Source organism: Adelges cooleyi, unplaced genomic scaffold, assembly GCF_023614345.1.
Source record: "Adelges cooleyi isolate 19-005CV unplaced genomic scaffold, UGA_ACOO_1.1 ACOO_flye_CR_arks_rails_tigmint_CR_PRNA_2, whole genome shotgun sequence".
NCBI lineage: Eukaryota > Metazoa > Arthropoda > Insecta > Hemiptera > Adelgidae > Adelges > Adelges cooleyi.
This window is the reverse complement of record NW_026095860.1, coordinates 1,055,765-1,344,122: the sequence shown is the minus strand read 5'-3', so window position 1 is coordinate 1,344,122 and position 288,358 is coordinate 1,055,765. Positions and strand designations below refer to the sequence as shown.

The following is a 288,358-nucleotide window of genomic DNA, read 5'->3' as shown; positions in this document are numbered from 1 at the left end:
ACAAGCAATTAAACAATTCCTGTTATAAGTAATTTAAACAAATATATTTTATAAAATACAAACCGTAATATCAATATTTCAAACTGATAGTGCTGAATAGATAAGAAAAGCTAAGGGTACGTTCATTGTATGCCCTTCAACATGGCCGTCACGTTTTTGTTTACTTTCAGAAGTGACCCTTCTGCTTTTATCTACTCTGTGTACCTAGTAAGATACAAAATCCAATCAGGGGTTATAAATACTCTTAAATTTAATAAACATTTTAGTGCAAAATTCCTGTAGCAATATTGATTTACGTAGGATTCTAGAAAAACTCGATATATTTGAATTTATCAATTTTCATCGATTTCAGGGTTCTGAAAATAATTTGCCGAAAACGTTCGACTGGTCTACGACCGGTTTTGTATTGCCAAGATGAGATAACATAATATTATTATGGCCGTGTATCGCTTGCATTGTAAGCCGTCTTATCCCGTCGTGTTGTGCTTTGAACCAGACAATCCGTGTTTGCAGTATAATGTGGCGTGTCAATCATTCGACTCACATCGGCTACATAACCCAATCGACCGTGCATGACGTTAATCGGGTATAAGAGATGTGACAAGACACACATTCGAGATAGACTCGGTGGGGTTTATTATACAACGGTGTACAGTCGAGCTCGAGACCGAAATCTGGTGTTGCTTCTCGCGTGACACACTTGAACGACACGACTATTAATAATAATAATAATACATAACAACCAATAGTGCACAGCCGTTGCCGATACTACCTAATTATAAGCATACGTTGATAAAAATAACTTGATTTTTGCACTCCTACAAACGGATGAAGCTGTTGTTTGAGAGTGATTTTATCTTGCCCCGTCCCCACTGTACTGGCCTATTTGTGTTGCATTCGTTTGCGCTAAACTAATAGCAATCATATTTTTAACATAATCAGTTTAGATGTGTGCACACTTGGCCGATGAAATAGCAAGTAAAGTTGGGCCGTTAAAGCGTGTAAACTTACAATTATTATTGTTTTGTCCCTTCTCCTGACCATCCCTTCCATACTACCCTTCCTGCAAAGTTTCCTTAGGGAATTACACAAACAACGAGGCACATCATCAGCTGTTACTGAACCGAAAAAAAGCTGCGTTTGTCGTCGTACCATTACCATTGTTGAGACCCCAAGAAAAACATCTTTATTAAAACTTAACGACTCGAAACTGAAGTCGTCCGGTAGGCTTTGTACTTGGCCGCCGTTACTTTGTGTATGCTCTGTCGAACGGCTCAGAATGACTAAGAAATTTAATAAACCTTATTGTGTACCGAGACGAATCTGAGACAGCTGATATCAATAACAACAACGGTCTGTACATTATGTATATATTTGTCTTCCCCGTTTTTCCTTTCTTTATAAATATTTTTCAATAATAAACTTATCGATTGACATACTTAAATGTATAATATACATTCTAGTCGTGACAGGACTTACTTGATTAAACTGTGTTTCTATTCATCAAAGTAGGAAAATAATGTAATTTTGCTAGAAAAAAAAATCACAATTTCAAAATCGTCAATACTGAAAGCTTCCACTTATGTAAACAACTTGACTATAACGAGGGTTTAAACTGATTTTATCACTTTCAGGTGTAGCAGTTATTACAAGTCTATGACCTCCTTCGACCGAAATATAATATGCTGCGTTCCCACTACAGTAGGACAAGGTATTTGCATTGAATAAACTTTTTAATTAAGAACTTTTGATAAAGATGTTGACAGGTCAATAACCGTATTGGAAAATTACTTTAAAAGTTAAAAATGTAAAATGGCAAGTCAAGTGCGCAGGTAAATACAGCTTTACACGACATCCTCCTATTGTCCAATATTTTAATACAACATAAACGTTAAAATGTTTTCAAAAGTAATAACTTCAAAATTGAAAAACTATTTTAAGAGTAAACTTAGCGAAAGGCAATAAAAAAAATTACTGACCGGTATTATTTGTCAGGTCAGATTAATTAGATAAACAATTTTCAATAAAACTGCACAATTTTAAAGCCGGTGGATTTACTTCATTAAACCAGATCTATTAATCCGTAAAGAGAAACAAATTTAATTTTGTTTTTAAAAAAATAATCTTTAATTGTTGTAGTTATATTTTTTAGAAAACATTAAACGGTTTTGCCAGCAAGGTGTACTACATTTTCGCAAAAGCCTGTTATTGATAATATTTGAAACTTGAGAAGCTTTTTGCGGTCATTTATTATAATCGATCCAATACAGAGAACAAATTAATGTCAACCTTTAAGATACCAAGTGAATTTAATGTTACTGAAACACAAATATGAGCAAAACTTAATACTAAAAGATATCACGGTTTCCATTTATGAGCCGGGACACCATAAACAATTTTATAATGATCATTGTATATTATGTACAGCGCCGGAAGAAACCGTTCTTGTGAGAAAATAACGCCAGCCGCTTCTTGGAAATCTCAACGATTTCAGAATCGTCAAAACTTAAAGCGGAAGCTTTAATCAAGGTATTTTTATCAAGGGTTCATAATAATTAAAAGAAAACTATGGAAGGTGTATAATGCGCATGGTGGCAATAACGACTGCATAACTATATGAAACCGGCCTAATTAAACACGGTTCAGAGTGCAGGAAATTAACTGTTACCATTATATATATACACTAAATCCAGTCGTTTTGCCCTCGAGCTAGAGGGGAGAGTTGGAATTTTCAAAATATCCCCTTCGATTTTTGCTGCACAGATAATAATCGTCACTCTTGCTCTCCCTTCAAACGACCCGTAAAACTTTTCCACGGGCATCGCTAATAAACGTCGATGAAAATCAACAATACTGCTATCTCTACCTTTAAACTTTATTTGAAGGACATTTATTAATACTTCTTATAAAATACTATCACGCTAAACAAAATACTTCATTAAGTGCATAATACTGAATACAGTTGGTGGTAATAAGATTTTTTTTTTTAATCGGAACACGAGCATCGTACCTATACAAGATATAGTCGATAAACACCAAAGTAATAAACATAAGTAAAGAGTTATTTTTCTGTAAATAGTAACAAAGGGAAACCAAATTAACGTTACATAAATTGATATTACAGTTTAACGAATAATTTAGTAATATACAGTTAGGTATTCGATATTAATTTAAAAAAAAATACTAGTTATAGTTTATTGAAATAATAAAAATGCTTTAATCGTTCACTTCAAACGATATCGATAACTTAAATCGGTTTACTGCAGTTCAGTGTACGCGAATAGCAGTGAAGAATCACTGTGCAGCAAACATCGTAAGTATAATTCACTTAAACTATACTACAATAGCCAGCATTAAATACAATTGTGCATTATGAACTCATTTTATCAACCTCGTCTCTCAGTAAATACTAACAATTCTTCTTTATTTTTATTAGTATTCAGTATAATATAATATTCATCTTTATGATCGACTAAATTTTCAATATTGGTGAACCGTATAGTAGTTTCACGTGGGTCGGCATCCCAACGGTTAAGTTATGGGATAATAATAAATTCGGTTATGTGGCAATTTTGGTATATCTGGTATTTTACGGCATACCACGGTAGGTATAAACGCAGTTTGGTTATTAATTGCACGTGTGTGTGAAAGGAATAAACTTTTGTGAATATTTAATTGGACGGTATACCATATACAATTGATCGTATTTAATAATCATAGCTACTGGCTTTAGTTAGGGTAACTAAAAAAATAATTCAATTAATTATTCAAACTATATCTACCAGCAAATAACAAGAGTCCGACTCATCTGAATTATAATACAAAAATCTGAACACAATACAATAATGCTTTATGAATTTTCATTTGTCAACCTCGTTGCTCAGTAATTTTAACAGCTCTTCTTTGTTTTAATGTAAATAATATTAAAAATTTTCTCAGCATTATGATTAAATACATTTTGAACGTTAGTGAACTCACTAATGGTTTAACGTGGATCTCCCAGAAGTTTGGTATATCTGCTTTTTTACGGTATAACGTTTTACAAAAGCAAGTGGACATCCAATTTTTGCACGTTTGTACGGAAGAAACCGAGTTTCTTATGATTTTTCTTAGGTGGTATGCTTGGTAACCTTCTTGTTGCACCCTAGTCATCGCACAACAATGAACGTTACCTCAAACGTTGAATTCAGTTAAGCTGATGGCATGAAAACGAAGCTACCAGGTAACACACTGTGTTGCAATATAATACCAATATTGTATTACACGAATTTAAATAGTTAGATATTATTAAGGGTTTGGTTTTCTTAGTAATGAATAAATTTACAATGGATATGTAGATCCCATTTAGTTTTCCGGACTTCGTTTTGTTGTAATATAATATTATATTCCATTAATAAGTAACAAAGTTTCTAATTTGAAATCCTTTATATAAATTTTGAGTAAAGCCAAAATTATTTTCATACCAAAAGATATTATAAAGTTTATGCAATTAAAAAACCTTTACGAACAGCTGTACACCTCTCAACCCTTTATAAGGACTTTATAAAACAAATTTATTTAGGCGTATTCTGTAACAAATAAAAAATAATAATCCGATAAATTTAAACAACCCCTTTAAAAAAAAAAATATCTATATCAATATTTTTTTAAAGCTATGTTTAAAAAGAAACCAGCGTGCAAATAATATTTTACATTTTTCCTTTGTAATATTTAAGATATAATGTTAAACTGGCAGCTTTACTTTAAAGAACTTGTTTGGCTTCCATACTCGGAATACTTGTCAGTATATTGTATTAACCAATTTTGATGGTGGGTAATATTTTTTAGGTTTGAGAAGTTTGGCCGATATTACTGGTATGAAAACTATGTACTCTCTAGATAGTAAATACCGTCAGCCCAACAGTGTATACCCGGACGTTATTAGACGTTCATCCAATCCGGAACCGTCGTTAATAATAATTATTGTTAAGTTGCAAAATATAATTTCAGTCTCACTGTACACGGTTACAGCCCAAGAGAAAATAATATGTTATTAGATGTGTTAATACACTTTTGGTGTCCTACTAAAAACTTTTTCGAAATTTATCGACACTGTTATTGTGTGAACACCAGACAAAATAAATCCCGTCGAGTTTAATGAGTACATTAATTATACATACTCGAGAAGGACACTCAGATCACTCTGCACAATATTGGTGACCTTAAATGTGGGGCATGTTTAGAGGATGTTTAATTCTAGCACTGGATGAAAATAAAATTTAATAAAACTAGCTTGATGAAGTGTGCCGATATTACTGGTATAAAAAAGGGTGAACAGTAAAATATACCGTCAGCTCAATGCTTCACATTTCTCTAGGGTTACAGCACAGCTCTTTAAATAGAAAATATATATATTGTTGAGCAGTGGGTTGTGAGAGAATATAGATTGGTATAAATTGCTGCTGATGATAAATGTCACTTTGAAACCATTGCGGTGGAAAAGTAGTTATTTGATTATAACATATATGTGATGAACACAAATGACGCCATAAACTATTACCGTTTAGTGTGGCTATTTATTTGTGTCGGCCAAACACTTGGAAATAAAAGCTTCTTAACAGAAGTTAAATAAACCGATTGTAGAACTTTCAGCTTTGTCTGCTGTCAAGTTTATTTGCCGCAATTTCAATTAAAATAATATCTCATAAGTTTCTACCCACAAGACGTTCATGTGCATTTTCTCTTCCAACTTTGATGTAACTCATGCTCGAGAAAACTTTTTTAGTTAATTTTTTCACCGGCTTTCCCGTTTAATCTTTGTTGTTTTAAAATAAACCTGTTATCTACTTTGCATTTTAAGCAACACCGACAGCTACAACTTAAGTTTTATCCAATTTTGTTGGTTTTTACTCTACATGGAATCTGAGCTTTTTTAACGAATAACAATGTAATTGTGCGATACTTGGATATTGTCGTTTTGGCTGGCTTATTCGATTTCAATTTTAAACGGCATGACTCTTTCTCAAAAAAATCGTATTTGAAGGCAAAATTCGACTTGTGTACTATAGTAATATAATACAGACCCGTTATCGAATTACCGGAATTCGATTTTGTATCTATTGTCTGATCATAAGTGGAAAATATATATATATATATATATATATATTTACACACTATTGTTTCTAAGTAGTCTTAACATGGTTAAGTTAACAGGAAGACGTTCGTCATATTGTTGTCCAGCTACTTACTTCTACTAACGTGATTGTTTTTCTCCATCTCGTTCGATGGAAATTTATCTCTGCCTTTACTTTTTTGTCTTTGCTTTTGTTCAACTTTGTGTTATTTGTTTTCTTTATTCTCGTCGCTTTCACTTATCCCGTCCACTCCGGCTCTCAAATTTTTTCCTCTGTCATTCCACTCAAGTTTCCCAGACCCTTCTCCGTTCCTTCGCATTCAATTACTGTTTTTTTTTTCGGACACTCTAAGACCGTCTCCGCCGCGATCAACGTCCAAACGAGTTTCTTCCCAGTGTCTACAATTTTTGTTTTCATCCAATTGGTGTCACCTGAAAAATGTGCTCTAATGCAATCGTGTCGGACGATTATACTGGATTATTTGTCTCGCGTTGCGTTTCCATAGACTAGACGAATAAACAAATGGAAAATCGCAGTAAAAAAAAAAAAAAAACAACAGACACCACCGTTGTTTAGAAAGCTCTACTCTTTATTAAACTGGACACTCATAACGTAATGGACTTAAGGCGGACAACAGAAACGCACGGACGCTATGGTCACTTGGGAAAAATTGGAAATGCAAACAAAAATAACAAATTTAATTTTTAGCTTCCACGTGGAGCCGAAAAGGTATTAATATGATTAAATTATGGGTCAAAAATTTAAAAAAGTTCACCCCTTCCCTTTAATTAAAATCCAGAAAAATGTTTAATGAATTTACAAGTTTTTCAATTTTCTTTTTAAAATCATTTTAATCAGTTCCAGATGCGTTTTCTTTAGGCGCAGTATTAGGTCATAATTGGCTGGATACGACGAATTTCATGTCGCCATTTTCGCATTACACTTTCACTCTAAGTTAGAAATAATTAATAAGTGATAAAGGATAGCTGATAAGAGATAACATATCCATGATATGATAAGAGATAAGATATTAGGGACATTGTTTAAATGTTAAGAGATTAGAGATAAGAGATAAATGATAGGCACAGATATACATAATAAACTAGATTGCTAACTGGCGATAAGAATTGAAGCCGACGGTCCGCCATTCTGGTGGGATTTATGTGTGTTATCAATGCATATTATATATATCTGTATATATTATTATATCAATATTATATATGTCTGTGATTGTTATAAACATATATTATCCAAGATGGCGGAAAGTGACTGCTTCAATTTTCTCTGTTGGTGACATGTACAGTTAGCATTCTAGTTTATTATATATATATATATATATATATATCTGTGGGGAAAATATATAAATGATAAGAAACAAAATATAAGTGATAAAGGATAAATGATAGGTGATTAGATATTGGTGATAAGGGATAATATATTAAAGATAAGTGATAAGAGATAATATATTGATTAAACAATGATTAAATGTTTCGGGTTTTTATTAGGCGTAGTTTTAGGGCTCAGGGTCTGAAAATTAGACCTTGAATTGATTTTCCTATTTGAAAATTAGGAAAAACCCCGCAAAAAAAATGGGAAAACTAAACTTTAGCCGTAGTAAATTTCTAGGTTGCCATGTGCGAGTGAGTCAACGGGCATGTGAAAATTAGTTTCATTGTGTTGTTACTTGCAATATATAAAATGAAATGTACAGGAAACAACGGCGATAAATATTGTTATAGCCAAACGATCAACCCTAATCGTCATCGTCGATGGAAATGAATAAATAACCTTAATGTGGTCGATTAAAATATAACCACTGTGAACACCACATAATATATAGCTAATCGGTAATTCTAATGTTTGCATAATGTTAACATTATGCGTTCGCACAGAACGAGTTATTACCGAGAAACCTAAGGTCGAACGGTTCTGTCAAAATAATTATCAACCGAATGAATACATAAGTACATTGATTCTTCGAACGGTGCGTCGGTACTTTTGAACAACTCTCGACACCGGTACGGGGAATTCATATTTAAACTCGATATTAATATATTGACTTTATAGAGTTTGTTTGTTATATTCTCTGAAGGCAATCCCGCAGTCAAAGCGTTTGAATGGTTCGACGTTGGCGTCCAGAGACACCGTGCAAGTCATCGTGCATTAAATATGCAGCTGCAAAAACCACTATAGCGTGGCGTTGATATTCACCCGGTCGGTTTTGAACTTTTAAATAACTCAATATTGTTTATTATTAGCCATGGCGTTCCGACATAACTTCTACTCGGTCGCCCCAGCTGTCACCTGACCTACGCCAACGTATGATTGCCACCACCAGCATGGTTACCAAGGTGGTTACCAGAATGGTAATGTCTTGTATGTTATCTGAGACACTCGAGCTGGTGTTTTTTTACAATTATTATTGAATAAATTTTCGAAATTAACAATTTGCTGAAAACGTTGACTGGTGGTTATCGACCAGTGTTGTGTATTATAATTGCACATTTTAAAGTTGTCAAAGTTTAGAATTTAATACATTTAATAGTAATTATATCCAAAGCTGGTTATCGGTCAGTGAACGTTTTCAGCGAGTTATCATTAATTTAATAGTAGACTGGTAAAGTCCAACTCTTAAACACAGTTTAAACCAGCCCAGTAAATGGTTCGGTTTTCAAGAAGTGTTCTTTGCTTTGCTTCGCGTTACACAGGTTAAGAGTTTAAAAATATGATCAATATAATATTATTATTCAGCTGTGTGTCGTTGGAAGAGCCGACGGATGATGATAATTTATCGTCTACTAAAAACTAAAACAAACGACGAAAAGAGTGCCGAAGTGACGTTTTAATTAAGTATTTAATATATAATACGAACAACCGGTGTCGTTGGGAAATCTCAAGTATGTATAATTAATGTACTCATTAAACTCGACGGGATTTATTTTGTCTCGTGTTCACACAATAACAGTGTCGATAAATTTCGAAAAAGTTTTTAGTAGGACACCAAAAGTGTATTAACACATCTAACAACATATTATTTTCTCTTGGGCTGTAACCGTGTACAGTGAGACTGAATATATTTTGCAACTTAACAATAATTATTATTAACGACGGTTCCGGATTGGTGAACGTCTAATAACGTCCGGGTATACACTGTTGGGCTGACGGTATTTACTATCTAGAGAGTACATAGTTTTCATACCAGTAATATCGGCCAAACTTCTCAAACCTAAAAAATATTACCCACCATCAAAATTGGTTAATACAATATACTGACAAGTATTCCGAGTATGGAAGCCAAACAAGTTCTTTAAAGTAAAGCTGCCAGTTTAACATTATATCTTAAATATTACAAAGGAAAAATGTAAAATATTATTTGCACGCTGGTTTCTTTTTAAACATAGCTTTAAAAAAATATTGATATAGATATTTTTTTTTTTTAAAGGGGTTGTTTAAATTTATCGGATTATTATTTTTTATTTGTTACAGAATACGCCTAAATAAATTTGTTTTATAAAGTCCTTATAAAGGGTTGAGAGGTGTACAGCTGTTCGTAAAGGTTTTTTAATTGCATAAACTTTATAATATCCTTTGGTATGAAAATAATTTTGGCTTTACTCAAAATTTTATATAAAGGATTTCAAATTAGAAACTTTGTTACTTATTAATGGAATATAATATTATATTACAACAAAACGAAGTCCGGAAAACTAAATGGGATCTACATATCCATTGTAAATTTATTCATTACTAGGAAAACCAAACCCTTAATAATATCTAACTATTTAAATTCGTGTAATACAATATTGGTATTATATTGCAACACAGGAAGTTACCTGGTAGCTTCGTTTGCATGTCATCAGCTTAACTGAATTCAACGTTTGAGGTAACGTTCATTGTTGTGCGATGACTAGGGTGTAACAAGAAGGTTACCAAGCATACCGCCTAAGAAAAATCATAAGAAACTCGGTTTCTTCCGTACAAACGTGCAAAAATTGGAAGTCCACTTGCTTTTGTAAAACGTTATACCGTAAAAAAGCAGATATACCAAACTTCTTGGAGATCCACGTTAAACCATTAGTGAGTTCACTAACGTTCAAAATGTATTCAATCATAATGCTGAGAAAATGTTTAATATTATTTACATTAAAACAAAGAAGAGCTGTTAAAATTACTGAGCAACGAGGTTGACAAATGAAAATTCATAAAGCATTATTGTATTGTGTTCAGATTATTTTATTATAATTCAGATGAGTCGGACTCTTGTTATTTGCTGGTAGATATAGTTTGAATAATTAATTGAATTATTTTCTTAGTTAACCTAACTAAAGCCAGTAGCTATGATTATTAAATACGAGCAATTGTATATGGTATACCGGCCAATTAAATATTCACAAAAGTTTGTTCTTTTAACACACACGTGCAATTAATAACCAAACTGTGTTTATACCTACCGTGGTATGTCGTAAAATACCAGACATACCAAAATTACCACATAACCGAATTTATTATTATCCCATAACTGAACCGTTGGGATGCCGACCACGTGAAACTACTATACGGTTCACCAATATTGAAAATTTAGTCAATCATAAAGATGAATATTATATTATACTGAATACTAATAAAAATAAAGAAGAATTGTTAGTATTTACTGAGAGACGAGGTTGATAAAATGAGTTCATAATGCACAACTGTATTTAATGCTGGCTATTGTAGTATAGTTTAAGTGAATTAGACTTATGGTGTTTGCTGCACAGTGATTCTTCACTGCTATTCGCGTACACTGAACTGCAGTAAACCGATTTAAGTTATCGATATCGTTTGAAGTAAACGATTAAATCATTTTTATTATTTCAATAAACTATAACTAGTATTTTTTTTTATTAAATAACGAATACCTAATTGTATATTTTTACTAAATTATTCGTTAAACGGTAATATCATTTATGTAACGTTAATTTGGTTTCCCTTTGTTACTATTTACAGAAAAATAACTCTTTACTTATGTTTATTACTTTGGTGTTTATCGACTGTATCTCGTATAGTTACGATGCTCGTGTTCAGATTAAACAAATTATCTTATTACAACCAACTGTATTCAGTATTATGCACTTATTTGAAGTATTTAGTTTAGCTTGGTAGTTCTTTTTATGACGTAATAATAAATGTCCTTCAAATAAAGTTTAAAGGTAGAGATAGCAGTATTGTTGATTTTCATCGACGTTTATTAGCGATGCCCGTGGAAAAGTTTTACGGGTCGTTTGAAGGGAGAGCAAAAGGGACGATTATTATCTGTGCAGCAAAAATCGAAGGGGATATTTTGAAAATTCCAACTCTCCCCTCTAGCTCGAGGGCAAAACGACTGGATATAGTGTATATATATAATGGTAACAGTTAATTTCCTGCACTCTGAACCGTATTTAAATTAGGCCGGTTTCATATAGTTATGCAGTCGGTATTGCCACCATGCGCATTATACACCATCCATAGTTTTCTTTTAATTATTATGAACCCTTGATAAAATACCTTGATTAAAGCTTCCGCTTTAAGTTTTGACGATTCTGAAATCGTTGAGATTTCCAAGAAGCGGCTGGCGTTATTTTCTCACAAGAACGGTTTCTTCCGGCGCTGTACATAATATACAATAATCATTATAAAATTGTTTATGGTGTCCCGGCTCATAAATGGAAACCGTGATATCTTTTAGTATTAAGTTTTGCTCATATTTTTGTTTCAGTAACATTAAATTCACTTGGTATCTTAAAGGTTGACATTAATTTGTTCTCTGTATTGGATCGATTATAATAAATGACCGCAAAAAGCTTCTCAAGTTTCAATTATTATCAATAACAGGCTTTTGCGAAAATGTAGTACACCTTGCTGGCGAAAACCGTTTAATGTTTTCCTAAAAATATAACTACAACAATTAAAGATTATTTTTTTAAAAACAAAATTAAATTTGTTTTCCTTTACGGATTAATAGATCTGGTTTAATGAAGTAAATCCACCGGCTTTAAAATTGTGCAGTTTTATTGAAAATTGTTTATCTAATTAATCTGACCTGACAAATAATACCGGTCAGTAATTTTTTTTATTGCCTTTCGCTAAGTTTACTCTTAAAATAGTTTTTCAATTTTGAAGTTATTACTTTTGAAAACATTTTAACGTTTATGTTGTATTAAAATATTGGACAATAGGAGGATGTCGTGTAAAGCTGTATTTACCCGCGCACTTGACTTGCCATTTTACATTTTTAACTTTTAAAGTAATTTCCCAATATGGTTATTGACCTGTCAACATCTTTATCAAAAGTTCTTAATTAAAAAGTTTATTCAATGCAAATACCTTGTCCTACTGTAGTGGGAACGCAGCATATTATATTTCGGTCGAAGGAGGTCATAGACCTGTAATAACTATTACACCTGAAAGTGATAAAATCAGTTTAAACCCTCGTTATAGTCAAGTTGTTTACATAAGTGGAAGCTTTCAGTATTGACGATTTTGAAATTGTGATTTTTTTTCTAGCAAAATTACATTATTTTCCTACTTTGATGAATAGAAACACAGTTTAATCAAGTAAGTCCTGTCACGACTAAAATGTATATTATACATTTTAGTATGTCAATCGATAAGTTTATTATTGAAAAATATTTATAAAGAAAGGAAAAACGGGGAAGACAAATATATACATAATGTACAGACCGTTGTTGTTATTGATATCAGCTGTCTCAGATTCGTCTCGGTACACAATAAGGTTTATTAAATTTCTTAGTCATTCTGAGCCGTTCGGCAGAGCATACACAAAGTAACGGCGGCCAAGTACAAAGCCTTCCGGACGACTTCAGTTTCGAGTCGTTAAGTTTTAATAAAGATGTTTTTCTTGGGGTCTCAACAATGGTAATGGTACGACGATAAACGCAGCAGTTTTTCGGTTCAGTAACAGCCGATGATGTGCCTCGTTGTTTGTGTAACTTCCTAAGGAAACTTTGGAGGAAGGGCAGTAGGGAAGGGATGGTCAGGAGAAGGGACAAAACAATAATAATTGTAAGTTTACACGCGTTAACGGCCCAACTTTTCTTGCTATTTCATCGGCCAAGTGTGCACACATCTAAATTGATTATGTTAATAAAATGATTGCTTTTCGTTTAGTGCAAACGAATGCAACACAAACAGGCCAGTAAAGTGGGAACGAGGTATGTTGGGGTGGGGGAGATAAAATCACTTTCAAACAAGAGCTTCATCCGTTGGTAGAAGTGTAAAAATACATTAGTACTATTGTTTATTACCTAATACAGATTTGGTTGAAATTAAGAATTTTTAATTTAAAATTCGAACTGGTTGATAACCAGTTTAGCATAGCTATTTTTAAAGTTATAAGAATTAAAAAGTTAGGACGGTAGGGGAAATAATACTACACTTCCCCCCTCGGCCTGCCTTAAACTTGAAACTTTATTAACTTCGAATATAAATATCCAAAAGTGGTTATCGACCAGTCAAAATATTTATAAAGCTAATGAATTGTACGTGCTAATCATTTGAGTGGCGAAAGTTTATATACAAATAATTAGGTTGGGCAAAATTTAAATCACACTGATATATATAAAATTACTGTGAAAAACAATTTCAGTTTTTAACAATAAACCCAATGAACCCAATTGAGCGGTTCACGATAAAATGATACTAACCTTGACTGAATTAGACGTCACAATATGAATACCAAATAAAATAATATTATATAATTTCAATATGTCGTTTTAAGATGTGTAAGCATATTAGTATTTGTACTGAAGTGTGGCCGTGTTAACAGGCAGGTTAGATTGGGTTAGATATTGACACGTGACACGTTTTATTGGAATGTCAAAAAAAAAAACCCCATTTTTTTATAAATACAATAAAGCGTACACTGGATTTCGTTGACCGTTTTGACGGGAATAATTTTTACATTTACATGGAAATTATATTGTATCAACGCAGTGTAATAAAATTTTATACGATATGCACTTTAAGTACAAAAACGGCGAAGCTGCGTCGTATAGTCGTTTTGCTGTTTTTTTTTTTATTATTTGTACAGCTTTGTGCGTTATATATATATATATTTTTTTTTTTATGGCGTTCATAACAAAATTTATTTACTTGTGCACTATTATTCTTAGAACTTGTCAATATCGTCTGCGCTGCATTTTTCTCGAAACGCATAAAATTCCAGTCGTTAGAAAATATGAAATTCTAAAATTTCTCCAAATTTCAAAAACAACTTTAATATTTTTTTTTTTAAATTCGCGTCACCGTCGTTTCTCATTCTTGATGTGGGTTTGTTTTTTTTTTAAAAAAATTATTATATCATGTGATTTTGCCTTAACACTTGCATAATAGCTGTTGTACACTTGTTGATTTTTTACCGGATTGTAAAACGATGCGTTCGCACGCAAACGGCGTACACAAGCCTACAACACGTTTTAATGACCGAATAAAGTATTTTTTTTTTATTTATTTATATTAGTGCCCGAGTGCGTTTGCATATTTTATTATAATTCATAATCGGCCGATAAGGCACGTTTGTGTGTATGCATGTTATCTTTGACCGATAGCAATCGAACGTTATGCGAATCTCGTTTGGGTCGTAGTATAGCGATTTCGATAAAAAAACCACATCCCAGAACGTGTGAATAAAACACAAAAAAAATCCAGTACAGTGGGGTTAGGGTATAGTGAGGATGGAGAGGTCACAGTCTACAGATTTTATTATAACTGAAAGTGATAAAATCACTTTTTAATAAACGCTTCGATGCGAATCTGTGGCTAGTATGTTCAAACCTGTTATAGCGTTTAGAAGATATCGTGGACCAGCATTAATGTACTTAAATTTAATATTTAGTCTTGTGCAGGGTGGATATGATAAGGGTTGATCGTCTGTCTATAAAAATGTATTGTCATAGTTACCCGTGTACCGCAATTAACAATATAATTAAAATATTTTCATTACCTGTTGACTGTTAATTCACACGCACATAGCAACCTAGAAACTGACTACGGCCAAAGTGTAAATTTACCCTATTTTTGGGGTTTTTCCTTAATAAAAAAAAAATTTGACAACAGATTTTTGAGAAAATTGTATATGTTATAGTTCCATTTTAGATCTACTTTTGGTCTAATTTCAGATCTAAATCTCTAAAACTTTGCTTGAAAAAGTGAAATTAAAAAAAAAGTTCTATCCCTTCTGGGGCAAAGGGTTTATGATATTTTTTTGGTTTGTTAATGTTTATCGATAGTACTATGTTTGAAAAACAATTCATATAAATTTGGAACATTTTCGACTATTTTTAAAAAAGTTATAGAGCATCGTAATTTTAAGTTGAGAAATGTGTACATTTTTATGTGTTTTTCTCGATTTTGATGGGGAAGGGGTGACTTTTTTAAATTTTTGGCCCGATTAAGTACCTTTCAGGTATGATTTCTGATCTACAGAGTTGCTACACGAAGAAATCGGTTCAGTGGTTTACGAGATATCGTGGGTCCAGACACAAAAATAAAAAAATAAAAATACATCATTGTAAAAACAATACCTTCTCAGCTCCGCATCGAAGCTAATTGCCATTACCATTACCAAAATTGAAAAATGTACGAAGAGATATGTACACGAAATTTAACACATAAAACATTTTGTATAGCTCATTTTCCAAGAGTACCAGAGTGTTTTCTTTTAAGGGCACATCGTCTAACATCCAACCATCCATTCATTTCGTCTACATCTACTACGTTTTAAATCTTCTTCTTTGGACGCAGAAATCCTAGCGGTAGGCGCCTCTGAGGATTCTCATATTGCTCGAGGATTAGACCAAAAGTTGTGCCAACCGTCATGCTGCAGGTTTCCTGGTCCAAGGGTTCTTCGGAGACACACAATATGTTATCTTCTTCACTTAGCCCCGTTTGGTGTGCTATGACGTTGGGAAAATGTTACTCCCCAAATTGTAGCTACCCCTGACCTAACCAAAACGGTTTCTGTCTATCTCTTTCGGTACTTCCATTTCGGATTTCCACTAAAATTTCCTTACATTTTTTGGAAAACCCTAAGTACAATATCATCAGCGCGGTTGCCAGATCCGATTATAGCCAATTAAAACAGACACATAGAAATTCCTTTGAATCCGTTGTCATTTAATTGGCGGCATTTAGTGTTGGAATTGTTTACTTTATTTTACTCGAATGTCGCATAAGTTATATGTAATATACGTCACAAGCATCTGTTCCATTGTGTTTTTAATTTAAAAGTTTTGCGTTTCAAAGTATTTGAACTTCCAAAAAAAAAACAAAAATAAGCTATTGTTAAAAGTTAAGAAGGGTAAGCGTACAAAGCGCCCTTTTTTGAACGCTCATATTATCAAAAACCTTCTTTGCCGTTTCATTGGTACACAATTAAAACGGTAATGTTATAGTATAAAACCGCAACAAAAATAAAAATGCAAATGAGTATAGTATTTCTGTTGGTGGCCTAGTGAATTTCGCCTTTTAATTATTATAATATACATTTAAAAGCCAAAAACCGGTCAGGAACAAAACGAAAAATGCATATATAAATTATATTAAAATGTAGGATTGTGTTTTTTATAAAAAATGTGAAAAATAAAACAAAAAACAGCGTTTCAATTATTAACATTTCAAGATTGTCTTAGTTATTTTACTAGATAGAATGATAATATGCATAATGTTCTGTGCTTTAATGTGATTTATGAGAAATCTAAATTGGTCTATCAAGGAAATAGAAATCGTTGAAGAAATATTTGATTATAATATTATTTTGTGTTCTATTTTTTTAAACTTGTTCCGTGGAAATTACCGATAATAATCACTTGGACGCAACTTACAACTTTTTTGGGTGAAAATGTAAGCATTAAAACAAATTTAACGATAATAAAAACGGTAACTATTATTTCTATCTTAATCGATCAGCACATTAGAAACGCAAATTTGAGCGCATTTCTCAAATGGTGGTTTTAACTAGAATAATAATAATATCTTTGGTGATTATTGCCCTCTGACCACCATTGACCGTAATAAAACAATCATCACGAAATGTCCATTTCCCTCGGTAGTAACAATTTCAACCTGTACTTAAACGGAGAAAATATGTATAGCATAAAATTTACAAAGTTATAAATATAAATATAAAGATATTGTACTAACCTGTTTAGTTGAGAATAATTTTCTGAACGTTTGTACTGAGCTGTTACCAGTATTGAATAATTAGTTTTAAACTTTAATAACTTCAAAAGTAATTATCCATAACTGGTTATCGACCAGTCAACATTTTCAGCGAACTAGTATATTAATTTGAAAAGTTGATAATATACAGTTGTAAATATTAATGGTATAAGTTACCATAAAAATAGCTAAAGTTCATAGGGCTAACGCATTAGGGATGGGGTTATATCTTTGAAAAATATATTATATCAACATTTAACAAACTATGAACTCTAAAATCATAAGCAAAGACTAATTTTAAAAAGTTCCATATTATGTTTTGAGATATTGACTAATTCAAGCAAGTTGTCATAATATTATTACAACAATATTTCTGATTACATAAAAAAAACCGTTTAAATATGTGTTTGACAAATAAATACAAAATAATTGACGCCGATTTTCTTGGAAAATCTAAACGCTGATTTTGTAGTTTCCCCATTTAAACATTTATTTTTATCAATATCATGAAATTACTAAAAATTCACCATTTTTTAATGTTTTACAGAGCTCTATTAACTTTTGAAACTTAAACGAAAACTTGTACATCGAATTACAATATTAAAATTACAAGAACAATTTACTGAACATGTTGACTGGTCGACAGCCAGTTTTGGATAATCACTAACTTTTCCAAAACTGGTTGTCGACCAGTGAACATTTTTAGCGTATTATTCTTAATTTAGGAAACTTATTAAATACACACGTTACCATATTATATGTATCAAAAGTCGATGAAACTCTAAGGGTCTTACCATAAATCTATTTACTCTGCGGTTTGATTGGAGAACAAATCGAGGCCTCAGCCACATCGTTTGAGTTCGTGTCCCGGTGTAACGACTTACTCAGAAGACATCCAGGGTGATTTAATAGGCAAACTATAGACGGTGCTGTGTAAATGTTTGTATCCGGTGTCGTCGGTGCGTTTCGCGTTATTGCCGTTATATTGGCATTCCTGTCATAAACAATAACTGCGGACTTCCATAAAATGCAACCGGGAACGACATAGCTATTTCGGTGCATTGCCTATTCGAATGTGCAACGTGCGTTGTTCATAAATATTTGCCCGCCCCTCGCTCGGCCATTACCATTTATACATTGTTCAAATAATTATTGGTTAAACTGAATTTGTCCACGACCGTTTGATACAATATATTACTATACTTTTATTGATTATTATGGATACAAGTGTTGGCACAGATTTTATTTGTTGATAACGGTGTGCAATAATCATACAGGTACAGGGTGATTCTCTTACCACACTACACGCTAGTTTACTCTTAAAACAATGACAATTTTGCGGTGGTTATTTTTAAAACATTTTTATTTAGGTTGTAGTACATTATTAGACAATATACAAATTTGTATTTTTAGTATTTGCTAGAGCTCTATCAACATTTGAAACTTAAACGGTAACATACCTATAATATATTATTCAATTGAATTTTTTAATTAAGATAAGTACTGAAGATAATTTACTGAAAAAAATGACTGGTCGACAACCAGTTTCGAACAATAATTATTTTTCAAGTTATTATTAGAGTATGGAGGTGAATTAATAGAGATAATATATTAGAGATACTAGATTTTAGGACATATCCATGTATCTGCATGAAGTGTGGATATTCTTGACTTAATACTTTCGGTTTAATATATTTTTATAACCCTTTGCCGAGTGTTATTGTATTTAACGTCACGGGCACGAGTCAATAAATCACCGTATAACATTAAGGCAGGGTTGGGGCTGGGGGTGAACGGTTGTCTCGCCGGTTTCTGTCTTTCGAGTGGTTATTTATGTGTAAAAATAGCGAAAAGATAAACTTCTCCCCGGCGAGTTCGCCGAGGGATTCGCCGTTTATTTGTTCGAGATGGAGGATAAGGAGACTGACAGATAATAGGAGAGACACATAAGTATGGAAAACTGATGTACAAATAACGGAAAACGCCATACATTCTCATTACGTCGGCTAGGTACATAGGCCCTCGGCATTCCCTTATGTATATTATTTTGCTCCATTACCCGATACGAAATTACATTTTATATATTCTCCAACTAAACGATTGTTTGCTCCCGCCCGGCAAGTCTGATCCCGTCGCCGTTTGCAGTGCACTCGACGCAAAAGAAAATCTAGTCTTGTATTGTATTGTATATAAACGGGACAAGGGCTGTGTGTTGACTGGAAATTGCGTTTTAACGTTTCACACAGGACGGACGTTTCATATTGCGGATAAGACGCACTTATTATTTTTCTCGAAATAATCGCAATTTTGTAATTTTTCATTCGGACACCATCTTGGATTACGTTTATCTCTTTCTTTGGGTTTTCCAGAGCTCTTTCAAACTTAAACGGTAACGTAGATATTTATACTACGATTTTAAATTAAGAATAGTTTGCTGAAAATGTTGACTGTTCGATAACCAGTTTGCGATAATTACTTTTAATGTTACTAAAGTTTATCAAAACTGGTTATCGACCAGTCTACGTTTTCTGCAAATTGTTCCTGCAATTCCTGAAAGTTAAATAAATATAAAATTATACGTTACCGTTAAAGTTTCAAAAGCTGATATGAACAGTTATGGACAGTTAGCTCTCGCCTAAACAGAGAAGAAAGCCTCGGGACACATTCTAAGTTTGTCAAGTACATTAGGCCAGTTGTAAGTAATACTAATTCTTCAGGTCTACACACTACAGTCAGTGGGTCCGACTAGAACTACAATTGTTTTAAGAAAAAAAAAACAAACGTCTTATCGTTGACGAATCACCCTGTATGCCAAGCTCTGTTTGGCGACAATACAATACAATATACCTTCTTTGAGTGCACAATGTCGAATTCCACGTTCGATTGTTATCACCACTTATCGCTTTTACGCGGAATGGCAAGTTTAAATACTAATAACAATTCGACTAATACAACGTTCGAGCATTTCAATAAACTGTACTCTCCTCGACGTCTCGAGGGTTTCTTTTTCGACGAAATAGAATTATTGCCCAGAGTGTCGTGTTCTGCTGTTGACTCGAAAGTCTTTGTCTGCGATTATTATTTTTCACCGGAAATTCGTTTCACTAAAATGTATATTATATTTCGCACTTGTTATGCGATATCCAAAAGTTGTCGGTGTTGTTCTCTACAATTGACTCCTATGTTAAAAACACTTAATACGGCACTCGTTACAGCAAACAAATAAACAAGAAAATACACATCCGGCCGAGCGGGAAATGTCGACTAATAACGCGGAAGCACTTGCCGAGGACTCCAAGACTACACGAGAACAGCGTTTCGGTTGAATATTCAAATGGAAAAGTGTTTGTAGCTGCTGATGCTATCTGAGTGCAGAACTCGTGTGTATAACAACCTAGTGTGGAAAATAGGCATTAATTAATTGTATTAATATTAGAAAAAAAACACAAGCGAAAATGTTTTCGAAAAGAAAAACTTCAAATGGGCAATTATTTTAAGAGGAAATGAGAAACTAAAGGTAATGTCTTTAAGACAAATCTCAATTACCAAAACTTGTAAACTAAAGTAGAACACAAAAATTGTCACAATAAATATTTATGTATATATAAAAATATAACTAATACAGCTCCAAACGACACTTGAGAAATATTTTCTGAATTAGTATTTGTAGTATTTGTCAAAACCTATTTATAGCCTATTTATAGTCATTGTTTTATTGTACTTGCATAATTACATTTTAATGTAGGTTAATGTTATGATATAAGAATATAATTTTTGTCTTAACTTTAAGTAAATCATAAGATATATGCGATAAGAGGTAGATGACAAAATATATGTGATAAGAGCTAAATGATAAGATATATGTAATATAGGTTTTTTTCTTCAAATAATTAGTTTGTTCTTGAATATGTGTTTTAAGACTTATCAAACCTTCTTCGTTTTTTATTAACTTTAGTTATGTCGATTGTAATTCCTGTTAGGGTTACTCATTTGGATTCTTTATTTTGTAAACAGAAATATTGTCGGCTGATACGGGTGGGCATTTTTAAAAAATGTCTTTGATTACTCGATTCTTTTTTTTTTAAAGAATTTTTTGTATTTTATGATTGGCCGGGGAGATTTATATTTTGTGTTGATGCACTTTAAAAAAAAAACAACCAATACTCATAAAAAAAATTTAAAAAACGTTTTAATTATAATATCCAAGATCTGTCACAGACTAGAAGTAAAAGTAATAGTGTCAAACGGTTTTGCCCTTCGTATAAGAATTTAAATTACGAGGGCTTTACGTTCCAAGAGCAGATAACATATAATAATAATTAATCAACATATATATATATATATATATATATTATATTTTAAGTGGAAAGTCACTCGAGACTAAGTGATTTTTACAATTTATTTGCAAAACCGTCTGCGTGGACCGTGTGTGAGTCATGCGGGTGGGTGTCGTCGTACCAACAATGGCGGTATGGCTGTTGAATGCTGTTTGACCATTTATATTCAACGCTGTTTGCAAACAAATAACCGTCGTGTCAAGTAGCCCACTGTAATCGCTTTTCACTATTTGCACTACCGAGTCGGCGATGACAAAGACGACAATTAGTTGTAGTGCAAGTCCGCCCCTTCGATATAGCTCTTATATTGGCCATTCGTCGACTATGTCTACATCGCATTATGCTTTTAACGCCGACCGTTAAATATCGTTCAACGCATACTTTTTAATATTTGGCCTTAATGGGTTTATTGGCAACATTCGCCTGGTCAGTTATTTTGTAGTAATTTAACCGTTCATTCAATTGTGCTCGCTGTGAATTTTTATTTTCATTCGGATGACTATTAATTGGTTGCCCATTTTGAAAGAGATATCACTATACGGATTTGTACCTTTCACGCGGTCAACTTGAAACAATATGAATGTATATCAATTTATGTATTATAATATAAAATGTGGCTGTGAAGAAGTGAGAATAAATTGTTTACAACAGTCAAATAATTTAGGTATTCGACGCACTGAATATAATAATTGTCCAGATCTAAAAACTTAAAAGACTCGCCTGAATACATTTTATACACTAATATATAAGCAACCGCTAGATCGCGCCACGTCCGCGCTACTTTTGTGACGCTACTTTGTGTCGTTTTCGAGCTGTATGGCCGAGGCTAAAGCATGTTCCACGATGAAAACTATTTCATACTTACAAGGAGATAAATAACAATTTCATAGAATATTACCTACATAAAAAACCATTATTTAAGTCTAAAAATAGAGGATTTTTTCCCATCATTATTTTATTACAGATAACATACTGTTGTAAACTAAATTAATTTCACTTGAAAAAAGCAATGTTGTGTCTTAATAACGTTCATTGATCATTATTTTTTAGTTTTTCAAATAGCAAAATAATATACTTAAACTGATATTCGAGTCAACGAGGCTAATATTTTGTGAGGAGGGGGGCTAAATTATAGTCAAGTGGCGTTAAGCCTCCTTAGCCCCCCCTCCAAAAAAAAAGTTGTTATCCAAAACCGATTATCGACCAGTCAGAATTTTCTGTACATTATTTCCAAATTAATTTATGTTTTCACTTGGCGTTTTACAACACAAAATTGAAATAAATATTCCAGTGAAAACATAAAAGATATATGGACTGTTTTTTAATTTTTTATGTTCTTTGGAGAGATCGTTATGGTTTCATTTTTTTAACTGATTTTTAACACATTTTATTAACAGTTTTTAAAACCTTAATATTATATTTAATTTGGCTGTTACGATAACATCATGTAAATGATAAAATGAGCACGCTGTATGTATAGTTTGTGCATAATGTTTTATAAAACCCTTAGGGGCATATCCAGAGCATACACAAACACACACTATTCATATAATAATATTATTACATTCAAAACAGCGGTGCTGAGATGAACTTTAATGCAATTTTATCCAACACAATAAGCTATAGCTGTGCGCACAAGCGCGGCTTGGGGCTAAATAATATATAGAGACGTTTTATTAGCCCCAAAAAAAAAAAATTCATCCTCTAGACAAACTGCTATGGTTGGATGTGTTGTGTACACAATATGTTAAAAAAATAATTATCACAACAACCATGGCGTGGCGAAGCGAACGTATAAATCTTGAAATTTATTCTATAAAGCTACCATGGCGTTTCCCTTTTTTTGTTTCATCCTGTGGCGCATCTTCTATACACGGTGATCCAATGAACGTAGGACACTAGATATCTTTTAGTATTTTTAGTATTTTTTCCAAAACGCTATCGACACTTGAAACTTTAACGGTAACCAATTGAGTAGTTAATTAACTCTTTAGAGGACGCCACACATGCAGTATAAAAATAAGGTTTAGCTTTCACGATTCGAACAATCAACATATTATAGAAATCTCATCGCGGCGACACGGATAAAGTTCTTAGCTTTCAGCTGATGTAATTAGTCTGTATCAAGAAAGCGGTGACAGCTTTTTTAAAAAAAAAAGAGTCCTTATAATTACACATCAAGTTAAAACCTTTAAGTTGAGATTTTGTAAGTTGAGAAAAAGTTAAGAGTATTCACACTTCATGCAGATACATCAAGTTGCAGGATATACAAAGATATATTAGGATATAAGGATATATAGGGATATATTAGGATATATAAGGATATAAGGATATATGACGATACATACAAGGAAAGTCAATTTTTTTTGGTTGGCACTACTTGGTTGACACTTTTTGGTGGCGAACTACGGAAATTGATTTATGGAATGTTAAATACTGATTTATGCTGCCAGTAAATCGATTAGGGCCAGATATTATAAAACTACTAAAAAACGTTTGGCTAAAACTTATAATAATTAAGACTCTACTATCATCATAAATCGCAAGGAGATTATAGATAGGAAATATCCTTATATCGTTATAATATTATATCCTAATATATCCTTATATATCCTTATATATCCTTATATATCCTGCAACTTGATGGATCCGCATGAAGTGTGGATACACCTAACTTTATTTTCAGAATGACCCTCCATAATCCATATCTATTATCTCTAATTTTATAGATGTATATATATATAAGTTAAGTACAAATAAGAACTGTACTTACTTACGTTGGTCCAATTGGTCCGTGCTATCATTATTTCTTGATTTAATATTTTTTTTGTCATACTCGTAGCTATAATTATTGACTCTTGGACGGTGCAGTGCACTCAATAGACTATCAGACTGTACTGTATCTGAGATCTCAGAACACATAGGACACATCTCTTATACATGTTATTATACACGACCGCTTAACCGCGAGAACCGGCTAAAAGGATTTTTATGGTTTCGCCGAACATAATAATCGTACACAGCGTGCTTTGCTTGGGAAATTAATTAAATTAATAGAGGGAAAAAAACATTTTCAGGGACCACCAACAGCCATCTGTTGAAAACGGGCGTTCTTCCCTCGTCGGGGGTATTTTTTTTTTTTTTTTAAATAATAATAATTTTTATTGCCGTTTGCGTTGTCATTACCGTAATGGCGTCGAGCGCGACGACCGTGAACAGAGCTATACAATCTTGTATGTATAATAATATTGTGCAAGGGGGAAACAAATCCCAATAAAATTCGCTTCAATACTTGTAAACATATTGGCAACGGCACCTTTTGTATTATCGCACCCTCGCACGCCGTAGGTACGGTAATATAACACATTTAAAATCTTTTTTTCCCTTTTTTTTTTGAGGGGGTGGGGGAGGCGGCCTACCCCCCGAAAATTCGACAATACCGCATTCAATTAATCCACTAGGATTGTGCAGCGAGGTCCTGTGCGCGAGCTGTGTATACGACATACAGGGTGATCTCCTGTATGTGTGATGTGAGATTACACTTTGAAAATGTTCAACACCCACCCTTAAAAACGCATGTTTTTCAGTCGACAACTGCGTAGTGAACAATTCGAAATCTCGCACTTATGACTTTGCAAAAGATTCGAACTCAAAATCAGTATTTGTAAAGACCCAACTTAACCTAACCCAACTAAATCTAACCTAACCTAACCTTTTTTTTTTCATTTGATTCCGGTAACCGGGAGGGGACAGAGTTAACATTTCTTCCTCCCGGCTACCATCGTTTATTGTTTAAACAACAGCATATACATTATACATACAACAATAGTATACATTTAAGCGGAGAGCTCTATCCCTCCAATTTCGACCATATTGGCCTACAACAAATTCTTGACTAGCTAATTTGCAATTACAGGAGGCTTCACATAACATAACCTAATTCAACTTAGTCTAACCTAATCCAACCTAACCCAACTTAACCCAACCTAACCTAGCCTAACTCGGCTAGTTCCGGTTAAATAATAATACTGACCCCCGTCAGACATAACTATAACACTAGTTGCACATTTTTTTTTGTATATATAATATAATACACAGAGAAGCGATTCTTTACCTACCTGCTTTGAGATAACAATAGACAAGCGGTTCTTATCGACCTGCATTCGAATACAATAACACCAAAAGATCATTGGCAACAGTTTGAAGAAAAATGGGAAATCTTTCGTAGCAACACCCTGTATATACTATTAGCCGTATCCGCATTGGAGTGTGTTTGTGCAGCCCCAAACCAGTGTTGTTTGTTGTGTTTGAATAATGCACCGTTTCGCAGTACAACAAAAACGCCACGTGTATTATTATTATCCACCCTAGTATCCTGGATATCCGAGTACGGTCTCGGGTTTCGCACGCAAAACGATCACTGATCAATGATCAATGATCGTTCACGCGGAAGTAATGGCCGCCGCATTGGCCGTATGCAGTGCAAAAAAAGCCGGCCAGGAAGTCCGGACCGTGACGTGTAGAGCATTAAAACCATCGCACGGTAGAGAAATTCAAAAGCAAAAAAAAGAAATAAGCCAGCACAGGTAGTAGACAAGGTTTAGTCACAACAAGGGGCTGTAGGAATTTCTATAACCGTGTGTGACGATAGCACATGGTATGAATTAACGATACAGATTTATCAGGATTTCGTTTTATTAGTAATTTACAAACTATTAGACCAAAACAATGAGTAAACATTACATGGCAACATTACACAACTCTCCATACCTCCCAACCTTTCCCCTTGGCATTCCCAGGTCGATCTGCCCAATCCTTCTCAATCCTCTCCACGTAGCACCTTTCCTCGTGTTGTTTTTCATTGCCCTACTCTTCACTCTCTCTCTCTCTCTCTCTCTCCTCACAGAATTATCCTCTTCAACTTCCTGTGTTCAATGGGTGTTGACGACTCGTAGAAGACACTCATTCTTATTGAATCTTCAAGTTTAGGGCAGAAGGAAAGGTGGAGTGTAGCGCAAAAGAAAAAGATCAAACTGTGGATCACCAGAATTGAAAACAACCGTTTTGGTATGATGTTCAGCACCTTATGGAGCTTATGAGTGGCGCGAACGACAATAATTCATTTCACTCGACTTCAACTGATAATTGTTGATCACTTGAAATGGTTGTCATGGTTCAACTCGAGGAGTATTTTCCTTCAAAAATCAAGACCCAAAAGAAGTTGGATTTTTGTGGATTCAATTACAAGTGCTCAACACAAATTAACTCTGTCGAATGAAGAGGATAACGTATGCTGGCAGATCTTTCCACGGACGTCACGTTGCAAAACTTAATTTTCCAAAGTATGTCAATGTTCGAACAGAAGGCGGGGCAAATAATAAACACACAGCGTTTGTTAATGCAAAGTGAAAAGTTCACGCAGGCCGTGTTGGCAGATTAAACCCATTAGGACCCATTAGAGAGAGAGAGAGGAGTCAGACCAGAGTGGTAGAGGGTTGTACGACGACGACGACGACAAAACGTGGGGGATTTGTTTGTTTATTTATTTTCTTTTTGCATTTATTTACACTCTTTCGGTGCTCTTTAAATTGTCGCCGGTTCGTTACGCGAACTTTCAGTCAATTTGTCGGGCTATTTACCGAAAGTTTTCGCAAACATTTGAACCGTTGCCAGACGGCTTCGCCTGTAAGGGGACTTGCATGTTTTTCGACCGAATGCGTTGTAGTACTTTGGGGGGCACTTGGAACTTTATGCGAACGAGAATTTTTTTCTTCTCCTCTCAAGACGTTCTAATCAAACGTGGCTACAAAGCCATAACGAACTGATGTTTGTCGTCGGTTCGTTATTTATTACAATTTTGCGGTCGTACCTTAATGAGACACGTTATTCTGCTCGTATTGTCTTCGGCAATTAAACGTCTCAATCTTAATTCTTCGCCGAAAAACAAAACGAGCTCCACTCTATTTGTTCGAACGATAATATTGTTTTCCCAGAATCTGAGCGGCCAATTTATTTTTTTATATATAATTATTGTAGTAATTTTTGTTTGGACTCTGAGTACACATAAAAAAACACCGCTTCTCAATATTTATTAGTCCAACGAAGCCGCACGTGCGGTAACGACTATTACAATGTACAGGGTGTGCTCAAACTACCGGACCGGTTATTTATTTCTTATTACGGATATTGAATCCGTTTACAATATCTCCAATAACATATCAACTATTTATAACAATAACTGGTACAAAGAATTTTTAATTGAGGAAAGAAATCTGCACTAGTGCTCAGAGAGTTTATCCACTTGACATTAATGATGTTCATTGGTAACATTGAAACAGTACTTTTTTGGGTCAACATTTATAAACAAAAATTCACCCTCGCCATTCAAAATCATGAAAAAACATCCAAAAATCATAAATCTATCACGGGCGGAAAGTTTTTCTTTATTTCTAGATGAAGTCTTAGGGTTTATCAGGAAAAACCCCAAAGAAAATATGTGGACGAGTCAACAGTCGAAAAAAAATTATTTTCATTAGATTACTAATAACTGGGGCAATAAATTATTATTAGACCCTAATCGTATCCACGCACTTTTTAAGCACATTATTGTCATAATTAGGTACAATTATAACACTCTATTATCAAAAAAAAAAATACAATTGTACCGGTTTGAATAACGGTTTGAAAAAAAAAAAAGTTCTTGTCGATGCGTATAAACACTGATAAACAAACTCGATTGTGCAAAGAAAAACATCCTTTTGTAAGTATATGAGAAAAAAAAAACCTATACAACCAACGCATAAGGTACACGGTACCGCACGGACGTTAAGTAAACAGTATAAAAGGTATACAGGGTACGGTGGACGTATTTAACAATGTAAACTCCAACTCTGATAATAGAAAACGTGTGTTTGATTTATATTTTATTCGGGAAAAAAAAAACTATTTTTCGCCCACTCCGAGTGACAACAAACGTTGTCTAAAAATACACAATCTAAAATTAAAGAATAAAAAAAAAAAAATAATAAGGTAACTGCTAAACTAAAAAGAGTAAAAGATTTCATAAATATTAAATAATATATTCCAATCAAACTCTCTTGACCGAAACGCTTAACAAACTCATTCGTGGGAGACTTTTTAAAGACATGGAAATAGACTTATTTATTAAGATTGCACGGGCTGAGCTCTTTGGAAACAATTTAAAATGGAAATTACACGAAATTATTATAATTTCAAAAACTTGTATTTTAATCCCACGCCAGAATTTAGAAACATAAATATTTTCTAATTGTTATTGTTGTGGTTGGGTGGAAAATAGAGGGTGACTCGTTAAAGATAAGGTAGTCGTTTCTTTTTGAGACAACTGCACTTTTGTGTTTTTTTCTTTTTGTAGACATTTTGGTTTATGTTCTTTTACAGTGTTATATACAACTACTGAATAGTTACTCTTTTAAAGTGTTTTCAGAGCTATATGATCTTTTAAAAATTTAAATTGGAACTTGTACATTTTAAATTAAGTAATATTGGCTAAAATTATTGACTCGCCGATAGGGCATTTTTTTCACCCCAAAAAGTACCTTTAAGATAGGATTTCTGTTCTTATAACTTTGCTACAAAAGATAATATTGGTTGAGCTATTTTAGAGAAACATTTAAAATACATTTTAAAAAAATACCATCTCATAAGCCAATCTTATTATTTTTTTTTATACAGTTTTTAGCAAAATGTTATCTTGCATTTGTTATTAAGTTTTTTTTTTTTGTTAAACGACACCATAAAAATGTAGAAGACTCCTTAGCAGCTCCGGTAGTCGCTAAAATTAAGTATATTACTCATTTTTAAATTAAGTTAAGACCTTTATCGAGAGGTCGTGCAACGAGCACTGATAAAACAAGTAACGATTGGTGTCGCCAACATGAACGCCTTTAGATCACCTCTTATATACATGTTGCTTCAACACACTAGGAAATACTTAACGTTTGAGATTATGTTAATCACTCGACAAAACCTTTATGTAATCCGTTGTTGAGCTTTCCCATAACTTGTAGAATAAAAATACAAATATTTGTATCCAGTTTATCGGTTACAATAATAAAACGGTTATAGTAAATATTGTTTTATTTAAACGATCGAATAGGGCTTATATAGTAAAAAACCAATAAGTATTTTTTTGTTTAACCCCGAGGTAAACACACAGTGAAAAACGTGACCGGAAATTGTGTTCCCATGAGTAAGGTTGCCGCAAAAAAAAAAAAAAATACTATTACACGGTAAACATTAAATTGGATAAATGCGGTAAACAATTGGCCGTCTGGACGTCTTGTTTGATTCGCTGCTTTCAAATCGATTTCGATACGAAGGTAACCTTTTTTCATTAAAAAAAAATTTACAAAAATACCAACAAAAAAAAATTGTCACAAACAAATTGCAAGCACTCTTTGTTGGATTTTTGCAACGTTTTAAACGTGCATTGTCGACCAAATTAACAGCTAACCGTCGCCGAGGTTGAATGATGTAAACCGTTTTCATACCAATAACTATTTTATGGCCAACTGTGACATAGAAATAGTTAAAAAAAAATATATTCGATATACCATCGAATACCGTATGTGAGGATAATGTCGTACCGCAATAATTAGATGTATGTTAATATATTTTTAAACAGTTAAACTCAACGCCATTCAACGTTAAAATATTATTAGAACGACAACATGTTCAATGATCATAGTAAACTTTGTGGTAAGGTGGTTTGCTGTGTGGTATAATTTGGTAAGCATAATGGTTAACCAGAATATAAGTGCACGTGCACGGACACGTGCTAATGAAAATAACTCATTGAACATATGCCAACCCTCATTATTATTACTATTACTTTACTCAAAAATCTCATAAATATTTAATCTTATTGATCAGTATATTTATACATTTTATGATTATGTAAAGAACGGGAGAAGAGCTTCAAATCGTTACAGTTCATAATTTTAATTGTAATAATTAATTCAGGTTATTGAAATTAGAATATTAAGTGATTGAATATAATAACCAAACATTCCAAATTGGCCGGCGTAACCTAAAATGGTTCTATTCCATAACATATACTATTATTATGTATCAGCCCTTATGAAATTATTGTTAACTTATTAACGGTTTTAAAAATTACAAAACACCAATTCCGGTTAGTGGTTTGGTATAAATTAAACGTTTCAATACTGTGCATTAGCATGAACTTATGATGTATATTATTTCAGAATTAATGATGTCGTTTAAAGACATGAACTAATATCATCAAATAAATATTAATTTAATTTATAATTTATAGCTAATTCGAAAATTGAAATAGTTAGTTTCAAATAGTAAGTTCTTTAAAAATAAAAGGTTTTTGGACGATGTGAATAATAATTAATTTCAAAATAGAGTAACAAACAATTGGTTGTTTTTCATAACCTTAATTTTATATGAATTGGTTTATGAATGATATGAACTAATTAAATACATACCAACCCTCATAAAACTATTATTCTCCTCATAATTTTCGAAATATTTTATTCTATTAATTAGTATATATTTAAAACGACTTATAAGATATACTTATAGAAAAAGAATAAGAGTTATGAACTATTAAACATATTCCTTTACCATGACTCAGTGAATATATCAGTCCTCTTGAAAGTATTATTAATTTACTATTAACTGTAATCTGTTTTCTAATTACAAAACATCGGTTCAGGTTAGTGATTAAAATAAAATTGTCGCATTATTGTCCATTAGCGAGGATTTAAGTATATTGCAGAGTTACTGATGTTATTTAGAGACAAAAACAATTATCATTAATTATGATCAAATAAATATTAATGTATGTATTACTGTTATGGGTAACATATGTATTACATAATATTGTACATAACATAATATATGTGGTGTATTAACTATCCGTATATTAACCGCCTAATGAGTTTTAATTACTAAGAAGTTTTGAGTTACCTATGTAACTCAAAAGTCAAAAAGTATTAAAATGACAAAATTATTAAACTGGTAATCTTAGTTTTGGACTGAGAATTATCTTAACAAGTAATTCATAAAGCAATGTTTGACAATATAAGTCAATGTTAAACTTCCTCCATGATTTCGCGTTATCTAAAGTTAATATTTACGGATTATCAAAAACCTTTTAACTATTTTGTTTGTTAAAAAAAACGCTTTTGTCTTCGTATCGTTTTAATCAATTTTTTCTTTGTATGCATACCGTTTTTAAAAACCTGTCCAAAACGTTTTCTATTCTTGGCTGGTTTGTTTGCACTAAATTTGTTGTTCTTTTCGTCGAATACTCACCGTGACGGTATTCCAAGTAAGTCTCAAGTATAGATTTTAATTATATATCATCACACACAAGTTTTAATATTTTAAACGTTATTCGCTGTGCGGTAAACTCGGCTACACATTTCGGTTAACATACTGTTGCAAACAATTATTTAAGACCACCTGTCTGGCCTCACAAATAAATTGCGAACCCTCTTTATTCGATTTTTCCAACCCTTTGACCGTGCATTGTCGGCTAAACTAACAGCTTACCATAGCAAAGGCTTGACGTTAATTACTGAAAACCGTTTTCATACAAATGACCTTTTTATGGTCCGAATGTGGTATATAGTTGTACAATTAAAATAAACGTATATCAACTTACTATTATTCAATTGACAAAATTATGTTTAATAAGATGATAAACTTTGCGGTAACGTTCTTTGCTGTGTGGTAAGCTCGGCTAGGTAGATATTGGTTAACCAGAATGGTGCCGTCCAATCTAATTGTAAGAAAATTAGTGCACGTGCACGCACAAGTGTTAATGATTACAACTCGTTGAACATATACCAACCCTCGTTAAAACTTTTTCTTTACTCATTAATTTTCCAAATGTTCAATCATAGTGGCCAGTATATTTATAAATGTTATAGTTAAGTAAGAAAGAAGAGAAGAGCTATTAGTCGTTACTGCTCAAATGGAATTGTAACAATTATTAGCACAGGTAAGGATTGAGGGTACCGAATGGATACAATAACCAATCGTACCGCATTGACCGGAAATACCGAAAGTGTTCTATTCCATAACTAAATGAGTATGTCAGCCCTCATGATACTATTGTTTAACTCATCGGTTTCTAAAATGTTCAATCCTAGTGACCGGTATAATAATATATGAGGCTGGTTTGAAAACAATTTAACAGCCAATAAAAATGAACGGTTTTATTTATTTTCTGTGTATAAATTACTTTTAAAGAAGATTTTTCCTTATCAATAATTGACTCAACGTCTAACGCGATTCTTTTTCCTGGGTTTGTGTCCGCAAGCTGTATCTAATTCTTTCAAATTTATTTTATTTTCTCACCATAAATAGATTGAACCCCTATGCCTAGTATAGTATAAATATAGCACAGTTAAAAAAATAGGACATCTCGAAGACGAAAGTGTATGTTTGGAATAAACGATTTAAACGAATTACCGGATTTTTTTATTGAAATAACACATTCGAGTAATGGTGGCTTATGTACAATGAACATGAGCTGCACAACAACATATTGCAAAAAGAAAGGTAGGTATCACATGGCCAAAATTAATTCAAGGAATTATTTTCCAATTTATTTATTCAGTTAGACATACCTGTGATGCGTCGACGTTAGTGGGTTGCCTACCACGGACGCCGGCCAAACCTATTTTTTTAAAGTATTTATTAATAATTATGGACGGCACACCCTGTACAGCTGTTGACCTCTGTTAGGGTGGTTTTTTTTGTTTTCTAAAAATACTCCCGTCCAGTATTAATACTGTGTATCTCGTATCACGTGTCAGGGTTCAATCACGGCCCGGCTTTGCATAATATCGCACCCGGTGTATTATTATTATTATTACCCGTAGTATACATTATTTACTATGCGTGGCGACGGCCGAAAGCTATTATAGTTGAGTTGTCATAAAAAAAAAAAATAGTACTCAACATAATTATTACCCCAAAACGCCACGGTAGTATAATATAATATCCCATTTGGAAAATTCAAAAATAGAAAATACATAATATTCCAATAGGTGTGACTTCGCCGACTTACATATTGTACAGAGTGATCCGTCATCACGGGTAAGGAGCTCATTTTCTTTGGAAAATATAAATATTTTGAAAATTTACATATATATATATATATATACAAATCTGTCCTCGTTTGCCATGTAACGTTCTAGGATGGGTTAGGTTAGGTTTTTTCAAACACCAGTACCTAGTCCCAAAATTTCAAATTTATAATTGCATCGACCTCCAACCCTTCAAGCTTGACCACTGATTGTCTACTTACTGGGTTAATATATTTCATCCACTCGAAATTCGAATAATGGTTATAAAATTAATAAATTAACAAAAAAAAAACGGATATGTACAAAATGCGATCAATCCGTCGATGGCTAAATAATTGAACTTTATAGCCAATAATCGTTAATATTTACTAGTATATTTTTCTTCTTTTTTTTTTTGTCTTAATCACACCAAATATAATAGATGATACAAGTTGTTTTTCACCTAATCTAAACTGTTTTATTTTATGTTTTTTTACTTGCACTGAGCAAGCGTAAGGTTAGGTTAGGTTAGGTTAGATACCTTGTACACAAAACAATAAGATTGACCATTACACGCAAAGATCAATCGTTTTGCCAGTTTTTATTCAGCAACGATATTGTAAGATGTGTGTAACCATATTGTGACCGGCCAATCCTTTTGTGTTGTGGTTCACAACACATTAACCAATTTTTTTTTTTCAAATTATTTACCAACGACAAGTATACTATTTTATTTTATAAATACAATTTTCAATATTTTTTTATAAACAATCAGTCATACTATAGCAACGGCAAATTGTTAAGTATGCACGATGTAGGTACTATCAATACTTCAAATAAAATTCCCCTATCGTTTCACAACTCGTTGAGTTTTTTTTTTTCATTTGAAATTTAACACTGCCTACGCTGTGAAGTCCAGGTTGCAATAGAATTATGTTTAGAATATACACGAGGATGTCCATTTTCAAAAAAAAAATTTAAAGTGAAACTGAGTAAACTCGTTTAAGAGTATACACGCTTCATGCAGATACATCAATACACGGAGATATAATTGTATGACTATTTCTGATCTACAACCTCATACACCCTTATTGTATATGCTGCAACTTGATGTACTTGCATGAAGCGAGGATACTCTTAAGTTTATTTTCAGAATGGCCGTCCATACATAATCCATCTGGACTTCCATACCGGATTGCTCGACCGATCAGTTAGCGTTGCCCAAAAAGGGACATCATACATTTTGGCCGTAACAACTATCACATTATGATTGTCATAATCGTTTTGTGCGGTTCTTCTGGCAACGGTGTGTATTTTAATAAATTTCATAACGCATCGTCGTGGGACACTTGAAACCCAAACACGTCAGAAGAGCCACGTGTTTTTTTTTTTTTTTTTGGAACGTTTACCGACACTTGAGTTATTATACGAGCGGGCCCATCAGACCTACTACCCCTCCAGCCCACCCCGTTGGTTACGTTTAGTTTTCCTTGTACTTCAACGAGGCAGACAACCCGTCTGTTTACATGTACACACACTCACTCGCGGACTTACACCACTTGGCTTAGGTGTATGATAAAAATTGAAAAAAAAAAAAACCAATTTTCATTTTTAATATAAAGAAATTAAAAAAAAAAAAACTATGTAACACTCAAACGTTTTTTTTTTTTTTGTCACTTCAAAAATAACAATATAAACGATACGAGGTCGATTGTGTGTATGTGTTGTGTATTGTACAAAGTGATTGGGTTACCCCTATGACCCACTGTGGAACATCTTGACTTTTTTCAGGGTTATTAATTTTTTGCATTTTTCATATTTTTACAGTCCTGAATATTTTTCAACGTCATGTGGCCAAGAAGCGTTGAAACGTTATAATTTTGACTTTGTAATTTTAAGTAATTACTTTTCAACCTATCAATGTTTAAAACTCAGGACAAGCGGCAGAGCGACGGATGGGCATATTGATATTGATTGGCAAATAGTGTCTATTACCGTTACATCTAATACTGTCTAAGTTAACCGCCAACTCTGTAATTTTTTTTTTTTTGTGGAATATCTTAGGCAGAGATTGAATTCCCAAACGTGTGTCGCCAGATATTAATAACTGTATGTCAGCGACGAAGAAGAAATCACCAAAGCAGTTGTGGAATGGAAAGACCTTTGCAGACGAAGTGGCTAGACGTAGTAGAAGAGAATCATCTCAAAGCTCTGGTAGCACAAGAAAATATAGTCATTTTTTTGAAAATATAGTCATTTAAATGTATAATAAAAAATATGTTATTATAACTTTGCAAGGTAACATTGGAACCGTTTCCTACCGTACTTAACGATTGAAAAGAAAAGCCTTCGTTATCTGAATCTAAAACTGTCTTCTGCCTTTATAAAAATAAAAAAAGGGGGTTTATATAGTCGATATACGATAATAACGTTATTATATCTTTCTTGACTACCGTTTTATCGTTGGCCGTAATAACAATGCAACAGCTGGTAGATATTTTGTTTAGAAGAAAAAAAAAGCTACCTATGCAAAACAATCGTACCTAAAAGTACAATGAAAATTATACACACACACACACTAAAGCGCTGTCCTGGTTTTACATTTTAAACTGTATCACCCTGTTTATATATATATATTTATAAAAATATTTATACAGGGCGATTTATGGCGAGTGAGACACTTGTTTTCACATAAAATAGTTGCAATTTTTCATCTTTTTTTTTTGCAGAGCTCTATCGACGTTTAAAACTTACTATGATAATACAACTTTTTAAGTTGAGATTAATTTTCTGACCCTTTTGACTGGTCGACCACCAATTTTGAATAATTGAGGATAATAAATAAATAAGGGGACTGGATGAAGTGTGAATTGAAGTATTATTTCCATCCTTAATTTTAATCTTTAAATAACTTTTAACTGGTCCAAAACTGATTATCGACCAGTCAAACGTTTTACATGAACTATTTTTAAATTTAAACGGTTAACTAGCCGTTTAAGTTTCAAACGTCGACAGAGCTACGGCTAGGTAAAAGGTTTAGACATTTTAAGCTGCTGTGAATTATGCTGTAATGTAACATATTATTAGGAAATGGTGTTTTTAGTTAGCAGCAATTGACTCCAGTAGTATTGCTGTTCGAACGATTGAAAACCGAGGTCAACGGCCAATGGTGAGTAAACAAGTAACGTCACTACAGACATCAGTGGAGCAGTACGAATTTAATACAACTGCTACATATAATACGGTGTCATTGCCATGATAATAATATTATGTTGTTGTACAAATATTGGCTACTCGCACTTTTATATCCGCAAAACGTCATGTCCGGAAATTTTCAATTATTATTAGACAGTGCCATCATTGTTGTATACAGATTGTTTTTTTTTTTTAATTTCATAACCGTTATTGGCAACAATATTATTATGTTTATCAAACCGCTAAAGATTATTGACTCCAGACACAAAAAACAAAAAAAAAAAAACCAGTACAGTGGGGTCGGGGCATAGTGGGGACGGAGAGGTCACAGGTCTACAGGTTTTATTACAACTGAAAGTGATAAAATCACTTCAAATAAACGATTCTATGCGAATATGTGGATAGTATGTTCAAACCAGTTATAGCGGTTTAGAAGATATCGTGGGACCAGCAATAATGTACTTAAAATTTAATGTTTAGTCTTATGCAGGGTGGATACGATAAGGGTTGATCGTCTGTCTAAAAAATGTATTGCCATAGTTACCCATATATCGTAATTAACAATATAATTAAAATATTTCCATTACTTGTTGACTGTTGGCTCACTCGCACATAGCAACCTAGAAACTGACTACGGCCAAAGTGTAAATTTACCCCATTTTTGGGGTTTTTCCTTAATAAAAAAAAAATTTGACAACAGATTTTTGAGAAAATTGTATACGTTATAGTTCCATTTTAGATCTACCTTTGGTCTAATTTCCAGATCTAAATCTCTAAAACTTTGCTCGAAAAAGTGAACTAAAGAAAAAAATTCTATCCCTTCTAAAGGAAAGGGCTTATGATATTTGTTTGGTTTGTTAATGTTTATCGACAGTACTATGTTTGGAGAACAATTCATATAAATTTGGAACATTTTCGACAATTTTTAAAAAAGTTATAGAGCATTGTAATTTTTAAGTTATAAAATTTGTAAATTTTTTGGGTGTTTTTCTCGATTTTGATGGGGAAGGGATGACTTTTTTTAATTTTTGGCCTGTTGAAGTACCTTTTAGGTATGATTTCTGATCTATAGAGTTGCTACACGAAGAAATCGGTTCAGCGGTTTACGAGATATCGTGGGTCCAGACACAAAAATAAAAACACATCATTGTAAAAACAATACCTTTTCAGCTCCGTATCGAAGCTAAAATCATTGGAAAACAGCTACTATATGAAGCCAGACTAAAGAGAGAGAAAGAGAGTTTAACGAGTTTTCACCGGCTAAATGTGTTGGAAGCAAGCAATAAAGCAACGGAAAAAGCCGACTTGTATTCCTTTTTTATTTAAATAAAAAACGTGTTTTTTTCCTCTTCCAAATTGTTCATATGATAAAAACGCGTTCAAAGTACTCCACCAAATGGAAAACGACTGGTGTGTCAACTTGTTTTCAATCAGCCGCTTTCACATTTTGCTGTCATCGGCCTTTGCTGTCGACGGCCTTTGTGCGGACTTGTTTGGCAAAAGATCAAAAATAAAATACAATCATCGGCTGGGAAAAAAAACGTTTCCCGTTTTCCCGTATACTTTATTTTTTTTATTCTCGCGTGCATTGGGCGTGCGACAATTGTTCTAAGAAACTGTCGTGCGTCCTAATTCGGAAATAGGAAGAAGTTAAGCATGGAAGAATAGTGCACACGGGCTAAAGGGTCGGTTGGGTTGACAGCGAAGAAATAAATAAATAAACCGTATAAGTCTACTAAACGACAAAGCGAAGGAAACATCACATAATAAAGCTGCCTTTGGATGGTTTTTTTTTTTTTATAAAATGAGTTATATACGCCAAAAAATTCAGAAAAAAAAACTCTATGATTTGTGCTCTATAGTTTGAGTCTAAGTGTAATATTCAATAAACAAGTGTTTGTTGAGTTAAGTCACTATTTTTTGTCATTTTAGTGTATTTTGTGACCAGTCGACTTAAATATTTTTGTAATTACAATTTAATAGTGCAACAAGAGTTATGCCCTTTGTCATACTGACTTAAATCTTTTCGAACCGCTCGTTTGGTGTTAAAAGAGTTGTGTCTATTTTCTCGCCATGTTAAATTATGATATCAAGAGTGTTGTAATCACAACACATTAATCAATATCATTAAAATACGTATCCAGTTACGGTTGAAGATGATGTCGAAATGGATGAACAATATCTAGTTCATGAAATACCGATTCAAGAAAATGTTCAGCCAAATCAAAAAGCTACAGTCTCTGGTAAAATATCTAGAAAAGCTAAAAATGACAAAAATAAACAAATAAAACGTGCCTAAAATAAAAAGTTTTTATTTTGCTTGTTAAGTTTTTATTTTGTTACAATAACTGTTAGTGTTAAAATGTATTAGGATGTCATATTGAAAAAATAAAATAATATTATTATTACTAAAATTACTTAACCCTTTTATTAAAAAAAAAAAATGAGTGATTTCAACTCAATAAGGTGTAAGTCAATTTTTTTTTTTTTTAACTTATAACATCTACTTTGTCATACAGTTTTATGAATTCTAATTAATACAGGAAAGTACAAAACAAGTTGTTTTATTAACCTATTCATAAAAAAATTAATTTATTTTATTCTAATACCTGATCTTATACATATTCTACTAAACCTTATTTTCCATTTCCTGAAAAGTTCATAGTGGTTGACTTAACCCCTTTTTCGCGCGCACCCACGATATGTAAAACACCTTAAAGGAACTGCTACTGGAAACGGCTACTCGTTAAATTAAACCAAACGTCAAACGATTGCACTGGACATTATGTTTTTTAGCATTACCATTGGTCATACGTCGAACCAAAGAAACCAAAAAAAAAATTAGTTTAATATGCAATCGTTGTCGTTGGATTGGTCACTATAAATACAATTGTCTTAATTTTTTTTATACTTGGGCTAACGGTTGACGATAGGGATCGACTCGATGAACGTTCCAAAGACTTACTTATAACAAATCAAACAATCGCCATGGGTTTAAGACGCACTGGGAAACTTAATGACAGCTGTGAACCCGATGAATTCCTTGGACATTTCTGCGGATATTATATCTTGTTGATAATGTTTTTTTTTTTTTTGTAAATTGAATTTCCTAGAGAAATTTGTAATTTCACACGGGTTCGATATTGCAGCAGGGGACGGAATTCGTCGAAGAACAAGTCCTCGCTATACTTCTCGGTATCCGGGCTACGATTTACAAACTATACTTCCCCGAAGCATACACGCCAACGGCTTAGTGGAAAATTACAGCTTTTGCGTAACTATTTGCATAGACTAACTATCCAAATAAAATCCTATCGATCCGTTAATTAATTAGTTAGTTAATTCGCGTACAAGTGGTTCGACGGTTTCGGTCAAGACACAAAAATAGAAGGGAAAAACAATAAAAAAAAACAAATCATTGTCACAATATGGTTTCAGACATCTTACAATATCGTTGCTGAATAAAAACTGGCAAAACGATTGATCTCTGCGTGTGATCTCTCATCTCAATCTTACGGTTTTGTGTACAAGGTACCTAACCTGACGTCTTGACCTGACCTAACCTTGTACGTTTGCACTAATAAAACCGATACATACAACGGCAGCACACCTTGTGAGCGGCTACAAAGTGTACGAGTCGAACAAATCTCACAATCCCAATTATTGGCAAACGTTGTGCCAATGGAATATATAACAAGTTACTCCAGATTTTGCAGATATGAAACGACCAAGGTGGTGGTGTCCACCGCGGAAGTGACCTAAAGGGGAATTTAGACGGGAAACTATAACTCTTTATGTTTGGTGCAATACAGACAAAACAAAACAAAATAAATAAACCAACGAAGTTTAACGGTTATTGCTATAAACTACAATCGAAATCGTCAAACGACAGATTAATTGCATTTTCTGTTTCCTCGTTCTGCGTTTATCGGATTGTAATATTTTTTAATTTGTTTTGTATTGGCACATCAGCAGTCAGTTTTTTAATTGATTATGTCAATCTAGATACTATCGGCTCGTGACTATAGCAATATGTGCACGGTATCTTTGCCCACGATCGTCGTATTGCGGTAATAGGTCGGTTTAAAACGAATGGCCAGCCCGGTTAGCAAAATGAAAAAAAAAAATTATAATTATAACATCGCTTAGTTTTTTTTTTTTTAATGTATATTATTAATAATTAAGTATGGCTACACCGCACGCACACAGTAAGAACGTTGTGTGGTTTCTAAATATTTTTGATAAAGGTTTGATTAAAAAATATCCCACGTACTTACTACATATAATTATGTTATTTACTTTTTTATTATTATTATTAAAAATATTGTTTACAAACAATTAAACGGAACAAGTTTTTTTAAAAATATTTTTACTATACTATTTACTAAATAAATGTATGTTTTTTAGCATCAGTCCATATTCATCGTTATTACCATTTTTAAACAGAACCGGAATTGGTCTTTTTTAAGCAGGAAAATTCTTGCCGGCTCTTCTTGTCTTCTATGCATAACTATAAGATGTATAAATCCGTTAATTAATTCAGGCACGTGATACCTTTCTTTTTGCAATATATTGTTGTATTTGTGAAGCTTATGTACATTGCACATAAACCACCATTACTCGAATGTGTTATTTCAATAAAAAAATCCGGTAATTCGTTTAAATCGTTTATTCCAAACATACACTTTCGTCTTCGATATGTCCTATTTTTTTAACTGTGCTATATTTATACTATACTAGGCGTAGGGGTTTCTATCTATTTATGGTGCAAAAATAAAAGGACTTTGAATGAATTAAATACAGCCTGCGGATACAAAGACCAGAAACAGAATCGCGTTAGACGATAAGTCAATTATTGATAAGGAAAAATCTTCTGTAAAAGTAATTTATACACAGCAAATAAATAAAACCGTTCATTTGTATTGGCAGTTAAATTGTTTTCAAACCAGCCTCATATATTATTAGATCGGTCACTAGGGTTGAACATTTTGGAAACCGATTAGTTAAACAATAGTATCATGAGGGCTGACATACTCATTTAGTTATGGAATAGAACACTTTCGGTATTTCCGGTCAATGCGGTACGATTGGTTATTGTATCCATTCGGTACCTTCAATCCTTACCTGTGCTAATAATTGTTACAATTCCATTTGAGCAGTAACGACTAACAGCACTTCTCTTCTTTCTTACATAACTATAACATTTATAAATATACTGGCCACTATGATTGAACATTTGGAAAATTAATGAGTAAAGAAATAGTTTTAACGAGGGTTGGCATATGTTCAACGAGTTATATTCATTAACACTTGTGCGTGCACGTGCACTAATTTTCTTACAATTAGATTGGACGGTACCATTCTGGTTAACCAATATCTACCTAGCCGAGCTTACCACACAGCAAAGAACGTTACCGCAAAGTTTATCATCTTATTGAACATAATTTTGTCAATTGAATAATAGTATGTAAACATACGCCTATTTTAATTGTACAACTATACACCACATTCGGACCATAAAAACGTCATTGGTATGAAAAAGGTTGTCAGTAAATAACGTCAAGCCTTTGCTATAGTAAGCTGTTAGCTTAGCCGACAATGCACGGTCAAAGGGTCGGAAAAATCGAATAAACAGGGTTCGCAATTTATTTTTGAGGCCAGACAGGTGGTCTTAAATAATTGTTTGCAACAGTATGTTAACCGAAATGTGTAGCCGAGTTTACCGCACAGCGAATAACGTTTAAAATATTAAAACTTGTGTGTGATGATATATAATTAAAATCTATATTTGAGACCTTCTTGGAATACCGACCTTCTTGAATATTCGACGAAATGAACAACAAATTTAGTGCAAACAAACCGGCCAAGAATAGATAAACGTTTTGGACAAAAGTTTTTAAAAACGGTAAGCATAAAAAAAGGAAAAATTTGCTTAAAGCGATACGAAGACAAAAGCTATTTGTTTTAACAAATAAAACAATTCATTTGTTTTTGATAATTCTTAAATATTAATTTTAGATAACACGAAATCATGGAGGAAGTTTAAAATTTACTTATATTGTCAAACATTGCTTTATGAATTACTTGTTAAGTATAATTCTTAGTCTAAATCTAAGATTACCAGTTTAATAATTTTGACATTTTAATACTTTTTGATATTTGAGTTACATAAGTAACTCAAAACTTCTTACAATTAGTTATTAAAACTCATTAGGCGGTTAATATACGGATAGTTAATACACCACATATATTATGTTATGTACAATATTATGTAATACATATGTTACCCATAACAGTAATACATACATTAATATTTATTTGATCATAATTAATAATAATTGCCATTGTCTCTAAATACATCATAGACAGTAACTCTGCAATATACTTAAATCCTCGCTAATGGACAATAATGCGACAATTTTATTTTAATCACTAACCTGAACCGATATTTTGTAATTAGAAAACAGATAACAGTTAATAGTAAATTAATAATACTTTCAAGAGGACTGATATATTCACCGAGTCATGGTAAAGGAATATGTTTAATAGTTCATAACTCTTATTCTTTTTCTATAAATATATCTTATAAGTCGTTTTAAATATATACTGATTAATAGAATAAAATATTTCGAAAATTATGAGGAGAATAATAGTTTTATGAGGGTTGGTATGTATTCAATTAGTTCATATCATTCATAAACCAATTCATATAAAATTAAGGTTATGAAAAACAACCAATTGTTTGTTACTCTATTTTGAAATTACATAATTATTATTCACATCGTCCAAAAACCTATTATTTTCAAAGAACTTACTATTTGAAACTAACTATTTCAATTTTCGAATTAGTTATAAATTATAAATTAAATTAATATGTATTCGATGATATTAGTTCATGTCTTTAAACGACATCATTAATTCTGAAATAATATGCTTCATAAGTTCATGCTAATGCACAATATTGAAACGTTTTATTTATACCAAACCGCTAACCGGAATTGGTGTTTTGTAATTTTTAAAACCGTTAATTAGTTAACAATAATTTCATGAGGGCTGATACATATTATATAAAGTTATGGAATAGAACCATTTTAGGTTACGCCGGCCAATTTGGAATGTTTGGTTATTATATCCAATCACTTAATATTCTAATTTCAATAACCTGAATTAATTATTACATTTAAAATTGTGAACAATAGCGATTTGAAGCTCTTCTCCCGTTCTTCACATAATCATAAAACGTATAAATATACTGATCAATAAGATTAAATATTTATGAGATTTTGAGTAAAGTAATAGTAATAATAATGAGGGTTGGCATATGTTCAATGAGTTATTTTCATAAGCACGTGTGCGTGCACGTGCACTTATATTCTGGTTAACCATTATGCTTACCGAGTTATACCACACAGCAAATCACCTTACCGCAATGTTTACTATGATCATTGAACATGTTGTCGATCGAATAATATTTTAACGTAAAATGGCGTTGAGTTTAACTGTTTAAAAATATATTAACATACATCTAATTATTGCGGTACGACACATCCTCACATAAGGTATTTGATGGTATGTCGAATATATTTTTTTTTAAATATTTCTATATCACAGTTGGCCACAAAATGAGTTATTGGTATGAAAACGGTTAACATCATTCAACCTCGGCGACGGTAAGCTGTTAGCTTGGTCGACAATGCACGTTTAAAACGTTGCAAAAATCCAACAAAGAGTGCTTGCAATTTGTTTGTGACAATTTTTTTTTGTTGGTATTTTTGTAAATTTTTTTTAATGAAAAAAGGTTACCTTCGTATCGAAATCGATTTGAAAGCAGCGAATCAAACAAGACGTCCAGACGGCCAATTGTTTACCGCATTTATCCAATTTAATGTTTACCGTGTAATAGTATTTTTTTTTTTTTTTGCGGCAACCTTACTCATGGGAACACAATTTCCGGTCACGTTTTTCACTGTGTGTTTACCTCGGGGTTAAACAAAAAAATACTTATTGGTCTTTTACTATATAAGCCCTATTCGATCGCTTGAATAAAACAATATTTACTATAACCGTTTTATTGTTGTAACGGATAAACTGGATACTAATATTTGTATTTTTATTCTACAGGGTATACGAAAGCTCAACAACGGATTACAAAAAGGTTTTGTCGAGTGGTTAACATAATCTCAAACGTTAAGTATTTCATAGTGTGTTGAAGCAATATGTATATAAGAGGTGATCTAAAGGTGATCTAAATGTTGGCCACACTAATCGGTTTAAATTACTAAGTTTTCTATATGAATCGTTACGCGACCTCTCGACAAAGGTCTGCGCCTAATATTTTAAAATGGGTTAATTACATCAAATTTAGTGACTAATAGAACTCTAATATGTATACTTAAATTTATAGTCACAAATGTAAAAATATAAAATAATATATCCTTTTTTAAAAAAATTTTTATTGTTACTTTGTGATTCCTTAGGTAAATATGTATTATCTTAGATCCGCGTGTCGGGCCTAAGGACCTCGTATATATATATATATATGGAGCACCAGACCGCTTGTTTGTCGTCCGGTGCGCGTTTCCGTCGAGTCACGTTCTGATGACTAAAATGTAATGTTTTACAGTGATTCAGCCATATATACTACTGAAGTGTTCAAATCGAATCCACGATCACCGGTCGATTAGTCATTCGTTTTAAGTGCCGGATATCGACGGTTTGACTACAAGCTCAATTTAAACGTGCATCATATTGTGCTAATACCAGAAGAAATACAGCATATTCTAATTTGGGTTTAATTCAACCCGGTTGTGTAGATTTGCATGATCCAAATATTTGAAAAGTGCTTTACATCTCATTCACTTGAATTTGGCTCACTCGTTTGAATCTCGGCCAGTATTGGTGGCCACCTGCACCCGAAGATTTACTTCCTACCAATGTAAGATAAGTAGAGCACCACATTGTAGTTACATTTTACAGCATTTAAATATGCTTACTCCTGAAACTGACATATTTGTAGCTGTAGATTTGATTCTTTTTTTTAAAAATAATCTAATAAAGACTGATGTTGATAACTTAAAAGAAGTTGTTGTGAATAGGAAAAAAATAAATCAAAATTCTACACACTTATATTAGGAATGAATACAAATACTATTGGCTTCAATATAAAATAATATAAAGGTGGATCAGATGTCGCATAACCGTGTGATATAATTATTTGAATTTTAAAAAAAGTCTTTGTGTGTGTTACATCTTACAAACGCATAAATTGCAGTTTTCTCTTAAAAATTAAAAGTTGATTCCAAGTCCATTAGAAAGAACTTGTCATAAAAATATTAATTGAAAATATTGTCAATTTTTAGCTACATTTTTCTCCAGTCCCGCAGACACCTTAGTGTGTGTGGAAGTGCTCATCGACTACAGAGCTTTAGTCTTGTGTAATATCATAAAAACCTAACCTTTCTTCCTCCCCTCTAAATTGTACATACTTTGATTGCTCAACAATAAGAGATATACTTTGCAAGTATAAGTGATACATGATAAATTAGAAGAGACGAGTGATGTGTACTACGACAAACCGCAACAGCATATCAGCCACGATTCGATGGTTTTTTTTTTTGTGGAGCAGAGCAAATAACTACTACTTGGGTAAAAATCAGCCCAATCTTACCTCAATTACAATTGGATCACTCTGTATTGCACCTGTTGCGGGCGCCCACGCTTGAAATAAATAATTTTCATTGTGCAACGGAAATAGAAATTACAGCTTAAGTTGTGTCGACACCGATTATTTCGGGCCCACCCACGTGGAGAACTGAGAGCTGTGCTAAACGTGTCATATCATTCCAATCGGACGTCTCGTATCGAATTTCAAGTGCTATTTTTCTTATTTAAATGTATTATCTGCAACGCGACGGCCCAAGTACCTATTTGAATTTCATGTACACGGTGCCCGCATTAACATTCCAAAGACACATACCGTTTATGTGGTTATTGTTTTTATATGGTGAAAAAAAAACTTTTGACTTGCCGATTATAAGGCGATTGCTAAGGCAGTGTACTTGCGGATCACGCAGACAGTGATGAAGTTAAGATATTAAAAATCCCAACCGCTCTAGTATTTTTTTAATTTTTTAATTTATGGTTTACCATAATAAAACGTTGGCATGTCTCGGTAAAATTTGAAAGCTTGCGTTTTTTTTTGGTATAATATTATAATACAATATAGTGTGTGTGTGTGTGTGTACCCAACGCGGGTTGTAATTTGTTAAGGAAAAAGTTTTATTACCTTTTAACAAGTTGCTTAGCCCCGCATAACCCCGGTAACGCCCTCCATTTTAGGGAACTAATCATGTTTTATTGCTATTATATTAAATAATGATAAACGCACCGACATTGCATATTACCCGTGTATACAACGACAATTAGTTATTAAATAGACAAATTATAACAAACTCACTAATGGTAAAAAGCTCCTTCTTCGACGGTATTTATAATAATTCATTTTAACTAGTTATTGATTATACGAATTTCAAAAAAGCTTTGGATGTAAATCAAATTACTTGATGCGACATACAACCGAGAATCAGTGACCGTACGAAACTCCTCTAAACATGTTCAATGTATTTTTAGGATCTGGTATTCATAGTTATTGATCATTTTAAATAGGTAGTCCACCTTTGATCGTATTTCAATATAAAACACACTTGACATAAATATTATTGTGTTGTTTTTGCATTTTTTTGCAACTTTTAAAATTGAGAATAATGTGGGTGCTGAAAATGTTGACTGGTCGATAACCAGTTTTGAACAACTATTTTTAGAGTTATGAGAGTTTAAAAGTCAGGATGAGTCCTGCCCCAAACTTGAAACTTCAATAACTTCAACATCAATCAAAATCGCATTCGCCCTAATACTAATGATTCATTTTTCAGCACACATAATTTTCATTAGGTACATAATATGCTTTTGTCGATATTTGCATTTTTACCTGTAAACACAGGACTTTCTTTACTTGATCACTTAATACCACTACTACTACTACTCGCTTACTTACTTATACTTCTTACTGTGTTGGTTTATACAGAGTGACCAATTTATCGTGAGCAACTCAACATTTCACTGTGTTTAATATTAATAATTTAATTCTTATTTTTCATAGTGTTTTTATATATTATAATGTTACCTTAATTTTGCACAAATTGTTTAACTTTTGAAACTCAAATGTATATGTTTTATTAAATTCAGAATATTTTACCAAAAATGTTGACTGGTCGATAACCAGTTTTGAACAACTATTTTTTAAGTTATAAGAGTTTAAAAGTTAGGATGGCAGGGGGTGGGGGGCAAGTGCGCACAGATCAAAATAACACTACACTCCACCTTTACTCTTGCCCCGAACTACAATTACTTCAATCACATTGTACGGCATCAAAGCGTTTTTTTTTTTTTTAAGCGATTTTATCACTTTCAGCTGTTATGATAATAATTCCTGTAGACTTTATAGACCCCCCCCCCCGACTCCGCCGTACCTACTGGTTTTTTTTTTGGGATGATTATCCGCGCAGGTACTCGTTGCTAGATTTTATTGAAATAATTATAATTATACGGCCCAGGAACGTGGTTGGCGTTGATGGGTAAACTATGATTGGACGATCAGTGATCGCATATCGAAACGGAACCGTTTTGATTATTGTTATATTTCTTGCGCCATCGATGCAGTCTAAATTGTTTTTTTTATGCTATACCATGCGGGCACTTAGCAGTTAAACGGTTGACGTGGGCGCGTGTGTCATAAAAAATAAAAAAGCCAAATCGTGTGCAGGCAACCCGATCGCCCCAAAGAAGTCGACGGCATCGTAAAAACCATTTGATTACCCGAAGTTGAGTCGTTTGTTTTGACCTCCTCAAGTTGAAAATTACACACTCTCGAACGTGTCGCTCTCGTGAACACCGTATGTGTATATTTTTATAGCATTATTTAACGGACAGATGATTCATTTCTATCGTTGAAACGTTGTCCTTAAAAGTCATCTTATTTATACGGCTACAAATAAACGGTTTATCGATAATTATTGATAATGCGCCAAATAATTGCAATTAAAATAATTATACCAATCATATTCTCACAAAAAAACAGTCTCAGTAAAACGCAGAATATTACATTATTATCTTGATCGCCCTCGAAACGATTACTGTTCCACAACGTCCAGACCGAATTGTTGAATCACAAATAGATCTTTTCACAACAAGAATGTAATTTTAATTTAATAAGTTTATTGCGCATTGGAAATGAATAATTGGTAATTTTTATAATATTCTAATACAACTCAAACTTATTAATAGGGAAATTCACATTATGACAGTATTAAACACAAAATGTGAGAATAAGTTTCATTGATCATGTATGGGGATCATCCTTTAAGGTTAAGCGTGTTTTTACAGTTTTATATTTAACAAAAAATTATATACATATAAAAATCGCGTCGAAGATGTAAAAATTGTTAAAATAAAACCAATTATAATGTTGTTACTCGAGAAGTTTTCAACTAAACTAAAGTTTATAACAATAAATTTCAAGTGCGAATAAATCGACAGTCAACTTTACATTGTGTTAATAAATAACAAATTAAAATAGACAGAGAGACGACCAACACCGCTTGATTAACCCTTATAATACTAAAAATACAATTTAAATACATTTTTGCCTTTTTAATCGTTTTGTTTTATAATGTTTTTTACAACTTTTCTATTAGATTCACTGTTGAGCACGAGTTGACAAACAAACTTCTTGAGCATGTGCCAACGCCGTCGACGGGCTCGAAGATTAAAGGTTTACCGGTGTAATTCCTCGAACATGTAGTCAGTATAGTGCATTGCTTACGGAAATCTTTAGGTAATCTTCACAGGTGCAAGTAGGTTAGGTACATATAGGTCTCTCACAACAGGCAGAGGTGTGCGGTGACCAACGACAACCGGAGAAAAGGTATTACCTTTTGTTTTCTGTTTTTTTTTTTTTTTTTTTATCCGATCCCTTGCATGAAGATTAGCCGCATAGAAAAATTGTGGGAACGACACGTTTTCAATAAACGGTTATAATAAATTCATTTTCGAGCACTTCGAACACGAAGAGGGAACAAGAAAAAAAAAGGAAGATTTAATAAATATTTCAATGGCGGATAATACTCGTTTCGCTAAACGAAAGGTGTACTTACATAGTATTTTCTTTGCGAGGCCAATACACTAGACTAGAGGTAACTGACGAAGAAACGAAAGTTGAAAATTACATTATTGCCAAACCCGTTTTCTTTTGCGACTGTTGAATATTTGATAGAACACAATACCGCCGCTCTATACCTAACCCCTATAATGTGGGTTGATCAAAAATTCCGTTCTAAACGGCTAGAAGTCCACTCAGCTGGAGTGGTTATAACAGTGCATAACTTTTGCAAAAACAAAAAAAACCGTTGAGTTTTCATCTGCCATTTATATATGGGCTGATCCGTTTGTAAGGTAAGACTTGTTGTTTGTGTTATTTGATAATACAGAATTAATACAAATTTAATAGAATATATAAAGAGTGAAAGTGTCAAACGTTCCAAGTGCCAAAGTATAAAAATTGTACTTTTTAATTTGATTTGTATTTTATTCATTACCGGAAACAATTTTGTACATTTTTCAAGTAAAGAATAGTTATTTATAAAAAAAACAATCATATTTAAAACTCAAAAATATGTTAAAGTGTTTCCGGTAATGAATAAAATACAAATCAAATTATAAAGTTAAATTTTTATACTTTGGCACTTGGAACGACGTTTGACACTTTCACTCTTCATATACATTTAATGTTTCAAAAGTTGCTGACAAAAAAAAACAATCAATTTGGGAGGCGGGTGGAAGTACACAGATTTGTGGAAATTTGCGATCACAATATAATATCAAAAACTCTATGAAAAGTATAAGTTCAATTATAAATATATTAAACCCGGTGAAGTGTAGTGTTATTTTGATCTGTGCGCACTTGCCCCCCACCCCCTGCCATCCTAACTTTTAAACTCTTATAACTTTAAAAATGGTTGTTCAAAACTGGTTATCGACCAGTCAACATTTTTGGTAAAATGTTCTCAATTCAATAAAATATATACATTTGAGTTTCAAAAGTTAAAAAATTTGTGCAAAATTAAGGTAACATTATAATATATAAAAACACTATGAAAAATAAGAATTCAATTATTAATATTAAACACAGTGAAATTTTGAGTGGTTCGCGGTGAAACCACGATCACTCTGTATAAACCAACACAGTAAGAAGTATAAGTAAGGGAAGTTCAGTGTTTACAGATAGAAATGTACAAGTATCGATAGCAGCTTTGTATCTAATGCAAATTATATGTGTTGAAAAAGTTCTTCAGTTGATCGCCTGTCCGTAAAAATGTCTTGCCATATTTACCCATAATATATTAACTTAATTAACAATAAAAAGTACTATGTTCATTGCCTGTTGATTGGCTCACACACAGCAACCTGGTTTTTTGACTAAGGTGTAATTTTCCTGTGCCACACTTAAACCCTATACATATATTATATACCTGACCTGTATACCATAAAAAGAAAAACTACAAAATTGCAATAATTATTTCAAGAGATTTCGATCGGATCACCCTGTATATACTGTTAAGTACCCGTCTTGGTGCATAATATTTTATCATATAAAGTATAATATGATGGTTTTGCGGTGAAACACTGTTCTTATCCCATTAAGATGACTATCCGTTCATAAACCTGTTCATCGAAAACATGTAATATTACCCGCCCAAGTGTTACCCCAACGTGGTTATCTATGTATATTATATATATATAATATAAATATATTATGGGATAGTAAAACTAGTTTTTAAATACCTATACGAAAACAATATAATATGATATTAAAACATCATATTACACGGGTGTAATCGATGCTGACACCGTATATGTATATATTATATTATTGTGGAATTCATTTTATTTTGTTTCAAACCAATTTCAACCGTAAACCTAACCAAACTACACCGCGGTTCATAATTATCGTCTAGGAAATAAACTCATTTCACTGGACTTGACCCAATTTATTATTATAGATCATTAAACCTGTAAATTGAGCAAAAACCAAACCGTATCATAAAGTCTTTGGTCGACTTCTCGACTATTTATAATAATTTGTCTATACAACAAAGTAAGTATCAACTGACAAACTTGTTCTGTTACCCGAAAAATTAAAAAAAAAAAAAAAATTTGTAGTTGTATTTTAAAAATAAACTCAGTTAAGAGTATCCACAATACATGGACATTTCTTGATGTCCTTATAATATATCCTAATATATCCTTTTAGTTTCTGCAACTTGATGTATCTGCATGAAGTGTGGATACTCTTAACTTAATTTTCATAATAACCCTCTAAGCTATTTTGTTTACCTTCTTTATCTAATATTTCAAATTAAGTGTGTGCAAGCTTCGTCTCCAAAGCATATTAATTGATTTCAATACAGAATAATCCACGTCAGCACTGTGGGTGGTAAATTAATTTTATTCTACACGTTTGGCATTTATAATATTAGTTTTTATACACAACCATAATATTGATAATAATAATACGTCATAGAAATAATAATTTTTATCAAATTAAATTTTACTACTACCGTTAAATTTGTGTAATGGCCCGCAACAGTTTATATTATTACTTATACACGTGCACTGTACAGAGTGATTCATATAATAAACGAACCTGTCAATGTATTAATTTATTCATATTTATATCGACTGCCTAACACGAATTGACCTCCAAGTTAAAGCGAGTAATAACGTCAGTTTTGAGATATACCAATAATTGCTATTAAGCTATAAATATTTTTTACAACAAAATTGGTAGTTACACTTAAAAACCAACAACTGATCGATAAGCACTTTTGTACAGTTCGACTTAGAAGATAATCAATTGTAAATTAGATCAGCTATTATTTGTATAGTAGGACGTTTTAAATTGCAGTTAAATAATGTGAAATAATGGTAGTATAATAAATGTGTGAAAAAACAAATTAACCGGATATATATTTAGAGATACGCAGACCGGTCAATTGCAATATGTTTTCCTGGATAAAAAAAACAACTATGTTTATTAAAAATGTTTATGAAATATGATTTTTATTTGTCGTTTAAAAAGTATGCATAAACAAATCGGCGGGTCAAATATAATAATAATCGTTTGTGTACAACAGAAACAACGGTTTTGTGTGCATTCGAGTAATAACAATTATTTGAATGGGTCTTGTTGTGTGAAAATTATAACGATTTACGGGTACTTAAGATTTTATGTTATTATATAAATTATAACTTCGGAAAACAGGCCGACTTAAAGTATGAGAAAAGGACAAAGCCGTCTGTATATTATACTTATTATATGCGCAGGAGCATAGGCCTTAGAATGTCTAAATTTTTTTTTATGATAATTAAAAACATACATTTTTGTATTGATCAAATGCCTTTTTTTTTTTTAATAAGATACAAAATAATTATTATATCGTATACTTTTAAATAATATTACCTTCAGTCGTTTCAACGATAATATAATATTTTAATTGCATCGTTAACGTCTCGGACTTGGATTCAATAATAATAATGTATAGTAAACCGATAATAGTTATTGGTCCGTACAATTTAACAGTTGAAGCGCCATAAATATTGATAATGTTCAGACCACCCAAATCCCATATAATATACGCCGTAAGATCAAATAACAAAAATTACCCACGGCAACGAAAATAAATAAAAACAGATGGTCTGCTTATGTTTCTTTTAAAACAATATAATAATAGTAAAAACAGGTGAGTCGTGACCCAAGTGAATTTCCCGTACATTATGAACAATAATAATAACGGATGACAACGGACCAAAACAATTTTAAGAGACCTTGATGGCCTTAAACTAAACCTAACCTAACCGAACCTAACCTAACCAAACCTATCCTAACCAAACCTAACCTAACCAAACCTAACCTAACCTAAGTTAAAACAATGTGATATGTCACAGTTTAATCTTTAAGTTGAGATTTTGACTTTTGTAAAAAATTTCCCATAGGCGTCCACTTAGATGTAACAATCGTATTGAAAATATATTCTCAAGGCTAAAATACAAGTCCTAAGTAATTATTATAAATTATAGTACAGCCGGAGCTATAATATTACAGTAGCTTAACGCCAGTGCCTTAGTGATGCTATGTTTGAAATGGTTGTGTTGTTAAAACAAAATAAACATTTTAAATAGCTAATTTTTAATTGACTAATATTATTAGGTAAGTAACTAATTTACAAATTTATATTTAAAAAAATAATTTTACCTTTTTTTTTTTACTTCTTGGCATGTACTAATCTAATTATTGGTAATTACTAAAATATACTATTCATAGGCGCAACAAGACCTTCATTTTAGGGGATGCTAAAATTATCCTACTCTTGACATAATATTCTTATCTTCAAACCATTAGATATGAAATGACATTTTTAAGAACAAAAAATTCTCAAATAAAAAATTTAAACTGAGTAGGTATGTACAATAATTTACATTATAAGGTACATTATTACAAGATACGTTTTCAGGGCTCCCCTACAAACACTTATTTCTCTGTATACAAGAGTAAAATATATTGAAAATTATTTTTTTTTGGAACGCACTTGGAATATGCTTTCCATTTCTTTTTTTCTTTTTTCTGAATGTATTCATTTTGAAAATAAGGAATTTCGAATGGCATGAATAAAATGAGCTGTTACTTGGGAAAATCTTGTATTAACTTCCCCGTTAAATTGTTGCCCGTCCCTGCCGGCTGTCCCCCCCCCCTTTTAACCCGTGACTGTGCGCCGCCCCACGGCCGCCGCCGCCACCGTGGACAAACCGGAGAGCGGATGAATAGGTACGTTTTTGAAAACCCGACGGGTCCGCTCGGCAACGGTCGGGCGCCGTCGGATTTAACGGTCTCTGGCGCGCGGTCCGGTTGTGCCGGCGGCGGCGGCGGCAGGCGGCAGCGGTAGTCGGCATTTTTGCACCGTGCGCGTCGTTCGTGTTACGTTTCGCGTCGCGTGTACTCCGGGCCCGCCGAGCACACGTTTTTTTTTTTTTTTGGGTTTTGTTTTTTACACTATACTTGCTTACTTTTTTTTTTGTTCTCGAATCGCGGTGTCTAGACGAAAGATTTGTTTTTAATTCTCTTTCCGGGACACCGAATCCGAGATGTCGGTCGGCGGATAGACCACGGCGTGGTGCGCGCGTGCAGTGTTTTGTTTTTTTTTTTATTCACACGAGGAGTACACCCCCAAACCGGGATAACGATAATATCATCATCCTTGTCGTCGTTTGACAACAACAACAACAACAACAACGATATCCGGTATTATTATCGTCTTGGGCCAACTGTAGAGCGATGCGGCCGACCGCCGCCGCCGGTTTGCTGTTCCTGCTGGGCATAGCGGCGCTCGTCTACGGACAACAACCAGGTAAGTGGTGACGAGCCGCTATCAAAAAAAAAAAAAAAAAACGCAAAAAAATGTTAAATAACAATAATATCCTAACATAAATAATCGTTATCGTCGATTAAAAAGTGAACATTATGCCCGCCCTGTTGCTTATGTCGAACGTCCATCGGTGGACCGACCGCCGATCCACCGATGGATATTCGACGTACCGCAACCAGCAACACTGTGTAACAAACGTCTCGACGTGCCGGCGGTAGGCGAGGGGGGAGGCGCGGTACCGCGTAACCGGTTTTTCCGTACCTACCTGTGGCTCTTTGTTCACAAACTGCTGCTGCCTGTTGGCGCGTCTCGACCTCATGTCGGGGGAGGGGGGACGAGGGGTCGCGGCCCGTTACCCCCACTCCACCGTCACGTGTAATTATTATTATTGTTACCTGCTGCAGGTGTTCCGTCCGCAGTGTATGTTCATATACAGGTATACAGGTATATAATAATAATAATATAGTATAATACACACACACACACACACACACACATAATATTATATATTTTTTATGTATAAAAAAAAAAAAAAACAAACTCCGTTGCACTCGGGTCGTCGTGTTCGAATCGACAGGAAAACACCATGCTAGAACGAGAACGTCCTTTCTTTATCCCTAAAAAAAACTACCCTCGTCTATTATTGTAATAAACGATAACGGACCAAGAGAATACTACTAATCTGGTACAGTGGGTTTGGACGTGTGATGATGTGCCACTATAGGAAATTTTCCCAAGGAATGTTCCTCCCGGGAACAGAGGGAATGTTTTGGAAATATTCCCCTTAAGAGGGCGTCGCACCGGTGATTTTCAGTGGTAAAAACATGTTTAAGCAGACTGAAAATAGCTCGCTTAATTTTGGTTTTAGAGTAAAAGCACCCATTGTAAAATTAGAAGACAACAATATTCCGGAGGGCAAAAATTCATTTTTTCAAAAGTTACAGGTCTTTAAAAATGTTAAAATAGTCATTATTTCTAAACTATGTATTGAGCGTTATACTTAGAATAATGAAAAAAACGCACCGTCATGCCCTCCGGAATATTGTTCTCTTTTAATTTTATAATGGGCGCTTTTACTCTAAAACCAAAATTAAGCGAGTTATTTTCAGTCTGCTTAAACAAGTAGAGATGAAAAAACATTTTTAAATCGCTTTCAAGGATGCTGTGATAGTCCAAATTAACCACCAAAATAGAGTCACAGTTTAACCTTTAAATTAAGATATTGTAATAAATTGCCTATACTTTACTCCTTAAAAATGGGCGGTGCGACGCCCTCTTAAAAAAAAAAAACAATAGGAAATTACATTTTCCCCTCATAAAAATATAATATTTACCTATGAAAGTTCTTTTACCTCATCAGGTGTCTTAACTGAGAGATTCCCCTCTACTCGTGTCACTGTGCGTTTCTTTTTTTGTAGTCAACCAATTTACTTATTTTAGGTATAGATTGTAAATATTTCTATACTTATTATATAGGTATTGATAATTTTATTATTGTTTTTGAAAGATTAATGACGAGTTTTAGTTAAATTTTTTTGTTTTTTGGGGGGTGTACAATGTTTTTAAATGTTCATATAATATGTTAATTAGTAATTAGTTCGTTCAAGTTTAACATCTGTTCTAATAGATCTATTGAACACTTTTAATTTAAACTGATAGGTGTAAATAATTATATAAATAAAGTAATAATTTAAAATCCAATCTTTACACCGAGGGCTGATATTAAGTAGGTATACAACCTGAGTTATATTTGTATCTAATATAAATTAAATCAATTTTCGGAATTACCAAAAAGTCTTTCTTATACGTTTTCCTATAATATTTTGCCTGAAATGTGTGTTTATTGACAAAAAACGAGTTATGCCAAGTGTAATTTGTGTGCATAAAGGGACAAGGCGACCTCACTCGTTTTGCCCAAACTAAGGATAAGCGAGTTATCCTCTTTCGTGCAAAACTTCAGCATCGTTTAATCCCATTTTTCACGTATGAATACTAAGGTTTAACATCACATCCTACGACTTATTTCGTCAAGTCCCAAACGTACACAATATTTTAAGAAAGTATTATTTCACATCAATAACCCTAAATTGCATTCTTCGACCTGTTCCCCTTTAAGCAAACACAACATTTAAAAAAACAGATTCATACGTTGAATCGCGTTATATGATAATTTTCAGTTTACTCGGTAAAAAAAGGGTCACTACAATTTTTTTTTTTTTTTAATGACGGTAAAATAAACTATGGAACATTTTGACTGATCGGTTTGACGTACATACACCTCGGTAGGAACTAAGTAATTTTTTTTTATACTTCAAAAAGTCAACTTCCGGTTGAAAAAAATGTGTAAATATGTTTTTCGACTTTGTGTAGTGGGCGGTGTGAATTTGTTGGCCCAGTTAAGTACTTACCTCTCTGGTTCGATTTGTGCGATCTAGACAATCGGATTGAAAACATCTGCGGATATATCTTCGAATGCAGACACTGAAATATTAGTATACATATAAAAATCAATAAAAAAACAAATCATTTTTTCGCGTGTCTCTTCTCGTGTGGATATCATATTTTCATATATTATATTTTATATTATAATATATTGTTGTTTCGCCGTAGAACGAAATTCCTTTGGAAAAACTCACCGACTCGGTCAATGGGTTGTATTATATTTTTTCTCGGTAGTCTCGAGATATTGAATTTTCCCTCTTAAACGGCGGTATCTCAAAAAAAAAAAAAAAAATACCTTTTTCTTAAGTTATTTTAATATTAATACTAGTTTCATTGTGCGTTTATAGTCGATTTTTTTTTAATTACTGTTTTTCTACTTCCCGGAAGCAGATTTTGTCTCTTGGCGCTTTTCGCTGAATTCGGTTTCTTCATTGTTCGCAGCGCAAACTGGCAAATGAATGAAAATAATACATAATATATAAATTGTTGTAAATAATATAATTGAACAGTACCGGAAATAAATGTCAAGTTACGTTTTACAAGTCTTTATATTGTAATACTCGGCCGAGTGTAATCGTGCACAAACGTTTAAGTAAATTTATATTGCCGTTGTAATACCAATAAAATATAGGTACATATCTTTTATTATTAACATTACATGAGTTAATGCTTTCTCATAAAACTATTATCGCTCTACTTAACCTTATTTCTATCTCGTTCAGAAGGGACTGAATGTAAAAAAAATTTTTTTTATATTTTATACGCTGTAAATAACAAAAGTACGTTTTTTTTAAAATTATTATTAGAAGTCCGTTAACTTATCGATAAAGTCCTATCGAAAGCGTTGCGGTTTCTGTTTGTGTTTTGCTGTGCACATTTGATTATTTGATAAATTTCTCGATATTATACAATTTTTGTTACCAACCGATTCGTGAAATTCTATTAAAACCGATAAATTTGTTAAAAAAAATTCAATAGTATATTTTGAAAAATAATATTACTGTTCAAATGCATATTAAGAAAATATATTGGCGTGTATAGGCTTGCCTATTATTTATAAACCTCGAATGTTTAATTTGTACTCAAAAATGGACTTTTTGGATAAACTGAAACTAGTGACTAATTTAATTCAGTTTCGAAAACTGTCGATTAATTACACTTTAGGTTAGATTTGATTAGGTTAGTTTAGTTTAGGTTAGGTTAAGGTTATCTGTGTTTTCCCCCAGAAATAGTACTTTTCTTCCCTATTTTGGGAACCTAACTCAAATCGAACAACAGTAAAAAATTTCACCTAAACCCTTTAGGTATAAATTCTAAAATATAGCTGCTACAGGGCTGTAAAACTGTATTAATAATTGTAGAATGTTATCAGGCGACTTGCTATGCAGATTATATATAATTATGGTAAAAACTTTTTGACTTGACAGATTGAGTTTTAGATTTCTTAGATAGCCCAGTAGGCACACTGCGATGGACATAATTTCTAAAATATATGGCTCTTAGAGTGCTGGGAACTGTTTAATAAAACCCAAGGGAATTTTGTCAGGAACGTTGCTAAGCAGTTTATTTGTATATTAGTGTGAATTAAACTGCCAAAAAAAAATTGATATTTAAATTTTGTCTCTTTGTGTGACCCGTGTGGGGCGAGTGGTCAAGTAAGTGGCCGTTTGATTTCCAAATAATTGTGGTTGGTCGAAAAAACGATTAAGTTTGGTCGGGTTGTACCAAAAGGCATAACCATAACCTAACCTAAGCCTTCGGCTGTGCACCGCTAATGGATTTGACAATAGTTGAGGATTCCGCGCTGCGAAAACGCAACCCCGGTTATTATTAATAATTTATTACGGTTATTAAATGGTTGTATACCGCGAGGGTAGATATTATGCACGGAGAGCGTGTGTTATCCACCATAAAATGAATATTGTAATAATGGCTGGCAGTGTGTTTTCTACTTAATCAACTACTTCTGCGACGACGGTTGCGTGCATTGCATTAAAAAAAAAAAATTCCTGTACACAAATCCGGCCAAACGGTAATTTCCATAAGACTCTACCACTAAATATGTTTATAATGAGCTCTGGAACACTACAATAATAGTATAGGTATAGCTTGTTTCACAATGGGAATAAGTCGCCATATTTATACTCGCTATGTTTTCATGGCGGTAAAACATTTTTTACAGTGAGACGAACAAGTTTTGTAAGTACTAGCCTAACAAACGTGCTCTAGAAAATCCATAGCTTATGGAGATATAATTCGATTATTACATAAAGGTGTATTTTCGGTAAATAAGCCATTTCTGAATGTCGAAACGCTTTTAATTTCCGTTTCACCGGTGTTTATCATGTTCTATATTTTAGGAAAGGGCCAATAAGCTAAATAAGTACTTACTTAAAAAAAATACATAGGTATGCAGATGTATTTCTGGCGTTAGTGAGAGAGTTTACCGTTAGAAATAGTTTTTTTTTGCATTTTCAAGATTTTTCCTAAACGTTTGTGTTGTTCGGCTGCAGAAAAAAAGTTTTGTTTTGTGTTTTTTTTTTCTTCTGTATTTTGACTTTTTTTTTTTTTGGGGGTTCTTTGACTACTTGTTCTTCTCTTGCACGAATCGAAGCGGTTCGGATGTAATTTTTTTCCATTCGAGTTTTATAGTACCTACCGTGTTCTGCTGTGTGACGTGTCAACAAGCGTCGTCTCGGACCGATAACGACTGTAATAATTCTCTCCTAATGCTTCTATTTAGTATTGCATCATGGCGGCGATAATGTCGTCGGTATTAACCTAATAAAAAAAATAATAAAATAATAATAATAAAAAAACGGTAGATTTTCTCCCTATGTCTTTAAGCACTCAACGGCGATTAGTCATCTATTGGTTTTTAAATTCCGGTCGTGTCTCATCCGTTATACCTTATACTACCTTATACTATACGATATTGAACTAAAATAATAGCAAAAATCAATTCCCTTATCCCCTCCTCCCACCCTTTCGGTGAATTAGCTTTTTTTTATTTTATGAAAGCAAACGGAGTCTATACCGTCAAAAGGTTTACACATTTGTAGGCGTTTTTTCTTTTCTTTTGAAAATCGTGGCACTATAAGATCAAACACAAAAAAACCGGAAACTCGACGAATTTCCACGGCGACCAGGTATTATAGGCAGGTTGAGTTCCGGTTTGTTCGTGTTTAAAAGAATCTCAAAATAAAGTGTATGATATTATTAAAAAAATTGCACAGCCTTTTTTTTTTTTTTACTCTGGCATTTGTTCTTTTTGAACACAAACGCCGTCCCCGTCGATTGTTGTTGGTGCTTTGTGTAAAATGTAATACTTGTTTTTTTTATTTTTTACCAAATCTTTTCTGTACTCGTAACGTTGTTTGCCAGTCGATTACATAATATCCTTTACTAGAATAATAATATAATAATATTATATTGGTGACAATGCGACAGATAAGCCCGGCCGGTGTGGTGGTTCAACACACTCGACGCGCAGAAAAACAAACAGTTTTTTTTTTTTTTTTATTTCATACCTATGTGTTATTTTTGAAGTACTCACGCCCACATTGGCAAACAACAAAAAAAAAAACCACCGTACGATATCTAATGCGTTCTTATATTGTTTTACACGTAGGTAAAACGACAAAAAAAAAAATATATATATATATATTTAAAAAAAACAGTCAGCGTTAATCTAAGACGTCGGATTTGTGTTCGGTTTGTGCGTGCAAGTTACCGTTGTACGAAAAAAAAAAGAAAAAAAAGAGGATAATAATTAAAGTTACGCGAATTACATTTTAGTATTTTTTCTTCTTATTATTATTTTCACAGTCTAGAGCTCTGCAATTCGAAGCGTTTGCATTCAGTTTGTTGAGACACAGGGCGGTGTGGAAATTGTTGTAAGAAACGCATATATACCCAAAGGAAATTCCTCTCTAAATTCTAATTTTGTAGTAGACAAAAAAAAAACAATTTTATTACAATCGGCGAGACGAACACAGCAGTGTAATATGTAAATATAAAACCCATAACTAATAAAAAAAATACCCATCACCATGTGTAGATTAATTGAAAATATATAAAGGTTTTCTTAACAAAATGCCTACTTACGGGTTTTTGGAATTTCGAACGTGACGTTTTTTTGCAAATTGTAAAATAAACCGACGGTTGGAAATGAATGTTTTCCAGGAAAATGTCTTCACCGATAACTCGTTTGTCTCGCAGAGTCAATTTATTTCAATCATTTTCTTAACAAGGTTTTTATAGGTATACATCTTCCAAGTAAAAACTATTTTTATAATTTTTTCAAAACATATTTAGGATAGAACGTCGTTTTGTGGAACGCTTTAAAAAAAAAATTATACTGCTGTGCATTGTCCATTGATTTTAGTGTATTATAAAATTATATGTTATTAGGGTGCAACTGGTACGGTAAGATAAGATTAGAAAGAGCTGTCAAATCAGCTCAAAAACTGCCTAGTTTGATGTAAATCCAATAAATGACCGAAATAATATATTTTATGTTCTCATAACATCTAAAAATTCATGTTTTATTAAAATTAACTGGTAATCCTATAATAAATAAATAAAATCATGATCCATTTACCGTTATTTTTATTCCTTCAATAAAGGCGATAGTTTTCATTTATAATATTAAAATTATATTCTTTTAAAATCGACAATCATTGTTATCTTAGCCTGGTATTTACAGTTTGTATGATCCAATGTCTTTTTTTTTTACACATTTTTTTCGTTTCGGTTAACTCGAAGAAAGGCTTTATTATTGTACCGATTATTTGTATTATTATTTGGTTTTATAAGACTTGAAGACAGGGTTGAATATTGTTGGGTAATATTTTTATTTTCATACGGACTGAAGACATCGGGGGAGACACATAATGCCATGCAGCTGGGCGATGCCGCACTATTGTTGCGGATAATATTATGTCTGCATAACGTTGTGTTTTGCTCTGCGCACTACCTATACAGTCTACACCGTACACGTCATCGTGTGTGTGTGTACAGGATGATTGGTTAACAGCTATGACTCTTATAAATCAGCACAAGAAGATTTTCTTCAAATCATTCGGTTTCATACTGTTATTATATGACTAATAATTACTCGACCGCACTGCACTCTTCCAGTTGTAAATTCTAAGCAAATTATTCTTTGTCTTGAATATCTTTTAAGATATTGACTGGGGGGGTCACATAGAACACGGTTTATTACATAATACAATACACATTAGACCTGTATGACGTGTACAATGTTGTTCTGTTCTGGACGATTATAAGGCGCCAACGTTTTTATTTCTCTTGTCGGCGATTTTGCTTTCGGTCCGCCGACACCGGTGAATGGAGAGCAATTAACGCGTTCAATTAAACAAAACGAAAGTCACCGGAAACGAGGAGCCCACAGGACGAATCACTGCGGGGCACGTGTCTCACACCACCGCCCCATCTCCCTTTCTTTTATTTTCAGAAAAATTTGCCACGGCCAACAGTCGATGAATGCAGTCGTTAATCTAGCGATTTCCACGGGTAATTATGTGTGCAATTGTGTTAAAACCGTACTGCACGCATTTTCGACCGATGTCTCGCGAGTGCTGGAAACGGCTACACTCGGGCGGGCCATTGCATATCCGGTGTAAACGTGCCGGAAGTAAAAAAAAAAAAATATATATATATATGTACCATCATCGTACTTTGGTAGTCCAAGCGGTGAATATATTCCACCAGTCACCGTGAATTAGCATAATAGATATTGTCTTAAAATTCAAGACAATCCTGTCGAATTACACGGCTATTGGTTAACCTTGACCCGGCCAATATCTTAAAAGATATGATATAAGGTTTATTTTTAAATAATTCTATTTCGTACTTTCAACTAATAGCCATTAGTCAGCCCGAACTGGTTGTATTTTTCATCAATACAACACCGTTTCTTATGCGTTAAAACACTATATGAACTAAGTGTTCATAGTTTAAAAAGTTAATAAAAAATGGAAGGAACTACCTATGTAATAAAATTAAATAAAAAAGAATAGTTTGAACGTGTCCAACACCTTCTATAAGATACTGCCCGGGTTACATAGTTTACTGTTGATCTTGTACACATTGTAATATTTTTAAAAATCCATACACGGTTCAAAACATAACATTAAAAAAGTTTAAAGGCGAGTGCGAGGCCTAGAGTGGTTCAAAAATACTTTTTTACTCGCGTGCGCTACTCGCATAGACGACTCGTGTTGACTTTTAGCTTGGAAACTTTTGTAACTTAATTGTTTTCCTATTCAATATCGACCGTTATAGTTGCTTTACAGTTGCACAGAACGCATCGACAAAGGGACAAAGGACAAAGTTAAGGTAATTTTATACTTTTTTTTTTTTTTTTTGAAAAGTCGTGCCCAATGTTGTTTTGTACTGTGCGAAGGTGAAAATTTCCATTGAAAAACATATATGTATTTAGCATTTTAATGCCTACGGGGGGGGGGGGAAAGCATTGACAATAATTTCTGATAAAAATATTTTTTACTGTATGAATAATAATTGGCGATTATTTCATATATCTTGTACGGTGTTTCCGTTTAGTATGTGGTACATATTGTTGATACCGATTTGCCTACTTCCGTCTGATGCGGTTTTGCATAATATTTTTCATATGTACACATATTTTGTACTATGGCAAATCCGTCGATGACTTGTACGTAGCAGCTATTGCTGACGTCGTCGGATGAAAGGAAAAGGAGTAGGAGGAGGAGAAGTAAAAAACCCGTTACGTGGTCTCTTTTTATTTATTTTTTATTCGTGATCACGGTGTTTTTTTATTTGTTGTGTATATTTTTCTCCAGCACCGCATCACGTGCACATTTGGCACAACGACAACGTCGCATAACACGACCCGACGATGATAATGATGATACAATGTATAATAATATGTGCTTGGCAATTTGCTCAGTGATTTTCTACAGGCAACGGTTGTTTAATCCGTTGGCGAACATTATTTTTTTTCTTCTCCTTCAATTACCTATTATTATTATTATTATTATTACCACCACCACCACAGATAAGATAAAACCAATTGAAGACTACATTATATATGCCTTTGTCGATTCTAATTATCAAAAATTAACAAATACTGAATAATTCAGCAGTGATCTGATTCTCAAAGGTTATAACTTTAAGATGCAATTGTAGCTATTGATTAAAGTTGGTTCGTTTATTTATAAAGACCTTTTAAACGCAGCAATTACTAAGCTAAACTAAATCATCATATTCTCAATACAGTTGTATTTAATTTCGTGAATGAGTACTAGGCTTTTTATTTTTTATTTTTTCCTACTTAATTAACTTATTCTATTACCGTATACTTGCACTTTATAAACTACATTTGTCATCCTATTATTCAATGGTGAATAGATACGTATAGTTTCCCACTCTAGAGCAACTTATAACATTCTTAAAATGCAATCCATATAAATATGGCGTTGTCAATGGAATTTGTACACAGTTTTGTTGTCAAAATTAAAAGCTTGTTACTTTGATTCCGTTGTAATTTTAATGAAAATTTTCAATATTTATTTTATTAAAATACTACAAGGTAACGTAATCGGCCGCCACAAAATAATTATTCGACTAAAACAATAGGATTTTTTTTCTTTAATCATTTATCATACGACCGCCGCATGCACTGTGAAGAAAGTGGTGGACGGTCATTATAGTGTTCCAAATAATAACGCGTCTCCTTTGTGTGGGTACTTCTTTTGAATTATTATTTTTTTTTTTTGTTATGCAAATTTTACAGATTATAAACTGAAACACGACTTCTAGGAAATCGTTGCAATAATATTATGATTGTATGAACAATAATATCGCCTAACGAAATGTTGTTATTTGAAAATTAGTTTTCCTTGGTTTTAGTGTTGTTGTTTCGCTTTAGAGATTTACTAAAATACAACTCGAGCGATGCATTTTGTAAAATTAGTGTCTATGTATGTATGTTTGTTTAATCAATTTTATCTTAGCCTTTCAAACACATTAGTTAGCTAATGATTTTCGAACATACGGAACACCAATGCTCGATGGAATCAAAAGGAACTATAGATACCAAGAGTACATATTGTTGGCAGAGTTTAATCTGTATACAGGGTGGCTATTGTGATCTTTGGTTATTATCGACGTGGCTACGGTTAAATCCGGATGTCTACAAAGTAAAAGACTGCCGCGGCGAGAGAAGAGAAGAGATTCTCGAGTAGATCCTTTGAGAACACTTGTATATAGTAATGTTGTTACACGGCAACAGCGCTGGGCCAATGGACGTTAAGGGATTTTTGTCGTTTTTCTTTGCTTTAACGCTCACCTCTGTTGGCCTCCGGCTGCTCCTTAATTAAACCGTCGCCGTCGACTGCCTTTTGCAGTGTCATCCGATATTAAAAATACCCCGTGACTCGTCTGTGTGTGTATACCACCCGAGGGACGAACAACCCGTATCTGTCGTCGTTCCCAGTAATTAGCCATTTTGCATAAAGGCAAACGCATCATGCCCTATTCCCCGGAGATATGCGCTTGTGTACGATGTCCTTACAACACAGAAAAAACTAAAATAATAACATATTGGTGACGACAATTTAATTAAATATTACTTTTTACTGGCCGTACGGGAAGAAGAAAACTAGCATTTTTTTAAAATCGCGTTGCCTGTGGCTGATGTGTTTTCCAACCTGGATTTATGTTGTAGTTATATTATTGTTATTCGAATGCCATATTAAATACGTGTACGTACCTATACCTGTACCGGTCAAACTGTGTGAGCTTTTGACGTTTGGCCGAGGTTATTGGTGGTCCTCCGGTCGACAAAACAAATCCCCTAATTAGAGCGGATTACAAATTACCCATGCATATAGGACCTACAGCCGCGGTCAGTTCTATTGTTGGAAGGCTTCGTGGTGTATGATTAAACTCGGCCGATCGCCGTTAAATCCATCGTTCGATTTGGTATTACAAATCCCTTTTTTTTTTTTCCAGACATTTTTATATTAACTTTTGAACAATAATACCCACATTGGATCGGACAAATTCCCAAACGCTTGTGATATCTGCTTGTAGCTATTGGACTTAGGATGATTTGTGTTTTTTTGCCTGAACACCACACTATGACTATGAATGCGATTGGACGTACTTTGGTGGGTGAAAATAAAAAATCAACTCCTTCACCACCTAAGACCATAAAAAAATAATTAGACCGGTTTTTAAAATTCGGAACACACAAGATAAGTACGTCAAATTTGATAAAACTCTTCGATACAAGTTTCTGAATACTCGACAACATTTTGGTAATTTCCTTTGTAGCTTCTTACTGTACCTACTTGGTTTAGACTGTGCTTGGCGGTTTTTGTACGCGGCTCAGTATTTTACTTTTAAAGGAAACGAACGTCATGGCGTCGTCGTGGTAGGACGGTAAAGTAACAAACAAAATGTATACATTGGATATTATAGTGCCTTCTTGTGTCTGTGTGTTTCTTGACTGTGTTTGAATGTCACGAGAGACAACAACCCAGATCTGGTCTCCTGAACTCGGTGTGACGTCTGTTTAATGAGTCACGGTGCTATTAGGTGAGACTCACGATTTGGTGGAAACAATATGATGGATGGATTATGTTGTGTGTGTGAGTGTATGCACACATAGCCTCGCGCTGTGGTGTCTTTGGTTGGTCCCTCTCGCTCTCTCTCAATTTAAACTTTTGTGGCGGTGACGCGTTAGGTCGCAATCAACCGGCCTCTTGTTTTCTATGATAATATGAATAATAATAATATAGTTAATATAAACAATAAAGCGCATTCTCCCCGAGGCAAAACGCAGCAAAAGCGAAAAAAATAATAATGAAAAAATACTACCTACCCGAGTACGTTCTCTCCTTTTCCTCCTTACCCGTGTGTGTGTGTTATATTATTAGGTACCCATTATTTATAGACGTTATGGCCGTATTGGCCAAAGTCAATATAACTTATACTTACGGTCTTGGATAGCACGGTCTCTGCCGTGTGCGGAGTTGAAATTTACGATTTTTTTCCATTATGGTTTTTGGCGGCAACCGACGTTTCCCAAGCCGCTATATCGCCTTCCGATGCGGCGGTTACGTTACACACGGCCCATAATAATATAATATGATCTACTATTGGGTTACTGCTAAAGTATATAAGATCGATGTTATCGTTGCCCCCCCCCCCTCATCTTTGACCAGAATCAAACACCAATATAATTTAACCGTTTAAAAAATATCAATATTCATACTAGTTCGCTTAAATATTACAGCAAACAAATTGTAGTACCATTAAAGTCCTTGAGGGAATGTTTTTTTTTTTAGATTATTTGTTTCTTATTTCCATACTTAAAACTCAGTACCTATTCACATTATAAGTATTGTAAATTTCAATGTTTTTTCCTGGTTCAACTTGTTTTTACATCAGTCTATCGAATGGGCGTTGGACGACTGAACTGAATTTAAATTATGTTTGCTTGTGTAAACGTGTGGTTTGTGTTTTATCAACAATTGAATACTACACCGATTGGCCTCCCTAGCTTGATCATCTTAATTCTTTTCCTACATTACTAATTGCTCTCTAAAAACGATTAATGAACCGGTTTTCGATCAACAACTTCCCTCCTTCGATCGCCAGAGCCGCTGTCTTCGTTGACCTTTTCAGCAGCGAATAAACTGAATCGTACGCAGCGTGCAACATTAAACGTCTTAAATGTTTGTGTTGATTGTGTATTGGCCGCGGTGTTATGCCGAAGAAAATGGCGAAAACAAAACAAACTTGTTTTATGTATGCCATTGGAAATATTTTGTCAACACCGCCTGTGGTATTGTATTCGTTTTGGAAAGATATTCGAGCCTATCCGTTTGGTTATAGTTTTGTGTTTTCAAAACAATATTGTGTTGTTGACGGGGAAAAAAACAATAACAATAAAAAAATCACAACTCTTTGTAATTAGTCTGGGTGACATAGAATTGCGTTATTGAAAATATGCCATCCAGGTTTTCTTCTCGTTTGGAAAGAAATCAAACGCGCGCTCGCAAGTCGTTTGATCGTGGCCTCGAACATTAAGCTGATTCTTAACTCGATATTTTCATTTTTATTTCGGCCAGTGTCTGATCATGTTGTAAACCAAAGACACAAAACGGGGTTTTTTTTTGGGGGGGGGGAGCGGTTGGGAAGTTTTAGACCGGCAAAGTTCTTTTAGCCGCGGTGCGCAGCCCAAATAAAAGGGTTTAACGACTAAAGTGTGTGAGCGAGAGCACCGCAGAGCCCTTCTAAAACACTCAAATTCGGATTCAAACATCGGATATCCGTTTTATAATTCAAGCACACACCGGTCGTGGGTTTAATTGTTTCTACTTAGCCGGCATTTATCCGACGGTAGTAGTAGTAGTTCACTGCCCGCATTAATCGAACGCGGCGACGGTTATAAATTCGATTCGTCTTTTGTTCCTAACGATGGAATCGTATGTGTGTGTGTGTGTGTGTGTGTGTGTACCATTCCTGTGGCTTGTAATTCCGCCGTCGTTATAATAAATTAGCGTTGCCCCCGTGGCCGTTTTGGTACATTAAACGCATACTTTACGACGGCCCACTGTATACTTATAAACACCACCACCGCCGCCGCCGCCAACGCGCACACACTCCTCGACCCGATATCATTATATACTTACCCCTCGTAGGTATAGCACACCTGTATATGTACACGGGATGAGGACCGAAACGGATTTCGTCTGATCGCTGCCGGGTAGGTGAATGTACATATAATATAATATTGTATTAATGCGCCCCGTGCAGGTACACACAACCCCGTTGGCGGCGAGCAGCACTCTCGAACGAATCTTACAATAGTGTTAATACCGATATTATAAGTATTAAATTAACCCTATCGTTACTGACATCTTCGTACGAGGATTTAACTTAAAAAAATCGAATAAAATACTACCAACGTACTATCGTTATCAAAAAAAAATCGACGCAGCTATATTGATAATCAATATCAGTCCCGATACTTAAAACAATTGTAGAATTTTTCTTTCGAAAAAAAAAATTCCCAGAAACGAAAGGGTTAAATATACACTTGTAAACGGTGACCGTTGGTAACCCACACGATATCTTATAAAAGATATAAGACTTTTATAGTTTTTTTAAAAATGTATTCACCTCCCCCCTACTCCGTTATGTGTTGAAAACCCTATGAAAGTTAAACAGTTGCCGAGATATTGCATATTGTATGCATATAATGCGTACTCGGTGTTGGACGCAATACACGATTCACGGTTTAGATGGACAGTTCATTCCCAAAGGATGAGTCACTTGTGTGTGTTGTGCAATAAATTCCGATTCCGCTGATTGGACCGGAAGTGCGGGTTTTCGATGAAAGTTTTGGAAACCGATTGAACAATAATACTTAGCGACCATAACGCGTATGTGAACTTTCAAAAAAGTATTCCAGCACTTGGGTTTCGTTTGTTTTGGACAGGGTGTAAAATAATTAATTTTAAACTGCCCCTGCAGTAGTGAGTGGCTAATTTCCTGTCTAAGTCGATTTTGTACATTTACAGAATTTCTGAAATGTTCCTAGAGAAATTGATCTTGTCCCGTGGCCATTTCGAAAGACGGCTTCCGATTAACAATATAAGAACTCTTTTGTAATATTTTTTCGTAGACTGCTTGGGAATCATTTTTTTTTTTTTTCATTTCGAAACGCTATCGTCGAAGAAATATAATAAAAAATAAAAACCGATAAGATAACCAACGGGTGCGTTGGAAAAAAACAAGAAATTGTAATTAAATATCGTGTTGCGATAAAGATTTTACGGTCGGGGTTAGAGTTTAATTATTTGTAAATTAAAACCAACGTTGTTTTATAGCGGTCACGAAGAATAATATGGTAGTGTAATGATCAAAACCCGTAAAGAAACGAGGAACAAAAAATAAAATAAAAAGGGATCTATATACATATTGTGTGCTGATTATAGTTTTTTTTTTCCTGACATGACATGACTTTTTTTGTTTTTCTGTATAAACACGTGGCTGGTACCCGAAAAGAGAACACTAACGCAACACTATATTATTATGTTGACGACGGCCGTGTGTTGATAAACAATTCTAAATTTCATTAACTTGTATTGATTTTTTATTTTATTTATTTTTTTTAATAGCGAAAACTTAGTAACCTAAAACGCGAGAAGCCCGTGAAAAGTCGTCCGTCGTGGCGCAGTTAGGCTAATACAGGGTGATCAAATATCTCATTTGGTAATTTTTATGTCGCTACCCCTCTCCCAAACTAATTACTGTTACACCAACAGTTTTGAAACTTAAATGGTAACGCATAAATTTCTTTCGGCTTTTTAAATTGACAATAATGTACTAAAAAACGTTGACTGGTCGATAACCAGTTTTGAAACAACAAACAAGTTTCAAGTGTTATTTTTATATGCGTGCACTTACCCCTTCCCCGTCCTAACTTTTAAACTCTTATAAGTTAAAAAATAGACGTTTTTTAGTAAAATATTCTTGATACTACTAAAAGTACAATAATAATTAAAGTTTCGAAAACTAATTTGTGGTTCACGGTCAAATGATCACCCTGTACACTGTGTGCTGGTGTGCGATTTCAGGTTAGGTTGTGATGTGTTATACATTAGTGTTATCATTATAGTTTCTCGGTATGTGCAGTTGTGTGCTGGAGAAGAATGCGTCCCATTCATTATATTGTGCTATTGGCGGCGAGCAATAATGTATAGGAAAAATAGCGCATAGTTGCTCGTCGACCGGGAGAGAGACAGACGGTTAGAAATACTGACGACAACCAATTTAGACGATAATAATTCCTTGGCAAGTTTATTAAGCTCGAGTCGTCGACAAACAACACATTTATCAACGTCTAACGTGCACATGCGTTCGGTGTACGTATATATTACATTATATTATATTTGAGGGGTTAAAAAATAACCGCTTTTGTTTCAGCTGCTTGCGGCAAGTTCCAAAACTATATTTGTTTGTTCATTACTTGGCCGTGTGATATTATCATCCTCGTTGACATAAACGCGACCGAGGTTTTTGTATGGCCAATTTTATTTAAAAAAAATCAACAAATTAAAATAATTCTCCATTTGGTCAGCTATTCGATTGCGCTGACAAACGCGGAAAACCTCGAACTGTTTTCCGCATTCCGGGGGGATTGGTTTTACTATAACTATATCTTAGAACATATTAGACTCAAGTTAATAGTTTGTCCAATTTCGAAAATACACTCACTGATAATATGAACTTTGGCTTTTCAATTGGTACCGTGTATATTTGATTAACTTGTTAAATTAATTTATGTAAATAATCTAATGTAAGAGTTAGTCAACCTCTCGTGGGGTTTTAACAAACAAGGGGATGTATATATTTTTTAAAATTAATATTGACCAATTAAAATTGGTCCGTGTGTTAGTAACTATAAAAGCACGAAACTAATTAAAAAATGTCTAATGTCTTCTAGCACATTGACCGGGCCGTAGTCAACCGATCACCCTGTATAAGCTAAACGCCGTGAACCGTCCTACGGTTTACCGCTAGACGGTGCCGTTATTATTATTATTGTTGTGTGATTATAATAAACCATATTGTCGTTGTGTACGGTACAGTACGAGACACAAGTGACTTACTTTCCTGGACGTCCAGTGCACACGTGTATAGCGCACATACCTACATGATATGATATACTCGCAAACCGTAGCAAACCTTAAGTATTATGTTAGGGTAGAGGGTGGGAAGGAGGGGGCGCCTGCTGTTGTGAAATGAGAAATTGATTTTATCCGATAAGAATAGTGTCTTGTCTTCGTCTTCTTCTTCTTCTTCCTGCCCGCGGATCCGGAAAAATCCTTTTTTGAACATTGGTCGTTAGGAGGTAAAATGCAATTTGTGTGTGTGTGTGTGTGTGTGTGTATCTGCCCCATCGTGTACTACTACTATATATTATACGGTGTGTTCTTTCGGGGCAAAGTCGGGCCTTGTAAGTTTTCTCTATACATAAATAACCTTAACGGAATTTACTACCGGCCGTATGGCACGGTGCATAGAGTACACGTTAGGTACATAACATACACCCGCTTGCCGCCGCAAAACTCTGCTTGGTTTTCTATTTTGCTGCTCTCGAAAAAAACTTTATCGTCCCATCCGGTAAACTTTTTTACCGGCAAATGCGAGATTTAACAGGCCTGGCCGGCCTATCTTTTTTAAAACTTACCATAGCACACCTATAATAGACAATATATTAGGAATGAATGTCCAAGATTCTCCAGCGGCGGCGACCGTTTCCCATTTCTCAAGGGACAAAACACTCCCTACAGAGTAGAATTATTGTGTTCAATCACCCTGTATAACAGTTTAATCAAGTGTTTTTGACCTAAGGTTAACGTGTGGGCGTACAACACACACACACACACACCGGCGACTAAAATTTATTGAAAACGCGCTCTTTCTCTGCGAGATGACACACCGTGGCGAACGTGATGTTTTATTTATTTCTCACAAACTGAATAAATATATAGGTATGTGTAATTTCTCGTTTTCTGCATGACTCACGCATGTGGTTGTCGATCCGAAACAAAAAAATTGTATCTGCTCTCAACAAGAACATTGAATTTCTGTCAGCAGAGCTCTCTCTCGTCCACAAGGAAAACCCAAAACTAGTTTTTTTGACGTTTTTGAATTTTGCAATTTATTTTTTATGTTGCGTCGACTAGTAGGCATCCGAGTGATTTTTTAGATGGAAAGAAAAAAAACCGTGATTGGTCGATTCATGGTGCGAGAGTTACTTGCGGTCACGTAGTATAGTTACTCTGGGTTTTTTTTTTTTTTTTTGTTTTTCATTAATTTCCAATGGCGATGACTTTTCACCTGTGCTTATTGGATTATTCACGAGACGGACAAGATAACCGGAGATAGATACACACCACACGTAGGGCCCACCTAGGCGCGGCCGACGTGTCGACTACGAGACACAATCGTTGTAAGAAAATAATAATAATAATTTAATATTGTAATTTCGAAGGGGCTCCTCTTCTCACAGTGTACAGTACAACACTCACTTTCTCGGTTCGGTTCGGTCGGATCCGAATAAATACATTATTACATAGCATTCTACTATTGGCCGTCGGTGCCTAATCGTTTGAATTAAATTGATAGCGCGGCAATACAAGTGCCCGAATTACTGTTGTTTTAACGGTCGTCCGAGGGATGTGCACGATGGGGTGGGTAGAACAGGATGACCGGGGCAGACACGCTGGGGACGTTAGCAAAACGGTCTAAATCGGATTATGCCATTAATTAATCCGGTTTATGTATGGCGGTCGTCACCTCTCCGCGTGTATTGTAATGATCGAATTAACCACCAGCCTCTTTGGGGGGTATAGATTATATGTATACACATTATAGAGACCACCTCTATAATATAATAATATACAGCACACCCCGGCGGCATGGAGAAGAAGACCGCCAGACCGAGGAGACCCGTGTCCGTGGGGCATATTTCTCGGGCCGATGTCACATTGTTGATTCGCCTCCGGGTCATCGGCAAAGGCCGTTTAATAACGTTACACAGTATTGTCAACAGGCGGTTTGGGACAGAGTAAATAATCCAATAACAATAATGATAATAATATTAACCCGCTCGACCGACCCCTCGACCGAGAACTTTGTTGGTTTTCTATAGCCGGCCAAGAGTTACAAAACAAAAAAAACCTCCCATTGTTGACCCTCCCCCACCCCCGTCCCCTCTTTAACCTGTTGGCAACCGTTCAGAGTTATATTATCTTATCAAGGCCAGTGTGGTGTCGAGAAGCTTGTGAAAACGATTGAACTCTAATCTTTGAAACGAGGGTTGACTTTATGGTTGTGTTTGCATAACGCTTTTATAATTGAAACACGTTTTTTGACACCGAAGGATTGGCCGTGCATTATTTAATACACATACCGTGTCCCTTCAACGAGGTTGTTATTCTTCTCGTCGAGTTTTAAGTGTTTCGGGGCGACCAAGAGGGTCGAAGTGTTGAATTTTTCAAAAACAAGTTTTCTGGCAGTCGGTGTGTACATTTTAGAAAATCTCTGATAACCTGATGTACACAATTTCCAATAGTGACAATTTGTATGTGTTTATATAATATTATGTTTGATATTAACTTGAATAATCTTCATTGCAATGCGTTGTTAAGGTTTTTTTTTTTTTTTAGAGGTCACGGTTCCTTGACCTTTTTTTTTTACCATTGGATCATAGACCGTATCAACGCTACGTAATCGTTGTAGTTAAAATTAGGTGTTATCATTATTATTATTATTTTTTTTTATCAAAATAAACATTTGCTCTTTGACAAAGAAAACAAACAGTGCTACGGTTATTCGAAGAATTCATATTATGCATGATAATATAATTATATAATTTTTTTTTTTTTTACTGTCGTTTGGCCAAACTGTTTGTGTCGTTTATTATTCATCTAAAAAACAATATCGTTTGAAATGAACCCCGCTATTATACTACCGTGGCCGAGTAAATACTCGTGTTTGAAAAAGAATTTCGCAATTATTTAGGAGGTATTTAAATAGCTCTATAGGTATGTTTGGAATTACTGTAGGTAATATATATATATTATATAGACCTCCTCTTGGAAAATTTAATTGGGCCACGCCGTTCGACGGTATTCGACTTGTGTTTGCATTGATTTTCCTAATGTTCTTCTGGGAATAGACCAACGATAGCGCTTCTCTGTTTCTTTTGCCGTAACCCCATATTTTGGTCACATGATTGATTTTCAAATATACTACAGATAAGCGGTGCTCTATACACAATATCGGCCATGGATTTTATGTGGGATTCGCTCTGTCAACAGGGCTGGTATCCCTATTGACGGCGGGAATCCCGCATAAAATCGGTTGCCGTTTTTGTGTACAGGGTGATTCATTAAGTATACCTCAGACATTCAATATCACTTGAAATAATTTTAATTGTTCTGTTAATGTTATTTAACAATGTTATAAAATTACTAAATATTTACTTATATGCTTAACCGGTGACGTATAAGATATGAAAAATTACCAACGTTTGCTGACAATTTGCACTCTGGTCGATAATCAGTTTTGTATGATTACATTAAAAGTTCAAACATTTAGGACATTTTCAGCAAATTATTCTTAATGTTAAAGAGTTAATAGAGCTTTGGAGGAATATAAGAAGGAAAACAATTTAAAATATTGAAGGACAACATGGACAAAAAGAAAACGATTGCAAAGGTTTTCAAAGAGAAAATGAGCGTCTTATCCCTAACGAATCAGTCTGTACAGCAGCTGCGCTGTGTATATTTGATAAACAATGGCTATGTTTGTGTTGAAGCGAGCGTTTGCTTTTTCGGAAAGTCTAATTATATTATGTATATTATACGGCGACGAAGGGACGATTTTTGCCGAGGGGGTCGCCGGGGACTTGGATGGTGTATTACTTTCAGCTAAGTCGCGCGATTAGGGGATTAAACGGTATCTGTAGCGGATGGGCTAGTTGCCGGAGCGTTAAAGTTTGAAAACATTTCAGTTATGTGAGCCCTACAAAAGCCCCACGTGTAGTGTAAACGTTTGCGAACAAATATGTCGGCACCGCGCGTCTGGTACTGTTTTCGGATGTTATTATGTGTTATAATAATATTATTATTGTTGTTTGCCGCCGTCTCGGCTTTGCTCCGCCAACGATTCACGTGTCACAAACATCAATGAACATTCTTGTTGAACCGAGCAAGAAGAGAATAAACCGTGTAAACGATTCGCTTCTCCCGTTGGCTGCGGTTCCAAAACGTTTGCGGCGGGCCGTAACCGGCAAGTTCAATTTTCACTCTATGCTATAATACAGTAAAAGCTCTCTCTCTCACTCACTCTCTCGCAATACACTATAATATTATACGAGCCCGTGTGTTTGTTACCGGAAGTTGGGCGAATTATTCTCAACTTTTGTACGCGCTGCGTGTGAAACTTCCGTCGAATAACGCGCGGCCGAGTCAAAGGCGCCCCACTACTCTTTACGTTATACCGTGTGCCACATATATATATATATATATATAACCCGTTCGGTCGTTTGTCTTGACAAGCGAGAAGGGTTCGGGTACAAAGCATTTGGAAAATTCAAAGTAAATGCCGCGGTTCGCCGCAGAGAAATGCACTTATCAAACGAGATTAATCAAACACTATCAATTAAGAAGAGTTTGCGCGTCCAATGGATTGCAAGCGCGCTACACGGTCACCGGATTAACCGCCGCCCCATTAAACTTAATGTGTCTCTACTTTATCTCGATAACAAAAAAAAAAAAATTGCTCTAGGCATGCAATCACCTCTAAAGGATGTAGGTTTTGGCGCTTGGAAACCTTTGTCTTTGGTCCCGGACGTTCGTTACGGGCTGGTGATCACTGTCGTTGCTGCCGACACGCCGAAAACACCCAACACACAACGTACAACGTGTAACAATATAATACTCCTCGACTTGACCTTATCTCCTCCCGGACCCGTTTATCCTGTTTGTGCCGGATTCTTTGCCACACATACGACAGAGCCAATGTGCAATGTCTGTGTCCGTGCCAAGTGTAATGCGATTGTGCATTGATAAATCCATTCGGACTTGTCGCAATCGTACATAATGTTATACTTGTATATGTTGTGTACGCTCCTAGACGGGCGGGGTGACCTCCCGGAAAGGGTTAAGTCACGTTTTTCAATAAAGCAAAACAACAAAGAGAGACCGTGGCGTAACAGTGTTTGTTTTCATCGTGAATAAATAGTTCTGCTTGTGTGTGTGTGTTTCACAAAAACACATTGGCAGTATGATATTAGAAAACTCAAACCGAAAGTGCGCAACAACAAGTGCACGAACCAGTCCGTTATTACAATAGTAATTACAATACACAGGGTGATCTTTTTATGGGGAACTACTCAATATGTCATTGGGTGTAATAAGAAATTACATTTTTTTTTCTTTTAGTTAAATGTTCACCGGTTGATATCCAGTTTAAAACAACTACTTTTTAAAATAATTATAAGAGTTTAAAAGTTCGGAAGGGAGGGCAAGTGCCCGCCGTTATAAATTAACACTACACTTCGCCTTTCCTCCTGCCCTAAACTTGAAACTTGAACTAGGAACATAAAAAAAACTTGTGGAAAATTGAGATCATATTATATAAAAACGCTATCGATCAATAAAATTCAATTATTATTAATTAAACCCGATGAGATATCGAGTGGTCGACGATAAAAAATTATCACACCGTATAAACTTGTTTAATGTGTTTCACTCGAACGAGATAAACCTTCACGGTTGCCCCTTGCCCTTATACGGTCTGGTTCCGATTCCGGCGATAGGGAAATACATGTTATGGGTTTTACAATATTACTTGTGCAAAAATAATTATGTACACTATCGCCGTTGTCCGTTAAAGGTATACTCGGTAACCTTATCCTAAGATGCGTCACCGACACCGTTTACCGTTTTCCTTATCAGCCATCGCTTCAGTTGTAAAAATCACGATTCAAGATAATACGGTTGCTCAACCGTGTTTGTGATAAAATTACTACAACATTTTTTTTTCAAGTTTTAAATAACTCATTAGACTGAATTTTTTTTTGAAATGCAGCTGGGACAATTGAAAATTGTTACTGAAACGTTTATCTCAAGGCATATGGTATAATATTGCACAGTGGTTGTCTATAAGACATATATAGATTTTCTTGGAAAATAATGATAATTGATTTTCATTTCTTTGTTCGTATAAGAGTCTCTCTTATACTCGAGTCTACGCAGTCTTTTATCAAATGATAAAACTATTTATTTTTTAATAAATATATGATTTTTCGATTTATAAAGAATCCTATTTCCCGTCAAAACGTCATTGATTCGATATTTATTTATATATACATATATAATATATAATAAATCCGTCTTGAAATCTTTTTGGATTTGTCTGGCAAAGTAAATTTTTGTCGAAGGACTACTCATATCTTTTTTTCCCGACCGCACAGCCTCCAAAGATCCTTCGAAACGGAAATTAACTATTTTTTTTTTTTACCACAATGGCTTCTGGGGTGTATTTACGGATTTACCATTTGTAATGAAAATATGACCAGGTACAAAATAATATATGTATAATGATAATGTCGTCATTATTAACAAAACCTGACCTAACCGAGAACGGCAATGATCCGCTTTCGTACAATATAATTATATTTTATATCGATAAAAAAACGTTTTTATATATTATTTGTACAGTGTACACGCTCATAACTTATTAAGTATTATTTCAGTCGAGAGGGGAAGAATTTACTATCATTGTTGGTTCTTATCCCACTATTATTTTGCGCGATCCAAAGCTGTTCAGCTGTGGGCAATGAAAAAAAAAATATATATATATTTTTATATCGTCGGCGATGAACCCTGTTGTTCCCTCGGGGAAAGACAACCCCCGAGGGTTGTTGCGTTGTCCCTCCCATCCCGCCTGCCAAAAACTTTACAAATAATATTATCATACCGTTCAATTTTCTTTTCATTAACATAATTCCAATCCGAAAACCGTGTATTTGTAGCATATACATATATGTATAGATACATACAAGGGTAAGCCTATGTTTGATTTATTTTTTTTGTTCGTCGCGTATTCGACCTTTATTAAAAAAAAAAAACAAATAGGACATATGTGTTAAAATAATAATAATAACGTATTTCGAGCGTTAAAATGCGTTTTTCGTTGAGTACTAAAAAAGTGTCACCTCGACAAAGTCGACCTAATTGAAATTTGTGAAAAGAAAAAAAAGTTGCTGTTGTAATTTTTTTTTTGTTAGCTTTTAAAACAGCTTAATAATTAATATCGTCGACGGTGACAAAAATATATCACTCGAATAATATAAAATCACACACTTAACACAAAAATTACATTCAACGATATTAGAATTTATATTTAGAGTGAACAAACACAACAGTAGCGTAAGTACATAGGTAATAGCGGAAAGTTAAACGTTTTAAACATAAGTTTTGACTTTATCTAAGTATATAAGAATTTCAACATAGGTTGTACCTAAAAAAAAACCCACGCTGTTTCACGATTGTTTTTATTTGTGGCAAACGGCTGTGCATTCCCCTCGTGCCCTCTCCTCATAGTAAATTTACTATATGCCAATTACTAATTAGCCAATCATATTGTTCGATGTACCGAAATATGTGTGTCGATTAACATTTTTCTAAACCGTAGCGTCCAAATGTAATCCTCGGTAATTAATCCTAAAGTTCTTAATGTGATAGTATTTTTAAAAGAGAGACAGAGAGAGAGTGAGAGAGAGTCCATCGAGATTGATGAGCGCGTCCCCCAAAATTGCCTCAGCCCTTTAAATATACCGATTTAAATTACTCGGCCGGGGTCTCCTCTCATCTATCTCTCTCTCTCTATGTATATAAATATAATTATAACGTTTATAGTTGATGTGGTTATTATTTATGCACGCGCTGCCGCCTCTCTCTGGACGGTTTTACGAATTCGTCGATATAAAATATGTACTCTTTGATCTCATTGATCTACTTGACCTGCTGCACACACATGTATCGGTAAACGGGGTTTGGATGTACAACGATTAATAACGATGTTCAACGTCGTCCCTTATACATAAAAACACTATCGATAACTGGGTAGTTAAAAATTATATTTTTGAAATTGTCGTTTTAATTTAAGATAAAAATATTCGTTGGATTTGTAAAGACAGTAGTACAGTTCCCATTAACAAATAATACATAACACATTATTTTTTTGTTGAAAATAGTATATGGATAAGCGATTTGCTTAACACTATCTGTTTTGAGATAATAATAGACAAGCGGCTGTTATCTATCCATTCAAATACAGTGACAGCTACTAGTGTTGGTAATAACGAAGGTATATCGACAACAGTTTGAAGACAAATACAGATTAATGACAATTCAAAATTCTAACGTTATTATAATTCGTTAAAAATATTTTTGTCCGCATATTTATGGAACTGAAAACATATGTTCCCATTTGAAAGAAAACCAAGTCCATATACATTTTTTACGCTTAAGGGTTGAAGGTGAAAATGTATAAAGTATTGAAAAACAATATGTAGCTACAAGTATGTGAAATTAGTGTCTTGCATAGGATTGGTCGCCCTGTATACATAGAACACTGTGTACTCGACACGTGCTTATCGTAACACAGCTAATCGGTACTGTGTTGTTGTTTTGTATAGAAATATTCATTGCTTCACACGAAAAATCAATTACCGTGTAGTGCGTGTTGCGCGGTGATAACCCCCCCTAAGGAGGAAATGCATATTCGATAAAAAAAAAAAATATAATAATACAATTTTTTTTTACTACTTACCGCCGTTTTGTTGTAGTGTTGTTTGTTCTGCGTTGTTTATATGTATGGCAAAATACCAATGCGATTACGCATCGTCGTTAAATGCAATACATACTCGCGAAACCGTTGCAATCAATGCATATCCGTGTGCAGTGTCTGCAAATAAAATAAGCCAGCATATCTGAACGGGAGAGATCATAGTTCTTCCATAGGCAATTCCTATAACACATAACGTGCGATGGAATCGCTTTCGAACAAACGCTTCGATGCCAATCTGTAGACGGCAGAATTACATTACAAACCCCCCCCCCCCCCAAAAAAAAACAACAACATTGTAACATTATTTAACGCGCTTAAGATTATATTATTTGAAGTATTAGAGTCGATCGTCTGTCTTGAGTTTAAACTCGTGTCAAAAAAAAAAAAAAAATGTTATCTAATAAAGACCTTTTGCACCTTTTTATTGTGTGTTACACTTGTGTGCATAGTTAATGAGTTTAATATGTTTATTTTATGTTCCAGGTAAGCGTTTAATGTTTGATAACCTGTCAAGATCAAACCGTAGTTGGAAAACCGTGAGTCAAACAGTGTGTACTATATTTTTTTTCATTTTATTAAGATTGCAACGAGAATTGTGAACGTCGTGGTTCCTAGAAAATAGGAGGTGGCTTTTAAAAAAATTATATTTCGCGTAAATTCAGTGGCTAAGAATAGATATCGTGGGCTCAGTTACAACAAAAAATTTAAAAACCAACACCTTCTCAGCTCCAAATCGAAACTAAAAAACAAATAAACAAGATTAAAATTAAACTGTGCAAAATATTATTAATAATATTATTATTTTTATAAGGTGAACTAAAACAAGCTGATGATTAAATTTTCATTTATGATTTGTAAGTGTAAAAATGCATAATTGAATTCACAACGGTATAATTTAATTTTACTTAATGTTATTAAGAACTTTATGAGTTTCGAATTATTGTAAATTAGCCTTATATACAGGGTGAGTTTTTTTTATCATGGCCCACTCAACATTTTACTGGGTTTAATAAATAACGGATTTTTCCACAAAATTGTATGTTCCTACTTTCCTCCCAAACTAGTTATTTTTATATCAACTTTTCAAACTTAAATGGTAACGCGCGCATACGTTTCATTAACTTTTTAAATTGACAGTAGGTAGTGTACTAATACCATTTAATTGACATACCACTAGTCACGGATACTTTATATTGACCAAACGTTTCCGGATTAATTTTTATTTTCGGTGTCCATTTCGAATGGGTTTTAATTTTATGTTTTCTAACCCTATCGTCGGTCTTATTTATGTGCATCATCCGTTTCCAACGATTTGGGCGTATCTCGTATTTATTATAATATGGTCACCGCATTAACCGGGTCTTCCACGCTAATTAGCCCGCCACCGCAACAGATGTGTTCCTTACCTCCTCTCCACCCACATATTCTTACACATACTCTCCGAGTGCAGTACGACCGCCGTACATTATAATATTATATTATGCTGGTCGTCGGTGTGCGCTGCCTTGCTTGTTGTACACAGTAGCCGCAGTTATTACACACCAAAACGTTCACAGTGGTACAGTGATACCGAGTGTTCTCTCCCTTTGTACGTTTTTTATAATATATATAAACATATATATTTAAATCACAATAATAATCGGCGTCCCGCGGTCTCTGCGTATTTGCAGCTGGGTGCTAGCAATAATAATAATAAGAAAAAGGGGATTTTTTCAAAGACAGTCGCGCCAGAAGTGGAGTTTCGAGTTGCATCGACGGCTGTAAAAAAAAAAAAAAAAAAAACTAGTCACGGTAATTTTTTATTTAAAAACAAAATATAAAAAACAAAATCTCACAACACACACACACCCCGCCGAGTCATCATCCTCTGCCATCCGTCATCCGTCGAGCCGCAAACACCTGCCCCCCCCCTCCCTGTTGTACTCTCCCCTCCCCTCCCAATTCACTTTACACTATTATATGGCGTATACAATGTGTGTGTGTGTGTGTGTTACGTGGGATGTACATATTTTTAAGCAAAACATGCGATAGACATGCAAGAGTCGCGGTATAGTGTCTTCGAAAATCTGGTACTTTACTGGATAAAAAAAAGAAACTAAAAGTAATGATAAATGTTTGCGCGTAACGCACACCAGCCTTTTTTGTAACCTATCGGGGAAAACCTGTCTGGGAATAATATAAATTTGCATTTTACACAAATAGTATCCAAGCACACGAGGCCTTAGCCGCGTGGGCGTGCCCGCACGATAATGATTTGTTTATTTTTTATTCTAATATTGGGTTTTTATACAACGGTTTTGCCGATGATAATACAGCTGTAAGGTACTTGCCGCCGTGACCTCCTCCGAAAGCATGTGTCCGGCAAAGACTTGACTAATTTATTATTATATTATTATACGACGGCCGTCGTTTGAAACGCTTGCAACGTTGGTTGTACCGATTAAGTACTTGTATTGTCTAAATTAAAAAAAAAAAAACCGATAATTGTATATTATTATCATCTTTTGTTATATCAGTGTAAACATATATTTCTACGGTTGGCCCGTGTGTGGGGTATAGTTACATAAGACAAGTGCAATTTAAAAAAAAAAAAACTCGGTTCCTACACACCTCGACCTTTGCTTAACAGTATTGCTCAAACGTGCCATAGACTTTGATTGCAAAAGCCAACGCAGCAATAGTTGCCGGTTCGTGTCGAGTCGCAGATGAGAATAAATCTCGAGCATTATAATGCTGGTCTAAACTGGATGTACTAAAAAATAAACAGGTTTCACCCGTGAAAAGTGTTTTGAGAAAGTTTGTGCACTGCATTGTGCACTTGCATGTATTTTTTGAAATATTTCGAGGAGAGTAAAGAGCGTTTACTATTATAGGTCGGGTACACGTTACGTAAGTACTTAACGAGACGGCCTCTGATTAATCGTAGGCAGGTCTCTCGAATGCACGACACCGAGTTATAGGAAGAGTAGGAGGTATATTATCATAATATATATTTATTATCGTGTCCCCCCCCCGGTTTTGTTGTTCTTAAACATAAGACGCACGCGAACGCATCAAAATCAGTATAGGCGGGGAGTGAAGTGGTGGTTCGTTTGGGGCCGTTTTGTAATGGTAGGTATTAATGTGCTCGGTGTATACGCCCGCATAGTGCCAGTCAATATCTCAGAAGTATTTTTCGTACGCTTGTGTACAGCTAATAGTTCTCCTGATTTTGTTTGTTTTTTTTTTTTCAAAAAATATAACCAGTTTTGATTTTAGTTACTTTTAAAGTCGTTCGGGTTAAACAGTGTAGTATAGTATTATGTTTCACCCGATGGCCGCACGGCCATATCCAGTCTTGAATTTTAAACTTCCATAGACCACTTTGACCAGTCAGAATTTCCAGCAAATTATTCTTAATTTAATTAAAAAGTCAACATAACACTGTGTACGTTACCGTTAAAGGATCTCAATTAATCGGGGTTTTACCACACGAGGAATGGGTGTTCACTGTAAAAGTATGAAAGAAAATAACCTATCACAATTTTGTTGTGTGGTTCATGTTGTTGTATCCGTATCATAACTTGTGTGCTGGCAGTATAAAATGTCAAGTATTCGTGTCGCTTTGCTGCGTGGCCGGACATACCCATACCTATGCGGTGCTCGCACAGGAATTCAGAATTTTTATTTTCGATTGTATGGTAAAGAGAAGAAGAAGAAGAAGGACCGCTCGGTGAGTGTGTGTGTTCTGTGTGGCCATTGTGGTCACGTTTGGTCATTGTTTGGAGGGGCAAAAAAAAAAATCGCACGGCGGTTTGAGCGAATTTCGGTGTGGAAAAAGATCCGCTCAACAGGTGTCTGCTTGCTGACGATAGGTAGGTTCACCGTGTGTGTTGGTTCTATATTATATTATATTATATTATTATTATAGCATATCTCCTCTCCTCCTGTGTCAGGTGAATACACCACCGCTGTGCTTTGCCGACCGTTTAAGTTACGGTATAAATCTTGTTCGCGCAAAAAAACCGCATACTTTCCGCACAATGGCTCAATCCTCGCAAAAAATAAATAAATAAAACACTTATATTAATACCGAGTACGGTGTAATCGACAAAATATCACCCCCCCCCCCCCGCCCCTTCGACACCTTAGTAATCCACGGTCGGCGGTAAACGAATAAAATGAAAAAAAAAATAAACCACTTGTTATTCTTGTCGCACTCCCTTATGTGTACGACTTAATCGTGTCTACCGTACCGATTTGTATGCACGGTACGATCATATTATTTGTAATCTGAGTACGAAGGATCCAAGTCTAAAAATATTGTTGTTATTGCGCCTGTAATTGAATGGAAATCAAAATCCAGCCCCGGGCTAATTCCTAAACACATAAACAATATCGGGCCGTGAGTCACTTCACGAAAAAAAAGAAAAGAAAATTATCTTATATATTTGCGCATAATTGTTTCGACTTGTCTATAAAATTTTTCCAATTTCTGTTTGGGCAACACGAAAAAAAAACCGACTATTTAGATTACAAAACTTGAATTTTAACGACTTTCCGGTACTGGAATAAATAAATCAATATTATTTTCAGAAAACCGAGATTATTATTTCACATAAGAAACTGATTTTTTATTCTTTTTTTTTTTTTCTTACTGGCCTATGTTAATATCGGCGGCATCTTCTTAACAGTTTGAAAATTAAGAACCCCTGGATGGCCGCTACCTATGCTCGTCGATGCAGGTGTTCCTATCCAACCGAGTTGACCTCATGAATTCTAACCCTTTTCCTCCCGGACTCGTTGACCTTAAGCGCGCCGGATGACTGATGTACCGATGTAGTTAGTATATATATACATATACATATATTTATAATATGTATAAAATATACACGATTTATAGCCTCCGCCGTGAAATCGCTGTCACGGCGTAGTAGGTACACGATGAACGATGATGATCATCTTTTTCCAACATGTCCGCCGAGAGGGCGCGTGACATCACCCGTCGATCGTTTGGCGCGGTGGTGTTAAACGAAAACATAATAAATAATAAAATACTGAAATCTAAAGGTCACACAGCTCAAGTACCGAACCCATCATTGGGGGGGGGGGGGGAGTCAGTCTCTGGGCAATGGTTAACGAACGTGGCAAACGCCAATGTAGATCTTTATCTGCAATCGGTTAATCGTGTAACGTATACATTGACATCTTTTGGTATTAAAAGCTTTCACTTTGTGACAAACGTGCATTGTATGCGTTTGCTTACAATATTACTACTAAACATCATCTACCTTTGCTTATTAGTACTATTATATGTTCCACTTTTATATTTACTTGTGTTTGAGCCATTATAAAATGTTACTTTCTGTATTTTATTATTCTACTTGTTACCTTTGTTACGATGTGTAATCGTCGAGCCGTCACATTGTTTTAATAAAGACTAAAAAAAAAAAATATATAACTAGCTTTTGTAGTATTTTTGCAGATCTCTATTAACTTTTGAAACTTAAACGGTAAAGTAGATATTTAATTGGCATTTTAAAATAAAAATAATTTGCTGAAAATTTTGACTGGTCGATAACCAGTTGTTTTTAAAGTTGGTAGAGTTGAAATTTAGGACGGAATTACTACTTCACTTCACCCTAAACTTTAATAAATAGGTAATTACCTAAATCTAGTTATCGATCAGTCGACGTTTTCAGGAAATTATTCTTAATTAAAAAAATTTAATTAAATAAATACGTTACCGTTTAATTTCGAAAATCGTCCAACAATGTAAAATAACATAAACTAAAGTTTTCACCAGAAAATAAAAAACTAAGAGATAATAAAAAACCACCGTTCAAGTTGCACTGCATATCTTTGGTGGGTTTTTTTTCATATTTTATATCAGTGTTTTTTTATGACAAATTCATTGCGAAACAGTAAACGTCCACGGCCTTGAAATTGTTTCCGTTCACGATACGTTGGGAGCTAAGAACATAGTCATAGGCCATCGATAAAAAAAAAAAGGCTCGTTCCAAATGCCCTTGAAATAATAAATATATTAACCTTTGTCCATTTGTTTTTTACTCTACAAAGACAATGCAATGTCGAAAAAAAAATTGACAGATTAAACGGTTTACTATTTTTTTTTTTTGTATTAAATGTGTCTATAATTAACAAGATAAATCATAGACAAATCGTTTCCACTCTGTAAGACATGTTGAGTTCAGTGTCTGCGTACAATTAATATTGTGTTAGGTTATCGTCTAGATAAGATCTACCGCATAGCTGTTGTACATTAATAGTTTGAACTATTACATTTTAGTTGTATATTTTATCAAACACAACATGGTATTAATGAAATTTATTTTACAAATTGCATCGTTGAAAAAAACTTACCTCCTAGATCTTAAAATTTTTTACTTTCAATTTAAACTATTGTAAAAAATACCATTGTTTCGATTTTAACAGAACTAAAACTTTTAATTGTTGTTAACTTTTTAAATGTTTTTCGTATATATTTAATATTTTAATAGATACAGTACCTAAAACGTTTGTTTTCAATGTGGGGTTTTTTTTCTCGTCCTATTTTCTACGCTTATAGCGTTCGACATACTCGTGTTATAGGTACTGTTAACAAAAAAAAAACTAAGATAATGGCAGCCAGGTTCATAGAATATTTTAAAATTATGACCCGTTTTTCCTTGAACTAACGAGTTCTTTGTTTTTTTCTTGTAACATAAAATTTGTCTGTTTAGTGGTGTAGAGGATCGTTATTATCTCATCGATGTCGTTTTATGTTATTTTCCTATTTATTCCGTTGAAACGTGACGTTTGTGTTTTGTTATGACTCACACAGACGGCCAAACAGTCGTGATCTGTGGACCAAGCACGAGTTAGACTTTAGGTACCTACACCTAAATTGTAGTTATTATTTTATTTTCTATACGGATAAAATATAAAGATTGTGTGTCTGTTCCAAGGCGATGGCGAGTCGGGTGCTCTTGATTGTTGCGGTATTTGTTGTTGGCCACCGCTTCTTCTTCTACTTGTTGTGGGCTTTATGTGTGTGCGGTTCCGTTTCAACGGGTTCGATCGCGCATCACCGGACAAGAGGTTAAACGGTCGGGGCCAATGAATAGCAGATATTAATATAGGCAAGGCGACGAACCCACCGAGTGAATAATAATAGTAATGATAATACAAATATTATCGCATCGTTCGAGAAAACGGTCTTGAAATGCAGCGCAAAAACCGGAATGTCCACTTGGTGTTAAAATCTACATATATCCAACTTCCCGGCGAAACCGGCTTACATAATTTAATGCACCGTGGCCTAATTTCACGAACCAAAAAAAGCACTGTGGGAATCGAATTTTCATTAACTCGGCAAAACAAAAATCCAAAAATACTCGGGGGGGGGGTATATTTTTGGTTTAACCCAGCAAACGTTTCGGGGTTTTTGGTTATATCAAGACGTGCAGTCTTCTTTCTACGCTTCGTTACATTTGCAATACATACACTTGGGCTTTTTTCAATATCACAATGGGTTTAATTAATAATTATACAGTTGTTGTTAAATTGTTGACCAGTTTTGGATGACAGTTATTGAAGTTTCAAGTTTAGGGCAGCAGGAAAGTGTGGGACATTTTTATCTGCGCGCACTTCGCCTCTCGTCCTAAGTGTTTATCTATACTCTTATACCTTAACTTCAACGATAGTCGTTCAAAACTGGTTGTCGACCAGTAAACATTTTCAGTAAAATATTCTTAATTTAAAAAATAAAAAAAAAAAAATTATGGAATATTGTTGTTTTAACCCCTATGAGATATTGTGAGTGAGTGGCTCACGGTGAAAAAAAAAATCACCTTGTATTGTATTTATGATCTATGATTTACAACGTGATCTCAGCCATTCCCCGGACCAACAGCAGCAGCAGCAGCTCATCGTTTCGTCACCGGAATCTAGGACAATGCGCATAACGGGCCTCAGCCCACTTGATTGTCATCGTCATCGTCTTGGGTCCTATAGTCACTGACGTGTCCTCCGTCTTGTGTAGCAATAATAATTTGTTGTACCTACACAACTACATCGTTATAATATTCTCTACTCCACGCCCATAACAGCTATGGGCGCCGTGTTTGTGTACACTTTTAATGACGGATACTGTCGCACGATAAGAGAACGGTGACGTCGGTCAGGATTTATATTATTATTATTATAATAATACAGGGGGACACGTGCGTTTACCTACAGAGCAGCTGTCCGGCCGTTTTCGATTTTACCTGTCGACTGACTGGCAATAGTACACCGTGTCCGGCTTGTCCGAATCCCATGCATAAGTAATGAACCGTACCGGCAGCAGTGGTGGTTAGGGTAAAACGGCGCGGAAGGTCATTTAAAAATATATTTATAATAATAACAGTAATCAAATATAAATCTTCGACGTCATTAAAAATTAACGTTTGACAACTTAAACGTAAGTACCTTAGTATTTTTACAACCCACCGTTTATGTATGTATATTTTTTTTAAGGTTAATCGTTTTTAAAAAAAGTGTAACGACAGTCTTTTGCGGTTGGGCTGATGACGGAAGACATTCAATATATTATTTTATATCTTACAAATAATGTCAGATTCCTAGCTTTTCTTTTAATTATAAAATATCAGCCATTTTTCGGAGCTCTATCAATTTTCGAAACATAAATGGGAACTTCTATATTTAATAATTACCACGTTTAAATTAAAAATTCAATTTGCTGACATTTTTTCCTGATCGATTACCAGTAGGGATAATTCCTTTAAAAGTTGATGGAGTTTAAAATTTAGAACTAAACTAATGTTCCTCCAGTCTTAAACATTAATAACTTCAAAAGTAATTGCTCGAATCTGGTTATCGACCAGTCGACATTTTCAGTAAATTATTCTTAATTTAAAAAAATTAATTAAACAAACTAAAATATAAATTTGATTTATCAGAAAATTGTCACGCTTCAGCACAGATACTATTGTTCTCCAAATACTATTTTTCTATTGAAATATATTTTTACCGTTGATGGTTTCCACAAGTCGTAGCTTTGGTTAATTTAATATGGATTTTAAATTCGGTACTCGAACAATACAATGTTATCGAAGTGCACTCTAAAGCATATGTGTGCTTTTGGCGGCTGCACATATACATAAACATACATCATGCCGAGCCTATATAACCGACCATACAGGAAGCCGGGAACACATCCACTCGTGTGTACACATATATGTACATATTATTATGGCGTTATAGCCAAACAAACGGCGGCGACGGCAGATAAAACAGAATAATGGTCTGAATAAAGAGTTTTAAATTTACATTTGCTGGTGTTGTCCGCCGGATGACCGCATTAGCTTAGACTATAATAACGCGGTTTTAATGGGAAAAACGTCTTGAACACACTCGGCCGGAATGGTAAACCGTGAAAGCCGCGCAATGGCGTCGTGTTTTTAATATTAGAAAACCCCAAACGTGGCGTTTCACGTTGGTGTTGCGTTAAGCACACATAAACAATTTACTATCGTCCGAAATGGTTTTAAAAAAATACTCATTGTAAATTAAAAAACCAAACTTACCGTCGTCAATTGAGATGAAATACCCGAGTCGAGCCTCCCTCCTCTGGGGGGGGCACCTAGGAAGAGGAGGCTATTTGACGAGAACTACACCTGGGACTGTTTTCAAGATCCCCGATTTCCGGATTAATTACCACCACCCTCGCGGGGTTGCCTTAAATGTGGGCTGTGCCTCTACCCCGGCCACAAGGTTTTAATAAACGCGGCGGACCGTCGTGATAAATCATTGGAGAGGTTAACAATTTTAAATTGGACCGAGCCCCCTCCGGGTTGCTTACGGGGGGGGGGGTGGATGGCGGAGATGGCGTGCTGGCTGTTTGCTACAACAATAATATGTTAATTTGTCTTGATGAAGCGATTCTCTCTGGATAATAATATATTATCTTGTACAAATACAAGCTGGGCCGGATTAACGGGGCCAGAGCTGCTAAAGGCCTCGGGGAGAAAACACACAGGACCACTACTACTACTAAATGCCAATTTCCCACTTCTGTTTCTAATTAACGCGTAACAAGATATTTGTCTGAAATATATTATATTCACGATAAAGTCCGTTGTGTTATGTTATCGTTTTTATATTGTACTCGACAAGTTCCTGCGTTGGCTGCGAACGACAAAAGAAACACACACCAATGTGATATATTGCCAATGTGATTTTCTACAAAACGACGGCGCGTTTACGACGAACGCGTTTGGGGAAAAGTAATTTGCGTTTCATAATTTTGTTCATTCGTTCGCTAAAAGTTGTTTGTTAAATATTTGCATGACACGGTTGTGTCTTGGGAAACTTGATTGAAGGAAAGAACGAGAAATAAATGCAATAAAACCTAACGGCGACACTCGGGGAAATTAAATGACTTTTTTATGAATAATTAATTGGGTCGAAAAATAATGCCGGCTTTCGAGTTTTTACAATTTTTTTTTTTTTTTTATCAAGCAACTTGTCCTTTTATTTTTTCCTTCCGCCGTTCAATTTAGAGAACAAAACGGAACAAATAAAAAATGCCTTAACGAATAAATTCGGTGTTCTGCCGGAAGCCCGCCCGGAGGCTTGTTATTGAATTTTTTATTTCCAACGAAGCCAAAACGAGACGGAGAATTGCCGTACAAGATACAGATGAGATACAGAGCGTACCCGAATAATTGTCTTCATAATTCCCCTTGGTCAGTTCTACAGCTGCTGTTGTGACTTTTAAACGGCGATTTTAAGCAACTTTATTGGAAATTATCCAAAAAAAACCCGTTAATCGCACCAATTATTTTTCAACAGAAAACGCTCGGTGTCTTCTTATACTTTGCGAATCGCCCTGTGTACACAGTTGGGATTTGATTTCGAACATATATAGCGCGGTTGAGTTAATCCTCGAGCCATTACGCACCGGCAACAGGCTTTCGGGTCAGAGCAATTATGTGCCACCGCGGAAGATAAATAATGTACGACTCATAAGAGGTAGTAATTACATAATTGGTATTCGGAAAGGCACGGAATCGATTAAGACGTCACTCAAAGCTGGTTTTATTTTCCCATACTATCAGGATGGATCTTTTCTCCACATACACACCACACCGCGCGCGTGTGTGTGCAGTTATTGTTATTATTGGTAAAACCGTCAACGTTGACCGTCCGCCGTCGTCGTCGGAGTGCCATCAATATTAATGAACTTTTAACGACCCGTCTGTAAGAAAATAACAAATGACACAGGTATACAGTGACAAAGGCCAGCGGGGTCGGGGGGTCTTTTAAATGTTGTCTAAAAAAACATAATCAATCTCTGCTGTGGTCGGTGGTCGGCTCCGCCGAAGGAAAACGAGAAAAAAAACCCAGCTAATATATATATATATTACCAGCTAATTTTTGACCTGGAGTTTTTTTTATTTTTGTATCCATGCGGTTTTCTCAAAACAGTCACGTGACGTTTGCACTCTGCAAAAACGTCAATTTGGAATTTCGATTTTGATGATGACGACAATGATAATAATAATAATAGAAAGGCTTTCTTCTCGAAGGTTTTCGCCAAAAGTTCTAAACGAATCGCAATGCCAGATTTTATACATGTACGTTGTTGTTATTATTATTATTATTATCATCATCATCGTCGTCATTGTGATGTGGGTTGGTCGTCGCAGGTCGGATAAGAATCGTTTTCGGCAATCGCTTTTCCATTTAGTTAGACTCGAATTCGTCGTGGCGTTGTCTGTGTCCTCTTTGGCCGGAGTCGATTTTCTTTTTGCGCACATTTCTCACGATCGACAGCTGCCGATAACGAGGCCAAGACGATCGTCTGGAATATCTGCGACGACCACCGCATATAAGTGTACAAATGTATATTACACCACCGAATATAAACCGTTTTTCGAATGAACTAGGGACGTACGGGGTGTGTGACCGGTTAATCATACACGACCACCCGGTCAGTGTCTTGGAAAAGTGTCTTGGACTTGAGTTAATAGCGTTTAATTTGTTGCCAATTACCAGTTATGATTGGTTATAGTTTTAAAGTTATCAAGGCTTCGAATTTAGGACGGGAGAAAGTATTGTGCAGTGCACTGGTACCTATTATTGTTCACTTCCGGTCCTGTAAATTTCAAAATTTCAACAACTTCGAAATTAACTAGTTTAAAACTGGCTGTCGACCAGTCAACATTATTTTCCAGGAAATTATTCGTGGTAATTTAAAAAGTAAACATACGTTACTATTTATAAATCTTAATCTTCAAGGTTTTCACACACACACACACGCGAGGATGAAAGATATATCCGATTTTGGGCTAACATCTGTGCAGATAGCGACTACCCAGTACTTGTTAACCAATCATCCACCCCTGTATACACAATATCTCTCGTCACCAAAGCAATCCGGCACGACGTCTTCGTTCTCGTCGTGTCTTCTTCTTGTAAACGTCTCGTTTTACACGAGGAGAAACGCGTCTCGCCTCCCCGCCCCCGCCGGCGCTTTATATACATCCCCCTGTGCCCCTTATCAGTCATCAGACCCAACCATACTAATTAAACGTTCGCCGCGGAGACTTTGAAACTAACCTGAATAACGACCGGGTAATTCGGCAACGACGATTTATCGGCAAGGCGCCGCTGATTTATGCGTACATGCACGAGAGCACCGGCTTAGCTCTTAGTAGACCCACCACCGACGTTTCCGTGCATCCTCCCCTTGCCCACCCCTACCCCCGACAATTTGTCTATACGGGACGTATTATGATGCGTATGTGTGTGTGGTGTTGTGTTTGCATCATCCGCATTTAATGTTGCCGATTTTTTACCATTTCCGGCTCTCTCTCCAAATGTCCGTCTACTATACATATAATATATTATGTATATTGTATATATATATATATATGTATTGCAATGCTTTGTTTGTCTCGACCCTCCTCTCGTTTTCGGCTAATGCCCCGTCCGTCATATTTAAAACACTCCAGGCCGACGACGTTCATTTGTCCGGTTCGGGTCTGCCGTTGGCGTTTTGTCGGCCTAACGACTGCCGATCGGTCCGGCCGGCTTAAAAAAAATTATAGACAGCTTTCGCATCCACTTGGTAATCTATATGTGAGTTCACCCAACCCCGTCTTCCTTCCCGCGAAACCCGAAGTTGCCATATCCGGTCAAGTGTCACCGGAGGAGAAGCCACCCGCACTAACTCTTATGGTTAGTAGTTTGCCCAATTTTCATGTAATTTCCAAAAATATACCCTCATCCCCCTCCCTCATGCGTTTAAACGCTATAAACTTGAGCTTATTAAACGGGGTACAGTATCTATTTCAGTATCTACTTTTTTAAATTAAGAACAGTTTGCTGACAACCACTTTTGAATAAGTTGGTACTCTTAAAGTTCGAGATGTGAGTGAAGTGATATTAAATGTCGACCACACCACTTTAGGTAGTAACTTTATTAGTAACATCCTCAAAACTGGTTTTCGACCAGTCGAAATTTTCAGCAAATAGTATTCTTAATTTAAAAAAGTTAATAAAATAGATACGTTACCATTTAAAATGCTTAAATTCGCGAGTGATGGGGTAAGGATTTTGAAAAATATATCAAAATTGGACCAACTAATAAATGTTTTAATAATTGTATGAGAAAGCATAATTAAAAAAAGTTCTAATATCATTCCCTGTGTTATAAATACTATACAACGTGGTCGGTGGCCGAGTTAAATTCGGTGTCGTTGAACGGGAAAGATGGTTGTATTTAATTGTTTTATCTTTTAAACGACAAACTCTTTTTACCGTTCCTTGGCAACGCGCAGGCGGTTGTGACATGAAGAGTGAAATAACGAGACGGATGTGTAAAAATTAAACGCCAAGATAATAATGGGAAATTTTAACATGTTCTATGTGTAATATGGTTGTGGAGGAACGACGATTGTTACATGATTATCGCATTGTTTCACTGTTCAACCGTTTGCTTGGTCAAATACTGACTTTGTAGCCGTGTCGGCCTTGTCGTCTACAGAAGACACACCGAGTTGATATTGTTTACAATGGGTATTGTCCTTTGACCTCGGGGCTCTTATAATATGACCGCTATATACGACCGTCTTAATCTATAAGGAATCACGTGTATTATTATACGGTACGCTTAGCTGTGTAATCCGGCGATTACACATTTTGTTGGACTATTAACGCAGACCGTTATTGTACCGATCCAACGACGACTAATGTGTCTGGGCCGTGGTAATTATTTTTGTTTGGGTTGTAAACAACCGATAAAATATTGTTGATCGCTTCAACGAAAACCTTGGCGGGTAAAAAAATAACAATGTAAACCGAATATTATCCAATAAAACCTTTTTATGCGTTATGTTCGTGTGTGTGTATATACATATGTATAATAGTTAATGAGAGTGTATGTTTGTTTTATGTTTCAGGTAAGCGTTTTTGTTTGATAACCTGTCAAGATCAAAACGTGTATACAGTTAAGCAAAACGGTGAGTCCTGGACGACGGCGAAAGCGTGTGTGTTATTAACTACTATAATTATTTTTGGCATTAAAAAAAAAAGAAAGAAAACCCGTACAAGTCTTAATTTTATTGAGCGGTAATTTTCGAAATTCTTCGAGTTTACTTTTTTTGGAATTATGTAAAAATCTCGGTCTAGGGTGTTTCATACATCTGCTACTCGTTTTTATCGTCTGAGGGGTTGAGTCACAAAAGACGGCCATGTATGTGAGTGGGCAGGTGGGCTCGGCAGAGCTGTGTGAACAACACCGCAGTCATAATACACCCAGAAATCCCTTTTGGAAATAAATTACACATTTCTCCGTGCGACCATAATAATAATAACAATATAGTGTACATTATATCATTATACAAGAGCAATAGGGGGTTTGCCGGTTTGGTGAATTTTTACTTTTCATATATTTTTCTCTCCCCACACGTCGACTGCACACAAACAACAGCTAATGTGCGCCATTCAACGACGTAGGTATGTTCTAACAAAGACACGGTCGTGGTCGCTGTGACGACGGACCATCTTTAAGAAGGATAATTATTTATCGCGCTGTCAGTCTATTTTAACCGGCCCGTAGTTATTTATCTCTTCGATATCTACAGTCAGGATGACATCCATCTGACGTGCCTTATACACTTATAAGACCATCGACTTTGTTTGTTCAAGTCGATAAACGGGTAGTAAAAAAATTAAATTTTGAAATAATCGTTTGAGTTTTTAATTTTGACCTTAATCCACATTTTTTTGTTTTTAATATTATGTGGATAAGCGGTTTCTTACCTACATCTGCGTTGAGATAACAATAGACGAGCGGTTCTTGTCTACCAATAATTCCAAAATGTAATATTCTTTGATATCTTCTTACCGGAAACCACGTCGTTACCTCGCTTTAAAACTATTAAAATAATAGAAAATAAAATCAAAACCCTTTACCACCAACGCACGTTTGTACGTCTTGATGACCATAATAATTAAATATATTATTCTACTATAGCCGGGAGTTATATTAGAAAATCCTGATTGTGCATAATATAAACTTAATACTATGTCTTGGGTGGTGATTTCGCATTGAATGACCCCAATACGTCTTGAAGTGTGCGTTTAACCGAGCTGAAAATGTATTAAAAATAGAGTTAGAGAGAGAGAGAGAGAAGAGGTTCATTTAAACGAGATTACGGATTTAATAAAGATTTCTATAATGGTAGGTATCATTTTTTTCTTTTTTTTGACGCCGACTATTAAGGTACTGTCGCATTACTATCTTATTCGGACCCTCTTCGTATATTTTATTATCGGCCATTTAGTAGCTTTTGATATGAAATTTTAATCGAGAACCCCCCCCTCCACCGCCTAACGAACGGGGATCTAGTCGTTTGCACATAAGTCTTTTGTTCGGTAAACACCCCTTTTGCCCCAAAAATAATGTGTCTACTTACTATTTTTTACTAGGACAACGGATAAGAACCTCCATCAGGGTTTGGTGGTGGTTAGGAGGTCAGGTTGTTAAAAATTAAAACGGAATCGTTGTTGAACTCATCAAGTTTATTACACCGGACTGTTGTGCTGGCTTAAGTATAATATGTACTAATACAGACTACGGTAATTTATTGTCGTTAATATTTCACGAAGAGAGTTACAAAACGCATTTGGACATATATATATATATACCTTTAAAGTACTTGGAATTTTTAAAACGTATCCTCGACTGTTGTTGTGGTGGACGTGTTTGATAATAAACGAAATAATTCGCCCTTCGCCCTATCGTTTTCCATTTGTTTTGTGTGTGTATATATATATATATTTTTATATGTATAAAGTAATAATAATCTAATTGCTACACTGTGGCGGAATTGAGCGTGGAAAACTTTTTTGTTTTTTTTTTTAAGGGGCGTAATTTAAAAAGTATTTTGAGAAAATATTTTATAGTTATCTAAACATAAAAATAAAATAAAAAAACTAGGGAGCAAAATTGGACTTTTATCATTTATTCCTGGGCGATAAATTATGAAACAGATAACTGTATATATATATATATATATATATATAGCAGGAAGAAAAAGATAATGGCGGTAAGAAAGTATATATTGTTCGTCCTTAAATCGAGCCATTTTCGAGCTGTAAATAACTTTCCGTACGTTCATAATATAATAATATATGATATTTTTGTATTTTTTTTTCTTCTTCTTTTCATCGCTTCCTCTGTACTTTTTTTTTTTTTAATAATAAAGACTGCACAGAGAATGATTGAATTTTTGGTATTACACCAATGTGAGTTTTTTTTTATGGGTCTGCGTTACTATTTTTAATACTGGACCAATTCCTTCAAAACAGCAACTCCTATTAATCACAAATAGGACCAAGATAAAACGTAGACTATAATAATATTATGTATCGTTATCGGTCTGAGAACATATAAATAATTAAAGTAGGTCCACTACACAGTATATATATATATATATATATATAATCAATCGGAACACACAATGGAATTCATTAATTCGTATCCGTATGCATTATTTTTGTAATAAAAAACCGACAAAACTGTCAAATACAAAAAACTCACTTTCTGCGTTAAAGCAAAAAAAAAAAAAACATTAAAAACAATCGTTAACGTTTGCTGTGTTGCTGTCGATTGTCGTTTTGGAGACATTTGTACAAGGTCGTCGCGGTTCCATTTTTGAAAACCAACTGTGTACTTATGTACATACCGTGTTTTATTTGTATTTCTAAAACAACGTTGACGACGTCCGACACGAAAGGGGTTTGGTTTTTTTTGCTTGATGTGAACAGATAAGTGTGTTGCGGATATAGTTCAACATGTTTTATAGTCAGAGTCATTGTAGTATTGTGTGTGTATCGCCGACGCACGAAAACCGTATAAAAATATTTTTAAAAAAAAGTACAACAAAACGTACACAAGTCGTCGAACCCGCGTGTCTAGCGGTTTTAAGTAAAAAAAAAAAAAACAAACATTATCAGTTTATTAGTGTGTATTATTCTCAAGTCAAATATTATTATCTCGAGTGTATTGTTCTTAGGTTAAAAATTCAAAATTTAATTTAATTGAGTAGCGCTCGAGAAAATTAAAAAATGAACATTGATTTTCATGTACTTATTAGTTATTTTAGTTATGAAACACGAAGTCACTATGTAAATTACCAGATAAATATTAAATGTCGTTTTGTTTGAATTGTTTATGTTAAAAATATCTTATGTTTGAAATTATGTTAATTAATTTTGTTAAACCTGACCAAAATTTAAATCACTAGTTCTTAACAGCTGTATGTGATGCAACAATTAAGAAAAGACTGTTGTTTAGTACTAAAAAAAGTGCTCTATTCCATTAATAGGTATAACTATACGTTTTGTTTTTATTATATCCGTGCCTTTAATGAACGATACGCAAAATTAAATATACTAATTTGAATAACCTAAAATAATTGTCACTAAGTGAATTTGTTTTTTATTTAATTTATACATTTTTCTTGTTTGTCTATATTAAAATACTACAATTTTAATTAAAAAATATAGGTCACTTTTGCAACTGTTTGAGAAACTTTTGTAACTGTTTTCTATTTTAAACTCTTTTGGCGACCCAGAATTTTGTCTCCTATCGTTGACTTTACTTTAAGTACTCAAGTGACAGCCCTGAATTACTAAAGTGTTGGACCTTTTTGCTCCTTTTGGTGGTTCTATATTATTTACATGCCGGTCGAGCTACTGACCCCGACGATAATTATTCACAGTGTGTGTGTGTTGTCATATGAAATCAGGGAAATTTTTTAGCTGATAATTGACCGACAAATAAATAGTGTGGGATGTAGGTATGCGGTTATTATAATCAGTTTTTGCCTGTTTAAATTATAATATTGCGCATCCTGTATTGTCAGTCACTACCGTCGAAGTGGCAAAAAAACACAACACATATTTAATTCGGACGACCTCGTTGGTAATTCGTGAAATTGTGTTGTATTTTTTTTTAGGCCATTTCGTTTTCGTTAACATTATACTCTTTTTTTTTTCTTTTTTCCTGTAAATTATTATGCGAAAATTCGATGAACGGTTTAAAAAAAAAAAATCATGTTGCGTTCTTGGCCATAATATAATGTCCATAACGGTTGGTATAAAAATTTAAAAGGAACGGTTGTTTTTTTTATTTGTATGTTCACTTCGTTTAATCTTAATAATATTCTCTTCTTCTGCATAGCGAGAAATTTCCGTCTTACTTATTTGACCCTGTGTTGATTTCGTGATAAGCATTAAGTATAGAGAAAAAAAAACGACATTTTCGTTGATTGTCATTTCAATGCAAAAAAAAAAAATTATAATAATAAAAAGTATCCGAAGAATGAAACTGACGGTTTTGTATTCTCGAGACGAATCTTAATTATTATTTTTTTAATTATCGGTTGTTTGTTTTGCCAACGTTATTAATATCAAAACGGGATCGGGTTAGCCGTGTATGGGTTTTTTTTTTTTTATTTATTATATTGTTGTAAGACGGATAACCCTTGAGCTGTTTTTTTAGTGGTGGTATCTCTGTGTATACCCCGCGTGCATATTACATATTATTATATTATTACTTCTGTATTAAAAAAATTAAAAAAACAATACAATAACGTCGTACACTTTGGTCGTTAAAGCGCCACGAGCGTTATTGCAATAGTGTGAAAAATGTAAATATTAAACAAAATATATCCAAGGCGTGTGTGTGTTAACAATACTGCAAGGAGGCTGCGCTTGTTTTTTAATATAGTTTTTTTTTTTTTTATCCTCCTCCGTCTTTGGCCTACTGTGTGTGCCCTGTAGGTAAATCGCTCGTGTACCCATTATACCTACTGCTCCGTGTTTGAATATAATACCTACATAATATTGTATATTTTATTGTAACACGGTGTTCGAGTATATTATGATTTACTACGCACGGCTGTAACGGCGGTAGCTCTCCGCCACACGGTGGCCGGGGAAGCAAACGTGTTGAGGTTAACAGCGAAAAATGCATATTAATTGGATTGGTTTGGTTTTTTTTACCTTAAAACCGTTGGATGCAAACGATGGCCTAAAAACTAGGAGAAAGCTTGAGCGTAGGGTAGTCGTATCCATCCTACCGACTGCGCCATGCTTTATATTCTGTATGTTTGTATATTAACATAAGATTAGGACACCGAGTTTCAATTATATCAAAGAAAAAGACGAACAACAACTTGATAAGTTTGTCCAATTTGAAATTTCCGTTTTTTTTCCAGGAGACACAAAAAACAAATTTAGCCTTAAGAATTTTTTAAAAGTTGTAAAATTGGGCCTTTGTTCTGAACAAACCTTTTAAAATTGCAAGTTTATATTTATTTTATTTAATAACTAATATAAAAACACTGGTTTTGTGTATGAAATGTAACATTTATAAAATAACACTTGTTAAAGACACTATTTAAAAAAAAAAAAATTATGTTTCCTCTTTACAATATGCATAGTGGGCCAATATTAAAAAAAAAAATAATAATAATAATACATTTTAATAAGAATAATGCATTCAAATCAAACCTAACCTAACCTTTGTATTTGATAGCACTACATTGACATTATTAATTCTGTGATATAATGGAACACAATATGTTTGATAAGTAACTTTCACTTAAAGAATACCGTTTTCATTCTTAATTTGCATAATATATATGTTCTATTAATCTTGGTTTGGTTTTTGACGTTTTAATCCGAAAAGTCTCACAACGAAAAAATACAACTTAAGTGGGGGATCTTGGAAGAGGCCATCGTCTTGTGTGCGTATCTAATTAATGGCAATACTAATTACTACCTGCGCCTTTCCCGTGTGCACATATTCTTGTTTGTCATGGTTATTAACATAATATATAGTCTAGGCGAACGACCTAGGCGTGTGTTTGTCCTATGTGTATAAACACAAAGATGGCAACGCTTCGGGTGGTCGAGTAAAAAAAAAAAAATAATAATAATCTGTTTAACACAATAGCTTTAAGTGTGTGTGTGAAAATGTTGGCGCCTGACTTTGGATAAGATATACTTTTTCAACACTTCTTTTTGGGGCGTTTTTTTTCCTTAAGTGTATAACAACACAATAATAATCATTTTTTTTTTTCTTTGACGCGTCGTCGACGACAGGCGGTTGCTGTTGTCAATCGCGCGGTCTCGAAACGATTACAAAAAATATGATATTCGATCAAAATAATGTCACACCGGTCTTGTACTTACTTGATGATAACAGCTGACGTTTGTTGTCCACGGGGGGGAAGGAGGGGTCGACTATTATCGGTAACCGAGATCTGTGTCTCTCCTCTCCGCTCGGTTTACCTATTGTGTTCAGGTTACCGGTGAATGAAAAAAAAAAAAAAGAAAGCGAAAGAAAATCTAGGTATATGTACCAGCAGTTTACCTAGAGAAAAGGTCATCGGGGAGAATATGATGATGATGATGATGATCTCTTCTCTTCTATTCCATTGCGGCAAACCGGTCCGAAACGGCTTTTGTGTTTTTGTACGTGTCTCCTTAGCGTTAAGATTTTTTTTTTTCCTTTTGGCCGTTATATTATTGTACCGTAATACGGCATTTTTCGAAAACCTGGGCGGCGGCACGTCCCTGGCCGGAAACCGAGCCGTTTTAATCCCACCGGACCGTTTTGGAGTCACACGAATTCGGCACATAAAATTATTCACTTACAGAGCGGTGGGGGTTTTTCTTATTTATTTATTTCTTATTTTTTTTTTTTCAACAGCGCAGTTCCGACGTGACGGAATGAAGTTCTTAAGTTTTTTATTTAGTTAATACGCCTCGTTTTATTGGCGGTCACGTACCGTACCTACGACGATATTATTATATGCGCTATGACCGAGCCCACCGCCACCGTAAACCGGAAAACATAATAAATCTCAAGATTCGATTAATCAAAACGTTTTGGGGGGTTTTTCAAAATATGCCCCTGTGAGGGGGGGGGGGAGGACAGAGTGTAGAGAGTAAATTGGATTTTATTGAGACATATCGGCTGGCTCATATTAGGAATCGCTTGGTATTTGATTTTCACTGGCGTGACGGCCACCCGTTCCACAGTTGTTCGCCGATCCATCGCGTTATCGCTGCAGAAATCTCACAGAGTATAAATTATAGATTTAATTAATTTCGTTGTTAGCATATGACGACAACGAGACTACGATATATAATAGCACAGACGTCCGTCCACTGTCTTGCGGTGAACCTTTCGCTGACAATACATTATACAGGGTGATTGGTGGTGTTAACTACGATCAGGCCACAATATCTCAGAAGATTCCTATTAGTGTCAGCCCGAATTCGATGCATTTTCTAAAAATATAACCCTTGCACCACTTGTATGGTAACGTTTATGTTTTATTGGCTTTTTAAAATTTGGCAGGTTTGAACCAGTTTTGAATAGTTTACTAAATATAATATATGTAATTTATAAGTCTGATATCCACAAAAATATTGACAAAGTAGTTCGATCACCCTGTATATTGGATACTACCGCGGCCGCTCGTCCGTTTTCTTCAGTTTAATTATATTTATGTTATTATATTATAGTGTACAGTTGTCGACGCCACTTGATTAGCCGGACAGGTTAATGTACACGTCGAATAGACGGCCACGGTTAATTAATAGGTAGGTAATAATATGAATGCCCCTTATTGTACTGCTACGATTGAGTAGTGCCTATAGTAGACAATCGTCATTGTTGTCCGACATGATGACTTGGCGCAAACTTAACCACGTGCGCCTAACGAGGAGGAGCAGGCACCTGTTGGATTTCGGTGGCAAACCCCAAAAGCAAATAACTACAAACGGCCGTCACAAACGCGGGTCGTCGGTGGTTATATAGGAAGTTTTTCTTTCTTACATTTGTCTTTTTTTTAAATTTTTTTTCCATAAGGTCATTTTGCATCGCCCGCAGGCGGCAAACTTTTCTTATCCGCACGTTAATAAATAATAAACCTGAGCGATGCGGGATAGGATGAATAATAAAAGACGACCGAACCGTTTCTCCGAGTATTCGTGCCGGTGTTCTCTTGTTGTTGTTAAGCTCTTAAACCGTTGTTAAGTGCGGGCGTTCCTGGAAAGTACGCCCGCCACAAAGCATCTCATTCGACTACTTGGCCTTTTTTTTCGACGAACCGATCCACAAGTCGGATGTGCGCCCTCCCACGATAACAATTAATATGTACGGGTATTGTTGTGTATAACTTTCCTGCCGCAGCAACGGAATATTCCCAAGACCGGGGAATTGTTTGGGGGCGGGGGGGATATTATGATTTTTATAAATTCCTCGAGGAATTTTCCTAGTAGCATATACCGTAGAAAAATAAACTAGCAGTTACTGGCAGATAAAAGTGGTTGGAACCACCCTTCGGTTACTGTTGTTTCAAGGGTAGAATTCATAAACTTTTTATTGTTACACCGCAGTTTTGTTGTGGCATAACTAAGCGGTTGAAAAAGTTTTTATATTCATGCCACTGCCGCCGCCCTAAGTAGTAGTCGTCTCGTCCACCGCTTTCATTGTTAACTCCCCACGGGGATGGTCCACCTGTTTGATCGGCACCCTCGCCTTGGAACATATGCCCGTCTACCGTACTATAATACCGGTCGCAATAATTAAATAAACATTAGTCGACAGCAAATCGCATCTCATCATCCCCCCCCCCCCGGTTGGGGTTGTTCGCCCCATAAAAGCGCGGTAGTACCGGCTCAGCAGTTCTGACCGTATGGGAATTACATAATTACATAGAGTCATTGCAACTTTGGATTTAATTTGGACAATAATAGACAATATTATTCAAATGTTTTACCTTCTTTAGTATTTTCTAGAGCTTTATCAACTTAAATGGTAATATATATATATATATATATATATATATAAGTATGTATTTAATTGAGTTTTTAGTTTAAGAGTGATTTGCTGAAGTTTTCGACGATTACTATAGTTTGAATAATTATTTGTACATTTAATAGTTTTTAAATTAACCATCCAAAATTGGTTTTCAGCTAGTAAAAAATGTTCAGCAAATTATTCTTAGTTTAAAAAGTCAAATTAACATATATACTTTATCATTAAAATTTTAAAAGTCGAAAAAGCTTTGAAAAAATACTGAACAAAGATAAGTAGGTATTTAATTAATTTATAATACTTATGTAAATAACAAAAATGTTTGCAAAAAGAGTAACTTAGAAAATTGCAATTATTTCAAGAATAAACGAGTGTCTCGTCTTTAATGAATCAAATTTAAAAGTAATTATCCAAAACTAATTAACGGCCAGACATGAACATTTCCAGAAATGTATTCTTATACATTCTTATACTTACAATCGCATCAACGAAAATTATTTTCGAAAAGAAAAACTATAACAGACTTGCAATTATTTTTAGAAAAATCTAGTGTCTTTTATTCCGTTAGGTCAGACCTAACCCGACGAGATTCGATTACGGTGTGATGCACTAATCACAGTCAATATCATCTCGGCAGATATCAAGACTATTTATTTTTTATACCCTTATAGGTAGGTATACGTTAATAGTCGACCCAATTGTCTCTTAATGAATGTCAACGTGCAAAAGGTCGGCAAAAGTTTCAGTCGCGTTAATTCGCATTTAAAAACCATCGCCAGTCGTAAGTCGTTAAGTTAAGTTCTTTAATTGAAAAAAAAAAACCCTATCGGCGAAAAGTGTCCAGTGGAGATTCTAATGAAAGCGTCGCTACCGTTGTAATTGGATGTGTATAGTGCGCGAACGGGTGAATAACAAGAGAATTAATTAAAAGGCAAATAAAAATAATTGATACCGGTAAAAGTTTTTTAAGTATCGTTATTTTTGTCGTTAAACGAAAACCGGGGTTTACTCTCTTTTTTTTTTTTTTATCATTGATTTTTTTTTTCGGTTCAAACCACCACCACCACCACCGTTTGTGTTGCCGTAAACCTATCTACATTTATTTAATACACGAAAGGGGGCATTAAAAATGGTCAATTGAAAAAGGAATTCCCCGGGAAACCGTTAACGGTGTTTTCCGATTTACCATATGGGCGGAGGGGAGGGAAGAGATAAAACGTCCATTGCATCGAGCGTCGTCGTTCGGCGAATTTGGGTTTGCTTTTTGCATGTTTACAGCTTTTTTTTTGTTTTTTCGAAAATTTTCGTGTTGTCTCGTTGTTGTGGCCACACCGGCCTTGACATGGTGTTTTCGTCAAGAAAACAAACCGTCTTGAGATGGATGTGTAGAGAAAAAACAAACGTTGTAACGCGATATCGCTATTGTGTGTATTGTTTGCACACGGATGTCGAGGGACCTAACCTCTGTCCGGCTGGCCCGAATAGCTGAAGAAATAGTAATAAGAATATTACCTTCGCTTTGTATTCCGACCAGTTCGAGGTTTAACACGGTTTTTTGGACGCGTTTCAAAAATGCTAGGCAGCCACCTACCTACTAGACGTTCTCACACGTACAGGGTGTTTGGTATCAAGGATAGGACACTAGTTTTTCTTGAAATACTCGCAACAAAGTTGTTCTACTCTCTCTCGGCATTAAACCCCCCCTAAGGTTGGTTTTATAGCTTGTGTCAGCCCCGCATCTGAAATCAGTTTTGTTCAATATAGGTATATTTACTAGATTATAGAAACAAAACATTTCTAAAACTTATCGAATATATATTCAATTATTTTTGTTTTTAAACCAAGATGGATTTGCTGAGAACATTTCGACCGGTCGATAACCAGTTTTCGATAATTACTTTTATAGTAAATTCAAACCTCACCGTCGACCGGTCAACGTTTTCAGCGCACTATTCTTAGTTTAAAGTTTAATTCATTTGAGTTGCAGAGCTCTGGAAACACATGAAAAAAGATGACAATTTGAACGTTGTCTAATACGTCCAAAATAAAATGTTATTTAAAGACAAAATTGCAATTATCAATAGTATGTCTAATAAGGATAGTTTTTGCTAAGAGAGAAACTTTTTTTTTATTATTATTATTAAAGTACACGACGAGACTTACTTTTGCGAGTACCTACAATTCGATTTTTAATTAAAACATAAACGTGACTGTCTTTTTACTGCGTCGGCACAATTGAATATAGTTGCTGTGCTCAACGCTTGAAGCTATATTATGCTCGCTTATAGTTCGTTTAAAAGAGAACAATAAACGAGAACCGTTGGTTGAGATTCGCGGACGATAATAATTTTAATTCAAAGGGGAACGACGACGTCCGCGCCGCCCCGTTGGAATAGAAAAGGACAATTTGCGGTACGTTTGCTTTGAGTTAGAAAGGCAGCATCTCGTGTCTAACGTGCTGCCGTAAACTGGCATTTCGGTTCATTAATATTCGGCCGATGCCTCTGCACAGAGCAACGACAACGTGGTCGTTGTGCGCTTTGCTTGCTATGGGCTGACGTATTTTATCAGAAGTTAGCTGGTTTTCAAAAAAAAAAAAAATCCACAACCCCAAAACAATTATTCGTGTGATCCATCTATCGTTGGGCACTCGGTCATATTATCTCACAGTTTTGTCGTTTTAATTATCACGTTACTCTACAACGTTGTCTAGATTATCTCAAATATTCTTATCTCTTTTCAGTAAAGAAGCCCTATCAAATTTTGTAACTTTAACAGACATTATAAATGGAGTTAATTTATTTTTCTGAGAATAATTTGCTGCAAATGTTGACTGGTCGATAACTATGCAGTGATGTGAACGGTTAGTAATTTTACAAAACTGGTTCTCAGTTGATTGTTCTCAGTTAATTCAATCAAAATACACATAATATCCGTTTTGCGTTTAAATTTGTCTTTTAATATTGTTTTGCTATTTAAAAAAAAAAAATACATTTTCAAAGCGTTTAGTTGTTAATAATATATTGTTCTTGCTTTAAGTGTCGTGTTGTCGCTTCTTTTTTTTCTTCTGCATTACATAACAGAAAAGTGAGTCACTGTTAAATTGATGAAATCCAAAACAATATCAAATAATCGAACCAACAAAAATTTTTAAAACCGTTGCACTTTTCTGTTGTTTTATTGGTTTACCGTTTTCATTAAGTATGCGTTCGCAGTGTAGTGTTACACAGACAATGCGTTGTGAAAAAGATATGTTCTAGTTTCTCTACACGTTATACAATTTCTAATTGTATGTGTTTTGTGTATTATTATTTTTTTTTTTTAACAACCAATAGGGTTTGCCACTAACAATAAAGCTTTTCGCTCGTCCGCATGCAGTTATAGTTTGCGGTAAGTGTGTAAAAAAAAAAATCCCACTGTATACTATGTTTATAGGTAGTTATGCAATTAATTAACGACGATAATAATATACAGTTGTGTAATTATTGCAAACATTTCAACATTAACTAACCGCCTACGCCGTGGATTGATTTGGATTCATCGAGCTCGACCTCTCTCTCTCTTGAAGGATTAATATGAAAGTTTTCTCCGAACCCGGTTACAGTGAAGCACACAAAAGATTAGCGACTTAAAAGCGCTTTCCAATTAAACTTTTCCCAAGTTACACGGTGATGTCGGCCGTGTGCGGTGGTCGGTATCATTGGACCCGAAACAACGACGGGGTCGGTCGCTTAATCTCTTAAAATCACATATTTTCCAAATTGGTTTGTGCGACTTAAAAACGACTTTTGGCTTTTGAAATTTTTGCCGGACCACATTTTTCGCGCGATTGTTCCACCGAGGGGTGGTTAGGTGGTACATCCTCTGCTGTGATAGTCGTTTAAGGGTTTGCAGCAAACTTTACTCGTAAAACATCATAGTCTCGGTCGGTGTTGTTATTGTAGGTTTTCTGCAATGTTACTATTACTACTTTGGGTCGTTTGTTCGTGGCATATAACCGTCGTCGTTTTTAATTGAACTCGATTGGAGAGGATTCGATTGCCGTTGAATCCGGTAAAGTCTTTTGGCTCGCGTTTAACGACCCACGACGTCCCCGACGAGCCGTTCAACCCTAAGCTTGGCGTTGTATCTTAAAGGATACATACACATTGTATAATATACAATAATGGTTTCCGCGACCGACCAATGGAAAGTACCAATAAAGAAGCTAAGGAAGTTCAAATCCTTTAAAATTTGTAAAAAAAAAATGTCAGCAACCAATCGAGCACAACTTCTAAATAAAGTTTATAGCCCTAAGGAGGCTTCCAGAGTTTTTAAAAGGTATGAACTTCCTTAGTTTCGTTTCTAGTTACTGCAAATGACCCCCCCCCTCCCTCTAGAAAATTCTTCTGATTCTGTTAAACAATTAACCAATATTTTAATGTAAAACAAGATGTCGATAATTCACGTGACAGTTATTAAAAGAAGCCATTTTTTTGTAGAAAGTAGTTTTTTATAATCGCATATTTGGTCACTGGGTCACTTTTTTTCTTGAAAACTTTAAGAAGTTCCGGTCCTGTGTTTGTTTAAAAGAAAACTTATGGGCGAAACACCGTCTTCCGTCGACGATTCTTTGTTAAATAAATCAAACTTTTTCAAACACCAAATCAAAAACCATCATATTTTTTTTTTTTTATATATATATATACATACATTAGCATGCTCGGCGTACCGGTTCAATTTAAAGTTTCCAAAGGTTTCTATAGCATACCGTTTTTTAATTTTTTTTTTTACATGCTTCGCTCTTATTTTGAAACTTTTCTTTCGAATCGCCGTTGTCGCATGTTAATATACATTTCAAATTATTAGGTAGTTGTCGTTTGTCACCAGAACGGTATTGATTTTTGCTGCTTCACCTACATTGGCAGAGCTGCAACTTTTTTCTAATTTATGCGGTATTATACATTTAGTGTCCATACTAAAAAATGAAGTGATCATTTTCGTTAAATTTGTTTTAATTACTTGGGAACTATTTTTAATAAACGGTTGGCAAAAAACTTCTGGTCACTTTTCGTCCGATATCGTTACCGTCTTATGTCATTGTCTTCGGCGCCTAATGCGTTCCCGTGGGTTTCCATTGAGGGTCTTTGCATGCTGCCACAGCCGACCGGGGCGGCATTGTCCGAAATTCCTGTCATCCTCGCAAACTTACTTCAGGCGTTGTCGTTCTCTCCTGAGGGACTCGCTCCGGATCCTCCTCGACCCTGGGCCCCGTGAAAGATAGTTTCCAGCAGATAGTTTCGGGGACGCGGCCATCGCAATCGACTGCGGGCTGTCGTGTGTGTTGTCGGTCCCTCCTTTAGGTAATAACAACCGGGGTCGTTTGCAGACCCTAGGAATTAATAAATCACTGCCACAGCGAATGAATATATGCGCCGGCAGAGTAAAGTACTCCGGCGTACTTCCCGTAAGTCCGGGTAAAGTCCGGACCAGATCCCTTCGGCGCTCGTTTTCCTGTCGGGGAATTGATAACGGCCAATTAATTGCCTTGGGATTCGATAAAGACTCGCCGAGATGAGCCGATGAAACCACCGTCGTCGAACAAAAGGCACATTCGGTTTCCACAGATTGAGATTAAAAAAAACCCAGCCCTTTGGGGCCCATTTCTGTCGCCCCCCCTTGACCCTCACCTAAAGACTAAGGGGGTGCTTCTATTGCTTGTTTCACTTTGGCCGGCAAGTAATCTGCGATCAAATGTGCCTAGTGCTTTAGTGCTTTAGACTATGTGCTTTAGTGTGAGTTTTGTGAACCGGTCTTCTGACCTTAATAATATTTCAACTTACTATTTTAAATGCAAGCAATGGAGACCAACTGTTGAACAGTATGCAAAACCCCCGCAGGGAGTAATTGTGTCGCTCTGACCGTGTGTGTTTATAAGCCACCCATTGCCTATGTAGTTTGTAGATTGCTTCTTCTGCGGAGCACTTGTGTTCACTAGCCATGGACAATCTCTCTATAAGTTGTTATGCCAATCGCAGAGCTAGACCTGAAAAATATTCTATTTAAAAATGGTATAAGTCCGATCAGGGAGGCCTAGACGATGGCCAAGTTACGAAATCATATCTCCCACACAGCCGTTTTCGGCTGACACGTACTAAGCAGAGCCTCTCCTCTCTCTGTGTGAGATGGTTTATAGGTGTACAGGTTAATGTGCCGTCTGTTGTTGTTTTAAATTCAACAAACAACCGATATAACTAATTGTAAAAAATCATTTTTTACGACCACAACTATATTGGTCACTATGCGTGAAGAGCTTTAAGCACTCCGGCCTTGCGGGTGCTGGGCGATTCGTCAAACTTACAATCGTATACCGTGTGCAGCAGTACTTAGGCAAAGGATTCCGGACAAACAATAAAACACCGAAAGGAGGAGACGGATGGATAGTGGCGTGTGGCGTGGTGTGTGGTGGACCGATGGGGAAAACCTGTGTCGAGACCCGAACACGATTGTACACTCAAAAAACCGACAAGCCGTTATATTTCATATTTTCTAGAACCCACGTGGTGTGACGAGGGGCGGTAGAAGGGTAGAAGAAGAAGGGAGGGCGGGAAAGAGATAAATCGCCGCCTTCTTCTCCGGGCAATAATTTAATTCGACATTAAACCCCGGCCGATTAAGCGGTCATCAGTCATCTTCGCGTGCAAACCATCCGAAATTCGACGCAGTACAGCTGTGTCGCAAATTTTAACATTTATAATATTAATATTGTTATGGCCGGATTCGGCGGTGGCTATTAATTTATATCTGGCCGGAACACACAACATTGTCCGGATAATTACCACCGCCGCCTGGCCGTTTGCGCCGTTCACAAGTCGGTCCGGCGGAACGTTTGCTCATCAATCTGCAGCACGCCCTTATCTCTATTTATTATTCTATATACCTAATATATATATATATATATATTGTATATGTACTTGCGGAAATGGAACACAAACCGACCGTATAATATGTACACACACACACAGTGATGGACGACTCGTGCGATTTAACGTTCTAAATTTTACACGTGTTAAATTGTGATTTCCTACCGTATAGTACACTAGATTTCGCTATAATATGCAAAACAGGCATATAATATGATCATTTTAAAAGGGGGGCAAAGATTAGAAAATAGAATCCATTACCGTTTAAGTATCAAAAGTTGCTACCAAAAAAAAAAAAAAATGAATTTGTTACAGGGTAGGAACATGAAAAGTTGTGGAAAATTGAGATCACATTATTTATAAACACTATGAAATTAAAAAAAAATTATTATTAATTAAACCCAGTGATATATTGAGTGGGCCCTCTATAAAAAACCCATCCAGTACAGCCCCCAAGTAAACCTTCTTTTTTCAAACGAATTCCGTTGAAACCTATTACGGGGGCGTCTCATCGGTGATTCTCATTGGTAAAAACACGATTAAACAAAACAGATTAAAATACCTTTCAAAGTATCAATCTGAAGAAATGTGTAAAGATTTAATATAGAAATAAACTATCAAAAAAAAAAAAAAAAATAGTCTAAACTACTGAGCCAATAGTATTATTGCACATGAGAGTTTAACATTTAAATTAAGATGTTTGCAAACGATTACCTACACCGAACTCCTTAATAAAAGACGGGGGGGGGGGTATGACGTCATCTTAAAGGATTTGAAATTGTTTAAACTATAAATAGACCATGTTGTTGATTATAAAATTCGAACTAGCAGGAACAAAATATGTATGTCTATATTTTATCCTCGATTGGCCCACGTCGATGGTGTTCATGAATAAGTAGCTATAATAATTTACTTAGTTTTTCTCCATTAAACTATCTATTTTTATCATTGTATTAATTAGCATAGATTATAACTTGACAATTAGAACAGTACACCTCGTCGCGTGGGAATCATCCTGTTTTAAGCTAAATGAAGTAGTATAATTTTGTTTACCTAAACTATTTATAGGCGGGTCTCGTGTAAAACGTGATAAAATAAAAATAAAATAACTGTTGTCGTGAATCTTTCACTGTGAGATATTGTCGATTAAAATTCAAAATTCAATGACCTTTATGGGTGGTTATAATCTGACTGTTTTATTCATGAATCTGCTGCGTCGATCGGTGGTATATTTTATTTGAATTTGTTTATCGTTGGGTGTATAAAATAACCGGGAATCGTTTTAAATTGTATTTAGGAATTATTCAGACTTCTTCTTCCCGAATTCGGTCGACCACAACCGGTCCAGTTGTCTGTGGGAGAAATAGCCGACGATTACGACAACCAGCCTGTATATTATAATACACATTATAGCAGCAATATTCTATTTTCTCCAGTCATTATTATTTTTATTTTTTTATTGCCAACTCATTTCGGTCGACGTGCACGCGTTCAAAGGTCACCAGACCAACGATTGTGTTTCTCAATTCAATAATAACATGACTGTATCGGATTTGTTTAGAGATACTATCAGAAACCCACAGCATCATCATCTCGCCTTGGCTGCGTGCTGGACACGTACAATAATAATAATAATAATAATATGTATAATAGATACGATTATTACCCATAGGGATAATACTCACTGGTATATTGTGTATATGCGGTATATAACCCTAAGACCGCATAATAAGTAATTATGTGATACCGGCCTTGATACGCTTACCTACAGACAGCGGCTGTAAGTAAAATTGTTTATTATTCGAAATTGGTGGAATAAAACTATAATACTATATCGACGGCATCTTTAAAATTATACATATCCTTCATCTTGGGGCGACCCCAAGAAGACAGTATACCATTTGAAGCCACTTTGTTTCTCGAAGCAACTTTCACAAATCGTTTGTTCGTAGAAACTTAGAAAGAGTTTCCGGTCAAGGGGAGACAGTGTCACAGTGCTGACAGAGATTAGAGATGATAGATATGGATTCTGGAAAAGAAAGATAAGAGTATCCACACTTCATGCAGGTACATCAAGTCGCAGGATGTATACGGATATAATATGTATCTGCATCTGTTACCAATAGTTGATTTTTTTCAAGATGTAATGAAAAAGATAGAGGATCCTCGGATTCTGCGCCGGACACAGGTCGGATTTTTAATCTGTCTCTAAGCTCTCGGGTCTTCTCCTTAAGACCTCCTCCTGTATGCAATCCGATTAATCGAATTCCGCAGAGTCGGAAATACCTACAACATACCACCGACATCAGTGTGTGCGTGTGTGTCCGGCTGTGCGTTTCGAATGAATTTAATTCCATTACGTCACTTCGGATTTGATTCCGCGAGCCGAGAGGTCATAATCTCTGGACACGACGACGGCCGGCAATTAATCACCCACCGTCCGTCCGGATACCGCCCCTTTCTTTTCCTTGGATTTTCCCCTTATCCTTATGTTTGCCTTGCCCTCTGCAGCCCCTTTGTGCTGCTATCAATCACACCGACGTCCGATCGCCAAACGTCTGGCCGCTGACGTCTGGCGAGATGCTAGCAGGATCGATGCATGCGACGTTGGATTGGGGATTAGCAGCCAATATACACTACATTAGGCGGACCAGTAAAAGTAATTTCACGGGGGGTACACACTATATATACAACGTGATTCATTAAGGATCAGGCACCAACATTTCTCTTGAAATAATTGGCAATTTTTCCCTAAATCGACATGCTGAAATTTAAAATTGCTGAAAATGTCGACCGGCCGTTAACCGGTTTTCGATATTTACACATTTTAAAGTTATTAAACTTCAGGAACGGTAGAGTGTAGTCTAACGAACCATCCTGTACAAGGTAAGACTATTTTTTTTCACACACTCATAGTTATCGGTTTGCCCAAATTTTATAAGCTTTTCTTAAAAATAAAAGCCCATCCGTTATTTGTTGAAAACCTACCAAACACTTTGACTGGTCGATAACCAGTTTTGGATAGTTACTTTTTGTTGTCGGTTTACTAGCAATTAAATTTCTCAATATCAATGGTAGGTAATAATAGTACACTTTTTCTCAAGGGAAAATAGAATGTATAATTTTCCTGTAAAAAAATATATACCTGTAAGTCTTATCCTTTGTTAACTATATTTACTTTAACTCTGTGCCGTATAAATAGAAAAATAATTTTCGCTGTTCTATGGTTGTTTTTTGCATGATTATTTTGAGTCTTTCATATAAATTTCACGTATTAGGTAATATCATGTAAATACGATTAAGACTGGGGTTCATTGTCAACCAATCACTCTGCGCATATTATTATGGAACGTCTGTCGTTAAGGGTTGGCCGCGTGTCCGTCTGTTTGTTTTTGACATGTTTTTGATCCGTCCAAGTCCCCCTCTGCCCACCGTTGATCAAAGGACGACTCCGGGGGGGTGGTAGTATTTCGATATCATATTATGATATTTTTTCCGCAGAGTAGATTAATGGTTTGCCGTCGCCCGACGAGATTGTTATATTCAATATACGATGAAAATAAAAAAATATGGCGAGCGACGGGAAAAAAAAGAAGGTGCCCTCCTCGTCGCTACATTGGCAACGATCATCATCATGATAATAATAATAATAACGTATGAGGGGTTATTTGTGCAGTGCGCTCGGCGGCTAACAACCTTATTTGTATACGTCGTGCACACGCTATATAGAGTGATGTGTAGTAGAGGAGTCTGAGGATACGAAGGATGGTGAAAATCGACAAATAAAACGAGGAGAGAGCCATGTCGACGTAGACGGAGAACAATATTTTCGTTTCCGGCCGAACCCCCATAGTTTGCTGTTTTGTATTCATATACCTAACGACCTTAACAATGGGAATTTAATGACAATTGATTAAAACGCGTTAAGGGATTATATTACTGTTATCGAGCTTCGAAAAATCGTTGCTCGCTAGTGTACTGGGGCGAGGTAAACATCTTAATTTCTTAACCCTGATAACATTTAAGATGACAGGGCAGAGTTCGAAAAACCAACCAGGTCGGGTTTTAATTGGGCATTTGGGTTGTACTGTATTTGTACCATCATCGTGCAAGCATAACGTACGATTTTATCATAAAATATGTTGTTAGTATTGTTATTTTATTGGTTACTTAAAGTGTGAAGTTTAAAATTTGCTAAATTTCTTGCACGTTGCGTTTTTCCCATTCAAATCTAATGGGTTCATTACTTCGAACCCTGGTACCCAGTCAATATCATTGTTTATGTTGGACTTATTATTTTCTTTTTTACCTTATATATGTAATAAGTCCGCCCACATATCTTGATATACTTTTCAAAGATATAACCCCGTCCCATACTATTTAAAACCTTATGAACTTTTGTAAGTTGACAATAATGTGCTGCAAATTTCGACTGGTCGATGAATAATAAATTACTTTTAAAGTCATAAACGGACAAATGCGGTTGAGTCCTTAATTTCAAACTTTAATAACTTTAAAAGTAATTATTCGAAACTCATTATCGACCAGTCGAAATGTTCAGCAAATAATTGTTCATTTTTCAAAATTACCAAAATCATATAGGTATATTAGTTTGCCGTTTAAGTTCATTGAACACATCAGATAAATGTATCAAGTTTGGGTTAACTTAATAATTAAAAAATCCTTTAAGTCATAATTCAGTGTTGACCTATCGTCCTGTATGTAAGAAATTATGTTTTTTGTCCGGGTTGTCTTTCGATAGAGATAATAATGATTTAAATTAAAAAAAAAAAACCCAAATATTATCACGTGTGTTTGTGTAAAAATAAAACCTTTGCGGCCAACGAGACCTCTTCTCTTCTCTTTGTACGTCCTGGATGATTATCGTTAATGGACTTTGCGTGTTTGCCCGGTAGCATGTGTGGAAACGAAGAAATCGTAAGTTGTGTGTGCGATGCTTGTCTCACGGGCTTTGGTGGTGAAGTAAATATATGCTTTTACAACAACGTCATCTAGTCGAAACTCCTGTCGCCACATTGTAATTTACTATTAAAACGCTCCAGCCGAGTAATAGATGCGTCATCCCCTGATCGCATCGTGAAGGGTCAAATCGAATATGTCCATAGGTTATGACAGTTATGATAGTAGGTCGGTCTAGAGTTCAAAGGAATCGCAGAGGATGATATTGATGATGGTGACGCTGTACTGGTCAACGTCTGTACCTAACTTGTGGGATAGTTGCACAACTTTTAATGCGTGTTTCGCATAATACTCATTAATATTATTAGTACCTAGTATTAATTTTCCCAGTAGGTAACATGTACATGTTTCTGAAGTTCCGGATCGATTCGGAAATTATTCGGAATCGTCGGCTAATAATTTAATTATTTTTAGCCGCTAATGACAGTTGGGACGATTTTAATTTTGCGTACAGTGTATTTAATAATCATTGTTTTACAATTAAACAGGCGGGCACCGGGACGCTGATAAAAGTTAACACGGTAACAACCACATATATATAATAAACTAGATTGCTAAGTGTACATTCCGCCAATAGAGATAATTGGAGTTACAATTTCCGCCATTTTTGTGGGAATTAGAACCTCTTATCACATGAAAATATGTTTATAAAAATTACAAGTTTAGTTGATAACACAAAATCGCAGATATATATCCCACAGAAATGGCCGACGTGGACTTTAATTCTTATTGCTAGTTTATTATCTAGTGCATAATATATCTGTGGTTCGGCAATCTGTATAATGTTAATATATCTATACAATATTATTATTATTAGTTGTAGATAGATATAATATTTAATTTTAAACATAACCAAACCTTCTGCGGTTTTGGGCGAGCTGTGGTGCTCTTGACACACGAGAAAGGCCACCGATTTTATGCGGGATTCCCGCCGTGTCTTGGTTTATTAATACCATCCTCCGTTGTCGGAGGGAATCCCGCATAAAATCGACGATGGCCTTTCTCGCGGTACAGCACCGCTTCTCTGTATAATATTATATTTTCAATTTAAACGATACGACCAAAAAGGAACAGAGAAGCGCTATCCAACGGGGTTTATACCGAGAAGAACATTAAGAAAGTATCATTTGATTATGTTGAACGAAATCGCTATTTTTGTTCTTAGCTAGACGGTTTTTCTAACGTCTTATAACTCGAAACTGGAGACGATGTTAAAAAAAAATACCGCCGCTTTCCTCCCACCAAACCGCACTCTTTGTTTACTACAACTACTACTACCTACAACAATCATGACACACGGACTGAACCCCTTGCTCGCTTCGTTGTTGTTGGTCGTCGTCGCCGCTGTTGTTTGGACGTTTTCTGGCTACTGTTCGACGACGGTTGCCCTTGAACCGCGTACCACCGCCTCCGGTCAACAGCCGACGCGCCACCTATACTCACGGGCACGCGAGCCCGAGTTCAACGGACCCTATGGCGACGTTCGGGAAACCGGTTACGCCCTTAAGCGCCGATATTACACATTATTATTATCATTATTATATTGTCGCCAACAACGTCGTCACGGTGCTGTTGTAGTAATAGTAGTAGTGGTGTCCGATGACACATCGAGCAGTGTACTGCTGGCTACTTATACTACTCGGGGCAGGTGTACCATATTATTTTTGAACGTACCCTCCCCGGCGTGAGCGTCTTTTTTTCACAAACGACAACCCCTAGAACCGAAGGAAATCGGTTTGGGAAGTAATGGGCTTGGTCAAGGCATTGGCCAAGTACACACTATCCGTAGCGAGGAGAAGACAGCATTCAAACCGCACTTTATTAGACCTTTGCTTGAAAAAAACATATATTGCCCAACCGTCATCAGCGGCTGCATCGAATATATGGCCTAACCAAACCTAACCCAACCAAACCCAACCTAACAAAACCTAACCTAACCTAACAAAACCTAGCCTAACCTATGGAGATGTAGTCCTGCGCTTCATTATCTGGGTTAGGTTCTACCATTGATTGTGCAGATAAACGGTTATATACTGTACCCTCATCATCAGTTTCATGGACTGGCTGATAGTAAACTTGTAGGTAAAATTAGGTGTTGTTCGGAAAAATTTGACAATTTCCAAAATTACTGTTTACTATAATGTATTTTATTAAATATGCTTTTCTATAAATTGTTTAAAAATGTTCCAAGTATTTTTTTAAATTAAGCCAAATCATGTTTTTTTAACCTACCGATTTATATAAATACTTTTGCAAAATAGAAAAACTGAACTATACGGACAGAGCGAGATGCGCTTTTTTTTTTTAACAATGGCAGTGACGGGTAATAGCTGTGCTAGAATATATATATTAGTATTACTAGTAATAGAGCATACACTCGAGGGGAACTTGTAAAGTTTTTGTCGAATTTTTGGATAGTGTCCAACCCGACCGGAAGAGCCAAGACCGGAATTTCAACTTAGCTAATGAGTAATTAACACAGCAGCCCGTTTGGTATTTATTTGGAACAATGTAATCGACTCGACGCCAATGTTTTTAATAATAACGAATATAATATGTTTTTTAGGCTCGAAAATCGTTTAAAAACAAGTATCGTTTTTTTTTTTTGGAAAATGCACACTCAAAAAAAAGTGTTGAATAAAAACAAAATATAAATATTTGTAATGCGTTCAGCCTATTTATCGCCGGACAGGTGCAATAGATGGTTGTCATTATTTGTGTAATGCAAACAGTTTATTTATAGCAGAGAAATATATTTTTGTTTTTTGCGTTGGTGTCCAAACAGTGTTTGATGGTTTTTTTGTCGGTAGGTAATTATATTTTATTTGTGGGATGTAAACCGTGTGTGTTCAACAACCGGTTGACGTGTAAAACGGAAAACGTTATGATGGTTCAATTATTATCATGGCTAATGTGTGTGTGTGTGTAATGGAATGCAAAACGTTTCTCCCGTCCGCCGAATTCTCGGCCAAAAGTCTTATACATTTGGTATAACATGTAAGTGTAAAACGGCACGTGCCGCCGCCTCCCCTTGGGTCTTGTTCGACAGCTGTATCGGAAAGTTGGCGACAGATACCTTTGAATAATTCAATAATATATTATATTAAATAATGTACCTCCTTCGTCGTTCACCACGGCGGCGACGGGCTGAGTGGAATAGGTTGGTGCAGAATAATTATGAAATAACGGTCGGTCAATGTACCAGCAGAAGGCGAGATGAATATTTTATACAGATTGTTTTTACACTTGAAAAGAGTTTCCATTTTTGCCACGCCGAAAGATTATTCCGTAAAAAATGTGCAACTAAATAACCGATTTGGGAAATGTGTACATTTTTAGGAGGGGGTATTTCTCTAAAAACCTTTTGAACCTTTTTATTATGTGTTACGCTATTTTTTTTATGCATAGCTAATGAGTGTAATATGTTTGTTTTTTTTTTTTTTGTTTCAGGTAAGCGTTTTTTATTTGATAACCTGTCAAGATCAAACCTTAGTCGGAAAACAGTGAGTCAAACATATAGTTTGACTTAGTCAACAAAAAAAAGCTGATACAAGTCTACAAGCTTTTTATAGAAAACAGGTGGTGGCTTTTTTTTTTTTTAATTTTTTATTATAGAGAGCATATTATTATATTGGATATCAAACCGAACTGAATCACACTGAAGACAGATTTAGTGTAGGTAACATAATAATAATATATATTCGCACTGACTAATCAACCGCTCGATATCACACTGGGTTTCATTAATTAATAAATATGTGTATAAAAAACAAACGTAACTCGTTCCAAGGGATTTAGACTTACATGAACGGTTTAACTTTGACTTTAATTTACTCGGATCGAGTTGCATGCGGACTGATTGCCTTCTGAATTATTGCCTTGACAAAATAATTAGTAGTTTTATAACTACTATATATTATGATCAAACCGGATATAGGCTGGGCGGGCGAGCGCTTAGTCGTTTTTTCCCCGTGACTTCCGAGATTTGGCACTCTATATAAACACTTTAACGACCAGAATAAAAACCTTGCTTTTCCGCTTTACCGTAAATTGCTCTTAATTTGTTTGTGTGCCCGAACATCGCCACAGTAGGTATATATATATATACACCAAGGGGTTTCCTTCCGGCCTCGGGTTCACCACCGTTAGATGATTTACCGAAACCCTTGAACTCTCTGGCCGCGGCGGCGCCGCCGGTCTAATTAAACGGCGCTAATTACCAGCCACTTTGTTGGCTTTCATTTTCATATAGACATTTTTTTTTTTTTTTTTAGTTCAGAAGGTATTGTTTTTTTACCGTAATGTGTTTTTTGTGTTTTGTTTAAATATTATTTGCGCGTTTCGTGTGGCAAGCCTGCAAAAGGGGAATTCATTATGGTTAAGACACTAATTGCAATTTTCCTGTTTGGAGACACTGTTTAAAACTTAAACGGCTACCAGTAATTGTAATGAACGTCTTTGGTATGTTTTTAACGAATCGCCCTGTACACAAGAACGGCAACCGATTTTATGCGGGATTCCCGCCCTCGACAGAGATACCATCCCTGTTGACGGAGGGAATTCCACATAAAATCTGTGGCCGTTTCCGTGTACAGCACCGCTTATCTGTAGTATATTTGAAAATGAATGATATGACCAAAACGTGTTTCCTAAAAGCCAAAAAACCGCGAAATTGCAAACATTTTTTTTTAGAAAAAATTGGTGTCTTAATGAGTCAACATATGTACTTGTGTTACACACTTGGCCTTTACCAATTGAATATTTAATTTCCAAATATAACAAAGGATGTATGTACATTTTGTGTGTAATTTTTTGGTAACTTTCCCATTTATTATTTGCTTATTTAAGTGGCAGCCGTGCGCTATTTATCAATACCGTCGTCGTCTCTGGTGCCACCCGGAATGTTTGCCGATTTTAAAGAAAGGCCCGTGTCGATAATATAACTTTGGGGGGGGGGGGGGGGTATGTATTTTCTTTACACAAAGGCTGTGCTTATACTTGATTAAACCGCGGTGCAACGCTACGGCGAAATTCGTCTCTGCCAATGTTTTTGTCGGGCCTTTAGAACGCGCTTTAGTCGATAATTGCCATAAAACACAAGTATCGCACAAAAGATTTTCCGTTACCCCAAAGGGGAGGTGGGGGGAACCTCCGCCGACTCTGGTTATTGTTTTTTTGATATTATTTTGCGTTTCTGGAGTTTGTGTTTTGGATTCCCGGTGAAAATCGTTATAAATCGGTCCAACGGCGGCGGTTGTTGTTGTTGTTGTACTAATAATATAAAATACATATATCCACAGCAGGTCGTGTTGGAGTTGGCCGGGGTTAAGTTGTGAAATTAAAACGAGTTTTTTGATTAACACCGCGATTTGGCGGGGGGGGGGGCACTTTTACCGGTCCTGATTTTCGACCTGCAAGTTCCCACGACGAGTAAACCGGTCGTATAGTATTTAAGTGTTATACAGGGCGATAGGTTAACAGCTGTATATTGGCCCATTGAATGTCTTAAAGGATATTAGACTCTTTTAAATTATTTATAATCTTATAACTTCTCATAACGTTGTGTGACGGCTGGTCGATAAGCGGATTTTAGTAATTACTTATAAAGTCATTGAAGTCATAAAAGTATTTATCCAAAACTTAGTTATATCGGCCAGCCGAATTTTTTAGCAAATTCTCAATAAAAAACAATTAAATAAACAATTATAAAGTATTACAAGTTACCAATACAAAAAAAATTCATAAGGGATAGGCTTATAGCTTTGAAAAAAAATATACCAAAATTGATGCTTGATAAATAATTATAAACCTAACCTTAACACTTTAAACCATTTAAAAACTGGTATTAATTGTGTTTTTAATGCAAAAAAAAAACCCGTGAACGCATTTATCACATTTTTCAATAAAACAAATAACTGGCAAATGCAAAAACCATAAAAATATTACATCAAGAGTTTTTGAAACCAAACTGTGCAAATTTGAGAGAGAGAGAGAGAGAGAGAGAGATCTGTTTTCCAAAGTAATTTATTGTTTTTTTTTTTACATTTCCTGCAGCTTTGCAATGCATATTGTTATTATGCCGAGAGGCTGAAAACTTCTTGTGTAAACCCTGCAGGCCGGCTCGTACACGTGTATGTAATTCACACATATTAATTTGCTTGTTAGCCAAACTTAACCAAGTCGAGAATCCAGTGCAGGCGACGGCTTGTTGTGTCTTACCGGGGCGCGCAATTAATCTCCTGGCAATTGGTCTTGGCTGAGAAGGTATTGTGTAATGTTTTAAATCCCACGACTGTTCAACTTTACTTTACCTCTCCACTGCTGTTTTTTTGACAATTTTTATCATCCCAAAATATAGTCTAGTACAATTTTTCCATCGTGGCGTTGTTATTTTTTCACATATGATATCGTTTCTTTGGAGAACAAATATTTTCCATTGAAAAACCCTTTTTTTATTTAATATAATATTATTTTGTAGTCGCTATTATGGAAAATAATATATAATATTTTTTTTAAACTGTGCCCGTTCGCCGGGGCAATAATAATTGTAAACAAATATCTCTTACTCCTTCTTTAAGAAAATATAAATATTTTCACAGACCCCCTTACTGTGCGAATCGATTCGTTTCGAACAGGCTTCTATTTTTGCCTATGTGTGTGTGTGTGTGTGTTTTATTCTAAACGTGCTCACGTTTCACAATTCAATAAATCTATTATGTATACATACTGTATACTTGTATATTAATTCTCATGCCGTCCATCGAATGGAAATTATCTTCTTCTGTTTTTTTTTTTTTTGTTGAAAAATAATATCTCTATACCGAGACTTTGTTTGTGAGTACCGAAGAAGATGGCTACACATTTTGAGCGTGTAAACGTTATTACAATTTTTGTAACATACCGTGACGCCAGATTTTAGTAGATATATTATAATATTATGTGTGTTCGCTAATGGTCGTAGACAGTAGTGTTGTACACGAGCGCACAGGGGATTATTATTATACAGCCAATATAAATATTAATAAAAAAGGAGTAAATGTCGTTGGCGCCGTGCAGGTGCGTTGGTTTTTTATGATTCCGTATAATAATAATCTACATTGTATAAATAAATATATTACGACTGTTGTACAGTAATAATTCATAATAATATTATACTATAATATATAATAGGTACATAAGGTGGTAGCTCGTGGCGACTTGAGACCGTCGGTCGATGGCAAACACACACGAATGGTCGTGAAACAAAAAAAAAAAAATAATAATCAATCAACGTTTGCACTTAGTGTTAAGCACACTCACGAGTTAAACATACTGTAAAGCATTCAAAAATAATTATTCGAATAATAATAATTTAATCGGATAATTTTTAAAAATATTATTTAAATAGTTTGTAAGGGTTTTTTTTTTCAAGTAATTACATTTTTAAACATAAACGTGTACTACGTTTAGAAAATATAATATATAAAACCGGTATTTTTTGGAAGAAAATTTTTAATCGAATAAATTGTAAAGAGAATTGTTCAAGTAATTTTCCTTTCGAATAAATTTTGAAATAATTGTCTGAATAAGAACTTGCACAACTAGTACTAATGATGTATTAGGTCTTTTCAAAACTTTTTCAGAAGGTACATACAATTTGTTTGTTGTTCGTCTAGTTGATTTCGGTCAGTAGATTTTGTTGTTTATTTACTTAAAAAAAAAAAAAACACAAGTACACTTTCTGTGTAAAGTAAATTTTCTTTTTGATGTACCTACACTAGAATTTTTTACTTGAATTTTATTTGAAATAAAAGCGCTAATTTTTGTGTTCTTAAACTCGACTGGTGGACTCAATAACACATTATATTATATTGTATTATCCGAACTGTGTGTATTTTGCGCTATTATCTGGGCGCAAACACAATAATTAGCACGTCTCCCGTCCGAGCAAGTGGCTCTAGAAATCTGATCTATTGTTGTTTGGTATAATAATAACAATAAAATACCGAAGAGGGGCGGCCACCATAACGCCACCGTTCGGCTTGTACATATTTAGGCGCCTAATTAAAACAAACAAACCGTGATCAATTATTTAAATAGCCGTTGCGTGTAACGGTCGACTACGCTTTATTATTATCGACTGCCGCCCCGTAATAGTGCAACATGTACACTGCCTCGTTACTGCCAAATTAATAACTACTTAGCTGTCTTGTATGTATTATCTTGTTTTTCTCGTATTATTACTACTGTCTTATGTTATAAAAAAAGAGTTAAAACTGTATCTAGCGTGTACACCTTTGGACGTAGATAACACTGGCCGGGAACATTTCAATTCCTTAAAGACTTATTTCGCTTTTGTGTAACATTGAAGAAATGCGTACATCCTAGAAAGTTTTCAACAACAATATTTAAACAAAATAATTAGCCCGAGACGTGTGACGCCCGTGAATAGTATTATATTTAAATATATTTTTCAATAGCCTTTAAAACTTTTACATGTATAATATGCTTAAAACTTCATGACGAATTCAAATCTGTTTTCAGATTACTTATCGGATCACTGGTTCAGCCTGTGCGATGGACAAAAAATGTACTATTATATTAACTAGAATGGCTTTTACTCGTAGGCAAAACTATTTAAATTAAAAATAATACCACGAAGCTCATATAAATTAACCGGTAAACTAATTAACATGGTCGAAATTTAATAAAACCACTTTTTTCTTAAATATTGCCTATACAAAACTCCTTAAAAATGGTCGGTATCCAGGGCCTTAATTTTTTTAGATTTTAGCCAGACGCATATTACACTTTTGTTCTTTATTTTAAGAAAGTTGTTTTTTATTTTTAGAAATTAATTTCAAAGTGGATAAATGTGATAATATTTTTTTGGTTTTTTTTCCCCCAATAACAATATTTATTTGCGTTGAAGATGAAGTGTCTAACGTCTTAACGATTCGGGTCGTCGCGGTTAAGTGAGACTTTGACAGACAATTAAATAAACGGTTAAGTTATTTGAATGTGGCTCTCTGCGGGATTTATTCGAAATCTCACCCTACTTTTGTCGAAGCACCTCCGGTGGCCGTGGAATTGCTCACGTAGTCGCTGTGGGCAGATTGAGAGCTGCTATTGTCTCACCGGGGGGATCCGGTACGAATTTAGCCGAGGCTATATATTCAATTACGCGACAGAGCTATGTTTGCTAAAGGGGAGATTACCGCCCCTCTGGCGTTTTTCCTATGGACAGGGGTATCTAAAGGGGGTTTTTATTTTTATTTTATAACACCAGACACCCTTGTAAACAATAATAATAGTAATGCGTTTTTACTCCTGTTCGTACACAACATATTACAACATACAGGGTGTATACAGATTTTTTTTTGTTAACTATCGCATACTCCACGGTTATAAGTAAGCCCAAAGTCGACATGTTTTTCAAAAACCCCAAAGACTTGGAGATTTTCAAAACATTAATCTATTATTTTTAAGAATAATTTGCTGAACGCCGACCGGCCGATAACCAGTTTTGGATAGTGACTTTTGAACTTTTGATCGACTTGATTGGTAATTATTCGAAACTCAATACCACGTTTTAAATTGGCAAATCTACAATTCTAGTGACTTTTTTAAATCAAGAATAATTTTCTGAAAATTCGATAACCATATGCTTTTTAATTGTAATAACTATACTGCGGCTATCGACCGGTTGACATTTTCAGCATGTTATTAATTTAAAAAGCTCGAGTCCGGAAGGGCTCAACACACAAGGCATGGGGTGGTATTTTTAAACTGTTAGAGTTTCTAAAAAAAATGTTTTAAGTCTAACAACACACCCTGTATGTACCTCGAGTACGACACACATGTTCACCTACATTCGGGCCAGGTAGTAAGTTGTGCTGTTTTTTTTCTCAAAGGTTTTATTTAAACACATTTGATTCTACTACAAGAGGGTGAAACGGGTCGAAAGTAATGTGTGCTATACACATATACACCGACAACAATGCGTTGTGATCCGACAGCACACGTCACGGACTCTTTTTTACAATAATTTCAAGGGAGAGAAAATAATGTGTATGTCGACGTTTGTCGGATTACCGACATGGCATTATTTTTTTTTTTTTTATGTTGAATGCACATTTTTATTATTAGGCATTATTATAACACTAATTCGTTACATACGGTGGTTAAGTCCTCCGTAAAGTATTACATTATATATATAAATGTACATTATATATTTATATTAAGTAACACAAAACGCGCACGGCGTCGACAATGCTTTTTTTCAACGTCAATCAAAAATACTACAGCAAACACAGCAAGGGGTTGAGGGTAATGATCGGAGGGTTGAAAAAATAGCGTTTAAATACATTGTTTTTAAACCTTTGTATAATGTTGTTTGTTTGACGTATGTAGTGCCAAGTTTTAACACTTAATCTCTAGACATTTTTGAGAAAGTTGTGTATAAGTTATAGTTCCATTCGAGGTCTACCTTCGGTCTAATTTTCAGAACTAAATCTAAAGTTTTAGGACTTTGCTTGAAAAAATGTCTATCCCTTCAAGGGAAAAGGGTCTATACCTAATATATGTTTTTTGGTTTGTCAATATTTATCGGTAGTGTTCTATGTTTAAAGTATAGTCCATACAAATTTGGAACTATAATTGGACTAATTAAAAAAAAAAAAAAAAAACGCTTTTTCAGCCTAGTCTGCAACCACGAAAAAGCATTTTCATGTCTCGTTCGAAGTACCGAATAAATTTAAGAGTAGTGGTGGAATTATAGACGATGAAATAGTGTATTAACTAGCAGTATAACAAGATAGTATCTGAGGGGTGGCCAGTAGTAAACATATCAAGTTTCTGGCTAACATTTTAGCATCCGGCTAATGTCTGGCCTGAAACAATTACCATAGAGAATTTGGCCCTTTAAAATATTTTGAATTTATTATTTAGTTTGATCGTTGTAAAAATACAACACATAATTTTAAATAAACGTCGCTTTTTCGGTAACACTTTTTTCGGTTATGTATGCGCCAGAGCTAGATAATTTTTATTTTTTGGGTGTTTTTCTCAGTTTTAAAGGGGTAAATCTGTCGCCCAATAAAGTGGTGATCTTTGAGTTACGATTTGTGATCCGACCTACGCGAACTGTAACGAAAAGAGAACAAAACCAAAACCGATCTGGAGTCGAGTTGTGTATTGTGTAAGTAATATTGTCATTCGCTCAGTTGTTTTTATTTTGCTGCGTTAATAGCGCGGCAGATATTTATTGGACTTTGAAAAACGCCCCCCCCCTATCCTTACCATGACGAGTGGGGGTGGGGGGGTTAGGCAGAAGAAAAATCGCCTTTTACAATGAAAACGTTTGTCAAAAAAAAAAATATATGTACGATACATCCTCCTAACCGGCCAAAATCGATAGGCGACCTCCGAGTCCCGTTTGGGTGTATGTTTTATTAGACTTTATTTTTGGGGGTGTTTTTTTTTTCTATCGGATAGCAGATAGCCTACTCGTTCTGTCTTAAACTATTACATCTGTTGGACAAGCAAACGCGTCGCTTTTAAACCGCACACGACGCTTTGTCGCTTCGGTCCCGGCCAATCCCGAAAGGAATTCATCAAAAGCGAAATGAAAAATCAACCCAACCGGGAATTCCCTGCGACTGACACATATTACAATTTGATATGACGGAGTTCTCGTTTTCTTATGGAAAAAAATGTTCGTTTATGTTACTTTACAAAATTACTAAATATTTACCTTTTTCTATTTTTTTTTTTTTTTTTTTTTTTTTTGTAGTATTTTCCGCGCGGCTGTGTCATCTAATGAAACTTAAATGGTAACAGAGTTACTTAAATTAAGAATAATCTGATGCCGTAACTAGTTTTGGGTAGTTAATTTTGAAATTATTGAAGTTTAAAAGTTATCACTCGAAACCGGTTATCGACCACAGTCAATTAAGTTTCAAAAGTCGATAGCGCGCTTTGGATTCTACCAAAATAAGTTAAAATTTTAATATTGTCAAGTACCGTGAACAACTTGAGTGTCTCCAAAATGAAAATATTACTAAATTGCATTTAATTTAAGTGGTAATTGGTGTCAAGATCCGTCAAATGGATCCACCTGTATAAAATGAACTTATAAAAACATACAGCATTGAACAATGACAGATTAGACATAACTTTTATGAGGCTCACGTGTGAGATTCTGCTTATAAAAATAAACAAGATTTTAAATGAAAATGAACCGATAAATATGTATTACTTTGTAATCAATTGTAGTTAATAAAAATAATAATGATATATTACATAAAAAATGTGTGCACAATTTGTATATTTATATTTTGTGTTATAGATATATACATATATTAATATATCAAAAGCTTTCAATTAAAATGTCGTGAACGATTTTCGTTTGTTCTGTTTGTGAAGTCGCATTTGCTGCGTCCTTCGTCCTCTTTGTTTTTACAATTACCACCACTTGACCCTAATTTAAAATAAAATGTAAATTTCTTGTTTTGTCATCTCTCATTTGAATACACCACTGTACGGTTAAGTGTAACATATCCCATTGTCGTACAGAAAAAATACTAAAAGAATATATGCAATTTTGTAGTTTCGCTTTGTGAAAAAACAATTGTGTTTTTTTGCGATATAAAATTACTAAATAGTATTTCCTATCTACATTTGAAATGGTTTATGTATGTTGCCTTCAATTAATCGGGAATAATTAGCTGAAAATGTTGACCGGTCAACAGTGTATCACTCGAAAGTTGTTAAAGTCTCTAAAAGTAAAATTCACTTCTAAACTCGTTATCGACCGGTCGATATTAATTTGTTAATTTAAAAAGTTAGTTACCGTTTAAATATTTTTAAGTCGATAGCCACATAACAATATGTGGAGAACACTAAAATAAAGCTAAAAAAAAAATGTAGTAATCTTGTAATCTTAATTTAAAAAGTTATAGAAAAAAATTTGAACGTTACCATTTTCAATATAGTTTGGTAAAATTCTAAAATATACCAAAAAAAAAAATGTAATTTTCTACTAACGCTGTAAGAAAATAGCTAACCAGCTATTATATAGAAGAGATCTTTACTCTGTACGCAGCACGGGCACGTTGAACGTCGTTCGCTCGACTGTCTTACCGGTTGACTGACGACACAATGAAGAAGCAGCTTGTGTGTGTTAGTGTGCGCGACTTAACAATTTAATAACAATAATCGCACGAGTTAATTATTTCCAGCTTAACCGCCCGCCAAAAGCGTAAGTCGTTCGACACAAAAGTGTTCATTGCCTTTCCTGATTTCCATTTTCAACGGTCCGAGTACGCTTTTTCCATTTCAATATAATATATTTCCAACAAAAGAACGAACATTTTTCGATTGGCCCCGAACGACCCCAAAAATCGACGGTTTTGTGTATATTTTTTTTTTCCATAATATAAAGTTGTCCAATTCATTTTTTTTTTTTATTCATTCCGTCAATAAGAAAACATGTGATTTATGTGTGTGTGTGTGTGTGTTTTTTTTTTTTGCTTTCAATAAACGGCCAAGTTAAAATTCCATTTCTTATCTTTTGACGATTCTGACAACAGTCGTGGGAACGTTTTTTTACACTTTATAATCGGTTTTTTTTCTTCTTTTTTTTTTTTTTTGCCGTCTCACATATTATTACCGTGCTGCACCACATATGTATATATATATATATATGTACACCGACACAATGGCAAATAGTGAGGTTTTTTCCCGTTTATTATTTTTTTTGTTCACTTGTTTGTAATTTTATGGTCCACGGGACACGGTGTTCTCCGGCGTTTTTATCGACCACTACTTCAAACTAAACTCTCCACTCCTCTAAAAACAATAATATTGCAAAACGATATAATATAAAAAAATTGAAAATCCTTTACTACCCGACTAATTCCTACGGATCGCTCGGTGAACGCGTGTAAAAACCCCTTGCCAAGTCCGATGATTGCAAACTCCATTTTTTTTTTCAAATTGCGAACATTAGCGCAGCATGGTTGGATTAAAAAAGTGTGTATAATTTTCAGTGGCCAAGATAAATAACTACATAGTTGAATTTTTCACCACTAGAGTGCGCCAAAAAAATAGGCAATTGTACTTACTTACATTGTTTCAAATAACTTTAACACCCTGTCCTGAAAACATTGTTTTTTTTTGGGAAATTAATACTTTTCATATTGTTGTTAATCGTGTACAACCCACGGCCTGTGGTGTTGTTCGGTTCTTATTATATAATTTTTTTTTATTGGCTGCTCCGTTTTCCACGACACACATGTGGGGATCTTATCAATTAGTGTTGTCGGATGATTAGAACGCAAGGGGACCCGCACGATTCCGGTTCAATTAATTTAGCATTGTCGAAAAATGGGGGGGGGGGCAGGATCGCCTTCGCCACTAGAACTTTTCTAGTATGATTTTGCAGCCTATCCACGACGGTAATCCCCGGCTCAAAGGGCAATACCATGCTATTCCCACACCGACTTACTTAAATCTACAGTCTAATGTATACTATATATGTATGTTCAATAACAAAGACCGGAATCACATCACGCGCACCGGAAATGTGGCAAATACGGCGCCAGTCCGCCAACACCCAATTATGTATTATGTTTTCATACTTAAAATTGCTCGATTAAAATATATATTATTTAATTTGCATTGAACAAACAAACACTGTTCGGCGCTCCAAATATCAGCGTGTACACTATACCTACTGTATAATATTATGCCGAATGAGCTTTGGACTATGGGATTTAGTACATAATAATGTACACTTGGGGGGGGAGGGGGATTAAACACGGATTCGCATATAATTCCTCAGTCTTGTGTTATACAGCTGTTTAATCTCTCCGGCGTAGTATAATCAGCCCATAATATAATTGTATACTATTGCAGCGTCTAGTCACTGTGTACAATAATAATATATACTAATGGATTTGTTTTTGTTTTTTTTTCAGGTATGTTTGCACATAGTACTATTGTCGAAATCGAACCAATCGACTACACGACTCTCAAAGAGAGAGATAAGTTCAACGACGGTAAGTCGTGGGTAAACGCATTCTCAGTTAATAGAATTTTCTTTGACAATAAAGTCTACAACACGTGGTGTATTACCAAAGGTTAGGGCGCCGTTTTTTTTTTTTTTGGGTGGGCAAACGTTGTCACGTTTTGGCTTTGTTAAGCACGACGTGTCGACCATTAAATAGAATAAATTAAAAAAGATATAAACACTTCTGGCAATGATTTTTGGTAGGTGTTTGTTCGGTATTTGTTTGTTGGTTGACACTTGGCAAACAAATTTTTTTATTTTAAGCTGATGATTCATTTGGCACACTAAATCTATTTGTACAAATTATCTATATTTCTATACCAATCAGTCTAAAATATTCTCGTTAAGTTCGAAAATACAATAAACTATGTTTATTGTATTTTTTTCAGCATAACAAAACAGACATTTTATTTAGTTTACACCGAAGGAATGGAAGTCAATTGACTTAGAACTGAATTGATGAACTTCTAACTCACAAGAATATCGTCCAGTTTACGAATATTGCGCAACAATAAATTGTTGGTTGGTTTTTTTTTTACATTTTGCGTATCGGTAAACGATACGCAAATAAAACGCATATAAAATCTATCTTCAACCATAAAGAATAATCGTATAAAAAAATTAACAATCGTCAAATTAAATCATTGAATTAATATTTTTATTATTTCTTGAACTCGGACATACATAATAATAGAACATTTTTACGTACATACCAAGTTTCCAGCAAAGTTAGTTAAGTTAGAATATAAGGTTTACATGAATGGACGAGTGTCATCAACAACCGCATTTAGGTTTAATTACAACGCCTGGTGGAGGTCCGCAACCACAAGATTTTGGTTGGACTGGACCACAAGGTGGATTCGGTACCTCTATGTCAGTGGGGCCTGAAGAAGTAGTTGTAGTTTTCGTTTCGGTATAACTGAACGAAAATGAATCACCAGACGATGTGCCAGTTGAACCACCATCACAGCCACAGCTAATGGAATCCATCGGGAAGCCGTTGATGGATCCAAATATAAGCTCATAGATTTGAGGGAAATCGTCTGGTTTCTGAGTGTAGTATGATTTTAGAGCTGCTAAGAAAGCAAGTTTTTCCGCATTTCCACCGCCGTTCTGATAGGTAGTGTACAGTTGTGTGAGTTCAGGTATGTTATGGCGGTTGAAAAAATCACAGTAATTATCAGGGGTGTATTGCTCAAAGATACTGAAAATATCAATACTGCTGCTAGTCGGACTCCTCAGCAGAGGAAATTCATCACCACACCCGGGCTTAAAAGAATTATCGAAATTGTAGAAGTCGATACAATCCTGTGTAATGTCTGGTTTAAAGTTTGGAACCTGGCCCTTGTATAAAGCGTACAAAAATGTTCTGTATATAAATTTCAATTGTTTATTGCTTACATTGATTTTCCAATAGAAGTATTTCTCCGCCAATTCGTAATAGCCTTTGCTTATGAAGAATTCGAAGACAACCTCACTGGAACCAAACGATTCCAAAAAGTCGTTAAGATCTTTTCCATTGGGAGTATACTCGATTTGGTATGAGGGAATGTCATAACTATTGCCGCAACCATCCGGAATTAAACCTCTCGGAACAGGAAAAGAACCACCACACGCGGGCTTATAAGAATTTTCGAAATCGTAGAATTGCAACACGTCCTCATAGGTTTTTTGTGGATGACCCCTGTATAATTCGTACAAACATTGTCTGTAAGATAATTTCAGATTTTTGTCGTACACATTGCTTTTCCACGCTTGGTACTTTACTAACAAATCTGTATAGCCTTTAAATTTGAACCATTGGATGACAAGGTCGGCAGAACCGCACGATTCGTAAAAATCGAGAAGATCTACACCACGAGGAGTGTACACGATTTGGCCTGAAGGAAAATCGTCGGAACCGCATTCGTCCGGGATGCTGTTGATAAATTCAATTATTTCCTCTAGGACGAATTTGTCGGGGCACTGACTGTAGTATTTCTTGATAAGTTCTAAGTAAGCTTCTCTGGCTGCTTCTCTGGCTGCATCATCGATGCAGTCTCTATATGCATTGTACGCTGGTAAGATGTCGACGAATTCCAACTTTTCGAAAAATTTAACGCATTGTTTACGGGGGAGTCTCTCGTAGAGATCGCTAAAGTCTGTGTATGTGTAGTCTGGTTTGAAAACCTTTGGTACATCAACAGAATGGCAAGATTTCGGTTTTGTTGGGCATGGACTCGGTTTTGTGGAGCAAGTTTTCGGTATTGTTGGGCAAGGACTCGGTTTTGTCAAACCCCTCGGCACAGTTGGACCATCATCACAGCCACAGCCAATGGAATCGATCGGGAAGCCGTTGATGGATCCAAATATAAGCTCATAGATTTGAGGGAAATCGTTGGGTTTCTCGGGAGTGAAGTATGTTTTTAGAGCTGCTAAGAAAGCAAGTTTTTCCGCATTTCCACCGCCGTTCTGATAGGTAGTGTACAGTTGTGTGAGTTCAGGTATGTTATGGCTGTTGAAAAAATTACAGTAATTATCAGGGGTGTATTGCTCAAAGATACTGAAAATATCAATACTGCTGCTGGTCGGACTCCTCAGTAGAGGAAATTCGTCACCACACCCGGGCTTAAAAGAATTATCGAAATTGTGGAAGTCGATACAATCCTGTGTAATGTCTGGTTTAAAGTTTGGAACCTGGCCCTTGTATAAAGCGTACAAAAATGTTCTGTATATAAATTTCAATTGTTTATTGCTTACATTGATTTTCCAATAGAAGTATTTCGCCGCCAATTCGAAATAGCCTTTGCTTATGAAGAATTCGAAGACAACCTCACTGGAACCACACGATTCCAATAAGTTGTTAAGATCTTTTCCTTTGGGAGTGTACACGATTTGGTATGAGGGAATGTCATAGCTATTGCCGCAACCATCCGGAATTAAACCTCTCGGAACAGGAAAAGAACCACCACACGCGGGCTTATAAGAATTATCGAAATCGTGGAATTTCAAAACGTCCTCATAGGTCATTTGTGGCTGACCCCTGTATAATTCGTACAAACATTGTCTGTAAGATAATTTCAGATTTTTGTCGTACACATTGCTTTTCCACGCTTGGTACTTCACTAACAAATCTGTATAGCATTTAAATTTGAACCACTGGATGACAATGTCGGCAGAACCGCACGATTCGTAAAAATCGAGAAGATCTACACCACGAGGTGTGTACACGATTTGGCCTGGAGGAAAATCGTCGGAACCGCATTCGTCCGGGATACTATTGATAAATTCAATTATTTCCTCTAGGACGAATTTGTCGGGGCACTGACTGTAGTATTTCTTGATAAGTTCTAAGTAAGCTTCTCTGGCTGCTTCTCTGGCTGCATCATCGATGCAGTCTCTATATGCATTGTACGCTGGTAAGATGTCGACGAATTCCAACTTTTCGAAAAATTTAACGCATTGATTACGGGGGAGTCTCTCGTAGAGATCGCTAAAGTCTGTATATGTGTAGTCTACTTTGCAGACCTTTGGTACATCAACAGAATGGCAAGATTTCGGCTTTGTTGGGCAAGGTTTCGGTATTTTTGGGCAAGGACTCGGTATAGTAGAGCAAGGTTTCGGTTTTGTGGGGCATGATAACACCAAAGTAAACGCCTGTAGGCAACCGAAAAACAATGTTAATTCAATTAATTAAACAATTATTAAACTTCAACAAACGTTGGATGGGTTTGAAATTAGAAACTGGACTGACCTAACAAGGTTGTTCATGGTCGTATAGAAAGGAAGAACCACGAGAGTAACGCAGTACTTGCTTACACAAGCATACACAGAAGTAAATGAGAGTAGAATAGGCATGTCATGTTGGGAGATCTAATTGGTAAAAAAAAAAAAAAGTGAATAATAAAGACCTAACGGCCGCCCCAGTAAAATGTGTATAGAAAATATGACTAGAAGAAAGTGAATATAAGGAGATATAGCGTGAAATAGTTGATTTAGCGAAGACACTGAACGAGTTATAAGAAGCATAAAAGAAGATGTATCTCATTTGGGGAGATTTCTTGTAATCAACAAAGAGACCTGAGTACAATTTTAGTTTGAAAATGCTTTTAATGTAATAAATTTAAATATCATTTGAATAAATAAATCGTGAAACTCCTTTACTCTGTCCACTCTGACCTCATTTTCCTTTCTCTTTCCACGAGTACGCCTCATTCAACATAAACCATTTAATCAATTTATGCTATTTCTCTCAAAATGATTTCTCTGCTATCGCCTCGGTTCTCAAGCAATTTTTTGACGACTTTTATTTGGATAGTTTTTTTGCACTTGAAAAGCCTTTTAGATGTTAAAATAACTTAAAGAGAGATATTTTATACTTACGGTAGCCACTAGGACCGCAGCGATGAAACAAACGTTTGCTGACATGTTGTTGACGAACAACGCTTGCTGGATACTATACTAGATGTATGTTCCAACAAATGTTGCGGTGAACTGATGATTTCGAAGAGAACGCCGTTGGCTTTTATACGGTTTCGAATTCGTCAATGTCCTAAATCCATCGAGAGCTTTATTTTAATGATACATAACGTTTTACTTCGTAAAGCCTATTTTGTGTTTGCCAAATGTCTAACAAAGGCAAATAGACGAAAATTGTTATTGTTTTCGCGCTTTTCCACTTTTGGACACTTTACTGTAAATACTATACTATATTTACAAATCAAATACACATGTTTATTTTTATCGTGTGACATGCGTGACGTTTCCCTGTCGGAAATGTCACACATGACAATCTTGTGTAGGCAAAGCACGACAATCGACTGTAAGAAGTATTTGTCGAATTTAATGTGTATAGTAAGAAGAACAACTCATTATAGTTTTAAGTCGAGTTCCATTGGTGTTGTGTACTTTCGGTCGGTGTGTAATCCTAACCGAAAGTGCAACCTCGTCGTTTTACGACTGTCAAACGACCGAAAACGAATAATTCACCGTCACATTTGATAAACAAAACATTTCCTAAGTAAACATTGGAATGCCGTCGGTAGCTACAATAGGAGTCGTTCATCCAAACGAGATGACTTTAATGCAGCCGCGTTTACGGTTGAATTATCTCGGTAGATGGCTATAGAAGTCGGTTACAGTAACTTTTTTTTCTTTTCAACGAAAAACATATTACCAAGTCGTCGTCTCGACTGTTGCTTTGTTATATTAGAGTAGAGTGGAAAAAATCAGTTGGGGCATGAAGTTTTTGAGAGAGAAAAGTCATAAATGGTCTTTTACAAACATACAAACATTAATTTTTATAACTACTTTAATATAATATGTTGAATGCATTTTTTTTATCGATTAAAATATTAATTATTCGCTAAACTTAGCAAAATTATTGTAATAATACTCGTTCGCCGCCGAAACCGGTTATGATAACAGGCCAAATTAAGGGGGAAACTTCAAACGTTACTTCTAAACTTTGTTATGCTCTTTTCGGCCGTAGTTAACCCATAAGACTCGAGTACAATATTCTAATACAATTGTATTGTCTTAGCAAAGCAGCACACTGTTAGGCTTTTTAGGTCTGTTATTATCTATACAATTATATTTGAATTATTTACACACGTTTTGACGTTTGACGTTTGTACCTTTGAATCGCTACACCCCTCCCCCCTTCTAAATGTATACTTGGCAGGTTTTAAGAATGTACACATGACATGATGTCCATCAAAATGACGGAAACAGATTAACAAAGTGGTGTAAACAGTTATATGAATGTAACAAAAATGGAAAACAATTTTTAACCTAACGCGTTACACTGGTGTTTGTTTGCTGTGGTTGAACATGTGTGCGAGAAACACTGTTATTATTGAAAGAAGTACAAATCAAAAAAAACAAAATGAACCACATCCGCCGCGGTTTTTGTCGTGAGTGGCGGCATTCTTATTTTATTTCAATTTTTTTAAATAGTCTTTTTAATTTACAAATTTCATACACACACACCACGCTCAAATCGCCGTCCCACCGACCGAACGTAAGTAAGTATGTAAGTTACCGTTAATAATAACCCGTCACCAGAGTTGGGCATTTTTTTATTCGGATAACTTTTTTATTCCACTATGATTCGACTGAAAACAAAATTATCCAAATAACGCCCAACTCTGCCCGACACGCTGTTGGTAGATTTTTTTATATATTTATTATCAACACAAAAAAACTTACAGTGTCTTCCTAAAAGGTCTGTTTCAAATAACAAAAACGGCTGGCTATACTTAGGCTATGCCACAGTGGTCCGAAAGTGAACTCTAGTCCCTCAAGAGTTCCATTATTATTATATATGCAAAAAATATCAAAACAATTAGGTATGGTTTTTGATTAATTTTTTATATGTTTCTTAGACATAATATAAAATTTTAAGGTCATATGTGTACATGGACGTTATTTACTGCTATTTAAAGTTCAGTTATTGTAGTTTGGCGGTTTCTAATACTTAAAAAAAAATATATATGTATTTAATTTTTTTATTTAACTAAAACATAAGTAAAGCAAAAGAAACATTATTTTAAGTTATGATCTTTTTTTATGAAAAAATCAGATGTTTTACATGGCTTTTATTTTTATTTTACAGAGAAGTACTAAAGTTTACCCATACATCAATATACAAAGGTGTTGTATAGCTAGTATTCAGTATTTAAAAAACATAAAACAATCTTACGCCTGACAAAAATTACTCAGTACACATTGCAAATGAGGAAGTACGATTATTCACTGCAATTTTTTAATTTATTTCCAACGCCATCTTATTTGCATTGTGTTCTAAGCAATTTTTTTATATTTTTAAAAACTTGAATACTTGGTCTACAACACCAATGTATGTAAATGTGGGTAAAAATGGGCAAATTGTATTACTATTCTATTAAATAAAAGAAAAAAAACATGTAAAATATCCGATATTTTTCATTAATAATATTTTTTTCCCTAAAAAAGAAAAACAAAACGTTTTTTCGCGTCTTGCGGATATTTTGTTTGTTTTACTTATATCTTTTCTCTGGCAAGCGATTCAATCGAGCCTAGTAATTTTGCGAGGTCAACGGCTAGTTTCGGGATGTGTTAAAATTATTGTCATCAACAACCGGCACATTTGTAGACCACAAAAAACGCACAAATAACAACATGGCAAATCGGATTTCATGAGTTGTACAGTAAAAAAAAAATGAAAAAACAAATTTCTTCTGCGGTCTTGTACATACGGTCGACCGTCAAATCATGAACTTTAGAAAATGTATTAGTTTTTTTCCTTGTCGGACGCGATCAAAAACATCTCAGTGTTTTTCTCGGTCGACAAACAAACAAACGCAACTCGAAAGTTTGCATTCTCAGTTTACAGGATTTTCTTTGACAATAAAGTCTACAACTTGTGGTGTATTACCCAAAGGTTAGGGCACCGTTTTTTTTTTGGGGGGTGGGCAAACGTTGTCACGTTTTGCCCTTATTAAGCACGACGTGTCGACCGTTAAATAGATCAAATCAAAAAGTGGATATAAACACTTAGGTGCATTAATCGTGTGTGCGATTAAGACTAGGTATATATACACAATTAGATCGTGCCAAGTCATTGCCGTGCACTTCGTGTGTTATGTTTTCACGGTCTGTTTAACACCTCGTATATATTCCCCCCACACCGACTTACTTAAATGTACAGTCTAATGTATACTATATATGTTCAATAACAAGGACCGGAAATATGGCAAATACGGCGCCAGTCCGCCAACACCCAACTGTGTGTTAGGTTTTCATACTTAAAATTGCTCGATTAAAATATATATTATTTTATTTGCATTGAACAAACAAACACTGTTCGGCGCTCCAAATATCAGCGTGTACACTATACCTACTGTATAATATTATGCCGAATGAGCTTTGGACTATGGGATTTAGTACATAATAATAATGTACACTTTGGGGAAGGGGGTGGGGGATTAAACACGGATTCGCATATAATTCCGGGATCAACCCATAATATAATTGTATACTATTGCGCAGTATCTAGTCACTGTGTACAATAATAATATATACTAATCGGTTTGTTTTTGATTTTGTTTCAGGTATGTTTGCACATAGTACTATTGTCGAAATCGAACCAATCGACTACACGACTCATAAAGAGAGAGAGAGAGAGAGAGAGATAGGTTCAACGACGGTAAGTCGTGGGTAAACGCATTCTCAGTTAACAGGATTTTCTTTGACAATAAAGTCTACAACACGTGGTGTATTACCAAAGGTTAGGGCACCGTTTTTTTTTTTTGGGTGGGCAAACGTTGTCACGTTTTGCCCTTGTTAAGCACGACGTGTTGACCATTAAGTAGATTAAATTAAAAAAGATATAAACACTTCTGGCAATGATTTTTGGTAGGTGTTTATTCGGTATTTGTTTGTTGGTTGGCACTTGGCAAACAAATTGTAAATTCAAGCTGATGATTCATTTGGCACACAATAAAATGATTTATACAAATTATCATATGAATAGACCTGTGAAGAATAATGTTTTGGGTAATTCATTAAAAGTCCATACAGTTGTTGAAAACTGGTTGTGGACTAGTCAAAATAATCGGTAAATTATTCTTAATTTAAATAGTTAACTGAATATAAACGTTACCATTTCAGTTTCCAACACAAAAGATGGATATTTCCCAGAACATTGTCTAGTATTTTGAAGTGGCATAAACTTAAGTCTGTGTCCAATAAGAAAAACTATAAAATTGCAATGAGAACCCAAGTGTGTTATAATGAGAATCACACACCGTCTAGTGTTCCACGCCCAAAGCGGTTTGGTTAGGTCAAACGTACCTAACCGTGCAATGTTAAAAAACCGAATTAAACCGAACCCCTATTAGTTTTGCATACTACTTAGTTGCGATGACCGTTTTCAGCGCATATACACACAATTGTGAATTTATTTTGCCAACGAGCCTAACATTATTATTATTAACTCGGGCAACAATTGATAATCTGGCGGGTCGCATACCCTCCTGGCAATGATTTCGGTAGGTGTTTATTCGGTATTTGTTTGTTGTTTGGCACTTGGCAAACAAAAATTGTATAACGCGCGTGGGACTTATCCGCCTTGGTTAGGTGTATATCATAATACCGGAGGCCGTCGCAAAGTTATATAACTATTAATTATCGTTATTGTTGTCGTTTCTTCCTTGACGGGGCGGCAGTAATGTGAGACACTCGCGAGACCTAGAGAGAGATGCCGAGAGCGTGCTGGAATATTGATAAGTTTTCACTTAAGACATTTAAATGAAACTTCAGATCCGCACCTCATATTAAATTTATAATTTTCGGCCTCGACGAACCGCGGGTAAAAACATTTTGATTTTGTCTTCTCTCTCACACTCTGACTTTATGGTAGAATCCCAATTTCAAGGCGCTACTCCGGCGGCGTCACTTTTCTTACTTTTTGTCTCCGTTTTAAGATTTCCGCACTGAACTCGACATTCGTTGTTTTTTTTTTTCTATGTTTTATCAAATAATATACGGCGGGGTTTCCTCCCACTTTAGTTTCGCATTTCGTTCCATCGGCTTTAGCCGTGTATAATGTATATTATATACATGTATAAAATGAATGGACCATTTACAGCAACCGTGTAAATAGTAGTAGTGTATGGTAATATGTTAATTTCTATATATACAAGCGTCGTCGACAGAAGTTTGCGCGACTCTTGTCCGCTTGCTTATGTATATGCAAATCCGCTATGTTTATAGTTCTATGTAGGCAACCAAACGTTTTAATAGTAATGTATATTATTATTATTGTTATTATACCCGGGCTTGTAGTTTTACAACCGTATAACCGCCATTCCGGTAGATTGAAGCTAAAATTTACCGCTTATTCATTCTGGTTTAGTTTTTTTTTTCAAACTTCTTTTTTACCATTTATAATGTATATATTTAGCCATAAATTTAATGTGTATTTTACAACAATTTGACCCGGTCTTGAACAATTTTTAATTAAAAATCGATGAGTGGTTTCGAAATAAAGTTATTTAAGTTTAATAGTCATTACTTGAAAACCGGTACCAGTAGCAATCTTTTCAGCAAATCGGTTGTGTAAATCTTTAAATGCTTCAATGGACTTTGCACTATTTGGTTTCGTTTAAACCGTGGAACTGTTGGGTGACTATAACTGTAACTGTATAGCTGAAATGTCTTATTACTGGTAAGATATTGACTGGGCTATATACATAGTATTGTATACAATTGTATGCACTGCCGCCCGGAAAGAGAGAGAGAGATGATCGTCGTCTGACGTATACCACCGCCGACTTTCTTAACGATCCGATTTTAATGAAAGAGGCTCTTCTACGGCCGGTCGACGGTTAAAATGAGAATAAAAAAATTGCTTGCAGGGGCGTCTTAAGAGTCTTCTTGATGGGTGTAATAAGTATGTCGGCCGCCGACGAGCAGCGCTTATTCATTATGCGGACTTTGGAGACGATTTTATAAATAAATATAACGTTTTTTGTCAGTCGCGTTCAGTTAGTAAAAGTTCCCAAAAAAAAAAAAAATATATATATATTGTATATTATTATTGTTTTCGGTTGGGACTTGTGGACCTTTATCCGGCTACAAAAATGATCGTCTTGTGTTTTAAGTCAAGTTGTATATTAAAAAAAAAAAACAATCTATTGACGTCATAAAAGACAATTTTGAATTTTTTTCCCCACGTACAACGCACAAGAAGACAATTTTTTTAATTTTTATATTTTCTATATATTTTTTATTCAATAATAACAGCATCGCTTTATCGTCGGTCGCTCATGCGAACTCCTACTTGCCCGTTCGGCTGTCTATATATACCATACGGGTAAGTATACAACAAATATTGTATTTTTTTTTTCCGTTTAAACACAACAGACAGGTTAAGGACAGTCCTACTGTCGCACACGTCCACGTGTAAATCACTGTATTTGTACATTTTATTATATTTTGCTGCATACTCATGAAACACCATAACTTCTTAAAGATATACATGTATATACAAACAGTATTTTGTCTCACAAACAATGTCTAATTTCTAACTTCATTCATTTCTCCAATAGTGCTACTAGTACTAAAAACAATCCTGTTCAACAGCGGTGTCTCAAAGAAATAATATTATCAATCATCTGTAATGTTATCGTCATCAATCAAAAATCATGTCAATCAACAAGTGTTTCTTATCAGTTTGCGTTATTGTTGTAACGGCGTATACGGTGTATTTTCGGCATTACAACTTGGCCCTACTGCGTTAAGAGTTGACCGATGAAAAATCGTTTTTCTAAAGTCTATTTGTATCACAACGAGGTGCACCATGCGCGGTTTCTGAGATTTCTAGTGCACACGCGGGGTGAGCTAAACCGAACTTTACCTTCGATACTATCGTGTACCGCCTTAGGGTACAACAATGTAATATTGTCCGCGGCGTATAGGGATGATCGCACTTAAAGCGTTCGACGTGCACGCTGTACATTATAATACAATAATATATACTTTGGCATACACGATAAACGCATTAAAAACGACGTCTTTAAGCGCGGTCTGTCCGTCGAGAGTCGACCAGATTTATCCATCGCCGGCCTCTCGGCGGTTCTCTTCCGGCCAAAACTAATGTAACGTCTACGGGTCCAAAACCACCACCTAGGCCCCCGCGTGTGGTGTATTATTATTATTATTATTATTAAATACGTTTTGGGGTTACGAGGCTGTCACTCCAACACAGCACACCGCGCCCTACCACCCCGCAGGGGTCGCCTACCGCCACAAACAAGGTCTACACAATAAGTACATTATGTACACATCTGACGTGACGTTTGCTAGCATGTACGTGGCGTGTGTATCGTCCGGCCTTTGCAGGAAAAGAAAATCGCATTTCGATATAACCCAGGGTGTTATATCCGTTTAGACGGATAACCTTGACGAACGCCTCTCTTAAACTTAGTGATCCACGACTACAATAGAAAAACATCATAATCCGTTAAGTACTCGGGCATAATACTCATCTTCATATGTTGTAGCTATATATTTTTAATAAATGAAAAAAAAAAACCCAATGAATCGCCACATATGCCATTTGCTGCACTTTTGTTTGTGTAACTATATCATCATTTGCAATTTTTCTGATACATTCCTCGATTTTGAATGGAAAGGGTTGAACGTTTGTTCATTTTTCGTCCAACAAAGTATTTTCCCGCGTACGATTTCTGATCTGTTTGAATGACAACGAGTCCATTTTAGTATAGTAGTTACGAAAATTCAATACTAGAGAAATTTTAATGTCGCCGTTCCGGTCACAATGCATCCGATCTCGTCTACCATTAGGCCAGTTTGGGATCAGATCTACTCGCAGAGTCGACGTTAAGCCTCCCGCTAAGGACATTATATTTTATTATTACTGATATGCATAAGGCTAAATTACTACAAAAGGGCCTTCGACGTGGGTTTTTCCCGTTTCCTTTAAACGTACAAATGCCATTCCAAGGTACTTGGTACAACACACCGCTGTTTGTTTGGAAAAATTGTAAAAGGTCAAGTTTATGATCACACATTGATGATTTTTAATCATCTTCAAGCACTCTGAGTACATTTGTGTTATTACGATATTAAAAAAAAAAAAAACTCTTTAACCGCGGCCATGACGTTTTGTGCACTCGGTGTGTGTTATCGATGAGAGTGTTTTTCGTTCTATCTTTCTAACCTAACCGGGGATACATCCTGTTCGCCTATCTATTGTGATGTACTATCGTATTGCGCTTTTAAAATGTATATTGTTGTACGTCTGTCGTATTTCTATGTCACGAAAAATGAAAATAAAAATATATCGTCTTCTTCTATTCTCGTCCGCAGACGTTTTAACTCTTAAACCTTTAAAAGTATTGTACAAAAGTCCCGAGGGAGAAGAAAACAAGTCTTTCCGGATTTAGAATATCAAAAACCGACTTACCAGACGGAATTTTAGACTTTTATTGCGGTCTATCTAAAAACGTATCTAGGTATATGAAAACCTCACCGCCAATAGAAGCGGACAAGGATTTATTTCCTTATATATATATAAGAATAAGAAAAAAAAAGGATCTGTTGATTCGGAGGAGATTTTTCTGTATTTTATTTATTTAAACGTAAAAGTAAGTACTTGCCGAGCGTGACGGGTTTTTGCTTCGAATCCAACAGTTGGCCGAGTCCAGAGAATAAGGATAAGACACTGATTTTTTTTCTTATAATAATTTCGTTGATCTTATTTTACAATCAGAGTTATTAAATGTTTACCATTTTTTTTTTTTTTTTTGTATTATCCAGAGCTGTATCGACTTTTGTAACATTCACGTTAGGTGTCACGCGTACTAATGGAAATTGATTTATTAAATTGACAATAATTTGCTGAAAACGTCGACCGGTCGATAACTTCTTCAGGGCGACTACTTTTAAACTTATAGAAGTTTAAATGTCGAATTACATCCAAGACTAATTATTATCCGTTAGTCCATTTTTTTTCAGCAAATTAATAAACTTTAGTAAAACATAAACGTTGCCGTTGAAGTTCAAATAGTTTATCGCACTTTGCACAATTTAACCAAAAAAACATCTTACCCCGCGTATTGTCCTTACTGAAACATCCTGTCTAGGCGGGTTTCGATCAAGTAGGCGTTTCCAGTGAAAAGTTACCGAAAAATTATTAAAAGTCTCGAAACGGCCGCTGTGTTTGCTTGGCTGGCACACATCAACTCTCTTCTGGCCCTCTTGTGTGTGTGACCGGACAAGTAAATTTCCAAACGCTTGTATAGATATACAAACATCCATCTAAAGGGGACTGTACCAGCAGCAGCAGCAACAACAACACCAACTACTACACAAGAGGAGAGTCCGGGATAAGCTTGTTTTGCGTTCGCCGAAAGTTCTCTCCAGTCTTATGATATTATATATATCCGGTCGGTTTTACAATATAATAATTTACGGCAGTTCGTCGGCGAATATAAATATTGATGTTATTTAACTTTTAGTAATTGGATATTGCGCAAAACGTGTTGTCGTTCAATCGAGTGTCGCTGTGAACCACCCCTGAGTTATTATTGTAAGGTGCACCATGTGCTGTGTATAATATTGTCGTGCAAACAGTAAACACCGAAGAAGAAGAAGGGCAAGTTATGAGAACTAAAAAAAAAAAACGCCTCTCGAACGAAAAATGTGGGAAATAATATCATCTTTCCCCCCCCCCCTCCCCCAATAGCCATTGTGACCGGTTAGGGGGAAACATGGAAACGAACAAAGGGCTTTAAAAAAAAACCAAATTAAACCTTTAAACTATGTTATAAACTTCAGGAATTGTTGAGAATTTCAGAGACATTTTTAGTCATTTTTTTTTGGTTTTAAATTACTTATCCTTATGTATAACCTAGTAGTGTGTCGCTGCCTCCTCTTTGTAGCTTAGTGTTCTTTTTGGTCCTTGTATTTTTCCTTTTTCTTCATGATTTGAGTCGTATAATATCCTGCCTTTGGTGTCCCTCAACATATCACTCGACTGTTGTTTGAACTTGCATATTTTAATATATATATGGATCCTACCTTCTTATCCCGTGCAACTGTAATGTCTTATCCATATCTACACAAAAGCGTTAAGGGCATGTTTGTTTCTCTTGATCGGTTTCTACACTATTATCCTTGTATGCTAGAGTTATTTTTCTGTTGCATTGATTACTGTTTCCAAGCCAACGGTAGATATACTGTGGGCAGTTAAGTGTATAGGTATTTTTAACATGATTTTTTTTTTCTATATCTACCAAACGGGTCGACGTACGACTTTGACACTCGGTACTATTGCGCACATTGCATGCCGTCCATCTCATTTGATGATGACCATGTCTTGAATACATATATATATATACACATCGTTATATTATTATCCTGACACGCATGGCAAAAAAATCGTTCGGTATATATACCTATATTGGAGTACAAGTCCCCTATACACACTTATATTGTCCACCCGGCAAGAATTCACCGCAACCGAGAACAACATACATATTATGTGTCTATACAGACCTAACCAAACGTTATTATCGTGTAGTTTCACAGTTCAGAGTATATACAGGGCGATACAGTCGTTATCTTAAATTACGTTTTACTATGTTTATCAATACTCACCGAATTGTTGTTGTCTTCGTCCCTTACACATAAAACAAGCGTGGACTTCATTTAAAATGGGAACATAATACGCTGGTAATTTTATACACGCCGCCAATAGAGATAATATTGAAGTTACCATTTTCCGCCATCTTTGTGGGCATTAGAATCTTTTATCACACGAAAATATGTCTGTAACGAATTATTATTGGAAGTTGAGTAGATAACACAGAATCACAGATAATAATATATTTATTTATTTACAAAGCCGTAGCTAATGAACAGATATGTGAAAATAAAATCCCAAAAAATCTATTTGGCTTATAAGGATTGGCGATAAAAATTGTCGAAATATTGAAAAATGTAGTAAAATATGTACCTAAAAGTTTAGGGAAAATTTTTTTTCAAAATATTCATATTTTCAGAGAAAATGAGTGTCTCACACGTTAGATGGATCACCCTGTATAGTATTTTGCGCGCCAAGATCTGCTCTATGCTCCACGCGTGGTTTTGATTGGACACGGCGTTGGGTTTTCCCCGGCGCGACGTTGCCAAATCAGCGTTATTATCGAATGTGTTTTTTATTATTATTATTAATCTGCCTCGAGATTTTTTTTCTTTTCGTTATATTATTATTATTATATATTCATTTTTTTTACTTACATATGACATTTGCCTTTCAAAGCAAATCGTTTCGCCCATTCGATTTGGCGTGGAACCTCCTCCGCCCGTCCCGTCCGCGATGAATGTCACCCGTACATATCTACTTGGCTCGTCATTCTTATAAACGAATTTTTTTGTATTACATTATACTGTGGTACGATTATTGTAGCGTCCCAGGACTCTTTAGTCATAAGATATTTTTGTATTATTGTACAAACTATTACAATATATATATATTATAAACTGTTGAGGTGCGTACACAATGGTGGAACGGAGGAGACACACACAAGCCATCGACAAATAGCAACTAGATTAAAAAAAAAAAAAAACCACCAACCCCAGTGACTTAAGATTGCCCCGTTCAATGACACCGTAATAGGATTTTAAATAGAAATATTATCAGTCGAAGTTGCGTTTAGCGTTTATAGTTTCAGAACTGACTCGAGGCAAAGGCTCGAAAAAAGCACTACTTGATTGATCCATTAGTAAAGTGTATTATTTTTTTTAATAAAAAAAAAAAAGAAGTAACGCGGCGTCTCGAGTGATGTGTTTTAGATAAAATTGAATTGGGCTGTCTGTTGTTGGTTATTGTGTTGTCGTCCCCTTTGCAAAGACCATCTTTGGCGTTTAGTTATCTCGGGATAAAATTGTCTCTGGACGTCGGCCAAGCTTTTCTCCTTGCCGCCTACAACGAATCGCTATGATAACACTCTCTTCAATTACCGAGACTTATTAGATCCTAATCGAAGATCCACCTCCGCCGCCGTGTCCCGCCTTCTACTCTTGTTGTCTTGCAGTGAATGCTTTTTGTTTGAAAGAAAAAAACCGTGTTAAACGTGGAAAATGCCGTCGTAAAATCCAACGTGGATTATTATCGGCGAACGGGGTCTTGTTAAACGATATTTAAACCAAAGTCCGTGACGACAATGGCCCGTTTGTCATAAGCACACGGTAATAATACATAATCGTTGTCTTACCTTACCGTTTGATGGCTCCATTCAGTGGTGTTTTTTTTTTTTTTTACTACTTGTTAGTACAAAAAAAATAGGATAAATTGTAGACGAATGAAGTGGAGGGGAGCGTTGTTTTGTGTAACAGTAGCATGTCACACAAATATTGAAAGGTTGATTTTATGAGACGGTAGTGAGGCCAGCAATGCTATATAGGACGGAATATTGGGCGGTAGACAAGAAAACTGAACAGAGGATGAGTGTAGTGGAGATGAGAATATGATAAGATGGATGAGTGCAGTGACTAGGGCGGATAGAGAAAAAGAAATGAATACACAAGGGAGAGCCTAGGAATTGCTTCAACTGTGGGGAAAATGAGAGAGAGTACGTGGAAATGGTTGAAGATGAATGTAGAAGGGAAAGAAGAAGGGAAGGGGAAGGCCGAAAAAAAGATGGTTGGACGGGGATGAGAATAGAGTTAATGATATGATGATAGCTGTAAAAAACATCAAGTAAATATCTATTTTTTTTAATTTTTTTTTTAAGGACATTTCATCTTGGTCCGCTCAATTGTCGCATTCGTGTGAATGCACAGGTTATAGATGTGTCGTTACTGGTGTCGTGTGTAACTTAATCCCGTGTAGACATTTTCACGGGTATACCTCGAACCATCTAATATCATGGTATTATTGTTGGACTATCTTGTATCTACTGGTTAAGTAACATTTTTCATACGGCAACGCGGATGATAAAATAGCAGAACCCAAACTTGAGTAAAACTTAAAAAACCTCACGAAAATTGCATTCTATATTGGAAAACGAGATAGAACCTTCCGTGTGGGTTTTTAAACTTCCTCTTTCTCTTTACCGTCACTTAAGCGGTCGAAAACTGTAGCTACAAAGCCAGGCTAAACATCAAAGCTAATGATTCATTTGGCACACAATAAAACTATTTATACAAATTATCTATATTTATATTCCAATCAGTCTAAAATATTCTCGTTAAGTTCGAAAATACAATAAACTATGTTTATTGTATTTTTTTCAGCATAACCAAATAGACATTTTATTTAGTTTACACCGAAGGAATGAAAGTCAATTGACTTATAACTGAATTGATGAACTTCTAACTCACAAGAATATCGTCCAGTTTACGAATATTGCGCAACAATAAATTGCCGTTTGGTTATGTTTTATTTTTTACATTTTGCATATCGTTTACCCAAATAATATCTATCTTCAACCATAAAGAATAATCGTATAAAAAAATTAACAATCGTCAAATTAAATCATTGAATTAATATTTTTATTATTTCTTGAACTCGGACATACATAATAATAGAACATTTTTACGTACATACCGAGTTTTCAGCTAAGTTAGTTGAGTTAGAATATAAGGTTTACATGAATGGACGAGTGTCATCAACATTTGGGTTTAATTACAATGCCAGGTGGTGGTCCGCAACCACATGATTTCGGATGGACTGGACCACAAGGTCCGGGATTCGGGACAACTATGTCAGAGGGGCCCGAAGTAGTAGTAGTTTTCGTTTCGGTATAAGTGAACGAAAAGGAATCACCAGACGGTGTGCCGTTGATGATTTCACCTAATAGCTTGTAGTCTTCACCGACATATTGTGTATACTGACCGTAGTATAATTTCAGAGCTTCTAAGAAAGCTTCTTTTTCCGCTGGTCCGCCGCCGTTTCTAAAGTTAGTGTATGGTATTATAAGGGGTTGAAAATCTTCCCTCTGATGGAAAAAATCCAGGCATTGGTCGATAGGGATATTACTGTAGATATCGAGATAATCTTCTAGACAATTTGGAGGTGAAAACTTCGGCACAGTTGGACTTCCATCACAGCCAATGGAACTGGGCTGGTGGCGGTTGATGATTTCACCTAATAGCTTGTAGTCTTCATCTAAGAGGGACTGGGGCTTCTGACCGTAGTATAATTTCAGAGCTTCTAAGAAAGCTTCTTTTTCCGCTGGTCCGTTGCTGTTTTTATAGATCTGGTACGGTTTTATGAGGTCGATCGCTTGCCTCTTGGTGAAAAAGTCAACGCATTCGTCAGGGGAGAGATTAATGTAGATATCGAGATAATCTTCTGGACCTTTAGGGATTGTCAAACCCCTCGGCACAGTTGGACCACCATTGGGAATGAGTGGGTGGCCGTTGATGATTTCATCTAATAGCTTGTAGTCTTCATCTAAGAGGGACTGGGGCTTCTGACCGTAGTATAATTTCAGAGCTTCTAAGAAAGCTTCTTTTTCCGCTGGTCCGTTGCTGTTTTTATAGATCTGGTACGGTTTTATGAGGTCGATCGCTTGCCTCTTGGTGAAAAAGTCAATGCATTGGTCAGGGGAGAGATTATAGTAGATATCGAGATAATCTTCTGGACCTTTAGGGATTGTCAAACCCCTCGGCACAGTTGGACCACCATTGGGAATGAGTGGGTGGCCGTTGATGATTTCATCTAATAGCTTGTAGTCTTCATCTAAGAGGGACTGGGGCTTCTGACCGTAGTATAATTTCAGAGCTTCTAAGAAAGCTTCTTTTTCCGCTGGTCCGTTGCTGTTTTTATAGATCTGGTACGGTTTTATGAGGTCGATCGCTTGCCTCTTGGTGAAAAAGTCAATGCATTGGTCAGGGGAGAGATTATAGTAGATATCGAGATAATCTTCTGGACCTTTAGGGATTGTCAAACCCCTCGGCACAGTTGGACCACCATCACAGCCAATGGAATCGATCGGGAAGCCGTTGATGGATTCAAATATAAGCTCATATATTTGAGTGAAATCGTCGGGTTTCTCTGGAGTGAAGTACGTTTTCAGAGCTGCTAAGAAAGCATCTTTTTCCGGTTGTCCGCCGCCGTTTTGATAGGTAGTGTACAATGGTGTGAGGTCAGGTATGTTATGGCGGGTGAAAAAATTATCGTATTTATCAGGGGTGTATTGCTCAAAGATACTGAAAATATCAATACTGCTGCTGGTCGGACTCCTCAGCAGAGGAAATTCATCACCACACCCGGGCTTAAAAGAATTATCGAAATTGTAGAAGTCGATACAGTCCTGTGTAATGTCTGGTTTAAAGTTTGGAACCTGGCCCTTGTATAAAGCGTACAAAAATGTTCTGTATGCATATTTCAATTTTTTATTGCTTGGATTGATTTTCCAATAAAAGTATTTCGCCGCCAATTCGAAATAGCCTTTGCTTATGAAGAATTCAAAGGCAATCTCACTGGAACCAAATGATTCAATGAAGTCGTGAAGATCTTTTCCATTGGGAGTGTACACGATTTGGTATGTGGGAATGTCATAAGTATCGCCGCAGCCATCCGGAATTAAACCTCTCGGAACAGGGAAACCACCACTGGCAGGGTTATAAGAATTATCGAAATCGTGGAATTCCAAAACGTCATCATGGATCTTTTGTGGCTGACCCCTGTACGAATCGTACAAACATTGTCTGTAAGATAATTTCAGATTTTTGTCGAACACATTGTCTTTCCATGCTAGGTACTTCACTAACAATTCTTCATAGCTTTTAAGTTTGAAGTAATCGGCGACAATGTCGGTAAAACCGCACGATTCGTAAAAATCAAGAAGATCTACACCACGAGGTGTGTACACGATTTGGCCTGGAGGAAAACCGTCGGAACCGCATTCGTCCGGGATACTGTTGATAAATTCAATTATTTCCTCTAGGACGAATTTGTCGGGGCACTGACTGTAGTATTTCTTGATAAGTTCTAAGTAAGCTTCTCTGGCTGCTTCTCTGGCTGCATCATCGATGCAGTCTCTATATGCATTGTACGCTGGTAAGATGTCGACGAATTCCAACTTTTCGAAAAATTTAACGCATTGATTACGGGGGAGTCTCTCGTAGAGATCGCAAAAGTCTGTATATGTGTAGTCTGGTTTGTAAACCTTTGGTACATCAACACATAGGCAAGATTTCGGTTTTGTTGGACAAGGTTTCGGTATTGTTGGGCAAGGTTTCGGTATTGTGGGGCATGTTGACGCCAAAGTAAACGCCTGCGAAAAACAATGTTAACTCAATTAATTAAACAATTAAACGCCAACAAACGTTAGATAGGTTTGAAATTAGAACCCGGACTGACCTAACAAGGTCGTTCGTCGTCGTGTAGAAAGGGAGAACCACGAGAGTAACGCAGTACTTGCTTACACAAGAAGTAAATGAGAGTAGAATAGGCAGGTCGTGTTGGGAAATCTAATTGGTAAAATAATATAAAAATAGTGACCAATAAAGACCTAAAGGCCGACCCAGTAAAATGTGTACAGAGAATATGACTAGAAAAAAGTGAATATAAGGAGATATAGCGTGAAATAGTTGATTTAGCGAAGACACTGAACGAGTTATAAGAAGCATAAAAGAAGATTTATCTCATTTGGGGAGATTTCTTGTAATCAACAAAGAGACCTGAGTACAATTTTAGTTTGAAAATGCTTTTAATGTAATAAATTTAAATGTCATTTGAATAAATAAATCGTGAAACTCCTTTACTCCGTCCTCTCTGACCTCATTTTCCTTTCTCTTTCCACGAGTACGCCTCATTCAACATAAACCATTTAATCAGTTTTTGCTATTTCTCTCAAAATGATTTCTCTGCTATCGACTCGGTTCTCAAGCAATTTTTTGACGACTTTTATTTAGATAGTTTTTTGCACTTGAAAAGCCTTTTAGATGTTAAAATAACTTAAAGAGAGATATTTTATACTTACGGTAGCCACTAGGACCGCAGCGATGAAACAAACGTTTGCTGACATGTTGTTGACGAACAACGCTTGCTGGATACTATACTAGATGTATGTTCCAACAAATGTTGCGGTGAACTGATGATTTCGAAGAGAACGCCGTTGGCTTTTATACGGTTTCGAATTCGTCAATGTCCTAAATCCATCGAAAGCTTTATTTTAATAACACACAACGTTTTAATTCGTAAAGCCTATTTTGTGTTTGCCAAATGTCTAACAAAGGCAAATAGACGAAAATTGTTATTGTTTTCGCGCTTTTCCACTTTGTGGACACTGTACTGTAAATACTATACCATATTTACAAATCAAATATACATTTTTATTTTTATCGTGTGACATGCGTGACGTTTCCCTGTCGGATACGTTACACATGTGTAAGCGAAGCACGACAATCGACTGTAAGAAGTTTTTGTCGAGTTAAATGTGTATAGTAAGAAGAACAACTCATTATAGTTTTAAGTCGAGTTCCATTGGCGTTGTGTACTTTCGGTCGGTGTGTAATCCTAACCGAAAGTGCAACCTCGTCGTTTTACGACTGTCAAACGACCGAAAACGAATAATTCACCGTCACATTTGATAAACAAAACATTTCCTAAGTAAACATTGGAATGCCGTCGGTGGCTTCAATAGGAGTCGTTCATCCAAACGAGATGACTTTAATGCAGCCGCGTTTACGGTTGAATTATCTCGGTAGATTGTTTTAGAAGTCGGTTACAGTAACTTTTTTCTTTTCAACGAAACACATATTATCAAGTCGTCGTCTCGACTGTTGCTTTGTTATATTAGAGTAGAGTGGAAAAAATCAGTTGGGACATGAAGTTTTTGAGAGAAAAAAGTAATAAATGGTCTTTTACAAACATTCATTTTTATAATTCCGGGCTTTGTTAATTATAAATATTGAAGAATCTTTATGGAACGTAGAGACCTAAAACCGTTTTCCTTCTAATTGCATCTTAACAATCTCTTAACAACAACAATGTCTACTATGGTGATTTCAATCATATAACCGGCCTAACGTTTACCTATGAATGTAAATGTCATTACATTTTTTGTACTTTAATTATTGTAATAATACTAATTCGCCGCCGAAACCGGTTATGTTGACAGGCCAAATTAAGGGGAAAAACTTCAAACGGTAGTTAACCCATAAGACTCGAGTACAATATTCTAATATAATTGTATTGTCTTAGCAGAGCAGCACACGGTTAGGTTTTTTAGATCTGTTATTGTCTATAAAATTATATTTGAATTATTTACACACGTTTTGACGTTTGACGTTTGTACTTTTGAATCGCTACACCCCTCCCCCCTTCTAAATGTATACTTGGCAGGTTTTAAGCATGTACACATGACATGATGTCCGTCAAAATGACGTAAACAGGTAAACAAAGTGGTATAAACAGTTATATGAACGTAACAAAATTGGAAAACAATTTTTAACCTAACGCGTTACACTGGTGTTTGTTTGCTGTGGTTGAACATGTGTGCGAAAAACACTGCTAATATTGACAGAAATACAAATCAAAAAAAAAAAAAAAAAAAAAATGAACCACATCCGCCGCGGTTTTTTTGACGTGAGTTGGGCCAATCTTATTTCATTTAAATTTTTTTTTTAATAGTTTTTTAATTTACAAAATTCATACGCACCACGCTTACATTGTCGTCCGACCGACCGACCGAACATAGGTAAGTAAGTTACCGTTAATAATAACCCGTCACCAGAGTTGGGCTTTTTTTTTATTCGGATAACCTTTTTTTATTCTACCGTGATTTGACTAAAAAAGAATTGCCCAAATAATAATTTAGCTAAAAAAATTATCCAAATAACGCCCAACTCTGCCTGACACGCTGTTGGTAGATTTTTTTATTTTTTTATTATCAACACAAAAAAACTTACAGTGTCTACCTAAAAGATCCGTTTCAAATAACAAAAACGATGGGCTATACTTAGGCTATGTCACAATGGTTCGAAAGTGATTTCTAGTCCCTCGAGAGTCCCATTTTTATTAAATATGCAAAAAATATCAAAACAATTAGGTAGAGTTTTTGATTAATTTTTTATATGTTTCTTAGACATAATATAAAATTTCAAGGTCATATGTGTACATGGACGTTTTTTATTGCTATTTAAAGTTCAGTTATTGTAGTTTGGCGGTTTCTAAATCATAAAAAAATAAATATTTGTATTTAATTTTTTTATTTTAATAAAAGATAAATAAAGGAAAGAAACATTATTTTATGTTATGATCTTTTTTTATGAAAAAATCAGATGTTTTACATGTTATTTTTTTTATTTAAGAGAGAAGTCCTAAAGTTTACCCATATATCAATATACAAAGGTGTTGTACAGCTAGTATTCAGGATTAAAAAAATATAAAACAATCTTACGTCGGTCAAAAATTACAAATTAGAAAGTACGTTTATTCACTGCAATTTTTTAATTTATATCCAACGCCATCTTATTTGCATTGTGTACTAGGCAATTTTTTTTTATTTTTTAAAACATGAATAGTTGGTTTACAACACCAATGTATTTATATGTGGGTAAATATGGGCAAATTTTAGTACTATTCTATTAAATAAAAAATGTGTAAAATATCCGATATTTTTCATTAATAACATTTTTTTTCCCTAAAAAAAAACATAACTTTTTTTCGCATCTTGCCGATATTTTTTTTTTACTTATTTCTTTTCTCTGGTAAGCGATTCAATCGAGCCTATAAATGTAGTGGGGTCACACAACAGCTAGTTTCGGTATGTGTTAATTATTGTCATCAACGACCGGCACTTTTGTAGACCACAAATAACAACATAACAAAATCGGATTTCACGAGTTGTACAATTAAAAAAAAAAACAATTTTCCTCTGCGGTCTTTGTACATACGGCCGACCGTTAAAGCACGTACTCGGGGAAAATGTATTAGTTTTTTTCCTTGTACCTAATTGTTTTGTCGAGGGAAGACAAAAAAAAAGCCCACTTTGAGTGAGGTCGGATGCGATCAAAGTCCTCCCAGCGTTTTTCTCGGTCGACAAACAAACGAACGCAACTCGAAAGCATTTAACGCGATATTAATACATGGAATAAGCCAGTGTGTGACAAGTCATTATTGTTATACATTGTATTTGTATATTTTGTTTTAAATTAAAACCGTCTCATCGCGTATTCAAGACGAGTGTCTACGCTTTTTTACCGCCACCGGATTAATAACGACTAGTGTTTTTTTGTTTTGTTTTGAAAAAGTCCCTCTTAAACCCAAACGTGTGTTGAAAACAAAGAAAAAATAGGCACTGTTAACGTGTACATTGTTGCAAACATGTGGGGTAAACATGCAGAATTAGAATACTTAAATCTGTATCACAAAAATGTTGCAAGGTCTTTTCGGTAATGCATTACAAAAATATTTATATGTTGTGCGTTGTAACCGAGTGACAAACAGTGATCGGCTGTTAAATCATTAATCTAGAGAGCGGATTTTCAGGGTTTACGAAAGCTTTGAAAATATGTTCATCCAGTAGAATATGCTCAACTCCGAAAATGATCTCTAATCTCCAAAATATGCACAATTATATAGGCTTATATATATATATATATAATTATGTACATTATATGCACCCATAGAGCTGCATTAAGCGCTAATAAACATGTGAGAATATAATAAAAATCCGCTCTCTAATCGTTGCGGTTATATTCAACTCCATAATAAGATATCGCATAAAGTGGCCGCTTAAAAAATAATAAAGTAAATAAGTGAAAAATATATAACCAACGCGGAAATTACCAAAAAAAAAAACAAATAAATAACCAAAGCACAGAGAACTTCAATAACTTAGTCCCCTAAATGATGTGTTTAACTTACGATTACACTGCTATGGCCACAGCGATGGAACAAACAATAGCAGACATTTTTTTTTTTATGAACTTTTGTTGCAGGTATGTTCTTACAAATATTGCGGTGAACTAAAAATGTCAAAGGGGCCGTCGTTGGCTTTTATGCGTTATCCAATTCATCGATGTTCCATTTCCATCGAGAACTTTGTTTCAATAAAAACGTTTTAATTCGTCAGGCCTATTTTGTGTTGTTAATGCAGCTTGAAAAAAAAAATTACCCATTACTTTGTCCGTTTTCTGGTCAACAATATTGTTTTCATAAAATATGTATTGTTTTATTAAAAATGTTTAACAAAGTCAAATAAGATAAAATGTGCAAATTTCGCGAAACCCATAAAAATGCTTGTCTATTTGCCTTTGTTAAACATTTTCAAACACATTTATAAACACTATCCGTGACCGGCTAATGGGTTTAATAATGGGTTTGTTTTTTTACCTTAAAACTTAAAATTATACTGAAATAAATGTATATTTGATTTTTGAATATATATTTACAGACACTGTGTCTGCAAAAGTGGAAAAACAAGAAAACCATAAAAATATTCGTCTATTTGCTTGGGTTAAACATTTTCAAAAACACATTTAGGGAAACTATTGATAATAAAATAATGGTGTTAATAATGGGCTTTTTTATGTTGCATAAGTAAACACAGAATAGGCTTTTCGTATTAAAATGTTATTATTGAAAAAAATTGAGCTCTTGAAGGAATTGGGACAGGGAAGAATTCGAAACCGTATAAAAGCCAACGGCGTTCTCTTCGAAATCATCAGTTCAACGCAACATTTGTTGACCGATACAACAAGTATAGCATTAGCAAGCATTTATCAACAACATGTCAGCAAACATTTGTTTCATCGCTGCGGTCCTAGCGGCAACCGTAAGTATAAAATATCTAAAAAGGCTTTTCAATTATAGAATACTGTCCAAATGAAAGTAGCAGAGAAATCATTTAGAAAGAGCGAGAGAGAAATAGCATAAACTGATGGGATGGTTTGTGTTGTGTGAGGATGTACCTATAGGAAGTGGAAAGTACTTAAAGGAAGTGGATCTCCCTATCTTCACATCCTTCCAGTCATATACTCTGTGCATATCCTCTAGGCCTTTACTATTTTTATTTTTATCAAGTAGGTCTCCCAACACGACCCGCTTATTCTACTGTCATTTACTTCTTGTGTATGCTTTAATATTGAGCTATTCGGTATAACTGGTTTAATTCCCCCCCCCCTCCCCGTTAGTTAGTATTCAGTGTTCACCGTTCTCCACTGTAGGACCATATCAGCTCTTTGCTTTCGACGGTCATCAACTTCATCCATACACTGGTCAAAGATAGCTTTAGGTGTGAGTTTGTTATTGACCTTACAGACCAGAGTCTGAACTTGAACGGTTAGGCTAGTGTAAAGTGCACCTTTATGAGCTGCTGAAATTCATAACTTGGAAAGTGTAGTTCTCGATAACTAATTGGGGGGGGAGAGGGGGGATTCCCCTTCTAAAACCGTATACTTGGGCTTATACTTGTCTCGGCTATCACAGACGATCGGTGTGGATTTTATGCGGGATTCCCACCGTCAACAGAGGTACTCTCGACATAGTTATGGATGTACTAAGGCGAGAGTACATCCATTGACGGCGGTGGGAATCCCGCAATGAAACCGTCGCCTTTATTGTGTACAGCAAGGGTTCTCCCTTTCTTGACGAACACGGCATAGAAGTTGCGATCCTTTTCTCAGGCGCGTCGCCTGTTAGGCGGCCAGTCCGGTTCTAATTCCAAAGCTACCCGTTGTAGTATTAATTGAACACTAGTTTAGTAACACTTTTTATCATAAACTGTTTGTCGGTTGCCCTTTAGGCGTTCACTTTAGCGTCGTCGTGCCCAAACGTCGACACGTGCAAATGTGATAAGCCGGCCTACACTCCGGGGCAGGTGCCGTTCTTCGATTACTACGAAGGTTTCGGTCCAGCTCATTGCAAGGAATTTTTCGGTAGTGTCGTTGAGTTGCAAGTAGATGTGTTGCCGTGCTTCGAGGCGTACGTAAGCGTCGGCGGCGAACCGGAGAAACTGAAGTACAAGTCCGCTCTGAACGAATACTACACGCTCAACCCCGACCAATGCGGACCGGACTCTACCGCCATAGTTGAATACATCATCTCCATCACACCGGCGGATGTTCCCGAAAACGGAGATTGCGATAAGGCCTTGACGTGCCCTTGTGGCGCCGAAATTTTCGGCGCTTTCGAAACGTGCTATTCTGAAAAGCCTGTCGTCGCGTTCTTCGAAAAAAGACAAATGGAAAGCGTGCTGGGACCGTACACAAATTGGAAAGCCAATAGAGACGACCCGAAATACGAAGCCGATTACATAGAGGCTTTGTACGCATACTACGGAGGCCAAGATCCTTCGGTGCTCGCAGCCGATTGTGAAGCCTTCCCCAGCGAATGCGCAACATGGCAGCACCGCAATCTGGTGGTGTGTGCCACCGAAACCTGGTGGTCTAGCACCGGGTGCACCTTATGTTGCCGAAGAAAAAATTAATGTCCCACCTACGGTTTGTCCGAAACCTAGCCCACCTGGAACTGTAATCGGAACAGGCGGTGGTTATTGATAACGCACGTCTCCCGTTTGTTGTAAACCTTATAAAATTTCAACTTAAAACTAACTATGCTGCAAATTCGATACAGATGCTCTATATTGTATGTCCGAATTCAAGAAATAATAAAGATATTTATTGATAATTTAATTTCACTATTATTGTTATTTTTTTCACCGTTATTTCCTACAGTTTATTATGATATGCATACTACTCGGTAAACGATTTGCAAAATTAAAAAAAAAAATATATATATATATATATATATATACTGCTAGTCCAATTAACAACCATTGTCCAGCAACGTACTAGTAAATTGGTTGTGTTGATAAAAAATACAATAACCATAGTTGGTATTCTCCTAACGAGAATACGAGGATATTTCATAATGATCGGTATATAGATCATTAGTTAACATTATGGCGTGATGTACAGCACACCATCGATAATAGATTTTCATGTTCAGTCTGGCTTTGTGTTTTTCAAAATTAATCTGTTAAATGACTACCCGGTAAAACTACAAATATATGACTATTATAAAATGTTTAATTTAACCAAGTGTAGGCCTAAAATTTGGTAATTCTGTACATAAAATTGATCCGTTAACGATCGTGACTGTCGTTGATAATAATCAAACAAGGCATATGTGATTAATTTGTTTTTAAATAGACTAAATGACATGTTAAATACACCTGTCATTCTATCCATTATTTTGTGTGGTTTTCAGTTGCCCTAACACGTTAGTTAGGCCAATATTGTGTGTAACCAGTAGCGTTCTGTCTAGTTAACAGTTTTATTTTTTTCATAAACAAATTGCTATATTAATATTGCTCGCCATTTGAGCTTTTTTGGCCCAATCTTTACACAATGCAGGATATGTGCGTTTTAATCAAGCTAATTGATTTGCAGAGTGTTCCGGTAGGCAAAACTAAATCGTTGACAACACAACTTACCTCTCTCGAAGTACATTTTGCAGCTCGTCGGACATTTCATAAATCTGGAAAACGAAACGAAGCAAGGTCACTTAAAGAAATAACTGAAAGCCCATCTGGAGCGTCATATGTATAAAATAAGTGTAATACATCACCAAAAGAAAACTCAATATCTTACTCTCCTAATGAAACTATAGCATTTTTATTGGATAACAAACTAACAAAAAAACAACATATTAATATCAGGTCGTCAACCAAAAAAACGGAATGCTGATATTTATCTATCAAAGATGTTACCCTGAACGTTTATATTATGTTAATGAAACAATATGTGAGGTTACTCGAAAACGTATCCAAGATAGATTCAAAAACGAAATGGGTTAACTCGTTGCTGGAATAAAAATTAAATTTTCACCAACCTACTATCAAGATTCTTGTTTTTTTTTTTTTTTTAGTCTTGGAACTACTAACAATTTCGAGTGACTATAAAATTACTATTTTAGCATACTTTGACGTTTATACCATGAATACATCATCTAGTTGTATGTAAAACTGTATCCGTGGTCTCATGAGCCAGCAAGTGTGCAGAAAAGTTCTAATGCATGGACAAAGCATAAGTGCACCATATGTCGCCAAAGTGTAACAAAAAGTGCTATTTCAGACCACAGTGCCTCGCGGTAGTTAAATAATTAGATTATATTATTATCCCGTCAATATTTTTATAAATGATATAGCCTTTAATCTGCACTTTGCTAAACCATATTCTTTTGCTGATGATTGCAAATTACTTGGGTCTGTTAAATCGGTTAATGACTCATACTTATTACAGTGACATTGATGCAATTGAGGAATGGTGTCTAGAAAATTATACGAGTCTAAACTTATCTAAATGTAATGTTATTTCTTTTCATCGGAAAAGGGAACCTATAAGATAGTCTTATTCAATATCAAACTTTGTGTTGCCAAGCGTCGCACATATTAAAGATTTGGGAATTACATTAACTTTTAACCACCACATCTCTATAATTGTTAATAAGGCTGCAAGACAGTTAGGTTTTATTAGACGACATTGCAAAAATGTCAATAACATTATAGCTTTAAAAACACTTTACTGTTCTCTCGTTCGATCCTGTCTCGAATACAACTCATCTGTTTGGTCACCACATTTCCGCTTTATTTAATACAGGATTTAGAATCCATTCAAAATCGATTTCTACGTTTTATTTCTCTTAATTGCAACATTTACAGAACTCCACAATCATTATATAAATGTTTACTAAATTGTTTAAATACAGACACGTTAGAAATGAGACGTATAAAATCGCAATTTAATCTTTTTGTATAAACTGATAAATAATTGTATAGATTATATTGAATTATTAGCAATAATAAATTTTAAGATAAATATACGCAACCCAGGTCCGTATGTAATATAAAAAATAAAATAAAAATAGGTCTCGGACTATATTTAGAGACTGAACGACGATTAAGTTTAATTCAGACCACTGTTGAATTTGTTTTAAAAACCGAGACGACTATCAGGGTGTACAGTTTAGTCCCTAAATGATGTTTTTAACTTACCATTACACTGCTACGGCCACAGTGATGAAACAAACTTTTGCAGACAATTTTTTATTGAAGAACGCTTGTATGTTCCTACAAATATTGCGGTGAACTAAAAATTTCCAATAGCACGTCGTTGGCTTTTATACGATTTCTAATTCATCAATGTCCTATCTCCATAGAGAGCTCTTTATTTTAATGATAACGTTTGTATTAGTTCGAAAAGCCTGTGTTTTTCGAAAAGCCTATTCTTTGTTTGCTTATGCAACACAAAAAACCCATTATTAGGTCCATTATTCGGCTTTAATCAAAAAACAGAAAAACTATAAAAATATTCGTCTATTTGTCTTTGTTAAACATTTTCAAAACACATTTTTGGAAACTATTAAAAACCACGTAATGGGGTTTTTTATGTTGCTTGAGCAAACACAGAATAGGCTTCTCGAAAACATATTATCCAAAAAAAAGCGGTTTCGATAGAATTGGGACAAGATAATGGTCTTAATAATGGGCTTTTTAATGTTGCATAAGCAAACGCAAAATTGGCTTTTCGAAAAAAAAACATAATTAAAAAAATACAGCTCTCGATTAAATCGCGACATGGACGTATCCAAAATCGTATAAAAGGCAACGGGGTTCTCTTCGAAATCATCAGTTCATTGCAACATTAGTTGAACAATACAACAAGTATAGCATCAGCAAGCGTTCATCAACAACATGTCAGCAAAAACTTGTTTTATCACTGCGGTCCTAGCGGCAACCGTAAGTATAAAATATCTCTCTAAATGTTATTTTAACATCTTAAAGGCTGATCAATTATAAAATAATATCCAAATGAAAGATGTCATTATGAACATTGCGCAGATTATTCTCTCTTATAATTCTTCGTTAGTTAGAATTCGGTATTCACAATTCTTCGCTATAAGACCATATAAATGTCGTAGTACTTTGCTTTCGATGGTCATCAACACCATCCATAAACTGGTCAAAGATAGGTTTATGTTTGTTATTGACCTTATCGACCAGAGTCTGAACTTGAATAGTTATGCTAGTGTAAATTGCACCTTTAATAGCTGCTGAAATTCATAATTTGGAAAGTGTAGTTCTCAATAACTAATTAGGAGGTTTCCCTCCCTAAAACCGTATACTTAGGCTTATACTTGTCTCGGCTACCTCGTTGGTTTTAAAATATACATCTGAGTGGTGCTGATTTTATGTGGGATTCCCACCATCAACAAAGGTACTTTTGATATAGTTTTGGGCGGACGGATGGTAAACTATGGCGAGAATACATCTATCCGTATGTATTCAAAAATGAATGTTCGCCGCACTATGTTCCGGCACAGGCGTGTACAGAATTACTCTCTAAGATTTTCCCTTATGTGACGAACAGCCATAGAAGTTCTGATCAGTTTCTCAGGTGCATCACCTGTTAGGCGGCCAGTCCCGTTCTAATTCTAAAGCTACCGGATGAATTATTTTATTAATTGAACTAATTTAGTAACCTTTATTATACAAATTGTTTGTCGGTTGCCCGCAGGCGTTCACTTTAGCTTCGTCGTGCGAAGTGTGTAGAACTCGGGCAGATGTAGATGTCTTAGTTTTCTTCCAAGGTTACCAACAAGACGTACTCGAAACTTTTTTCCAAAAGTGTGATTGGAGTGACAAAGAACAAGTCTACACAGTATACCAGCGGTACGTGCAAGATGGCGAAACGGTTCTACCCGATTTCAGGACTGCTCTGTACGGTCACTACGAAAAGTGCCCCGAAACAATCGAAGTGGACACTAAGACCATAGTTGACATCTCCGCCACCATCGAACCGAAAGAGTGCCAAGTATGCCAAGACACCGGAGTCGTACGTTGCCCTAAAACTAAATACGACATATTCGGCTTTTTCGAAACGTGCTACTCTGAAATACCTGTCCAGAAGTACTTCGAGGAAAACCATGTGGACGTTAGCATAGTGGATTCGTACAAAGCGTGGAAAGCTGATAGGCAATGCGAGTTAAAAGAAAATGACTACAGAAAAGCTCTGTACACCTGGTACAAAGCCAACCCGGATGCGCTGAATCGGGATTGTGCTAATTTCCTCAATTACTGTTTGAGTACCAAGTGCCCGAATAATGGTGGTAACCCACCGGCTTTAGGCAACCCCCCCGTTATTATACCAAAGCGGCTCCTGCAAGTCAAGTCCCTGCCGGCAACACTAACTTATTGATAACACTCGTCCATTCGTGTGAACCTTATTAGTATATAATTATTCAACTTAAAGAAACTTACTCTGCTGCAAACTCGGTGTATACTCGGTGTTGATAGATGCTCTATTAATGTTATTATGTATGTCCGAGTTCAATAAATAATAAAGACATTGATTTGATGATTTAATTTCACGATTATTATTATTATTATTTTGTTTTTTCACACCATTATTTCTTCCTATAGTTTAAAACGGATTGGTTTAAACAAACTGTAATTTGTTGTGTTGATTAAAAATACAATAACCATGGTTATTATTCTCCTAACGAGAATGATTATATTTCAGAATTATTGCTATGTAAATATAGATCATTGGTTATCTTTATGGTGTGCTGTACGTACTAACCATCAGCAATAGCTTTGGTGTTTAGCCTGGCTTTGTAGTTTTTTGGAAAATTAATCTGTCAAACGACTACCCGGTAAACTACAAACATATGACTATTATAAAATGTATAATTTAGTCAAGTGTAGACCTAAATTATGGTATTTCTATACATAAAACTGATTCGTTAACGACCGTGACTGTTGCTGATAATCAAACAGGAAGATGCGACAAATATTATTTTTTAAATTGACAAAATATGTGAGGTTATTCAAAAACATATCCAAGATAGATTCAAAAACGAAATGGGTTTACTAGTTGATGAAATATATTACAAAGTATCATACCAGTTACTATAAATTCTAGTTTTTTTTAAGTCGTGAAACTTCTAAAAATAGAAACACGACACGAAGATTATTTAAGGAGCCAAAAAAGTCCTCCGACATTAATAGAATTGATTATGAACCGGTTGGTGTTATTTTAATAACAATTTCGAGTGGCTATAACAATACTATTTTAGCATATTTTGAAGTTTATACCATAAAAACAGCATAGTTGTATGTAAAACTGTACCCGTGGTCTTATGTGCCAGCAAGTGTGCACAAAATTCTAATACATGGACAAACCGTAAGTGCATCATGTAGCGCCTTCCTAATGGTTCGTTTTTTTTTTTATATAAAAAAAAGAACCAAGTTTTATTTTACAATAATTTCTTATTGTAACATTATTTTACCCGCTTAAAATGCTATTTCAGACCACTGTGTCTCATGACGGTTAAATAATTAGATTATATTATTATCCCCGCCAATAGATCTCGGATTATATTTAGAGACCGAACGATGATTAAGTTTAATTCAGACCACTGTCGAATTTGTTTCAAAAACCGTGACGACTATCAGGGTGTACAGTTAAGTCTATAAAATATGTTTTTAACTTACCATTTCACTGCTAAGACCGCCGTGATGAATCAAACTTTTGCAGACAAATTTATATTGAAGAACTCTTCTATGTTCCAACAAATATTGCGGTGAACTAAAAAATTCCAATAGCACGTCGTTGGTTTTTATACGTTTTCTAATTCATCAGTGACCCATTTCCGTAGAAAGCTTTATTTTAATGATAATGTTGTTTTCATTCGAAAAGCCTGTGTTTTTTTGGAAAGCCTATTCTTTGTTTCCTTATGCAACACAACAAAACCATTATTAAGTTCATTATTTGGTTTTAATCAATACAGTTTTCATAAATGTATTTGAAAATAATGTTTGGATAAAGTCAAAAAATAAATAAAATGTGCATATTTCGTGAAAAACAGGAAACGTAAATAAAAATATTCGTCTATTTACCTTTGTTAAACATTTTCAAAACACATTTTTGGAAACTATTAACGACCGCGTAATGGGGGTTTTTATTTGTGGCTTAAGCAAACCCAGAATAGGCTTCTCGAAAAACATATTATCAACAAATAAAAAGCGGTTTCAATAGAATTAGGACAAGATAATGGTCTTAATAATGGGTTTTTTTATGTTGCATAAGCAAACAAAGAATGGGCTTTTCGAAAAAAAACATTTAAAAAAATAGAGCTCTCCATTAAATCGGGACATGATCGTATTCAAAATCGTATAAAAGGTAACGGGGTTCTCTTCGAAATCATCAGTTCATTGCAACATTAGTTGAACAATACAACAAGTATAGCATCAGCAAGCGTTCATCAACAACATGTCAGCAAAAACTTGTTTTATCACTGCGGTCCTGGCGGCAACCGTAAGTATAAAATCTCTCTCTATTAATGTTATTTTAATAACCAAAAGGCTTTTCAATTATAAAATACTATCAAAATGAAAGTAGGAGATAAATCATTTAGAGAGCGAGAGAAAAGGAGCAAAAACTGATTGATTGGATGATTTGTGTTGAATGAGGCGTACTTATGGAAAGTGGAAAGAGATTAGAGTCGATAGAGTGAAGCAGTTTATCCTCCTATCATCACATCTTTCTAGACATCTACTCTGTGCATATCCTCTAGACCTTTACTGATCACTATTTGTTTTATCGAGTAGGTCTTCCAGCACGACCCGCTTATACTACTCTTTTTCATTTCTTGTGTTTGCTTTAATATTGAGCTTTCCGGTGTATCTGGTAGAATGGTCATCAACTTCATCCATAAACCGGTCAATGATAGCTTGATTTAGGGTTGTTATTGACCTTTTCGACCGGAGTCTGAACTTCAATAGTAATTCTAGGTAAATTAGCGGTGCTGATTTTATGCGGGACTCCCACCATCAACAGAGATACTCTCGACATAGTTTTGGACGGACGGATAGTAAACTATGGCGAGAGTACATCTATTGACAGTGGGAAATCCACATTGAAAACGGTCGCCTTTCTTGTGTATAGCACCGCTTATCCGTATGTATTCAAAAATCAATGTTCACCGCAATATGTTCCGGCACAGGCGTGTACAGAATTACTCTCTAAGGTTTTCCCTTATGTGACGAACAGGCATAGAAGTTCTGATCAATTTCTCAGGTGCATCACCTGTTAGGCTGCCAGTCCCGTTCTAAATCTAAAGCTACCGGATGAATTATTTTATTAATTGAACTAATTTGGTTACATTTTTATGAAAATTGTCTTTCGGTTGCCCGCAGGCGTTCACTTTAGCTTCGTCGTGCGACGTGTGTGTAACCCAAGGACAGGTAGATGTCTTGGTTTTCTTCCAAGGTTACCAACAAAACGTACTCGATCTATTTTTCGAACAGTGTGATTGGAGTGACAAAGAAGAAGTCTACACAGTATACCAGCGGTACGTGGAAGAGGGCGAAACGGTTCTACCCGATTTCAGGGCTGCTCTGTACGGTCACTACGAAAAAATCCCCGAAACAATCGAGGTGGACACTCAGACCATAGTTGACATCTCCGTCTCCATCGAACCGAAAGAGTGCCAAGTATGCCAAGACACCGGAGTCGTACGTTGCCCTAAAACTAAATACGACATATTCGGCTTTTTCGAAACGTGCTACTCTGAAATACCTGTCCAGAAGTACTTCGAGGAAAACCATGTGGACGTTAGCATAGTGGAATCGTACAAAGCGTGGAAAGCTGATAGGCAATGCGAGTTAAAAGAAAATGACTACAGAAAAGCTCTGTACACCTGGTACAAAGCCAACCCGGATGCGCTGAATCGGGATTGTGCTAATTTCCTCAATTACTGTTTAAGTACCAAGTGCCCGGATATTATTGGACCTGGACTTGGCCCCGCCATTATTCGACCAAGACTTGGCCCTGGCCCTGCAGTCAACACTAATTATTGATAACACTCGTCCATTCGTCTGAACTTTATTATATTATTATTAAACTTCAAAAACTTTTAAACTCTATTAACGTTATTATGTATGTCCGAGTTCAAGAAATAATAAAGACATTGATTTGATGATTTAATTTCACTATTTTTATTATTATTATTATTTTGTTTTTTACGCCATTATTTCTTCCTATAGTTTAAGACAGATTGGTTTAAAATAAACCGTAATTTGTTGTGTTGATCAAATATAGAATAACCATGATTTGTAGTCTCCTAACGAGAATATGGATATTTTTGAATGTTTGGTATGTAAATATAGATCATTGGTTATCTGTATGGTGTACTGTACATACTAACCATCGACAATAGCTTTGATGTTAAGCCTGGCTTTGTGTTTTTCAAAATGAATCTATTAAATGACAACCCGGTAAAACTAGTGTAGGCCTAAAAAAAAAAAATAGTAATTCTATACATAAAGTTGAACCGTTAACGACCGTGTGTGGTTGATGATAATCAAACAGGAAGATGCGATTCATTTTTTTTTTAATTGACAAAATTACATGTCAATAATAATGTTGTCGTTCTATCGCTTGCCATAGCTTTGTATGGCTTTCAGTTGGCTCAACACGTTAGTGTGGCCAACACTATATGTAACCAGACGCGGTCTGACAATGCCTGAATTGTGAGCACAATTAAAATTGCTCTCAATTCAGGCATTTCAAACACACAAAAAATTTTTTTACATTTCAACAATATTACAATATAGTACTGGGAAATATTATTGATAGGTAATCTTCGGATTGAACTTCCGCTTAAAGTATTTCGATCATACTTTGTGATAACCGTTGTATCGCGGTAAACCCTATACCGATTGTGGTAATTATTATTATCATATTAATCATTAGGTTGTGAATCCGACGGGGGCATGTGTAAAATTTGAACAGATGCGTTCACGAGCCGTCGTTGTCAGTTTTTTTTTTTTGTCCTTTATGAACTTGTTTGTATTTTTTCGCCGGCTGTCGTTCCGTCATTGTTGAAGTGAACGTGAATCGAGATACGACCGCCGGCAACGACACAAAACAAAATTTATTAAAATTAAGAAAAATGTTCGCCAAAACGTCGTACTACGCTCTTTACGCGGTAAGTCTCGTGAAGGTTTCACAGAATATTTGATTTAGATTATCCTACAAACAATTATCATCTTAACCCCCCCCCCCCCCCCGAGTTGCCGGCAAAACTGTTCACACTTGAGTTTAAACCCTTTAGAGAGCCCTACAACCCCGTTTTGGCCCTTGGTTTCAGCACTAGGCTACCACCCCTCTGCTGTTGTACTCTCCAGGACGGGCACGTCGGTGTTGGTTGTCTGTGGTTAGTTTTATATTATTTTTTTCCCCTTTACACTTGTTGTTGTTATTATTATAATAATTGTATTGTTGATCGTTTTGTGTGTCGCTCGGTATTTTATTTCGTTTATCCCTCTAAACGGTAGAATTTAGAAGCTAAAAGAAATATTATTAACGTTTTACTACGACGGTCGCCTTGTGTTTTATAAATTATAATAAAAAAGTATATATGTATTTATACGGAAACAAACTTTCTCGGAAAGAAAATAACCGTTTCCTTGTAATAATTCTCTTTAGTTTACTATCATTATTATTATGATTGATACTATTACCGTAACGTACATATATATATATATCACTGTCTCCACCGGCTTTTCGGTTTTTTTTTATCGCTTTTTTATTGTCCCATAATAAACTTTTAGAGGCCGTTAAAAAAAAAACTGCTGTTCGTGCCCCGACACGCGTGCGCGCACAATATTTATGACTCCGCCGTGTAATAATTGTCCTGTAAACTTTAAATATATTATCTTCTCAAGCACAAAGTCGATTGCGGACGTGCGGATACCATTATTATTATTATTATTATTATTTCCACGCAATGATTGAAACAGTGTCTAATGAACGGCCAAACGTTAGATTGCTGAGAGGGGAGGGAGGGTCATCATCAGCATCAGCTTCTAAAGGCCAAGCCTTGTCGTTGGTAAGAGGTTCACACACACCCGCCCTGGTTGTTCTATTCTAACTCGTTACCTATCGAACGGCGGCGGTAGAGCCTGTATATATATATATATATATATATATATTTGTTGTATTGCTTGAAACTTTTAGATGATAATGGTCTTGGCGAGATGCGCTCGTTGTCAACAGACCAACGTCGTCGCAGTCGGCAGCAGCACCGCGGGCGATTACCAAGCCTCCGGCGAACAGCTGTTCGAAGATCTCTTTGACGACGACGACGATGAGGATGGCGACTTCGACGACGACGACGACGACGGCATTGAAGAAGATTACGACGATGCGGAAGAACCCGAAGACAACGACGAACCGAGTGAAGTTATTGTCAAAGCGGTCCAGTGGCTGACCGCCAGCAACGGCGGCACCGTCGACCAGGTGATGCCGTTCTACGAGGAGTTGTTCAAGTTGCAAAAGGACGTGGCCGGCGATCTGGGCCGGAACGCCTTGGACTTCTCGGCGCTGTATTCGGCGTGGGCGGAGTTCGCCAAAGCTCCCCGGGACACGGACCAACAGCTGCTGATGCTGGCCTACTACCAGAGGTTGTTCGCCGGGTACGCGGCCGACCGGGAACGCCTTCGGGCCGACTTGGACCGGCTCGGGGACATGGAGACCGTGCTGTTGCCCTCGACCGTGTACCCCGACGCCGCCGACGGTATCACCGGCGAACGGATGAAGCTGGCGTTTGCCATGGCCGCCGAGCAGGACCAGCTGATGGCCGCCGCGGTCGAGTCGCAGTCGTCCTCGCCGGACCTGACGAGACCCGAAGTCGCCCCCCAAGATGATGAGATACAGTACAACAAGATAGAAGAACGTCGTGATGGGGGCCAGGGCGAACGCAGCTTGTTTCCCGACACTTCTTAACGATAAAACATAAGCCATCACCGACATTATTAAACGCACGATAATATATATATCTTCAATTAAACTACACGGCTATTAACTAGGTCAACTACGACCCTTTGTCGATATCTTTGAGGGTATTAGACTTCTCATATACCTATATACATGTTCGCCAAATTCTAATGTACAAAAACACAAACCCGTTCTCCCCACCGTGTGTTATGAACAGCTGTTATGAACTTGGTATTTTTCGATTTTGACAGAATTTACCGAACATTTCCACTGGTCGATAACCAGTTTCGAATGATGACCACTTATAAAGTCAAATGACAATTATTCAAAACTGGTTGTCGACCAGTCAAATTGTTTTCAGCAAATTAGGTACCTATACTTGATTTCTAAAGTTGAATTAATAATTCTGTCAAAATTGAAAAATACTAAGTTCACAACACTTGGGGGGGAATGGAGTTATATTTTAGGAAAAATATAACAAATTTGAGCCAACAACTATAAATGTATAAAATAAATCCTAAAAAAAGCCTAATATCTTTTGAGATATCGACTGGGACTGGGTCGTATGATCACCTTGTATCATCTTTTTAAACTTGTAACGTTTACCGACGATTTTTGAAAGAGAAAAATAAAATTGTATTCTATATTGAACGTGGGTGAATTTTTGTAATCCATAATTTACAATTCATAGTAAATGCTTAATATTGTACAATATATATTGTTTAATTTCGTTAAAACTGTTGTCGTAAAACGATAAACAAATAAACGTTCCTAACAATTATATTTTCAGAGTACCATCTGGCTGTTATTTATAATCAAATACTCTATACTATGCTATATTGCCGTGTGTGCGTTCGACAAACGTTCCAAATATGCAACGAAGTAGTAAAAAATACCTTTTCTGTAGTACGCAATAGTGTATTTTTTTAACAATATTATTATAAAAAAACAAACGTCCGCGTTTAATTTTTTTTTTTTTAAATCGAACGCCGAGCTGTATGACACGTATCGCATACAATTATAGGCCAACATTTTCGCACAATTTGAAACATTTTTATTCCAAACATTATGAGAGTTCGCTTGGAGCGTGGGTGGGTGTTGTTCGATAATGCCTATTATATACCGTACAGGTGCGTTTGTTGGCCTTTTTTGTCACAACTCCAAAACACAAACAACAACAAGACAAACGCTGCCGTATACGCAATGCAATGGTCGATTTTTACACCGATTTAATACTTAAGTGTTCCGCCCGGTAAACACACATTATATAATATACAGGTATATGTGTAACACGAGGTACTTCCCGTACAAGTTCGGTTGACTGAACTCGCCTGACTGACACTGTGTGTGTGTGTGAACCGACAGTGACTTTGTGCTAGAGCAAAAAAAAAAAACAGGAGAAATGATAATATAATATTAAACGCCTCGTGGGAAAGCGGACAACAACAATATTATTTATATTCCCCTGCTAACACTCTTGCTGGGGTTTTTTTTTTTCACTTTACTCTCAAAGTTTACAACGTGTCTCAGCTTAGTGTCGTTACCACCGCCCGAACGACAGTAAATTATGATAATCTGTTTTTTTTTTTTGTTTTTTTTCCTCACTCGACCGGATAATTTAATCATAAACTGATATATGTATATATTTATACGGTGCCCAGGGCTACTAATAGCGTAAAGCTTTTTGCTAAACGCACACACCACGGCGCTTGCTTACAGCTGAGCAATCATTTTAATGACGTTTCATGTTGGACAAACGCTAATAGTTTGTACCTGTCGTGTGTGCCGTTGACAAATAGTCACAGCCGAGTGTGTGATATTATAATATTATATTGTGACAGACATCATTCCCCCGTGTGCTGTGTGATCCAACCTCTCGACCGCAATATATTATATTAACGGTGTGTGCACTCTCGTGTTTGATTCCGTACTGCCAGTGCTATTGCCATTCGAAATTTTAGCATTAACGGCTAGCATTGACACGCATGCATATGTGGTCGAAGAGGATCGCGCCCACAACGGAGAAAAATGATACAAACGCAAATTATTATCAACGTTTAGGTGAAAAATAAAAAATTGTAAACTTACCTAGGCCACTATAGACACTTTGAGACGCTAACATGGCTGTAGTTTTTGATTCACTTTAATGTCTTTACTTTGGCACACAACCGGAAAAATCTACAGCGTTACCAAAAAAACCTAACGAAAATTCATCATTATATATATATTATATATATATATATATATCTTATATATCTTTATATACTTATATCCTTTAATCTTTATACTTATATCCTTAATCCTTATATACTTATACATCCTTATATCCTTATATCTTATACATCCTTATATACTTTATACTTATATCCTTAATCCTTATATATCCTTATATCCTTATATATAATTTAAAAAATATAAAATGTCTCCCGTGGTTGCGGACTCGTACACAAGCTGTTATCTCAAGCTCCATCTTTAACTTTATCTCTAACCTAAGCAAACCTAACCTAACTTAACCTAACCTAACCTAACCTTACCCCCTCGCAGTATCATATTATGTGTACCAAGTTTGGTTGAATCTGCTTCGGGTATACCAAAGTTATGCTCGAAGTTCTCCATATTGTGTTTTAGCGCTGTGATTACTTTGTTCGGGCATTTTTCTCGATGCTAAATGTGACTGAGTGGGCAATGCAACGCATAATTTGTCCTTAGTCCGTTCTCACTCTTTGGTGGTGGTATTCAAGTGTATGGCATTTGGCGTGTGTCGCTTTTTTTGATAGAAATATGAGTCTGCCACACAACTCGAGTATTGACCGCATACCGTCGTCGTTGCACGTTATACGAATGTATGCGATAAACAATTTTTATGCCGACAATCGTAAAAATATTATCTCAAACACCGTAAACTTATATAATATATATATGTGTATACTTATTTATTAGACAAACACTGTATAAGCCATAAACGGAGAGGCGGCGTTTCTCGAATAAGGCGAATGCGCCCTGTCGGCCCGTTAGGAATACTCTAAAAGTACTCTTTGAATGTCATTTCGTTTGAGTCTAACCCCTTTGGTGTATTCAGATCAGCAAATCGTGTCAACCGAAATCAGAATTGACACGCTTGTCCCGAGATTTATGGCTGACGACCCCATTAAGACGGCCTCAACAGGGTCAGCCACAGGATTATAGGTCGCGCATTATTGAACGAAACAGACATTGGAATATTACGGCAGCACAACATTATACCTGCTAAAGGGCGATTTTTTGAGAAACACCACCGTTCGATCAACAGTGGTAAACCCATGAGGATATCACATCTGAGGTGTGTCCCAACACTTAGTGCGTACCTCACTCGCCTTGCTAGTTTTAATTGTGTGTCAGCCGGATTGGAATGGTTTGAGAAATATGTTCATAAGGAATTGGCAACCATAATCCAGACTTTGTAGCGATGGGAAGAATTTATGGATGCGATTTTCATTCCCCCTCACACCCCTGTCAATTAAATTTTGACGGTCGTGCCAACCTAACCGTCGCGTCGTGGAGGTCATGCGCCGTTAGCACTTGATATGTCAATTGAACGTCGAAAATCCATTTGCGTTTTCCGAGTACCGACTAGCAAGCAGGCGATATTGCATTATATGCTTGACGTCTATCCCTCTGATCCCGTTGCACAACTCGCGGTGGCGGCCATACGTCGGACATGATAATTGATATTTGATGATTTACGGTCAAAACACAGTCCCACGGGAGACGCGGGATAGCAGAACACTTGCGCTGTGGAAAAAAAAAATTAATTAACGGCGATTAATTAAATCGTCAAAAGCTGTTGTGGACCACGAGGGTAGCGGATGGGGTGGTGTATGTTTGTCAGGGGTCTCGTCGACAAAGGGGAGAGGAGAAGAAGGGGCAAAAGGTATACAGTAATAGAGGCTATATGGGGGGGGGGGGGTAATGTATAATGTACGCGGGGGGGGGGTGAACAGGGTTGAAGGCGTTTTTAATTATTTCGTTTTTACCCCTTTGTAGTGTAGTAATCGCCGTCGTAAATTTGACCAGCCCGGCCAAGCTCTCTTGGCCAAAATGATTTGTGAGCGGCAATGGCAACAAAAAAAAAAAAAAAAGCCTACCCCACACTACTGGAACGTTGTGTGTAAAACGCGGCAAACGGCCGAAACACCCTTAACGTGTGAGATGCTGATTTTCTGGGAAAATAGTTACCAATCGACTTTTAAAATCAAAAAATAATTTAATTGACGTGTTTCGACCGGTGGTCGATAACCAGTTTTGAGTAATTATTTTTGTACCACCTTTGTAGCTTGCTGCACTCTTGGAGCTTTATATAGGTACGCGTTTTTGGTGATTTTATAATATTGTAAAACCACACCGTTACAATGACCGCGGGACCACGGAGAAGCGGTTTTTTTTATACTTACCGGGTCGCTTTTGAAAACTTATAGGACCAGGTAGATGAAAAAGAACTACGGTAGAGAGAAAAAAATGAAACTAAATACAACTATGCGTGTACACGCGGTAATAATTATTGTAGCTAAATATTTTATGGCGTCGCTTTACCGTTTCCCGGTACCGTCAACAACGGCCGGCGTTGCACACGGCAAACAAATTCCAGTATATTATGTTGGCGAAACAAAAAGAAGCATTCTTTCCAAAGAAGTACACACACACACACACACACAACAGATTGCCAACACAATAACGTTTTAAAAAAAAAAAAATTTTATTAGCCGCTATTCTAAGAAAACAATAAAAAAAACTTAAACGTCAATAGTGAACAGTATGAGGAGAACCCGGGGTAGGTAAACCCGAGAATAGGTTAGGTTAGGTAAGTTTACATTTTTACACGGTGGGCACGGGTTATTTATTTTATATAGTGCTAAAAGTGGTAAAACTACTTTCAAATAGATATAGTAGAAATATCAAATAAAAGCATTGTGTATTATAACCCCACAATAGGTCTACCTCCAGTCTAACATTCAGACCTTAAGCCCTAAAAACCGCCAAAAAGGAAATAAAGAAACGGTTTTTTTATAGCTGGCAAAGTTAACTGATAACTTTGGCACAAATGGATTTTAACCTAACCCAATCTCGTCTTCGTGTAAACGGATTAATAGACTGTTATACTGTTATACTAATCGGTCTTAACTAACCATATATTATATTCAGATGTGGTTCTCTAGACTCAGTTTAGACTGTCACTTTTACCCGAGACGACTTGTATGTAGAGAAAGCGGTCGATCGGTTCGGTTTCCATAAAACTTTTAATCGCTTTTTTTCTCTTCTTTTTTATACGATTGTTGTATAAATTAATTGTTTGTGTTTTTTTTATTATTATTTACAGCTCCGTCCAACAACTTGTGGAGCGGAAGGGTACGGCACCAACGCCACTTGTTGGACAAAGGCCCGCACGCAGAACCGTACATATCGGATGACTCGTCGAACCCGGTGAGTTTTATCGACTGTATCCTGTCGTGTGTTTATCATGATATTATATTTACACTATATTATTATATACTTTGTTGGGCGTTTCACAGTCCATCGGTTGTCGGGTCACAATTGTATATGCCCTCGGTACTACAGGGACCTGTAGCCCAAACCTATTAACTCTACTCTTACCCTTATATGCTTCTTATTGTACCAAATTTATAACCGCGTACATTGATTTAAAATAATAATATTAATATTAAACCGCCTTCGGCGCATTTTCCAACCAACGTTCGCAGTGTAAACGCAATTTTGTTTTCATATATATAATAGTTATGCGCTAAGTACAATATTCAAAGCGTTCGAAATTTGTGTAGTTTGTTTGCGTTTGAAAAAATGCGCATATTAAATTTTCCGCATTTTAATACACTTTAGTTGATAAAAAAAAAACCAGTACAGTGGGGTCGGAGAGGTCACAGGTTTCCAGATTTTATTATAACTGAAAGTGATAAAATCACTTTTAAATAAACGCTTCGATGCGAATCTGTGGATAGTATGTTCAAACTAGTTATAGTGGCTGTGAAGATATCGTGGGACCAGCAATAATGTACTTAAAATGTAATATTTAGTCTTGTGCAGGGTGGATACGATAAGGGTTGATCGTCTGTCTATAAAAATGTACTGTCATAGTTACCCATGTATCGTAATTAATTAACAATATAATGAAAATATTTTCATTACCTGTTGATTCACACACACACATAGCAACCTAGAAACTGACTACGGCCAAAGTGTAAATTTACCCTTTTTTGGGGGTTTTTGAGAAAATTGTATGTTATATATTTTCCATTTTAGATCTACCTTTGGTCTAATTTTCAAATCTAAATCTCTAAAACTTTGCTTGTAAAAGTGAAATAAAGAAAAAAATTCTATCCCTTCTAAGGGAAAGGGTTTATGATATTTTTTTGGTTTGTTAATGTTTATCGATAGTACTATGTTTGAAGAACAATTCATTTAAATTTGGAACATTTTCGACTATTTTTAAAAAAGTTATAGAGCATCGTAGTTTCAAGTTGAAAAATTTGTGAATTTTTTGGGTGTTTTTCTCGATTTTGATGGGGAAGGGGTGACTTTTTTTAATTTTTGGCCCGATGAAAGTACCTTCCAGGTATGATTTCTGATCTATAGAGTTGCTACACGAAGAAATCGGTTCAGCGGTTTACGAGATATCGTGGGTCCAGACACAAAAATAAAAAAAACACATCATTGTAAAAACACTACCTTCTCAGCTCCGTATCGAAGCTAAAAAACAATATGTTTCAACGAAAACAGTTATACTAGTACCTTTGTTACCGGTTGTTGTTTTACAGTATTGTGGACAATATTCGAGTGTTTATACTTACACGGTAAATAATGATTTAGGTACTTAAATAATTTGTTGACTGCAAAATCGCGCAGTTATTTTATAATCCGGTATTGATTGTCGTCTCGCGTTAAATGGATCACCCTGTATACTGTATCATCGTGATACATAAAAATTGGCATTTTTGTTGCGCCGTCAAAACCGCCATTACCATTTTAAACACAACACATAGGTATAGATGTGTTTTAACAAATATTGTAATAGCGGTGTACATAATATTGTTATTCAAACAAACACAGACGTCAATGCTCAATCGTACCTCGATGGATTGTTTTAACAACGCATGTTTTTTTTATTAGCTAAAGTTTAGTTTAACAAGTCGTTTTCGTTTTGATCATTTTGAAATGTCAGATTTGGCTGGCGTATAACAGCTCATAGTATAACACAGAGTGTCTCAAAAAAGAATGCTGGGGTTTCAAACGGCTGTAGGTTGTGAAGTATTGTGTGCCATCGTCTAGTGGCAGTGATTCGAAACTTGACAACTCTCTCTCTCTTCGTTCGAGCCCTACCAGAGAGCTGTATATGCCAATACTTCACAACCTATACAGCCGTCAGAAACCCCACCATTATTTTTGAGAGACACCCTGTAGTACATAAATAATACTTACTGGTTAGTCGAAGATTTTGGCACGCGCTTGTCTTGTCCGTCCCCCGTCCTAACCGACCGGTTCATAATGCAACATTAACTCAAATTATTTACCCCCTCCCCTTTACTACCCACATCAGGGTGTGTGCTCCGTTTAATACCGTTTATGTGTGTACACAGCGCGCACTGTGCAAATGTAATACGATGATGATGATAATAATAATATAGCCAGTGTATACTTATTGGGGGGGGGGGGGTGCGATGCAAAGGCTTCGCCTAGGTATATCAAAACCGGGGTGCACTATCATCCCCTCTGTGCGTTGCCCTCTCTTCGACTACTTTGTATAGTAATATTAATAATACTCTGGTACCACCGCTTCTTGCTCTGCACTCGCCCACCGCCGTAGCCTTAGTGTAGTAGACCTCATTACCCTAATAGGATATCCCGGATACGTTATGTGTAGGTATAACCGTGTGTAATATATAATTTATATTATAAACATTTTTTTAATATAATAATATCCTATATTATGATAGTATAATATTATGGGGGGGGGGCGAGAGGGAGGAGGGCTGCACGCAGGCCTAAGTATTGAACCTTCTCTCTATTTTTTTTTTTTTTTGCACTGTACTAGAGAAATAATAATATGTAATAATAATAATTGATGAAAGCAACGAAAATAGGGCACAGAGGATACATGGGAGGCTAGTGGGTACGTTGTATATTCATAATGTTATTAGACTAATTTTCTTTTTTTTTTTTCATTTGCGTGACCGACTTACCGGTTTTTTTATATATGTATATATAACATCTCTGCTCATCTGTTTTTAATATTCTTTAGACGCTTTACCATCGATAAACCGCCCTCAACTCGGCGTGACCACATTCTAAAAATTAAATTATCGTTGTGTACAAAACGGGTTCATGAATGTTTCTGGTGCTTTGAAATTTCTCATAAAGAACGACAGGCAATTTCAAGAGCATTTTAGCCTTTACAATGGATTTCGGTGTAGTTTTGCAAAGTACAAACAATTACATTGTGAAAACCGACGCGATCAGCATAGTATGATTTATGTGTGTGTAAATAAATGTATTTTGTGTGCTTTTGCCTTGTGTGTGTTCGGTTTTGATTATTAGAGTATCCGCCGTAGTTAGTGGTGCAGGTAAAAACCTGTAAATGTCAGCTATCACACGATGACAAGCAAACGTAATAATGATATTTTCGATTGCGGTAATCGATTACGACAAACGCAGTCCAGAAATGACATGATATACCGTGTGTCGTATTTAATTTATCAGAACAATTTAAAAAAAAAAAACAAAAATGCCAATAACGATTATATTTTTGAATATAATATAAAATAAAATAATCGTACATCAAATCTGGCTGTTGTTTTTTTTTTTACCACCCGTTAGATATATAATAATGCCCATCGTGTACAGCACAATAATATAGTTATCTGCTAGTGACCGTGATTGCTCCTGTACACGCGGTACCGTGTTGTTCAGCGATTCGACTGTCGATAGTAAATAATTATTTATTTTATTATTCGGTTTTGGTTTTGGTTGTCCTGTTTGGTGGATGTCGTGTCCGAACTCCTCGGCCAAGTCTGTGTAGGCCAAGGGGTGGCTGCTATAGTAGTATTAATGTTTTAAAGTCGGTCTGTGCCTAGTTAGTAGAAGAAAACAAATACCGTTCAATGACTCGGTGATGAGATATTAACGGTAACAGTGTCTTGAAAAAAGCCAAAAAATATTTCATGATAATATTAGCTATAGTACCGATCGCTTGACAGTGTGGCCATACTGGTTCTGTGGTCTAATAATATATGTTAGTTCATCTCTTTATATTATTACACTCTATGGCGTAGGCATATAATAATACTATAATGATTGGTAGGTGGGAGGTAAGGGTTGTGTACCCTTTAATCATCGGAGAGTAAACATACCGAAAAAAAAAAGACATGTCTTCTTTTGACATGATTTCAAATGCTTTGGACGTTAAGCCGGGCGTTACAAAATGTATATATATATATATATATAAGAGCCCAATCAAGAGCAACCGTGTGTGTGTTCAATTGAGTCAGCATCCGAGGCAATCGTCGTTAACCCCTTGGGCAGTTTGTAAACCCCCCCCCCCCAAAAAAAAAGTAACAAGTTCTAAATATTCCCAATCGGTAGTCAAAGCGGGTTTAACCGGTTTAGACAAAATTAACAGGTGCGATTTTAGGAAAGTCGGCAAGTATCAATCGCATTTTCCACGATAACTATGCTTGTTTGCAAGTCAGGTCTATCTTAAGAGGTTTTTTTTTTTGTTTAACACTTTTAATACCCAACTCGGTTTAGTAGACTGAATTATCGAAGGCGACAGACTCTTGACGAATTAATTCCACGGCCCGTACCATTAAAATTCCATTTACTCGAAAAAAAAAATCTTTTTTTTTACTATATACAGGGTGATTCGCTTAACGCCCTACACTAGTAGTTCACGCTTTGAAATAATTACAAATTTTCTAGAGCTTTATCAACTTTTGAACCTTAACTGGTAACGTGCATATTTTATTGACTTTTTAAATTAAGAACGATTTTCTGAAAATGTCGACCGGTCGATAACCACTGTTGAATAAATAGTCTTAAAGTTATTGAAGTTATTTTAAACCCAAATGACTTGAAAAAAAATTATTCATAACTGGTTATCGACCGGTGATTTTTTTTCTGTAAAATGTGCTTAATTTAAAAATACAATGTTACAATTTAATTTGCAAAAGTCGATAAAGCTTTAGATAGCAAATAATAATAATAAACTAGGTACAAATTTGAAAATTGTGTAATTATTTTAAGAGTATGTAGGTATACTACTATAGTGTAGGCCGTTCAAATAAGAATCACCCTGTATGACCCGGGTCGTCGTGTCACTCAAGAGGAGAGATTGTCGGTAAGATAATAATCGTCATAATCATAATAACAAAAAAAAAAACCTCGGCGCTCATTAAAAACAGTTTTCTTCGGTCAGATGACTAATTATGTACACCAGCCCAAGGAAGGCTTTTCCGAACAATTTCTCACTTTTTCACGCCTTTTACCCCGAGGGTTGTAAGGGGGGGGGAGGTAGCTCATTTTAATTACAAAACGTTCTTAATCGATTTACGGTTATTATATCTATATAACTTAATATATATTGCGGTTAAAAGTTTTGTTCAGCAAACTATAGTTTTAGGTTCGTTTTTTTTTTTTCGTTGGTTCGTTGGCGTCCTCTATAATTGATTGAAAAAAAACTCAGTTTTTTAATAACGTTTTACACCTTTTTTTTTTTTTTCCAGTTTCAGGTTAGCAGAGGCACCGGACTAAAGCCCGGGTTGACGGTACAAGACAACCATAAACCGGTGTTCACAAACTGCTCGAATTACCAGCCCAGCGTCAAGGAAGAACAGCCCACCAACACTTATGTGTTCACCGTAAGTACCTATATATATATATATATATATTGTATTTATTGACATTTACATGTCTTAGCTCTGGCACAACCGAGAAAAACGTTACCAAGAGCGTAAATTAAAGATGGGGTTGAGGGTGGGAATAGGATTGGGGTTGGGGGTGGGAATTAGTTCTGGCACATAACCGAAAAATGTCAAAAAGTGTTACCAAAAAAAGCGTTACGCTGTTCTCTGATAAGAGATAACAGGTAACAAGATAAGGGTGAGGCATAGGGAGTGAGAGTTGGGGGTGGGAGCTAGTAGGTAGGGGATAGGGAAAGATATAGAGATAAGAGATATGTTGTACGTTGAACGTTCAAATTAGAACTAAATAACAAATTCAAAATAGTTTAAGGGCCCAAATTCTCTATGAATTGTTTTAAGCCAAATATTAAACACTACAATATTAGCCAGAAACTTGATGTTTTAATATACTAGCTCCTTACTGCTTACTATATCATTATTTATAATTCCACCACTACTCTAAATTTATCTCGGTACTTCAACGGACATGTAAATGCTCTTTCGTGGTTGCAGACTCGGCTGAAAAACGTTTTATATATCAAATGTAATTATAAATGGGTACATGTTACATTTTGAAAGGCTAATGTTTAACACAAACGAGAGATGGGGTTGCATTTTTAAAAATGATATCCAAATCGGACGAGTTGTTGAACACCACTATAATAAGAGTATAGAAAAGAATATAATTATTCAAAAAAGTCTAACGTCTTCTAGGTTATTGCCTGGGGGCCATAGCTGTCGACCAGTCGCCCTGTATAATTGCATTTGGAGTGTATAGCGCAATCGGTGTAATTAATTCTTATGGTGAATCGATTAAACGGATTGCAGGCCGTTTATTCATTCCGAGTACACTCGGCGCTATTAATTTTGCACTACGGGGCTTACATTATAATTATACAGGGCCTATAGCTTAGTCCAAAACCCACGATTGGAAACACATTAACACATTCGAGATAAGCCAAAAGGGGGGGGGGGTGGTGCATGTTTAATGAACGCCTTAACGAAGACAATCAGATTTAGAGTGGTTTGTCCGCCGAGAAATAACTGGCAAAAAGTTGTCAGAGTTCTCATTTGTTATTAAAATATTCATATTTTTTTTTTTAAGCTGTCATTTCTAAAGTTTCGAGTATAAGATTTTCACAGAAGTACATTGTTGTTTTCATAACGATTGTAATTTTTTTTTTTTTAATCCGAAACTCGAACTTAACCTTTCAACTTTGAACCCGGCCGTAGCAGTAGGACGTTTAAAAAAAAAAATTACAATTCGTCGGACAATATATTTTGTAATCTGTATTCAAGTTAAATACCACAGTTATTACAAATACAATTATTTAAAAAAACATTACAGCTACTCTTCGCTTTAACCGTAATATTTTAATCAACGGTGGTTATTAAAACAATAAAAAAATAAGTTTATTATACATATAACGCGCGTACGAGCATTCCTTTTAACTAATTGGAACTAGATAAAAAAAAATACTAATAATGATAAAAATAAAATAAATCGTTGCCCGGCTTGTGATACAATGTTGTTGTTATTATTATTATTTTAATTGTGAACGTGTTCCATTGTTTTAATTTGAGGAATTGAGAGATAAAAATTAAAAAATAAAGCGATAAATCAAAACGCGCTACGAGCGGTGTCGTATAATATAATATAATAACGGACCAATTATAAATATTCGATATAAATCAAACACGACCATAAAGAGGCCGGTGATCTATATTGGGTAGTATCATTGTTGCTGCGTAAATACACATATTTTAATATAAAGAAATAAAAATATATGTATAGAAGAAATTGTAAACAATAATTTAGTTGTTAATCGTTTTTTGATAAAACCCTATTTAAAAAAAAAAAAAATAATAGTAAGTCGATGAACATGCATCTCTATTCTGAACACATGACAACATTTTTTGATCTCAAAATACAAAAGTGTGAAACCTAACCTAACCGTTAGAGTTTGGTTAGGTTAGGTTTGGTTTGGTTAGTTAGGTTGGTTAGGTTAGGTTAGGTTTGGTTTGGTTTGGTCAAGTTTGCTTTGGTTAGGTTAGGTTTGGTTAGGTTAAATTTAGATTTCGCGGGTTAGAGGGAACGTGCAAAGTGTACAACAGTGTCTCTCTCTGACTTCACAAGAAGTTACATAGATTTTAAAAGGAAGGTTAGGTTGGGGTCGCTCTTGTATTGTTGTATTCGACCTTTGTAACTCCATCTTGCTTTTCGTTTTTTCCCCCCTCTTTAATTTTAACTACAAAATTAATCCGTTTTAGGTGAAAGCCTTGGACAGAGACCCTCCGGACAATGGCGGTACCATCACGTACACGTTTGTCACCTCGCCTGGCGAACGGCCCAAGTTCTCCATCGACTCGCAAACCGGAGAGATCACAACCAGATACGTGAGTCAGCTATCCATATATGCCATACAGACAAATCGGTCTCAACTCGATTTGTTTTTCTTTCCAATTTTCAATTTTTCGCATACTCAACTCCTTGTTGCTCCTTGGTTTTTAGATGTTCGACCGGGACGAAACGGCCCGGGAAAAAGAGGTGTACGTCACGGTCAGAGCGACCGACAACGGTAAACCGCACTTGGACGATTTTTGCACCATCAAGGTGACCATACAGGACGAGAACGACAACTCCCCGGTGTTCGACAAAGTAGTAAGTGTTGTGTGATGTTTAATAAGAAAAACAAAATTGAAACGATTAACAGCAACTATACAATAACAGCAAATCCTAACCGGGTATGGGAAAAATCCGGATTCGACAAAGCTCGTCGTGAATCCGGGAACGAAAAAAAATCCGTAAAATTTAACATCCCTAGCTTAGTTCAGAGTGTACTTACTTACTAACACTGAATTACATTTTTTTGTACTTAATCAATTTTAATTTAAAAAGAAAATGACGCTGAAAGTTTTTGAATTGGTGATGGGAAAAATCCTGATTCCGGATTTTCGGAATCCGAAATCCGGAATTTATTGTAAATCCGGATTTCGAAACTCTTGGGCCAAACTTATTGTTTTAAGATCAAAAATTCTTACCATAGTTACACCCGTTTGCCGTACTTGACAATATGTTTAAACACATGCTGACTTTCGATTCACTCGCATACTATAACAATATACAACTAGTGATGAGAATCCGAAAATCCGGATTTTCACAAGTAAACGCTATTTAAGTTACCTAGGATTTTTTATACACTAAACACAGTACCTACCTAAGTAAAGGTATTTTAGAAGAAAATAAAACACTACAAAAAGATAAACTGATTTTGGATTCCGGATTGTTAAATTCTTTAGTCTTTCATCAAATTCTTTTTTCTTAGATACACAAATCACAATCCTAATATATTTTAATAATGTTTTATTATTTCTACTATTTTCAAGTGGCTTAAATAGCGTTTTTTTTTATTTAAAAATCCGAATTTTCGAATTCCCATCGCTAAACAAAACGGTTAAGTGTTAAAAGGTTCGGTCAGGTTATAAGTAAATAATTTAAAAACCGAAATCTAGTTATGCGAAAGTGAAAATTTCTGGTTTTTCGGATAATTCGGTTTTACGGCACCCCGCCAACAACGTGTAATGTAGTTTTAACGGTGAGTTTTATGTGTTTTTATAAAATCGAATTTCCGCCGGTCCTTTGCAGGTCTACCGAGGATTCAACTACAAGGTATTTTTTTCTTCTAGGTTTGTTACCGTTTTGCATGAGCGTTCCACACAAAGTTTACTAGATTTTCATTGACTCTCTTTTGTTTTGTCGTTAACTTTATATCACATACTTTTTCAATCGAATGCATGCGTCGTTGTGTGTGTGTGTGTTTTGATCTTATCTAAAATAAAAAACAGCTCATCATCGGAGACCGCACGTTATAGATTTGTCGTTATACTTTGCATTTTTTTCGCCAAACTACATATTTTACAATAACAGTATTACACCTACAACAAGCTAGAATCGATAAGGTCGCCGCTGCCGTACACACAACAACACACACCGTGCATGAAGTGTTCTTTAGTTTTTTACAGAAGCTTACTACATATTTTTTTTCTCCAACAACGCCGCCCTTCGACCGACTAAACTGTGTATTTTATGTGTACACGTCTAACATGTGCACGTGCGAAACATAAACTTATATTTTTTAACGTTTAACTCGGACGGAGGCAATAAGAACCCCCCATAGTTCCACGTTGGACCGGAAAAAACAATTTCATAAAAAAAAATGCTATCATACCTTAATATAATATGATGTTATTATTGTTGTAAGGCAATAATAGGCGAGCAATACGCGTCTCTTAGTTTTTAGTTGGTATTTTTTATTTTTTTGTTTGGCGAAAAATTGCACCGTTTGTTTAGAAACGATATACATATTTGATCAATGCATGGTTTTAATTTGTTTTTTTTTTTTTATCTTATTAATACTAGTATAGTATCATCCGCGTCGAATTTGTGTAAGTTGAGTAAAGTAAACTGTGTTTTTTTTTTTTTTAATTAGAATTATGTGGAATCCGTTCCTCAAGACTTGCTCTCCGGCACCGAAGTGATGAGGATATCGGCTACGGACATCGACGACGGCATCAACAGCGCGATACAGTACGATTTGTCCCCTAGAGTCCCACAGGACTCGGGATACTTTCGCATTGACCAGAGCACCGGCGTCATCTACCTGGATCGTTTCATCGACGTGAGTGCTGCTGACCTAACCACCTGACCACGACGGTCCTAACTGTGTCACCTCCTAATTAATTGTGTGTATGTGTTTTTCTTCCGCCTTCGCCCGCAGAGAGAACCTGGTTACAAGTTCAAGATGAGAGCCACGGCCACCGACCAGGGAGTGGTTCCCAAGTCGGCCACGATGGACCTGGAGATCATGGTGGTGGAATCGCACAAGAAAGCCCCCACGTTCACCTCGGTGCAGCCCGAAGGCGTCATCTACATACCCGAGAACTTTACCAATTTCAGCTACGACATAGCCACCATCACGGCCGAGTGAGTTTCCCTGTCTTTTCAAATGGGAAAGGGAATGAAAATTAACAGCTGTGTTTATACGGTGTTTTAGATCCAACACCGACGAAAAAGCTCCAGTTTTCGAATTGGTGGCTGGCCGAACGGAGCAGTCCAACAAACTGAACACTTTCCGGTTGGAGTCCGAAGGCAATGTCGCTCACATCCGTTTGTCCAGGCACATGGACTACGAATCCATATCGGAATACATTCTCAACATCCGCATACAGGTAAGCCCGGCGCTATCCGGATCTTAATCTCTTCTTTCGTTGACAGTCCCAGCGGGGGCTGGTTGACCGCATTCTTCCACGTGTTCGAGTGGTGGCCTCGCTCGGTCACTCTTCCCAATAGCGTCCTTCTTTCGTTCAAGCCAGAGCGCTGCGGGTCCAATACTCCACAACCTACAGCCGTGTTTGGAACCCCATCATTCTTTTTTCGAGACAAACGAATTTTTAACGAATTGCTTTTAGAACAAACACAGCTTGGCGGCGGAACATCAGCTCAACATCCAACTGGAGGACGTCAACGACAACATGCCGGTGTTCACCGAGGTGGTATCCGGCTCGGTGTTGGAGAACGAACCGCCCGGCACGCCCGTCATGCAAGTGCGCGCCATCGACGCCGACTCGACTCTGGCCAACAACCGGGTCACGTACGAGCTGGCCGACAACCGGGAATACTTCTCCATCGACCCGTACACCGGCAACATTACCACCCTGGTCATGTTCGACAGAGAGAAGCAGGACGTGTACAACGTGAAAGTGATCGCCACCGACAACTCGCCGTCCGCCTTGTACTCGACCGGGGCACACAACGAGGGTGAGCAAAAACACTTAGACTGTCTAAAAAACAAAAAAATCCCTAAAATCCCTAAGGTGCCCCCCCCCCCCAGCAGTACTTCCACGTGTCTCGAGTTGGAGATGTAATTCGTAATCGTGCTTTCGCAGGCGAACAAGTATTCCGTATCGAAATCGCCGACAAGAACGACCATCCGCCGCATTTCACGCAGTCCATCTACGAAGCCGAAGAAATCCCGGAAAACGCCAACCTCAACGCCTTGGTGACCGAAGTCAAAGCTCTGGACGACGACACGGCCTCGCCCGTCTCGTACAGCATCGTCGACGGCAACACTTACAACGCGTTTTTGATCGAAAGCACCACCGGCAAGATCAAAGTCAACAGTCAACTCGACTACGAGAACATTACCAACGTGAGCAGGACATTGTTTTTTTTTAATTTTTACACTCACGAGTTATCGTTGTGGTGTTTTGCTGCGCTTTTCACATGTTATTATTAACCTTTGGTCGTGTGTGTGTGTGTGTGTGTGTGTCTTAAACAGTACGTTTTGAAAGTAAGAGCGTTTGACGGCGCCTACGAGGATTACTGTACCGTGGAAATCAAAATATCCAACGTCAACGACAACCCGCCCAAGTTCCGCCAGTACGAGGGTAACATCACCATCACCGAAGAACAACTGGTGCCCGGGTGCATAACCAACGTAAGTGTCATCGGCAATAAAAAAAAAAAATCTAGCTTAAGGCCCGAACTAAATTTGCGTAATTCATTTGTTGCGTTTGTTCGACGATGCAGCTGGAGGCGTACGACCCGGATATCCAAGACCAGTCGGTGGACCAGCGCATCGTTTATTCGGTGGTCAAAGAGGAACAACGGAAACTGATGACCATCGACAACAACGGATGCCTGTCGTTGATCAAACCTCTGGACCGCGATCCTCCCAACGGATACGCCACGTGGCAGGTGGCCATACAGGCCAGCGACGAAGGCGGCGGTCCCAAGTGTCTACAGGCGACCACCGAAGTGATCATCGTGCTAAAAGACATCAACGACAACGCGCCTGTGTTGGACATGGTAAACATGTCTTATTTGATTTGCATGAACCTACCAACTCCTTTTGCCGGTTACTAATTACATTTATCTTTTGTTTCCAGCCCGCGCCCGTCGTCTGGCGGGAAAACCAATCGCCCGGTACCATAACCCGGTTGAACGCCAAGGACAACGATGGACCGGAAAACGGCGCTCCGTTTGAATTCGCCATTTCACCGGATGCCCCTTACGAGATACAAACCAAATTCGCCATTTCCGGTACGTCGAAACGAAACGAAATACTACATACCTCTTCTTCTTATTCCTTGCGGTCAAAAATCACTTCTCTTGCTCCATTTATGTATTCGTTTACGATCCATTCAAAAAAAAATGTTCTTTACCGTCAAAACCGTCTTCCCCCACTCTATCACACGCCAATCCGCAATCCGTCTTCGTGGTCTTCCTCTCGGTTGCCATTGTTTTCGGTATGAAACGCCCCCCCGCTGGACTCTGATAATTTTGTTTTGTTCCGTCAGGTTCCGATCTGCTAGCCACGACCACGTTCGACCGAGAAGAGAAAAAGGTCTACGTGATACCCATAACGATATCGGACAGCGGCATACCTCGGATGACCGGCACGAGCAACCTGCAGGTGATCATCGGCGACGAGAACGACAACCCGATGAAACCGGGCAGGAGCTCGGTGTTCGTGTACACGTACAAGGGCGAATCGCCGGACATGGAGATCGGCCGCGTGTACGTGGACGACCCGGACGACTGGGACCTGCCCGACAAGAAGTTCAGGCTGCTGAACGGACCGCACTTGAACTTCGACCTAAAGTCCGAGACCGGCATGATCACCATGCTGCAGGGCACGCGGGAACAGACGTTCGTGCTGGAGTTCGAGGTGACCGAACAGGGTGCGAAAATCCAAAGGCACACGGTCAACGCGACCGTCGTCGTCACCGTCAAAGAGATACCCGAGGAGGCGGTCGACAAGTCCGGGTCGGTCCGGCTGGCGGGCATTTCGGCCGAAGAGTTTATCACGCCCGATCAAGTGAGTAGTGACACGCGGCGAGAGAAGCGACACGGGATGAACGTATATTTTTTATTTTCCTCGTCTTTCTTCTTCTCTAGGACGGCGTCAGTAAAGCGTCCGTGTTGAAAGACAAGTTGGCTTCCATTTTGAACGCCAGCATCGAAAACGTGGACGTGTTCACCATCCTGCATTCCCCGCACAATCCCGACAACTCTCAACTGGACGTCAGGTTTTCGGCTCACGGTTCGCCGTACTACGAGCGCGAACGGTTGAACGCGGCCATCGATCGACACCAAGCCGAGGTACGTGTGTGCTCTTCCTCTCTGCCGTAGTGGTGGGCGAGTAGACAGTTTACGACGGGACCGTGTTAATTTTGAATTTCCCCCCCCCCTTTGTGTACAGTTGGAGAAAGAGCTGGGAGTGGTTTTCCTGATGGTCAACATCGACGAGTGTCTGGTGGAGAAACTGTACTGCGAGTCTTCGTGCACGAACTTCTTGAACAAAAGCAACGAACCGGCTGCCGTGTACACGAACACCACCTCGTTTGTGGGCATACGCGCCGTGGTCGATCCGTTCTGCCAGTGCGAGCAAAAAGTGCCGGCCAAAATCACCTGCTACAACGGCGGTACTCCGACGGCCGACGGGTAAAAGCGCCTAGTAGTGAGATATCCCGAACAAACGTGATGAAATTGACCGCAAATTGTGTTTTTTTTTTTTCCAGCAACGGATGCGAGTGTCCGGCCGGTTACGAGGGGCCGCGTTGTGAAATCCTCAGCATTGGCTTCAGCGGCCGAGGATATGCCCTGTACCCGTCGCTACAGTCCTGCATGGAGTCGCACATGTCCTTAGAAGTGCGTACCGCCTTGGACAACGGTCTGCTGTTCTACGCCGGACCCAGCAGCGCAAAACCGTCTCCCGTTGCCGTACAAGGTACTGTTTTGTAATGTCCGTTGGGTATTATTTCGAGATTCCTATACCGCTTACCGCTTGACGTTTCGCAGATTTCATGTCGTTGGAGATCCGCAACGGTTATCCCGTACTGCTGGTCGACTACGGTTCGGGCACGCTCAAAATGGAACAGAAACAAATCAAGATATCCGACGGAGAAGTGCACAGGATCGAAATTATCTGGACCAAAACTGTAAACTTTCAACTTAATTATTAATATATCAATTGATGATATTTTACTCGTTAAAATTGAAATGTTATTATGTTTTTTTTTTAGAGCATCGAACTGAAAGTGGACAACTGCAACCTGCCGTCGTGTCTGAGTCTCAGTCCGCCGATCGGACCCAACGAATACTTGAACGTCAACGGACCCTTGCAGCTCGGCGGTTCGTTTTTGGACCTGGACTTGGTCGCGTCCACCCGCAACTGGACCCACAAGCCGATATCCGAAGGGTTCAACGGGTGCATTCGAAATCTCACATTCAACGGTCGCCTGTACAACTTGGGGGCGCCGGGCGCGGCTCACGAGGTCGACTTTTCTTGCACACACGGCACTGCCGTTGCCGTGTCGTTTGGGATCGACGCCAGTTTCTTGATCGCCATATTCGTCTGCCTGGCCGTCCTACTCAGTAATTATTGCCGATTTATTAGAAACAATTATCACTGTTATATGATCCTAACCGTCGCCATAACCTTGGTTATTATTTATTTTATTCACAAGTATTACTGCTGGCCGTGGTCGTTCACCGAAGAAAGTCCGACGACCTGTACAAGGACACGGACGACATCAGAGAGAATATCATCAACTACGAGGACGAAGGAGGCGGCGAAGGCGACATGACCGGATACGACTTGAACGTTCTGCGATTGATGTACGACGGATCCGAGCCGGTCCAAGGGTTCGACGATACGGGTAATCTTCTGCACAAACGAGGTAAGTTTACAACAATACGTGTACATAAAAAATAAATTCACCCGTTACTTTTGTTTGCGCAGCCCCCGACGAAGTGCCGGACATTTGCGGCTTCCTGGGCGACAAACTTCACTCTGTCGACAACGATCCGGATCTGGGCCCGTACGACGACGTGCGCAATTACATGTACGAGGGCGAAGGCAATTCGGTCGGATCGCTGTCGTCGTTGGCTTCGGGTGAGTAAATTACCAGTGTGTTTTGTTTGTTACGGACGGTGTGCTTTGTAACCTGACCTGACTTAACCTGACTTCCTTTTTGTTGTCCGCGACAGGCACGGACGACGGTGATCTGAATTTCGATTACCTGTCCAACTTTGGCCCGAGGTTCCGTAAACTAGCCGACATGTACGGTGAGGATCCGAGCGACGAGGAGAGCGAGACGTACCGCAACACCCAGCCGGAGTCGTGGTGCTAACGTGTCACGCTCAGCCTTCGTTTCGATCAACCAGTTACCGGTGCAAAATACATTTTTTTTTTTTTTTTTTTGTCTTATCTATAAGTAATCGGTAATATTATATCTTAAGTAAGGCGTATACTTACGTACGGCTGACTAGCGGTGAAGCGATATGGAAAAACGAATCATTTGTACAGAGACAGAGTTAATCGGGGGTGCTCTAAGGACAATTATTATTATTATTATTATCAACAACAAATAACAACATTATTGTAAATCATTATTTAATTTTTTTTTTCCATTTTAATATAATTTTACTAATGTCTTGTATTATTTTGACGGTAACGAAGACATTATCATTATTCGTCGTAGAAGTTAAAAATTCGTTCGTGATCTCATTCACAAATAGACTGTTTTTTTAGTCTAATTTTTCTTTCATTTTTTTTGTTTTTTGTAATAAAAATATAATAATAATTACGCTTTACGAGTGAACGGAATTTTTGTCGTAATCTAGTTTTTGCTCGTTTAAAAGAACTTGAAAACAATTTTAATTTTAAATAACTAATATTATTTAATTATTATTTATTCCGCCAACGATTTCCAGTGATATGTATTTGTTTTGTGTAAAATTGTATGAACTTTAGAAAACGGTGTTTTCTTCTCGTCAAAAGCCATTTTGCAAATTTTGGTAGAAATCTTAAAACTCAACTTGTACGTTGTTTTCGCATTGCCGTTGTCGACGGCAACATTGTGTAATTGTTTGTTTATTAATTATTATTATTATTATTATAATTTTTTTTTTCCCAGTACTTAGCGTACTACTATAACAATACTATTTATAATTATATATATATACTGCCATTGAATCGAAAAGTTTGAACTATTTTGATTTTTTACACGCCTTTTACTCGTTTATTGTAAATACATAAAAAAAAAAAAATAAATAATAATCAGGGTTAACTATTTTGCACAGATCAGCATATTTATTATGATTTATTATTATAAAACGATTAAGAGCTTTGAGTATAACAAAACAAAAAAAAATCAAAAATATGTTTTTAGAATTTTTTTTTTATATAATATATTTCCTATATTGTATATTTAACTGAAACACTTACAATGCTAATTGTAGTATGACTTAGTACTTTTTTTTTGATATTCCGTCGTAAAGTATTATTATTAAAAATTAGTACAAAAATACGTACACATACGAACACACCCGTTGAATATGTATATATATATTTTTTTTTATAAACCGTTTACATAATATTTGTAAACTACTCTTATGATTTTATTTTTTTTTCTTATGTAAAGCAAATATTTAATCTCTAAATATTATTTTGTTATTATTATTATTATTATTATTATTATTTTTTACTATTATTTTTTACTTAATATCGATGCGTAGCGTAGCTCGCATTGTGTATTTTATACGTCATCGTTGAAAATATTATAACATCATCCGGAGTCCACGAGTTTGACGTTACAATGTTTTTTTAAACCTATTTCTAGGTTTTATATTATACAAATTTTTTTTTGATGATCATGTTCCCCCCCCCTCCCAGTAAAAGTTAGCTATTAGAATTGTATGTATTATTATTTTGTATGGTTGCCATTTGTGATATGTACTTTATTAATTCATTTAAAAAAAAAAAATAATAATAAAAAACTTGTGTAAAAAGATTGGACGTACATTTTATTATTAGTAGTTTTCTTTTCTTTTTTTTTTTTTACCCCAAAACGTGCATTCCATTTTTTTTTTTTTTTGGAGCCGTTCATTATATATTTATGTACATATTATTATTATTATGTAATGTCGATAACGCGAGTCTGTGCGAATTAAACGACTGAAAATTTAATTTTGTAATATTAATTTGTAACGTTAAGACATATTTTATATACATATTTAAAAAAATACATTTAGCCTATAAGATTTATTTACAGACGGAAATAAAATATAAATATAATATTATAATAGTATATTGTGTATTTGTTGTGTTTAAGTCGTGCATCATTTTTTTTTTTAATGTAAAATCGAATGTTACGATTTAAACAAAATATTATTAATGTCACGTAATATATTATAATTTAATCACCTTTTTATTTTGTACCTATACCTATAATTATTATTATTATGTATGTATTATATTTATTTATCTATACATTTGTCGAAATAAATAAACTGAACAATATGACTATTCATTTTTTAATAACAACCGTTTTTTCTTTGAAAATAAAAATCGACGTCGCATCCGATTTACCGACCTAAGCCGCAAGATAATAAACACAAGCTTGTACCGTCAAAGTACTAGTCCGTCAGTAAGGCGGTGTGATTTGAAATTTTTTTTAATTTGACTAGTAAAAAAACCTAAATGGCTTTGAGTGTTTTATCATTTTAATGTATAATACTTATTTTTCATTAGAAAATAATTTAATAATAACGTTTGTCCGACTCCGAACAATGTCAAAGAACAAATATAATTTTTTTCTTCAACGAAAATCACTACACTATTCGTTTGCATATCTATTTAAAAAATTATAATGACTTGCTACACAAAGAAAAATCGGTCTAGACACTGAAAAAATAGATAATAAAAACACATAATTGTAATTTGTAACAAAATCGGCATTCGCATCGAGCCGAAAGGAGTATTTTTTTTTATTTTTAAATATATTTTGACCCGATTAAACTTTGTGTATAATACTTATGAAATAACATTTGATTTTTAGGAGTTTTTATTTTCATTTGTAGCCCACGTTTTGTGAAATATTACTAAACGAATAAAATATGGCGTTTAAATGTGTATGTTTGAATTGAGAAACACAATAGAAACCAATGAAAATGTTTAGACAATGATGGACTATGGATTATTCCATTTTGAATCGATTTAAATTACCACCAAACTCAAAGTGAGAACCAACCTAATTAGGTATAGAGTGTGACGGTTATGGTGACCAGTATAACAGTATAGTGCAAGAACTATCTCGTTAGTGAATATTTACTAGAAAAAAAATCGTCAACTGTGCATTGGAATGGTTTACATCAAATTTGGTGGAGGTTTGACAGGTGGTATTATTTCTGCTTATCCTGCTTTAACGGGAAGCAAATGTAATTGTATCCCATTGTCCCTCATGTCCCTCTGAACCGACGCCGGTCTAGCTATTGTTTTCAAGTAATAAGCCAGGGCAGCTTTTAAATCTTTGTTTTCTTGAAGCAACCTCGTTCGTTTCACGCTCAGTTCCCGGTGTTGCATGTCCACTCTGGCGTACCGTTTCCAAAACGAAGACATAACGTCAAAGTCCTGAGTGTAAAAAACAGCACCCCAGCTTAGTTAGTTACCAATTAGCTAAACGACATCATGTGATATACTGTACGCAGACGAATGAACTCACTGTCCCAGAATCGTCTTCCTCCGAGTCGGCACACTTGTCGTCGGCCAATATCAACTTGCTGCAATTGTTGGCGGTTTTAATTATTCTTTCGCCTTTTTCGGCAATATTTGTTAATTTCTGAGGAGAAAAAAAAATCAATATTTTAATTACAATAACACATTTTGTATCACAATAAAAGTGTATAATGATAATTACAAGTGGGGATGGAATTGTGATAAGAGTAAATCGTTAATTCGTGATAAGAGATTATTGATAAGAAAATGAGCTGATCGGAAGACACGGTTATGTGGAATTTGCTAACGTTTTTTTCTAGGTTTTCAAATAGAGTTGCCACTTTATAATATTTTCTGCTGGCTGGCATTACCTTAATTGCTAATTGCTTCGAAAAAAAAAAGTGTTATAAACGTTTCGCTCAAAAATCGATCAGTTTATTTTACCTCTATGACTTGTTTGTATATTTTCGTCATCGTTTGTAGTTTCTTTTGGTAATCGTTTTGACTTAGATTCAGACGATTTTGAGCTTCAAAACCTCGTTTAATTAGGTCGTCGCGCTCCTGCTTCAAGTCGTTTTCCCGCCGAGTGTATTGCATCTCACGTTTGGCACACAACTGAGTTAGCAATTTGATTTCTTCCTGTACAACAACAATAATGTAAATCGTCAGTTACGGTTAAGATTGCCATAGGTCATTTGCTTTGCGTTAGTTAACAGTAATTCGGAGATAAACAATTGTACACAAACATTATTTTTAAAATAGATATAAGCAGGGGCAATGTTAGTATTATTTTGAAATGTTATAACTGAATAAATTATTATGTATAAAATAATTTTGCGTTTCGTGAACTTGATGAAATTTCATCAGACACTAAAAATAAAAATCCCTTGATGGAAAGACGTTGGCTATTCTTTCTCTTATCAGCCGATTCTCTTATCGCACATCTCTTATCAGTTACCCAGAAATTATGGTTTATCCCTTATCATCGTCCCACCCCAAGTGATAACAAGCCATAAAACGTATTCGTGTCAAAGAGTAAAAATATTATGTAATTGGATTGAATGTTCGTTCGCGGTGAGATCTATTTTACCGATAGAAAATGTGGCTTATAGTATTATTTAAATAGTGGACTCACCGAGTATTCTGTTATGCGTTTGTGGTTATCTTCGATGGACGACGTGCTAGCCTGGTCGCGAGTCTTCAGGTAATTGTAATGGTTCCTTTTGGTTTCCGTCTCGCCGCAATAATCGTCCAAGACGTTTTGAAATTTCTCCACCACCGACTGAATTTCGGAGTACCGCAATTTTGTGAAACGGTCTTTTTCGAATAACATCTAAACACAATTCAAAGGGTTTATTTACATTCAATAAAACATTTTAAAAAAACTTAACCTAACGGCAGTACACCCCGAGAACGTTTACCTCGTTATTGAGCAGAGCAATGGAATCTTCGAAATCCGCGTTTATCTGTTGTGTCGTCTCCTCGTTGCGCACTTGGAAAGTCATCGACACTAGCTCCAACCTTTGATCGTCTCTGGTGAACGTGTGTCTTATGCTAGCAAAGTTCTCCTTCATCTCTTCCACCAGCAAATCTTTTTCGCGCTCGTATCGACTGTGCAATTCTTCCATGGTTTTCTCGTGCAAACCTGTAACGGCAAAATCATGAATGTGTATTCATGGAGTGTATTTATTGTATGGCTGTGAAACCTGAACAGTGGGTACAACAATGTATCATTGTGAAATATGGACAACGACAAGTGTGACGGTAAGAAGACTTAGAACCTTCGAAAAAAAATATGCAGAATAATATGCGGACCAGTTCGTGGCACAAGGACAAATTAATGGAAAAGAAAGTTCAATAAGGTTCTTCGGGAAGAACTGGGCTCAGCGCCAGTCATTAGCTACATAAAAGGACAAAGAACACAGTGGTTTGGCCATATCACGAGAAGAAGCTAAGAAGAAACCATCAGAGCAGTTATAGAATGGAAACCCAAAAGGGAAGAGACCTCGAAGCAGACCGAGGAAGAGGTGGCTAGACGTAGTAGAAGAGGATCTTAAAGCTGTGGGAGTACAAGAACGAAATGAAATCGTTCAAGATCGAGAGAGATGGATGCAAAGACTCTAATAGAGTTATAAATGCCAGCGAAGAAGAAGGTGTTATAATATGATAGAACAAAGAGTAGCCTGCATGAGACACGACCGTTTTAGACGATGTGAGAGGCCAGGTTGAGAGCGTTGGAGTCAATACCATATAATAATCCTAAATACCAAGAATTTAAAGAATTAGGTCGTGATAGAGAACCACGGAGAATTGCAGCTGGAAGAAGAAGAAAATGGTCGAACACTTTACATTAAGCATAATACAACGAAAATGTTTTTACTGAGAAACTGCGAAATGATTTCGGCGTGGGCCGCATACTGCTTGAGGTTTTGTTCTTCGGCGTCTTCCAGGTCTTTCAACAGCATTTCAATGTGATTGGTCTTGCACTCCAACAATATCTCGAATCGGTTCTCCATCGTCTGTCAACCAAGAAAATTCGTGAGATTTTTTTCAAGACATTTTTGGCGCCATGTGATTCATTTACTCAATTATTTATCTACTCATTTACTTGATTTATTTTATATTTGACAAATCCTAAAACACTTATTCATGCTTCTACATTTCCAGCTCAAGCTCAAAATCTCACGATTTCTTAAAATGTTTGTAACTCCTTCAATTGTTATGCACCTTGCTTCTCCATTTAAACATCAAATCAAATCAAATCAAAGAAAATCTAATCTAATCTAATCACAGAAACCCGGTGAAGAGGTTCAGATAGCTCCGGTTCCGTTTACTATTATTTTTTTTTTTTTGGATTTGTTTATTTAATTTCTGTATTTATAATAAATCCTAAAAACATAATCATGCTTATACATTTTTAGCTCTAGTTTAAAATCTCACGAATTTTTTTTTATCACAACACAACAGTGTATTAATAAAGTTGTCTTTACAACAGACGTTATCTTACCACCATCTCGTCCTTCAACTCCTTGCACTTGATCTGCCGCAAGTTGTGCCGCCATTGTTGGTTGAGCTTGGCCGTGTTAAGTCTGGTGAACGCTTCTTCTCGTTTCAGTTTGTTCTTAAGTATGAAAACAACAAAACACGTGAATAAAAAAACCCCCAAAAAGTGTTTAACACGCCGACATGGGCATTTTACCTTTAAGTAAGTGGCGACCAATTGCTCTTTCCGACGTTTCGTCTCTTCCTCGACGGCCGCCCGATGCTGAAGATAACGCAATTTTTCTTCGTCGCTCATCCGAGCCAACTTGTTTCCTTTCTTGTTCTTTTTAGGCGCCATTTCCGGACCTTGCTATAAAAAATTCACACTCCAACAGCTAACAAAATATTAGCAGTCGTGAGCGTTCAAAACGCGTTTTAAAGTCAACACAAGCGTATCGATCAAACCCGTCGTCGGGCTCCCATTGCAACGGGCTCGTGTGTTTGTGTGTGAAGTATACCCTTATTTTCACTTATAGCCCCTTTTTTTTTGTAATATATAATTTATAGTATATTATAATCCATACGGACCGAATCGACCATCACAGTACCATAGCAACACCGAGTGTCATCTTGAGTCACCTACACGTTAGAAGTCAAGTAAATTTCCTATGAAAAAAATAAAACGTTTTTGTAAATTCCTGTATCTTAAACGTATTTATGTTGTAGGTTAGAAGTGAATTTTTCATGATGTATCAACGTCGACGTAGCTCATGTTAGATTCATGTAACACGTGCATTACAATTTGAGTGGATGTTGTAAATGATTAAAAAGACAAATGAAAAAAAGTAGCACGGAGAAACATTAATCGATTAATAAATAGTAACAATGAAAATATAAAATACATCAATTAGATAGATAAATAAGCACTCGGCAAGGGGGGACTGTTTGTCAAGTAAACCCGTTTATGTATTTAAAAGTGAACAAACTACAATGTGTATTGGATCTGGAGGTATTTTCTCTGAGGTTTTGGTCTAACCAAACACCGCCTGACTTTAACTATATTTTTTGCAGTTGGTAAAAAATTGCATGTGTCAACTTTGTGCAGTTGAAAATATATATTCATATAAAAATTACAAAATCAATTTCAAAAAAATATAGAACAAAACTCCAACGATAATATTAACAAACGCCGAAATGATTATGTTGATTTTTGAGATACACGCGTTGTTTGTAAATATTTGGTAAATTCGATAAAAGATTTGATAATTTTAAAGCTCACATCGGTCGATGTGTTTTTCAAGTACTCCAAAAATATGCAGCCGCAAATCATGTCGGTCTCGTGCAGGCTCTCGTTCATCTGACTTTGACTACTCAAACCGTTGCCTATGGCGAACTGCTTGCAATCGATGTGATCGATTAAATCCACGTTGATCGTCGCGCCCTGCCCGAAACCGCTGAAAATCACATTCAAGTGCTGTTTGATCATGCGAATGCCCTTGTCGATGGTGGATTTTTTGGTAAAAACGCTCAGGCCCTCTATGCACTGCAGTATCGCCAACTGCGCTAGTGTAGCGAACAAACTCGGACAGATCCTGTGAGATGATGATCTTGTACTCGCGTAGGACGTACGTCAGCAGCCACGGAAAGCCTGCCAAACGAATTCCGACCATTTTCTTGGCGTACAGCAAACACCTCCAAGTGATGCGCAACATGACCATTTGCAAGACTTTTGCACAACCATTGTTTGATACTGGCCGAGAGCCCGGATGCCGCCCGGTAGCCACGGCTCGCTGCGTGCCCGGACGTTGGCTGTGGTCAGCTGGTTCCAAAAAGCATTGCCAGTTCACTTCCGGATAGATCCGGAAAACCAGCGTTGTCGCCACTTGGCCGGCCATGTCGTTCAAGTGCAAGGTATCCAAAAGGAACGACCGTCGATTTCCGGTCCACATTCCTTCGAGTCGCACGTTCTTCTTCTTAAGTCCGTCTTCCAAAAGCGGAAGTTTGGTGACCCATCAGCTGACGTTGGCAACAATCTCTTTCCAAAGCTCACGGTTTTCAGCCGATCGAATGGCCTCTCCCAGGGGATAGCCAGTGATGGTCTTGACCGGGTCTATCCAACGCATTGGTGTTCTTCCACGATATCTTTTCCCTTCTACTTTTCCTTCGATCATCAGCTTCTCCAGGCTCGATCCATCCCTTCTTATGATGTGGCCAAAGAATCTTAGGATCCTCTGCTTACACACAACTGCGTCGCACGTTATTGTCTACCAATTCGGTAAAATGTATATCATTTCTAAGCACTTCATACGACACCGTTGAAGATCACGTTTACTCTCAATATGAATAGAATCATAGACCTGCACTAAATAAGAATCTTCCTGTTCATCGGGTAACAGCAAAGAGGCATACTTTCTGCAATTGTTTAACTGTTAAATTTGTAAAATGTGTGTTCTGTAAAATGCTGCACTGGTACCACACGAAGAAATAAATAAAATAATCTTTAAAAAATAATCCTATATATAAAATAATCCTTGTAAAGTCGTATCGTTAAGTGACAATTTGATATGAATACCTCTCAGGGCTGCGAGTCAGTCGAAAAATTTGTTTTGTGACACAAAGAGGAGGGAGGAGTAGGGGATAATGATAAGGCGGGGACGGGATGGTGATAAGGGAAAATGGGTAATTCCAAGATAACTGATAAGAGAATCAGCTGATCATAAGATATGTTCTACGGCTTAAACGTGCAAGGTTATTGCATATCCCTTATTTTATTATACTACCAATTGACAAAATGGCGGCGTAAGGGTACATCATAGTTTTTTTTGATAAATACAAACATAATAACTTTATACTAAAATAAATTAATTTGATTGGCCGACCCTTAGGCCGCCATTTTATTTTTATCATCGAATGCAATAACCTGTGTTATGATGTCTTTCATTTAAGGGGATTGCACGAGGACTGTTTTAAAAGAGTTTTGTTTCGGCAATATTCAAGAGAAAAAGAGGTTTTAATAAATTTCGACCATGTCGTCAATTAATTTACCGGTTAATTTGTATAAGCTTCAAGGTATTATTTTTCAATTTAAATAATTGTTTCTATGAAATTTATTTTAAGTAATAACAGCCAAAAACATTGTACATATGATTTATGAACACATTTCTATAGGTATGATTTGTTAGAAAAAGGAAACAGAATACATAATATTATTACAGATTACTAATTTTATTAATTTAAAAAATGTATAAATATTTAATAGTAATAATAATAAATTATATACTTATATCTGATACATTATAAACTTTGTAAAGCAGTGTAATCATCTGGACAGATGATAATTGGAAAAAAAATACATAACAAGAATTGTTTTTCAATATTCCAGTAATCGAAGGAGAAGTGATTTTAAGAGTCTCGCTTCGCACGTAACACTGTTCAATTCTTTCTTGTCCGTCGACTCTTCCTCCGGCATCGTACCGACCTCTTTGCCGTGGACTAAAATATCAATAACATCAATTAATATTGATTTATAAATGTATATATTTTTCATAGGAAAAAAAAAATATATATAGTTTTTCAAATCACATCACACACAAACTGTCTGAAATTATCGCTCATAACAATACTTACGTTCGCATTGATCCAAAAACACCAAACATTCATTGTAAAACGAGTCTCGCATAACTACAACATGTTTAGCCATGTTCTCAATCAACGACAACATGCATCGTTTCGCATAAAACCTAAAATGTGTTACGAGCAAAATATGGTACGTATGAGGATCTTAGCGTTTCAACAATATCGTCGGTCTCAATTACAGTAGTGAGCAATAATTACCACGTGTCCATGCCAAGTTTTTTATTGTAAGGTTCCAAGCTTTTAATCACTCTGGAAATGCCAAATTCGTAGTTGCCTTTAGAACAGTACAGTGTTCTAAAAAAAAAAAAAAAAAAATCAAACAAATTAAAGACCGGCGACTGTTTTTTTTTTTAAATAAATATCTTACCCGATGACTAAATTGACGATGCACAGATGATAGACTTTCTTTTCGGGTTCCTGATAGTACAACCGTTCCTCTTCTTTTTCGATTTTTCTCATTAGCTCTTCGGCTTCTTCGTTTTGCGCAGTCATTATATGGGAAACGCACAGATTGGCCAAGACGATAGCGCTCACAGACAGTATCTATAAACAACAAGGTAGTACACCAAGTGACACCTAAGCCACGTCGACATAAACGTTATCGTTACAGGAAATAATGTGTTTATTACATTGTTGTGATTTTTTTTCACAATGGGTTCGTAGAATGCGATCGCCTCTTTGAATTTCTCTTGCATGAACAGAACGTGGGCGACGTGCAAACGCCACGTATCGTTTTCGTTACAGAACTCGACGGATTTATAAAATATGGTTTCCGCTTGCGAGTAGTTTTCTAGATCCCAGTAGATCTTTGCTTGAGCCATGGTGACCGGTATGAATCTAGTTTAACGTAAGAAATTATTATTAAATTAAAACAAATAAACCAACACAGTCTAAACTAGTAACGGCACAGTAATAAATGAGCAGCATAATGGTTCAAAAGGGTTTTTATCACCGCCAAACGCTTCGATTAGACACTAAGAACCCAGTACGGAACAAACAGAGCACAATTTTAACCGGCAAAGTAAGACATTACAAAAGTGAGGTCCAGCGGCAAAAGATTCGCATCGAAAGTAAAATATTTTTTAACAAGAATTTCTTTTAGGTTTTTGCATAGAAAAAAAAACACTTTAAAATACATGTTTTTGGGGTAGCCGATTACAAATTCGGTGTGAATTTTAAAAATTAACCCTTTTGAGATTACACAGGAGCAGAGGGGTCAATGTGTTGTTTATAAAATAAATTTAAATAAAAAAGTTTCAAAATCTAACATATAAAATACAAGTTTTTTTTACTTTTCCAGAGTGTATTCGTAATCGAGCAACGCTTTTTTCGCTCCCCTGTCGTCTCGGGTTTCCCTAGACTCTTGCACGGACCTCGTGGCCTTGCGCAAAGCGTCCGACAGTTTGTTGGCCATGTTGTCCAACTTACGGTACGCTTCGTCCGACGACGATTGCTGGGCAATGACGGCGTCCACAAACTCACGGATATACTGTAAACAAAACCACCACCGTCAATGGACAACACATCAAAGTAAGTATAATTTTTAAAAAAACAACTTAAGCCGTTAACGATCAATTTGATCGTCAACAATTGTACAAATTGTACGTACCGACGATAGGTGTTTGTCTTTGACCGGAGAGTATGTCGCTAACACGTCGGAGGCCAGATCGTGGTAACCGTGTTTGCAGTACAATATCAACAGGTTCTGCAACGTCTCCTGCGGGTACGTAGACTGCTGCAAGAGAAACTGGAGCTTGTGAAATCCTTGAGTGGGCGACGTGTCCATCGAGCACAACGCCTGATTGTGTAAGGTGACCGAATCCAGTTCTTCTTCCCATCGAGGCGGCATATCGGTTAACGCTTCTCGTGCGCTGTCGACTAATTAAAATAACAATTGTTTTACAACACATTGACCGTGTGCATAAATTTAGAGTATACGGCATAATATTATTGTTGTCTACTGACTGTCATTTTTTTCAAACTGAATAGCCGCTTTCAAGTTGAAAGCTTCCACCAACGCCGATTCGTGTAACGTCAAAGTGTTGCCGACACTTCTCACCTCGATCCCTTCGGTGGTCATGCCGATGCCGAGTTCGGGATGTTCTCTTATGCCTCTTTCGATAATGTCGCCTTGGGCAAAACCAAAGAAATTGTTCTTAATTATAAAAAAACATTTTTTTTTAAACTATACTTTACCAATGTGTTTTAAGGCTGAAGTGAAATCTTTCAACTTGTAGTAGCACAACGCCACGCTATACGACAAATGAGGTTTGTAGCCCAACATCACTTGGGCGTTTAAGAACTTCTCCAACGCTTCTTCGTACCGGTCTTCCTGGAATTTAAGTGAAACAACACTATACAACACCACTACAGTTAACATCGGACAAACTCTTACCTTATACAGGAGACATCCGTAATTTATGTCCGTGTCTGGGTCGTCTTTGAGGCCGGAATTGCTTTCCAAAAATGATCTTGCGCCGGCAACGTCTTCCATACCGTATCGTATCGCAGCAGTCAACTTGCACACCTAACAACCGTTTGGTTTAAGTGACCCAAAAAAGTGCTATTGTCGTTGTTAAACGTCATACTTTGTTTTCGTAACCTTTCACTGCGATTGCTGCCGTCACTCGTAGTGCCTCTTCGTATCGTCCGGCCGAGTAGAGCGACTGAGCGTAATGTATCCTGTAATCAGTTTCTTGTGGCCAAAGGGTGGCCAGCTGTTCGTAGACAATGGACGCATTGTGGAAATCGTCTGTATAATAATAGCAGTACGCCAAAAGCGATAAGCCTGGTCTCGTCTAAGTACATATTATAAAAAAACAATTACGTAAACACCAAAAAAAAAAATAATTAACCGACAATACTTGCATTTTTTTTGTTATCCGGCATAGTGTTGATGATTTCGACAACATCGTTGTACAGCTTTTCTTTTATCTACGCAACAACAGAAACATCCACATTAAATAATTGTGTATAAATTATTTACCGTCGAGACAAAATAACGTAAAATGATTGTAAGTAAATTTTTTTCGTTTCACGATATTACCAATGTGTAAATGACAGAAGTGTAGTTACCGTCGGCGATTCTAGTCATTTTTATTCGACAACAAAATAACAAAATTTCAAAAACAATAAACTAACATTAATACAACACAGCTTTTACCTAATAACTGTATAAAAATATAATAAAAAAAATATAACATTAATATTTTCAAATGATAACAGCATTATATTGTACACGTTGCTATGGAGATCGAGTCATAACAAAAACAAACAGTAGGGTGACAATGCAAATAAAAAAAAAAAAATAGTTTTTAACCCACTGTCACAAAATTTAGACACACACTTTAATTAAAAAATAATTGATTTAACGTAACAAATAACAACAAATGGAATTGGTTTCTACGACAACAGTCTTATCCCGCGTACCAAATAAAAAATTTAACTAATATATTTTATTGTTTGCCGTCGTTCACGCCGACTTGGTGCTGATTGTGTCCACGTCACGCATCAAAGACAGTTTAAAATCTGGGTCGCTTTGCGTCAAATCACATTCCACGATATCTTCCAACACTTGAGTGTTCAAACAAGCCTCTTTAATGTCAACCTGTAATTAAACATTTTTTTTTTTTTTTTTAACAATTAAAAATTATACATTTATTTTTCATCAATTTAAATACTACTGTTCATCAAACAATTACAATTTATTGGTTCAATACAGGATTGTACGACGCGGCAAGTACTTACGTAAGAAAGCCGACTTCCGATTGATTTGCGAGAAAACAATAAAAAAATACTTACGTTACTATTAGCAAACATCGGTGTTGGACCTAAAGGCGGAACTTCAATGAGCGGCGAAGGCCGGTTTTCTTTGTCATCGGCCCATAACGTTTTGTTGCGGAATTGTGGTTTCATCGGACTGGTGGCCATGTCTTGAACGCTGACACCGTTTTTCAGATTTCTTATCAACAGCTAAAAACAACAAAACGACGTTGCTTACAGCTTGGTTGTAAATACAAAAAGTACAATGACAAGTATATTCACTTACAATCTTGTGAAAATCTATGAGCTTACAAGCCCTGCCCAGGATATAGATGAGGTTGACGATTTTTAACGTGACAAGACACGTAAAGGCAAAAACCAGCAACGCTATTGAAGCCAAGCGGCCGTCAATCGTAACGCAACGTGTCAACACTTTAATCATTACCACTCCTAACGGTATCGGGATGAATCCCATACGCCTCGCAACTAAATCCGAATGGTCGGTGAAGGCCTGGAAACGTGTAAAACACAAATGTGTTCACTACGAGAAATAAACATTATCGGTATAATTACTCGAACAGCTACTGACTTTGTGGTGCCGTGACTGAGCAGTATCGTAGGCAAAACTAAGTACGTAGTCCCGGTAGACGGACAAGTTGATTTCGTTAAATCTCGTAATGAAAGCGTGTTTGGTCCAATCTATCAACATTTCCGATACCATGACGTACATGCAATCGAGCATTAGTTCCCAAAATGAATCTATTACAAAAAAAAAAATTAAAAGATTAAAACCAGATATTATTATCATTATAAGAGCACTGACCGCTAGTCCATTGGTATTCTTTCATTGTCTGCACAACGACAATTAACAACAGTAGAAATAAATGGAAACGCTCTCGAACGTCGCTGCAAGCCAACTGAAACAAGTTTGTCTTGTCGAACTTTTTAAACACGCTGCCTTTGAGTTCGACAAACTTAAATGAAAAAAAAAAAATTACAATCAGTTATCAAATTTGAAATCGAGATTTTTCAATAATTTGAAATATATATAATTACATTGTTGGACATCATGATGGCCAGTAACGCCTTGTGACTAGAATTTATAGCTACGTTTAGCGTAGTAGCTTGGCATAACACGAGTATGCTGTGTAAAACTAAATGTTAAGTTAAGGGCATTGTATCGACAAATAAATATATCATGAACGGCTTGTTTATAGGAGGGGGGAGGCCATCCGGTAAAAATTAGCCACTATCGATTAAAAAAAAGGATACTGACGTAAAACACGGCAATTACGAAATGTGGCAACACTCCGAAATGCTCACGGCGACTGTGTTTGGGTTCAGTGGCTGTCCAAAATAGAGCGTCCAGAATATCTTGACCGAAAGACGAAAACAGTCTATCTCCAACCTGCAATTAGACAACGTAAACACAATACATAAATATTATATTACATAACTTATCATAACAATATGTTTTTTTTACCAGTGTTTGGAATGAATAATTATACATAATTCTTTTATCTTTATGAGAGTGAACGAATAAACAATAGTTCGATAAAAAACCCAATGCATTAAAAAGCTGGTTTTGATAATTTAGCAAATATACATTATTTACCTCCAACATGTTAAAGAAAATGTACAGTTTGATAACCGACTGGCTTTTAATCACATGGTACATCATCGACGTGTCCCAGGGCATCAAAATCATTGTACAAGTCACTATTATAGCCATCTTGAGGAGGTCACACGCTTCGGCCGCCGTCAATCGTTTATTTTTATGTTTATCTCTAAAAAAAAAAAATGTGTGTACAACAACAACGCCAGCATCGACGAGATAAAACAATTTCAACAATACAAACCGAAATTTAAATACTGTACGGAATATAAACGACTTGAGCGCAACCAACGCCCGTAACGGTAAGAACGTGTAGACAAACAGAAAGGAATCTGCACACTACAAAAATTGGATACAGTGTCGTTATATATATTTAGCAATTGTCAATATATTAATGGCAACTAAGCTGTTTTACATACTTGACAAAATCCATAGAACATGAACCGTTCTACTTCTAGGGGTATTTTCATGAAGGTGTAAACTTTTTCTCTCCTGTCGGAATACTCTTTCTCGTCGTGTTCTAAGGAATAACCACGAGTGAATTCAACACAAATGAAATCCCATAGGGAACCTGTAAAAACAATATATTTTGAAAACACTTGTGCATGTAATATGGGTATTTTTTGTTTACACGAGTAAAATAGGTAGAACACTTTGAAGTTAAATAACTCAATATCCTGGTCTTCTTTACAACACAACTGTTGTTGTTTAAGTAATTAAAAAACTAAACTGTAAAGCGAAATACTAAGGATAAAACAACCATGTTATTCGAGAACCCACAATTTCTGCAGTTCACTTCCACAAAAACTATCAGACAAATAAGTTATTAATTCGGAAAACCATTGAACCAACCTGAACGTTTTTTCGGTGCACCTTCGACCTTGCCCATCTTGTACTTTGTAGTCTCGTTTTTTTGAACACAGCCAAAATTTGAAAATGTATAGGACACAAGGATTTAATATTACAATAATAATTTACACTCGAATACGCCTTGACTGATAAAACGCGTTGCTGATAACAGCTGTTATCAGTAGAAAAATCGCCTTATCATTAACCATAGAAATACAATCCGTGTCACAAACGTAACCGAACGGCATACCATTAGGTAGGTACAGCTGGTGGAAATAATAATATTCAAATTAAACAATTATTTAAATAAAAATCAAATCAAATCAATTTGTATTTAAATACAACGTTATTTGAAATAAAAAAATCTAAAAATCGATTTCAAATAGTTCCGTATTTTGATGTTAAGATTAAAAAAAAAAATCCTAGTTTTGGTTTCAAAATTCGTTTTATTGCAATGTTTGTATTGACTATTGTACCTAGCTACGTTTAAAAAAAATACATAGGTATTATTTCTTTTACCGCGAAAGCCTCGAGGTTTTTAGAAATTACTTGGCGTGTTAGAAAAAAAATTAATACCAACAACAGGTATGATATTTTGCAGTTGTGTTTGTAAGTATTTACCTATTTCTAAAGGAGCTAAACCATTGTACATTAAACGTGTGTGCTTGAGGCTTAAGCTGTTATATTTTATCAGTTGGGTTACAAACCGTCTACTTTTTTAAAATTACTACATACATTTGAATTTAAAACACTTAGGTATTCGACTTTACCCATTATACATATTCTGTATAATATCTATATATAGGTATACCAATACTGAATAGACAAGTAATTTCCAAACGCAAAGGCCAAAGTTGAAATGCAAAATTTGGAACAACATGCCTATTAAACTAAAGAATAGTCATTAAACATGTTTAAATTTTCATTTAAAAATGTAGGTAATAGTTAATAGTTATCTAGTTATCTCTTGAGATGTTTGAATGCAAATTTGAACTTGAAATTTTCTTATCACTTGTTATTTTTTGTAAATAAATAATTACAAAATAAAAATTATACTTATTATTTTAAAAAAATTCATGAACATTTGCTGAAATTAATAAACTACTACAGTTAATAGTTTATTCAGAAGTTTTCAATAATTCTTCTTGTCGAGTAGAAGACAAATGGCAAAAGTTTATACACCTAATATTATATAAACATTTAGGACGAACAATATTTTGAACGTAGGTGTATTATAGTTAATACAATATCATAAAGGTCTTATACAGCTGTTAAATCTATATTGTTTACAATATAATTGTTACTCGTAAAGGTTCATTGGAGAAAAAAACGCTTTAGATAAGTTTATTAATTATGCAATGTAAACTTTGTATGGTGACCCATAGTGAAGTCATTATGATTGCTCCTAATCAATTTAACAAGAATAATAATATTGTTAAAACCGTGTGTACGGCTATAATAATATATTATTCTACATAAATAATATTACACGTATAAGGTAGCCGTAAAATACAGTATAAAATGATTATACACTGTAATGTATGTTAATTAAAGTGTAACTCCACCTTTACACGGAAATAAGGCGGCTATCAGCTGTGTCGATTGCTTACTATAGTCGATTCTGCTGAATTCAAACCCAATCGGGTATACTTACATATTTTTTTTTAATTTAAAAATTCAGCACAATATAACTTTTAAAATAGTCCCACCCACCGAGCAAGGGTGACCATATTTTTTAATTATTCTGCACATTTTTTTATCGAGGTAAACCCAAAAAACCTAATGACACCTAATTACAATTATTTGGTTTATTGCCAATACACAGGTCCGGATTTACCTAAAAGGCACCCCTAGGCTAATAAAGAACCAACATCCCTACCTCTTATAACACAGATGGAATAAGCTCCCCTCCCAATTTATTTACCAATTTTTATGTCTATATAAAAATGTATAATGGATTAATTTAAAAGTGTTCTAAAGTCAACCTAAAAAAAATTAAGCGTTGAAATTTTACAGAGTAAGATACTGAAAGGGCCAAAAAACAAAAACACATTTTATTATAATGATAGAAAAACAATTATATTTAATATGTTTTTAAATAAAAAATTCGTGTATGATAAATATATAGGTAATTAATGGATTATTTTTCTGATAACGGTTAACCTAATAAATACAATTGTCAATTAATGTAAATAGCAGAAAATATGTATACTGTTATAACCAATAATAATAATTATTAACTAATGACGTTTATACTTGGAGCTTCCTTGATTTGGTTGCTGCAAACGTTAATTTATTAAGTCGTCGAAAAGTAATATTTTTCTTTTTCTTAAGCTATTTTAAACTCGTTTAAAAATTGTTTGAAATGTAAACATTTCTCATATTTAAAATATACAATTATCAAGCTTTTTCTCTTTACCTATATTTTCTAATGTAATTTATGTTCAACTGTATAAATTCTAGTAGATGGTAAATTAAATTCGCAGATAGGAATCTAAAAAACAAAAATCAAGAGTTTTGCCATTTTATATACTATTAACCATCTAGATAGATTATATTGAAGGTTTTTTTTTTTTTTTAAGTAATCTCGCCAAATAATTTCTTGATAACTGCAAACCGCACTCCCTTCCCAAAATTCCACGATGGCCCAACCCCTCTGTGCTGGCGCTGAATTTTTCAGTGTGTTTTACTGATTAAACGTTTCCCATTTTTTAACATTATTAAGAACTTATAGATTTATGATCTAGATATAATATACTGGCGCAGTAGTAATTAAACAATCATGTGTTAATGTGTTATTTGTTGGAAAAAAACACACTTATTTTGAAATCGCTGACATTACAATAGTATAGATAAATAATTATTACACACAGCACAGGTTCGTGTAGTAACTATAGAATAATATTACAATAAAAGGGTTGGGTATGTGCATAATACGGTGTAAACAAAATCCAAATTGTTTGTTTTATTGTTATTATTATTTAGATGAAAAACCTTTCAAGATTAAATCCTTGAAATATCATTTAGAATATTAGCTTTGGAGCTTAAACACATCCCGTCTAAATTCCAAATTTGAATAACTTAAACAAAATGATCAGCAAATTATTCTTAACTGAAACAACAGCTCTAATTAAACACATATAAATTTAAGTTTCAAAAGTCTATAGAGCTCTGAGAAATACTAATAAGTTTAAAAATATATATATTTAATTGTACGATACAAGTATCATAAGTAACAAGTATATAACAAGTATATAAGTAACACATTACACAAACAATTTTGTCAATAACTTTAAGACATACCGAGTGTCTCGTGTTAAACGGATCGGTGTATGATCTGTTTGTTATGATTTAAGAAAACCATTCGCGCTGTCTTTTATTGATTATTATTGTTTTTTTATCATTTATTTTTTTTTATCACCGGTTTAATTACCTACAAACGAAAAAAGGTTCGAACAAATTAAGGCAGCTCGTGAGTTCAGAATAATAATTATTGTTCACGGTTTTAGCCGTATGGGATAGATTTACTTAATATTATTATGTTATACGCTTGTAAAATATATTGTTAATGTGTTGTACGTACAACTACAGGTCAACATGGTTCATTCGAGACACACCGGTTTATTGTAGGGATAATAATAATAATAATTTTCCTATGGGCTGTAATGAAATTACCAAACTAAGGTCTATTGTATTTACTTATTGGCTATTGTGTATGTAATATTGATAATTTAGGTAATGTAATTACTCACACTAATAGCATCAATAACAACGCTTCGCTAAGGCAATTCGTGTATGAGATGTACCTACACAGCACAATACATATTATTATTATTATTATAATATTATTACAATAACCTTTTAAGTTCAACGATTTTCGATTAAAAACCTATGGATAGGAGTAATCATTTTTATTTCTTTTTTTTTTTTAATGCAATTTTGCAAAAATCCAGCAAACCCGTGCATTCAATATTGAGATCACACCAACGGGTGAATCTCGGCGATAGGTGATAATAATAATTGCATTTGGCACCAAAACAACACAAGTCAGTGGAAAAACTGCTCGAGTTTTCACATGCTGCGTTTGATTTTTTTTTTCTTTCAGATTAGATACTATAAAATATAGAAGAAATCATTTTTTTTTGTTATCTTACATTATCGTATACCGAGCATAATATAATATCATATTGTATTTTAAGCGAATAAATAAACAAAACCTAAAAATAAGTACATCGGTTACGTGCAATACCGAGAAAAGCACATCTTATGTTATTATTTTCTCTCTCTGGTACATAAAAAATTCACATAAGCTTTTTATTCGATTTTTATCGTTTTATTTTTCCCAATGCAAGCGAATGTCAAACTGAAACGTCAATACTCAACGTTGCCGGGCCTGTACATTATTGTTATCATACCGTTGCTTACATATTATTATTATTTATAAAATATAGTGCTTTCGATGCGAGCACCACATAGGAGGAGGTACCCACTCTATTATTGATACTACTTGGATTACATTATGTACAATTCCTCTAAAACGTGGATACGGCTGCACGGTTTTCTTTCACTGTAAAAAGTCTTCCGATTGATTTTTATGGTTTTACGTTCCATCAGCTAGGAGAAGACAAAATGGTTGGGTGTAAACACTGATTATGTACACCTTTGGTTAAATGTTCAGACCTATGACCGATTATTAGCTATGCCCATTTAGAAAAAAAAACAATTAATAATTCATTTACTAGGAATTCTCTAAAATATATTTTCCAAGAGTTAAACTTGAAATCCGTTCACGCTGACCGTGTTTTCTTATACAAGTAACAAGTTCTTAAATTTGCACTAATTATTTTTGGAAAAATAATAAATTAATTATAAAATCATAATCTCACTTCCGAGTTCGATGCCGTTGCCTGAATAAAATTAATAAATACATCTCGAGAAGGGGCGACTGAGATGAAATGAATCTAAGCTGATTTTGTAAGACTTGATGTAATTTGATAAATTAATAATACAAAACTTGGTCTTTTTGATTTATGTTTGTTAATTAACTCGATTGTGAGATTATTAAATTGTCGAAAAACGGAGAGTATTATTATTTTATTATTTCTTAGTCATCTGAACATTTTGATTTCGTTCTCTATATAAAATATATACTTAAAAAAGTCAATTATTAATATTCACAAACAAGTTGTTTTACATAATACTTCCTAATTGAACTGTTTACGGTTTTTAAAGCAATCGAATTTGAGATATGTTTTTCACTAGACGACTAAAACTTCGAAGTTGGGTGGGCGATTTTTCAACATCTGTAAGGTGTAAGTTAGTATAGTGTTGATTTATTATAACATAACTTATGACGGTTTTATATATATTTTTTTTTTGAAGTACAATTGTTTGCCAAGAACTATAGTTGAAAAATCTATCCACATTTAATTATAGGTATCTGTATCGAGAGAGAGAGAGAGAGAAAGATGTATGTATTTATTTATTTAATACCACTTTCTTCAAGCCTTATGGTTTAGACTATACTAGAGTTATACTTGATGGTCCATTTGACATAAGGTTATATAGGTCTGGATAGGTTTGTTTCGGTTTAATCAGGTTAGGTTAAAAGTTTAATACAAATCAGTAGATACTTGGTGGCCTGGTCCATTAAATGTTTACATTTTTTTTGTGTGACCCACCGGTGGGTTATTATTTTTCATACTGTAAAACAAGTCAAAAGAACTTCTTTTGAAGAAGTAATACCGAATGATCCATTTGCTGTAGGTAGTACACGTCTTATTCTTAACGATATTGTACAATATTACAAAGTTATCAACTATTTTAACCCATTTAAATATATATTATCCAGAGCGCTATTAATTTTTGAAACTTAAATGGTAACGCACGTGTGTGTTTAATTGACTTTATAAATTTAGAATAATTTCCAGAAATGTTCGACTGGTCGTCGACCAGTTTTGAATGATTACTTTTAAAGTTATTACTAGAGTTTAAAATAGAACGTGTAGTGCGGTTAGGTTAGGTCACGGTGCAGATAAAAATAACTCTTCACTTCGCCATTTAAAAGTCTGAATACTCAAAACTGGTCGTCGACCAGTGAAAATTGTTGGTAAAGTATTCTTAATTTAAAAACTTAGCAAGTACATGGTATACTTTACCATTTAAGTTTTAGTTTTTTACTATCCGTCTATTAGCTGTTATGAAAATATGCAATTAACATAATATATTAAACGATCCCAAATGATGGTTATTAATTTACCATTTATAATCGCATCAATCGTGTCTATCCAATTATTGATCCAATAAACAGCAGTAGGTATTGAGTATAGCAAACATTTATCATTTCGAAACGGTAATTAACTCGGATGGTATCCCATTCGATGTGGTATACATATTGTATTGTATTGTATACATACCTCAAGTGTTATGTGTGAAAAAAAAATTGTTTACTTAATCATATTATTATTATTATCGTTTAAAGCTGTTATTGTTATCTATTCAATGAAATATAATTATTGAAGTTCCGCATAATTTACCATCCAAACCGTGTGGGAAAACAGTAGGTATATTATTTTATCTGTTTTCCATTTTTAAAATTATAACTCTTAGAACTTACCAAGATAAGTCAAGACCATTATTAATTATGATTATATAATAATATTATTATTTTATCAGTACAAGTATATCTCTCGAGTGGGTTTCAATTGTTGAAGTTCATTTGCCATTTAAGTAGGGCTTATTTTTATTTTTTTTGGTTTATTTACTGATTTTTGTAATATTCATTTCATTAATAACTAATAAACCAAAATAAATAATAATATCAATAACAAATACAATTAACTTAATTCGCTTTTCTGCCAGACGATCAATGTAATATAACTTGTAGTTAGATTCTTAATTCTACATTATATCTAAAGTCTTTAAAAGGAACAAAATATAGGCCAAATGTAGATATATTTTTTATTTTTTGTCTTAACCGACATTTGTTGCGTTTCACTTCAATTTGCAGTGCAACAACATAACCGTTGACTATTTTTTTTTTAAACTTTTTAAACAATAGCAATATATTTTGTAAATATTGTCTTTGGCAATCACGTTGAAAACTATTATTCATTTACATGTGTACAATACAATTATTTTATACTTGTATAAAGTAAAAATATTAATTTATGTTAAGAACAGCACAGCAGTGTAACTGCTATGAATATTACACTGAAACGTGGAATATGTAATACACTGATTTCAAAGAAATTCAATTCAAGAACAATTGTGTAAGATATACATTATACAGGGTGATTCATTTGCCGCGAGACGCTAATTTTCTTTGGCAATAATTCGATTTTCGTGGCTTTATTTTATGGAGATAATTTATTTGATTTAAAAAATGTTATTTTACAGTATTGAAATTCCTGACGATCGTTCAAAAACGGGGTTATCGCCGGTTATCAGTCCATAAACGTTCAGCAAATTGTTGTCAATATTAAAAAAAAATGTAATTAAACATAATTATTGAACATCGATAGACCTCGAGTGTCTCGAGGATCACCCTGTACACACTTATACACAAGGAATAAGGGAATGATATAGGTCCTACATTGAACAGGCGACATTTATATTATTATATATAATATGTACGAATAAAACGGCGTGCGACGCGTTTATTTTTTCAGTCTTATACAAGGCGCTCGAAAATAAGCGCTAAAAAATAACATAATAATAATAATAATAATAATATTAAAAAAAATATTTTACATAAAAAGTATACATTGTTGGTATAGGTATAAGGCGCTTATATGATAAAAAATTAATATTAAAATAAAATGTAAAACGTAGGCAGGTGTATAATATAAATAAAAATTAATTAAGCAGTGTCCATCACACACGTTTACACCGCCGACTAGCCGGTTTGGCAATAATATTAATTATATAATATAAAAACTAAAGTAAATTTGTTTACCGACATGACGACATTATGATGTACAATGGATATTATTGATGTTAAATATTATATAATATTGCACGACCGAGAACGAGGTACAGCGGTCGGGTTAAACTTGAAAAACAATGCCTATTATTGCAATAACATTATAATATTATTATTGTTATAATTCGAGGGCGTCTAATCTCCATACGGCACACATTAAGGCGGCGATAAAAGTGGTAAAAAATTGATTTGAAAACAATTTTAAAAAATGACATGGAAAATCGATACGGTTTTTGAGTACACCTAAGTATATTATATTTTTAATAGTGTAATATAATCATTTATATATATATATATATATGTATATATAAATTGGATGGATAGACTAATAAAATTCGAAAAAAAAAATCGAAAAATAAATATTGTAAAATTAATAAAAAAAAAAAAATAATTATAATAATAATAATAATAATTAACGCATAGAAATAATTAATTTTCTACGTACACAACGCACGCGTCCGCGCGACTAGTCGATGAGCTGGTGCAGTAACCAGTTGACGGGCGTGAACAGGTACGCCAGCCCGATGCATAGGCCCAACACCGTGCCGGACATCATCAGCACCACGGTGTCCGTGTCGTCGGCGGCCAATTTGCCGTCGCCGCACAGCAAACGGCAGTCGTCCGCGGCCGTGTCCGTCGACCACGACGACGTCGTCAGGAAGTCGTCCACGTCGCCGTCCGGTCCGAGTCCGAGTTGTCGGCGGCGGCAAAGTCGGCGTCTTCGTCCCGTTCGTACACCTTCACCTGCACCTCGTCCAGGAATTTCACGTGTCTGGACGACACGGACCCGGACCGGCGCCACACCAGAGATCCGCCGTCCCGTCTGTCCAACACCCATTCGGGTTGGTCCGCCGTCGTGGTCGACGCCGGTTCGACGCATCCCATGCCGCCGCCGCCGCCGTTACGGAACAACACGTTGTACAGTACGCCCATGGTGACGGTGTGTTTTGTTGGTGCGGCGTGTATGCGCGACGTTCGCTGGCCGAATGATAACTGTTAGCGTAGGCCGGCGGCGGGCTCGCGCCCAAAGAGCTGCGGCACGGTAAATAACAATACGGTATGTGTTATTTATATCGGCGGCGGCGGCGGCGGCGGACGACCGGTTTCGTGTTCGGCCGCCGATACGGAAACTTTGCTATAACCTCTGACGTCGACGACCTTGAATTTTTTTTTTCTCAAACGTTGTTGTTTTTCAAATTTCTCACAAAACTCGTTTGATTGATAGTTGAATTTTTTCTTTCACGGACGGTAACGCATACGTTTCGTTAACTTTTTAAATTGATAATAATGTACCTACTAAAAATGTTGACTGGTTGCTAACTGTCGCATAGAGTGATTTTAAATAGGTGATATAAATGAACAATTAAAAAAATTTCATTCGAAACTAAACATAATAGAAGGAGTCCTTCACTTCAAAATTGGGAAAAGAACCAAAAACCGCCAGAATCATCGTCGTCATCTTCATCATCGTTATCATCAGATTAATGACCTAATTAAAACAACTCATAATTTATAGTACAATTAGCTAAATTAAAATAATTTATAAATTATTTTTTTACTCTATTATGCCTACCTAATCGTGTAACTTATTAATTAATATATTGTAAAAACAAGATTATGTTGAAACAATTAAAATATAATAAATAAAAAAAAAAATAGGTGTTATTGGACTGTGTTTTAGAACACATAATATAAAAATATACTTTAATAAACAGGTAAAATATTATATTGTTTTACGGCTATGTTATTATATTGAAAATATCTAAAGGCGTACACAAGCTAGGATGGGTACAAGGGGCGGGGGGTGAAGGCTATGACCTCTCTTATGTGCGTTAAAAGTTTAATTTTATAATATGATTTATTAGAATATGTCTAATTTTTTGTTTTACCCTGTAAACCTTAACTCTATTTGCTTATTGGATTTGAAGTGATTTTTTTTTGGCACCCCCCCCCCTTTCTTTTATACTTCAATCCCACGTCCACAACCTAAGTGTCTTGGTGTGAAAAAACAAAGTTCCACTCGATTAGACCTTGGAGGAATTTACCACCGACCCGTAGTTGGCCGATGACCCTTATAGTGTTATTGCGGTTGATATATAATATAGCTAATATTAATATCTATCATGGCAACTACAATGTAGCATTGTAAAAATATATAAATATGTTACCATTTAAGTTTCAAAAGTTGACATAAAAATAATAATATTAGTCTGGGAGGGGGTTAAAAACATAAAAATGTGTGAGATGTTGAGATGACATTGCTTGAAGAAAACTCTAAGCAAAAGAATAATTAAATTACTAATTGAACCCTGTATGAGATGAATGGTGATCCATTTCCAAGAGTAACACTCTCGAATATTTGCAATTTTGTAAACATGTACTTAATAATATGTTATTTTACAATGTATTAAACAAATACATTGACTTTTTCTTCTATTATTTTACACAGCTCTGTCACAACTTTGGAAACTTCCACGACAGCGTGTAATAATATACATACGTCTAATTATAATTTTTAATTAAAAATTATGTGCCAGAAATGTTCACTGGTAAGGTTAGGTTAGGCAAACACTATATATAAATTGCATTATGTATTGAACATGGAAATAAATATTTTCCAACAAAAAAAAAAAAAAATGTTGAATTTGGACGTTACTCAGTCCATTTTCAGAGAGTAAAGTGTAGGCAATTTTTTTTTTTTTACAAAATCTCAACTCAAAGGTGATGTGTGATTGTTCATCACAGGCATCAATATTGTAGTATCAATTAAGAAGTATTCAATGATAATATACCATTATAGTTAAAACTTAAAGTTCTACCCGCCGAATTTTGCATGTACAGTGAAATATTATATTATTTCCCAAAACCAATAGAGTAGTAATGACAACACGACGTTAATCATACACTCGGCTTTGTTCGGACTACAATAGAAATAACTGTACCACATAATAAGAACACCAAACACACGAGTTGCCATTGGAGACTTAAGCAAATAATGTCTGTGCGAAATATTTGCTGTGTTTCTATTGTTGTGATTGGAAAAATCAATAAATAAATCATAATATTATACAAATCAGCCATTCGCGTGATACACATATATATATATATATGATAAACACATTTATTCACTAGCTTTTTTACTACAGCTTCATTGATAACCAAAATAAGTAATAATATCAATAACAAATGCAATTAACTCGATTCACTCTGCTGCTGCCAGATCATCAATCTAATCCTACTGGTAGGGAGAATCTTAATTCTAGTTCTACACACTATTTGTAAGTATTGAAAACGAACAAATTGGCCAAATGTAATTGTTTTATTTAATAACCGACATTTGTTGTGTTTTGTTTAATTTTTGAGGTGCAGCAACATAACCGTTAAACATGATTTATTAAACAAAGGTGGGTGGATGACCTACCTTTGTTGGAAGGGATGCTTGGCCGTCCCATGGCCAAAATTGTCAAGCTGCAGTTGTGTCGATTTCAAATTAAAAAAAAAAACACCACCACCACAGTGACGTCATCGACCTAAATGTTATCAACGCGTAACCGCCGAAATTTGTAAGTCAAATTATCTCTTATTAACACCTACCTACATGCATATCATATTGTAATCCCACACGTTTGTACGTGTGCGTTTGTGTGGTGTACCGCTAATGAGTAAATAATCCATCACAATCCGTGCAAATATGTATTTTATCTGAGCCATATTAACCGTGTGACGTCCGCCGAGGTATTTTGATTCGGGTTTGGATTAGGTACACACAATCGGACGGGTGAAATCATTTCTACAAATGATCGATAATAATAATAAATCATTGTTTATCACTCAAAACGCCTTTTTACTTAAATATTGCTTACAAAACCCGTGCGCATTCAAACCCCCAGAGTGTGAATGTTCTTTGAAAAAGTTGTATGACTCAATTTTTTTTTGATCAATTTAATTAGGAATTTAACAGCGAAAAGTTAAGTTTACGCCCAAATGTAGAAAAGATAATTTATGTAGGTAAAAATTAAATTTCTTTTTTTTTTATGGAATTTTTTTATAATATAATACCTATTCGTTGGATAGTAGTTAATCTAATCATGATTAAACGAATAACGTCCGATATTGGTTACAGGTCAACAAGTAGGTAAACTACAATATATCGGTGATCAAAAGTTTCAGGTACAACAGCTGTCGTCGATAGCTGTTGACAACCATACAGGCCCAGGTGACATTAGTTATGCATGCCATTTTGACATGTAACCCGTTCCGTCTACCGGTCGAACTCGTGTTATCCAATTACAGACTAGCTCACCGCCTGAACAACAATAACCCTGCTCCTCCTCACGGTCAAATTGTCTAAGACTCCATTGCATTTTGATTGTACAACATAATAAGACACCAAACACACGAGTTGCCGTTGGAAACATAAACAAATAATAATAAATCGGCAAAACGTCTGTGCAAAATATAGTGTTTCTATTGTTGTTATTAAAAAAAAAAATAATAATAATAATATTCATAATATACAAATCAGCTATTTGCCGTCTTATACATTTTACATTGTAATGCATTTCACGCAAAACACTCATTTAAGTCAACGCTCTCTTACATTATTAAACAATGTTAAAACTTTTATCTTAATTGGTAAATTCTAGAGTTCTTTCGACTTTTAGTACTTAAACGGTAACGTATACGTTTTATTAACTTTTAAAATTGAAAATAACTTGTTAAACATTTACTCTAGACGATAATCAGTTTTGAATAATATTTGTTTGAAGTTACCACCGTTTTACATTTAAGACGGTAGAAACATAATGTTCAACCTCATCACATCCCGTTTATAGTTTTAAACTTTAATAACTTCAAAAGTAACTATTCAAAACTGATTATAGACTAGTCGACATTTGCATCAGTGTATCATTCTTAATTTAAATATAACAATTATGTACGTTACAATTCAAAAGGCTTAAGTTTAAAGGGTTTTTTCGTTGAAAAATAATTAAATAATAATTGACATTTGGGATAACTTGAGACTATTAATTATAAACAAATGTGTAAAAGAGTCTACTTTTACAAAAAATGTATGTAAAGAAAATACTAGTTAGGGCCTTTCAACGTGAACGCTGACGATTATATGTAATGTCTCTGACTATAATACCTATTCATTGAGCACTAGTTAGTTTAATCATGCTTGAATCAATAACGTCCAATATTGGTTACAGGTCGACAAGTAGGTAAACTAAATATATCGGTGTTCAAAAGTTGCAGGTAAAACAACTGTTGTCGATAGCTGTTGACAAACCTAACCGGCCCAGGTGACATTAGTTATGCATGCCATTTTGACATGTAACCCGTTGCCTTTACCGGCCGAACTAGTGTTATCTGACTAGCTCATCGTCTAGAAACCTAATGCCTCCTCCTCACGGTCAAATTGTCTAAGACACTAGATTAACAATATTAAATAAAGTTGTCCGATGTTTAGGAGCCTAGCACTGTTTGCGCCACCATTTATTAATTTCGACGCAGGTAAAATGCTAATGAAGTCATTGCACGTGACATACACAACCTTAACTAGAACATAAATCACAAGTGATATTGACTGTGTTACATCAGCTATGAAGATATGCGTTGAATTTCACATCGCAGGTATAATATAATAATAATTTCAATTAGATGTTTTACGCTTTATTCGTGCAAGTGTATACAAACATTAAATATAATATAATCTTACATTGTATAAACTTTTATTATTATTATTATTTCTCGAGACCAACACAATGTAATATAATACAATATAATGATAAGACAATGGTAATCATAAACTAGACATATTGTTCGGAACATAATTACAAGCACATAACAACATAGGTAGGCCCAACACAGGATACTTAAGGAAATAATTTGTTTTAAATAAAACCGCCGACTGTGCAAAATAGGGTAAATCTATCGCTAAATAGTTTAAAACATTTTTTTTAAAAAAATTGCTATAGTTAATTCGTTGGGTTAGGTGCCAACAAATATCTATCTGGAACGTTATAATAAGCATATTACTTATTGAGGGAAAACAAGATAACGAGATCCAAAAAAGAAAAATATAACCTATAAATATGTCACTTGAAAACAATGCCAGACGCGGTTTAAACTTTAACTACTGTAATCTACATAATATCTGAATGAACACATTTATCACGGTTTTGTTTTAAACTCAAAGCCTAGTCATAATAATAATAATATATTACCTGCGAGGATAGAATGAAAACGACACCTATGGCAAAGCAAACCCCCAATTTTTATATTTGTCTATCTACTATACAACTGTATATAATTATCAATCCTGTCACCGTTGTTTAAGACAATCTTTGATTTTTTTATTTTCTTAACAATAAAAAAATACAGGCGCGAATTCGTTATTCCATTATCGACAAAAAATGTATTTCACGGCACTCCTCGCTGGAAAGTATTTAAAAAGGCTTTTAGACTTACACTAAAACATTTTTTCTTCTTTTATAAACTTTTCCCAGTTTTATTATTATCATTTTTTTTTTTTTACAGTTATTTTTTAAAATACATTATTACGTTATTTAAATTAATTTGTTGTAAAAACGCAAAGTTTAAAAGATCTCGCGCAAGTTTTTTTTTTTTTAGGACCTTTAGGTCGCCTCGAAAAGTTTTTTTTTCTTCATTTTTTATTTTGTTTGTCAAGCTGTTTTCTAAAAAGTCATCGCCGACCGTAAGTACGAAACGGTTTATCGAATAGCCGACAAAGGCGCGAAAAACTTACACATACATAGATTTGCGCAATTTTCATTTATATTATTTTAAAAAATAATTCAGACAGACAACTACTACATTGTATATTATAATAACAGTGTTATTATTATTTATGAATATTTCATGTTTTTAACTATAAAATAATACACACAGGAAGGCCAACTCTTAACGGAGACTTAACCGAGACCTTTGGACGGTCATTAATAACTAACATGATGGAATTATATATCATAACAACTTACTTAATTATTATTATTTTTCTACGGTGGACCGTTAACTGGCTCGAACCGTGTTTAGCGGCGATAAGTTTTCATATTAATAATAATTATTGCCCTTTTAGAAATAAATGTCATACATTTTCCCCCCCCCCAAATTCTAATACAATCAAAAGATGACTTAAATGGTAGTAGCACACAAATAATATTATTGTAATAATACATTTTACTTGGGTTTGTCTACAGCAGCGCGGTTTGACTTAACCCCGGGTTTCAGCGGCCTGTGTCTGCGGTAATTGGCGATTCGCAGACAGCAGACGTTTGCAATCAGACTATAAATAAACCTTTAATTACCAGCTATTAGTCTATTTAGTTTGATAAAAAAATTTAAAAAAATTACTCGATAAAACCGAACCGAGGAAGAAAAAAAAAAAAGGAATTGCGTTTGAACTTTATATGAATAATTGTATTTTTCACCTTTACTTCAATACTATATATAGTCAATTCCCTATGGCTACAATAATAATTTTAGATACCTATGTTATTATATTGAAAATATCAAAGGGCGTACACAAGCTGGGATGGATACAAGGGGCGAGGGGAGGGGGTGGTGGCTATGACCTCCGTTATGTGCGTTAAAAGTTTATTTTTATTGCTTTATTTTTTATAATACAATATATATATATTAGAATATGTCTAATTTTTTGTTTGACCCTGTAAACTTTAACTCTATTTGCCTATTGGATTTGAAATGATTTTTTTTTTTGGCACCCCCCCCCCTTTTTTTTATACTTCAATCCTACGTCCACAACCTAAGTGTCTAGGTGTGAAAAAACAAAGTTCCACTCGATTAGACCTTGGAGGTATTTACCACCGACCCGTAGTTGGCCAATGACCCTTATAGTGTTATTGCGGCTGATATATAATATAGCTAATGTTAATATCTATCATGGCAACTACAATGTAGCACGCCGTTGGCACAACACACACATGGCTATTAAACGCGAAAATACAAAACACCAATTAACAATAATTATTATTGCTTTTATAGGTGTGTTTGGGTCAGTGTTGATGGACAATGTGAACGTTTAAATAATTATAATGATTCCAATCGCGTTTTGAATAGCTGTTGTTATCAGAAGACATTATACAATAATATTATACTTCAATAAAACAGGTAAAATATTATATTGTACACTACTTGTAAAATTCTATACGGCCAAGTTAGCCGTACCGATTAGTGTTAATTATAACTGTGTACAACCCAAAACGAGTGTAGGCAACACATTTTAATAAAAAAATATATATAAATATGTTACCATTTAAGTTTCAAAAGTTGGTATAAAAATAATAATATTAGTCTAGGAGGGGGTTAAAAACATAAATTGTGTGAGATGTTGAGATCACATTGCTTGAAGAAAACTCTAAGCAAAAGAATAATTAAAATACTAATTAAACCCTATGAGATGAATGGTGATCCATTTCCAATAGTAACACTCTCGAATATTTGCAATTTTGTAAACATGTACTTAGTAATATGTTATTTTACAATGTATTAAATATTTACAGTATGTGTTGCCATAATGAACTGGGGCTATGGAAATGGACAATACATACACATATGGGACAAGGAGGGAGCTCTCGCTGCCTCTCTACCTGTCTCATAAAGTTATTTTATAATTAATGTACTGTGGTTTATATGTCAAGTTTAAACGTCCTTAGTGGGTTTCAAGTGAGAATAGAATAAAAAATATTGTTTATAGGAAAAAAAAGAATAATAATACACAACACTCTTAATAATTTAATTTTTACACTTGCCGTGTGTCGGTTTAAAGAGTTTTTTCCCCTCGTTTTCAACAATAGTAGGTACAAATAAAAAATAATATTAAACGGCCACCGATTTGGAGTTTATGCGGTGTCCTGCTATTGCACCACCAGCTGTAAGTGTACTCGACCTTTGAGTCGATAATAATTCAAAAGAGAACAAATTGTTTGTACGGTACGAAAAAACGCTGTAAATGGTCTCTCGGTAAATTGCTATTAATATTATAATTGTTGAAATACAATAAAATTATTGATCTCATTAATACTGTACAATTAATTATCTATTCATTAAATGTTTAAGTATATGCGAAAAAAAAAATTGAATAAATAAAAAACCAATAATGTTGTGATAAAGGCACAGAGCTAATTGGGTTGCTCTAAAAAACAGGCGTATCACGTTATTAAAAATAACTCGTTTCTCGCGATTTATAAAAACTTAGTACTTGGCACCTAAGAAACTTTGGTCTTAGGAGAGAGAGAGAGAGAGAGAGAGAGTGTGTGTGTGTGTGTTCAACCGGTAATTCAAGTGTGCCGTTTCCGGTCGGGTGTACCTGTATTATGTGTACAAAGGCCGGCTCGTATAATATTATAAATGATCTAACTCACTCGTGTCCGGCGAATGATATAGGTATCAAATTCCAAATCAATCTTAACGATCATGATTAATATTTTACCTATGAACCGCGACGTGTAGGTGTTCACGTTTTTTTATCCGATTCACGTGTACACCGCGGTCTGTGCTTTGAATCGATACGATATATATATTTTAAACGTTGTTCAATTAGGTATGTTTGCCAGTATTTCGCCTTGTCGACAATACACGGGACGGTTGATTATTATTTACCGAGGGTTTTATTTTCCATGCAGACTAAAAGCCGGAACGAACAACGATAAACAGTAACGTTATCCAAAGAAAATTTCCACCTCTGTCGTTTACGGTTTGACGCGATAATAATAGGGGTCGGCTGCGTCGTTCTTAAAGTCACAAACAATAGTGAACTAAACACTGATGAAACGTCGAGACTTTAGGTTATGATTTGGTTTGGAAATATTTTTGGAAAACAAATCTTCAAAACGAATATTACATATTATTATAATATGAACCGCGACGTGTAGGTGTTCACGTTTTTCCAATGCACGTGTACTTACACGAAGAAAAAAAAAACACTATTATAATCACATTTACAAGCGAATCGCTGATCTGTGCATACGTTTATTTATTGATTTTTGAACCGTAGCGATGGGTTTACTATAATTTGCACGGTCGGCGGATTTTTTGTTCAATTATTTGCTCAAGTATCTTATGGAAAAAATATGTGTGCTGTCGGTTCTGTTGTAGGTTTTCAACATTTTTTGCGTTCCGTACAAAGTCAAGTCGACGATTATATATAGCATAACAATATGGTGTTAATCATTATTTTAATAGCACAGGAACATAATATGTTAATAGTATTGAAAATTATACAATTTAATAAATGTATTATAGTTATACACCGCATTTGTGCGAAAAAAGGTTTTGTCGATAACAGTGATAATTATTATCGTACCCTGTGCAATAACTCGGTATCTTCGTGGCTGGTGTAACACTCGGCAAATGTACACAATCAATATCACTTGTTAACTATGTTCTAGTTAAGGTTGTGTATGTCACGTGCAGTGGCTTGATTGGCATTTAACCTGCGTCGAAATTAATAAATGGTGGTGCAAACGGTGCTAGGCTCTTAAAAAACCGGATAACTTAATATTGTTAATCTAGTGTCTTAGACAATTTGACCGTGAGGAGGAGACATTAGGTTTCTAGACGATGAACTAGTCAGATAACACTAGTCCGGCCGGTAAAGGCAACGGGTTACATGTCAAAATGGCATGCATAACTAATGTCACCTGGGCCGGTTAGGTTTGTCAACAGCTATCGACGACAGTTGTTTTACCTGCAACTTTTGAACACCGATATATTTAGTTTACCTACTTGTTGACCTGTAACCAATATTGGACGTTATTCATTCAATCAAATTAACTAGTGCCCAAACGTTGTTCATTCAATCATGATTAAAAATTAACTGAAATTTGAGGTTTGCTCTGTAATGTGTGCCGTTTTCATTATATCCTCGCGGGTATGATAATATCATTATTATAATGGCTAGGCTTTGAATTTGAAACAAAACTGTGATAAATGTGTTCATTCAAATGTTATGTAGATTACAGTAGTTAAAGTTTAAACCGCGTCTGGTATTGTTTTCAAGTGACATATTTATATGTTATATTTTTCTTTTTTGGATCTCGTTTATTTTTTCCCCTCAATAAGTAGTATGCTTATTAAAACGTTCTAGATAGATATTTGTTTGCACCTAACCCAACGAATTAATTATGCTAATACCATTTTTTTTTTACAACTCTTAAATATAATACAGCGATAGATTTACCAAATTTTGCACGGTAGGCGGTTTTATTTAAAACAAATTGTTTGCTTAAGTATACGACCGAAACTTGTGTGTTGGGCCTACCTATGTTGTTATGTGTTTGTAAGATTATAATAAACTGTGTTCCGAATAATATGTCGAGTTTATGATTACCGTTGTCTTATCATTATATTGTATTATAATGGCCCTAACTAGTATTTTCTTTACATACATTTTTTGTAAAAGTAAACTCTTTTACTCATTTTTTTTATAATTGATAGTCTTAAGTTATCCCAAATTTTAAATATTATTTTTTTGTTTTTCCACAAAAAAACCCTTTAAACTTAAGCCTTTTGAATTGTAACGTACATAATTTATTAACTATTTAAATTAAGAATGATACACTGGCGCAAATGTCGACTAGTCTATATTAAGTCTTGAATAGTTACTTTTGAAGTTATTAAAGTTTAAAACTATAAACGGGATGTGATGAGGTTGAGTTTTATGTTTCTACCGTCTTAAATGTCAAACGGTGGTAACTTCAAACAAATATTATTCAAAACTGATTATCGTCTAGAGTAAATGTTTAACAAGTTATTTTCAATTTTAAAAGTTAATAAAACGTATACGTTACCGTTTAAGTACTAAAAGTCGAAAGAACTCTAGAACTTACCAATTAAGATAAAAGTTTTAACATTGTTTAATATTGTAAGAGAGCGTTGACTTAAATGAGTGTTTTGCGTGAAATGCATTACAATGTAAAATGTATAAGAAGGCAAATAGCTGATTTGTATATTATGAATACTATTATTATTATTTTTTTTTAATAACAACAATAGAAACACTATATTTTGCACAGACATTTTGCCGATTTATTATTATTTGTTTATGTTTCCAACGGCAACTCGTGTGTTTGGTGTCTTATTATGTTGTACAATTAAATGCAATGGAGTCTTAGATAATTTGACCGTGTGGAGGAGCAGGGTTATTGTTGTACAGACGGTGAGCTAGTCTGTATTTGGATAACACGAGTTCGGCCGGTAGACGGAACGGGTTACATGTCAAAATGGCATGCATAACTAATGTCACCTGGGCCGGTATGTTTGTCAACAGCTATCGACGACAGCTGTTATACCTACAGCTTTTGATCACCGATATATTGTAGTTTACCTACTTGTTGACCTGTAACCAATATCGGACGTTATTCATTCAATCATGATTAGATTAACTACTATCCAACGAATAGGTATTATATTATAGAAAATTCATAAAAAAAAAATCAATTTTTAACCTACATAAATGATTTTTCTACATTTGTGTGTTTATCAGTAACCTTATTTATGTGAATTTTATTTTGTTAATAAATTACAAATTAAATCGATAAAAAAAAAATTGAGCTATTCAACTTTTTCAAAGAAATTTCATGTTTAGGATACTGAAAGCGGACGGGTTTTAAGGAGTTTTAATTAAGATACTTTAATACTCGTTTTCCTTTCCCATCCTTGTATGACCTCTGAATATCCTACACTGTTTTGTACTATGCAAAGTATTGTGAACATTTCTATACCATAGTATATTGTTGTGTTCTTATCATATCTTATTAACTATTGCATAAACGGACTATGTTTCAGGTTTTTCCGTTCTGAGATTTCTCCGTTAACCTTAGTGTTTTTTTTTTTTTAAAACGATGATGTAATTTTGTAAAAAAAAACAACACAATTGTTGTTAACAACGTTTGTTCACAGACATCGACTCGAAAACAGCCCGTGTTAACGATTTTGGATCGAGTCAACCGTTAACCTTTGAACATGTCAGCAATTAATTATTATACATTTTATCTGGGTGAACTGATTTTACTTCGTTTCAATTTTTGGGCTCAATACGGGTTCACAGAGTCCAGACTTGTTTGGTTTTTGTTCTAATTGATCTGTTGATGAGAATTATTCCTATAGAAATAATACTAATCACTTTTTTACATGCATTGTTGCACGTATAACTTATAAGGTCGCATTAAAATGTCCATGAACTTTTTGCATGCTTACAGTGAATGTCTTACAGAGTAGGAGATGCTTTTTTTTTTTTTTTTTGTACACAAGTGTAACTTCTTAATAGTTAATTTACAAGGCTAATAACCGAAGCGTGTGTTTAATTATGTATGCGTTTTTAGCTTAAACTTTTCGTTTCATATTATAAAAATATATATATATATATATATTGTATGTAAATAACACAAAACCACAGTAGAAAAAAAAACATACATATTATTCATACACGGTGATCCATTTAACGTATGACATTGATATATATTTTTTAATTAATTGCATTCAATTTAATTTAATTAATTGTAATTTTTTGTTTCGAAAACATATTTATTTATATTATTAGTTTAACGATATTATCAAATATTTACCTTTTTAGTGTTTTCCGGTGAACTATCAACCTTTGAAGTTTAAACGATAACGTCTACAATATGTTTAATTAATATTTAATAAATAAAGAATTATACGCCGAAAACTTTGACTAGTCGATAAACAGTTTTGAAATAAGACTTTAGTAAAATAAGACTTTAAGAGTTCTTATTTAAGTTCAAAATTTAACACGAGAGACGGACTGATGCGCACAGATAAAAATAATACCTACTACACTACACCCTTCTTCCCGTTCTGAAATTTAATTTAACTATAAAAAATTATTATTAAAAGCTGGTTATCGTCCGGTCAACATTCGCCGCAGTACATTGTTCTTAATTTAAAAAAATTCGGTACATCATTTTATTGATTCATTTAAATAATTGTACAATTTTGAAGACTGTGGTTCATTTATTAAGAGCCGATTTTTATTTTTAGACGAATTTACACAGTATACACATAACATGGTTTATGAACCGTTAAACAATATTATTTATTTACAATTCGCGTGTCCTTTAAAACGGAACATTCTTATTGTTATTTTATCAAGAATAAAGATTGCTGGATACAAGAAATTTCATGTTGCCATTTTCGTGCAAAACACTTTCGGTTGAGATAAGCGATAAGAGACAAAAGATAACAGATAAGAGCTAAGTGATAAGAGATAACGCATCCACGATTAAATGTTTTTCCGTGGAGCGGATAAAACCACTAGGTTTTTTTGTCTGTTATTAGTTTTTAAGTCATGTATTAACATATGCTTTTTGCCAAAACGGTCTTGACGGTAGCTGTTGCGATATTAGTCTTTAAATTTATGAGTTAGGTTAGGTTGGAGTAAGGTTAGGTTAGATCAGGTCAGGTTATTTTAGATTAGGCTAGGTTAGGTTAGGAAGATTCTTATTGTTATTTTATCATGGATATGTTATTGGGCAGGATACAGAAGATTTAACGTCGCCATATTCGCGTTACATTTTCAGTTAGTGATAATTGATAAGAGATAAGAGACAAAGGTAAAAGTGATAAGAGATAAGTGATAACATATCCACGATTAAAATATGTTTTTCAACGGAGCAGAGAAAATAACTAGGTTTTTTTTTTAGTTTTTAAGTCATGTATTAACATTAGTTTTTGGTAACGTTAGGTTTAAAGGAAATAAAGGAAATTTTCAAATTCACTAAAAATGTATTTTATAGATTTACAATGAAAAAAGTTAAAATCGAGTCAAATAAAAAAATCAACAAAAATTATAACAGTTGAAAATATCAACACACGACAAAGACTTTAAAAGAAAAATTGTACTTTAATAGTAGATTTTAGAATTTTGATATGTTTATATTATGTTATTTTCAGCTTCATTTGGCTTACACTCAATAGGTTGATTTTTTTTTTTTTTTTTTGGAGTTTTGACGGTTAAAAAAGAGACCTCGGTGAAAACATTTTCGGATGTCTTTCAATATAATTCGACAACGTAACACTTGCAAGTTGGAAGTGTACGGACGTGTATTATTATTATACCTATTATATTATACACCTACAGTCTACACACACCGAAAAGGGGATAAAAAGGCGACGTCCCGAATTGTATGTAACGTAATTGAATACCTTTGTGCGAGAAATGCTTTGGGGAAAAAGGCGAAATGTTTTTGTCGTTGGCATTTCAACGTTCCAATCACGTTTGACGAGTGCCACGTATCAATTTCGGTTAGAATTTAATTTTATTATATTTTTCTCTCGTATACTATGTACAATTTATACCTATATATATATAATATATACAGGGTGTAATGTAAAGTTCTACCGAGCTTCACAAGTGAGACATTCAGGATGCTCTATGGGTACTACAATAAATGGTATTCATTTTTTTTTTAATTTGAAAACTATTTAAAATAGAACTCGTATCTCATTAAAAAATTGTGTTACGAAAAAAATAATTTCAGATTTGAAATCGGGTCAAAAAATCTTGTTGAATTGATATGTAACATGATTTTTTGGTATCTGGCCACACATGCGTCCACCTAGTGGCCACCGAGTGGCCGGCATATGACAAAAACCACCATATGACATGTGACACATAATTTTGGGTTAGATTTTATTCTCAATTCGGTGGCTTCCTTAGAATTATTTTATAATAAATGATGTGTCGCGTGCCATGTGTTGGTTTTATTCACACGCCGGCCACTCGGTGGCCACCCAGTGGACGTATGTGTGGCCAGATACCAAAAAATCATGTTACATATCAATTTGACGAGATTTTTTCCCCGATTTCAAATCTGAAATTATTTTCTCCGTAAGACAATTTTTGAATGAGATACAAGTTCTATTTTAAATAATTTTTAAATTAAAAAAAAATGAACACCATTTATTGTACCCAAAGAACATCCTGAATGTCTCATTTGAAGCTCGGTAGAACTTAACACGACACCTTGTACATATTATTATGTGTGTACAGAGTGGTCCACATCAGTCGAGGCGACCATTTTAAACAAGGTTTTATACAGGCAATATTTTTTGTAAAAAACTGGGTCACCCTGTGTATATATTGTCGCGGGATAGTAAAATCGTATTGTGTGTCGAAAGGGGGTGGGAAAAAAAGAGAGGATTTTTCTTTTCTCGGATTCCACCGTGAAATATATTATAGAAATGATACATACATATTATAAAAGTCGGAACAGCCAATACCACATTTGAACGCTGCACCGAGATATGATATATTATATTTTTTCATATATATATACATACCTATACGGACACACATATATCTGTATTATAATATGAACGCGTTATCGAATTTCAAATTTATTACCGAAATGCGCACTTTTAATGTTCAGCACACGTGATGTAATATATTATTATTATTATTATTATTATAACAATATCTTTATCAACACCAGTGGAAATATATTGCCTAAGTAATATTTATTTCGTTCGTCGGTATCTCTAACAAAAAAAAAAACATATTGTTCCTCCTTATCTGATAATAGTTTGTGATTTATACTTCTTATATGTATAATATGATTTAGTAATTGACTTCTTAATGCCATTGCTTTTTGTTCGAATGTCTCTGAGAAAGTACTATTACAATGTTGTGTTTTATTATTTTTTTGTCTGTCTGGACATCTTCTCTCCGTGCTTTAATATTTTAATTTTACAAATACCTATCTTAAAGTAATACATTTTTTTTTTTCGAAATCGAAACAAAACATTAACAATAATTTTTTTTCACGGATAATAGAAATTCGGAATACTTTAAAGTTTAAAACTTGGATAATTTGTTGTTGGGCCGGATACAAGAAATTCCATGTCGCCATTTTCCCGTTACACTTTCACATTCAGTCAGAGATAAGAGATAAGAAACAAATTGTAAGTGATAAGAGGTAAACGACAACAAATAAGTGATAACAAATGGTTTTTCCATGGAGTGGAGAAAATAACTAGGTTTTTTTTTTTAAGATTTTACTAAACAAATAATTTGTTAAAATGTACCTTAAGTCGTTATTTAGTTAGTTTATTCGGGTTCACAAACACAGTTGCACTAATCAACAAAACAAATTTATCAACATCTCGAGTACTATCAAATATAAACACATATCGACCGACGCATAATCTGTTTCCCGTTTTCAAATCGTATGTATTTGTTTTAAAATCTATAATTAATATTTCAAACCGTGGATACGTTATCTCTTATCACTTATCACATATATCTTATCATTTATCTCTTATCTCTAATCCTTGATCTCTTATCTTAACTGAAAGTCACTTTGTCTTAACATTACATTACATCAAAAAAATGAAATAATATTACTGCGCTAGGTACAAACGGTTACAGCTCAATGTATTTGATTATTAGGTACGTTAACAATGGTTATATTAGCTAAACAACGTTCTGTGTGATAATCATTTTAATGTTATCTGATAATATTCGGTACTAAACACATCACATACCACCCACGCCATCTATTGCACCGCTTATGGAATTACTTACGACCAGTCGAGTAGTAATACAGAACAGTGTCGAGACAAAAACAATATTAGTATAATCTAGACAAATAGAGTCGAATAGAATCGATCAAAGATCACGGGTTAAATTATTATTGCAATAATTAGGCGTTACTCGTCCAAACTCAACAAATCCAGTACGTTATCCAACGCTCCACAATCAGTGTTGCCGTCAAACGTCGACAGTGCAGCCAACTCGATAAGTTCTAATAAATATCACATCGCGTGTAGACGGAAAACCAACACCTACAGATTACATTGAAACCGTTATTGTTACTGTAACATGTGTTATTTGATTTTGATTATTATTATTATTCACACTGTGTTCGTTCTGTCGCCTAAATTCGGCCTCGTGTGCCGCACGTGTGGCTTGCCAAGGTGTGCTTGCTAGTATTCAACTCTTGTAAAAATCACGTTCTGATATGGACATGTTACCATATTATTATGTTATTATCCGACGGTGATAACGACAGTTTGCTTTTGAATTTGTCCACAAAACACTGGACGGTGGGCAGGGGGTAATGGGGGAATACCAGTCGGTGGGTAATACCGGTCAAGGGAATATCTCTTGTGTGATATGATAGCTAAAATTTAGATGAGCACATAATTGCATAACTGTTGTTATCAGAACCTAATACCAGATGTTTCAAAATGATCAATCGAAAAGCTTACAATTCAAAACGTACCTTTTCCAATAGAGCAAGTTTAACGTTTAGGAACATTTAAAACGGTTTAGATCATAACACAATATTTAAAAAAAAAAATATTTTCGATTGATTTATAAATACTCTTTAGTTTCCTTATTATTATTTTTTTTAGGATTTAAAAATCTTATTTTTAGCAAAACGACCCTTTTCCGGAAAAAGTGCGTTTTGCATTAAATTTGGAAAAATAATGTGTTGGAAAAAAATGTGGCAATTTTCAACAAAACGCGCTTTTTCCGGAAATAGACAATTTTCTTGAAAAATATATTCATTTAAAATAAAATATAAGCGCAATATTTTTTTTTCTATTGTCTTTATTTAACTGCGTAAAAATATCACAAAATTAGTTGATTTGTAATATTTGTTTTGTGTAATTTTTGTACATAAATAAAATGATATGTCTTCATCGCATTGTTGACAACAATTTCGTTGGTTTTAGTTCTTTTCACAATAATTATTAAAAATGTATTATTATTTCGAAAATAAAAATCTACTGGTACTTAGTAGATACCTGTTCAAAAATATTAAAAACAAAAATATCATGATGCCTGGTTATCAAATCTGCAGTTTGACAAGATTTTGTTGGGAAATCGTATCACAAAGTCAAATTGTAATGAAGATTGAAGGAAAGAGATTGATACGTTTTGCTAAAATTAAAATTATGTATAAATTTAATAGAACGTGTGTGGCACAAGATATTTCTAAATTAGGTATACTGATAATATTGGACAAGGCAGTACAACAGAGCAAGGCCAAAATCTTCTTGATCAGATTTTCACCAGCCTGCCAAATAGATATGAACTTGCTACACGGATAGAAAAACATATTATTCCAAAAAAAAAAAAATAATAACAATTCCAGCTATAAATCAAATGTTTTCTTATTCTTATTAATCATATTATTGTGCGACCCGGGAAAATAGGAAAAAAATGGAACACTGTAAATAAATTGACAAATAAAAACAACAAATTTCTTTTACAATTTTATTTATTATATTTTTTTTCATTCTTTATTTATATATATATATATATTTTTTTTAATATTTCCAAATCGTTTTTTCAACTTTTTTTTTTTTTTTTGTAAACATTGTACAGCCACTTAATTTATAATAATATATCATCGTTATTTAAATCTGTAAACGTGATAGTCGGCGTATCGTTCTAAACATAAAAGTCTAACATACGTACAATAGTATTAATTATTATTATTAGTAGATAGTAATATTATAAACTAATGACATTATGTATATATATATAATTATAATAACATTATCAATAATAATATAGAGGCCTAAGAAATATTAAATAATAATTATATTGTTTCGTTATTCGTGAACAGACATTCTTGTATTATATATAGTATTGTTATAATTAAAATTTGTTATGTATAGCGTTGTCTGAATATATTAACTAAACAGGAAAGAAAAAAAAATTGTACAGAAAAGTGACAAAAATATATTACATTAAGTAATTTATTAGTTAGACATATTAGTATATTATATTAATGTATTAAAAATAAGTCGTTGTACAACTAATGTGTGTTTGATATAAAGTATTGTTTATTAGTGTTGTTTGCTGTCAAACGTTTGTTTTATGTATAAGACATTTTTTTCCAAGCGTGTTATATGGCTACGAAACGACGATTATGATTTAAAATTAATAATAATAATATATTTATTTGTAATAATATAATATTTAAAAAAAACAAAGAATAAAAAAAAAAAAAAGAGAAAAAAATATATACATATAACTGAAAATCGAAAATGGCTAGATACTTACTCGGTATGTTTTCTTTTTTTTTGTAAATAGTTTTTTAACCAATTCAATAGGTGTATTGAATTTTTTCGTTAAGATATTCGAAAGGAAAAAACAACAAACATTTTTCTTCAATACTCGGGCACACTATTTTCGACGATTGTTATTCATATTGTAACAACAATTATTGTAATAATAATAATAATAATAATTAATAGTCGACCGCGATAAAATACAGCTATGAATGTAATAATAATATTATATCTTTGTTATTAACGTTGATAATTATAAATGTTTGTTTTCAGTAATATTCTCATCCGGGAACACCCAGACACCCTACGGGATATATATATAAATATATATATATATATATATATATATATATATATATATATATATATATATATTAATTATTTATATAGTAATAATATATTACAATAATGATTTTTGAACTTATCCATTACCCTTATGCGCGAAGCCGAGGGACGAATTTAATAATAATTTACAATATTAACGTTTTTTTTTTTTTCCAGAGCATTTTCCAGAGCTTTTTTTAACCCTTCACCAATATTATTATTATTTAACATCAAACGTATTGTAGTGGTGCTACTGTTTTGACTTTTAACAGAACCGTTTGTTTTAAACCCACAACAGTGTCGGACCGGTCGAGTCGGCTCTGGAAAAATACTTATAAAATAAAATTATGCAAATTTGATGTCTCCCCCCTCAAAAAAAAAAAAATAAACGCTTTTTAAAGAAATATACAAATACAACAGTAATAATAATAATAATAACAAATTAATTTACAAGACAAAAAAAAAAACAAACGCATACAATGTTTGCTCGGCTCAAACAATTTTTGTTAAAAACGTTTTCATATTACTTTTAAATCTTGCCCGCGGTTTAGTTTGTGTGACGTTTTTTTTTTTTTTAATTTCATTTATTTTTCCCAAACAATATTGACATTGCGTTTTTCTCCGTCTTGGGCCCCACACAAGACGCCTCCATATCATTGCATATCGTATCTATATGGCGATAATTAATAATGAGAATATCAACAGCTCTATTTTAGGCAAACATAATGTTGTCGAATTTCGGTTTTTCAAAACGCACGACGGTTTATTTTAACATTTTGTTTATCAGGTACACACATCAATCATATAATAGCAATATTATATAGGAATTACACATTATTATTATTATTATGTACATTATAATATACAACCAACACACACACACGCATACGAAGCAAACCCCTCCTTTCTCCCGTTTTGGAATAGAAACAAATACATCCTCTAAATAACACACCCCCGTCGGACACAAACCAAGGGGAAACATTTTCATACAAAAATGTTTAATAAATAAATAAACAATATCTTTTGTACGACGTTTTTGAGACGATATCTCTAATAAAATAAAGGCCAAGAAAAAAAAAAAAAACGATAGTTCCGACCCTGTATTCTTCGTTTTCCACCACTTTACACCACACTTGAAACTTGTCTCGTCTTACGTCTTAGGATAACCGTTGAAAATCACTTGTACCGCTGTTCTGCTACTGCAACTGTGAAAATGGAAACGAAAAACTATTTCATCGTCCGTCAAAATTAGCACCTCCGAAAATTCAAACCCCAATCCTTGTTGATGACCCTTCCAGGTACTCTCAAGCCCAACCCGGACGTTACGGCTGAACTCTCTTCCTTATCCATTATGTACATCATCGTATTGTGTTCTGAGATTTTGTTGGCAAAAAAAAAAAAAAAATGAGTTAGTGTAAAACTAGAAAGAGATCTATCTGCACTCCGGCGAGGTCGTTCGAATCGTTCTCGAGACAACAGTATTATTGATTATTGTTCTTATTGTTCTTATCATTGTGTTATCGTATCATCATCATCATCCCACAGCCGATATGACAAAATAAAACCAGATAGCGCGCCGCTCAGATCGGCCGAAACTCAACGCAGTGTTGCCAAATTGTAGCGCCGAAAATATCGCGCACGCCGTTTACACACAATAACACTGCTAGCTGATAACAAGTTACTGAGATTAGATGTTACTGATAACAAGTTACTGAGATAACAAGTAGTCGGTAACATAACAGAGGGATGTGTCTGATATAAAATTTCTCCTTATTTTTTTTAGAGACTGCGAACGGAAACGACCGGCGAGAGAGAAGACTTTTTGTTTTAATGCCCAAAAAAAAAAAAAATTATTATCATAATACACCTATTTTTTTTTTAGAGTTAATTTGGTTTCATTTTCCACCTACAATTACACAATATAATATACTAATTACCGTTAATCAAATATATATATATATATATATATATATATATATCGTATTATTCGATAATAATTTATTAACAGAACAAAAAAAAAAATTAATAATATTTAGGTCTATATATAATAATAATAAATCATACATAATATAATTATTGTAATGATTACCGCTAATAGTAAAAAGAGAAAAAAATATATAATAATAATAATAATAATAAAAATTACGAATAATGAGATACTGATAAAATTGCGTAAAAGGGTTAAAAATTACATGTTATTTTTTTTATTATTATTAAAAAAAAAAAAAAAAAATGTACTACAGCTTTCGAAACAACGAAATGTTCGTATATTATAATAATAACATATACCTCTATATAAACTTTTTTTTTTATTTTAATAATAATTTTATAGTCTGCCAATAATATTTTGTCGATCAAAAATTGTAATTTTATTATAATAAATTTGTTTTTTTTTTCTTATCTAAATCTTGTCACCTCCGCGAGTTACTTAGGTACATATTAATTATGTGTGTGGCCAATCACCAACGTATATATATATAATATATATATATATATATATATATATTAAATACATAAATAATAATATAATTAATTAATAATAATAATAATAAGTTATACAATTCAATAAATTGTTTTTTTTTTTTGTTAAAATATCTCTTAATCTTTTTAGTTTTTTTTTTTTTTAAATATAATATATTATTTATATATATTATGGTGTGACTAGAGCTGAGTATTTGGTGGTGGACGTCGCTGGCTCGTTTGCTGGTGGTAGGTATACACACACACACACGAAGGGGAGGATCTAAGACGGAGATATTATTATATATATATATATATATATATATTAATTTAATTTGTGATAGGGGGGAAGTCGTTGTTTGTGTCTGTGTATCATTTTTTTTTTTTGGGGGGGGGGGAAGATTTCTCCCAGGAAGTCCGGAGAATCGGTCCTGGTCAGAATTTTCGAAAAGCTTCTGTGGTTGTTGCGCAGGCTATTTGTTACATACACTTGACACCGACGGTGACTTTTTTTGGTTTTTGGGAAAATTTTTTTTGGTTTTCGTTTGTTGTAGAATAGTTTTTTTTTTTTTGCTTGTTTGCGTTTGTCATCATCGTTCGTCGCCGTTTTGTTAACTTTTCTGCTTTTATTCGCTTCTGAAACACAACGCCGAAATCACAACGTTAAATTATTAAAATATCAGCAACAAAAGTAGTGGCACATACAAAAACTAAAAAAATTATCGACACGGATGTCTTATAAGGGCATGGTAAGTGTCACAGTTCTGATGTCATCATGGATGTTGGAGGAGAATAATATATTCGTTTGAATGTTTGAAATTACCATTAAGTTGGTGGACAATTTTTTGACTTGTTAATAGCCAGTTAGTTTGGAATAATTACTTTTGAAGTTATTCAATTTCCAAACTTAGGGCGCTCGCAAAACTAATACATCAATCCACCCTTTCTAGACTTTAATACAACTTTAAAAGTAATTATTCAAAACCGGTTAACGACCAATTTCTGCTAACTGTACTGGTTTTAAACTGGTAATTTAACACATCGGTAGTTAAAAACGCTATTTAAAATAATTAAAAAAAAAAAAAAAAGATAAATATTTGGCAATTGTGTAGTATTGTACAAAAATGGCTCCCAAAAAGAAAAACTACAAAATAGTAATTATTTTCCAAGTAAACGAGCATTTCAAGATAGATACTAATTTTTCGATTTATTTTCGGTTGGTTTGGTCGAGTTGGTTTACCCAACCAAACCAAACCTGACCTAAATAACTGTTTTATTTAAGTAATTATCATTAATTAAATTTAAAACCTATTGACTACCTTGTAAAATAAAATCTTTTTGTTAATTTAACGGTACTTAAAGTTAATGGTATATTATATCTTAAGAGTTGGTGAGTTCGGTTAGGTTAAGTTTGGTCGGGTAAACCAAACCTCCAACCGAAACCTAACCAAACCCAACGAAACCTAACCAAACCCAACGAAACCTAACCAAACCCAACAACCAAACCTAACCTAAAGGTATAATATACCATCAGCTTTGATTTTTAAATTAACCCCAAGCCGTATAGTAACTAGTATACTTTGCTATACTTACATCTAAAAGACCATTTCGGAAAGAGTGATGCGGCATGTGGACAGTGCCACGCCGCTGTCGCTGGATCCGGATTGCACGCTGCCTGTGTCGCTGACCCATCCGGTGACGTCCACTTCGTCTGCAAGATAACAAAACCAGACGATTAACTAATATTAATTTCACAAACACAAACCGCGATACGGGTAATTTATTTGTCAAATAATAACCAAAGAGAACAAGATAAACAGCCTGTGCGGGAGAGAGAGTGAGAGGAGAGCGGTTATATTTTTCGCCGTCCAAATTGGCCGTCGCCGGTGTTCGGTATCTAATCCCCCGTTAATCTTTGCCGGGCAGGAGGAAGACGGTAATAATAAATACAAGCCGGAGGAAGACAAACCTTGTGTGGGCACGGGGCAAATACAGAGGGATTGCCGTTTTCTCCAAAGGCAATTTATCCGTCATCGGTGCAAAACCAAAGCGTATAATAATAAAACGTAGAGCACAAGCGGCGTTGGCAATTTATTACCCCGCCGATGAAACGGATGTCCTCCTACTGTTAGATAAATCTTCTTTTTTTCGGACCGGTTAATTGCGTTCGATACTATTTGACATTATATTATACACTGGGTAGGTACTAGGTGGTAGTACAGAGGAGTAGGTGTGGGGTAGTAGGTAATAATAACAACCGGGGTGCGCACTTTTAGATTGGCTACGTCGCCGCCATAAATCACCAACAATTTGGGGGGGGGGGGCACTACCGTGGCCGCCGCCGCCGCTTATGTTTTTTGGCTTTTCGAGGCGAGGCCAAGTACAAAAATAATAATAATAATGTTATATGACTATATACAATAATAACAACAATATATATTATAAAATATGTACATAAACAGTAACGACGCGGACATTTATAATATATATATATTACACACGGGCGACTACGACGGTGGAATTCCCCGGTTTTTTTTTTTGGGGGGGGGAGGGTTAGGTCGCTCGCACGGTAAATAATGCGCATAGTTTTTATGCGCTATAAATTATATCCGACCACCAAAACGAGTCGGTTTTGATTTCCGGCGTGCCCCCCCCCCAACCCCGTACACGGTACGCCCCCGCCAAAAGATTTTGATTTATCCCTCCGGTCGGTTTTCATTTCATCCCTTCACACAACACCCTTGGCATGCCTCGAAAATTACAGTACATTCGAGAGTAGCAAATTCGGGTCAACAAAAAATTCACTCAATCGTTAATGTGTGCTTCATTTGACTAAGGGGGGGTAAAACGCTAAGAGTATCCGCACTCCATGCAGATACAGTGCAATACACGGACATGTCCTGCAATCTAATCCACCGTCTCTCTTAGAATAATTACACTGTTCTATTCCCAAAACAGTCGAGATAATTACAGTTTCCGGCGTGGTACAAGACAAACGACGGCCAGGACAGAAAACGCAATTTCGGCAAACCCCACCAAAAAAAAAAAAAAAGAAACAAAGACCAATTAAAGTTTACACGCGGTGAAAGTAGAAGCGACCGACGAGTTGTCGAACACATATAGAGTAGTATTTTCGGAGGGCTAAATGTTTTCTCTATCTTTCCCCCGTTGCTTTGTTTTTATTATCCAAAAGGATTTAGTGCAGGCTAAATAACAACACCGTTTAGACGAGCGGCTGCTGCTGTTCGCTGTGGCATTTTCGCTTTGAACAATGGAAACAGAAAGAAAATCGAAGGGGACGAGAGAGACGGAGACAGAAAATAAACTCTCCCGAAGACATCGAAATCGAAACGTTTTCGAGGCACCGCCGACCAACTCATTCATTCTTCTTTGTAATTATATACACACAAGTATTTTCCCCTTGGAATTTTCTTCTGTACTCAGTCGACCGCGAGACTATAATAACACTAAGACCTATCCCCTCGTCTCAAAAACGTTTTCTCCAAATTTCTTCGCCGGTGTGGAATGTAGGTTAGGGTGGGGGGCTTCGTTAATGCACGGGGTAAAGGATACAAGGTACGAGCCCAAAAACGTTTATTAGCCCTTTTTGTGGAATTGCCTTTCTCCTCGACCCCCATTCGGGTTAGAAAATTACATTTTTTTTTTTTGTATTTTATAACGATAATTCTCGAAGGCCAAAAAAAAAAAACGGAAAGAAAGAAAAGGAAGCCAAGTTTACAAAGACCGAGTTCGGCGGACGCGCGATTAAAGAATGTTTTTTTTTTTTTTAAAGCGAATTCAATTATTATTTTCTCCGAGTTGTTTAAGACGCGCCCAAACGCCAATGGCTAATTAAACGTGAAATGCTTTTTTATAATTATTATTATTACTTTTTTTTTTTGTCATCTCCGACCTTTAAAGAAAAATTTAAGGATCGCTACGTACTCTCGCCCCCCCCCCCCTAATCCCCGGGTCTCGTCTCGTTTGTTGTTTGTTCAAAGGAAAAAAAAAATATTGGAGTGACAACAGGGAGAGAGTGAAAAAATTTCTCGTTTATTATGTGACTATTTGCCGGGTTTAAGCAAATTAAAAATCCAGTGACGGCTCTTTTTGCCCCCGAGACGTTTGGCCGGGGTATGGAAACAATAATTGCGGTGAAATTGGTTAATTTAAAACAGCAACCGAGACACACACACACAACACAACTGTTGTGGACTAGGAGCACACCACTTTATTGTTAATATTATACAAAAGCCCGAGCTTGATGACTCTAATGAGCAACGGGTCTCGACTACAGCGACCCGCGTCTTCCATAATATATTAATATTCTATGGGATTTTTTCTTTCATCACTTTTCTGTATACATATATATATATATATAAAATGATAATATACGTTTTTAATGAATAACATGTTTTCATTAGAATATATACATTGTTTCGACAGACCGTCTCTCGAGTCTGTCGGATATGTTTTTTCGAGAGGCTTAACGTCGAAGCGAGCACAAAAAACTAAACACATACACCTAATATTATATGGAAAAAAACTCATTAAAATAAAAACGAATAATATTTATTTAAAAAAGCTCAACGATATCAACACCCAGCCCCCACACAAGACCGGGAAGGTATTGTTTCAACAACGCTGTTTTACAAAACGGATGGAAACTTATTCTTTATCTCTATACATGTCTGAAAATTAAGACTGAATATAGAGTGGGATTATATCATATAATCGTTTACAGTTTCCTCAAAAATCTATAGTTAACATACATAGATATTTTTTTTTTATTAAGGAAACAAAAACATTCAACAGGTATCCGAAACATATGTTCATTATGTTCTTGGAATTGCCAGGTAAGGAATATGATCAACCCAATCAATATATCTACTCTAGTGCCAAAAATAATATTTTTAACACATAATTGCAATGATTTTATTGATATGTGTGTGTTGCCTGTCGTCAACACCGAAGCGTTTATTTAAATATGATTTTATCACTTTAAGTTAAACGATTTCCAATATGTTCGGTTCCTTCAACTATGCTCTCTAAAGGTTATGCCTTGTCATTGTCGCTGAAGCCAAGTGACTATAGCCAAATCTTTAGCAGTTTCTTTTGGTGCCTTGTAATTCATACAACTAGTGTGTGACATAAAGCTCTCAAGGGTAGATGTTCTAGATCTTACTGCTGCAGCTATAAGGTTAATAATTAATTTAGGCCTATAGTCGTGTACAAGGTGTAATCGACTTTATCGACTCAAGTACAACAAACGGGCCGGCTGTCGAGGGTTGTTCATACCGGAGTGAGCGTGTCCAGGGTGACATCCGATACACCATTCGGGTGCAGCAGACGGGAGCGAATTAAATTTCAGACCCTTTCGGTTCGACCGTTTTGCAATTGGAATAATAATAATAAAACGTGTGTCGGCCACGTCCAGGTGTTGCTCTCACACAGACAATAGAATTATCTTCACATTGACATGCACACACCCCATTGGAAACGCGGGCCAGTGTCCACCGACGGATCGATTTCATCGTTGGTTGCGCTCGTACAAACCCACATAAAAGCCCACACGCAAAGGCTCACAAAGGCATATCGACTGATAAAATGGGGCTGAAATCATTAGCGAGGAAACTGTAGAATCGGAACCGACGCTTATGGGATCAGGCAAGGCGACTCACTACAGCCCGTATTGTTTAACATAGTCTAGAAAAAGTAATAAGAGAAATGTATATAGGAATGAGCTTACAACGACACTCTACAGGTCTGCTTAATAGAGAATCACAGATTGACAATGAATTGAAGCTAGAATCCTGTCTGGAAACAAAATGTTTCTTTGGACTAATGAAACTGTTGGCTAGGATCACAACCGCTGACAAGAGATTTAAAGAAACAGCTTAACACCGCCTATTGTTACACGTGGGGCAGAAATTTGGTCAATGAGAAACCCTTAAATTCTCGTATTTGAGAGCAAACTCCTACGGAGCTGTGAAGGATACTGAGACTGTAATAGGTTACATTGGAGCGGTTGATGAGATGGAAGTTGGATAGATGATCCGAATTGTTTCTGACACGAATATGTGTTTTGACAACTGTCTCCTATAAGTGTGATAATTTTTTCGAGCGTCTCTTCTCTCTCACTGGCCATACATAGAACACATATGTGTGCAGGCTTACCCGATTCGGATATGGACGGCGACGAAGAAGACATGCTGCAAGCGGACGAGGTCGTGGACGCGCCGGACGCGGTCGTGTAGTTGCTGGACTCCGACACGGACCGGCGTTTGTTCACGTTAAGCGTGGTGGTCAGCTGTTCCAGTCTCCGCCTGAGGAATCTGTGCTCCCGGCTCAGAGTGTCTTTGTGAATCATTTGCTTTTTCTCCTGCGACTCAAGATTCTGAAACAAAAATAAATGCCAACGCTATTACAACGGCAATTAAACAAGGGTAGTAGTTTCAGGGATTCACACAGAGTGCCGTATAATGAAAAAGGTTGGAAGGAATGGTGGTAAGATTTCCGCCGACAGACCCATACAAGCTACATAGGCCAGTCGTTTGTCGTTTCCGCTCGTTTATAATTCATCAGCTGCGCGGCGGAAAACAATTGCGACCGGTGCATACAAAGTGGTCGTTTAAAAGTAGTCGGGCTAAAAGTCATCTAATGGCGGTTGCTTTCCCCGGCCGGCAGATACCGGAAACAGACGGGCGCCGGGGATTTATAATGCGCACGGTGTTAGTACTTTGTTGAGTTTGTACAAACCGTGTTTGCCAATTCTATTTGACCGCCGTTCGCGCATCCCGCCTCGCCCCGCCAAACATACCCTCCTCTAGTTAATCACCTCTGCTCTCCAATTACACAAAAAAATCACACAAAATACAGGCGAATATAAAAAGTTCCTTGAAGAGCGCAAGGCAAAGCGCGCCGCACCGTCGTCGTCTGGTAATTTATTACAAGCGTCGACAAAGGTTATACTACGACCAAACCACGTGAGTTATCGTGTCGCCTTATCTCGCTGTGTTTCCCTACCTCTCGCCGTGAAATTAAACTATTAATAACGAATGACTTTCAGAAAGCGCGTCTACCGGATACAGCGGAATTAATAATCTGACAACACCAACTGCCTTTGGGCATAACAACGGCGGCAGCAGCAGCAGCAGCAGCAGTGGTAAATACAACAACCACCACACACCAGACCCTATCCCTCCTCCCTTACAAAATATCCCTTTGGCCCTGTGGTCTGGGTCCTTTGGAAAATACACACGGATAGGTGGGTATGAAATTAAAGTCCATTGTCTTCTTCGTCGGAGGGTACAGCCAGTCATCAACTCGCCCTGGTCTCCGTATCCTTTCCCGGCAGACACCACGGTAATTTCTCGTCGACATAGATTATTTTTCGGCTTTATCTTTTATAGACTATTGCTGTTACTAATGATCCAGCAATAACCACAACGCGAAAGAGAGAATATATCCGACCGGTTATATTTTATTGGACGGCGTTCCGAATAGGCAATATGGCGGCATAACTGCTTTGCTAGTACACAATATGTTGCATAGGAATACTATGACAATAATACTTGGCGCGATGACAACAGTAACGTTAATATGTTATTAACTTGGGATTCGATAAACCGACATGGGAGGAGGAGTTCGGCCAAAAACCTTACCGACGGTAAGTATTCAAAGCCGGATTTGCGCACACGGTTCATTGAAAAACGAACCGTGTAAGTCTAACCAGAGTCGTCTCGAGAGTGAATCATCTGGTAATCCCGGCTTTAGTGACGTTTCGATTTTTAATTGAATTACCACACCACCGGCGGTAGTAGTACACCGTGATGAATAAGAAGAAGCACGGGAGCAGGAAACGCCGGCGGAGAGGATCAAAAGGGAAAAAAGGGAGTTGGACTGTCGGAGGGGAAGCGGAATATAACGACGGATAGCCAGCTTTTGTCGACTTCAAAGGCCTCTCTATATCACGCGAACGGTTCCCTAATGACTTTCGTGTCTCCGATATCGATTGCGCTGCCGAAAAGACCTAACCGAGACACGTTATTATAAACCGCAGCAATGGAAAATATTATTGTCACCGGCGACGACGGAGGCCGGGCAAGAGTTTAGAACGGGTAGGGAGAAGCGAGTAGAGGTACTGGAAGAAGGTATAATATACGACGGGCGTGTATACTATGTGGTGTGAGATGGAGACATTTCCACCAACCCTTCGGGCGGAACACGCGGCGGCCGATGTAGAGAGAGAGAGAGAGAGATTCTCCATTGTTAGCGGTTTATTAGAGCAAAATTGATAGCTCACAATCGCTGCGGCTTTATATCCATATACGATATTCCTTTTGAAAGCAGATAGGATTTTCGCCCTCGAGCGCTCTGCACACACATACACGCCCGTTAGGTACCCTCCTCCCTTCTTTTGTTCAGCTCGGCCAACACGTTTCCTATTATGTCGGCTATGGGGATTTTTTTCTCCCTCGATGTAAAATTGACTTTACAACATATTTTATAATGGCCCCTTTTTGTTGTCACCGGCGCGGCGTTCAAACTAGTGTATACCAACTATACCTACATATACAGTATACTTGGGTTTAAACGAAATGATGGTTGTATTCCGTTTAGACTTTAGTAAAATAAATACCGAGGTGGCACAACGACGACGTCCGACAATAGCGTGTTGAGCAGGCGCTCAAAAGGGTTTTTGCCGTCGACGTTAAAACTTTAATCAAACTTCGATATTATACGAATAACACCAACAGCAGCAGCAATACACAATACACTTGGAAGCGCAGCAGCATAAAGCCCACGGCCAAACAATAGGCGGGCTTGTCGGTCGCACACACGACCGCGCTGCAGAGACGTCGTCGTGTTTTGATTAGAGACCATTGTGCGCAAACAAGTCTTGTCGAGGAGCAAAAGGCCCAGTGTAAACACAATAATATAGTGATGCGAACGGTATACACGGTGTTTAAGACGGTGTGGTGTTTAAGACGAGGAGCTGCTGTGAAGAGTAGGCGGCCGTCCCCTACCCCCACAGGTTGTTACTATATATATTATTATCATTATCGTTGTCTTTTGTCGACTGTTTGCTGCTGCTGCTGCTGCCGCCGTTATTTGTGTAGCCGGATGAAATGATGATTGATAACGTCTCTTAGAGGTCTGAGAAATCGCTGGAGTACATTGCGTGTAAACGACACGGACAACGCCACGGTTGGCGGCAACTAGGTAACAGTTGTGAGAGCTGTGTCCCCGTCGTCGTCATCGTTAACTTGTGTATCATATTATACACGTGCGAGTATATTATCTCCATCCACTCGGGACCCGACCACCGGAATAGGTGTATTATGCGGTTAATTTGTCAGAGAGCGAACTAAACGGACAAGAAATATGATGACCACGAACGACCGGAAACCCCGTCGAGAAGCCGAGAGAAAATCACATTGTGTTTAAATTATCGCACATCAAAAATGTGTCCAAAAGACAGCGCGCGTTTAAATTGTATTTTGCCGAAACTGCGAGCGCTGTGAACGGACAAAGTTAACGCCCTGCCCCCCCCCCTTCCCTCTTGCCTTCGGTTTAAAGCGATTTTCCCCTCTGAATAATAATAATAATAATAATAATGAAATCATATTACCGGGTGGCGTCCTGGTCCATTAAAAACGAGAAAAGCGGCGTCAAAAACCTTTTAATCCGCCCCCAAAGTGGACGGGGTAGGGGGGGGGGTAGGCGTCACTCGGTTCTCGATGGTAATCCAATAATGTCAACTGCCTGATCGCCTTGACGCTTCTTCACGCTGATAACACGTTCAAGATGTATATTGTATTTTTGTTGTCTGTATATTGATGTGGGCTCTTTTTCCCCTTAACATATATGTACGCTCGTTTTGGTGTACTACACGAAACTGGCGCGGGCAAAAAACGACATACATCCGTCATTTGTTGGATTCCTGGGATTCTTCTCCCTTTCGCCTTGGCAAGCGGGGCGCTCATTATACCGAAGGTCCCGCCACCAGGCTCTACCACTATGAGCGATATCGTTTTTCTTTCTACTATTTTTGCCAGCACAAACTACTCTACGCGGGTCTGGAGGCTACAAGTTAAATGGGAAGCGGATAAAAAGAAAAAGGGAGCCGAGGAAGTTCCCGAAAAATATATCACAGTCAACCTGGAGTAATCCCATTTTGGCAGTTACACGTCGCCTTCAACAAGATATTAAACTATAATATGACTCTTGAAGAGATTTTTAGCTGTTATAAAAAAAAAGGAATACATGCAACATCAAAAATATGCTGCAATTGGAATAGCTCGAGTAAATAATTCACTCGGCCGCTGTGCGTGCTGCTGCTAGTGATTCTGCTAGGTAATGTTTTTCTTTTTGACAAAGTCCTTTGGGGGCTTAAGTGCTGTGCTTTGCATTATTTCTATACACCACTCTAGCTCAGGTCAAAGTACAGACTAGGATATGGATAGGCGCGAGAAGAGTACAAATTCAAATACACTTTTGAGTTTTCTTCGTTCATCCGGATGTAACACGGTGTCCTCTCCGCCGTTTCGCCACTATGTGTGTGCACAAAACAACGATGGCAAATAAAGAACTAGAGCTTTTTGGTAACTCGATGAATGTAGGCGTAGAATCCAGCGCGGACTGGAAGGGTTTTACTTCGGGTCAGCATGCACGGCTACTAGAAATATGTTTTCTTTTCGGGGGGGAGGAGGTGGGAATAGCTTATCCGGCGCATTTGCAGGAGTAAGGCTCACGTAGACCGCAAGTTATTGGAATAGTCGTACACCACGGAGAATTAGGTTTTGTATTTTCAACCACTTTGCCGCGGTCGACCAAACACACATCCGGAGTGCTTTTCCCGTTGCTATCCCCGGGTTGGCCGGAGAATAGTAATAACAACACCGGGTCGGTTTCCGGCCGTTTGGTTTTAATTCCGTAGATTTTGCCGTGTAACGCAGCAACAAACATGAAAGGATTTCACGCCAAACGCTCGTTCGATTAGGCGGACAAAAAAAAAAAAAAAAACAGTATAGGGGCGGCCGTGTGCCGGAATGTGCACGGGGCGACGAGATGAAATTAAAAGACCGGAGAAAAAGGCCACGGGGAGAGAGAAGAGCAGCAAAAAAAAATCCAAATTTCAATATAAATGCAAATTACTTTAAATGTCGCCGTTTTTATCCGGCTGCAACGGCGAGGCACGTTCACCAACGATCCGGCTGATCACACACACACACACACACACAGGTTCCACCACACGCTACTTTTGGAGAGACAGATGGAAAATTTGATTTTGGTTACAAGTGCGAGAAGAACGAAAAATTCCAACAAATAAAACCGACAGTTTCTACGTCGCTCCCGCCACCCCTCTCCCCCCGCCACGCGACAGAACACAATACATAATTTAATAACCATCGGGGCTACTTTGGAGCACCGCCGCAAAGAAGTTTTCGTCGTCGAAAAGCAATTATAACTTTAGCTGGGAAAAATAAATTGGCTGCCGTCGGTGGTGGTCCGACACTTTTTGCGCCGCGACTAACATCGTAATTTCGGTCTTAAACAGTTTACGCAGACAGGAAATTGTGCGAAGCCAAAAACGAGAAGGGAAACCCGGGCAAAGGGAACGTCTCACTACTTTGCGGCGCCCCTCACTCGGCTGTTGCCACCGTCTCCGCCACGTTATACCAATTAAAATCTTAATATAAAAGTAGTGCACGCCGGAGAAACGCGCACAAAAGAAACACCGCTGCTACGGTCACCCGCCCGCACGCCAAAGTCGGTCGATTTATATGCGGTAATAGCGTACATCCAATAGATTTTATTTGTACCGGCCATAACTGATCCCCCACGGGTTTGTCGTTATCAATTGTTTTCGGCATGTCTTGAAAATTGTTGATTTAGGATGCGCAGCGGATCGACCGAATGTGTCGGTCAGAACAATTAATATGCTTCACTAACAAAGGTAAACAAAATCAATCAATAGCCGTTTCCTCACAACCCTGGCTTGCACCAACGTTTACGGTTGATCCTTTGAAGGCCGCTCCTGCCACGGGAACATTGGACCTACTACGGCAGTAGCATTGTCTGCTAAAGGATGATTTCAACACGGAAAGTGACTACTTTTCGCAAAACGACCCATGTGAAGAAATCCACTCATTATTTTTAACCATCTATAACTGTAATAGTCGTTCGGTTAGGGTTACCCTCCTCCCCCTCCCCGAAACAATAGAAGCGCTAAACGAGTTTCTCTAAAAATGTACGACACCTATACTTGCCGTGCCCCCGCCGCTGATCGCATGCCAGTGATTAATATGCCTATAGCTTGCTTTAAGATTTAATTACATACTATAGCACAATCGATACTGGGGCGGTTCATTTAACACGCATGTAACTGTCGGTGACAGGTTGAAACAACGACTGATTTGACCTAACCGGACGACGAAGTTCGGTGTTAATAAATGCCAGGAAGATGATTTTGAGCTTGCCTTTCCGGCGGATAGACCACCGCGGACAGGTAAAGTTGGAGAAAAAAAAAATCAGGATTGTGTACATTTTTACCGGCGATGTGATGTGCAAAAATGCGATGTGGTGTGCGGATGAGAATCGTTATGGAATAAAATACAAAAGAGTGAGAGAGAGAGAGAGGGGGTGGCGAGTGAGTGGAGAAAATTTTCACGGTGGTTCGAATCGAACAAAACTAATAACGGAACAGCCAGAAAGGGAGAAGAAAAGCCTTGGTTGGAAAACGTAACATCCCTCTGACAGGAGGGGTTTATCCCCGCAAGCAGCGGGCCATGGTAAATACGTGACGCGAGCGCCGATTGGTTTTGACACGGCGTCGAAGTATTTCTTTAAGAACGAACGGCAAAGCTCACACACGCGTCGAAGAATAAGTCGCTCGTTCGGTTGCAACAACAGCTTTAGCCGCCACATGTATAAATATATACTATTACTATATGGAGATAGATAAAAACGGCGAGGGTACGGCGGCGGCGCAGATTGGTTTGCAGGGTAAACGTGAAGAACGGAGGTGGAAAAAATGTGCGCTTTAAAAGCGAAATAAAAACCTTGCCAAAATAAAAAAAGAAGAACAAAGCGCACAACGGAAAGAAATATATATATATATATATATAAAAAAGACCTCGTTCGCTTTGGTTTTTTGGCGGAGGGATGCAAAGGAGGGGTGGGAGAAAAAACAAAACGACCGATTTTAAAACGCAGTCAGTGTTCACTAGGTTTGGCAGACCATATGGTATTGATGGAAGAATCTCGAGATAGAGGTAGATTGAAGATATTATTCAGTAGACTTTATAAAGTGCCGATAAAAGTAGGATTACATGTAAATGAAGAAAAAAACGGAATCTATCGTTTTGTCAGTCCATAAAAAATAGATCAGTATGAATTCAGAAAAGGGTAGAAAATTCAAACAACTTTGGTACGAGTCAACAGCAAGAGTTTAAGCGAGAAATAAATGTTACTCGTGGACTTGTGAAGTTGAAAAATTCACGAGCATTATTATCATAGGTCTGACACTTGGCCACTAAGAAAAATGAACGAAATTCTAAGTTAGAATTTATGGCTCAATTAATGATAATTTGGACATATTGAAGAGGAAAATTGTGATGGGCTGGCCATGCAGCAACGATGGAACAGATCCCTACAGGAAAAATACTTATGGGAACAGTTCGTGGTCGTTCTGCTTGGAAGAGCCCAACGAACTCAAGAAGAAGAGTATTTGTATTTTTAGAACCAGAGACAAATCCAGTGACTTAGGCGATAGTCCATTGTGTTTTGTGGCGTATTCGACGTACCAATTACTGAACAAATAACTACACATCGCAGTTAAACGTTTAAATTAAGATTTTGCAGTGCATTGTCTACAACCCTACTAACTGCTGTGAATAAATAGGAGGTATGACGTCCTCTGGGGTTATAGGTTTACACAAAAGTAAGCCACTGCGGAATACACCACACACGCTTGTTATTTATTATTATTATTATTATTAAACCGTGTAACTATAGTTCATACAAGTATAGGCCACATAGTTGGATACACAAACGGGTGTATTTTTTTATATATATAAAGTATATACACATTTTTTTTTCCATGAAGGGTGTATTTTTATGGTACTCGCTCCGCCGATGTAATTGAGGTCACCCGGGGCGGAAATCTCGCGGGAAATCGCTAAAGAGCCAGGAGAGCTGTGTGGCAGCAGGGTAAACCGAATGGAGGAGAACCGGGAAAAACCGCGTTCGCCATGTCATCCGCAAATTGCAAATGCGCGGAAAACTTTGGACACTGTTGCCCACTTCGGGGACTGCCCGGGGCCGAGTTCTCCGCGACAAGAGGAGTGTAGTGGTGGCGCACATACTATAACAACAACCGTCGGCCGGTGGCACAAAACAGGTTAGGTTTTCAGACCCCCCCCCCCCCAAACGGGTGGCCGATTTTGACAACCGAAAAAGGTATATTAATTAGAGAGTTGTTTCCACAAAAGCCCGTAGGCGCAACGAACATGAAATTAAAAAAAAAAAAAAATGTTAAAATAACAGCAACGACCGAGCCGACCGGAAAAGTGTGTACAACTGTTGAAAAGTTCATTTGTCATTTTTTGTTAATATTGACGGAGGGGAGAAAAATATTGAATACCACCGTTGACGACCACGCTCGCGGCCCTCCGAGGGGAGGGTGAACCTCTTCATCGCCATTGTTCATCTGCGACCGTTGGAGAATTTTATTTTCCATTAAAACACTCATCCGCCCGGCGCGAGCAAAACGGCTGTACGCGGATTATACATTACTCCTCCGCGTTGTTATTGTTGGTTGTTTTACGGTACATCGGTTTATAAAAATAAAAATCTCTTCTATGTAAGATTTTAGACTGTTATTTTTTGTCTTATTCTCCGTTTAAACTTTATTAATGAACCCTATACGTCAGCGGCGGCGACGTGGACGACGGGGCAAAGACTTTATGATTTTTTTTTTTTTTGAAAGAAATATTAACGTCGGACGGCCAAGACGGCGAGAAACGGTGGAAGAAAACGAAAGAAGGGATGAAAAAATAAAAAATCCCGGCCCGCAACGGTCGGATGAACTTTGTGATTTGCAAAACAACAGCCGTCGGGTGCCATTTATTACTTGTCTATTGGCGAGACCGAAATCCTCGAGGGTAAAGGCCATAAATCACTCGGCAATATGGCCAAACCAATAGCGGGGTGCGAGGGCAGGGGAGAGAACATTCGATCATTTTGTCGAGTTTTCTTCTAACAAACGACTGGGAATGATTTAACTCGGTCGAGAGAGAACAGAAACGTTAAGCAAATGTGCGGAGGTAGCGGACGTGCACGAGGGGGTTGTGCACCGGCTAAGGTTTAACAATAATAATAATAATATGCACATATGTGATATGCATTAGGCTGGGTCGGAATGAACGACGTTTTTGAAAGTCGGCCCCCTATATATTATAATATTGTATATACAGTGTGTATGTACGGTAGTAGCAGTAGTATATTATTGGCGTACGGAATGCTAATAATAAATAATAACAACCGGAAAGGAAACTACCGCGTGCGCGGCGGGGTGGGGCGCTATTAAATTATTTATTCAATTCGTCGGTTGTACTGTCAAAAGTTGTTTTCGAAACCGGTGCACTTAATATGCGGCCAAAGTTTTCTCCATACGCACACGGTGCGACCGGCAAAAAGTCCGTCCAACCGGGGTAAGGGGGCAAAACACATTTCTATATCGCATTCCCACGGGACCACCGCCGCCACCACCACTGTCAAGGGTCAGGGAGAATACCACTGTCAGTCACGTACCGACGGCGGCGGCGGATGTGAAGTCCCAAACACGCTCGCTCGCATATATATATATATACAAGCTATGATAAATACTAGGTCCGCGGTGGACGAGGAAGTTTGAAAGCGGCGAGGGGGGGGGGGGTAGGCCGAAAGCCTAAACTTCCGAGTTATTACTTATACACATCCGTTTTCGACCGGAAGTCATTTGGACTTTTCGACCGACCCCCCCCGTTCGCCCTACTCGCCCACGCTGCAAACGACCCCGGGCCGACTCTCGACCGTTGGCGTTTTTGTCCTTCGTAATGCGTTTGTATGTAAAAAATAATAATAATAATAAATAATTCTTCGACATATTATATTAGTATATTAGTATTGCCATGGTATGGGCAGGATGATAGGATAGTACGAAGGGTAGACGATTTTTTTTTTTTTGTTTCATTTAACTTTTGCCACAAACAGCTGTTGTTTTTTTAACGAGGGTTGCTATGCTCGATACAAACCGTACACGAGGGCTTTCCTCCGTCTATCCGAAATCCGTCGCTGCTGCCGGCGAATTATTGGTTTATTTTTTTTTACTAGACCGCATCGCCTATTTTCGGATATATATTTTTTTACACACACAAGACGGGCTGCACAGTCCGTCCACGCGAGTAATTCGTCTCGAAATCGACCTAACCGTCGACGGGGTATAACGTTTAACAACCGAGGATCTCCCCGAGGGGGGGGGGGGGAGGGGGATTATTCGATGCCAATTTTCTGTACATGCGGCGAACGGATGTGCACAGACAGACGCAGAAGGGATCAGTATTAAGTACGGTCGCGTGAATCCATACCGCGTTTTCGACACAAAAATGATCTACAATATAAATATATATATATATATATATATATATATTTCTAAAGGTTTCCAAGCCAATTCTCCCGAGTCTTTGCGCCGCTCTCGCTGCTTCTACCCTATCTCTCGCCGCTTGCTTGCTGGCGGTAGATAGGAAAATAGTATATTTTGTAAAAAAAAATATCGACATCATACGCTTGTAACGGTGGTGGGGTAAAGGGGCAAGAGAATATCTGTAGTAATACCTGTCGCACACCGCGCGTTGAATAAGGGCTGTCAATTAAAACCGAAGCTCTTCGGGCGGGCACGATGGCGAAATAATTATAATATGTATTAAATATACAGTGTGTTGGCCCCGGAGATGAATGCGCACCGGGACGAGGTGACAGGGACGAGGCGCACAACAATAACAGATGGGAGTTATATTATGCATGAAGTTATCCACCATAATATTATATCCGAGAGGATAATTGATCACTTAGAAATAGAACGGGACACGCTAATTGGACTGCTGTTGCAAGAGAGGGGCGAACCGGAGCAGAAGACGAGGCTGTGTGTATAATATGCATATTATATTGAATATATATTATTATTAACATGTGCGCTCCTCCGCAATTCGAGCGTTAAGTTTTTAACGATAAAGCCCTAAAGAAAACCACCCTCGTTCAATGGGTGTTATATTATTACGGCTATTATATTATTACACCTGCACGCCGGTGGAAAGCGCATGCTAACGGAAACGAGATAAGTCGGCGGTCGATAAATCTGTTAAGACAATGTCAGTACCATCACGTGACCGAGTTAGGTCGTTTTAGTCGAAAACAAAAGCCCGGCAAGGTCGAGCCGTTTTGTAAATAAAATTAATTTCCAAAACAAGTTTTCTCCGTTTATCTCCCGGCCGAAAAGAGCTCAGCCCGCATACAGAGTTGCGCATCATTCGGATAAAACCGTATCTGAACAACTATCAAGACAACATAATATTAGTTAAGCAAAAGTTGTTCGAATAATTTTGCAAAAACTCCAATCATTTTTCAATCGAATAATATTAAAAAATAATTTTTTATTCGAATAATAATTAGTTTTAACCCTTTCAATTCCAAATTAAATTTACAGAATATATTATTTTTAATAATTACCACAAGACAACACGAAATACTACATTTAAAATTTCCTCGATACTTACAATTATATAATACACATGTTTTTCTATTAAGTTAAATCTTTAGTACACGTGCAAGTATTATCACAAATATAAATATTAAACAAAAACAAAAAGGTTGCGTACATTGTAATGTGCCTAGAGACCGAAAGGATTAAAATTATTCGAATAATTTTCATAATAATAATTCGAAGACATTTTTCATTAGAATTATTTTAAAAATATTTATTCGAATCATTTTTCGTTTGAATAATTTTCAAAATAATTATTCGAATCAATTGTTATTCGAATAATTAATTTTAAAACTATTCGAATAATTTTCAAAATAATCATTCGAACAATTTTTCATTCGAATACTTTTAAAACTAATTATTCGAATCATTTTTCATTTGAATAGTTTTCAAAATAATTATTTGAACAATTTTTCATTCGAATAGTTAACAAATAATTATTCCAACAATTTTTCACTTGAACATTTTTAAAACTAATTATTTGAATCATTTTTCATTCGAATAATTTTCAAAATAATTATTCGAATAAGAATCAGCACAACTCTGCCGGCGTCGTACAAGACCTTAGCGTTTATTCGCCTTATCCTGGTAGAAAACAAGAACGACCGGGGTTGGTCCGAAAAATCCTTTATTTTTCCTTTCTCTTGTCTATGTATACACGATGTGTTTAATATATTTAAATAGGATATGCCCACTCCGCCCCGGTCGCAATTCTAAGCTTCTGGCGATTTCATCACGTCCCATAAGGCTACGGGTTTATCACCCTGACGAGAAGCGCAGCTATAATAACAATATATATATATATATATACAGTCGTTAGACATGTGCCTTTTATACAATACAAGGGCGGCAGGCAGGGCAACAAAAGAAGACTTGTCGACGACCGCCTTTCCTCGGGGAAAGAGTTTTTTTTTTCTTTAATTTAATTTAATATAGTATAGCTGTGTGTTCTTCTTCTTCTTCTTCTTATTGTTGCGCATACCGTTATTATCGGCTTTATTCGCTTTCAAAGTACCGGCGGAACGGCTATAGGGCATTAGTAGGAAACCGGGAGGGCATTCATGCGAAAAGGGGAATCCCGAATATATTATTATTATCATTATTATTATTATTGTTATTACTATGACTTTGGCCCCGGTTATACATGGGTTTTTTTCCCCTCTTTTTTTTCTATCCAGTACACGCCAAATTAATAATGGAAAATCCCGGCCAAACTGCGGCGCCCGGACAATCGCACGACAAAAGTACTGTAGGCGCGCATTGGCAAAATACACGCTTTGGCCGTTCCCAAAGAACATCATACTATTACAGTAGACGGAGACAAAGGTCGTTGCCGGCCCTACTCGGAATCGGTCTCGTCCTGCGCTTTGTACACGCGATATTATGCTGTACAAATAGCGCTGCTACTCGGAATCGCAATGGCCGAAAACATTTTTTTTTGGCGCAAAACATTTTCGAAACGCTTTGAAGTGATCCGTCCGCCATTGACCGGCCGACGGGCCGAGGGGGATGGAAACCTTCTCGGTACCGTCAAGTTCAAAGGGTCTATAATATATATATTATTATAATATAAGGTTTCAAATGTAAAACAACGGCCGTTGCAAAATATGTAATTTTCCCTCATTTTTTTCTTCTTTTAAGGTTTTCCTCAATACCTTGTTCGACTATAGATTTGGTTGAGAAAATCGCAAATCTTATAGCTCCGTTCCAGATCCAGGTCTTCGGTGTAATTTCCAAAGACCTTTCCACTGAAATAGCGAAATACAGATAACATTTCTCACCTCTAACGTTCGTCGGTAGAGTGCTACGTGTCTCGCCGAACCGATATCCAAATATCATTGCCCGTTTTACCTCTTTCGGGTACCGTTTCTGATTTACATGGACTACCAACATTGAAGAATTCGGTGCATTGTAATAACAGTATCAAACGGTACAGAATTAAACGACACAATAAAATGCCAACCATAAAATATATATATCCTCCTATCCCTATACAAACCTAACCAGGAATTACACACATGCACAACGTTGTTGACGCTAACCCGGTTGGTTTTTTTTTTTTTTGTTATCCTGTAGAGCCGACAATGTTGTTTTGCCCCGTGTATGCCGAGTAATAATAATTATATTTATTTTAATTAATCCGCGAAGCGTGCCGACAAAGCACAACACTCGCCCTCACACGCATAACGCTTTTAACGGGATTAAAAATTTCAATACTGCTCTCAGGCGGCAACACGGCCGGGATGTGTATAAATCCATATTTATATATATCACAAAAGCGTCCTTTCCTCTCCCTTTTTCTCTCTCCCCACCCCCCTCGCTCACTAAGGCGGCCCTACAAAATCTGCACTCTGCGATTGTACTCGAAAGTATAATATAATTTAAGATAACGCCAGCCTCGTAATCCGAAGCATATGCGGGCACGAATTCCAAAAGTTTCCCCAAAGGCACACACGACACAAGCCAGAAGCCCAGAACCTTACTCGAGACCACCCATAATGGATCAGTCCATTAGACCTCAAGAACAAGCCGGAAGTGTGAAAAAATGACTAGTAAATTATTTTTTACCTTTGTTATTAAAGCAATATCAATGACTTCGATTGGCACGTATCTTTCGGTTGACCTAAAATGGACAGTTTTTGAGACATGCCAAAAATAATGTTAATGACCCATGTATCGACGTCGATCATTGTAAGCCCGGTCCGTCATGTTACCCCAATGGCCAAAATTCTCAACAAATCCAATACCTCTGGTACACTACACTGCGGTGGTTTCCTGCTGTTCCCGCCTTATCTTCCCCTTCGCTCTTTAATTATTCTCGTCGACTTACTCGGCTCATGTCCGTGTAAAGGGTTAATCCGACGTCATAATTATTGTTTCATATAGTTTCCTCAAAGGCACCAATAATATAGTATGATAACCCTTTGACCAATATAATATACTATATAAACATAAAGCTCGGGTAATATATTCGCACGTACCTTTATGAAACGTCTGGCCTTGGTCAGAAGCCCCAGGGTGGTGTGCCGAGACGATTCGTGACCCAGCGGTACCATTTCTTTGAGTTTTTCTAAGCAGTTTCTCAGGTGCGCTCGTCTGTAACATACAAAAAAATTCAACACGAGTTAGATAATGTAATATATTAAATTAGCAGACAATATGAAAATGTGCATATCGACGCAAAACACACATAATATTTCTGCTCCGCATTTGCCATAAATTGTTGGCTAATCGAAAACGTCTCCCCGATTGGACTAGTGATCATTAGTATATTATAATCTAATATCTAATTGAATTCAAATATAATTCTCGATTTAACAATGTGGAGGGTCGTATAAAGAGTAGAGGATGACACGCGGCCATTGAATGGCTGATACAAAACGACATTATGTTTTTTGTACGAGCGGCACACAAAAGAAGTGTAAGTCTACAAGCAAACGGAAAGTTTGAGACAACAAAGACATCGGCTGACGCAAGCGGGCGCCAAGAAACTTAGGGATTGTTTTCGATACGATGGCGAGATAATTTCGATAGGCGCAGTATAATCCCAAAAGAGAAAAGTGCCGACTACAGCAATCTATTATTGCATACACCGAGTTGGAAATAATCTCCACGTGCGACTACAAACGTTTTTTTTTTGCACGTTGGTAGCGATTAAAATTGCTGGCCCTCCTTGTTTTTTAGTCGAAAGAATGCTAATTAACAAGCAAGTGTCCATAGATGTAAATGCTACCGAGTCGTGCAAAATCCGGATTGTCATAATTCCGAAAATCCCAAACAGAAAAGGTGTAAAAAGGAAAACACACGCATTGATCAATTGATTATTTTCAGAAACCGAAAAGGTGGTGGTATTGGTTTTTGCGCTTTCATCGCTGCCTTCTTCTTCATACATCATCGAAGCGCAAACTATGTTTTCCTAACCGTTCAGGTTTTATTGATTCTAATCAACTCGAGATACAACGAAACCATACACACACACATATATTATTTATATATAGGAGCCGATACTCAGAGCACGTCGAGGCATATAAAAACCGATTGCTCGCGCTTTATTGCCCCGCACACACAACAAATCAATCCCCGAAATTAAGACGTCACGAGATTCCCTTTATTCTTTTATACGTGTACGTCGCTGCTCGTTATATTGTATATGTAAGCAGCAATAAAAGTTTGGCTTTTCACGAATAAAACCGCAAACGCACACACATACACGCTGTAATATAATAACAACATTATTATTAACGTCGCGTTTTTATATTTATTTTTTATTACGTCAAGCGTCTCTGACAAACGGAATTTATGTATAGTGCCCCACCAACCAAGCCTTTAAATCCTGCAGATAAAAAAAAACCGACTTTACTCGATAATTGAAAAATACAACACAATTCGCAGGGTTTAATTAATAGTGGCGAGTCCGTCAAATTAAAAGCTTAACGAACGCGTTGCCTGCAGATCAGAGTGGAAGACAAAGAAAAGACGGCAAAAAAAAAATAAAAAACTCATATTGATAATAATTATAATGAAGAATAAAAAGAGCGAGTTTCACGATAAATCCGTGCGTCCCTCCAGCCAGTTCTTCGGATGGCATTTTTTTTTTTATTAATCCTTCAGCGACTACTCCGTTTGTTAATTGTCTCACACGGAGATTTTGAAACTTTTTTTCATCATCTTGAATTCCACGGGATAAAAATGTTTTTTTCTCTGTCATCAATGGAGTCCGGTATTTAATTAAATATTTTTTATAGATTTTGCTACAATTCGCAATTTAACAAACAATGCGACGGACTGCTCGACGGTTCGGCATCGGAAATCGACATTTCACAATATTTTCTTTCTGTGGCGACCATAGTGCGGTATAGAACAACAACCTTCTCCGATCAATAGCCAACTATGTACAGATGTATTGAATCCACACAAACGCCGGTAGCCGCCCGAATTTCAGGTATCAGGTGGTACAGGCACGTGCTAAGTTTGGCACCGAAATTTAGCGCATCGACCATCGTTCATATTTACACAATATTTAGAGCAGTATCACGCCAAAAACGGTGGTAAATGCTTTACAAAACAGTCAAGAGCAAAATACAGTGATAATTTTAAGGATTCTATTATAGTTTGATGTGATCCAATCGCCGTTTGATGTTTAGATGATATGCTAAAGGTTCGTTGACTGAACTCTCTGAATGCTCTTAATGCCGCAAATGAGTCATACCGTTTCCACATGACACCATATCGGGTTGCAAGCGAATAAAACCTGGGCATAGTTCGGTAATTTTGATCACATTGGCCGGCTTCGGGTTCAGTCGGTGCCACCAGAGGGGAGAATAGAAAACAGGTATCTATGTATCGACGATAAACATTGGACGCGCGACAGATGCATTAATAGACGTTTTAGCTGGATCATCTCATTTTACCTCAACGCAGTGATCGAGAGAGTGTTCATTTTCTTTTCGAAGGGTTGCCATTGACAGATCAGTTGCGCAAACAAATGACCAAATATCTGAGGGATGAAGAAGACCCCGCCTACATCCGTAGCATTTTACCAAGCGGCAGAGACTTGGCAAGTTCACACTTTATAAAATCTCTCAATTACACACAATATTTGGGAAGGGGACTTTACTAGCGAGAGATAGATCTATTGGTTTGCTTGTATTTTTTAGGAGTTTTGAAGAACTGCAACTATTTTCTAGCAAGTGCTCGACGGTTAGGTTCAAGAAAAGACATCTTTTTACACTACCGTTGCCGACAAATAATGCGCATAATAAATACCTACTTATTCGCAGTGCACCGAATTCATTTGTATACATAATGATATTATCGTCGGACGAGACCGCAAATCCCAATATAGTTTTTTTATTTCTTTATGTAATTCCATTTCCCCCAGACAAGCGGCATATCTGAAAATTAGTTTATCGCATTCGATGACTATCCATGAATTTCCCCAGCCAATAGCAGGAATACCTACTCCTGGTGAGACAATACTGTCTCGCCACGCTGAAGAGACTAAAAAGCGACGCGGCGGCGGCCATGTTGTTCGCAGATGGAAATTAATGACAATATAAAGTGTTTCGAATAGCGAGGAATTTAATTATTATTGTTAATAATGTAAATGCGTTGTCGACGATGGAGAGTGTGGTAATTAATTTTAGTCCGTTGGCGCTAATGTATAAGATGATAATTTCGGAAATCATAGTCCCTCCGCCGATACAAAGTTACGGTGTCCGACGTCGCGGTTTCGCACAAAGAAATAAATCACATCGAAGAGGGAAGAAGTCGCCGGCAAGAGTTGATCGATCGGTAAAACTTCTACGAAACACTGCGATGAATATTTTCAACATTTTCACTTCTATGGCAGTTGTTCTAAACAACAACAACGACGATGAATAAAACGATAAAGTGTCGACGGTAAAACGAGACGACAAACAAATAATAACAGGAAAGTTGCGCTAAGAACGCAACAACTTCCAAGACTTTACCACCGACCGTCTTGCCGGGCGAATAATTATACCGTATCCTTTTTGCATGCGCTTCAATTGTGGGGACGTGGGGAAGAAAAATCAACATCAATTAACAAACCTTCTTACACTGCTGCCCTTCCCTACTCTACCCGACAGCGACCCTTATTCGACTATCTTTCTTTGTCCGGGGGCCGGCAAACCTTTGACGCAAAATACAAATTAATAACCTCTTGGCGATGGGTGGCGTGCTGTGCGGCAATTAACGGCGCGCCCATGTACACACAGAAGGTCCTCTCTCTTTAACTATCCAAAACGGAACAAGGAATACACACAACGGGGCGGGCATAGGCCGACTTATCGTCGACACGCTACCGTTGTGGTCTTTTTGAAAAATTACCGTCTATTGAACAGCGTAAGTACACCTTTACGTCGCGAGTACACGTCTGTTCTCCGTAAATCCCGTAAGCCAGTGGCAAAAGACAAGACAAAATGTCGAACGTATATGAACCGACAGCGTGTAGAAATGCAGAAGGCACGTCCATTTGGATTAAAGGGGAGAAAATATTAAGCTCTCCGGTGGCGGAAACCCCCCCCCCCAACTCGGTCGCCTCCTCCGTCGTTTCGTTATTATGTGTTTGCGTTCATGAAGCGACCGAGGAGTGTAAAAAACGCCTTCAGACGTTTAATTGGAATTCCTCAAGAACCCCTGCTTTTTATTTAATTTTTTTTTTCATACCCAAAAACGCGACGCGACGCTTGCTGTCACACTTAATTATGGAGTAACAGCGTTGCCGGATAAAGACACAAAACTGCTGCTATAATCTACCGTGCAATACATTAGCACAGTATAAGATCAAAATCCACCCTTTACTCAAGCTACTACGGCCAGATGCGAAACGTGGAAAATTGGTAACACAGAATGAGAACCAATATAGAATTTTACCAAATGTACCTAAAGCGCCAAGCGTGGAAGGGGCGGGACACGTATCCAGTGGTATAATAAAAGAAGTAATGACAGGCACTATTGTGGTGATAGTTGGTATCACCGGCTATGTGGCTTTATAACAGGCGGTGGTGATAACACGTGATATTGATAACATATGTGATAACACGCGGTGGTTATCACAGGCGGGTGTGATTACAGGTGTGATAACAACCTAGACTGGTGTAACGGAGTAGAGTGGAAACAGAGAAAGATGGTGTGAGATAGTAGAAGCAGCGAAGGCCGTTCAAAAATATCACTGAACCGTTCGAATGGAATTTCGAAATTCAGTTAGAGGTATTTTCGTTTGTTGTCATGCAAAAAGCTATTTAACCGCAGACAACGGGGGGGGGGAGGGGCCTTAACCGTTCTGTTAGGTGTTTTCAAAATCGACTCCACGGTGTTTCCATAACTCAAGACGGTATACATGAAGACGGGCATCGTTCAGTCACACGCGCACAATAAATCACTCGATTTTCTCCCCTTTTTTTTTTCTCTTTTGGCCGCGACTACTATACTTCTTCTACTACTACTGTTCGGCTCGCGCGCATTAAGTGATTTACAGTCGACCTTTAAGACTTCAACCCCACATTTTTTAAGTGACCCAAAGTGCCTTATTTCACTAGACCTCCGAACAGCGGCGTTTCGAGGCGACACACACACACACGTTCAAATGGCAGTGAATGGAATGACGGATCCGAGAGAGAGGCGGTGGGGAAAGCGCGACAAAGGAGGAGGCGGAGCAAAGGGATTTATCTTTATTGCCGTCGGATACAAATTACCACGGGGTTCGGACTACATATATAATACGGTCCGGGAGCTTTTGGGTGTACGCGACACCAGCTACACACGGTTCTCCCGATTAAAAGAGATTTACTGGCGTGCGACGTCGGAAAATACACCGTAAATATACCCGGAAATTTTTAGATGCTAGTTGCATAATATATGCGCGTGTAGTGGAAACGGCGACAGGTGCTTCGGAGCTTACTTATTGGGCGGCGGGTACAGCATCAGCAACAGTAAATTGTCAGGGTCATAAATTTTCGATTAAACGCGCGGCGGCTGGTGCGTAAAAAATAATTTTTCTCGAAAATTTCCAACGAGGCGTTAAAAAACGTGACTACCCTCTTTTTTTTCTTTTAGAAATTACCCCAACCTTCTTCCCAGCTTTTACAGTCCATGAAAAAGACCTTTACTGCCTCAACCACTTCTCTTCACCTATCTCTGTCCTCGCCGTTTCCTATTCTTGTCCTTGTGAAATTTCAGTATGTTTAGTGCCCTTTTCCGTTCAGTCTCCCAGTAAAAACGTTGAATGCTATACCTTTAGGCCTACAAATATGACCAGCCAATTATAATCTTTTACACTTCAACTACACACCGATAATGGGTTTTTTGGAATAGTTGGTAAAATTCTAGCACCTAACACCTAGGGCCACATATTGATGTTCATCAATATGTGATTTCACACCCGTACGTCAATACCGGACGTAGAAAGCTGGAATATGATTGCGATCTTCTGGACGGGAGTTTCGATCCTTTCGATCATCCCAACTTGATAATTATGATCATATAACAAGTGAGCCGTGCAGGGCTGAAGAGGTTCAGTGAAATCAATCGACACCGCTGCGATTTGCAGACAAAAGCGAGGCAAATGTAGCGTACAAAAAACCACGGCACATTGAATAAAAACGGTTTTGCATCGCGTTTAAAACACCATCAAATGATTTATTTCTGTTAAACGGTAATGAAATAAAACGTCGTCCGACTAGAACGTCGTTAATGGGAAAACGGCATCGCCGTTTGGGGTCATTTTAGTCCTTTGTAATCGCCGGGTTTTCCGGTTTGTTAAATCGTTTGCGCACCGAGTTTCGCTCGGTTCGAGCCCGGTTTAGCACTTTAACGGCGTGCAATATATATTATGTGTTTGAAATTAGAGGCACCCGCACAATCCGCACTGCCGTCGACAGCAGTCTGATAATATCACATTACACACTGATTATATCCCGTGTGCGTGAGCGTACAGAGAGATAAATTAGAGCGCATTCGGGAGACAAGGCAACCACCGCCGTCGTCGCCGAGTCCCGTTTAGGTTCGTTTGATTAATAATAAAGTCAAAACGCAGATTATATTGATCACAACAGTCATCGTACAACCGTACATCACATAAGCGTCACCAAGGCGGCGGTGCTTGACACACAAACGAATAAAGGGCCTTAAAGAGAGGAGCTTTGAGGTTATCCGCAGCAAAGTAAATAGTGTTGTGAATATTAAGACGCGGTTAAAAGTTACGGCTCCGAGATAAAAAGAACACCTCCTCTGCGGATATTGCAAAATTTAATTACAAGCCTCGCCGAAGGGGGCGGGGCAATTTAAGGTATGCCGGATTAAGGCGGGATTCCAGAGGGGGTTTGGGTTTTTTTTTATTTTATCCCGTTGTTTTTGGGCGGCTTATCAATACAATCATCATTTGGACGGAGAAAACGGCGGATCGCGTTCGGAGAAGGAGCATATAAAAATTCACGAGTTCGACACACCAGACGACGAGAAATAAAAAGTACTTTTGCCGAGGAGGACTAGGTGGCGGATAGAAGAAAAATAAATAAAAAGAGTGCAATCCAGAAAATCGAAGCTCTCCGTTTACTCATAAATTTTTATGGCCACGATTTCCGGTCCAAAAGATATTTGCCCGATCGAGTAACGATAACGCACACACACACACACACACACCAGCCAGCCCCAATACTACTCTGGCGACACCGGCGACGACGACTTATCCATTGTCAAATCCTTTGTCTTGAAGAAATTCCCGAGTATTCTTCTCTAACTTTACTTAGCTGCTCTCGCACGGTCATATTTACTACAACGCGTGAGTCACCACCACCACCACACACATCGATATAGTACGTATATCGTTTTTTTTTTTACATTTTATATTTGGCTCTAAACACCACATTGTACAACAGTGCGGCGACATTGTCTGTTTATCTGACAACACACACACACACACACACAAAAAGCTTTAGTAGAAAAAAAATGTACACACAGAGCCAGAAACAGCCACGCACATAAAGGAGGGTGAGTACGAAGCGTGGGGATGGTTGGGGGGGGGGGGTTGGAAACGTCAAAAAAATTATTTTATACACTTTTGCGCGCCATTTATTTCGCCGTCGGTGACCATAAACCGTGAACCCCGTGTGCGTGTGTCGGTAGGTAGAGCGGCGGCAATAATTCATTTCGGAGCTGGTTAAAAAGATATAATATTTATGATTTGTTAGTGGCTTTATTTTCGTTGCCCGTCGCTGCTCTGCTGTCGTGCCTCGCGCAATAGAGAATACACACACACACACACACACATGTATACATATTATTATAAAAAAAATAAACGGTGTGAACACACACACACACACACACTGTGGTGGTAGGTGCGGTGGAGGAGCTTAACCGAACGGGCAAAAATGTACACATATACAGTTTGACAGTATGTGTATGTGATAGCAAACCACCGCCGACGGAGGGTAGTAGTATAGTAGTGGGGTGGAACAAAAAAAAAAAAGGTTTTGAATCGCCGGCAATCGATAACCGGATTTTCGGATACAGCGTTGGTTTTTGGCGCATTTCAATCGATCCAGTAGCATATCTGGGCCACGTTATTTTCCACTCAAAACGAAACGGCCAAAAAAAAATACATTATAGGAAAACCTTCGGTAAACCATGCCGAGCCCCCGGGGTGTCATTGCACGCTTACACTGTCAGCGTACACATCTAGCTGTGTATAAATAACATACATATATAATAAAATAAATACATATTCGGCTGCTGTACGGTTTATGTTTTAATAACACACACATGGATCGCTGCTGCGATTCAGTCTCAGTCTCAGGTTGTCTCAGAAACACTTATGAGGTTGAATGGGTCGGCCGCAATGTTAATTTTAACTACTGTACACATTTTTTAGCGTTTGGTGCAGTCCGACAATATAAAATGTCATAAATTGCAAATATTTAGACACAAATCGAGCACCTAAATGGCTGCTTTTGCGACCCTTTGAAACTTCAGCACCCTCAGTCGAAACAAACCAAGCGCACCAAATGTTATCCAAAATTGACTAAATTTTTGTTTTGTTTTCGGACGGCTGTGGGTTGTTTTCTGTGTTAGAATTTTTTGCCACGACCCTCCCCAGCTGATCTACCGTGGCCGATCATCGACGACAAGTGTGTATTTTAAAAACGTTTTGGCCAGGTTAATGTATGTGTTATTATCGCGCGGCGATAACAACAATAGCAGTTATTAAATGCTGTGCGCGCTGGGTGTAATTAGAGAGTGAAAATGCCGGCGTTAATGGCCAGCCAAGCACGGCGGTGGAGGGTAGGGTAGGGTAGTATATAGGGGTTGGAAAAACACGAAATAATTTAATACCTCGCCGGGGGCGCGCAAGTCCTAAGTCGGTTTCGTGAAAGGGCGAAATTTACGGCCTGAGGTCACGATAGACTCGCACAGGGCTTTGCCTTTGTACATTTTTATTTATACATACAGACTATTTTTATATATAACTCCGACGAACCGCGAGTAATCGTTTTAATTACATTTTTAATCAACTTCGGAGGGGGGGGGGGAAACCGTCGATCCGGCCAAGGTACGACGAGGGCGGCCGTGACCTGACCGCCGGCTACAACCACCGTTCACAGGGGTTGGGGGAGGCCTATTTAAATAGCTGCTTCGAGTGACTAATTGACCGAACTCGATCATAAAATCGCGAGACCTTTCACAAAAAAAAAAAAAAAATAGGCAGTAAAGCGGGGGACGGGGAGGTCACAGGTCCACAGGAAGCACAGTAAGATTTAGATGTTATAAGTAAGCGAATAGTAGTAGTAGTCCAGTGTGTTTACAGATAAAAATAACAATATCGATAAAAGCATTGTACCTAATGACAATTATTATGGGCTTAAAAATTAATTTTTAGTGGATAGATTATCTATAAAAAAATATATTTCTAATGAAAATATGTTCATTGCCTGTTGACTGTTGATTCACTCACACATGACAACCTGGCTAATACCTAACTAAGCTAATTAAGAAACAAATTTGAATTCTATCATTTTACTTACAGCTAAGGGTTGCTAGTTTTATAGTTCCATATCAATAACAAGATTTTTCACCTTTTTAAGAGTTAAGTAAAAAAAAAAAAATTGTCTTTCACGTTAATATCCTGTATCATAACTTAAAATTGCCTACTTTAATTTGCAATTTTAAATAGATGCGCTTTTAACGGTTGATGTATTACTCTCAATCTCTAACACACAAGCTTTGCTTAAAACAAATAGATTTGATTAAATTAATATAAGTGGTTTGTGTTCTGTAAATGATGATTTTAATTTCAATTTTTTTTCATTTTCACGGACAAAGCTAAGGCATGTATACAAAGTAAGCAAAATCGTGCAACAAGTTCACACAACAACAACAATAACAGTTATTATTAAAGACCGTCGGGACTGTTGTATACATAACACACATACTTGTAAGTAACGGGTTAATGAATAGAACGTTTAAAAACAAAAATTACCAAAAAAAAAAAAACGGATGTGTAATCAAGATAAACCGGTACATAAATCGGTTGTCGGGTCAACGTCTCGGTCGAGATGCAATTAAATATTATAATATTAAACCATTTTTTTTTCCGTGTCGATTAACATAATTTTATTATGCGTCCAAAATAGTACCAAACGCAACAATGGACTAGAAATTATTCAATGTCACTATGGTGTGTTGGCTCTATTCATCAAGCCCATTATATACCGGAAGACGGTGGTGGAGGTTCCGCAACGCGAACGCGCATGCAGTTAACATATTGTCGATTCGGCTAAATCGAAATTGAGACAAAGTAGTAGAAAAAAAAAACTAATTTATTATTTTCTAGTAAAAATAGTAATTATCCCTTTTCTAGATGACGAGATAAATATATTATTATACTCTTTTTTTTAGCTTCGACGCGAGCCCACAGAAGGTGTTGTTTCCACAATGATGTGTTTTTAATCGTTTTCTGTCTAGACTCGAGGTGTACCTTTCTTTTAAAACGCCAAACTTGATGTCTTTCTACATCATAACACAGTAAAGGAGCCAAACAACTTGAATCTCTTTGAAGAATTGAAATTGGACCATTCTAGTGTGTAGTCGAAATTTTTTCTGGGTTTTTGGTCTGAATTAAACCCCAATATGCCTTTTACTCATAGGGCAAATTATTTAAATTAAAAATAACATCTCGAAGCTTATACAAATTAATTGAATCTCTTTTAGTAATATATTAGAGTTAAGAGATGGTCCAGCTGGATGCTGAAGGTGAGGTAAGAGATTAGAGATGAAACATTCGATATTAGAGTGTACCGGAAAGTACCAGGGTCCTATACTTGTCATGCCCACTTTTTTTCTTAAATATTGCCTAACAAAGCTCCTCAAAAACAGACCGCATGCAATCCCCTTAAGTCTGAAAATCAGTTTGAAGGGGTACATCTAGAGTACATATGAAAATCTGTAGCCAGACTATTGTTTTACTAAAAAAAAAAGGGGGGGGGGAAATAACAATTATACCGTGGCGATTTTCTAGGTTTTAATAGTTTTAATATATTTTTTTGGTACATGGGAAACGACGGCAAAAAATTTTTTATAGCTAGAACTACCGGCGGCTGTTGCTCGAACATTGTGTAAAGTCGCTACTGAGAATTTGGATTGGCGACAGCCCTCCTCGTTATTAACGGGTTTGTAAATATTTAATTCTCATTAAAGATGCATATTATACATTTTTTTTCAGTTTGTTTGTTTGTTTGTTGCCCTCTACCTCTGACGCCCGGTCTACCCGGACTGTTTTTTATTTTATTTATGTTTATCCCTTTGCCCGCAGCCTTTGGGAAATGTTTATGTTATCCCATTCGTACATCACCGCCCCCCCCCTCCACCCACAACAGTTTATACTTGGCAATGAAGTCGGATGTGGTAAAGCAAACTTTATTGTTTACACGGTATCCGTTTTACCGTATTGTTGGTTTAGGATGAATTATTTATATTTGAAATTCTCTTGTACGTATATACATATAAGTGTACGGGGGGGGGGGGGAAATGAAAGACGAATAAACCCTGGAAGAAGCTCGCCGGACTACTCGTGCGTGGTACTTTTTTTACATTAACCGGTAAAATAACACCTTTTGTACAATGCCACCCTGCAAAGCTGGTACTATTATCGTTCACGAAATGACTGCGAGCGCTTTGTATCGCATTTATAATGAACACAGTCACTCTATCGGTACAATAAAGCACGCGAGCGATTAGGGAAAACTGTTAGTTGAAAAATCCAGAGCGGTTTTTCGCCCAGGTCGGGTTAGCAAGATCCTGGGGGACAGTAAGTGTTTTCCTTACACAGGCCGGCTCTGGTTGCTAGGATTTTGACAGACTCCTGGAGACGGGTGGCAAAAAAATAACGAGCCATGTCGCGGTAAAATATTCATGGGACCAGCGCCGGCGGCGACTTTATACCTCCTCTTGTAAAAATATATAGATACAAATAAAAAATAATAAACGGCTACTACCCTGCCGGGCAAAGCCGACCACCACCCACAACCCACGCACCATCGGAGCCGGGGAGGCGTGTCAGAATGTCTATATCCTCAACCCGGGCAATCAATCATACCGGCGGTATGCGCATATTATGTACAGAGTAAAATATTCTCTCACTCCGGACGCGAACACAGCACCGCAACAGCCCTGCGATTGATGCGAACGCCGCCGGTATAAGTAAACATAGACGAACGGACGAAAGGATCTTCCGCACGGGTTGAACACTCGCGGCTGCAGGTCAAATTGATTTATGAAATTACAGGCGACTTTAAACAACAACACAGCTCTGCGAACGGCCGTTTAAAATACACTAAAATGGGGAAAATAGTGACGTAACAGCTCAACAGACTATTCTTTATTGTTTGCTGAATTTTTCGGTGTATACAACTCATTATGCACAAAATACGCACACGACATACATCCACAATTTTTTTTTTTTTTTTGGCAAACGGAGCTGTGTTTCGCGAAGAATGAAAACGGTTTTTGAAGTAAAACAAAAAAACATGATTATAATTAATCGTTCTCGATAAAGCACGGTTCGGCCGCCAACTCGCCCGTGTTAACGCCGAGTGCCGTTCCGACGGGCAAGTATGGAGACACAAGACAAATGAAGATTAATAACGACAGTCGCCGTGCCGTGCCCGGCACAAATCCTAACCGGCAACACTCGCTTTAGTAAAAAAAAAAATGTTTAATTACTCCGAATTCCGTCTTCGGATACCCAAAGCGCCCCCCCCCCCAACCCCGATCTCCCTCACCGAGTCGCCAATGCTTTGAGTTTTAAACTTTTTAAACTTTTGTTTAACGACGAGCGGCAAAAGTTTTTAGCGAAAAACAACAACGTTGATTCGGAGAAAAATGATTAATTTTTTTTTTCTGCCTATATTGATTTCACTAGTTTGCAAAGTTTGAGAACCTCGTTAAACTAGGTGAATTACACGCGGACAACAGGCGGCGGAGGCAAATCAAATTATTATTTCTTCGAGAAGCGCTAAGTTTTCACTTAAATCCTCAGACAGATTGATTCAGTACTTAAAAAGAGAAAAACACAACCGTTTTGTATGTACGCTTTGTGCTAGCACATTTTCCCAAGACCTAATCTTAATTGTGGCTCACTCAACTCATCAGCAGTTATTGTAGTACAGTGAAACCTCTAAACAGGAGACACCCAAGTGGAATTCAAAACTGTGACTTGGTCACAATGTCGATGAATTAGTCAGTGTACTTAAGAGGTTTCCGCTTTTGGGAGGTATCCGTCAACGAAAGTTTCACTGTACATGAGTAGGTAGAACAAGTTTAACAAAATTGAATGGAAAGGTATATCCGTTACTCGGTTTGTGTTTTTATATCATACACATACATGGGTCGTTGATTGAGAACGTCGGCTCGGTTTCGAGTGCCGTCTGCCAATGCACTAATGACGGGAGATCGTTATCTAATGCGAGTGGCGCGTCAACGCGTTTAGTGTCATTCCTTCGCCTCCGGGTAGAGAACAAACAATTGTATGGACGTCCAAAAGAAGCGAGAAAGCGATGGAAATAATAATATTAACGGTAAGAACGACGAATGTTTTTTAATAGTAGACATGACGGCGAGATCCGCGTAAACACGGTTTAAAGTGTTGGTTATTAATAGAGTAGTGGTCACTTCGGATGCACGTGCACCAAGTCCGAGAACATATTATATACACAGAGTATATTAGTGTTGGCACGGGATCAACGCCACGGCAATTGGCCATTCTCTATAGGCGAGTGCGGATGAGAAATAATTCACCGAGCTCCAGAGTACAGAAAACAATTGAAACATTATTATTTTAAAACGCAGCAAATAGGAATTCGACAACAGGGGTTGTATTGTAAACGCGGAGGAAAGCACGAGTGGAACGCTTTTTTCAGAAATCACAAAGTCGACGATGACGTATATAAAACCAACGAATTCTAAATGATAAGTAGATTCTATTTTTTTGGTCCTGCGTACCGGATTTCGGAACAGGGTGCCCAAAACTGGGAATGATAACCTGAAATCGGTGGTCTTTCGTTCAATTACACCGTGGCCGTTGTTGTCGTTGTTCTACTTGGCAGTGTATACCATTTCAATATATATATATACATACCGACAGCTGTATGGTTACACGAATAAACGTGATCCGTGTGCATAGCGCCGCTGTGTACGCAGATGACCGTTACAAATATGCATAAAAAAATAATCTACATACATGTAGTCCCTCGAGGAAAGCTGGTTCGCAACCCCGATCAGGTGGAGAAGACGGAAAAGGAAGGAAGAGGGTGGGTGGTGGTGTGGAGCTTAATAAATTCGACACGAATGAAAACGTGAAAAAAACATAATGCCATTAACGCGCGTTCAATAGCCGCGCTATCGTACCGTTCATTAGCATTAACGCATAAACATATCCACATATATATATATATTAAATTTTTACAAGTATATTTATATTCAACGGGTATTTTTTTTATCTGATTAGGAGCCGTTTTATTGTTTGTGGGCACGCTAGCAACACGTTTCGGGCAAACGCAAGCGGAGGGCCCGTCGTCAAGTTGATCAGACGAGCTGAAATGTCTGACGTTGGCTTTCTACACAGGTCATTTCACCGAGTGGTACATTTATCTCCATAACGAATCATGAGACATTATCATTATTTTCGGCATGCCTTATAAATTGTCCATTCAGGGACCATCAGGTCGACAAAATGAGTCAATCGGAAAAAATCAATTAATAGCCATTTCCTCGCACCCCCGGTTTGCTACAAGTTCTATGGTTGACCCTTTTAAGGTGACTCCTGAACAAAAGCCACATTGGAATAGTTGAGCAGCATGGATTGCTAGAGGACGGTTTTCGAAGAATTCAACCAACAGTAGACTACGGGGGATCACATTTAAAGTGTCAGGAAAGCAGTTCGTATCAGAAATAATGTGGCGATAGAGTGGAATTGTGGATGTGGTTTTCATTCACCTCACTCCTGTGTCAATCACAAGTCACGTCACTCGAGATAGAAGAGATAAGGAAGATGATGATTGAAAACGGTTTTATGAGCAAGTTGAAATTTCAATACTGTAAGTGACCACTTTTCGCGAAATGACTCACACACACACAACGGAAAATGAAATTACTTAAAAAAAAAAAAATAAAGGCAATAAAATTTCGCGTGTGTGTGTGTGTATATATTATTACCTCGGAGACGTTACATAACATAAGACGTTGGTTTGAGATATCTGACGGTCCAGTGGGACGACGGCGAGACGTATGTGTGTCGTTTATGTGATGCGGGGGATGACCCGGCGACGACCAAAAGCCATTCAGATTTCAGACGACAAAGGGCAAAACGGTTTTTACAACGAAAATTCAATCCGACGTTAAAGATAAGACGTCGGCCATTAAATCGCGTACGAGTATATAGTAGTACCGAAACGGTTAATTCCGCAGACGGCGGCCGTTAAACGGGAGAGAGTTTAATTTATTAACCTATATGGGAGACGTTCGTTTATTGCCCTAAAGAGCACGAGGACGAAGCGACGTTTTAACTGGAACACATACATCACATGCGGGAATAGGGTAGGTGGTAGCGGGGTGGTTTTTTTGGATTAGAAGAGAGGAGAGAGACGTACAAAACAACTCAGGTGTGTGTGTGTGTATGTTTATTATCTTCTGGAATCTTATCAGTCGTACATGAACGTGACCGGGAGCCAAAGCCACCAAGGGTATAAGGGTATTTCCAACGCCATTGGAATACGTTTCGACCCAGGATCAGTGTTGGCCATCGAGGTAACCGTAGCCGGTAAACCGATTGCAGTTTTGTAAGTTTATATATTAAAAAAAAACAAAAAAAAACACTACCCAACTGTTATTGCATTATGCAAATGGGGTTTCGTGCACTGGACCGGATACTGGACGATCAATTAATTTCACATTAGTTCGTTTACAGTGGTTTCCCCTGGCCAGAGTTTCCAGTAAGACATAACATACATATTGGAGCATTTTTTAACATTTTTATCGATGATCTCTGCTGCGGTTTTAATTTTATTCATCGACGCCATGTGAAAACGCAACGGTCAGTGATTCCGGTGGTGCTCGGTGGTGACTCTTTAACATACTACGTTTTGCTGTCCCCGCGGGTTGTCTTTTGCACCTATTATTTGCAGTTTATTCAACTCGGTCGCTCATGTACAGCTGTCAAAGGTGAAGTACAAAATAGATTTTATTTATGTAAATATGTTAACTTGGTAAAATTGGCGACGGTCTTAAAATATACTCGCGGCAACGACTGCCGATGTACGTTTTCTTAGCAATATAATAAACGGTGTGTACACACACCGTCGTCGCTATAAGGTTTTACCCTCATAAACGCAAAACGGATAGGAAGAAGTCAGGAGGAGTATATATGTGATTTTCGAAATGCGTTTTTCCGCTTCAACGGACTCGCAGCACGGTTTCGGCCAATTTATTTATATGCTGCTCAAAAGACCCGTCGTCGTTGCCGGCAGCTACTTTTTTTTATATTTTTATTCCCAACACATTTTAGTACACCTACTATATTATATTATACGGCTGCGCTACCGATATTCAATTTGGACTGGAAATTTATTCACGACATAAAAAAAAAAAAAAATGGAAGAGAAGCGCTCGATAATAATATAATATGGTGACGTAACAGTGTATGTATGAGAACGTTGGTATTGTAACGTGGAAATTAGTTTCGGACGAAAAAAGTCAAACCTAATAATTATTGTCGAACAATGTTCGTTTGTGTAAAAAACAAAAAGTCCATTTAACAAGATCATTCTCGACCGATAACGATAAATAGGACTATGGATAGACTAATGGCGTGACAGTCGATCTGATATGAAATTTTTTTGGGGGAGAGGTCGTAAAAAACAAATTAACGTGTCAACGTTAACGTTATGATCAACGAGCCGCGGCGGCAGGCAATATTCAAAATGGTTTCAGAATAAATTAAATAGGAAATTACCATACACGGGGAAACGAATGATAATAGTATGTTATTATTTAGCTGATTCGGCGGGCTCAAACGACAACAACAGCAATAATATTGTATTCGCTGTTCCGAGATAAGAAGATTATCGAGAAGCACGTCGGACTTCTATTTTTGTTTTTTTAACCGCCCCGTCGGTTATTAAATTACATTTTCCACGGGTCGGCTCCACGTTTTCAGTTGGACTTCACAGTTCAGGGGATTTCCCTTGACGACGGTTTCGCCATTTTTATTGTTTATCCTACGGGATAGGGGAGGCGGAGAGGAGAGGCACACACAATAGCATATTATATAAGTCGATGTGGACGTGACGACGAGCGCACACAAAAAAAAAAAAAAAAAATAGAAGAAGAGAAACGACAGTATGTTTTTTTTTTTATTCCTCGGTAAATACACATAGCGCGCTGCTATACAATTATGATTTCTGTGCCCCGATAATGTCATCAAATCCATCATAGGCCGCCAAGAGAATGACGGAGAAGTTGTCTATATATATATATATATATATATTATATTATATTATAGAAAACACTATCCGCCGGCAACGCACACATAATCTCAGCACGGCAGCAGTGTGAATCGCCGCCGTTGAAAGAAATCCGTAGACGACGTTTCCTCTCCTTTTCCTGCCAACTTATTGCACACATTCCTTTCGTTCCACATCATCTCTCGCCGACGACTTTTTCTCCCAGAACCCCCCCACTAGTCCTTTCTTGTTATTATTATTTTTTTTTTATTACAACGCATAACATACAAGTCACCGCCACAGCTCACGCCCTCCCGTCGCTGAACACACACACACCCTAAAAAAAAAAGAATCGCGGAATCAAAGCGGCATAACGACAATCTTATGAAGTCTGCTGATTTTGTCTTGTTCTTCTAGTCTACGGCTTCAAAGGCCACGCTGACAAACAAAGTTCGTTCAATCTCTGCCGCTCTATCCAATTAGTAAATTCTCTCCATTTTGTTTTTGGAACTCTTGTACGTGGCTCCCGCCATAATGGTCTTTTTCAATTGGCAACACCGGATTGTACCATTGCCAACACGAACCTTGCTATCTCACTAAAGCATGTCTCGTCGTCCTCTGATAACACTAGAGATCCTCGTGGTTACTAAAGATCCGTTTGCTGTGCAATTGCCAATTATCTTTGCTTTAAGCTCAATTGAAACGATAAAATATGAGCCCCTCGAAAGCAAAGTGTGGTGTATGTCATATTGTTTGCAAATATGTGAAACGATGCTTCCATTTGAGAATTCCGGTCACAATAGCTCGCGTTTCGAATTGTGACAGGAATTATTTGCAAACAATTTGACATACACCACAGTTTGCTTTCGAGGGGCTCATATTTTGTCGTGATCTTTCCACGTTGGTCGTACAATCGTTTTGGCCGCAGTAATTGATTCGTGAACACTGTGGCACCCCGACGCTAAATCTCGGAAGAGCGAAGGGTGTAAAGGAAAGGTGTAGCACTTATCACAAAAGAAGAACCCGAAGGCAATTTCTCCTCTCCTCTCCGGCGGCCGCCACTGCCCTAATCCCCACGACCACCGGCAGAAGGATAATTTTCGACGTCGTCGGTTGTCCTTTTCTGGCATTTATTGTTTTATCTATGTCTATGTTTTTATTCTATCCACGCCGCCACTACCACCACGGTAATCGCGTTTAATCCGGGCAAAGAGACGTGACGTGCTTCGGAGGAGACCCATCGGTTTTATTACACGGCCCGGCCTAGTCGGTGTGTTGTGCTCAGATAAGCTCTGGGTTGTATGTGCGATCACACGGGTTCTTTTCCTTCTCTCTATCTGCCTATCGATTCACGCGAGTCGAACGCGTTGCAAAGGCGGATTGTGTACTTTATCACGTTTTTGGCGTCACCCGGAGTGTGTAGGTATAATATTATACCGTGCTCGTAGTACCTATACTGCGTGTCGCTACGACCGGTATACGTTTTAGGATTATAATAATATATTTAAATGACTGCGATTCGAACGAGTCTCCGCTTCTCATGCAAATGCCCGATACAAGCTCGTATGTATGTATGTATGTATGTCGGACGAGGGTTAAAAAAAAAAATACATACATTTATATTATACACTATCTTTTTTTGGAATAATAATAATAATAATAATAATAGTAGTATTAGCCCGAGCTGTTGCGGCTAATGTGTTTTTCCACAGCACCGCACGTGTAACGACCGCCGATTAAAAGCCGTAAAAAAAAATATATATACTATGTATATATAAAAATATATATCAAGTGCATTTGAGTGTATCACCGACGTTAACGATAAATTTCCCAAGAGTAGAAAAAAAAATCAAAAAATTAGTAACAAAGCAACCGGAAGTATTCGGGTTAGGTACGGTGTGGTCGTAAAATCGGAGATAGCCCAGAAGACTTATGGCGTTTTCCGAGGCACAATGTGTCGTTAAAGGACTTTTTTTTTTAAATTTCATTTTAAAATTTACGACGATAAAAGTACCTCTACCCCCCTCCCCCATTGGTCCCTCACGCGAAGAGCTTTCCACTTTTTAGTTTGTGTGTTTTACCGTCGGCCATTGTGTTGTATGCAAGTTACTCGATAAACAGACACGAGTACATAAAATATAACTTTCGGTATTTAACTACTTGAACATTGTCTTCATTTATTTAAAAATTAATTACCTTTCTCCGCAACTTCAGAATGTGGCCATGCACTCAGACCCGTAGGTTTATTGTGCGCACCCTCTCACCGAATTCCTATTTTGACAAAGTCCTATCTCGCCTATGTCCAATTATGTCTTTGGAATAATATGTCCTTGCGAATCTCGGTATCTCTTTTGTTCCAATGTCTTTGATTCTATCGTTTCCAAGAAAAGATCTGCCAAAGATAATATCCGCCTACGTCCAGCGCAGTCTAATAATTCTGTGAATAGTCCCGAATCTCTTGCGAATCTCGGTATCTCTTTTGTTCCAATGTCTTTGATTATATCGTTTCCAGGAAATAATCCGCCAAAGATAATTCGCCTTAGGGCAACTAGGGAGTCCTAATCACACATGATATGGTGTGACGTGAACTCTTCTCCAAAATTCCTACAGCTTTGACATTGGTGATTCTGCGTTAATTCCAGCGTGGGAAGCCCTGCACTGACATTTTGACCAAACTCAAAACTAAGGTTTTAATTACGGCCAGACGACCGCCCGAAGGTTCTTTGATCGCGATTCTAAATGGGGTAAGGGCCCGTCAGCAATTAGTTCGTTTACAAACGATCCAACGGGTTGGCACGTTATTTGCCCTCTGACGGTTCTATGCTCGTTGCCGCTGGCGACGTATACCAAAGCAACTTCAGACATATAATATAACAAAGATATTGTGCACAAATCTTCTTTCGGCTCTCCCCCTTGGGACGTGGCCGTCGGCCCCGACCATCTCTCCTCCTTATCCCGGTTGGCGACGGTACGGCGCGCACACTATATTAGTATCCGGTTCACGTGCAGATACAATCGGATAGACTTGAGCGGATCCGGTTAGACGAAATACCCGCTTTCACATTAATACAAATGCTGTAATCCGCCGGGAGAGGTTGAATGAAAAATCATTTGTAAAAACCCCGCCAAAACGCGAAAATGTAACGGTTAAGTGAGTCTTTACCATTCTATTTTTGGTATGTCTCAAAAAATGGCCACATAATCGTAGAAAAAGCTTCAACATCAAAGGTTATTTTATAAATCAATCAATGCCTTATCCTCACACCCCTGGCTTGTACCAAAATCTGCAAATGACTTTTTAGTACGGCCGCAGTATCTCTGCTAAAGGATGATTTTTTGATAAATACCTTTCAACCGACGGGAATCACATTTTAAGTGCGCTCGTTCCTCTGTCAAGTTTTGCCGCCAGGGTAGAGATGGTCTGATTTTATGCGCGTTACCATTCTATTCCACAGCAAGGTAACGTTGTTTGCTAGAGTGTGATATAAACAATTTAATTAAAATATTTTGTTAATAACAAAACGTTTCTATGGCGACCTCTTTTACCTTTGGAGCGATCAAAAGAGGATGATTGAAACAAAATTTTAAAATTATTTCATATTTAATACCAGCTTTTTGTGAATTGACCTTCCCACAACAAACTGTGGCACAATGTCGGACTGACGATTTTATCGATAGGGCGACTACACTATGTATGTGTGTATCGCGTGCGCTTTACCACTTTTGGAATTTGCACCTAAACAACACCATTCGGTCGAGTATAATTATTTAGCTTCTTTTTTCCACCCCTTTTGCGCTATTTCGATTGCCGCCCAACCGCGTAAACAACCCAAATGAGTGGCGAACGACACGAATTGGCTTTTACTACACTGTTGCACCACACCCTGTCATTACTACGGTATAACCTTTAGCGTTTGTCGAGGCGCCTTTCCAATAGTAATTCCATAACGATTTCAGACACGACTGTGTTCTATATGAAAACTTAAATTATGTATTTCTTTACTAGGTGGGCGCGCGAGTGAATTTATTGTGAAATTATAATCGCGATAGACTTACAATAAATTGAATTGAATCGCTTATTTTAAAAAATTAAAGGTAGTGTAAAAACCAAAGTGTTGGGTACTTATTTTGAGAAATGTTTGAGACACTGGCAGCTGGCGGACTTATTATTCTTAGTCTTTGTTAAAAAATAAAAAATAAAAATGAAAAACTTGGCGAAACTGAAATTAAAAGCGCTTCAAAGAATCCGAAATGGTTTATATGCCAAACAAATAACGCCATCGAACAATAAAAATGAAATCGAAGGAATAAAAAAAAGAACTTTATTATCTGCGCGTTTAATTATTACAAACAATATTATACTGGACTTATTTCCTTTCAGAGATTTTTCAAAAGCATATTTTATAGGCATTACACAGCGTCGACTTGTTCCTTTCAAACCGAATAAGCTACACAATTACAGCAACAACAACAACAAAATAGGCCCACTCGATAATGTACTCCTCCAAAACGGCAGTGCTGTTCAATTCCTCGGCCTTCCCACCTACCCTCTCTAATTGTGACGACCCTTTTGGATTTTTTCCCTATATTATATATTTTTTTCATTCTCGTTTTTGTCAAATAAAAAAAAAAAAACCCAGAATACTATATTTCAGGGGCACGCTGCGTGGCGACGACGACTTTGAACGTTATGTAGTGGTGCACAGCGTTATGAAGGAAAACGAAATTATCCGGCGGTACCTCGTTTATTTTGATTGACAGTCCCTTGCCGCCGCCGTGTGCAAGACCGTTTTCTACACCCTTCGCACCCCCCCCCCCACCTACTCCTCTGCTCTTCCCCCTCAAAGGCTGTCGCCGAATATAATAATATATTTTGTTATTACTATTATTATTACCACTACTGTTTGTCCGCCTAACGAAGTGCTGCTCTCGTGTTCCGAAGCGCCGGTAATTGGCATACGCTGTCGCATCCAACCCCACCGTACCCCCTCCCCCCGGCCACCATCCCAACTCTAGCCTTTTACACATACTCAAACAGTGCCAGAGTCGTCCTCGTGTGTCTTCGTCATGAACTATAGAAATCAACCGGGGCGAATAAATACACGTTGCACGACGAAGGAAACCAATTTGACGACGACATGTGTGTGTAAGACGTGTCTTATGTGCTTTCCACAAAAGGGACGTTTCCGGCAAACGCCAATTTAAGATTTGTATACGGTGGCCCGTCGACAAGATTCCCTCCCCTCAGAATGCAGAGGGCAGCATAGAGCTCCTAAAACTACTTAATAAACCTGTCCTTTGTTCAGAAATAGTTAGATGTGTATTAATTTGTGATTTAGCAACAGTTTTCTCAAAATGTTGGCACTGTCGTCAGATAGGTCACATAGGTGGTTAGTATTTTAAAAAGGTTTGTGGAGGTTACAATCGTTTTCCAATAACCTAACCCGGACCTGTAGATTGCCATTTAAAAATGAAAGGTCGACGGCAAAATTATCAGAAAAAGGCGAGGGGACGAAAATTGAAAACTCGAGCGGATAGAAGCAAATTAGCCGGCAACGCTGGTGTTTATACACTACAGACGGGTTCGGCGAACAATATTATACATCCCGGACAAAGCTTTCGAACCGTTTAATCAGAAAACAAGAACTTAAGTCACGTATTGCTCGACCCGACGGCGCTGGCAGTCGAAGTAGAGGGGGCAAACCCACTCGAAAAAGGATGAACTCGAGAACTCTAATTGCTCGATGAAATAATTGTGCATCATCGGTTTTTGCAAAAAGTTTGTGTGTATGCGCGTTTATTATTTACATATAATATTATTACAATTCATATTTTATCATGAGTGTTTATACAGTACCCTAGACCCCTATTACGATGGCTCCGCCACCACTCGAGCTTTGTGTATCAGGTGAAATTAAATTGGGCCCGCGCTATGTGGGCACTTGAAAATCCATTGCCGTTTATTGAAATCCGAAACTATGTGTATTGCCGACATTTGAACCGCATAAGAGTCACCACCTCGGCGGAATATTACTAACAATATTATTATTGCTGCACTCCAGAAGTAGTGTTCGTCTAGCCGGCACGTAGCTTTGACTGTAATAACTGGCTTTAACACGTTAACAATAACGTTCAAGTAACATAATCTCAAGAGTATTCCGATTTACACCCGTACCGCTGCACCCCTATAATATAATCAGCTTTGGCCTTTGGTATAATTTCGAACAATACCTGTGCGGTGGGTTAGGTTACTGGCAACAAGTCGCGTTGCTATACCCACGGCTACTACTAAGAGGGGTGGTGAGAGGGTATAAATAAATATAAAAATACAGTTTTCTGTTTGTGCAAGTTATTATTATTATATTATAGTGTAATTTATTTTCAAACGGCCTTTCCCGAGTGACAAAACAAAGGAATCTGTTAAGTCTGTCACGCGTGCACAACTCTTAAACAATATTATTATAACTTAACCGGAGTCGTTTCGTGTTCACCGAAGCAAACGGCTTTCCCAATTTTATGGTCCGCACAAACGAGAAGCGCTATAAACAGTTAGATTAGGTGGTTTGATGTATCGTACACTTTGTATTTAAACTATATCAAACTTAACGCTTATTATTATTATTATAAGTATTACACTTCCGAGTCGCAGATTCGTTTCGCCCTGCAGTAGCAAGCCGGACGCCATTTTTCGGGCAACCCCTTGACCGCGCCATTACCATAATTGATACAAATCGTTTTGCTTAAGTAAGTATGACGAAGGCGGGCAATTCCACCCTCCCCGCAAAGAGACGACGACGACGATAATAATAAAAACCGACCGACCGGCCAAAATAAACCAATAAATAAGGGTCTTATTGGGAATTTCCGTCATTGCCGCCGCCGCCGGGTCAAATCCCTGCAACGGCCGTATCCCGGGTTTCTCTGAACGCCTCGGGCTAGCATCAGCAGTATACACTACAGCACGATTCGAGCATTAGAGTTTTCCAGAACAAACGAGGTTTCCAAAAACTATAGGGTCCAAGACATCAAGTCTGGCGGCGACTTTGCACAAACAAGTCTTTAGGGCTAATGTGTAAGAGTAAGTATTGAAATTTCGCCTTATTCCAAAGTACATTTAGGTCAAAATCAAGTATTCACCCTATCGCCACGTTTTTACTGATAATAACCTGCTTCCAAGCAAGTTCAGCGCTATAGTTGCTTCTGGAAGGAATGCAGTAAGTAAGGTTGCCAATCTTTGAAAAAATATATCTCAAACCATTCCCACGATGGAGACTAATTTCTACACTCCGCATGGGAGTGAGACACCAGTGTTAGGACACACCTAATAGGTTATACCCATAGTTAACTGTTAGCTCAGATTTATTTCTTTAAAAATCTTCATTTAGCAAACAACGCTTCCATACAATTCCAATGTCGCTTTTGCAAGATCGGCTGGAAAGTCTTGGATAAGCCAGGAATGTGAGGAAATAGGTATTAATTGATATTTGACCTTTGTTAATGATTCTGAATGACACATTTGTACACCTGAATGCACCATAAATGATCTCAATTTTTGAAACGTGCCAAAAATAACGCATTGTCATGGAAACAAATGTAACATATTTTGAATATTTAACTTCTTTGACAAGGCAATGTAATCGTGTCGACATTGTACTTGAGATATTGCAAGGGCACGTGGACGGCCGTTGACTCTGGAGGAGTATGAGAGGTTCAAAATTAATTCCTAAGGTCGAACCGGATAGCTGACGGTCATAATTCATCCTGCGACGGATACATTTATCATTAAAGGTCTAATGTATTCGCCGCTATATTATCCACTTGCCGTCACCGTCTCGGTTGTTTTTCTCAGTAACCAAAATCGTCCCAACTGTTCGGCTAGGTTAGGTTGGAAAAATAAATTCACATCGATTCCACCCGCTGTCCGAAATACGATTGGAAACATTATAGCGTGGAACGACAATATTATAATGTACTCACGTGCAAAGGACGCCCGTACCCGTATAACATTACACATACCGAGCACTTTAGCCGATTAAATCACCAACATATTTACCTGAAACAAAAATATACACACATAAATGAAATATAATAATGAAAACGGCAGAACACAGTATGAGTGTAGCGGAGCTGAGAATTTCAAGATGGATGAGTGGAGTGATAATTAAATACATAAGGGGGCGTCTAGGAGTTGTGTCAATTGTGGAGAAAATGATAGAGAATACGTTGAGATGGTTCAGTCGTGTTATGAGGAGAGATAAGGCTGAGAGACAGTGATAGTTGTTATAAAGATCGAATGTAGAGGAAATGGATGAAGCTCTTTAACCAAACACAAGTTTTTCTATTCGAGAGACTTTATAGACAGAGTGCGATGGCAATTCGTGTCGGGAAACGGAGTAGGACTTTTTAAAAGATTTTTAAGCAGCTACCACAAGACTATAATTGGACATAGCAAATAATGTAATGGCCTCTTGTTCGGTTGATGTGTCCGACCGATTACGTTTTCATCTCGTTCCCTCGTCACGCCGCATACACATACACAGTGAAGGTTTTTTTTTATTTTATCTATGGAATACCCAGCTCGAAGGGAAACCCTTAGTTGACGGCGTTAACGGTAAAGCAAACGGGGAAAAAAAATTGAAAAAGGTTTTCCGCGAAACACACTCACGTGTGACGACGACGATAAAAAAAAAAAAGAGAAAACGCGGTGTCCGGGTAGGACAAAAATGGCAAGACTTAACCGGAACGTGATCTCCTAAAGGGAAAACGTCCTGTACCTAATCCCGGTGCACTTGGAAAAACACATTGGGATACAAACGTGTGTGGACAAAACGGAGATGGAAAAGCACAAATAGCGACAACCCATCGAACACACACATTAGCACGCAGCACGTCCGACTAAAGCCGGCCAAAATAAAAAATACTCGTCCGGTTAGGTCCTTAACGGGGCTTAAAGTGGCAAGATTGGTCAGACGTTGCGTTTTGGGATTTTTACGGAAACCGGATTTACCTCTAATTGGCGTTAAAATAAAACCCAGTTGTTCTCTCCACTCCACGATAAAAAAACATTAATATGTTATCTCGTATCTCTAATATCTTCTCTCTGACTGAAAGTGAAAGTGCATTATCTCATCTATTATCGCTTACAATTAATCTGTAATCACTTATATCATTAAACTCTTCTCGATAATGCCTTAATACTCATCTCTTATCTATAATCTATTATCACATCACGTATCTCTTATCACGTGAAAATGAAAGTATAACGCTAAAATGGCCAAATGAAATGTCTCGTATCCAACCCCCATTTACATGTCCATATTAAAAGAAGAATGTGCGCCCTATGATTAGTAATCCACTTTTCGAGTTCATCACATTGAAACAATTATTGTCGAAGAATCTCCTACTGTAATCATAAAATCGAACATACTTTCAATTCGCGCTAAGACTTGCCTAACTTGAACTTGACACCTTTTTTTGATTCGCAATAGAATTATTCCTTAAAAACTGAAGTATTATGAAGAACTGAGAATCTTTGTAGATTACAACCGTAGCGCTGTGCCTGAATTTGAAAACGTTGCATTATTTTCTTTTCTCTTAAAATGTTGATGTGCGTTGATTTTCTTTCACTTTATTCACTCTTTTCTTAATAAGCCCACACGCTGTGTTTGACCAATGCCTATAGGACGGTCGGACGGTTTCTTACCCAGTTCATCTACGGTTCGAGTATCAACTATGGAGATGCGAATGACAAAAAATCGTAGGTATACTAAAATATGTATTCCACTATATTAAGTCGACTGAAAAGAACGGCGGCAACGCGACGCGGATCTGTTTGAGAGACGGAGCGAAACTTTTTTGTTTTTATATCTTTTTAACGAGCGCGCCATTAAAAAATACATATTTCAACGGTACGCACTTATGTACAGCGCGGGAAATCACGAGTCTTTTACTTTTTTTTTTTTCTTTGAAAAGCATGTTAATTATTGAGCTTCCGACACACAACGTTGGCGGCGATAGGGAAACGCCGGCTACTCACGAACCGCTGAAAACACCTGCGCTACTTCGCAGAAATCTACATTTTTTTTTCTCTTTGCTCCGCATATATTTCTATATTATTTTACTTTAATTCGTTGGCGCTTTTAATTGCTGCTCTACCCCGCCGTCGATGACGAAGACCCCCCCCCCCCCCGAAGGATTTTAATTGCTGCGCCGGATTCACTGGCCCGTTTATACTATTATTATATGTATACACATAGCCGCCGGGGTATACAAATAAAAAATAAGGAAAAAAATAAGTAATTACTGCTGTACTGAATTTTTTAGAGCGCGCTCCGCCAAGAGTGCTCGCGGAAAAAACTCAACTGGGTTTCGTCCGTAATTAGTACGGTTCCCGGTAATGTCTTTGATTTCATCAACTTTAAAAAGTAAAACTTGTTTAACTATTAAATATTATAAGCATGATGACAGTCCACCTCGCTCCTAGTACACACCCCTATGGATATTGATAACTTAAGAAGTGTCTATCCAAAGCCAATTATCTACCAGTCATTATCAGCCATTGATTTTATCGTTTGTGATTTTAATGAGCAAATCAAATATGCACGTTATCGTTTTTGTTTTTTTTTTAACAGTTTTCCCCTCAAAACCTTTTTAAACTTTGTTATTACAAGTAAATCGACGGTTCTGATCGACACACTTCACACGTTGACCCCAATACAGCCTAAATAGGTGCAGTATTTCAGACATGTCAAAAACAATTAAATAATATATACTATTACAAATACTATTACCCAAGTACAAGCATGTTATTTTTGTCAGGTTTTGTCATTTATTC

At 36.2% G+C, this 288,358-nt stretch overlaps 9 protein-coding genes across 14 annotated transcripts in view; 4 read left to right on the top strand and 5 right to left on the bottom strand.

Annotated features, from left to right (window-relative positions):
* Positions 1–55,064: 55,064 nt before the first annotated feature.
* On the top strand, positions 55,065–194,315 carry LOC126833820 (DE-cadherin). 2 transcript variants are annotated; one of them, XM_050565375.1, is made up of 22 exons: positions 55,065–55,454; positions 176,348–176,451; positions 181,761–181,895; positions 184,209–184,334; positions 184,450–184,599; positions 186,428–186,616; positions 186,716–186,921; positions 186,992–187,166; positions 187,407–187,755; positions 187,884–188,146; positions 188,276–188,434; positions 188,527–188,805; positions 188,886–189,039; positions 189,297–189,817; positions 189,898–190,101; positions 190,202–190,443; positions 190,521–190,729; positions 190,801–190,940; positions 191,025–191,376; positions 191,469–191,681; positions 191,744–191,896; positions 191,992–194,315. In XM_050565375.1, exons 1-22 carry the CDS (start codon positions 55,382–55,384, stop codon positions 192,132–192,134), a joined length of 4,539 nt encoding a protein of 1,512 aa, XP_050421332.1. In that variant the 5' UTR covers positions 55,065–55,381; the 3' UTR covers positions 192,135–194,315. The 2 variants fall into 2 exon arrangements, with proteins under 2 accessions (XP_050421332.1, XP_050421331.1); XM_050565374.1 differs by lacking the exon at positions 55,065–55,454 and adding an exon at positions 131,609–131,689.
* LOC126833821 (uncharacterized) lies at positions 149,724–153,328 on the bottom strand. The gene is made up of 2 exons (XM_050565377.1): positions 153,186–153,328; positions 149,724–152,477 (listed from the first exon to the last, which is right to left on the bottom strand). The coding sequence occupies exons 1-2, from the start codon at positions 153,228–153,230 to the stop codon at positions 149,862–149,864; spliced, it is 2,661 nt and encodes an 886-aa protein (XP_050421334.1). The 5' UTR covers positions 153,231–153,328; the 3' UTR covers positions 149,724–149,861.
* Positions 154,803–164,576, top strand: LOC126833831 (uncharacterized). Of its 4 annotated transcripts, XM_050565389.1 has the most exons (3): positions 154,803–154,904; positions 157,150–157,985; positions 158,955–159,818. In XM_050565389.1, the coding sequence occupies exons 2-3, from the start codon at positions 157,941–157,943 to the stop codon at positions 159,636–159,638; spliced, it is 729 nt and encodes a 242-aa protein (XP_050421346.1). In that variant the 5' UTR covers positions 154,803–154,904; positions 157,150–157,940; the 3' UTR covers positions 159,639–159,818. The 4 variants fall into 4 exon arrangements, with proteins under 4 accessions (XP_050421346.1, XP_050421347.1, XP_050421349.1 ...); XM_050565390.1 differs by lacking the exon at positions 154,803–154,904 and having other exon boundaries at positions 155,526–157,985; XM_050565392.1 differs by lacking the exons at positions 154,803–154,904; positions 158,955–159,818 and adding an exon at positions 163,729–164,576 and having other exon boundaries at positions 157,860–157,985.
* LOC126833832 (uncharacterized) lies at positions 166,400–168,201 on the top strand. Its single transcript, XM_050565393.1, has 2 exons — positions 166,400–166,530; positions 167,412–168,201. Exons 1-2 carry the CDS (start codon positions 166,486–166,488, stop codon positions 168,072–168,074), a joined length of 708 nt encoding a protein of 235 aa, XP_050421350.1. The 5' UTR covers positions 166,400–166,485; the 3' UTR covers positions 168,075–168,201.
* On the top strand, positions 169,109–171,777 carry LOC126833830 (uncharacterized). Its single transcript, XM_050565388.1, has 2 exons — positions 169,109–169,204; positions 170,236–171,777. Exons 1-2 carry the CDS (start codon positions 169,169–169,171, stop codon positions 171,001–171,003), a joined length of 804 nt encoding a protein of 267 aa, XP_050421345.1. The 5' UTR covers positions 169,109–169,168; the 3' UTR covers positions 171,004–171,777.
* A 432-nt stretch (positions 194,316–194,747) lies between the features above and the next one.
* Positions 194,748–198,839, bottom strand: LOC126833828 (dynein regulatory complex subunit 2-like). Its single transcript, XM_050565385.1, has 8 exons — positions 198,699–198,839; positions 198,507–198,620; positions 197,880–198,018; positions 196,921–197,144; positions 196,635–196,832; positions 195,944–196,138; positions 195,507–195,623; positions 194,748–195,415 (listed from the first exon to the last, which is right to left on the bottom strand). The coding sequence occupies exons 1-8, from the start codon at positions 198,837–198,839 to the stop codon at positions 195,197–195,199; spliced, it is 1,347 nt and encodes a 448-aa protein (XP_050421342.1). The 3' UTR covers positions 194,748–195,196.
* A 2,930-nt stretch (positions 198,840–201,769) lies between these two features.
* LOC126833597 (tetratricopeptide repeat protein 30A) lies at positions 201,770–205,277 on the bottom strand. Of its 2 annotated transcripts, XM_050565021.1 has the most exons (13): positions 205,164–205,277; positions 204,986–205,051; positions 204,706–204,915; positions 204,513–204,644; positions 204,314–204,449; positions 204,083–204,247; positions 203,727–203,995; positions 203,410–203,606; positions 202,747–202,954; positions 202,485–202,660; positions 202,316–202,411; positions 202,109–202,221; positions 201,770–201,973 (listed from the first exon to the last, which is right to left on the bottom strand). In XM_050565021.1, the coding sequence occupies exons 1-13, from the start codon at positions 205,209–205,211 to the stop codon at positions 201,852–201,854; spliced, it is 1,938 nt and encodes a 645-aa protein (XP_050420978.1). In that variant the 5' UTR covers positions 205,212–205,277; the 3' UTR covers positions 201,770–201,851. The 2 variants fall into 2 exon arrangements, with proteins under 2 accessions (XP_050420978.1, XP_050420979.1); XM_050565022.1 differs by having other exon boundaries at positions 204,982–205,230.
* Positions 205,278–205,444: 167 nt separating this feature from the next.
* Positions 205,445–208,492, bottom strand: LOC126833598 (protein TAPT1 homolog). The gene is made up of 11 exons (XM_050565023.1): positions 208,347–208,492; positions 207,914–208,065; positions 207,739–207,833; positions 207,495–207,666; positions 207,152–207,287; positions 206,936–207,033; positions 206,703–206,853; positions 206,469–206,638; positions 206,166–206,390; positions 205,919–206,089; positions 205,445–205,724 (listed from the first exon to the last, which is right to left on the bottom strand). Exons 1-11 carry the CDS (start codon positions 208,381–208,383, stop codon positions 205,590–205,592), a joined length of 1,542 nt encoding a protein of 513 aa, XP_050420980.1. The 5' UTR covers positions 208,384–208,492; the 3' UTR covers positions 205,445–205,589.
* A 30,744-nt stretch (positions 208,493–239,236) lies between these two features.
* The window catches only part of LOC126833671 (max dimerization protein 1-like), a 123,910-nt gene continuing 74,788 nt past the window's right edge, over positions 239,237–288,358 (bottom strand). The window contains exons 4-7 of the mRNA XM_050565126.1: positions 259,993–260,107; positions 245,383–245,602; positions 240,799–240,916; positions 239,237–239,841 (exon numbers count right to left, since the gene is read on the bottom strand). Of these exons, the coding sequence (XP_050421083.1) occupies positions 240,801–240,916; positions 245,383–245,602; positions 259,993–260,107 (451 nt within the window). The 3' untranslated portion in view covers positions 239,237–239,841; positions 240,799–240,800. The remainder of the gene's footprint in view (positions 239,842–240,798; positions 240,917–245,382; positions 245,603–259,992; positions 260,108–288,358) is intronic.

Coding starts and splice junctions, on each gene's coding strand:
- LOC126833597 (XM_050565021.1), bottom strand. CDS start 205,211: ATGACTAGAATCGCCGACGGTAACTACACTTCTGTCATTTACACATTG. Junction 202,661..202,746: donor TGAAAAAAAATCACAACAAT/GTAATAAACACA, acceptor TGTTGTTTATAG/ATACTGTCTGTGAGCGCTAT. Junction 202,412..202,484: donor ATCGTCAATTTAGTCATCGG/GTAAGATATTTA, acceptor TTTTTTTTTTAG/AACACTGTACTGTTCTAAAG.
- LOC126833832 (XM_050565393.1), top strand. CDS start 166,486: ATGTCAGCAAAAACTTGTTTTATCACTGCGGTCCTGGCGGCAACC. Junction 166,531..167,411: donor CTGCGGTCCTGGCGGCAACC/GTAAGTATAAAA, acceptor GGTTGCCCGCAG/GCGTTCACTTTAGCTTCGTC.
- LOC126833831 (XM_050565389.1), top strand. CDS start 157,941: ATGTCAGCAAACATTTGTTTCATCGCTGCGGTCCTAGCGGCAACC. Junction 157,986..158,954: donor CTGCGGTCCTAGCGGCAACC/GTAAGTATAAAA, acceptor GTTGCCCTTTAG/GCGTTCACTTTAGCGTCGTC.
- LOC126833830 (XM_050565388.1), top strand. CDS start 169,169: ATGTTCGCCAAAACGTCGTACTACGCTCTTTACGCG. Junction 169,205..170,235: donor CGTACTACGCTCTTTACGCG/GTAAGTCTCGTG, acceptor TGAAACTTTTAG/ATGATAATGGTCTTGGCGAG.
- LOC126833828 (XM_050565385.1), bottom strand. CDS start 198,839: ATGGCGCCTAAAAAGAACAAGAAAGGAAACAAGTTGGCTCGGATGAGC. Junction 198,019..198,506: donor AGTTGAAGGACGAGATGGTG/GTAAGATAACGT, acceptor CTTGGTTGACAG/ACGATGGAGAACCGATTCGA. Junction 195,624..195,943: donor TATACAAACAAGTCATAGAG/GTAAAATAAACT, acceptor TTTTCTCCTCAG/AAATTAACAAATATTGCCGA.
- LOC126833820 (XM_050565374.1), top strand. CDS start 131,611: ATGTTTGCACATAGTACTATTGTCGAAATCGAACCAATCGACTACACG. Junction 187,167..187,406: donor TTCTCAACATCCGCATACAG/GTAAGCCCGGCG, acceptor AATTGCTTTTAG/AACAAACACAGCTTGGCGGC. Junction 190,730..190,800: donor GTCTCCCGTTGCCGTACAAG/GTACTGTTTTGT, acceptor GACGTTTCGCAG/ATTTCATGTCGTTGGAGATC.
- LOC126833821 (XM_050565377.1), bottom strand. CDS start 153,230: ATGTCAGCAAACGTTTGTTTCATCGCTGCGGTCCTAGTGGCTACC. Junction 152,478..153,185: donor CTGCGGTCCTAGTGGCTACC/GTAAGTATAAAA, acceptor TGTTTTTCGCAG/GCGTTTACTTTGGCGTCAAC.
- LOC126833598 (XM_050565023.1), bottom strand. CDS start 208,383: ATGGGCAAGGTCGAAGGTGCACCGAAAAAACGTTCAG. Junction 207,667..207,738: donor CGTACAGTATTTAAATTTCG/GTTTGTATTGTT, acceptor TTTTTTTTTTAG/AGATAAACATAAAAATAAAC. Junction 206,639..206,702: donor AGAATACCAATGGACTAGCG/GTCAGTGCTCTT, acceptor TTTTTGTAATAG/ATTCATTTTGGGAACTAATG.